Source organism: Lampetra fluviatilis, chromosome 26, assembly GCF_964198595.1.
Source record: "Lampetra fluviatilis chromosome 26, kcLamFluv1.1, whole genome shotgun sequence".
Classification (NCBI taxonomy): domain Eukaryota; kingdom Metazoa; phylum Chordata; class Hyperoartia; order Petromyzontiformes; family Petromyzontidae; genus Lampetra; species Lampetra fluviatilis.
This window is the reverse complement of record NC_136300.1, coordinates 9181751-9467597: the sequence shown is the minus strand read 5'-3', so window position 1 is coordinate 9467597 and position 285847 is coordinate 9181751. Positions and strand designations below refer to the sequence as shown.

The window sequence follows — 285847 nt, the reverse complement described above, 5'->3', positions numbered from 1 at the left end:
GAAGAGTGCCCGGATCTAGCTGGACCGTGGCACTAAGGTTGAACCCAGGGGGGCTCGTGACTGGAGGTATGGACCCCAGGACCCCCACGAGGGGGCTGGGGGGATGACGTGTCCACAGTCCAGGTCCTTCTCGAAGGTTCAAGAAGGAGGGCGTGGCTAGGAGCGGAGAGAGCCGGGACTGACTATATAAGCCGTACCCCTGAACGGGTCCGGCTGCTGTTGTATACTTGAAGACCCGAAGCCACCACCTGAAGACCTGAAGCCGTCACCCTGAAAAGGAGCCCGAAGACAGGACCCGGACCCCAGCCGGGGTCGGGTCAAAGTTAACCTCCCCAGTGTTAGGGCGCATTAGCCCTGAGGATATACCTCTGTAGAGTATCGGGTGGAAGGAGCCATTACCCCTTCGTGTTAAGGTCATTATTATAATAAACGTGTTGCCTCTATTAAGTCTCGCTCTTCATTCTACCCACTTCAACTGGCGTCAGAAGTGGCCAAATATGTAGCTAAATTGCTATTATGGAAACACGAAAAAAAACTCGTACCAGGGCTCCGGAGGAAGAGGAGGACGACTCAACAGCCCCGGGGTTGGCAGCCCCGGACGGGGGAGGAGAAGTGCCGCCGGCCGAGCTGCACACTGCCCGGCCGCCCGGTGGGTCACCATCGTCGGGGATGGGTGCTTCGGGTGGCGCACTCCCGCCTCGCCGAACTCCTGCACACGGCGGCATCCATCCTCGACGAAATACATCGCGGGGAGCCAGCGGCGGAGGAGGGAGGAGTGGAGCTGCGCGGGGCTGCAGTTCCCTCCCAAGATTTTTTATTTCCCGCTAAAAGTGGGGGAGCTTCCGCCGGAAGCCTCGGTCACCTAGATATCTTCGGGGCTTCCGCCCACGATTCCCACCAATCAGGAATCGCCACATCAAATTTGGCGCGACTGGTGGAAGGGGCCGCCATCTTACCTTCAGACGGCGGATCAGTTCCCGCCAAGAATTAAGTGGAGCGGGGCGCGTTTCGTCTCTCCAACAATGTCTGCCCATCCTCAAAAAATTCTACGCAGGTGGAGGCAACTGGGCGGCCTTCCAAAGAAAATTCTTCTCCAACTGCAAGATGGCGGGGTGGGCGGAGGCGCTGCGAGCGCTCCCGGCCGCCCTGGACAACGACGCCCTGTCTGCCCTCATCACCATCTCGCGGGTGGATCACTCTACGTTGCAGCAAGCGCTGCAAAAGATGGCGGCGATTTATGGACCACCATCGGACACACGCCATCGCTTTTCTGCACGGAGGAGGGGTGAGTCTGAGACACCCCTAGCCTTCCGCAGTGCGTTGTTGGCTTTGATGAAGGCCGCCTTCCCCCGCATGGACCACGAGGACATTGATGCTCTGGTCCTGGAGAAGATGCTGGCGTTGGCGTGGGACCTGCGGGTAGTCATACATGCCATTGACGTTGAAGACCTGTGCTCCCTCCGGGCTGCCAAGTGCATCCAGGTGCACTTGCTCCTACAGTGGGAAGCGGGCCTTGCGAGCCTGTGCTGCGCCGGACGAGGCGCGCAGTCTGCCGGAGGAGGCGGAACCCACCCGGGCCTTCGTGTCAACCCGGGACAGGGGATGGCGAGCGGACGACCGGCCATGTCAGGATGGCTCCAAGCAGCGGAGACGGACGTCACCACAATGGGACCGGGCCCTCGTCACCTGCTACAACTGCGGACTGCGGGGACACGTGTCATCAGGCTGTCATCGTCCCCTCATTCATCCCTATCTCGCGGCAATCTGAGGCGAGTCGCGGCACCATACACACACGGCTCCTGCCTTCACCTCATGCATCTCTTTGTGCCGGCTCACGCGTTCGTTGTGCATCGGGTGTAGGGGGGCCAGAATGCGCTCAATCCGCCTGGCCACTCCGACCGGGTCAGTGGTCGGAGCTGGCTCATAGGGTTGTTGTCGCGACCGCGGGATCCTCGGTCGTTATCGGTTCTATTGAGGGTATCACTTTCCGGATGCTGGTCGATACGGGAGCATCGGCGACCATCATTTCGGAACTCATTTATAACATCTTACCCGAGAAATGCCGCTCCCTATACCCCGTTGAGGTGGCATGCTTCGCCGCTAACGGGGGTTCATTGGGCATCATTGGCCAAATTACTGCCCAAATTTGTATTGGTGAAATTAAATTAACGGGCCTGATTCTGGTTTCCTCATCCCTTGCCGTTCTGTGCTTACTGGGGACTGATTTCTTGGGTCAGATGCCTATCAAAATTTTGATCGACCAGGCATGCATTGAATTGCCATCCAGCCATCGGTTGACATTCCTGCCCTCCCTCACTCGGTTGTGTACGGTCTACGCCACTGTGCAGGCACTGATGTTCCGGACAGTGCGCATTCCCCCTGGAGCGTAAATGCTTGTTCCCCTTCGCTTGCGCAAACCACTCGATTCGGTGGCGACGGCAGGGGGAATCCTCTTGGGTCCATAGAAAACGGCTGTGCGGGGGTTGTAGCTGGTCGGGGCACAAACCATAGTGTCCAACGACAGGGAGTCCTTCATCCAGGTCTTGAATGCCGGGTTGCGGACTTCCGTCATACCACAGGGTACCGTGCTCACTCACGCGACACCGGAACTCCAAGGTGATTTGGTTGTGGGGCATGTTGGGGCCGTGCCTCGGCCGCAGCCGCACACGGATCTGGATGAACGGTGGTTGAATTCATTTTGCTCAGAGGCTGGTAACCTGTTAGAATCCCAGAGGGAAAAATTGCAGGCGCTCTTGCGGGAATTTACTGACGTTTATAGCAAGATTAAATTTGACATTGGCCGCACTAACATATTAAGCCATCATATTGACACAGGTGATGCCGCTCTCATCCGGCAGAACCCCTATTGGTTGAGTCCAACGGAAAAGGAGCATGTCCGATTGACTGTTAATGACATTCTGGCTGCGGACATCATTTTGCCATCCACCAGCCCGTGGGGGGCTCCGATCGTCCTCATTAACAAACATGATGGCAGCTTGCGATGTGTGGATTTTCGCAAACTGAATACAATTTCGGTAGCGGGCGCTTATCCCCTTCTTCAGATGGACGAATCCCTGGATGCCCTGGCAGGTGCACTTTATTTTTCCACACTGGACCTTCTCTCCGGCTTTTGGCAATTGCCTCTGGATGAGGCCTCCAAGCCCCAAACGGCCTTCTGTATGCCACAGGGCCTTTTTTATTCAACTGGCTCCCGATTTGTCTCCACTTTGCTCCAGCGACATTCCAGTGTCTCATGGAACTGGTCCTCACTGGGCTTCAGTGAGACTCATGTCTGATATATTTGGACGATGTCATCGTCTTTAGCCGCACGTTTGAGGAACACCTAGATTGCTTGGGGGCTGTCTTTGTTAAAATGCGAGCAGCCAATCTCAAATTCAAGCCCCAAAAATGTCACCTCTTGCGGGAATCCATGCGGTACCTCGGGCACGTTGTCAGCCAAACAAGCATTGCCACTGACCCGGAGAAGACGGCTTGCGTCCAGACGTGGCCGACCCCCACTTCGGTGGGGGAGGTGCGGAGCTTTATCGGGTTTGCATCTTATTATCGTCGGTTTATGGCAGGGTTTGCTTCCATCGCTAAGCCCCTCCACGTGCTGATGGCCAAGGGCCAAAAATTTCATTGGGGGGAGGAGGCCGCATTTGTCGCGCTTCGTGAGTCATTGGTTAATGCCCCTCCCCTATGCTACTCCAACTTTGCCACACCGTTCATCCTCGAACAGATGCCAGCAACACCGGTATTGGTTGGGTAGAATGCGTCGTTGCATATGGCAGCAGAGTGCTGTCCCTGGCGGAGGAACGCTACTGCGTTACGTGCCAGGAGCTGCTAGCCATAGTTTTTTTTGTGCAGCAATACTGGCCATATCTATAAGGCAGACAGTTTACGGCATGGTCTGGTCACGCGGCGCTGCAATACGCGTTGCGAGTTGACCAACCATCCGGTTAGCTCTCTCGCTGGCTGGAAGTCCTTCAGGACTATTCGTTCACCGTTACCTACCGGAAGGGTACCCAGCACTTGAACGCCGATGCTTTGTTGCGGTTACTACCGAGCGACGGATGCGCATGCTTCTTGGGCTCGGGGCGCTGTAAGCAGCCAGTTGACAGCTCGCCCCCACCTCTCGCGGCGTCAGCCAAAATGGCTTCCTCAGGGGTGGGTTCCTCCAAGGTGGCTGACGAGTGTGTCGCACGGGATCCCGTTCTCAGCTTCGACCTTGCTGATTGGGGACGACTCCAAGTGGAGGACGTTTACCTTCTAAAGTTGCGCCGCTGCGCTATGCGGCCTGATGGGGTTAAGGGCCATGGGGGATTTGCATCTGTTATCTTGCGCGACAGCCTCTTGATGAAATGGGATGACAGCGCGCATTGATACCAGATCGTCGTGTCCACCGCCCTGTGGGGTAAGACTGTATGAGCTGTCCATGAGCGCCTTTTGCACTTGGGGGTACACAAGACCCTTGCCACGCTCCAGATTGACTTCTTTTGGCCAAGCATGGCAAAGGATGTGGCTGATTTACTGCAGGGCTGTGTGCAGTGTGCGCAACGGAAACTGCCAGCTAAGCCATCTTTGCAATCGATCCAAGTGTCCCGCATTAATGAGCTTGTTGCTCTGGACATCCTTGGTCCCTTTCCCGCCACCCCCCAGGGTAATAAGTACTGCTGGTTGGGGTGGAATATTTCTCACGCTGGCCTATGGCCTGGCCGCTCCCCAACCAGTCGGCGACGGCCATCACTGACGCCTTTCTCCATGTCTATGTCTTAGACAAGGGTGCTCCTGAGCGTCTTTTGACTAGGTGGGCTAGGGTATTTATTGTTGGGATGCTGTGTGGTTGCTGTTTGTTGTTGCTGTTTGTTGAGGCACACGCGCTTGGTTGTTGTTATGTTACCTGCTTCATTCGCTTTGAGGGGGAGTTGGCAGCCGGGATGGCTGGGTTCTACGAGGGGGGGAGTGATGTAGTGGCATTACTGGGTGATGCCACTGCTCCCCGGATGTAGTGCCAGCCCCAGGACGCCAGGGGGTGGAAGAGTGCCTGGATCGAGCTGGGCTGTGGCACTCAGGTTGATTCCAGGGGGGCTCGTGACCGGAGGAATTGACCCCAGGACCACCAAGAGGGGGCTGGCGGGATGACGTGTCCACAGCCCAGGTCCTTCTCGAAGGTTTGAGAAGGAGGGCGTGGCTAGGGGCGGAGAGAGCCGGGACTGACTATATAAGCCGGACCCCTGAACGGGTCCGGCTGCTGTTGTATACTTGAAGACCCAAAGCCGCCACCTGAAGACCTGAAGAGGAGCCCTGAAGAGGAGCCCGAAGATGGGACCCGGACCCTAGCCGGGGTCGGGTGGAAGTTAAGCTCCCCAGTGTTAGGGCGCGTTAGCCCGGAGGATATACCTGTGTAGAATATCGGTTGGAAGGAGCCGTTACCCCTTCATGTTAAGGTCATTATTGTTATAATAAACGTGTTGCCTCTATTAGGTCTCGCTCTCCATTCTACCCACTACACAATGATCAGCCATGGCCGAGGTATTGGTCCTACCGTGTTTCAGATCTGCCTTATATCCACGAACATGGTCCGAGATATGTTGAATAGTTTCCCCAATGTAACTACTGCCGCAGACACAGCTTAGTTTGTAGATGCCGAGGTATTGCAAGTCAGGAATTGTATGTACTGTGTTAAATCGAACCTGGATCTTGTGTTTGCTCATGATTTTGGAAATATTTTTAGTGACCCCTGCTATGTATGGCAAGGTGATGGTTTTGAATGGGTCCTCAGATGGTTCTTTCCCAACGGTTGGGGTGATAGCTTTATGGATTGTGTAGTCTGAATATCCATTCATCTTGAGAGCTTGGTGTATGTGTTCCAGTTCACTGGCTAGGTGATGACGGTCGGAAATACATCGAGCTCCATGGTGTAGAGTTTTGATAAGGGAATTCTTCTGGGATGGATGGTGGTGGGAGTCAGGTTTTAGGTAGGCATCCATATGGGCAGCTTTCCTGTAGACAGAGTGTCCTATTGAGCTATCTGGTCTCTTTTCGATTAAAACATCCAAGAATGGTAACTTGCCATCTTTTTCCACCTCCATGGTGAATTTGATGGCTGGGTGTATGGAATTTATGTGGTTGAGGAATTGGTTCAGAGCTGGTCGGCCATGTGGCCAGATGACGTACATGTCATCTATGTACCTCTTCCACAAGGACGGACAAAGAGTGGATGCCTGGATGGCATCTGTCTCAAATCTTTCCATGAAAACATGGGCTACAACTGGAAATAAGGGAGAACCCATTGGGGTACCTTCAACTTGTTTGTAGAATGTTCCATTCCAGGTGAAGTAAGTGTTGGTGAGGCAGGCAGTGCGAGTTGAGTACAGCTGAGGTGGTCTTACCAGTGAATGGTTGTAAGGTCTCAGACAGAAATTGGGCCAGTTTGTAGGTGGGTGAGTCAATGGTGGAGACGATAGGACGAAGGGGTGTCCCTTCTTCATGTACTTTTTGGGAAGCCATACGATCTGGGTAGTCTAGCAGCAGAGGGTTTTAAGGAAAACCGCTTGGTTCGTTCGATCAAAGATGTCGAATCAGTAATTATAGGGTTTTTTTTGTTATTTTTGTTATTTTCTTTGAACCTATCTACGTGACTTTACCGAAAGACCCAAGAATATGAGTTCCTGCAGTCACGAAAGCTTTAAGCCAAGATTTTATTTACATTCCATTAAGTAAATTGGACAGATGTAAGGCCAAATTAAGCACACAGTCATCAATGTCAAAGAATAACATTTCACCAATATTTATCCTGTCATCGTTGTCATACCAGAGTGTTCCAGCAGTGAGTTCCGCTGTGCCGATAAGAAGCATTGCATCCCTGGACATCTTTACTGTGATGGGGAGCCTGACTGTGCAGACCATAGCGATGAGACTGCAAACTGCCAATGCCGCTCAGACCAAATCCGTTGTGGCAATGGCACCTGCCTTGGAATAGTGTTCGTTTGTGATGGAGTCAACGACTGTGAAGACTATGCAGATGAAATCAACTGCAGTGAGTGAAAACATGGGATATATACTTTAAAATACTAATGCTACATCTCAATGTGAAATCTGTATCATTGATAAGAATATATTAATTGACATTGTTTTTTGCAGCTTGCAATCCGAACCAGTACAAATGCAATAACAGCAACACCGAATGTTTGGAGCAGCTTTTCGTCTGTGATGGAGAAACTGACTGTAGCGATGGATCTGATGAAAGCGACTGTGAAAGAGGTTTGTATACAGAATTATTAACTTCCAGTAAATAACCTAAACATGGATGCGTTTTATCTATACATCTGTCAGTTTACATTCCATAAAGTAACTTGGGACAGCTGCAAGACCAATGAAGCACACGGTCATAAATGTCAAAGTATAACATTTCACCAATATTTATCCTGTCATCGTTGTCATACCAGAGTGTTCCGACAGTGAGTTCCGCTGTGCCGATAAGAAGCATTGCATCCCTGGACGTCTTTACTGTGATGGGGAGCCTGACTGTGCAGACCAGAGTGATGAAACTCCAAATTGCCAATGCCGCTCAGACCAAATCCGTTGTGGCAATGGAACCTGCCTTGGAATAGCGTTTGTGTGTGATGGAGTCAACGACTGTGGAGACTATTCAGATGAAAGCAACTGCAGTGAGTTAAAACATGGGATGTATACTTTAAAATACGTGTCTCGGCCTCACTGTGCGCTGCGTTGCACCACTATCCGAGTAGTTAACCTCGCATTCAATAAACCTTCAGAGCCAGGGTGAACATCCGACTCCAATGTATTTAATGAATAGAACGAGGTAAAACTTATGGGAAAACACAACACAAAATACAGCATCTGTTGATACAATGAACGAACACTGCAGCATCATAACATTTATTGTCTTAGATAACATGAATCTCAACAATAGGTCCTGGATGGACCAGGCACCTACATTAGCACTGAATAGCTATACAAGAGAATAAGCTACTGTGTTAAATAAGGTCACTTTGTCTAATCACCATACTGCAGCCTAAATGTATAGTGCTGCATATAACACTGAACTGTGGATGAGATACTTCTTCATCCTTGCTCTCAAGATCGCATCAAAGTTACATGGGCACAAGTCTGCCTCGACTTATCCGACTAAAAGTAACATCCACAATAATGCAAGTGGCAGGCTTCGTTGTTAACTACGCCTCATATTTATCGTAACAATTTTACAGCATTATAAAGGCATTTGAAGCTTTATAATGGAAATCCTAACATTATAACAGCATTCCCAGTATTATTAGAACATAAACGAACTTACAGACAATGCTTCTTAAAGTCCCACAATGAACAGATGCACCTGTCTTCACTGAGACGTTATATGTGCCTCCATTTTCTACTCTGTGTAATGGCTGACACCCTGCCTCATGGCTTAGAGAATCTTAAATCGTAACTTCCTGGTCACGTGACAAAACTCAACGCCATATCAGGAATTCCTGTGAAAGAACACCCCCATATCTGGCGCGGGGCAGAACAATACAAATGCTATTGTGGAGGCCGACGTCCACCTCGCCGCTCCCCATGAGCGGGCGGGGCATGACGTCCACCCCCTTCCACTCCCCCCTCCTCCTCGTCGGCCGCCTCTCGCCGGGCCCCCGCCGATCGGGTGATTGGCCCCCCCACGCCAGCGCCCTCTGTGAGGGACATGGCTAATTGGCTGGCTCACCACCGCCCGGGGTTATCTCCCACACGCTCAAATCACACCACCACACAAACGAACGCGGAGGCGTGCACGTACGCGCCCCTGCAGGTGCGTTTTTCCCTCACAAAGCTGGCACTGAACAAGAAGAACGGCGGCGGTATGAATATGCACGCGTCCCTCCAGGTGGTTAAGCCCTAATAAGCGTGCCCGCAATGCTAACGGAAAAGGAACGGCGGCGATAGGACTATGGGGGGCACACCTCACCGTTAACGCTATTTTTACTGTGTAAACACGTTGTTTAAACGCACCCCACCCCCGCCCCACTCACGCAGCGCCGCAGGTGCGCGTCTTCCACACATACGCGCGTAAACACGTGCAACAAACGTCGGCCGTATATGTTGTAATACACGTGTAATAACAGCTATAGTGGGTTCACGTGGGGGATTGGCTTGCCGGTCCTGCTTGTAGCCAATAAGGGTCGAGATAGGGAGCGTGGGGCCGGCGTGATCACGGCATGTCATCAGGGGTGATTGGCCCAGCCATTCGGGGCCCCAGCTAATGGGGATCCAGATAAGAGGCGTGGTCCCGGGAGTGACAGGGAACCATCGAGAACGGTCGAGATTGCCCATGGAGGATTGGCTGGGGGGACCACGTGACGAAGGGATTAAGAGGGAGGAGAGAGGGATGATCGAGAAGAGACGGGGAACTGAACGGGGTGAGAGCCACGTGCGAACGGGGCTCCGGGTGCCACGTGCGCGGTGGGAGTTGTGGGAGTCTGCCGCTCTCCGTTGTCTGCCAGCAACGGAGCGTGTGGGAACAAGTGTACCATGAAGTGAAAATAAAGAAGACCGATTCCGAATCCGTCTCCGGAGAATTATTACATTGGTGTCAGAAGTACTTCTGCGACTGTTTGGACGATCGTCAAGATGTCCAAGCACCCCAGAAAAAAGAACCTGCCTGTGCCTCTATCGGAGGAGGAGGTCGAGACGGATGAAGATGAGCTGTTGGGAGCTACAGCCCCTATGCCGCCTGCTGAAAATGTACTTCTCGACGTCTCTCAGCGTCGACCGACGGAAGATGCGACCGCTGCAGGAACAAAAGGCGAGTGGCGGCTGATGGCGGAGCAGATCGAGTCATTACGCGCCATTCTGCTTAGTCTGGTGACCGCGGTGGCATCCTCACCAGCCGCGGGCCGCCAGATTGCCGATCAACTGGACACCGCGGGAAGGAGTCCGGTGAAAGAACCTGCGTCCGCCATTCCTTCTGCTACGCGGGAGGACGCCGTCATTCTGGGTGGAGCAGCTGCGCCGGAGCCGTCGGCCGCCATTTTGGGCGCGCCTACCGCCACGCGGCCGCCATTTTGTCTGATACGGGTGGAGAGCGGGAACGTCAGTCGGAGACGCCCGCGGCGCGCGCTTGCCACCGCGGGCATCGCCTTCCACAAATCAAAGAATTCATCGCCGGGGGTGATTGGAGTGCTTTCACATGGCGCTTTGAATCGGCTTTTAGATCCGTCAATTGGACGGAGGATGAAGCGCTGGGAGCGCTACCTACACTGCTCGACGATGTTTCTCTGGGGGTCTTCCGTTCCATCCCGGCGGCCAAGAAGAAGACACTGCGGGACGCGTTCGCGGAGATGGCGGAATTCTATGACCCACCGACGTCGGCCACCAGAAAATTTATGTTACGTCACCGAGCATCGGAGGAATCGCCATTGGCCTATCGGGGGGCATTGATGGCGCTGGCCATGGCTGCCTACCCCGACGCGACGGCCGACCATTTGGATCCTCTCATCCTCTCCCGTATGCTGGAGTTGGCTCAGGAACTCAAGATTTCGCTGCCAGTTTGCGGCCACGAACCACTTACATCGCGATGGGTGGCGCGCTGCCTGGACGCAAAATTTAATATCAGGCGTTGGGACCAGATGGCGGCGTGGACGGGGAAATCGACGGGCCACCTTTGGGGTGGTCTCCACGACTGGTGGTCCACTGCTCCGACGACTCGGGCGACGACGACATGCTGGCTGCTGCTGTTTCGCACGGGATTCCGGGACGGCGGCTGCGCGACCAGCGTGGCAACTACATGGGCCGTCCGCGTGCAAGGGCCGGGTCGTCCGACCGCCGGCCGACGTCGGCGGCGTGCTTCAAGTGCGGCAGACGGGGCCATTTCGCCCGTGACTGCCGCTGTCGACCTCTACTGTCGCCTCCTCCGACGAGGGGACCTCCATCTCCTCCACCTACTGCGGAGCCGCAACAACCTCGGGCGAGTCGGCACACATCGGACACCCGGCAGGTCCTGTCACATCACCCATCCATTCGCACTCATTCTCACACTCCTCAGGAAAAATTTACTTCCCCCACTACAGTTACGCGCTCTGCTACGCAGTGGAAAAAATTGGCTCGCAGGGTTGTAGCTGCGGCTTCGGGCTCGTCGACGGTACGCGGTACCATCGACGGCGTTGATGTGCGCATCTTGGTGGACACGGGCGCGTCGGCCACCATCATTTCTGATGTTATTTTTCATTTGTTGTCCATCCCTGCGTCGCAGATACGTAAGGTTAATGATGCGTGTGTCGCCGCGAATGGGGGAAGCATGGGTATCTGTGGCCAGGCAGATGTGAGCATCACTATCGGGAATATTACCGCCGCAGGACCTGTATTGATCTCTCGCTCGCTAGCTGTTCCATGCTTACTCGGTACTGATTTCCTGCGTCGGATGCCGCTGAAAATACGAGTCGACCAGGACTGTTTGGAAATGCCGGGGGGTCGTCGAATGGCGTTCCTGCCTTCCTTGCTGGCCAGCGCGCCTGCAAGTAACGCAGTTACTGCCGTTGTTGCTGCTACGGTGGAAGTACCACCGGGAGCACAGATGCTAATACCGTTGCGTTATCGTAAACCCCTTCGAATGGGAAAGGGTGCAGAAGGCGTGCTGCTATCCCCATCGAATTCGGCATCTAAATCCTTTTCTTTAGCGGCGGCACAAACGATCGTGCGACCGGGTCAAGCACCTTTTATACAGGTGTTAAATGGGGGACCTGACCGCGTTATTGTTCCGGAGGGGTCGGTGTTGGCTCACGCCACTACCGACTTCGCCTCTTGCAACGCAGCGCCGCGCGCACGAATGCCCGCTGGTAGGCCCCCACACGATTGCTCTCAAGAACGTTGGATCGCTGATTTGTGCAGAGAAAATTCTTCCTTGTCGAACGAACAAAGGAACGCCCTGCGTTCATTATTGATACAGTACACTGATGTTTTCAGTAAAAATGATTTGGACCTCGGCCGCACGTCGCTTTTGTCGCACCATATTGACACCGGTGCGACGCCTCCCATCTGTATGCACCCTCATCGCATGAGCCCGGCGGAAAGGGATCACGTGCGCGGAGCGGTAAATGAATTGTTGGCGGCGGACATCATTTCGCCGTCCAACAGCCCTTGGGCCGCGCCCGTCGTTCTGGTAAAGAAGAAAGATGGTGGTACAAGATTTTGTGTTGATTTCCGCCGGTTAAACAAAGTTTCGATGGCAGATGCATACCCCTTACCGAGGATGGATGATTCGTTGGACGCTTTATCGGGTGCTAAGTTTTTTTCCACCCTTGACCTGTCCTCGGGGTTCTGGCAGCTTCCCCTCGACGATGAGTCGAAGGCGAAAACGGCGTTCCGCACGCCGCAAGGTCTCTTTGAATTTAATCGGTTGCCTATGGGCTTGAATGCGGCACCGGCGACGTTTCAGCGGCTCATGGAATTGGTGTTGACGGGACTGCAGTGGGAAACGTGCCTCATATATCTTGACGATATAATTGTTTTCAGCCGCACGTTCGAAGAACACCTCCAACGTCTAGAGGCGGTTTTTCAAAGAATGCGTACGGCTGACCTTAAATTTAAACCTAAAAAATGCCACCTTCTGCAACACTCTGTCCGTTACTTGGGTCATATTGTCAGTTCGGACGGCGTATCCACTGACCCTCTGAAAACGAAATGTGTACGAGAGTGGCCCACACCCACTTCGGTGGGAGATGTTCGGCGGTTTATTGGGTTCGCTTCCTATTATCGCCGCTTCGTTAAAAATTTTGCGACGTTGGCAAAGCCATTACACGTTCTGACTGGCAAAAATCAAAGGTTTAAATGGGGAGCGGAAGAGGAAAAATCTTTTATGGCACTTCGGGACCACCTCGCCACGGCGCCAACGCTGGATTACCCAGATTTCTCACAGCCGTTCATCCTCGATACGGATGCTAGTGATATCGGCATTGGGGCCGTTTTGTCGCAACGTAAGGACGGGGTAGAGCGAGTAGTGGCGTACGGCAGCCGGGTTTTGTCCCCTGCGGAAACACGCTATTGTGTGACAAGACGGGAACTTTTGGCAATTGTTCACTTTGTCCGATTGTACCGGCCGTACCTGTATGGACGGAAATTCATAGTCCGCTCAGATCATGCGGCTTTACAATACTCCTTGAAATTAGATCAACCGTCAGGCCAATTGGCTAGGTGGTTGGAATCGCTACAGGAATTTTCCTTTGATATTACATACAGGAAGGGGACCCGTCACACGAACGCTGACGCGCTCTCACGGCTGCCACCCCTTCCTCAGTGCACTTGCCTGACGGGCACGCACCGCTGTGCGGCACCAGCCACCTCGCCTTGTCCGGTTATGGGGGCGATAGCGGATGATGATGCAGGGGCGAAAGCGAAGGAGGACGACCAGCAAGGGTCGGTGGACACGGATGATATCTTACGGCTACCACACGTGGTCTGGCTACGTGAGCAGGAGGCTGATGCCTCGCTGTCTCCGCTACGGAAATTGATAGGGAAACAAAAATCTCAATTGGCGGGTTGGAAATGGTGGATGTTCCGAGGCAAGTCGGGATTGTTAATGTGTACTGACGGGTTGTCTCACCGACCACGCTTGGTGGTGCCTACTTCGCTTCGCTACGACCTGCTTCGTGCTCTGCACGCTGATAAGTTGATGCACCTCGGTGTCCAAAAGACTTTGGCCGCGCTGCAAAAGGATTTCTTTTGGGCCGGTATGACGGCAGACGTCAAGGACTTTATTCGCTCATGCCAGGACTGTGCAAAGAGGAAGCCGCCTCGGAACCCCTATATACCACCGTTACATTCCATTGAGGTGTCCCGCATTAACGAATTGGTTGCTCTCGATATTCTGGGCCCGTTTCCCCCGTCGGCGAGGGGCAATAAATACCTTCTCGTCGGGGTGGAATATTTTTCTCGATGGCCGATGGCCTGGCCTTTGCCCGACCAGACGGCAGCATCCATTACCGACGCTTTCTTGAACGGGTATGTCATGGACAAGGGGGCACCTGAGAGGCTGCTCACAGATCAAGGGCGGAATTTCTCTTCCAAATTGCTTAAGGAAGTTTGCGACGCGTTGGGTACGAAGAAAATTCGCACTTCTCCTTACCACCCACAAACAGATGGTATGGTGGAACGATTCAACCGCACCCTCTCGGCTATGCTTTGTCACACGGTCAGTGAAAAGCAAACCGATTGGGACCTGCACATACCAGGCGTCTTAGCGGCTTACCGCATGGTTCCACACACGTCCACGGGATACTCACCATTCTTTTTGATGTATGGCCGTGAAAATGTTCCACCCATCGATGTGCAATTGGGTGAGCCGAGTAAGCGACCGTCCCGTTCCTTGCCTGACCACGTGCGTGACTCGCTTGAACGAGTGACGGAGGCGCGAGAGGCTGCCCGGTGTGCGACGGCCCGTGCTCAGGCAAGGAACGAACGTTATGCGCGTCAATCGCATACTCACACGTCTTGGTCAGTGGGGGACCGGGCGTGGCTCCACTGCCCCCAGGTACCGGCGGGCACATCCCCCAAGCTGCACAGGCCGTGGCGAGGGCCTGTGACACTAGTGGATGTTCGGAACTTGCAGAGTATCCGTGTTCAGTACGAAAATCGGCGGTGGTATGTCCACTCCTCACGGCTTAAACCCTATGTTGACGCGCGTGTCGGCCCTTCATCCCCACTAGTTCACCTGCCGGGTTCCGTCGAGCCGACCACGCCGATTGTCACATCCATTGATCCCAAGGGGGACTGTGTTGTGCCTCCTACAGATGAACAGGTTCTGAGGGCTGAGGGGGCCCCAGCCGCCCCCCCTCCAATGAGACCTGCCCTGGACGTGACCGAGCATCAACAACCTACTTCTTCTTCGAGCCTACCACCTCCTGTCCATCCGGAAGCAAGGGGATCATGCGCTGGAAGCGGAGGGGGTCCCGCGTCGCGTACGCGGTCGAAATCTCTTCCGTTTCGTTAACGTTTGATCGTTCGTTTATTTCCCTGTTGTTACTGCGCTGCAGGGGCGCCCTAATGTATGTGGTGATTCTTGTTGTATGGGTGACTTTTTTAAATGTTGTTGGGCGCAGGGACGCCGGTTCACCCTCGTTTCGTTAAATGCACCTTGGTGCCCTAATAATGTGTTCGGAATTGGTTTATCACCCTTTCCCAGCCGAGACGGCTACTTTTTTTCACCGGGGGGGGGGGGTGATGTAATAACAGCTATAGTGGGTTCACGTGGGGGATTGGCTTGCCGGTCCTGCTTGTAGCCAATAAGGGTCGAGATAGGGAGCGTGGGGCCGGCGTGATCACGGCATGTCATCAGGGGTGATTGGCCCAGCCATTCGGGGCCCCAGCTAATGGGGATCCGGATAAGAGGCGTGGTCCCGGGAGTGACAGGGAACCATCGAGAACGGTCGAGATTGCCCATGGAGGATTGGCTGGGGGGACCACGTGACGAAGGGATTAAGAGGGAGGAGAGAGGGATGATCGAGAAGAGACGGGGAACTGAACGGGGTGAGAGCCACGCGCGAACGGGGCTCCGGGTGCCACGTGCGCGGTGGGAGTTGTGGGAGTCTGCCGCTCTCCGTTGTCTGCCAGCAACGGAGCGTGTGGGAACAAGTGTACCGTGAAGTGAAAATAAAGAAGACCGATTCCGAATCCGTCTCCGGAGAATTATTACACACGCGCGCCTCACACACACGCTCAAATTACCAACCTCGTGCCGACACTCTGCAGCCCCGCGCTCACGCACCCTGATCCGCCACGCAGATGCACCACATGCAAATCGCAGATGCCACGCCGAGGTTCTACCCACACACAGAAATCACACTACACCAATATTCTGAACTAAAATGTATTAATGGGGCCAATACACACTACCTGGAAGAGGAATATTTTGCGAGGAGAGCCCAGCGTAACTCTGCCTATGAACCCAGCTGCTCAAACGTCCTACCACGTACCTTGAAACTGGACTCGCGGCATCTCACGGACGCTGAGAGAGTCGGAGGGAGAAGGACAAGAGAACTTGCCCAATCACTGCCTCGCAGCAGCACTCGCTGGCATCACACGGATGCTGTGAGTGGCTTGAAGAGGCAGGATGGCAGGCAGGGAGTGGGTCGTGACGGCCCGGAGGTTATAGACAACTGCCCCAATCGTCCCGGGACTCCCACCTTTATACTCTTGCTGCCGCCCTGCCCACCCATTGCTCTCCCGTGCCCAGTTGTTCGAGCCTTCGGTTTTGCTCTTTACGCCCCCTCCCCATTATTCACCCGTACCCAGTAGTTCGACCCTTCGGATTTGCTCTTTACGCCCAATATTCCACCTTCCGTCCTCCCCCCAATTTTGTAAGCAACTCATTGCGGTTGGCCCAGGGAACCTTTTCTTTTTGTGCCCATACAATTTTCAGCCAATTTAGGGGCACCGCAATATAACCTGTCCTGTGGGGGTCGGCAAATCTGCTGGCACCGGGAAACCGTGGGACTCTCCCCCTAGGGGCCCTTCGGATTAAAACCCGAGGTGCCAGGCAACCCCCCGTCAAGACACTACTTGGGTGCGCTGCGTACGGGCGTGTGTTCAGTGTGGGGGCTGGGAGGGGATCGCGGCATTTGCGGAGTTGCTCCGCGGTCGTGGCACCACACTATAGCTCAATGTAAAATCTGTATCATTTATAGGAAGATTTTTTTTTTACTTTATTTTCATTTGTATTATTTTATTGTTGCTATTTTTTTTTCTATCTACGTGACTTGACCGAAAGAAGCATAGCATAGGAAGATATTAATTGACATTGTTTTTTGCAGCTTGCAATCTGAACCAGTACAAATGCAATAACAGCAACACTGAATGTTTGGAGCGGCTCTTCGTCTGTGATGGAGAAACTGACTGTAGCGATGGATCTGATGAAAGCGACTGTGAAAGAGGTTTGTATAGAGAATAACTCTATTAACTGCCAGTAAATAACCTAAACATGGATGCGTTGTATCTACATATCTGTCAGTTTACATTCCATGGAGTAACTTTGATTGACAGCTGCAAGGCCTAATTAAGCACACAGTCATCAATGTCAAAGAATAACATTTCAACAATATTTATCCTGTCATCGTTGTCATACCAGAGTGTTCCTACAGTGAGTTCCGCTGTACCGATAAGAAGCATTGCATCCCTGGACATCTTTACTGTGATGGGGAGCCCGACTGTGCAGACCAGAGCGATGAGACTCCCAGCTGCCATTGCCTCCCAGAGCTGCAACTTCCTTGTGGCAATGGGACCTGCCTGGCCAAGGAGAGCTTCTGTGATGGAGTCAATGACTGTGGGGACTACTCAGATGAGGCCAATTGCAGTGAGTTTAATGTCTTTCCCATTGAAAACAATGAACAATTAAATAAGTCGTATTACATAAACTATTCATGAATAATTGATTGTCATTTTCTGTGCAGCTTGTTCACCAATTCAGTTCACATGTAGGAGCAGCAGGCTGTGCGTGGACTCAATGTTTGTTTGTGATGGAGAAACGGACTGCAGTGATGGATCAGATGAAATTGGCTGCGATATCGGTAACCTTCATGTTGATTTTTGTTTATCATCATTATAAATATATTAAAATGAAAAGTGATTTATCCTCATCATAAAGAGACAGCTCCTAATACCACCAGCAAAGTAATTAAATGGACATTCAAATTCTAAAAACAAACACCAATTGTTTATTTCTGACAACCCAGAGTGTGCAGTGCGTGAGTTCCGCTGTGCTAACAAGAAGCAGTGCATACCTGGATGGTTTTATTGCAATGGAGAGGCCGACTGTGCAGACCAGAGCGATGAGACTCCCAGCTGCCATTGCATCCCAGAGCTGCAAATGCCTTGTGGAAATAGGACCTGCCTGGCAAAGGAGAGCTTCTGTGATGGAGTCAATGACTGTGGGGACTACTCAGATGAGGCCAATTGCAGTGAGTGAAATGTCTATCAAAATACGAAACAATGTATATGAATAATGTGTACTTCTTTATAGAACCATTGCTTACAATCAATATTTACACGTGCTTTTATCTTGCAGCTTGCTCTCCAAGCCAATTCACGTGCAGGAGCAGCAGGCTGTGTGTGGACTTGATGTTTGTTTGTGATGGAGAAACGGACTGCAGTGATGGATCTGATGAAATTGGCTGTGATATAGGTACGTTTCATCATGAGTGTGCTTTTATTACTGTTGTAAATTTTTTGAAAATGATGCTTCATCATGGTCATTTAACGATGCACCTCATATTACTCGCAACAAAATAAATATTTGAAAGGTTTTAGAAGTAGCAAACACCAATAGTTGTCTATCATGTGACAATCCAGAGTGTGCAGTGAATGAGGTCCTTTGTGCTAACAAGAAGCAATGCATCTCTGGGCGGTTTTACTGCAATGGGGAGCCGGACTGCATGGACAAGAGCGATGAGACTCCGAACTGCAAGTGCCACGCAGACCAACAGCTGCCTTGTGGCAATGGGACCTGCCTGGCAAAGGATAACTTCTGTGATGGAGTCAACGACTGTGGAGACTACTCAGATGAGGCCAACTGCAGTGAGTTTAATGTCTTTCCCATTGAAAACAATTAAATAAGTTGTATTACATAAACTATTCATGAATAATTGATTGTCATTTTCTGTGCAGCTTGTTCACCAATTCAGTTCACATGCAGGAGCAGCAGGCTGTGCGTGGACTCAATGTTTGTTTGTGATGGAGAAACGGACTGCAGTGATGGATCAGATGAAATTGGCTGCGATATCGGTAACCTTCATGTTGATTTTTGTTTATCATCATTATAAATATATTCAAATGAAAAGTGATTTATCCTCATCATAAAGAGACAGCTCCTAATACCACCAGCAAAGTAAATAAATGGACATTCAAATTCTAAAAACAAACACCAATTGTTTATTTCTGACAACCCAGAGTGTACAGTGCGTGAGTTCCGCTGTGCTAACAAGAAGCAGTGCATACCTGGATGGTTTTATTGCAATGGTGAGGCCGACTGTGCAGACCAGAGCGATGAGACTCCCAGCTGCCATTGCCTCCCAGAGCTGCAACTGTCTTGTGGCAATGGGACCTGCCTGGCAAAGGAGAGCTTCTGTGATGGAGTCAACGACTGTGGGGACTACTCAGATGAGGCCAACTGCAGTGAGTTTAATGTCTTTCCAATTGAAAAAATTTATACCACTTTAATAAGTCTTGTTACATGAACTATTGTTTAATAATTGCTTCTCATTTTCCTTGCAGCTTGTTCACCAATTCAATTCACATGCAGGAGCAGCAGGCTGTGCGTGGACTCGATGTTTGTTTGTGATGGAGAAACGGACTGCATTGATGGATCAGATGAAATTGGCTGCGATATCGGTAACTTTAACATCGATTGTTTTTCTTCTTAGAATGAATGTATTAAAATGAAACGTGTTTATGGTCGTCCTAAAGAAACGTAGCTCTGAGTACCACCAGAAAAGGAAATATATGGACATTAAAGTAAAAATAAACACCCATTAACTTGTATTTGTGACAATTCAGAGTGTGCAGTGCATGAGTTCCGCTGTGCTAACAAGAAGCAGTGCATACCTGGATGGTTTTATTGCAATGGAGAGGCCGACTGTGCAGACCAGAGCGATGAGACTCCCAGCTGCCATTGCATCCCAGAGCTGCAAATGCCTTGTGGAAATAGGACCTGCCTGGCAAAGGAGAGCTTCTGTGATGGAGTCAATGACTGTGGGGACTACTCAGATGAGGCCAATTGCAGTGAGTGAAATGTCTATCAAAATACGAAACAATGTATATGAATAATGTGTACTTCTTTATTGAACCATTGCTTACAATCAATATTTACACGTGCTTTTGTCTTGCAGCTTGCTCTCCAAGCCAATTCACGTGCAGGAGCAGCAGGCTGTGTGTGGACTTGATGTTTGTTTGTGATGGAGAAACGGACTGCAGTGATGGATCTGATGAAATTGGCTGTGATATAGGTACGTTTCATCATGAGTGTGCTTTAATTACTGTTGTAAATTTTTTGAAAATGATGCTTCATCATGGTCATTTAACGACGCACCTCATATTACTCCCAACAAAATAAATATTTGAAAGGTTTTAGAAGTAACAAACACCAATAGTTGTCTATCATGTGACAATCCAGAGTGTGCAGTGAATGAGTTCCTTTGTGCTAACAAGAAGCAATGCATCTCTGGGCGGTTTTACTGCAATGGGGAGCCGGACTGCATGGACAAGAGCGATGAGACTCCGAACTGCAAGTGCCACGCAGACCAACAGCTGCCATGTGGCAATGGGACCTGCCTGGCAAAGGATAACTTCTGTGATGGAGTCAACGACTGTGGAGACTACTCAGATGAGGCCAACTGCAGTGAGTTTAATGTCTTTCCCATTGAAAACAATGAACAATTAAATAAGTCGTATTACATAAACTATTCATGAATAATTGATTGTCATTTTCTGTGCAGCTTGTTCACCAATTCAGTTCACATGTAGGAGCAGCAGGCTGTGCGTGGACTCAATGTTTGTTTGTGATGGAGAAACGGACTGCAGTGATGGATCAGATGAAATTGGCTGCGATATCGGTAACCTTCATGTTGATTTTTGTTTATCATCATTATAAATATATTAAAATGAAAAGTGATTTATCCTCATCATAAAGAGACAGCTACTAATACCACCAGCAAAGTAAATAAATGGACATTCAAATTCTAAAAACAAACACCAATTGTTTATTTCTGACAACCCAGAGTGTGCAGTGCGTGAGTTCCGCTGTGCTAACAAGAAGCAGTGCATACCTGGATGGTTTTATTGCAATGGAGAGGCCGACTGTGCAGACCAGAGCGATGAGACTCCCAGCTGCCATTGCATCCCAGAGCTGCAAATGCCTTGTGGAAATAGGACCTGCCTGGCAAAGGAGAGCTTCTGTGATGGAGTCAATGACTGTGGGGACTACTCAGATGAGGCCAATTGCAGTGAGTGAAATGTCTATCAAAATACGAAACAATGTATATGAATAATGTGTACTTCTTTATTGAACCATTGCTTACAATCAATATTTGCACGTGCTTTTGTCTTGCAGCTTGCTCTCCAAGCCAATTCACGTGCAGGAGCAGCAGGCTGTGTGTGGACTTGATGTTTGTTTGTGATGGAGAAACGGACTGCAGTGATGGATCTGATGAAATTGGCTGTGATATAGGTACGTTTCATCATGAGTGTGCTTTAATTACTGTTGTAAATTTTTTGAAAATGATGCTTCATCATGGTCATTTAACGACGCACCTCATATTACTCCCAACAAAATAAATATTTGAAAGGTTTTAGAAGTAACAAACACCAATAGTTGTCTATCATGTGACAATCCAGAGTGTGCAGTGAATGAGTTCCTTTGTGCTAACAAGAAGCAATGCATCTCTGGGCGGGTTTACTGCAATGGGGAGCCGGACTGCATGGACAAGAGCGATGAGACTCCGAACTGCAAGTGCCACGCAGACCAACAGCTGCCTTGTGGCAATGGGACCTGCCTGGCAAAGGATAACTTCTGTGATGGAGTCAACGACTGTGGAGACTACTCAGATGAGGCCAACTGCAGTGAGTTTAATGTCTTTCCCATTGAAAACAATTAAATAAGTTGTATTACATAAACTATTCATGAATAATTGATTGTCATTTTCCTTGCAGCTTGTTCATCAATTCAGTTCACATGCAGGAGCAGCAGGCTGTGCGTGGACTCAATGTTTGTTTGTGATGGAGAAACGGACTGCAGTGATGGATCAGATGAAATTGGCTGCGATATCGGTAACTTTCATGTTGATTTTTGTTCATCATCATTATAAATATATTAAAATGAAAAGTGATTTATCCTCATCATAAAGAGACAGCTCCTAATACCACCAGCAAAGTAAATAAATGGACATTCAAATTCTAAAAACAAACACCAATTGTTTATTTCTGACAACCCAGAGTGTACAGTGCGTGAGTTCCGCTGTGCTAACAAGAAGCAGTGCATACCTGGATGGTTTTATTGCAATGGTGAGGCCGACTGTGCAGACCAGAGCGATGAGAATCCCAGCTGCCATTGCCTCCCAGAGCTGCAACTGTCTTGTGGCAATGGGACCTGCCTGGCAAAGGAGAGCTTCTGTGATGGAGTCAACGACTGTGGGGACTACTCAGATGAGGCCAACTGCAGTGAGTTTAATGTCTTTCCCATTGAAAACAATTAAATAAGTTGTATTATATAAACTATTCATGAATAATTGATTGTCATTTTCTGTGCAGCTTGTTCACCAATTCAGTTCACATGCAGGAGCAGCAGGCTGTGCGTGGACTCAATGTTTGTTTGTGATGGAGAAACGGACTGCAGTGATGGATCAGATGAAATTGGCTGCGATATCGGTAACCTTCATGTTGATTTTTGTTTATCATCATTATAAATATATTAAAATGAAAAGTGATTTATCCTCATCATAAAGAGACAGCTCCTAATACCACCAGCAAAGTAAATAAATGGACATTCAAATTCTAAAAACAAACACCAATTGTTTATTTCTGACAACCCAGAGTGTACAGTGCGTGAGTTCCGCTGTGCTAACAAGAAGCAGTGCATACCTGGATGGTTTTATTGCAATGGTGAGGCCGACTGTGCAGACCAGAGCGATGAGACTCCCAGCTGCCATTGCCTCCCAGAGCTGCAACTGTCTTGTGGCAATGGGACCTGCCTGGCAAAGGAGAGCTTCTGTGATGGAGTCAACGACTGTGGGGACTACTCAGATGAGGCCGACTGCAGTGAGTTTAATGTCTTTCCAATTGAAAAAATTTATACCACTTTAATAAGTCTTGTTACGTAAACTATTGTTTAATAATTGCTTCTCATTTTCCTTGCAGCTTGTTCACCAATTCAGTTCACATGCAGGAGCAGCAGGCTGTGCGTGGACTCGATGTTTGTTTGTGATGGAGAAACGGACTGCATTGATGGATCAGATGAAATTGGCTGCGATATCGGTAACTTTAACATCGATTGTTTTTCTTCTTAGAATGAATATATTAAAATGAAACGTGTTTATGGTCGTCCTAAAGAAACGTAGCTCTGAGTACCACCAGAAAAGGAAATATATGGACATTAAAGTAAAAATAAACACCCATTAACTTGTATTTGTGACAATTCAGAGTGTGCAGTGCATGAGTTCCGCTGTGCTAACAAGAAGCAATGCATACCTGGATGGTTTTATTGCAATGGAGAGGCCGACTGTGCAGACCAGAGCGATGAGACTCCCAGCTGCCATTGCATCCCAGAGCTGCAAATGCCTTGTGGAAATAGGACCTGCCTGGCAAAGGAGAGCTTCTGTGATGGAGTCAATGACTGTGGGGACTACTCAGATGAGGCCAATTGCAGTGAGTGAAATGTCTATCAAAATACGAAACAATGTATATGAATAATGTGTACTTCTTTATTGAACCATTGCTTACAATCAATATTTACACGTGCTTTTGTCTTGCAGCTTGCTCTCCAAGCCAATTCACGTGCAGGAGCAGCAGGCTGTGTGTGGACTTGATGTTTGTTTGTGATGGAGAAACGGACTGCAGTGATGGATCTGATGAAATTGGCTGTGATATAGGTACGTTTCATCATGAGTGTGCTTTAATTACTGTTGTAAATTTTTTGAAAATGATGCTTCATCATGGTCATTTAACGACGCACCTCATATTACTCCCAACAAAATAAATATTTGAAAGGTTTTAGAAGTAACAAACACCAATAGTTGTCTATCATGTGACAATCCAGAGTGTGCAGTGAATGAGTTCCTTTGTGCTAACAAGAAGCAATGCATCTCTGGGCGGTTTTACTGCAATGGGGAGCCGGACTGCATGGACAAGAGCGATGAGACTCCGAACTGCAAGTGCCACGCAGACCAACAGCTGCCATGTGGCAATGGGACCTGCCTGGCAAAGGATAACTTCTGTGATGGAGTCAACGACTGTGGAGACTACTCAGATGAGGCCAACTGCAGTGAGTTTAATGTCTTTCCCATTGAAAACAATGAACAATTAAATAAGTCGTATTACATAAACTATTCATGAATAATTGATTGTCATTTTCTGTGCAGCTTGTTCACCAATTCAGTTCACATGTAGGAGCAGCAGGCTGTGCGTGGACTCAATGTTTGTTTGTGATGGAGAAACGGACTGCAGTGATGGATCAGATGAAATTGGCTGCGATATCGGTAACCTTCATGTTGATTTTTGTTTATCATCATTATAAATATATTAAAATGAAAAGTGATTTATCCTCATCATAAAGAGACAGCTACTAATACCACCAGCAAAGTAAATAAATGGACATTCAAATTCTAAAAACAAACACCAATTGTTTATTTCTGACAACCCAGAGTGTGCAGTGCGTGAGTTCCGCTGTGCTAACAAGAAGCAGTGCATACCTGGATGGTTTTATTGCAATGGAGAGGCCGACTGTGCAGACCAGAGCGATGAGACTCCCAGCTGCCATTGCATCCCAGAGCTGCAAATGCCTTGTGGAAATAGGACCTGCCTGGCAAAGGAGAGCTTCTGTGATGGAGTCAATGACTGTGGGGACTACTCAGATGAGGCCAATTGCAGTGAGTGAAATGTCTATCAAAATACGAAACAATGTATATGAATAATGTGTACTTCTTTATTGAACCATTGCTTACAATCAATATTTGCACGTGCTTTTGTCTTGCAGCTTGCTCTCCAAGCCAATTCACGTGCAGGAGCAGCAGGCTGTGTGTGGACTTGATGTTTGTTTGTGATGGAGAAACGGACTGCAGTGATGGATCTGATGAAATTGGCTGTGATATAGGTACGTTTCATCATGAGTGTGCTTTAATTACTGTTGTAAATTTTTTGAAAATGATGCTTCATCATGGTCATTTAACGACGCACCTCATATTACTCCCAACAAAATAAATATTTGAAAGGTTTTAGAAGTAACAAACACCAATAGTTGTCTATCATGTGACAATCCAGAGTGTGCAGTGAATGAGTTCCTTTGTGCTAACAAGAAGCAATGCATCTCTGGGCGGGTTTACTGCAATGGGGAGCCGGACTGCATGGACAAGAGCGATGAGACTCCGAACTGCAAGTGCCACGCAGACCAACAGCTGCCTTGTGGCAATGGGACCTGCCTGGCAAAGGATAACTTCTGTGATGGAGTCAACGACTGTGGAGACTACTCAGATGAGGCCAACTGCAGTGAGTTTAATGTCTTTCCCATTGAAAACAATTAAATAAGTTGTATTACATAAACTATTCATGAATAATTGATTGTCATTTTCCTTGCAGCTTGTTCATCAATTCAGTTCACATGCAGGAGCAGCAGGCTGTGCGTGGACTCAATGTTTGTTTGTGATGGAGAAACGGACTGCAGTGATGGATCAGATGAAATTGGCTGCGATATCGGTAACTTTCATGTTGATTTTTGTTCATCATCATTATAAATATATTAAAATGAAAAGTGATTTATCCTCATCATAAAGAGACAGCTCCTAATACCACCAGCAAAGTAAATAAATGGACATTCAAATTCTAAAAACAAACACCAATTGTTTATTTCTGACAACCCAGAGTGTACAGTGCGTGAGTTCCGCTGTGCTAACAAGAAGCAGTGCATACCTGGATGGTTTTATTGCAATGGTGAGGCCGACTGTGCAGACCAGAGCGATGAGAATCCCAGCTGCCATTGCCTCCCAGAGCTGCAACTGTCTTGTGGCAATGGGACCTGCCTGGCAAAGGAGAGCTTCTGTGATGGAGTCAACGACTGTGGGGACTACTCAGATGAGGCCAACTGCAGTGAGTTTAATGTCTTTCCCATTGAAAACAATTAAATAAGTTGTATTATATAAACTATTCATGAATAATTGATTGTCATTTTCTGTGCAGCTTGTTCACCAATTCAGTTCACATGCAGGAGCAGCAGGCTGTGCGTGGACTCAATGTTTGTTTGTGATGGAGAAACGGACTGCAGTGATGGATCAGATGAAATTGGCTGCGATATCGGTAACCTTCATGTTGATTTTTGTTTATCATCATTATAAATATATTAAAATGAAAAGTGATTTATCCTCATCATAAAGAGACAGCTCCTAATACCACCAGCAAAGTAAATAAATGGACATTCAAATTCTAAAAACAAACACCAATTGTTTATTTCTGACAACCCAGAGTGTACAGTGCGTGAGTTCCGCTGTGCTAACAAGAAGCAGTGCATACCTGGATGGTTTTATTGCAATGGTGAGGCCGACTGTGCAGACCAGAGCGATGAGACTCCCAGCTGCCATTGCCTCCCAGAGCTGCAACTGTCTTGTGGCAATGGGACCTGCCTGGCAAAGGAGAGCTTCTGTGATGGAGTCAACGACTGTGGGGACTACTCAGATGAGGCCGACTGCAGTGAGTTTAATGTCTTTCCAATTGAAAAAATTTATACCACTTTAATAAGTCTTGTTACGTAAACTATTGTTTAATAATTGCTTCTCATTTTCCTTGCAGCTTGTTCACCAATTCAGTTCACATGCAGGAGCAGCAGGCTGTGCGTGGACTCGATGTTTGTTTGTGATGGAGAAACGGACTGCATTGATGGATCAGATGAAATTGGCTGCGATATCGGTAACTTTAACATCGATTGTTTTTCTTCTTAGAATGAATATATTAAAATGAAACGTGTTTATGGTCGTCCTAAAGAAACGTAGCTCTGAGTACCACCAGAAAAGGAAATATATGGACATTAAAGTAAAAATAAACACCCATTAACTTGTATTTGTGACAATTCAGAGTGTGCAGTGCATGAGTTCCGCTGTGCTAACAAGAAGCAATGCATACCTGGATGGTTTTATTGCAATGGAGAGGCCGACTGTGCAGACCAGAGCGATGAGACTCCCAGCTGCCATTGCATCCCAGAGCTGCAAATGCCTTGTGGAAATGGGACCTGCCTGGCAAAGGAGAGCTTCTGTGATGGAGTCAATGACTGTGGGGACTACTCAGATGAGGCCAATTGCAGTGAGTGAAATGTCTATCAAAATACGAAACAATGTATATGAATAATGTGTACTTCTTTATTGAACCATTGCTTACAATAAATATTAACACGTGCTTTTGTCTTGCAGCTTGCTCTCCAAGCCAATTCACGTGCAGGAGCAGCAGGATGTGTGTGGACTTGATGTTTGTTTGTGATGGAGAAACGGACTGCAGTGATGGATCTGATGAAATTAGCTGTGATATAGGTACGTTTCATCACGAGTGTGCTTTTATTACTGTTGTAAATTTTTTGAAAATGATGCTTCGTCATGGTCATTTAACGACGCGCCTCATATTACTCCCAACAAAATAAATATATGAAAGGTTTTAGAAGTAACACACACCAATAGTTGTCTATGATGTGACAATCCAGAGTGTGCAGTGAATGAGTTCCTTTGTGCTAACAAGAAGCAATGCATCTCTGGGCGGTTATACTGCAATGGGGAGCCGGACTGCATGGACAAGAGCGATGAGACTCCGAACTGCAAGTGCCACGCAGACCAACAGCTGCCTTGTGGCAATGGGACCTGCCTGGCAAAGGAGAGCTTCTGTGATGGAGTCAACGACTGTGGAGACTACTCAGATGAGGCCAACTGCAGTGAGTTTAATGTCTTTCCCATTGAAAACAATGAACAATTAAATAAGTCGTATTACATAAACTATTCATGAATAATTGATTGTCATTTTCTGTGCAGCTTGTTCACCAATTCAGTTCACATGTAGGAGCAGCAGGCTGTGCGTGGACTCAATGTTTGTTTGTGATGGAGAAACGGACTGCAGCGATGGATCAGATGAAATTGGCTGCGATATCGGTAACCTTCATGTTGATTTTTGTTAATCATCATTATAAATATATTAAAATGAAAAGTGATTTATCCTCATCATAAAGAGACAGCTCCTAATACCACCAGCAAAGTAAATAAATGGACATTCAAATTCTAAAAACAAACACCAATTATTTATTTCTGACAACCCAGAGTGTGCAGTGCGTGAGTTCCGCTGTGCTAACAAGAAGCAGTGCATACCTGGATGGTTTTATTGCAATGGAGAGGCCGACTGTGCAGACCAGAGCGATGAGACTCCCAGCTGCCATTGCATCCCAGAGCTGCAAATGCCTTGTGGAAATAGGACCTGCCTGGCAAAGGAGAGCTTCTGTGATGGAGTCAATGACTGTGGGGACTACTCAGATGAGTCAAATTGCAGTGAGTGAAATATCTATCAAAATACGAAACAATGTATATGAATAATGTGTACTTCTTTATTGAACCATTGCTTACAATCAATATTTACACGTGCTTTTGTCTTGCAGCTTGCTCTCCAAGCCAATTCACGTGCAGGAGCAGCAGGCTGTGTGTGGACTTGATGTTTGTTTGTGATGGAGAAACGGACTGCAGTGATGGATCTGATGAAATTGGCTGTGATATAGGTACGTTTCATCATGAGTGTGCTTTTATTACTGTTGTAATTTTTTTGAAAATGATGCTTCATCATGGTCATTTAAGGACACGCCTCATATTACTCCCAACAAAATAAATATATGAAAGGTGTTAGAAGTAACAAACACCAATAGTTGTCTATGATGTGACAATCCAGAGTGTGCAGTGAATGAGTTCCTTTGTGCTAACAAGAAGCAATGCATCTCTGGGCGGTTTTACTGCAATGGGGAGCCGGACTGCATGGACAAGAGCGATGAGACTCCGAACTGCAAGTGCCACGCAGACCAACAGCTGCCTTGTGGCAATGGGACCTGCCTGGCAAAGGAGAGCTTCTGTGATGGAGTCAACGACTGTGGAGACTACTCAGATGAGGCCAACTGCAGTGAGTTTAATGTCTTTCCCATTGAAAACAATGAATAATTAAATAAGTCGTATTACATAAACTATTCATGAATAATTGATTGTCATTTTCTGTGCAGCTTGTTCACCAATTCAGTTCACATGTAGGAGCAGCAGGCTGTGCGTGGACTCAATGTTTGTTTGTGATGGAGAAACGGACTGCAGCGATGGATCAGATGAAATTGGCTGCGATATCGGTAACCTTCATGTTGATTTTTGTTAATCATCATTATAAATATATTAAAATGAAAAGTGATTTATCCTCATCATAAAGAGACAGCTCCTAATACCACCAGCAAAGTAAATAAATGGACATTCAAATTCTAAAAACAAACACCAATTATTTATTTCTGACAACCCAGAGTGTGCAGTGCGTGAGTTCCGCTGTGCTAACAAGAAGCAGTGCATACCTGGATGGTTTTATTGCAATGGAGAGGCCGACTGTGCAGACCAGAGCGATGAGACTCCCAGCTGCCATTGCATCCCAGAGCTGCAAATGCCTTGTGGAAATAGGACCTGCCTGGCAAAGGAGAGCTTCTGTGATGGAGTCAATGACTGTGGGGACTACTCAGATGAGTCAAATTGCAGTGAGTGAAATATCTATCAAAATACGAAACAATGTATATGAATAATGTGTACTTCTTTATTGAACCATTGCTTACAATCAATATTTACACGTGCTTTTGTCTTGCAGCTTGCTCTCCAAGCCAATTCACGTGCAGGAGCAGCAGGCTGTGTGTGGACTTGATGTTTGTTTGTGATGGAGAAACGGACTGCAGTGATGGATCTGATGAAATTGGCTGTGATATAGGTACGTTTCATCATGAGTGTGCTTTTATTACTGTTGTAATTTTTTTGAAAATGATGCTTCATCATGGTCATTTAACGACACGCCTCATATTACTCCCAACAAAATAAATATATGAAAGGTGTTAGAAGTAACAAACACCAATAGTTGTCTATGATGTGACAATCCAGAGTGTGCAGTGAATGAGTTCCTTTGTGCTAACAAGAAGCAATGCATCTCTGGGCGGTTTTACTGCAATGGGGAGCCGGACTGCATGGACAAGAGCGATGAGACTCCGAACTGCAAGTGCCACGCAGACCAACAGCTGCCTTGTGGCAATGGGACCTGCCTGGCAAAGGAGAGCTTCTGTGATGGAGTCAACGACTGTGGAGACTACTCAGATGAGGCCAACTGCAGTGAGTTTAATGTCTTTCCCATTGAAAACAATGAACAATTAAATAAGTCGTATTACATAAACAATTCATGAATAATTGATTGTCATTTTCTGTGCAGCTTGTTCACCAATTCAGTTCACATGCAGGAGCAGCAGGCTGTGCGTGGACTCAATGTTTGTTTGTGATGGAGAAACGGACTGCAGTGATGGATCTGATGAAATTGGCTGTGATATAGGTATGTTTCATCACGAGTGTGCTTTTATTACTGTTGTAAATTTTTTGAAAATGATGCTTCATCATGGTCATTTAACTACGCGCCTCATATTACTCCCAACAAAATAAATATATGAAAGGTGTTAGAAGTAACAAACACCAATAGTTGTCTATGATGTGACAATCCAGAGTGTGCAGTGAATGAGTTCCTTTGTGCTAACAAGAAGCAATGCATCTCTGGGCGGTTTTACTGCAATGGGGAGCCGGACTGCATGGACAAGAGCGATGAGACTCCGAACTGCAAGTGCCACGCAGACCAACAGCTGCCTTGTGGCAATGGGACCTGCCTGGCAAAGGAGAGCTTCTGTGATGGAGTCAACGACTGTGGAGACTACTCAGATGAGGCCAACTGCAGTGAGTTTAATGTCTTTCCCATTGAAAAAAATGAACAATTAAATAAGTCGTATTACATGAACTATTCATGAATAATTGATTGTCATTTTCTGTGCAGCTTGTTCACCAATTCAGTTCACATGTAGGAGCAGCAGGCTGTGCGTGGACTCAATGTTTGTTTGTGATGGAGAAACGGACTGCAGTGATGGATCAGATGAAATTGGCTGCGATATCGGTAACCTTCATGTTGATTTTTTTTATCATCATTATAAATATATTAAAATGAAAATTGTATTTCATATCATTTCATATTTTTTCAGTTTCATGTATTTGGTATAGCCCTGTGAACCATTCGGCTCTTGAATCGGGTGCAACCGCAACAAACAAAAAAACTAAAACATGAACAAGAAATCATCTTAAAGTGACTATGCGCAAACAGAAAAATCCAGGAAAAAACTGCTAAGTCTTCCAGAAAAAAAAACACCATACACCAACGCTGTGCAATAATCCCAGTGGGATGCAAGTCAAACAACCACAAGACATCTTAGATTAAAGCCATCATTCTAACTCCGTAATACAACAAACAAACGTGGCCAAACCGAAAAACTTTTCGAAATCACCAAAATAAAGCCCTAAGCAATGTAACAGTGATCATAGGTACTGTGACCGAAATTTCACAATAAACGACATAAGCAACATGTACCACCAAACCCTGTAGCCATAGCTGGTTGCATGAGCCACTCCACAACAGCAGTAGCATCAATAGGAGCAGCGGCGGTTTCTTCATTAGGGCGATTGGGCGACGCACCACCAATGTCATTCAACCACAGAGTCACGCTAGCCGTCACTGTGCCTCTGAATACAGTCCAATCAGCGTCATGCTACGTTCTGTGGAGTACCGCCTCTTTTTGGGCGATTTCCCTCCAGCTGAGAATCGCCCCGAGTGGTCCCATAGACTTACATTCAAATATGTTTTTTTTCGAACGGGGGCGCTGCAATGCATTCTCTATGGCTTCCGGGAGGGCTCGCCCTAACGTGCTTACGTCATCATACGTGCTTACGTCATCATACGTAAGCACGTTTCATCCAACAATATAATTTGTCGCCACCTAGTGGAATCTTTAATAAAAGAAACTTAAGTGGTTTGTTTTAATAGTGAGTATAGAAACAAACAAGATGTATGGTAAGAGTCACTTTATTTTTCATTAATATTAAAGAAGTGAAGTTGCCTTTACATGCTTAAGCTGTTAATTTATCCATTTCATGGGTGGACCTTATCCTTATCAATCATCCAGACATTTGCCCCCCCTGAGAGATTTTGCAGGAGCCGCCACTGAATAGGAGTATAAAAAAAATTTCAAATGCACCTTTAAAGATCAGCACACTAAATCAAAACACAAGATCATATGTTGCAGCGGTCATCCGGAACGAAAACATTTGATTTTAGGCCACTGAATAGCAGTGGCAACAAGGGGTGTACAACTCCTCTAGAGCAGTTTTGAGTGAAGATCTCATAGGTAGTGATTCAAGTTGCAGTTTATTGGCAATTGCATTCCAGACCCTGGGGGCCTCAATAGCCAAGGCCCTTCCTCCAGTATTTGTACGGCAATAAGGAATGTGAAGCTGGTTAGTGAGCGAAGACCTTAGGTCACATTTGTTCTTCGAAACAGAGAGGAGATCCAGCAGGTAGTCTGCGGATTTTTTTGTAAGTACATCGTGAATAAATAAGATCTGGTGCACAAGCCGTCGAACATTAAGAGATGTTAAGTTTGACCCAATGTAGAGAACACAGTGGTGAGTCCTATATGGGCAGTTCAATGCAAATCTTAAGGCCGAGTGATAAATTGAGTCAAGCTTCCTCAGTAAAGTGCTTAGGGCTGATTTGTATACGATGTCACAGTAATCAAGTAGAGGCAGTATGGTAGCTTTTATCAATTCCAAACGGAACATAGGGGGGAAAGCAGTGCTTGTATCGATACAGAAAACCAATTTTTATTTTTGTCTTTTTACCAATATAATCAATGTGATCTTCAAATTTCAGTTTTAAATACAGGATGACCCCAAGATACTTATATATCTTAACTTGCTCTATTTGATAATTATTTAAGGAATGTAATGGGGAAAAATAACTTCCTGCTTTAGTCCTGGTGAGAAGCATAGCACCTTGGTTTTGGAGGTATTCAGGACTAGTTTAAGAGCTGATGTAGTTTGTTGAAATTACCCTGGAGCTTAGCAATCACGTCATCCGGAGAGCAGCCAGCAGTAATCAGTATTGTGTGATCTGCAAAAATATTTACCCTGGAATGATCCAGGTCAGTGCCCAAGTCATTGACATAAAGAGAGAACAAGAGGGGGCCGAGGATGGAACCCTGTGGAACCCCTTTTGTTATCTTAAAACTGTTTGACCTTCAACCATCTGTGACTACAGTTTGGGTGTGAGAAAAGAGGAAATATTTTTAACCATTCTACTGCGTGTTTGGAGAAACCGAGGCAACTTAGTTTACTAAGCGGGGTGTTGTGGTCGACTGTATCAAAGGCTTTGGACAAGTCAAGAAAAAGACTGGCGCAGTACTGCTTATTATCAAGGCTACTGTAAATGTGATTCAGAGAGTCTAATGCAGCAGATGTGGTGCTGTATTTTTTTCGGAACCCAGATTGTTTAGGATGTAATAGATTGTTGTCGGACAGGAAACTGCTAATTTGGTAGTTCAATAATTTTTCAAAATTTTTCATCAACGGGGACAAAATTGAGATAGGTCGGTAGTTATTTGGATCATCTTAGGGCCCCCTTTGTAAAGTGGACGAACATAGGAATGTTTCCATTCTAGAGGTAATGATGCTTCTTTGATGGACAGGTAAAAAATATGGGCTATAGGTTTGTATATTAGGTGACCAACAGTTAGCAGAGCAAAGACGGGAATACTATCTGCTCCGCTAGAGGAGGACCCTTTGAGGTCAGACAGTTGTTTCAGAACATTACTTTCGTGGATTGGCTGGAAACTAAATTCGTTCAATGTTTGGACAGGGGTGTAGGAATTTGCATGGGCAGGGGTGACTCCCAATACATTATCAAAAAGGTTTCCAGCTTCAGAAAAATGAAGGTTAAAATTGTCAACTATTTTTTTGGGCTCTGAAAAATATTCCCCGTTTCGGTTAAGCTCAACGGGCAGATGATCTGTTTTGGATGCCTTTTCGATACATTTGATTGTTTTCCAGAAGATCCTGGCATTTCCATTTGATTCCAGGAGAGTGGAGGAAAAGTAGGCATTTTTTGCATGCCGTATTGTTTTTACACATCTATTCCTTAAAATCCTGTATTCTAGCCAGTCATTGACCAAATTACTTTTCTGAGCACATGCCCAAGCCTTGTCCCTAGTTTTCATGAGATTAGTAATCAAAGGATTAAACCATGGTGGGCAGTTGCCTTTAGTTTTAAATCTAACCAACGGAGCATGTTTGTCAATAATTTGGAGAAACGTGTACCTGAAGGTCTCCCAAGCCGTAGTCAGGTTGGGGATATCACAGACCTTGTCAATATCCGAGTGAAGCACATTATTAGTAAATGCCTGAGAGCTGAAGTGTCTCATGAAGTGCTTCTCAACCAATTTAGGGGGGGGGGGGCGCTTTGGGTCTGGCTGATGATCTCACCCTAAATATGAAGGAGTGATCACTACGGTTATTACCCAGAACACCAGTCAGTGCAAAATTGTGAGGGGCATTCGTCAATAGGACGTCAAGCAGAGATGAATGTCCTGGATTTTTTAGGTTGGGTCTTGTGGGGACATTTATTAATTGAAAGAGGTTAAATTAATCTGCAAAATTTGTGGCCACGGCCGGCGGGTTTAGCCAATTCCAATTTAGATCACCGACTAACACTATTTCACCTTTAGGGAGGCCCCCAAGAAGCTCTCTCAGTGCAGACGCAGCTTCAACATCCTTCCCACTAGGCGGTCTATAGCAGCACACTACCAATATCTGTTGATTATTGGGAGAGTTATTCTAAGAGCCAGACCGTCAAAGCTACATTTTTTAAACAAGGAGTGAGCTGGTGAACATGCAATAGTATTACAAACATAGATGGCAACTCCACCTCCTTTAGATCCTCGGTCAAGCAGAAAAAAGGTTGTAGTTGTCAATCGTAATCTGCAAGTCATTGACGGCCGGAGTGAGAAATCTTTCTGTTAGGCAAAAAATGTCTGGGTCCAGATTTGCCACTAGTTTTAGTTGACTTAATTTAATCACAAGCCCTCTGATGTTGATGTGTAGAACACCGACACCTTTTCTGCCAGAAAAATCTAATTATACCAGTTCTTTACATTTGGGCCAGGATGAAGCTCAATACCTCCCAAAAATAAGAAAAGTAGAATTAATAGTTTGCACAGGTATTTTCTGTGAAAGGATGAAAAGCGGCGAACCTTGGACGAATAGCAGTAGCTCGCAGATGGTGATATTTTTAAGAGCAGAATGAAGTTTGGAAGGAGTGCTGGTGAAGTTATGGGACAAAGATAGGGTTTAAAAGGATACAATGATGGAGTGTAGAAGTGCCTATAAGCTGTTTCATTAGCAGGTGTAGTGGCAAATTTAGCAATAAGTATGGACGCGAAGTAACGCAGGTAGCCATTTGTAGAGTTGAGTGTGGCACTAGATATGGCTGGGAGGGACAGCAGTAGGATACACAGCAGGAGAATTGCCACCTTTAAAATATCAGGGTTACACACAGTTTAACACAGAAGCGAAAAACTAAAATATATACTTGTAGGCCGAGCGCGAGAAAACGTCTTGCTGCACTCGTCACACATGTACGACCGTGGCAATGTTGCCTTGGCAGGAACACAGCTAACCAGGCGACGTGTAGTAAACATCACCTCTGGGGAGACAAAGGCGGCCAGGCGTGGTGTTGGCCACCCACCCCTCGTGCGCTGTCACGGCCTTTATAGGTGCTCGCTAACAGCATTTGGAACCTGCAGTCTGTTAAGGCGATACGGTGGATATTTGTGTTTTTGCCTACACGTGTTCCATGTGTGTGTGTACGACTGTAGCCGACGTTTCGCTGGAGGCTACAGCCGGCATATTAGCGAGGCCTCACTCAGGCTGCGCCAGGTGCACGATTAACTAGGCTTCACTCAGGCTGTGTCATGTGCACAATTAACTAGGCCTCACTCAGGCTACGCCATGTGCACTATTAACTAGGCCTCACTCAGGCGCGCCATGTGCGCGATTAACACTCACAACCTGCAGTCTGTTAAGGCGATACGGTGGATATTTGTCTCTGTTTTTGCCTACACGTGTTCCATGTGTGTGTGTAAGCGTGTAGCCGACGTTTCGCTGGAGGCTACAGCCGGCATATTAACGAGGCCTCGGGCTGCACCACGTGAGCGATTAACTAGGCCTCACTCAGGCTGCGCCACGTGCGCAATTAACTAGGCCTCACTCAGGCTGCGCCATGTGCATTATTAACTAGGCCTCACTCAGGCTGTGTCATGTGCACGATTAACTAACACTCAAACACACAGCTCACTTTCACTCACTCACACACACAGCTCACGCACACAGCTCACTCACACACAGTGAATTATCCTCATCATAAAGAGACACAGCTCCTAATACCACCAGCAAAGTAAATAAATGGGCATTCAAAGTCGAAAACAAACACCAACTTTTTAATTTCTGACAACCCAGAGTGTGCAGTGAATGAGTTCCGTTGTGCTAACAAGAAGCAATGCATCTCTGGGCGGTTTTACTGCAATGGAGAGCCGGACTGCATGGACATGAGCGATGAGACTCCGAACTGCCAGTGCCACACAGACCAACAGCTGCCTTGTGGCAATGGGACCTGCCTTGCAAAGGAGAGCTTCTGTGATGGAGTCAATGACTGTGGGGACTACTCAGATGAGGCCAACTGCAGTGAGTGTAATGTCTTTCAAATTGAAAACAATGTATATCACTTGTGTAATGTCTTTCCAATTGAAAACAATGTATATCACTTAAATGAGTCGTGCTACAAAAACTATTGTTTAATAATTGCTTCTCATTTTCCTTGCAGCTTGTTCACCAATTCAGTTCACATGCAGGAGCAGCAGGCTGTGCGTGGACTCGATGTTTGTTTGTGATGGAGAAACGGACTGCATTGATGGATCAGATGAAATTGGCTGTGATATCGGTAACTTTAACATCGATTGTTTTTCTACTTAGAATGAATATATTAAAATGAAACGTGTTTATGTTCATCCTAAAGAAACGTAGCTCTGAGTACCACCAGAAAAGTATATAGATGGACATTAAAAGCAAAAATAAACACCCATTAACTTGTATTTGTGACAATTCAGAGTGTGCAGTACATGAGTTCCGCTGTGCTAGCAAGAAGCAATGCATACCTGGATGGTTTAATTGCAATGGAGAGGCCGACTGTGCAGACCAGAGCGATGAGACTCCCAGCTGCCATTGCCTCCCAGAGCTGCAAATGCCTTGTGGAAATGGGACCTGCCTGGCAAAGGAAAGCTTCTGTGATGGAGTCAATGACTGTGGGGACTACTCAGATGAGGCCAATTGCAGTGAGTGAAATGTCTATCAAAATACGAAACAATGTATATGAATAATGTGTACTTCTTTATTGAACCATTGCTTACAATCAATATTTACACGTGCTTTTGTCTTGCAGCTTGCTCTCCAAGCCAATTCACGTGCAGGAGCAGCAGGCTGTGTGTGGACTTGATGTTTGTTTGTGATGGAGAAACGGACTGCAGTGATGGATCTGATGAAATTGGCTGTGATATAGGTACCTTTTCATCACGAATGTACTTTTTCTAACTGTCGTAATTTTTTTAAATGATGCTTCATTATGGTCCTTTAAAGACACAACTCATATTACTCCCAACAAAATTAATACATGAAAGGTTTTCGAAGTAAAAAACTAACACCAATAGTTGTCTATCATGTGACAACCCAGAGTGTGCAGTGAATGAGTTCCGCTGTGCTAACAAGAGGCAATGCATCTCTGGGCGGTTTTACTGCAATGGGGAGCCGGACTGCATGGACAAGAGCGATGAGACTCCAAACTGCCAGTGCCACACAGACCAACAGCTGTCTTGTGGCAATGGGACCTGCCTGGCAAAGGAGAGCTTCTGTGATGGAGTCAACGACTGTGGGGACTACTCAGATGAGGCCAACTGCAGTGAGTTTAATGTCTTTCCAATTGAAAACAATGTATATCACTTAAATGAGTCGTGCTACAAAAACTATTGTTTAATAATTGCTTCTCATTTTCCTTGCAGCTTGTTCATCAATTCAGTTCACATGCAGGAGCAGCAGGCTGTGCGTGGACTCAATGTTTGTTTGTGATGGAGAAACGGACTGCATTGATGGATCAGATGAAATTGGCTGTGATATCGGTAACTTTAACATCGATTGTTTTTCTACTTAGAATGAATATATTAAAATGAAACGTGTTTATGTTCATCCTAAAGAAACGTAGCTCTGAGTACCACCAGAAAAGTATATAGATGGACATTAAAAGTAAAAATAAACACCCATTAACTTGTATTTGTGACAATTCAGAGTGTGCAGTGCATGAGTTCCGCTGTGCTAGCAAGAAGCAATGCATACCTGGATGGTTTAATTGCAATGGAGAGGCCGACTGTGCAGACCAGAGCGATGAGACTCCCAGCTGCCATTGCCTCCCAGAGCTGCAAATGCCTTGTGGAAATGGGACCTGCCTGGCAAAGGAGAGCTTCTGTGATGGAGTCAATGACTGTGGGGACTACTCAGATGAGGCCAATTGCAGTGAGTGAAATGTCTATCAAAATACGAAACAATGTAATTGAATAATGTGTACTTCTTCATTGAACCATTGCTTACAATCAATATTTACACGTGCTTTTGTCTTGCAGCTTGTTCTCCAAGCCAATTCACGTGCAAGAGCAGCAGGCTGTGTGTGGACTCGATGTTTGTTTGTGATGGAGAAATGGACTGCAGTGATGGATCTGATGAAATTGGTTGTGATATCGGTAACTTTCATCCCGATTTTGCTTTCATGTATATTTTTTACGTAAATGATGCTTCCCCATGGTCCTCAAAAGACACACCTCTCGTATTTTTCCCAACAAAGTAAATGTATGAAAGGTTTTCTCATTAAAAAACTAACACCAATAGTCGTCTATCATGTGACAACTCAGAGTGTGCAGTGCGTGATTTCCGCTGTGCTGACAAGAAGCAATGCATCTCTGGGAGGTTTTACTGCAATGGAGAGGCCGACTGTGCAGACCAGAGCGATGAGACTCCCAGCTGCCATTGCCTCCCAGAGCTGCAACTGTCTTGTGGCAATGGGACCTGCCTGGCGAAGGAGAGCTTCTGTGATGGAGTCAACGACTGTGGGGATTACTCAGATGAGGGCAACTGCAGTGAGTGGCTTAGCTCAGCATTTTCATTTTTGAGCTACCAAACCTTTGATAATCACATTGACCAAGTGTCAATTAAAACTCACCAATAGTGTGGTAATGTGTGCCTTGCAGCCTGTGTTGATGGGGACTTCCAGTGCAAACACAGTGGATGCGTTCCGCTTTCTCTTGTTTGTGATGGTGACGTGGACTGTGTAGATGGCTCGGATGAAGCTTTATTTTTATGCAGACCAGGTAAGCCAGTGTATCCTCTCAGTCTTTGTGAAAATAATTCTTATTTTGTGTTTTGTTACCTGCCACTGTGAGTAAATGTTGGTGTACATTGACATTTACATTAACACTGTTTCGTCCTTCGTGTATTACAGCAAAGTATAATTTTAGAGTAAAGTTGGATTTTGATCCATCTCTGAGCATCAATCAAATGGAGAATGAGGTGAGAAGCTGACTTATCTTGTAGACAATAAAACAAATGTTTTTCACCTATTTATTATAAATGGTGGGCAATAATGGAAACCTTTTACTTAACTGTGTTGTACATTGTTGTTGTTATTATTATTGAATGTGGTTGTTTTTCTCCTCCTAAATGACAGATACAAATATATATGAAGAAATTATTTCCACAGCAGAATGTGAAGACAAAATATAAGCAACTTCCCTAAACATGTCTTAAAATGTAAACGTATAGTTTCTACACCAGAAAACTACTACTACTACTAGTTTTCTTAAATAGTAAACTCTTCACAATATGGAATCTTTTTTGTAACACATTATTTTCCCATACTTTTGAGAGCATCACACACACACCGCCATGTACACAAACAGCAATCACACACTGCTTAATCATATGCACTTGTTATTCCATACGAAATGTAGGTCTTAAATGGGAAGGGCTTTTATTTAAGTTGTCTTTCTCTTTTTTGTTTTTTGACTACGTTGTTTTGTGTTGTCTACACATGTGTGACAAGACCACACGTAACCATCATAATATTTTACGCGTGTTAATACTTGCAGCAAAAATTCTATTGGATTTTGTTGAATTAAAAAACTTCGTAAATATTTTATCGCTTTTTTATTATTACGATGTGTGGGAGCCATAGGGATATATTGCATCCAATACGAGTTAAATTTCTCGAATTATGCCTCAGATTAATCAAGTATTTGCTGATACTGCATTAGCGTGGTGCACAAGCACAATATACAAAAAAACTCAACACTTGCGCAACAACACTACCTTCGAAAAATATATATCAGATTATCTAGGTTTCTATACATTTTAGCTTTGTACTTTGATGATTGCAAATATAATTAAGGGCATTTTAACTCTTGTTTTATTATACGGATAAGTTTGAATGCTCATGGAATATTTTGGGAGAAAATAAAATCCTAAATGTTTACAAAATATTCAGCACACCTGTTTATGGTGGGTGTGTGTGTGTGTTTTTAAGTAAATGTTACTGTTACAAAATTGTGAAATTCTAAAGCATTTATCAAATATTTGTTTTCATACAAATGTATTCATGATTGATCAATCTATAAATCCAATGTCAACAGGTTAGGTAATGTTTAGGCAAATTATGATTATAGTAAGTAAATTCGCTCTGCTTTAAATTAAGGTTACGTTCATGGCTCAAATTCGACTAATAAGCAAAACTATCCAAGCTGGCATTTTCTGTAAATGTAATGGAATTAAACATTTTGGAACTATTCAAAATGAAGGCTAGAATGCAGATTAAAAGCACGCAAAAATACTTGAAATGAAAAACGGAAGGAATGTTATACATTTACATCATTCTTTATTCTGTCAAATTATTTTATGATTTTACAATGTTAACATCTCGGTGCCGAGATTTTAACTACCTTGTCTGGTATACAGGAGGTCGTGGGTTCGATCCTGACCCTGATGCCTGTACATCTATAGTTGGAATATTCTCGGCATGGTCGTGTGGATTTTTCTCCAGGTACTCTGGTTTTTCCCTCCACATTTAGAAACATTGATTTAAAGTATTTGATTTGCTATGAATTTCCACGTGATAAACTACTTCGTTTAACTATCATTTATGACCAGGTCACTGCTGGAAAAGAGCTATATAGCTTCGTGGGCTTTATCTGGTCAAATAAAAAATAATGTTTTAGGTTTAATTTGGAATATTCCAGGAATAAAATGTAATATAACATTTACTTATTGCCAAATATTTTAAATAAATTCCCTAAATTCATTGCTGAGTCCATCACCACACGGGTCTATACAACTCTCTCTGGGTTGGCGGCTATGAAAACAAAAGTAAAAGGTGCAGCCCTGCAGTTGCTTGCTAAAGGCATTGCTGACAGAAGGGGCCTCCACGAGAGGAAGCTCTGAAGAACCTTGTGAAGGATATTTTTGCCATACTCTTCAACGCTGGCCAAACACCTTGGAGGAAATAACCCCACCACACGCGATCTGACTGAATGTGGTATACCCATTTAGACTGCTGAGTGAACAGGCAGGGGAATTTATTAAATTTGCCCATTGTTTCCATTGCTGAGCCAGGGATCAAACCAGCCGCTTCTCTTTTTGTAAGTCCATAATAAAATAATATAGGTCTCTCTTCTGCCGAGATCGTCAGGCTGGCTAACTACATCACAAAAAAAGACATGACGTTGATCACGGCGAGGTTAACTTTATTCACCTGAATTGGCATTGTGGACTGTGGTATGTGGATGGAGATGGTGCACATTTTCCCGCACATATTCTAGAAACAACTGGACCACGATGCTTTCCGTCAGCACATACTGGTCGTCATCGGAATGTCTAAATCCTGCATCGACGGTCGATTAATTTACATATCAATGATAAAATTACATCACTGCTGTTCTTGAAAAACCCGTGCCCATCCAAACAAGCACAGAGAAAACGGGCTAAGCGCACGGTAACTGGCTGTCACCAGAGGCGATCGCTGTGAAGCAGACGAGGAGGAGGCTGGAGTATTTTTGAAAGAAAACTGGTTTTTAGATTGTCCAACTCGCTTTCAGGGCCACCTGCAGATCTGCCAACCGGTTCATTATTGAGTGTCACAAATCATTCTATGCTCTGCGTGTCAATGAGTTGGCTCGTGACCCCTGTGCTTTGCAAGTGCATCATGAAGGGTCTGCTGCACTTCTACCACCCATCAAATAGTCCACGTTTGTCGCCAATATAACAGTGAATATCAAGACAGCCATTTATAACTTGAAGGCAACGCATTCTCCCGGTCTGTCACCTGAGTTTGATCAACCCGGAACCAATGCAAAACTCGGGACCCTGGCACCAACGTCGGTGGGAGAGGTGTCGATGTTCATCATAAGACATCGCCTCTGGACTGCATCCACATATCGAATCTCAAATCATATAAGGTCGCACTCATTTCACAAAGTGCTTGACACAAATGAACCACAATACCTTGCTGATCTCAAATAGCATAAACCATCACGCAAACTCCAGTCATCCTCGCAGTGGCTTTTGGCTAACCATCGAACAAAGATGGTCAATGCATCGCATGCTTTCGGATGTGCTTTTGCGACCGTCTGTAATGCTCATCCTTCATATATTAGGAAGCCACTGGTGCTAAGCACTTTTTAATCTATAATGGAAACTAATTTATTTAGAACAACTTTTTGCGTTTAGTTTTTTGTCTTTCCAGCTCCTGCGATTAGCGCGGTTGGTTATGTATGGTGCGAAAGAAGTTCAACATACATTCTGTTTGACCTCCTGGGGCAAGGTGCACACAATGGCAAGTTTTTTTTATTGAACAAAGTTAATCTTTTAAATCATAAAAATGTTAACATAACAGCAATAATATGTACAAGGATGAATGTGTGGTGCCATGACCGCAGAGCAGCTTTGCAAGCACCGCGATTGTCCACTACCCCCCACCCTGAGCACACGCACACACGCAGCACTTGCACCCACGTAGTGTCCTGACGGGGGATTGCCTGGCACATCGTGTTTTAATCCAAAGAGCCCCTAGAGGTAGAGTCCCACAGTTTCCCGGTGCCACAGGACAGGTTACATTGCGGTGCCCCTAAATTGGCTTAAAATTGTATGGACGCAGAAGGAAAAGGTTCACTGGGCCAACTGCAACAAGTTATTCACGACATTGGGAGAGTCTGAGGGTGGAATATTAGGCAAGAAGGGCAGACTAGTAGGTTAGAATTAATGAGCACGGGAGAACAATGGGTGAGCGGAGCAGCAGCACACTCCGAGAAGGTCGAAAGGCACGACAGCGCAGGTAAGCGCACGATTGGCCGCGCAGTACAATGCCACCCTGGGCCTTTGAAGTGAGGGGATTAGGCCACGGTAGAGACGGTGGCGAGGGACGACGGTGTAGGCAAGCACATGATTGGCTGCGTAGTACGACGTCACCTTGGGCCTTTGAAGTTTAGAGAATAAAAAGAGTAGCCCAGAACGATTTGAGTGCAGTTGTCTTCAACCTCCGGGCCGTCATGACCCACTCCCTGCTGTCCTGCCTCCTCGAGCCGGTCGCAGCATCTGTGTGATGCCAGCGAGTGCTGCTACGAGGCAGTGATAGGTGACGTTTTCTCTCGTCCTTCTCCTTCTGACTCTCACAGCGTCCGTGCGACGCCGTAAGTACAGCTACAAAGTACGTGGTAGGACGTTTGAGTAACTGGGTTCGTAGGCAGAGTTAGGTTAAGCTCTTCCGCAAAATATTCCTCCTCCAGGTAGTGTGTATTTGTGCCGTTAATAAACTTTAGTACAGAGTATCGGTGCACTGTGATTTGTGTGTGGGGTTGGAACCACGGCGTGGTGTTGGTAATTTGAGTGTGTGTGCGAGGCGCGCGCGTGTATTAAAACACAGACGGCCGCCGACGCGCCCGCGTCCGAGCAGCCGTGCCGCGCGAGTATTAGGGTGGGGTGCGTTAGACCCGCTCGCCGATGCTCGCGCGTGTTTACGCGCGCGTTTGTGTGAAACGAGCGCCTGCAGGGGCGCGCACGTTCACGCCACCGCGTTCGTCTTTTTGTTGTTGTGAGGTGGTGCATGCGGGAGTGTGCGGGATAACCCCGGGTGGTGGTGAGCCAGCCAGTGAGCCATATCCCTCAGAGAGGGCGCTGGCGCGGGTGGGGGGGGATAACCTGATCGGCAGGGGCCAGGCGAGAGGCGACCGACGAGGGGGAGGAGGGAGTGGAGGGGGCGGACTTCGCGCCCCGCCCGCCCAGCGGGGGCGGGGGGGCGGGCGTCGGCTTCCACAAATGGTGCAGTCCTCTTGTGTGTTAGCAGGAGAGAATGTAGATAACGCTATTGTACAGGAAATACTTGCCTAACGCAGCTTCATCAAACGTGTATTTTGGCTATAGACGGTTTACCCAAGGTCTGTTTTCCAGAACATGGGGATGATGTTGTGGCTGTACGCGATTTTACGCTGCTAAGATTATCATCTCTGCGTCGACAAGTAATGTCGTGAGAGTGCTGCATCCATCGGAAGGTGTGAATGAATTGACTTACCATGTATTTTTGTGTGTGATAATGTCACGCAAATATCACGCACAGTGGCACAAAGCAAATGTTCGCACATTGTCACATGCATCACGCTGTCCAGTCGTTGATGACGTGAGTCATATCAATGTCTAAATAGCGAATCATTAACATTCAAGTGTGATGGGCGAACATCTGGGCTGGAAATTCAGTGTTAGGGGCGAGCGTTGGGCGTGAGTGCCATGGTGCAGGAAGAGTAATGGAGGTGGGTGTTTTGTGTTGAGGTGAAATTGAAAAACAAAATAGTGTACACACGCAAGAAATGAAGGGCGACACAGCATCCTTTCGTACAATAACAAAAGCGGAACTCACGTAGAATTCGCTCGACAAAGGGAGGGGATGTCGGACGCAATAAATCAAGTATATTTTTCCAATAAGTTATATTATTTGTCAAATGATTTTTCACAAAACGGCAATTTCCATTCGTATGCCTGTATTTAAACAAACTTCTCTATTTTAATTATCACACCACTACTCTTGTCTGTGTCCATATCACCTGGCAGCAGACTAGCACTTTATTTTCTGGAATTTAACACTGGTGTCTTCTGACCCTAACCCGAACAATGCCTCTGATTTGGTTTACACTAGACGTCTGTCACTTGCATTGCTTAAAAACACCGGTATCTATCTTGCTTGATCACAACAGCTTGGTCCAGTTCCATCCATTTTTGGTCTCCACTCTAAAGCCAACGCTATGTAGCAGACGCACATCAAATTTACATTTCCTTATTCACCCATACAAATGAAAGAACAGTGCAGTGAACTGTACAGTTTAAATTTGTACAAAAATAGCTGTTAGGTTTGGCAACACTGCAGGAAAACTTATTTTAACGTGACGTCCTCTCTCGTATGCCACCTTTTAGTACGCTCACACATTTGTGAAGTGTCGATTTGCCAAAAAAGTCAATGGGAGCCTTTAACATTGAAGTCTATGGAAGCCTTTAACATTGAAGTCTATGGGAGCCTTAACATTAAGTCTATGGGAACCTTTAACATTAAGTCTATGGGAGCCTTTAACATTGAAGTCTATGACAGCCTTTAACATTGAAGTATATGGGAGCCTTTAACTTTGATGTCTATGGGAGCCTTTAACATTGAAGTCTATGGGAGCCTTTAACATTGAAGTCTATGGGAACCTTTAACATTGAAGTCTATGACAGCCTTTAACATTGAAGTATATGGGAGCCTTTAACTTTGATGTCTATGGGAGCCTTTAACATTGAAGTCTATGGGAGCCTTTAACATTAAAGTCTATGGGAACCTTTAACATTGAAGTTAATGACAGCCTTTAATATTGAAGTATATGGGAGCCTTTAACTTTGAAGTCTATGGGAACCTTTAACATTGAAGTCTATGGGAGCATTTAACATGAAGTATATAAGAGCCTTTAACATTAAGTATATGGGAGCATTTAACATTGAAGTCTATGCGAGCCTTTAACATTGAAGTCTATGTGAGCCTTTAACATTGAAGTCTATGGGAGCCTGTAACATTGAAGTCTATGGGAGCCTTTAACATTAAGTCTATGGGAGCCCCTTTTTTCTGGCAACAAAACTTAAACCTTTTTTACTAGGAATAATATGTGCATTAACCACAATACTTGTTGTCAAAATGCAAACAAAAAACATACTCTGATAATATATGCATTGTCCTTGAAACTGATTGGTCCACACCAGAGACGGCTTTCTTTTGAGCCTCGTCTCATCAGATTGTGTGTTTTTTGTTTGCATTTTGACCACAAGTATTGTGGTTAATACACACATAATTCCTAGTAAAAAATAGGTTTCAGTTTTGTTGCCAGAAAAAAAGGGGAAAATCCTATTATTATATTTTGGTGCTGGTGTAGTGAGTTCCAGGGAGACTGACGATGGAGTCGAGGCACACTCTTTTATTAAACTCAAGGACAGTACAATACTTGAAGGGGTAACGGCCCCTTCACCCGTACTAGATGGGAAAACACCCCTAGCACTAATTCCCCTGTCCTGTTCCCAGTCCTCCTCTAATAGTGCTACGGGAGGCTGTCTGATCCGGCCCTGGTAAGCACGGATCCCGGCACCCAGCTAAGCCGGCCTTGCTCTTACAAGAGCAGAGGTCCGGAAGCTCTTGGGCCCGCGCCGCTGGCTTGCCCAGCTCGGCCCTGACAAGGGCAGCGAGACAGCGGAGTCCCAGGGCCTATTCTGCCGGTCTTCAGACTTCACTGGTAAGCTTCTTCCACACTGGCCACGAGCTCTCTGGCTCCCCGCCTTTTATAGGGATTCCCTCCGAGGGGCGGGGTTATGGGGGATCACAGAGCCCCCATGGCCCCCCAGTGGTTAACGGACGCGGACGTGGATGTAGACACCCGTGTGTGGGTGCAGACACCCTTGTGTTTTCTGTCCGCCCTTCTCCCCGTAATAACCCCTACATCACCCCCCCCCCCTGTACAGCCCGCAGCCGTCCCGGCTGCAACAAACCCCTAAAAAACCAACAATAAAGACTTAACACAGTCAACATGTGTGTGCCCCGTAACAATAACAAGAGTAACAACAACCGACGGTCCCCTATAAATACCCCAGCCCCAACATGCAACATATGTACAGAGTGTGGTTCTCCACCCCCACCCAACAAAAAATAAAAAAAATGTGAGCGAGCCCCCCGGCAGCGGAACACGCGCGGGAAGCAACTCACAACAACCGGCGCGTCTTGGCGCGTGTCCGTGCAGCGGGCCCGTCACAAAGGCCCGACCCGGTAGGGCCGGCGGCAGGTGTTGAAAGTGCAGGTGCCCGGCCCTCCGACTTCTCGGACGAGCCAGCGCCGACCCCCTCGGGGGAGGCTGGCGGCCGAGAGGGCGTCAGTCCTCGGCCCCCTGAAGACGGAACAGTTAGCAGCGGATCAGAGGCTGGCGGCGACCCCGCCCTCCAGGAGTCAATGGACCCCCCACATGTTCGGCCATAGTCATGAGAGGAAGCATGTGGCGCAAAGAACGGCTTCAACCGTGAAGGGTGTACGAACCACCGACGCTTCCCCCATTTAATGCGAACACATTGGGGCCGCACAACCTGCACAATTTCTATGGGGCCCCTCCATGGTCGCAACAACTTAGACGAGGTAGCCAATGGCACCTGGGGGCAGTGTAGCCACGCTCTGTCGCCCGGGTGCCATTCGTGCGTGTGTGACCAGCGCAATCGCAACCTTTCATTCGCCTTCTGGTGAGAGTCAGAGTTTTGAATAGCCGCCTCCCGTGCCTCAGCCAACTTGAGGATATTAAATTTAACATGGTCCGCCAACTTGGACTTAGCGTGTGGTGTGGCAATTCTCAGCTGGGTTGCGACAGGCGGGTCAACTTCGCGGCCATACATTTAAAAAAATGGCGAGAATCCGGTCGCCGCGTGAGGAGCCATCCTGTAAGCTGCCAGAACTCCCGGGATCTGAAGGTCCCAATCGGTTTGGGACTCAGATACCTGGTGGGACAGCATGGACGTAAGAGTCCTATGCAGGCGTTCTACCATCCCATCCGTTTGTGGGTGGTACGGGGAAGTACGAATTTTCTTCGTACCAAGAAGCTCACACACCTCGTGTAAAAGGGAACTAGTGAAATTCTTTCCCTGATCGGTCAACAACCGTTCCGGAGCGCCCTTGTCGAGGACATAGCCCTGGACAAAAGCCTCCGCAACGGCTGCTGCCGACTGGTTGGCGAGGGGCCAAGCCATAGGCCATCGCGTGAAATATTCCACGCCAACCAGTAGGTACTTATTACCCCTAGGCGTGGAAGGAAACGGCCCCAAAATATCAAGAGTGACCAGCTCATTAACCCGGGAGACCGAAATAGACTGGAGCGGTGGATGGCTCCCCTTGCTGGCGGCTTCCGTTGAGCACACTGGGTACAAGACTGCAAGAGATCGTCCACATCCCTTGCCATGCCCGGCCAAAAGAAATTAAGCTGGAGCATGGCAAGGGTTTTGTGGGTGCCCAGGTGCAGGAGCCGCTCATGAGCAGCCCATACAGCCCTACCCCTCAACGTGGAAGGCACCACCAGCCTGTGGTGGTAGATTGTCCCGTCCCAATGCATGAGGAGGCCCTGGCACAACCCCCATGAGTCAACGCCCGACTTCCCCTGACCGGATCCTTCCGCGCGACGCCGTAGCGCCAGGAGGGAAGTATCCTCCATTTGGAGGCGCCCCCACTCCGCACCTGACAAGCCCAGTAGGGAATCCTTCCCCCCCATTTCAATAGGGCCAACGCCCGAAGGAGCCTCAACGGCGGCCGCAAGGACCCGATCCTGGCCGTCGCTCGCAGATTTGCAACGCCTCGAGCCCAAGAAACAAGTGCAATCCGAAGTGGCGGGCAGGCGCGACAGGGCATCGGCATTAGTGTGGCGAATCCCCTTGCAATATGTCGTTTCAAAATCAAAATCCTGAATGATCTCCAGCCATCGGGATAATTGCCCCGTTGGCTGGTGAATACGCAGGGCATACTGCAATGCCGCATGATCTGTACGGACGGTGAAATGCCGGCCGTACAGATATGGCCGGTACTGTTGAATAAAGAAAACAATAGCCAACAGTTCACGGCGGGTGACGCAGTATCTTTGCTCGGCAGGAGACAATACTCTACTACCGTAAGCCACAACGCGCTCCACGCCACCCACAACTTGGGAAAGCACGCCCCCAATCCCCGTGTTGCTCGCGTCCGTGTCGAGCACGAAAGGTAGAGAAAAATCGGGGTAACTCAATGGCGGGGCCCCCACCAAGGCGTCACGAAGAGAGTTAAAGGCGGCCTCCTCTTCTGGCCCCCAACGAAATTTCATCCCCTTTGCCATTAAGACGTGTAACGGCTTAGCGATGGAAGCGAACTCCGTGACAAACCGCCGGTAATATGAAGCAAAACCGATGAAGCTCCTAACCTCCCCCACCGAGGCGGGAGTCGGCCAAGAGCTGACACAACGCATTTTGGCGGGATCGGTTGAGATACCTGACCGTCCGACGATGTGACCCAAATATCTTACAGATTCGCGTAGCAAATGGCACTTTTGTGGTTTGAATTTCAAATTAGCTGCGCGCATTTTGAGAAAGACGGCCCGAAGCCTATCAAGATGTTCCTCGAATGTCTTACTAAATACGATCACGTCGTCTAGGTAAATCAAACATACCTCCCATTGCAAGCCAGCGAGAACCAATTCCATTAGGCGCTGGAACGTTGCGGGAGCGGAGTGGAGCCCCATAGGCAACCGATTGAATTGGAAGAGGCTGTGCGGTGTTCGAAAAGCCGTTTTGGGCTTCGATTCGTCATCCAAAGGAAGTTGCCAAAACCCTGACAGCAAATCCAAGGTGGAGAAGAATCGCTAGGGCATCCAGAGATTCGTCCATTCGAGGAAGCGGGTAAGCATCGGCCACCGAGATTTTATTCAAACGCCGAAAATCAACGCAGAACCTTAGGGACCCATCCTGCTTTTAAACCAACACTATGGGTGCACCCCAAGGGCTGGTCAAGGGAGAAATAATGTCATCTACAGCCGATTTCACATGATCCTTTTTGGCGGGACTTAACCGAAAAGGATTTTGGCGGATAGGAGCGTTGTCACCGGTGTCAATATGGTGGCGCAGCAATTTTGTACATCCGATATCATATTTGTGCTTACTAAAGACGTCGGAAAATTCTCGCAAAAGGTACGCAATTTAGCACGTTGTGAGTCGGATAGGTCAGGTGTCTCAGCACAAAGCGCCTCCAGTGAACCCTCGTCATGGTCTGACTGCAGTTGCGGCTGAGAAGCGGTGGCCACCTGGCCAATGATCGGCGTTTCCGCAGGTACCGGAATCGCATGTGCGAACACGGTTCCCTGGGAAACCACCGCCGTCCGTGTCCCGACATTGAGGACCGCGATAAACGGGTCCTCATCCCCTTTAACAATAGTCTGGGCCGTCACCAAATCTGGCCCATTCACCCCAGCCCTAGACGGCCCCAGCAAAATGCCCTGGTCTGAGACCCCTTTAGCGAACGGTCGACGCAACCGCAGGGGCACGAGCATCTGTGCCCCCGGGGATACGCGCACCGTTCAAGCAACGAGCGCCTGTACCGTTGCACAGGCTGTACGCAAGGCAGGGGTGGAGGGCAGGAACGTTATACGTCGGCCCGATGGAAGCTCGATGCATTCTTGGTCAATCAAAAATTTGACAGGCAATTTGGCCAAAAAGTCTGTCCCCAACAGGCACGGAATTGCCAGAAAGGAGGAGACCAACACCGGCCCAGATAATTTAATGTCCCCGATAGAAATTTGCGCTCGAATTTGGCCGATGATACCTAACGAGCCCCCGTTTGCAGCGTAACACGGTATGTCGACGGGGAGCAACGGGCGACTGAACGGGCAGGATATTATAAATCAAATCAGAAATGATAGTCGCCGATGCTCCCGTGTCGATCAATACCCGTACCTCCACCCAATCAATGTGCCCCGTGACAACGGACGACGCAGCCACAACACGGTGAGCCAACTCGGACCATTGGCCCGGTTGGAGCGCCCTCCCCATCAAGCCGCGACCCGATGCACCAGCACCCGAATGCCGAGAATCGTGTGTCGGGGCATGTGAGAAAGAAGTGGGTGTGCGTGCAGGCCGAACATGTGGGGTGCCACGATTTGCCGGAGGATGTTGTAGAGGCTTTTGAAGAGGGCCGTCCTCAGCCCCAGTTCTTGCTCCGCGCTGTCGAGGAGCCCGGCATCCCGAAGCCACGTGGCCCCGGAGGCCACAGTTGTAGCACACGACGAGTGCTCCAGAAGACTTGGGCTGCTCTCGGTGGCTCGGTGCGTCCCGAGCCGGTCGCCCTCCAGACCGCCATCCCGCAGAACGGCCCGCAGCGAAGCCCCCCTCGGATTCGGAGGTGGTTGCCGCCACGGTGTGTCCCGCAGCTGCCTTGTTAGCCTTCCTCCGCTGGGAAATCAGATTGGCATGAATGTGCCTTGCAGCCCGCAATGACGACATGTCCGCATCATCCTGCACCAGGATGACGAAGTCCAAGTCGTCGGCCAACAGCAAAATTTTTTCGGCCACCATCGCATCGACCCCTTCCTCGTCCATGCACGGGAAGGCCGCCTTCGCCAACGCCAGCAGGGCCGTGTGGTACGCGAGGGGTGACTCCTTGTCGCCCCTCTGCCGCTCGTAGAAAAGCTGGCGACAATCGGAAGGCGGCCCATAAACCGTGGCCAGCACCTGCAGCGCCGACTGAAGCGTGGAGCGTGCCGACCTGGGTGCAGCGGTGAGGGTGCCAAGGGCGTCGCTATCCAGCATCGCCGGAAGAGCACGCAGCGCCTCATTGTCCGTCCACCCAGCCATCTCTTGGTGGGCGAGGAAACGGCGCTGAAACCCACCCCAATCGCCGCCGCTCGATACGAACTCCTGCAGGGCCGGCAGGCGTTGCTGAAATGTCGGCTCCGTCTCCGATGATCGCCCAGCACCCGTACCATGTCCATGAACAGTATGGGGAGCAATGGTGGACCCTAATGGAGGTAGCGCCGTCGGTGACGCGCTGGTTTCGGCTTGGTCGGTGCTGTCGTCCGCTGTTGATGACCTGGCGACCGCTGATAGGTAGCCACTGCGACCCGCCCCCGCCGATGACATGGTGCTCGCTGGTTGGGCCCCGCTGCCCGCGTGACGAGCTGAGGCCCCTCCCTCGGCTCCTACTGTACCAATGGCGGGAAGATCAAGCCTCCGGTCCATCGCAAAGGCGGGAGTTTCTGGCGGCCGTTGTCCGTCTTCCCGCTCCGCCGCTCCCCCCGGCCCCAGGCGAGTTATCTGCTCCAGCGTGGCGGCCGCTGCATATAGGAGCTCCGCCAGTCGGGAGTGGGCTAATGCCAACTCATCAGCCGACGTCCCGACTCTCTCCAACTGCCCTGCAGGTGGTGGAGCCGGCAGCGGTTGGCCAGGTACGTCGGCGGCGACATCTTGCACCGCCTCTCCCTCGCTGTCGTCCTCTCCAGGGTCTTGGGCACGAGTCGTCCGTCTCGTATCCATGCTTTCGACCACTTCTGACGCCAGATGTAGTGAGTTCCAGGGAGACTGACGATGGAGTCGAGGCACACTCTTTTATTAAACTCAAGGACAGTACAATACTTGAAGGGGTAATGGCCCCTTCACCCGTACTAGATGGGAAAACACCCCTAGCACTAATTCCCCTGCCCTGTTCCCAGTCCTCCTCTAATAGTGCTACGGGAGGCTGTCTGATCCGGCCCTGGTAAGCACGGATCCCGGCACCCAGCTAAGCCGGCCTTGCTCTTACAAGAGCAGAGGTCCGGAAGCTCTTGGGCCCGCGCCGCTGGCTTGCCCAGCTCGGCCCTGACAAGGGCAGCGAGACAGCGGAGTCCCAGGGCCTATTCTGCCGGTCTTCAGACTTCACTGGTAAGCTTCTTCCACACTGGCCACGAGCTCTCTGGCTCCCCGCCTTTTATAGGGATTCCCTCCGAGGGGCGGGGTTATGGGGGATCACAGAGCCCCCATGGCCCCCCAGTGGTTAACGGACGCGGACGTGGATGTAGACACCCGTGTGTGGGTGCAGACACCCTTGTGTTTTCTGTCCGCCCTTCTCCCCGTAATAACCCCTACACTGGCAAAGGAGGTCTAATGATGTAGATGCTTACCCCGAGCCCTCATTACTTTGATAGTGCATTGTCTTTGAGATGTTCGCCTTTTGGAGTCCTCTGGTATAGCACCAATTGAGACGAGGCTCAAAAGAAAACCGTATCTGGTGTGGACCAATCAGTTTCAAGGACAATGCATATATTATGTGTGTTTTTTGTTTGCATTTTGACCACAAGTATTGTGGGTAATGCACACATAATTCCTCGTAAAAAAGGTTTCAGTTTTGTGGCCAGAAAAAAGGGGAAAACCCTATTATTATATTTTGGTACTGGCAAAGGAGGTCAAATGATGATCTATGGGAGCCTTTAACATTAAGTCGATGGGAGCCTTTAACATTGAAGTCTATGGGAACCTTTAACATTAAGTCTATGGGAGCCTTTAACATTAAGTCTATGAGAGCCTTTAACCTAGATTTGAAGTTTTCGTTACTGCAGGGATTCATACTCTTTGGTTCTTTCGGTAAAGTCATGTAGGTATAAAATAAAATATATTAAATCACGACGTTTCGGGCACGACACAAGCGTCCGTCATCAGGTGGGACAACCACTGCAAGAAACAATTGCTGAAATTATTTCAGCAGCGCCCTTTTGGCCACTTAAGCAATTTTATTTTATACCTACGTGCCTTTACCGAAAGAACCAAAGAGTATAGAGCCTTTAACATTGAAGTCTATGGGAGTCTTTAACATTGAAGTCTATGGGAGTCTTTAACATTGAAGTCTATGGGAGTCTTTAACATTGAAGTCTATGGGAGTCTTTAACATTGAAGTCTATGGGAGCCTTTAACATTGAAGTCTATGGGAGTCACATCATGGCACCTCCTTTGCCAATACCAAAATATACTAATAGGGGTTTTCCCCTTTTTTCTGGCAACAAAACTGACACCTTTTGCAAGGAAGCATGCTTACATTAACCACAATACTTGCAGTCAAATGCAAACAAAAAAAATCAGAGTATTGTTTTTTGTTTGCATTTGACTGCAAGTATTGTGGTTAATGTAAGCATGATTCCTTGCAAAAGGTGTCAGTTTTGTTGCCAGAAAAAAGGGGAAAATCCCTATTAGTATATTTTGGTACTGGCAAAGGAGGTCCCATGATGTAGCTGCTCAACCCCGAGCTCTCATTACTCTGGTAGTGCGTTGTCTTTGAACTGTGCGCCTTTTGGCGTCATCTGGTCGAACACCATATGAGACGAGGCTCTAAAGAAAGCTGTCTCTGGTATGGACCAATCAGTTTCAAAAACAATGCATAAATTATCAGAGTATTGTTTTTTGTTTGCATTTGACTGCAAGTATTGTGGTTAATGTAAACATGATTCCTTGCAAAAGGTGTCAGTTTTGTTACCAGAAAAAAGGGGAAACCCCCTATTAGTCTATGGGAGTCTTTAACATTGAAGTCTATGGGAGCCTTTAAATTTGAAGTCATGGGGAGGATTTAACATTAAGTCTATGGGAGCCTTTAACATTGAAGTCTAAGGGAGGATTTCACATTAAGTCTATGGGAGCCTTTAACATTGAAGTCTAAGGGAGGATTTAACATTAAGTCTATGGGAGCCTTAAACATCAAGTCTAGGGAAGCATTCAACATTGAAGAATATGGGAGGCTATAACATTGAAGTCTATTAGAGCCTTTAACATGAAGTCTATGGGAGCCGATAACATTTAACTCGAGGAGAGCATTTAACATAACATTATCGGGGAGGATTCAACATTGCAGTCCATATTGGTTAGGTTATTTAGCAGGCGTCTATGTTGGTTATATTAGTTAGCGGGTGTCCGTGTTGGTTAGCGGCCGTCCATAAATGACGTCACGCGATTTTTGATCCCCCCCCCCCTTTCGTCACACGGCGTCACAAGAAGTCAGATCCCCCCTCAAGTAGGACGTCACAAAGCTCTGCCCCCCCCCCCAAATAATATGCTTCAAATCGCTTTAAACTATTGTCATTGTAGTGCGTATTTAATGTGGCGCTGCACTCTGATGTTGTAGGAGAAAACATTTATCAACAAGTCTATTTAATTAAGTATAACGTGTTGTCTATATTTATTTAAAGTTGCGCATTTTGATGTGACGTCACAATTCTCAAACCCCCCCCCCTCCCATCGTCACACATCGTCACAAATGTCTGACCGCCCCCCCCCCTAGGTGCGTGACGTCATTTATGGACGGCCCCTTAGGTACAGAGGGAGCGATGTGGACGCCGTTGTCTTCTGTTATTTTGTTCATTGTAATGCAGCAGCTGTAGTTGTATTTGCCCACAATATGGCTTAAACGTGACTGGTGGAGAACATAAAGTGCACGTATTGCCAGCTCAGCCCGATAGCCCTAACCCCTAACTTTAAACCAATTCTATTTCAGGAGTCCCAATTCAACAACGTTTATTTAATTTATTTTAACACCGACATTAAAAAATAAATTGCTTCAAGATATTTGATCTATTTTCATTCATTTCTATTTTTCTTCCTTTTTAGATGCCATTTAAAAAAGGAAATAATTTTGTACAAACGACGAACGAGTTCATTTATTTTTGTATGTACGCTCAAGAAAACTGGAATCTTAAAAAAAGTCCTAAATTTATTTCAAAGACAATTCATGAATGCATAAATGTTAATGGAAGTCAGTTTGAACATTTGTTAAAATAAATATCATCATAGAAAGATACAATTGTGTGCTTACCAACGTAATAGAACGTCTGTCCCTGCGACTTGTTGATTGCGATAGCGTTGTGCGGGGAGAATGGTAAATTGTCGTCGTCGCAAAACAAATGACAACGTTGTGTCGGTGGGGGTCAAGTCGATTCTGGGAATCAACACCGAATCGCCTCGTTCTCTCTCTCTCTCAAGTGTTCATCATATTCATCATAGACAGATACAGTTGTTTATATATATATAATTTTACATCTGGAAGACTTCATTGAAAACGACATTTCGTGTGAATTTTCTCTCGTTAAGTAGATGTCCTTGTTGGGGCTTCGGTTCGATGCGGACTTTTACCTGTTTGGGATTGCGGGATCGAGATAAGGCGACATAGAGCTGCTGGCCGTGCGAGAACACGGCCGTCTGCTAATCCCAACGTAATCGAACGTCTGTCCCTGCGCCTCCGTCGTTCATGCACGGGGCGCGTAGGCTTGCAGCGCCCCCTGCATGAAAACGAGGGGAAGTGCAACGCTCATGATATTCATCTATGATAAAGTTGGGCGTTTATATTAATCCAGGTAGTCCTCTACTTACGATGGAGATGCGTTACGACGACCCCATCGTAAGTCAAAAATATCGTAAGTCGAAGATGGCCTAGCCTACCCAGGAGTCTTAAAGAATGGTGATAATTTAGCAAAACAGAGCAATTTACAGTACCGTACTGTATAAACTATATACTGTATGTATTTATTAATTACAAGACTGTATTGCACAGTAAAATGTGAAGTAAAAAAACAAGGTGCATTCTTAGCCTACCTATATCAACTGCAATGTAATGGAAAGTTTTTTCAGGAAACAATCCTATCTGCTATAAAAACGTTTAACATACATTGAACGTATCGTATCGTGGTAAGCCTAAAACGAAATCGCTAAAGCTACGCATCATACATGCATTGATCGTATCGTAACGTATATTGTACTGTACTCACCAAGATTCGTACCTCGTACGCTGCTACGTTTGCCTGCCGCGCGAAATTTTAAATATTTCACAATTTTGTCGTATCGCTATCGTAAGATTGAAATATTGTAAGTCGGACCATCGTAACTCAGGGACTATCTGTACTATCTTCACGACCCGGCTTCCCCCGGGACTTGGATTCTTGTCTTGGATTAACGCACGGCCAACGCGGAGGGTTTGGGGGGGGGGGTGCGTGACGTCAGCAGGCATACTGCGTGGCACTGCCGCATGCGGGTGACATCACAGATGTGACGTCACAGCTCACTTGCGTGCAAATTGTATCCATTATTGTGCCCCCCCACCAAAAAAATACAAAAGTGTATTTTTATCATTGTTGCATGGTGTACAGTCTGGAAAGTACCCACATGGCAAATTTCAAGTTTGTTGCATGTCGCGAAGTACGCTAAACATTTTGAACAGACACACATTCACAAATTTTCCTTTTATATATACAGTATAGACTACTACCCGGCTTCCCCCGGGACTTGGATTCACCACGCCCGGCCGCTTTATCTCCCCAGCGGCGATGTTCATACACCACACCAGTTACTCGTTTGAGGCTGAGTCGACCTAGGGGAGGCCCAGGACCGGTTCAAATAATCGTCACCTGTGGTGGTCGTGAGCGGGAATCGAACTCGGGTCGCCGGGTTCGTAGCGCAGCGTGCTAAGCACTGCGCATGCGCGGGTGACGTGACAGATGTGACGTCACAGCTCACTTGGCCGTGCAAAATATATGCATTATTGCGCCCCACCACCCCCCCCAAATATAAAAGTCTATTTTTATCATTTTTGCATGGTGTAGTCTGGAAAGTACCCACATGGCAAATTTCAAGTTTGTTGCATGTCGGGAAGTACGCTAAACATTTTTAACAGACACATTCACAGATTTCCTTTTTATATATATGAAGATTAATGCATCCTGACTTTTGTGCAAATCTGTACATTCTTTATAATCGGGATGGCTTGGTAGTATAGTTATTAGCATGTATGCATGTTACACTTCTTTCGCACCATACGTAGCCAACCTTAGTTTAACTATGAAAATGGCGACCTTCGTTTAATTCCCAGCCTTAGCTCACGAGTGGTGACATCTGAACTGATCCTGGATGCCCCTCCTCCTTTCACCAACCCACATGTACGAGTGTGAAGTATCGTAAAACACTCATGACCATACTCTTTGGTTCTTTCGGTAAAGTCACGTAGGTATAAAATAAACTAAATCACGTTTCGATCGCAACACAAGCGGTCGTCCTCAGGCAGAAAAAATATAATCCAGCAGTGGAACTGCTGAACCAGCGAGAGAGCAGTTACAACAAGGTTATATATGTGGCGATGGGCAAGCAAGCGGGGTCTGAGCTGGAAAGGAATTCCATCCACGGACGTAAGAACGTCAGTTGTGTTAATGGGGGAGACGAGGGAGAGAGGGATTAGGGAGGGAGATTAGCATGAATGAGCTTCCGTCGCCACATAAGAGTATCATGCCCGCATATGCGCATAAAAGCAGTGTTAATGAGAGATTAGCACCATGAGAGTGCAATCCAAAGGGCATGTGAGCCTGAGATGTGCAATCCAAAGGACATGTGAGAGATCTAAGAGAGGCATAGAGACACCGTTGGAAATAACAGCTGACAAAGGCAGGTAGGATGGAAACATCACAGTCAGTTAAGACTTTACCTAGTTAATAATGCCCTTCCAATGATTGCTCAGTTTGTACCCATCTTCTCGGTTGAAGTTGTGTCTGTGTTTATAGACCTGGATGGCTTCATGAACAGAGTACCTCCATCTTGTAAAAATCAATTTCAATAAAGGCCTTCATCAGGAAGTGCTGCCAAATACTGCATATTAACCTCCTAAAATACATATTACTCTGTGACAATATTGTTATTGGAGCAATGAAATCGATTGTGTAGGTGCTCAGTGGAGTATCACATGAACCAGAAAATTATCTCAAACGCTGACTATAGCTGTTCAAAAACACGTCGCCACGTAGCAAATCAGAAACCAATGAACGTTACACAAAGCAGTGAAGATTTGATGAAAAATACAGCACACAAGCACACCAGACCTGGGGTAAATTTTTATTACCATCATTACAGAAGCAACATGTACTGAAGTTACATTGACTGTAATTAAGAATGGCCAATTACAATTGTAAAGTTTGTCTCCTTGAAATCATGTAGGTGGGTATACTGTGGCCTGCATATAACAGGGGTTTTATTCGGGGCAGGAGGTAAAAATTTAGGGAAAATTGGAAAGTTAAAATCGCAGTCCCAAAAAATTAATAAAACACCATTAAAAGCAATGCCGAGTGGTTTTCAGTTGCAAATATACGCTATGTAGAAACATCAAGTGCTAGGCAGTCCCATTTTAGTACTGTAACAAATTATACCATAATTAGTTCCTGTACAGTAACAAAGTCTCTCGCTACACTCCCACTTCTCCAGACCAAGTACTTTCTTATAATTGTTGTATTGTTTTAAGTTACTTTATACATTTATGCTGTATACTTTTTCATGTAATAGAAATTGTTTAGCACTCAAAAAATACAAGTTGTAAACGTGATAAATTTGACCTCAGAAATGTTAAAGAAAATGGATATACTGGGCACCCCACCCAAGGGCAGTGAAAATTAAAGTTATCAAATATCTGAGGCTCAACCTGGACACATGATGGTGATCCGGCTGCACATCCATCAGCCCTGCCCACTTTTACACAACCTTGCCCACACAGCCACTAGCCCCACCCACACAACCATTTGCCCACCCATACAACCGCCATTACGCAGTAAGTGGCGGTGATGTCACCACAGCGCTTGTGCCAGGCTCGCCAGGCTCGCCAGGCTCACAGCAAATAGCCCCACTCAGTGAGACCTCGACCACTCATTCATGGCGCCGCCTGCTGCTCATAGACCGTGCCATTCCTCAGCCAATCTGACCCATGACTCAGGTATCCCTGTCCTTTACCTGTATAAGATGAGCGCGAGCCAGAACACTTTCAACCAGGACAAAATCTACATTGGCAGAGAGGGGGGGCAACCTTTCTGACACCAGCTCTGTGCCAGCCAAACCAGGATGTCTGGCAGAAATCGTGTGAATGACCCCGGTCTGCTCAGCAGGCTACGGTGCACAATGGACGTAGGACCCAATCGGCGGCGTCAATGTCAGCTTGTGGTATGGTTCGTATGAGGCAGGGCCGCAGGCAGCGGGGGAATGAACATAGCCTTCAGCGAGGCAGCCATGCTGGCGATCTCGGGGTCCTGGGACTCATAGCTGCGGATGAGGCGCGTGAACTTGAGCACACCTGCACACATTGCGTACAGGGGCGGCAGGGCGAGGTTCACAAAGTGAGACCGGAACACTCAGCGCTCAACTTCATAAACTATATGCTCTTACATATGGATCATATGCATGGTAATTTACAACAAAATTAACTAAATATGCACAAAATATTTAGAAATGAAGGCTTGGAATTACGTTGAGAGAAAAATTAACACATGGAAGATAACATACAAAGGTGAAAGTCAATTAATACTGTCAAAAAGTGGATTTGGACAGGCCACATCACAAGGGATGATCGCCGATTTTAAAAATAGTGATAGTGGCAGCCAAGCAATGGAACGCGTCTGAGATTAGATCTATCGAGGAGATGGAGCATTTAAATCATGTATGTGCAGGTGCGAGGGGGATTATTAAATCGCAGAACTGGGAGAGATGGCAATGCCTTCATCAAGCAATAAATTAATTATGGCGGATTATAATGATAGACGATGAGGGGCAGAGTCTGATGACACAGTAGCTATTGCACTAAGAACCTTGTATATGCTATCCTGCCGATGTCAGCATTAACCTTGCGGGTGTAAGGGTGCAGGAGATGCAGTGGCTGAGCCCACAAATCTATATGGCACCTGAAGCGTTGGTACAAAAAGCAAGCAGAGCCAGTGTCAGGATGTTCCTGGAATGGCTGGGTACTGCTGGGACCCTTCGTGCTCATCTGGGCCAAAGACACCCTTGATTAAGCCAGGTTCTCTCCTGTGGAGTTGATGGTCTCAGCCTGGACTAAAACACTTACCGACAGACGAATATAGAAACCCATGGTCTTAAATAGACTGGGTTGTGATCAAACCGGGTTCCAAGTGTAGAGTTGATGATCTCAGCCCACATTCAATTTTGTTTTGCACTTAAATCACCAAAATGCTAGCCCTGAGAAATACAATTAACAGTTTCACTGCCACGAAAGAAACATTTATGAGTAGGTCTGTGGATAAGAGATCACTCAGCAGTTCTATGAGATTTCCTTCCAAGAAACATTCTCTAACACGTGGATTGATGCAACTCGTTGGAAAGATTTATCGAGAGATTCGCAGCCGCCATGGTCACGCGGCGACTTGCCACGTACCCTCTCCGTCGTTGGTGAAGCCGTACGTCTTGACCACATCCTGCTGGATCTGCGTGGCGAGCGGCAGCACGAGCTGCAGCGTGCGGCACATGTCGTTAGCGGCTCCATCGCGCGCCTCCTCCATGCGCGATGCATTCTCGGGCAGCGCAAATGCCGCCAGCACCTCCGCCAGGACAGCTGTGGGGAGGCGTGAGGGGCAGGGAGGAAAGCAGGGTGGGCAGGGAATACAGTTACACATAGTTTATTCACGTACAGTACAATACATGTAAGATACAATATGGAATTATTGGGTGTAGAAGCACAATGGTTCGTCAAAAACCACAGTTTCGAGTTTAGAGATACGGTTTTTGGTTCCGTTCGCCTCTCCGCTCGTATTGTACATTTATAATTTGTTCACAAGGATCATTGGGGAACAGAATAAAAGGAAAATGTAGAGGCGAACCAACCACAAGCTTCTCCAAGTTTTGAAAATGTTTATCTTCCATTTGAAATATCAAAAGCCAGAGACACCATCACTGCTCTAAGGAATCAGTAAAAATGCTCAGCGAGGCATAAGTATCAATTACTTGAGATTGGCAGGACAAGTGGCTCACATATGCAGACTTACACACTTAGGGAGACTTGAGATTCAGTATAAATCGCAAATATTGACAAGCAGACACATTCATACACAGGAATCGGGAGATCCATAATCACATGAATAGTGCCCTTTATTCACTCCGGAAAGACTCACTCAGGAAAGACACACTCATCCTCGCAGTGGCTTTTGGCCAACTATCGAGCAAAGATGGTCACTACATCGCGCGCTTTCAGATGCGCTTCTGCAACTGTCTGGAATGCTCTTCCTTACGATATTAAGAAGCCACTGGAGCTATGCACTTTTAAATCGAGATTGAAAACTCACTTCTTTAGGACTGCTTTTTGGGTTTAGTTTGTTGTCCTTCCCCCCGCACCTCTAATTAGTACAGTTAGCTATGTATCGTGTGAAAGAAGTTCAACATACATACATGACTCTTTCAGGAGGGTCACATTATGCTTGTCCAATTACATTGACGATTATATTATTTGGCTTCATGTGGGAGAAAACCATCATTCATATAAGATTGTATCAAGCTTCACATATAAGTTGAAGAATCCATTAATGACCTGTTATAACCTGTCCATTTCTCAGTAACCGTCTGACCCTCTCTTACTAAACATCTGTGAAAAAGAGCTTCATAGCTCATTGGCTTTCTCCAAAATAAATAAAGATTCTGATTCAAAAAAATCTGCATTCCCAGGCATTCTCCTAAGTACTAACCAGGCTCAACCCTGTTTGGCATCCTCAATCTGATGAGATTCCATGCATTCAGAATTGTGTCCTATTCTTGCCCATGATGGCGATATGTTTGAGAGCTAAATACCGCAGTCGATGTCTGCTGGCAACGGGAGGGCTTCAAGAGAGAGTTGTAGGTTTGCTATTGCTCCATTGAATGAGCAGACTACAGTGGCTTACTGTATAGTCCAGAATTTAGGTTGCAATGGCCAGTCGCACTACTGTGGCATGCCTTTAATCTTCCATTCGTGAAGTTTATGTGCGCATCGGCCTGTGATGATACGTTTGCGCCAAGCAGGTTTGAGCCTCTGAGAACGGCTGCACAAGTGGAACGTACGGGACAAGCAGGGCCATATTATCCAAAAGCACAGTAGGCACTGTGCCTCTTACATTTACCACTGTGCCTACGGCCTACGAAAACTGAAGGGCTAACGAATTTCTTTTACCATGTTTGTTTGTTTGTACGATTTATAAAAATGTAACCAAGATATTTTATTGATTATATAGCTTGGATAGGCACTGTGTATATACACAAAGGAGTCAAGTCAAAACTGTTTTTGTAAGGTGTGAGAAATTAACACCGGAGATTAACTTTTCGAGATTTTTGTTCATAAAAAAACTGGCAATAACATATTCAAATTGTGTTTTTTCGCATTCTCATTAGAGGGTGGTGCAAGGGTGGTAACAAGGGCTGCAGTACTGTAGGAAGATACCACTGAAGGCCGACGAAAAAGAAGTGCCTAGGGCCTACAAGAATGAAAAAAATGGTAAAACCTATTCTTGTTTTTTCAAACTTTGATACTGGCAAAAAAAATGTCCCATTTTGTGGCCTACAAGAACCTTAATCCAGCCCTGGGGTTCAAGAGGTCAGAGCCAAGTTTTGCCATCCCCTCGCCTCGTAGCTTCTCCCGTTTCCTCACCACACGAAGCCAACCCGCGTTGTTACGAAGGATCGATTAACGTTAAACAATGTCAGCATGTAAAGATATCGATGTTCACGGGTCGCATTTGTTGTTGTAGTAATAATGGATTACGTGGGAGGTCAAACAATCGCCGGAAGGGCCACTTACACTCACCGCAAAGCTAAAACCAACCGGAATTTGCGGATCTTGAATCGCAACGCAACTCTCGCCCATCGAAATCGCTGCGTGGTGTCGATGAATCAATGGATCGTTACCCAAACATCGCACGGAAGGAATTGGACAAACGCCACCGCGTGAGCAGCACCCTCCTGATATGTACGTCTTGAGACTCGGGGTCAACTCTCCCGGATGCATTTAGACGGCTTCATTATCATGTCGGCGTGGTTATAAACAACCCGCGACCCGCATGGCGTGGGGAGGCCCTCATCCAGCAGTGGATTGACAATGGATGTGCGTGTACAGGACCGTAGAGCAAATGCTTGGCTCAGAGCACGACACGGCTAACAATGAGGACTCGAGCGATATCCCAACCTGACCTGGGCCTTGGCGACCGCACGCGGTGAAGTTTTGGTGAAACAGCAGCACCACTGCCACGTCCGCCGTGGTGATGGTGGTGGTGGTGATGATGATGGTGGTGATGATGGTGATGGTGGTGATGATGGTGGTGGTGTTGATGATGATGGTGGTGATGGTGGTGTTGATGGTGGTGGTGATGGTGGTGATGATGGTGGTGGTGATGATGGTGGTGGTGTCGCTCCGGAACGTCGCGACCAGCCCCCCCCCCCCCCCCAACGGGACCCCCAATCGAACGTGTCACCTTTCGCCTGGTCCACGGACAGAGTGGGGGCGGCCTGCTGAGTCGAGGCCATGGCTGTGAGGGCCCACGCGAGTCTCTGCCACCACCACCGCCACCACCAAACCCCACGCCACTTGAACAGCGACCGTGGAGCGAGTGACGGAGAATCGACGACGACGAGCGGAGACGCGAGGCACAGGAGACAACCCTCCCCACACCACCACCACAACAACCACCACCACCACAAAGCCTCGAAACGCCGAGACTCGCAACAGACTCACGATGAGCCAACAACAGCAGCAGCAGCAATAACCGCCGGTCGCCGCTAAGTGGCGCTCGTGCCCTGCTTTAATGCCAAGATGAAGCGCGGTTGGCTACGAACGCAGACCTGTCAACCCCCTTTGATTGACAAAGTCAGGGTGATTTTTATTTCTTTGCCCATTATCTCTCGGGCCGTTTCTGAGCAGCGTGAACAAGGAGGTGGACGATGCCGATGCACCGCGTGCAGACCTGTCAACCCCTTATCAGTGCCCCCTACCTTATTACAGACCAATTCAGACATTATTGGTCACCCCATGCCCCTTATAAATCTCAACGTTCATCCTGCAAAGTCCCATCACAAAAACAAATTGACAAAAAATTTTTTGCCCGTATTAAAACGGCTGTACCCCGTATGGATCTGAAAACTAAATTTCCCTTTACCAGAATATGGGGTAATCCATATGGGTTGACCCAGTATGCCGGTACGGTGCGAAAGAAGTTCAACATATATACGAAGGCCCGCTGGCAGGTCACGGAATAGACCCAGGTTCTGCCATGGGCTGACTGACTGAGATGGCTGGTAGATGCACCAGCTATGGCTCCCCGCTGCGCCAGCTCTGCTTTTTAGTCACCCAGCCAATATAGGCCAGTCCTCGACTTAGGAACGGATAGCGTTCCTGAGACTCGTTCGTAAATCGATTTGTTCGTATCTCAGAACTTAACATTTTTTATTGTACATACGGTCAGTGTTATAAAATGTGTTTTGGCTCAACCAAAAAGGGAAGCATTAAACTCAGAAATAAAACAAATATATTGCACATTTGCATGTAAAGTAATACTGTAATGCTAACGATCCATCCCGGCTTTAACCATATATGTGTGTGTGTGCGTCTAAGTCGATGTGTTTCTACGTGTGTGGGTCAATGTCTGTCTGTAAGTCCATGTGTGTGTCTGCCTTTTTCGCCCAAGCAACGCCGGGTACTTATCGTTAGTACTGTAATAAAGGTGTAGCGTCGGTGTCAGGCATTGTATATAGCATTGTTATGCACATTTACCTGTAGTAGCACACATGTGTCCATAGGGGGTGGTGACCCGGGATAGGCAGGATGAGCCGGGCCGTTGAGACACGAGGCTCTTCCAATCCCAAGAGAGGGGTTGTGGGGATATTCCAGATATACTTTTATAAATTTATATACTTATATTAATTTTAATTTTTTACCTACGTGACTTTACCGAAAAAAACCCTAAGAATATGAATCCTTGCAGTCACGAAAGCTTCAAATCTAGAATTCCAGAGCCCCCTAGAGAGTTCCAGAAGGGGGGCGTGGCCAGGGGCGGAGAGACCCGGCCACGGGTATAAAAGCCGGACCTCTGGACGAGTCCGGCAGTTTTCGTCGACCGAGTGGGCCAGTGGTCGGGACCCGAGGACCTTGGCTGGGTCGGGTCAGATAGCCTCCCCCTAGGTCCCCTTTGCTGGAGGAACGTGAGTGAAGTCCGAGTGATTCGGACATGCTAGCCTGGAGGCTATACCTCATCGGGTAGAGGGGCCGCTACCCCTCTGTGTTAGGTGTAGGGGTGTTACGGAGGGGCTGTTATACAATGGGATCACACGGGAAAGAAACACAGTGGGCGTGGCTATGCCGGTGCACGGGAAGGTGCTCCCAGCGACGTTCGCATCGGGCAGCCTGGGGAGCTGACTCGGAGCTGGGATCCCCCGGGGCCCCATCCCTCAGCGGGGGTTTTGGTATAAAAGGGGATGAGCCGGAGGGCTCGGGGAGAGATGTTGAAGCTAACCAGTGAAGACAGAAGGTCGTCTAGATAGAGCCCTGGACTCCCCTGGATCGCCGCCCTTATCAGGGCCGAACAGGATCAAGCCAGCGGCGTGGTCCCGAGAGCCAGAGCCGGTGCTCTTGTAAGAGCTGGTCTGGGACTCCGGGTACCGTGAGCCCGACTTACCAGTGTCGGCTAGCTAGCCTCCCCTAGCCCGTTAGTGGAGGACCAAGAGGTAGGCTAGGCGTAGCTAGAGGGTGTATTCCCAGTTAGACGGGTGAAGGGGCCGATACCCCCTTCAGTGTTGTATGTCCAGTGTTGTGCTGTACCCGACACGGAATAAATACGTGTGCCTCCAACCCCGGCGTCCAAGTCTCCTGGAACGTTATTACATCTGGTGTTAGAAGTGATCTGCTACGAACATGGACACGCGATGGACGGCTCGTGCCAGGGAACCGGGGGCGGAGGACACCGCTGCCGAAGTTGAGCCCGAGATGGCTGAAGGCGACGCCGAGCAGCCGGGGCCGGGTCCATCCACACCGCAGCGTCTGGATGGAGGGGAGCCGTCAGCAGATGGACTGCAGCAGGCTCACGCGAGACTGGCGGAGCTACTTTACGCTGCTGCCGCCACGCTTGACCAAATTACGCGGCTGGGGGCTGGTGGACCGCCACGGAGCGACGACAGCCGACGGGCAGCACGGGTTCCCGCCACTTTCACGGAGCCGGATTCTGAATTTCCCGCCATCGCCGCAGCGACTGCTGAGGGCGTGGCCGGGCTGAGCCTCGTGTCCGACGTCGGGCGTACAGTGGCTGCTACGTCATCAGGAGCGGCCAGCGCGTCACCAGTGGTGCGACCGGCGATGCCACTCGTCGTTCACGCCGAAGCCGAGCCGAGTGACAGGAGCAACGGGGGGCGACCTTCGACTGCGGCCGCTGCGTTGCACCAACGTTTACCTCCCCTCAAGGAGTTTGTGGGCGAGGATGGTGACTGGGGCGGCTTTCAGAGGCGCTTCCTCGCACACCAGGAGATGGTGCAGTGGACAGATGCCGAGGCTCTCCGCGCGCTGCCGGCGATGCTAGACAGCGATGCCCTCGCCACTCTCACCTCGGCGCCGAAAGCCAAGCGCGCCACGCTGCAGATGGCGCTTCAGCTGCTGGCTGCAGTCTACGGACCACCTTCTGACTGCAGACAGCTATTCTACGATCGTCAGCGGGGTGCCAAGGAGTCGCCGCTGGCGTATCGCACAGCTCTCCTGGCACTGGCAAGAACGGCTTTCCCGCGAATGGATGACGAAGGAGTGGATGCCATGGTGACGGAGAAGATCCTCTTGCTGGCTGACGAATTGGATATTGTCGTCGTGGCGCAGGACGACGCTGAGATGTCTTCCCTCCGGGCCGCACGACACCTCCACGCCAACTTACTCTCGCAGCGACGAAAGGCCAGCAAGGCGGCGACCGGCCGTGCCGTGGCTGCAGCCACCCTCCCGGCGGAGGAAATTTGCGCCGTCGACCGTCAGCTGGAGTGGAGAGCGGGAGTACGGCCGGCTTGGGACGGACCGAGCCGCCTCGACCAGCCAAAGTCATCGGGAGCGCTCCCGCGCTGCTACAATTGCGGCCTCCGGGGTCATGTGGCCTCGGGATGCCGGTCTCCTCGGCAGCGCGGGGCGACGCCTCGACAGGACGCCGCGCCTCTTCCCAAGCTCCAACAACATAACCCGGCGAGTCGCGGCACCCCACATGGTTGGCCTACACACACACCCATCACACACTCACGCACCGCAACGAACGGGGGTCTGAAATTGCACACCGTCGCGCCAACACGTACCACTGTGGGGACTAATATCCAACCCAGCCAGTGGTCCGTGTTGGCCCATCACGTTGTGGCCGCGTCGTCGGGGTCGTCAGTCATTGTGGGGCACATTGATGGGGTTGAGGTGCGCATCCTGGTCGATACGGGAGCATCGGCGACCATTATTTCGGAATTAATTTACAACATTCTTCCTGTTCAGAGCCGTCCTTTGCTGCCCGTTGATGTTCCGTTCTATGCTGCTAACGGGGGCTCACTTGGCATCATTGGACAAATTCGAGCGCAAATTTGTATCGGGGATATAAAATTTTCTGGCCCAATTTTTGTCTCCTCCTCGCTGGCGGTTCCGTGCCTGCTGGGGACGGACTTCCTGGCCAAAATGCCGATCCGTATCTTAGTCGACCAGGGCTGTATTGAGCTCCCGTCGGGCCGACGTATGTCATTTCTGCCGTCTCCCTCTGCGGGTCGGACGGCGTTCGCGACGGTACCGGCGCTCGTCGATAGAACGGTACGCGTACCGCCGGGGGCCCAGATGCTGGTGCCTCTTAAACTACGTCGGCCTTTCGCTAAGGGGATTGGGGACCAGGGGGTTCTGCTGGGACCGTCTAGGGTCGGGGTTAGCGGACCTCACTTAATTCTGGCCCAGACCATCGTTAAAGGGGACGGGGACCCATTCATCGCGGTCCTCAATGTGGGGTCGCGGACGGTGGTGGTTCCACAGGGGACCGTGCTTGCGCATGCAACGCCGGTGCCCTGTGAGGAGCCCGTCGTAAATCACGTAAGCGCTGCCCCTCTGCTGCGACCACATACGGACAGTGATGAGGGGTGGCTCGAGGCGCTTTGTGCGGGATCGACGGACCTGTCAGACTTACAGCGTCAAAAGCTTAAAACACTGCTGCGTGAATTTTCCGACGTTTTCAGTCGGAACAAATACGATCTGGGCTGTACTCATCTGCTGCGTCACCATATTGATACAGGTGACAGCGCGCCAATACGCCAGAATCCTTTTCGGTTAAGTCCCGCCGAAAAGGACCATGTCAAATCGGCCGTTGATGACATGTTAGCCGCCGACATCATTTCTCCTTCTACCAGCCCTTGGGGAGCGCCGAATGTCTTAGTTAAAAAACATGACGGCTCGTTGCGGTTTTGCGTCGATTTTCGTCGCCTCAACAAAATTTCGGTTGCCGACGCATACCCGCTCCCACGGATGGACGAATCGCTTGACGCCTTGGCGGGGGCGCGATTCTTCTCCACATTGGATTTGCTTTTGGGATTCTGGCAGCTTCCTCTGGACGATGATTCGAAACCCAAAACTGCATTCTGTACACCGCACGGCCTGTTCCAATTCAACCGGTTGCCGATGGGACTCCACTCAGCACCGGCAACTTTCCAGCGATTGATGGAATTGGTCTTGGCTGGGTTACAATGGGACTCGTGCTTGATTTATTTGGATGACGTTATCGTCTTTAGCAAAACATTCGACGAACATCTCCAGAGGTTGCGGGCGGTTTTCCTCAAAATGCGGGCTGCTAATTTGAAATTTAAACCCCAGAAGTGTCATTTGTTACGCGAATCTGTGCGTTATTTGGGACATATTGTCGGACGCTCAGGTATTGCTACCGATCCCGCCAAAATGCAGTGTGTCAGCTCCTGGCCGACTCCCACCTCTGTGGGAGAGGTCAGGAGTTTCGTTGGATTTGCGTCGTATTACCGACGGTTTGTCGCGGATTTTGCAACGATTGCAAAGCCCTTACATGCTTTGACATCTAAGGGGGTCCGGTTTCACTGGGGACAGGAGGAGGAGGCTGCTTTCCGATCCCTCCGGGACGATCTGGTAAAGGCTCCTCCTTTGGTTTACCCTGATTTTTCCAAACCCTTTTTGCTCGACATGGACGCGAGCAACACGGGAATTGGGGGCGTGCCTTCGCAGGTGGTTGACGGCGTGGAACGGGTAGTAGCGTACGGTAGTCGGGTGTTGTCTCCAGCGGAGCAAAGATATTGTGTCACCCGTCGGGAACTGTTGGCAATTGTTAACTTTATCCAACAGTATCGCCCATATCTGTACGGTCGGCATTTCACCGTCCGCACAGATCATGCGGCACTACAGTACGCCCTGCGAGTTCAACAACCATCGGGACAATTGTCTCGATGGTTGGAGATTCTCCAGGACTTCGATTTCGAAACTACGTACCATAAGGGCGTTCGCCACACCAATACGGACGCTCTGTCACGGCTGCCAACCACCTCCGAATGCGCATGCCTCCTGGGGTCGGGGCGTTGCAGGCCTCCGAGTGACATGTGCGTTCTGGTCCTGGCAGCCGCCGCTGGCGCAACGTCGATGACGGGTTCGATTGCACAACAGGGAAAAGATTCCTTGCTGGGGTTGCCTGTTGCTGAATGGGGGCGCCTCCAGATGGAGGACACCTCCCTCCTCGCGTTGCGTCGTCGCGTCAGAAGTGCTGGGCGGGAGAGGGGTGATGTCGACTCATGGGAGATGGTCCAGGGTCTGTTAATGCATTGGGACGGGAGATCCCATCGACACCAGCTGGTGGTCCCTTCTGGTTTGCGGGGTAAGGTGGTGTGGGCCGCGCATGAGCGTCTCCTCCACCTGGGGACTCAAAAGACCCTCGCCATGCTCCAGCTGGATATTTTTTGGCCGGGCATGACAAGGGATGTCGGGGATCTGTTGGGGTCATGTCCTCGGTGTGCGCAACGTAAACCACCAGCACTGGAGTCTAACCCGCCTTTGCAATCCATCAGAGTTTCCAGGGTCAACGAGCTTGTCGCGCTTGATATTCTGGCCCCATTCCCCGCTACCCCCAGGGGCAACAGATACCTGTTGACCGGGGTGGAATATTTTACGCGCTGGCCTATGGCCTGGCCCCTTGCCAACCAGTCGGCAGCAGCCAAAATTCCGACCTCCGCCAGAAGGCTAACGAGAGGCTCAGGCTGGGTCGGGCGCACGTGCTGCAGTGGAAACCAGGTGACAGGGCATGGTTACACTGTCCCCAAGTACCACTTGTAACCTCCTCTAAACTGGTGCGGCCGTGGCGGGGTCCTGTGGAGGTGGTTCAGGTTTTGCGGCCTCAGTGTGTACGTATCAAATGGGGGAAGCGGCGGTGGTTTGTGCACCCCTCCAGATTGAAACCGTTCGTTGCGGTCCGAGTTCCCACTTCACACACGTATGGCCAAACATGTGGGGGGTCCGCCGACTCCCAGGGTCCGCCTCCGCTGCTCTCACCTAACGTGCTGCCGGCTGTCCCGCCCCCAGGTGCACCGGGAGTGACGGGCTCACGCCCGCCAACCCCTCCTGGGGATGCCGAGGGTCACGCGGCAACAGAAAGTGACTCATTCGGACACGGACGGTTGCCACCCAACAGTCCGCCATCCGGGGTTGCCCCGTGTGACGGACCTGCTGCAAGAACGCGCGCGAAAATGCGCAGACTTTTGTGATGCCCGGAGGATTGTATATATGTTGTGTTCACTGTGTGTTGTGTGTGTGGTGTGGTTTCCTGCTAATTGTATATATGGTGCTCTTACGGAATTCGTATTTATTCGGGGGGGGGGTGCGTCGGGTTATTTTCTCTTCTTGCTGTTGTTGTTCTTGTTGTTGTTCTTGTTGTTGTTCTTGTTGTCGTTATTGTTGAAAAAATTGTGAGGCACACGCGGGTTCAAGGGGTAAATACACTTTTATTGTCGTTTTGTTGCAGCCGGGACGGCTGCGAGCTGTACGGGGGGGGGGGGGGGGGGTGATGTAGGGGTGTTACGGAGGGGCTGTTATACAATGGGATCACACGGGAAAGAAACACAGTGGGCGTGGCTATGTCGGTGCACGGGAAGGTGCTCCCAGCGACGTTCGCATCGGGCAGCCTGGGGGGCTGACTCGGAGCTGGGATCCCCCGGGGCCCCACCCCTCAGCGGGGGTTTTGGTATAAAAGGGGATGAGCCGGAGGGCTCGGGGAGAGATGTTGAAGCTAACCAGTGAAGACAGAAGGTCGTCTAGATAGATCCCTGGACTCCCCTGGATCGCCGCCCTTATCAGGGCCGAACAGGATCGAGCCAGCGGCGTGGTCCCGAGAGCCAGAGCCGGTGCTCTTGTAAGAGCTGGTCTGGGACTCCGGGTACCGTGAGCCCGACTTACCAGTGTCGGCTAGCTAGCCTCCCCTAGCCCGTTAGTGGAGGACCAAGAGGTAGGCTAGGCGTAGCTAGAGGGTGTATTCCCAGTTAGACGGGTGAGGGGGCCGATACCCCCTCCAGTGTTGTATGTCTAGTGTTGTGCTGTACCCGACACGGAATAAATACGTGTGCCTCCAACCCCGGCGTCCAAGTCTCCTGGAACGTTATTACATAGGGACCCGTGTATCCCGCAGTTGTATTGAATAAACGTGTGCCTCAAGCGCTCTTGTCTCCAGTCTCCCTGGAACCCACTACAAATGTATTGTAAATGCAACATGAAATAACATGAAAAAAACGATGTTTTAGTTTCACTTACCTTGAGTCGAATGGTTCACTGTCGTTATGCATCACGGAGGATGCTGGGACTAATTACATCTCGCGGAGGATCGCTCCGCCGATCAAAATAGTTCCGTGGTTCGGTTCGTAAGTACAACGGAATGTTTACAAGTTGGTGGCTTAAAAATAATGTCTTACGGTAGAGGTTCGTTCGTAAGTGCGGATGTTCGTAAGTTGTAAGTTTATATCTCGGGGACTGCCTTACACAGAGACCCATCGACTAAAACAGACCCACAGACACACACAGAGCCCCATAGACTCACACAATAACCTATAGACTCATAGAAACCCACAGACTCGCATAGAGACCCACTCACACAGAGACTCACAAAATCCTGAAAACTCACAGAAACCCACAGATTCCCAAAGAGAGCTATTGACTTACGTAATACCTTATATACGCACAGATGCCCATACTCACATAGAAACCCACAGACTCACACCGAGACGTATAGACTCACAGAGACCCACAGACTCACACAGACCCACAGACTCATACAGATATGTATGTTGAATTTCTGTCCCCATAGACTTAGAGACCCATAGACTCACAGAGAGACAAGATACCCATTTCAGCACCATTGTAATGGTTTGCCATGTTACGATGCTATAGAAATTATTAATTAACACAAATGTAAACATTTAACGCATTTTCCATTGGAAACAATGAATAATAAGGTAATTTCCAGGGTTGTGTATATTTGACAGTATATTGCATAACTACAATGTTCACAAAATATTGGCACTGAATGAGTGGGGCGTGTGGGTCATTGTCTCTGGACATTTGTGAAAAAGAGCTTCATCACTCATCGGATTTCTCCAGTTTAAATAAAGATCTTGATTCTATCGTGTTTCGCGACGATCAGAGTCCACTTTTGCTCAACACTCCTTACATCGATTGTCATCGATGAGAAACACCGTAGTAAATGCTGTACTGTATTGAATTCGTCACCTGTGATTTTTTTTTTATATACTCGGCCTGAAAATTATACATTTTTCTCCGTTTTCTGGAGGGTCACAAACGCCATTAATGGCAAAATTCGGCGAATTATCTGTAAATGTTTCAATGAAATATATATCAAAGGTGTGTGTACATCTATTTCATTGGACGATCATATACATACAATTACATCTATTAAAATTCGAATCGCTTCAAAACATTGTTTCATCAACATTTAAGTTGGTTTCTGTGAACATCGCTCTTTGCAACGTGGAGCGAGCAGCAGCAGTCAGCGCCCGCGTGGGGTGTGGCCCGAACCGTCGCGTCCTCGGGCCCAGGGAGTGGCGACGGGTCTGTGATTTTAAAAATCTCGTTGTACGAATGGCGAGGAATTGTCCGTCTTGTGTGAATAACATTCACGACAATCACCACAGCAGAGACACTAAAACAACAACACAGCAATGCAGTTTAAAATTGTCACGTTATTTATACCAGATATACTGCGCTGGTCTCAGAACCCCCCTTTGCGTTATACTCGGTTCGATTCCAAACGTTGGCGATTCCCAGCTCCGAAGAACGTTCCCCCGTTTGGACTCGCGATGCGGGGAGAAGGTGCGTGCGAGATTATTGAAGAGATTGCAGAAAAAAAAATTCTGAGCAGCGTGAGCAAGGAGGTGGACAACGCCGATTGCACCGCGTGCAGACCTATCAACCCCTTATCAGTGCCCCCTACCTTATTACAGACCAATGCAGACCTAATTGGTCACCCCCGTGCCCTAATACATCTCAACGTTCATCCTACAAAGTCACGTCACATGGGAGAAACGCAGACACATAGACATAACATTAGTTTGCCCGGATTTAAACGGCTGTACACCATATGGAACTGAAAACTCAATTTCCCCGTACAAGAATACGGATAAACTATATGGGTTGACAGGCAATGGCAGAGCCAGGATTTTCAGGTAGAGGGGGCAACCCCTCCAGCAATGAAAAATCATAGTTGTTAGTAAGTAAGGACTTGTCCATTGCTTTTTATTTGACGCATGTGCGGCGAAGGTGCAGCCATCGATCGAGGGTCGAATTCGAACCGCGTTGTGTGATCGGCATCGCGCTCGCTGAAGGTGTTTGCCTTCAGGGAAGTCGTGGACTGTTTACGCAACTGCGCACAATTCTGAGTCACTTATAACTGCTTTGCCGTTACTTATTGCCAATTATGGACTCAGACTATAAGTGTTCTATCATCTCATAGAGTCCATGGCACATAATATGCTACACAGTGGCAGTGGGGGTCGCAAAATGCCGATTTATTATGAATAAACTCCAATGATCCGATCAAAATTAGGGATTTCGATCTGAATATTGGGGGGGGCACATGCCACCCCACCCCCCACTGGCTCCGCCAGTGTTGACAGGTATGCGACTATACACGACACTACTATACACTACACTATACTGATATATACTACACTATACACCACTACACTACTATACACTACACTACAATATACACTACACTACGATACACTACACTACTATACACTACACTAAAATATACACTACACTAAAATATACACTACACAACTGTACACTATACACCACTGCACTACTATACACTACACTGTACACTACACTACTATAAACTACACTATACACCACTACACTACTTTACACTCCACTATACACTACACTACTATACACTACACTATACACCACGACTATACACTACACTACAATATACACTACACAACTATACACTATACACCACTACACTACTATACACTACACTACTATACACTACACTACTATACACTACACTATACACCACCACTATACACTACAATATACACTACACAATTATACACTATACACCACTACACTACTATACACTACACTACAATATACACTACACTACGATACACTACACTACACACCACTATACACTACACTACAATATACACTACACTACGATACACTATACTATACACCACTAAACTACTATACACTACACTACAATATACACTACACTACTATACACTACACTATACACCACTACACTACTATACACTACAATATACACTACACTACGATACACTACACCATACACCACGACACTACTATACACTACACTATACACTACACTATACACTACACTATACACCACGACTATACACTACACTATACACTACACTACTATACACTATACACCACTACACTACTATACACTACACTATACACTACACTATACACTACACTATACACCACTACTATATGCTACACTACAATATACACTACACTACTATACACTATACAACACTACACTACTATACACTACACTATACACTACACTACTATACACTACACTATACACCACTACTATACGCTACACTACAATATACACTACACTACTATACACTATACACCACTACACTACTATACACTACACTATACACTACACTACTATACACTACACTATACACCACGACTATACACTACACTACAATATACACTACACAACTATACACTATACACCACTACACTACTATACACTACACTACTATACACTACACTACTACACACTACACTATACACCACCACTATACACTACAATATACACTACACAATTATACACTATACACCACTACACTACTATACACTACACTACAATAAACACTACACTACGATACACTACACTACACACCACTATACACTACACTACAATATACACTACACTACGATACACTACACTATACACCACTTAACTACTATACACTACACTACTATACATTACACTATACATCACGACTATACACTACAATATACACTACACAACTATACACTATACACCACTAAACTACTATACACTACAATATACACTACACTACTATACACTACACTATACACCACTACACTACTATACACTACAATATACACTACACTACGATACACTACACTATACACCACGACACTACTATACACTACACTATACACTACACTATACACTACACTACTATACACTACACTATACACCACGACTATACACTACACTATACACTACACTACTATACACTATACACCACTACACTACTATACACTGCACTATACACTACACTATACACCACTACTATACGCTACACTACAATATACACTACACTACTATACACTATACACCACTACACTACTATACACTACACTATACACTACACTACTATACACTACACTATACACCACTACTATACGCTACACTACAATATACACTACACTACTATACACTATACACCACTATACTACTATACACTACACTACTATACACTACAATATACACCACGACTATACACTACACTACAATATACACTACACAACTATACACTATACACCACTACACTACTATACACTACACTTTACACTACACTACTATACACTACACTATACACCACGACTATACACTACCCTACAATATACACTACACAACTATACACTATACACCACTACACTACTATACACTACACTACTATACACTACACTATACACCACGACTATACACTACACTACAATATACACTACACAACTATACACTATACACCACTACACTACTATACACTACACTATACACTACACTACTATACACTACACTGCTATACATTGCTCGGCAGTGGAGGGATGGTCTGGTTTTGCCGTGCCTCGACCACCTTGGCGTTACCCAGCATCGCCCTTCGTGAGCCTCGCACTCACTGAGTCGCCTTTTGTTCACCAAATGGTATACACTCGTTTACAACAACAACAAAATGTCAGGACGCAAACGTAATAACTTAACATTTAATTGTAACAACAACAATCACCCGAGTTACAGGGAGCGGGCACGACGCTGTGCGCCGACGAGGATGATCCGCGCAGTCGCCTCTCCCGGGCAAACCGATCGCCACTTGGCCACACGTTCAACGTCTATCGAGACGCATGACCATTGTTACCTTTCTAAAATCCGACATCGAAAATAGCTGCCGTGGTGTGACGCACGGCTAGCGCACTGGACTTGCAATAACGAGGATCGGCGGTTTGATTCCATCTCCAGGCGCGCGCGAGTTAAATCAATGGGGGCACCTTTCTTAAGGGGCCGTCCATAAATGACGTCACGCGATTTTGGACGATTTTTGACCCCCCCCCCCATCGTCACACGGCGTCACAAAAAGTCAGATCCACCCTCAAATATGACGTCACAAAGCTCTGCCCCCCCCCCCCTAAAAAAACATGCTTCAAATCGCTTTAAACTATTGTCATTGTAGTGCGTATTTAATGTGGTGCTGCACTCTGATGTTGTAGGAGAAAACATTTATTAAAAGTCTATTTAATTAAGTAGAACGTGTTGTCTATATTTGTTTAAAGTTGCGCATTTTGATGTGACGTCACATTTCTCACCCCCCCCCCCCTCGTCACACATCGTCACAAATGTCTGACCCCCCCCCTCCCCCCAGGTACGTGACGTCATTTATGGACGGCCCCTAAACCCCCTCCCGCTTCTGTCCACCGAGTGGTATGGATGGTTACAGGGCGCGTGTGGTGGGGTAATGTGTGGGCACGCCCACGTCTTCCAGCTAGAATTATACTGAAAACCTCTGATGGTACTCCTCAAAACACGCGGTTTCACCAACCTGGGTAGAACAAAGACAGAGCAACGCAGCTCTCCTCGACCACAGCCTGCATCGTCCCTCGGGCACGCTGGGCCCTCTGTGCCCCTGGCAGTTCTAGAGCCGCGATGCGAGACAAACCAAACGAGAACCGTCCCCTTGTTCGTCGCGAAGAGTTATAAATAATCTCCCCTAGGCCAGCCACAGGGGGTGAAGCGAGGGGGGGGTGGGCAGACCCCCTAGGGTCCCTGTTTGTGCGGCAAGTGTCGCTGCAGCGAGGACAAGACGCTGGCGAAGGGCCCTCCGAGGGGCTCCGGGACCCTCGGCGGAGGCCCTGCCCACGCCAGTGACTGCGGTCTGGGGCTCCCAGCAGACGAGGTCGCCGGCGTAGGCACGATCCCTTGGCTAAGCTCGCACGCCGCGGGCCCCGCGCCGGGCCCCGCGCTGGGGCCCGTGCTGTCCGGCACCGGTGCTTTGGCCTCCCTGATCCCCGCTCCGGCCGTGTCAAGCTCCTCGCCTCCCGGTGTGCGCGCCCCGTGCTGCGCGCCGCCTTTGGCCGCCGCGGCTGCGCGCTCTTGCTTGCGGAACTTTGCGCGGCGGTTTTGGAACCAAACCTGGGACGGAGGGAACGATGCGCAACAACTAAGTCACCAACGCGACGAGCTCGCACAAGCCACACCGCACAACAACTAGCACACGACAGTAACAGGCGCCATTCGCCGCTAAGTGGCGGTGAAGTCACTTGCGCCAGGCTAGGTGAACTTTGAGTTCACGTGAAGTGTCGAAGGCTCGTTGACACAAGGTCACGGGAGAGATCCAGGTGTTATGGGTTGACTGATATGACTGGCAGATGCAACACCTGTGCTCTCCACAGCACCAAATCCCTGCGCTTTAGCCACCCGGCACTCCACCCGCTATTTTGAGCGTCGCTCCTCCGTTCTGCATTGTTGGAGGGTGACGGTCTCCAATCTTCTGTAACCGCATCAGCCTATCTCTTCTCTAGCCCATACCGCCACTCGTTCTGTGGGGGCAAACAATCTGCTTGGGCATGTTGTGGATGGGCCTGTGGGCTACATCACCCAGCCAACGCAGGCTCGCCTGCTGGAAGAGCTCACTGATGAATGAGTGTCCAGATCTTTTTAAGATCTTAGAGATTCTCACACAATCTAGCCCGGTTAAACCAAGGATGGATCGTAGGCAGATCAGCCTAAATGTTTCAAACCAATGCAAATGACCCATCAGAGGGGTCCACGTGTCGCAAGCATAGAGAAGAGAGAGAGCATAACTGTGGCCGAGAAGACCAAAAGCTTCAAGCAGAGTGACAGGCCAGCAAGCTTCTACATTGTTACACAGCAAGAAATACAAAGAACCCCGCATAGCCTTAATATACTGTTGGGCAAGTAGTGTTAGCGAGCACCTATGAAGGCCGGAACGGTACACGAGGGGGTGGGTGGCCAGCACCACGCCCGACGCCTTTGTCTCCCCAGTGGCGATGTTTACACACCGCACCGAATACTCATTTGAGGCTGAGTCGACCTAGGGGAGGCCCAGGACCGGTTCAGATAATCGTCACTGGTGTTGGCCGTGAGCGGGAATCGAACCCGTGTCGCCAGGTTTATAGCGCAGCGCGCTAACCGCTACACTACACACACAGGTACACAAGACAAAGATCCCCCGTATAGCCTGAACAGACTATTGGGGCAAGTGTTGTTAGTGAGCACTTATAAAGGCCGGCACGGCACTCGAGGGGATGGGTGACCAACACCACTCCCGGCCGCCTTTGTCTCCCCCAGTGACGATGTTTACTACACACCGCACCAGGTACTCATTTGAGGCCGAGTCGACCTAGGGCAGGCCCAGGACCGGTTCACATAATCGTCACCGGTGTTGGCCGTGAGCGGGATTCGAACTCGGGTGGCTGGGTTCGTAGCGCAGCGCGCTAACCGCTACACCACCGCTCCCCACAGGTACAAACAAAGACAAAGATCCCCGTATAGCCTGTAACAGACTTGTGGGGCAAGTGCTGTTATCGAGCACCTCCCACAGGTACACACACACGAGCGAGTATCCTGTGTCAACCTAAGCGGGACTCCACTACGGCACCACAATTCCAAGGTGGCGGTTGATTGTGAAGGTGTTGTGCTGACATTCCCGTCGGTCTTGAGATGGTGGTGGTGTTGAGTATAGGTGGTGGTGGTGTTGAGTATAGGTGGTGGTGGTGTTGAGTATAGGTGGTGATGGTGTTGAGCATAGGTGGTGGTGGTGGTAGTGTTGAGTATAGGTGCTGGTGTTGAGTATAGGTGGTGGTGGTGCTGGTGTTGAGGTGGTAATGGTGGTGTTTGTGTTGAGGTGGTAGTGGTGGTGTTGAGGTGGTAGTGGTGTTTGTGTTGAGGTGGTAGTGGTGTTTGTGTTGAGGTGGTAGTGGTGGTGTTTGTGTTGAGGTGGTAGTGGTGGTGTTAAGGTGGTAGTGGTGGTGGAGGTGGTAGTGGTGTTTGTGTTGAAGTGGTAGTGGTGTCGAGGTGGTAGTGGTGGGGTGGTCTTGAGGTGGTAATTGTGGTAGTGGTGGTGGTGTTGAGGTAATAGTAGGGGTGGTGTCGAGGTGGTAATGGTGATGGAGGTGCTAGTGTTGGTGGTGTTGGGGTGGTATTGGTGGTGGTGTTGATGTGGTATTGGTGTTGAGGTGGTAGTGGTGGGGTAGTGTTGAGGTGGTAGTGGTGGCGTGGTGTTGAGGTGATAGTGGTGGGGTAGTGTTGAGGTGGTAGTGGTGGTGTTGAGGTGGTAGTGGTGGTGGTGTTGAGGTGGTAGTAGTATTTGCGGTGGTGTTGAGGTGGTAGTAGTAGTTGTGGTGGTGGTAGCGTGCCCATCCCGCCTCCCCCACCTGCACGCGCGCCTCCGTGAGGTCGATGCCGAGCGCGAGCTCCTCCCGTGTGTAGATGTCGGGGTAGTGAGTCTCGGCGAACACGCGCTCCAACTCACGCAGCTGCGCGCTCGTGAACGTCGTGCGGATGCGGCGCTGCTTTCGCTTCTCGGCCAGAGAGCCCGGCTCCCCGAACAACTTGTAGGGGACTGGGTGGGGGGGGCACGCGAGACAACCCGTCAGACTGGAGACAACGGGCAAGGAGACCGCTTGTCGGGAGTGAACACGCGGGGAAGTCGCCACAGACGTGGAATTGCATCAACTCCTGCGCAACTGGAGGCTCGTGCATGGCGCCCACGTGCCGGCCTGAGAGGCGTCACCATCAGGGTTGGGAGGGGGGCAGAGCTACAACCACGCGCGATCCGTGCCAAGGGTGGGAAAACCCCGATTTTTGTTGGCAAATTTTATTGGAGTTATTGGTTTTATTTTTTAAAATAAACCCGATTTTGTCGAAAAAATACATGGTTTTAATCCGGCAAGTCAAGTTGTCGTCAATCGGCGCCAGAGTCATCGGATGTGCTTCTCCACCGACTTCACGCTCAGGCTGTTCCTCAGCTTGGAGTGAACGAAGGCCGTGGTGGAGAAGTTCCTCTCGGATGCGGCGCTGGACATGGCGATGCTGGACAGCTTGACGGCGATCTTTTGCAGCTCGGGCCACTCACTGCCATCGGACAGCCAAGACTCCATCAGCGTCTTGCGACCTTTCACCATCATCTTGGAGCGCGACGTGTTGTTTGTCTTCTCTTTGGTGGGGGCTATAATTATAGGGATTAACAGGCAATAAAACCGAATAAAACCGGATGTTTGGCCATCTGAGATGATCGGGTTTTTTTTATTAAAACCATGAAAAACCCGATGTTGCCAGCCTTGGTCCGTGCTGATTCGGGGGTTCCCCCACCCACCCAACACCCAAAGCCACCGAGAATAGAAATGAGCCAAGCATCCCCATCACGAACTCGCTGATTGCAAACCTCTTGAGACTGCTCAGGCCTGGAGGTGTCAAGGGCAATGAAAGAGCAGGAGGCGGCGTGGAGAATAGCGCGGCAGAGACAGAAAAAGAGGGGGGTGGGGTAGAGGGCGAGGTGAGGAGAGGGGCTCAGGTGGGCAGAGCGGCGCAAGTGGAGAGAGGGGCGCAGGTGGAGCTCACGGGGTTGTCTCGGTGAATGTCCCGTGCGGAGGCGTCCGAGAAGAACGCGGTTCCTGACCGATCTAATTAACCGTGCAACTATTAGATTCCTCGGTTTAATTTGGCGGGTAAGTAGCGGGACTAAGTGTGTCGTATATACCGTGTGCGCTCCTCCCATCGTGCCATTTGCCAGCCGCGCAGCGCGAAGGGTATAAGCTTGCTCTCGCTAGCTCGATTTGCGGGCAGCGGCTTCGAAGCGATTGTTGCCGCGGTTGGGCGAAGCGCGGCGCTTCAAAGCGGCGAGGAGCGCGGGGCTGGTGGGGGAGCGCACGGTGGCCTGGACTCCGCATTCTGGACGGATAAGGACCTGGTCTAGTAGGGTCAGTGCGAGTGGTGGGGTCAGTGCTAGTGGTGGGGTCAGTGCTAGTGGTCACGTCAGTGCTAGTGGTGGGGTCAGTGTGAGTGGAGGTGTCTGTGCTAGTGGTGGGGTCAGTGTAAGTGGTGGGGTCAGTGTTAGTGGTGGGGTCAATGTAAGTGGTGGGGTCAATGCTAGGGGTGGGGTCAGTGTTAATGGTGGGGTCAGTGTAGTGGTGCGGTCAGTGTAAATGGTGGGGTCAGCGCTAGTGGTGATAGTGGTGCGGTCAGTGATAGTGGTGGGGTTAGTGCGAGTGGTGGGGTCAGTGTGAGTGGTGGGGTCAGTACTAGTGGTGAGGTCAGTGTGAGTGGTGGGGTCAGTGTTAGTGGTGATAGTGGTGCGGTCAGTGTTAGTGGTGGGGTCAGTGTGAGTGGTGGGGTCAGTGCTAGTGGTGGGGTCAGTGTGAGTGGTGGTTTTAGTGGTGGGGTCAGAGTTAGTAGTTGGGTCAGTGCTAGTGTTGGGATCATTCCTAGTGGTGGGATCAGTACTAGTGGTGGGGTCAGTATTAGTGGTGGGATCGGTGTTAGTGGTGGGGTCAGTATTAGTGGTGGAATCAGTGCTAATGGTGGGGTCAGTGTTAGTGGTGGGATCGGTGTTAGTGGTGGGGTCAGTATTAGTGGTGGGGTCAGTGTTAGTGGTGGGGTCAGTGTTAGTGGTGGGGTCAGTGTTAGTGGTGGGATCAGTACTAGTGGTGGGATCAATGTGAGTCGTAGGGTCAGTGCTAGTGGTGGGGTCAGTATTAGTTGTGGAATCAGTGCTAGTGGTGGGGTCAGTGTTAGTGGTGGGGTCAGTATTAGTGGTGGGGTCAGTATTAGTGGTGGGATCGGTGTTAGTGGTGGGGTCAGTATTAGTGGTGGAATCAGTGCTAATGGTGGGGTCAGTGTTAGTGGTGGGATCGGTGTTAGTGGTGGGGTCAGTATTAGTGGTGGGGTCAGTGTTAGTGGTGGGGTCAGTGTTAGTGGTGGGGTCAGTGTTAGTGGTGGGATCAGTACTAGTGGTGGGATCAATGTGAGTCGTAGGGTCAGTGCTAGTGGTGGGGTCAGTGTGAGTGGTGGAGTCATTGTTAGTGGTGAGGTCAGTGTGAAAGGTGGTGTTAATGGTGGAGTCAGTGCTAGTGGTGGGGCAGTGTAGGTGGTGGGGTCGGTGTGAGTGGCAGGGTCAGTGTTAATGATAGGGTCAGTGTTAGTGGTGGCGTCAGTGTTTGTGGTGGCGTCAGTGTTAGTGGTGGGGTCAGTGTGAGTGGTGGGGTCTGTGTGAGTGGTGGGGTCAGTGTTAGTGGTGAGGTCAGTATTAGTGGTGGGGTCAGTACTAGTGGTCGGGTCAGAGTTAGTGGTGGGGTCAGTGTGAGTGGTGGGGTCAGTGCTAGTGGTGGGGTCAGTGCTAGTGGTGGGGTCACTGCTAGTGGTGGGGTCAGTGCGAGTAGTGGGGTCAGTGTTAGTGGTGAGATCAGTATTAGTGGTGGGGTCAGTGCTAGTGGTGGGGTCAGTGCTAGTGGTGGGGTCACTGCTAGTGGTGGGGTCAGTGCGAGTAGTGGGGTCAGTGTTAGTGGTGAGATCAGTATTAGTGGTGGGGTCAGTGTTAGTCGTGGGGTCAGTGTGATTGGTGGGATCAGTACTAGTGGTAAGGTCAGTGTAAGCGGTGGTGAGATCAGTTTTAGTGGTGGGGTCACTGCTAGTGGTGGGGTCACTGTTAGTGGTGGGGTCAGTGCTAGTGGTGGGGTCAGTGTTAGTGGTGAGGTCACTGCTAGTGGTGGGGTCACTGCTAGTGGTACGGTCAGTGTAAGTACTTGGGTCAGTGTGAGTGGTGGGGTCAGTGTGAGTGGTGGTGTTAGTGGTGAGGTCAGTGTGAGTGGTGGTGTTAGTGGTGGGGTCAGAGTTAGTGGTGGGATCAGTATTAGTGGTGAGGTCACTGCTAGTGGTGCGGTCAGTGTAAGTGGTTGGGTCAGTGTGAGTGGTCGTGTTATTGGTGGGGTCAGTCTACGTGGTGGAGGTCAGTGCTAGTGGTGGACATTAACCAGGACGAGCGCGTTCTTACCCGAGCTGTAGGTGGGCGTGAGCGACTCACGCAGCGCGCCCATGCCTGGTCCCCACGCCGTCCTCAGCGGCGGGTACTGGAACCCGCCGGGCTGCGCGCACGGACTCAAGTCCACGTACGCGGACGGGAGCCCCGTGGAGTCCACGCCGCTGTGAATCGGCGCGTCGTAGCCGGCGCTGCTGTGGAGGAACGGGTAATCCATGGCGAACATGTGGGCACCACCACCACCACCGCCAGCAGCAGCAGCACGCCGGGAACGCGCCGTGCCGAATCGCGGAGCGCGCGGCACCCGCTCGCGCCGCGCGCTTTAAATGGCCCGCGGTGACGTGACGTCACCGCTCAGGGAGGCCCTCCTCCTCCTGCTGCTGCTGTTCATTCCCCCTCCAACCTCTCCATCCTCAACTCTACACCCTCAACTCACACTACTCTCCACCCTCAACTCACAATACTCTCCACTCTCCCACCTTCGATTCGCCACTACCACCCACAACTCGCCACTCTCCACCCGCACCACTCTCAATTCTCCACTATCCACTCTCATTCTAGATTTGAAGCTCCTGCAATCTCTCATTTACTTGATACAGCTGTCGTGGCTGTGACGGTTCCACCTGAAGACGGAGGCTTGTGTTGCCTCCGAAACGTCGTGATTTTTATTTAATTTTACTTTTATTAATTTTAATGTTTTTTACCTACGTGACTTTACCGAAAAAACCTAAAAATATCCACTCTCAACTCACCACTCTTCACTCTCAACCGTCAACTCACCACTCTCCACTCTCAACTCACCACTCCGCAATCTCAATTCACCACGATCCACCCTCAACTCACCTCTCTCCACTCTCCACCCTCAACTCACCAATCTCTACCCACAACTCACCACTCTCCACCCTCAACTTTCAACTCCCCACTCTGCGCCCTCAACCCACCACCTCTCCACCTCTGTAACCTTTAAATCGCCGTCCTTCACTCAGCATCAAATCTTACCACAATTCGTCTCCATTCTCAACTCAACCCCAGTCCCCTTCCACTATCTACGCGCCTCGTGCTCCCTGCGTGGCTGGGAAGCTTTGCGATGGAGGAGCTCGCTGGGAAGGTTGCGATGATCGGCCAGAAAGTGCAGTTTTTCTTTTTTAAACGAGGATGGTTTTCTCTGTGAATTTGTTAGTGCCTGGAAGGACGCCTCGTGACGGATTCGTTCATTCTCGCGCTTCGCTACCGTTGCTTCGTTTCGCCCTTCAACCTCGATACAAATCAAACACAGGACTGATTAAGAACGAGGATGCGGCGTAGGGGCTTTTACAATTCCACTGAAACCTAAACATGTATAATGTCTTCACTTGGCTCCCATGAGCATTGATTGAAACCCACTTAAACTTTATAATTTTTGATATGCCGTCGTTTCTGCGTTTTGAGTATGTTCGCTTCAATGTAAGAAAACAGACACACAGAATGACACGTGAAATGTATCAAAATTAATTGTGATTAAATACAATTGTCACCCTTGACAGTGTATTGAGAGTCTACCTCTGTCACCTGTTGTGGTTCCATCTTTCCCCTCCAGGGCTACATTTGTAAATTGTTTCTATGCTGCCATCACTTGTGGTGACACCTGCAATCTTTTTGTTGCCATTGTTCTCCGATATTTTCTCACTGTTTTCCTGCTCGCTTACACAATCGTGCATTTCAACATTGGTTCAGCATCTCCATCTCTTTACCTATCTCCTCTTCCTCAACTTGCTGTGTGCTTTCTAACCTTTCCTCCCACTTTAAACTCATTATCCATTCAAGATCAACGTGTCATCGTCGTGACCAAAAGCCGGCGATGTCACCACCACCACCACTCATCGCCACTCATCGCCAACGCATTCTCCCACTGCGCCAGATCGCCCCGCAGCTGCACGGGAGTCGCAGCGACCTCCGAGATCTGCCCCTGACGGCCCCCCAGTGTCTGCTCTCCCTGACGGCCCCCCAGTGTCTGCTCTCCCTGACGGCCCCCCAGTGTCTGCTCTCCCTGACGGCCCCCCAGTGTCTGCTCTCCCTGACGGCCCCCCAGTGTCTGCTCTCCCTGACAGTCCCCCAGTGTCTTCTCTCCCTGATGGCCCCCCAGTGTCTGCTCTCCCTGATGGCCCCCCAGTGTCTGCTCTCCCTGACGGCCCCCCCCGTGTCTTCTCTCCCTGACGGCCCCCCAGTGTCTGCTCTCCCTGACGGCCCCCCAGTGTCTGCTCTCCCTGACAGTCCCCCAGTGTCTTCTCTCCCTGACGGCCCCCCAGTGTCTGCTCTCCCTGACGGCCCCCCAGTGTCTGCTCTCCCTGACAGTCCCCCAGTGTCTTCTCTCCCTGATGGCCCCCCAGTGTCTGCTCTCCCTGATGGCCCCCCAGTGTCTGCTCTCCCTGACGGCCCCCCCGTGTCTTCTCTCCCTGACGGCCCCCCAGTGTCTGCTCTCCCTGACGGCCCCCCAGTGTCTGCTCTCCCTGACAGTCCCCCAGTGTCTTCTCTCCCTGACGGCCCCCCAGTGTCTGCTCTCCCTGACGGCCCCCCAGTGTCTGCTCTCCCTGACAGTCCCCCAGTGTCTTCTCTCCCTGATGGCCCCCCAGTGTCTGCTCTCCCTGATGGCCCCCCAGTGTCTGCTCTCCCTGACGGCCCCCCCGTGTCTTCTCTCCCTGACGGCCCCCCAGTGTCTGCTCTCCCTGACGGCCCCCCAGTGTCTTCTCTCCCTGATGGCCCCCCCGTGTCTTCTCTCCCTGACGGTCCCCCAGTTTCTGCTCTCCCTGACGGCCCCCCAGTGTCTGCTCTCCCTGACGGCCCCCAGTGTCTGCTCTCCCTGATGGCCCCCCAGTGTCTGCTCTCCCTGACGGCCCCCCCGTGTCTTCTCTCCCTGACGGCCCCCCAGTGTCTGCTCTCCCTGACGGCCCCCCAGTGTCTTCTCTCCCTGACGGCCCCCCCGTGTCTTCTCTCCCTGACGGCCCCCCAGTGTCTGCTCTCCCTGACGGCCCCCCAGTGTCTGCTCTCCCTGACGGCCCCCCAGTGTCTTCTCTCCCTGATGGCCCCCCAGTGTCTGCTCTCCCTGGCGGCCCCCCAGTGTCTGCTCTCCCTGGCGGCCCCCCAGTGTCTGCTCTCCCTGACGGCCCCCCCGTGTCTTCTCTCCCTGACGGCCCCCCAGTGTCTGCTCTCCCTGACGGCCCCCCCGTGTCTTCTCTCCCTGACGGCCCCCCAGTGTCTGCTCTCCCTGACGGCCCCCCCGTGTCTTCTCTCCCTGACGGCCCCCCAGTGTCTGCTCTCCCTGACGGCCCCTCAGTGTCTGCTCTCCCTGACGGCCCCCCAGTGTCTGCTCTCCCTGACGGCCCCCCAGTGTCTGCTCTCCCTGACGGCCCCCCAGTGTCTGCTCTCCCTGGCGGCCCCCCAGTGTCTGCTCTCCCTGACGGCCCCTCAGTGTCTGCTCTCCCTGACGGCCCCCCAGTGTCTGCTCTCCCTGACGGCCCCCCAGTGTCTGCTCTCCCTGACGGCCCCCCAGTGTCTGCTCTCCCTGGCGGCCCCCCAGTGTCTTCTCTCCCTGACGGCCCCCAGTGTCTTCTCTCCCTGACGGCCCCCCAGTGTCTGCTCTCCCTGGCGGCCCCCCAGTGTCTGCTCTCCCTGATAGCCCCCCAGTGTCTGCTCTCCCTGACGGCCCCCCAGCCTCTGCTCTCCCTGACGGCCCCCCAGTGTCTGCTCTCCCTGACGGCCCCCCCGTGTCTTCTCTCCCTGACGGCCCCCCAGTGTCTGCTCTCCCTGACGGCCCCCCAGTGTCTGCTCTCCCTGGCGGCCCCCCAGTGTCTTCTCTCCCTGACGGCCCCCAGTGTCTTCTCTCCCTGACGGCCCCCCAGTGTCTGCTCTCCCTGACGGCCCCCCAGTGTCTGCTCTCCCTGACGGCCCCCCAGTGTCTGCTCTCCCTGGCGGCCCCCCAGTGTCTTCTCTCCCTGACGGCCCCCAGTGTCTTCTCTCCCTGACGGCCCCCCAGTGTCTACTCTCCCTGGCGGCCCCCCAGTGTCTGCTCTCCCTGATGGCCCCCCAGTGTCTGCTCTCCCTGACGGCCCCCCAGCCTCTGCTCTCCCTGACGGCCCCCCAGTGCCTGCTCTCCCTGATGGCCCCCCAGTGTCTTCTCTCCCTGACGGCCCCCCGTGTCTTCTCTCCCTGACGGCCCCCCAGTGTCTGCTCTCCCTGACGGCCCCCCAGTGTCTGCTCTCCCTGGCGGCCCCCCAGTGTCTGCTCTCCCTGGCGGCCCCCCAGTGTCTGCTCTCCCTGACGGCCCCCCAGTGTCTGCTCTCCCTGGCCGCCCCCCAGTGTCTGCTCTCCCTGACGGCCCCCCAGTGTCTGCTCTCCCTGACGGCCCCCCAGTGTCTGCTCTCCCTGGCCGCCCCCCAGTGTCTGCTCTCCCTGACGGCCCCCCAGTGTCTGCTCTCCCTGGCGGCCCCCCAGTGTCTGCTCTCCCTGACGGCCCCCCAGTGTCTGCTCTCCCTGGCCGCCCCCCAGTGTCTGCTCTCCCTGACGGCCCCCCAGTGTCTGCTCTCCCTGACGGCCCCCCAGCCTCTGCTCTCCCTGACGGCCCCCCAGTGTCTGCTCTCCCTGACGGCCCCCCAATGTCTGCTCTCCCTGACGGCCCCCCAGTGTCTGCTCTCCCTGGCGGCCCCCCAGTGTCTGCTCTCCCTGACGGCCCCCCAGTGTCTGCTCTCCCTGGCCGCCCCCCAGTGTCTGCTCTCCCTGACGGCCCCCCAGTGTCTGCTCTCCCTGACGGCCCCCCAGTGTCTGCTCTCCCTGGCCGCCCCCCAGTGTCTGCTCTCCCTGACGGCCCCCCAGTGTCTGCTCTCCCTGGCGGCCCCCCAGTGTCTGCTCTCCCTGACGGCCCCCCAGTGTCTGCTCTCCCTGGCCGCCCCCCAGTGTCTGCTCTCCCTGACGGCCCCCCAGTGTCTGCTCTCCCTGACGGCCCCCCAGCCTCTGCTCTCCCTGACGGCCCCCCAGTGTCTGCTCTCCCTGACGGCCCCCCAATGTCTGCTCTCCCTGACGGCCCCCCAGTGTCTGCTCTCCCTGACAGCCCCCCAGTGTCTTCTCTCCCTGATGGCCCCCCAATGTCTGCTCTCCCTGACGGCCCCCCAGTGTCTGCTCTCCCTGACGGCCCCCCAGCGTCTGATCTCCTTGACGCCCCCCCAGTGTCTTCTCTCCCTGACGGCCCCCCAGCCTCTGCTCTCCCTGACGGCCCCCCAGTGTCTGCTCTCCCTGACGGCCCCCCAGTGTCTTCTCTCCCTGATGGCCCCCCAGTGTCTGCTCTCCCAGACGGCCCCCCAGCCTCTGCTCTCCCTGATGGCCCCCCAGCCTCTGCTCTCCCTGATGGCCCCCCAGCTTCTGCTTTCCCTGATGGCCCCCCAGTGTCTGCTCTCCCTGATGGCCCCCCAGTGTCTGCTCTCCCTGATGGCCCCCCAGCGTCTGCTCTCAGGTCTGCGCTGCCCATGGTCGACGCACTCACTGGGACCGCTCCGGTGCCGGCCTCGGTAACCGATCTCCCCCATCCCCCCACGCGCGCCCTGCCCAGCGAAGCCGTGTTTTCCTAACACCATATTTCACGAAACTCACGTGTCCTGTTTTCCACCAGACTTCTGTATGGCGTCTTCTGTCTTGCTACGAAATTCCCAACATTTGTGTCAGGCACCTACATTTCAAATCCCAATAACTTCTGTTGGAGCTGCTAGGATCCAATTCGCTGATCTGCAGTCATACAGATATCCTTCCACCTCATACACCCTTTCATTTACACGTAGACTCACCTCTCTTATCTTCCAAAGTGGTTTCCACAGTCCTGTACCATCTCAGCCTTCACTCCTCTTACCGGGAGCGAAGGCTGTGAGGTACTACAGGAACCCCGTTTCTACCTACATCAACTTTGCTTTGGGAACACCGAAGGCCCCAGCGTTTGGACTTAGTTGCCGAAGACCTCCAAGAGCTGCATGGCTCAAGCCAAAGTCCTAGCCAATAAACATGCATCCTCTGCACACACATTCACCTCACCTGTGTGATTTCCCGGGTTTTCTACACCATCAACCCAATTAATGCTATTAGCGAATACAGTCACGTAACATTAAGCATGGCAGACTATATACGTATGTTGAACTTCTTTCGCACCGTAGGTAGCCAACCGTGCCCATCGGAGGCAGACATCGTCCTAACATCAAACCGTGCTGATGCCTCACCTTATGTATATCTACGTGTGCATGTGTTATCAATGTGCATGACTCCGTAGCCAAGGGGTTCTAGTCTGACGCTTGGTGGACAAGGTCAATGGACCAGAGCATCTAAATGGGAAAATGGAACAAAAAGATAACCCATTCTGGCTGGATCATTGCCCATCAGAAAAAGGACTGTAATTTCCATGGGAAGTTTGCAACTGCGTTTGGAACAGTAGCAATAGTTCTAAAATGAAGTCTGGGTTCTATAGCCTGTGAGCTGGTAAATCGCTTCAGTGCGACCGTTCGATGTATGTTGATATTCTTTTGAACCCTACGTAGCAAACCGTGCTCATCGATGGCCTTTATGGGCAGACAGCAGCTGACCACGTGCTCCGGTGTTCTGCTCCAGTCGCAGATGTTAAAACCCAAAAGGACTATATATATCCCAATATTTACACAAACACAAAGGCAGCATTTTTCACTGATGTCTATATTTTATTCTCGTAAGAATATACAATGGCTGTGATGTGAACGAACAGTGTCAGGACATGGACACACAAACCAATAAACATTCCTGGTGGAGCAGAGGTCTCCGCATGGCCTCTGGCATCCAGGCCAATGGGAACCCATCACCACATTCGCAAATGTAGCCCTACAACCCGACCGATGAAACAGCTGTTGACAAGACTTCAGTTGGACACGTTGTTTGCGAGACATTCGCACTTCGCCCCAGAAGTTTCCTCGATGTCGTACTACTCCTGACGCAATCATCTGGCTCGACAAACTCAACATAAACACAGTTGCTGCTCTACAGCAACATCAGCCACACGAAGATGTAATCACCAGCACATTTAAATGTCGTACAGAGCTCCATCGCCCAAATAATCAAAGAGCACATGGTGAGTCGTATGATGTGATTACTCGGTGGATTTCCACTTGTGTGCCTGCTGCATAGCCGAGTAGAAGCGAAAGGAGTTCCGATTGGTCTAAAAAAGTCGAATGTCATTCCCTGCTCAATTGAGCATTGAGGTGGTGCTCATCTTCTCCTTACAGCACTAAGCCAATGGTGGAATTCGACATTTATATCCATCATTTCCCCACAAAGGAATACTCATTTTATCGCCTCCAGAGGGAGGGATAATGTACCAAGTCGACCCCCCAACGAGGATGTGAACTCGCAACCTCCCGATGGGAACCACCCGCTCGGTCTGCTGTTGAGTGACGTGGCCGGCGTATCGGTGGTGCAGCCTCACAGCCACGACGGCGCTGTCACCAACAGGACACATTCTCGGGCTCCAGGGGCACGTGGACATCGAGGAGCCGTGCGCCCTCCCCACCCTCCTCAAGCAACTCCAGGCGCAGGGTGCGCGTCGCCGTCGTCGCCGCCGCCGCGCCCACACGGCCGCCGGACGCCGCTCGGACTCTCAGTGCGCAGCCCCGGGGAAGCAGCCCTCGCTCGAATGCGGTGGCCAGCAGCGAGACGAGCCGACGCTCCACCTGCTCGCCACACGAACACGCGCCCCGCGGTCTCGTCACACGGCAGCGGTGGGGTCAACCGGCAGTGTGCGTGCGTGAGTGAGGGTGTGTGTGGGTGGGGTGTGGTAGTGTAGAAGTTAGCACGCTGCGCTTTGAACCCGGTGCATCGAATTCGATTCCCACTCACGGCCTACACCAGTGATGATTATCTGTACCTCATCTGTACCGGTCCTGAGCCTTCCTAGGTAGACTCAGCCTCAAATGAGTACATGGTGTGGTGCGTAAACATTGCCACTGGGGAGACAAAGGCGGCCGGGTGTGGTACTGGCCACCCACCCCCTTGTGTGCTGTTCCGGCCTTACCCCAAGTCTGTTAAGGCTATACGGGGGATCTTTGTCTTTTATGAGGGTGTGTGAGAGGGTGTGTGAATGAATGTGAGAGGGTGTGTGGGCGAGTGTCAGTGTGGGAACGTGTACGAGTCACCCTGATTTTCTTCGCTCAATAAAGCCTTTCCACCCACAACCACTACTGACGCACCTTTGCTAGGTTGGACCCCCATTTGGCGCCGTACACCCACGGCGAGCAGGACACGGGGTCTATGCCACGAGCGACCTGCTGGGTGCGCCTCACCCCCAGCCGCATCACATATGTCATGGCGCGAGTGTCGATATGATGAGCCACTGCCCACCCCATTTCCCCGAGCGTCCCCTGACAGGTGGAGGTGGGCTCAGGATTGAGGGCGACTGCAGTCAGCGCACGAGCCTCCTTTTCCAAACTCGTGTTCATCTTGAGTTGCTGATGAGTGTCTACTAAGGCCGGCAGCGCACGAGGGCGTGGGTGGCCAGCATCACGCCCGGGCCTTTTTGTATCCCGACTAGTGCAGTTTAGACACTGCACCAGGAGCTCATTTTATTCTGAGTCAACCTAGGGGAGGCCCAGGACCGGTTCAGATATTCGTCACTTACGTTGGCAGTGAGCGGGATGGATTCAAAACTCGGTGTTCCGGGTTCGTAGCGCAGCACGCTAACTGCCGCGCCACCGCTCGCCACAGTGAACACACGCGCTGACACGTGCAGCAGTGGCAGCGAGGCAGCCGGTACGTCCCTGCCGGCGCGTCATTAAGACCCTGACTGTGTCGCTCACTTCCAGGCGGTGTCTGTGAGGGTGGCCTGGGGCTCATTGATCCATGCGCTCCCCATGCTTATAAAGGCAGGTTATTGCGACCACCCAATGTGTTATTTAGCCATGGCCTAGAGGCGTGCAACAAGCCCAATAGCCGCATCAATTAAAATATATTTATTAAAATTGGATTTTGCCTGAAACCAGAATATAATCAGGGAAGCCCCCGGGCTGCGACTAGGGTTGGGGTTAGCATTTTGGTTAGGGTTATAATTACGGCTATGGTTAGCATTGTGGCTATGGTTAGGGTTACAACAATTGTTAGGGTTAGCTGTCCAATATTTACATTGCACTCAGAACTTTAGTGCCTATAACTCAACCGTATGTAGTCCCCACAGCACGTGGCCTGCCACAGCAAGGAGAACACGGCCTGCACGCACAGCGTGACGCGCGCTCCATCGCACATCGCAGGCTGCTGTCCACATTCAGCCGTGTACGCTCATAAGGCGTTCTCCGTTCCCTCAAAGAAAACGCTGGCCCTGATCATTCTTTATTATGAATTCTACAGAAGCCCTAACCGCTAATCTGCACAGAAGTATCCATAGGGCTGTCATTCTGAATACCATCTTTAGGGCTTCAAATTGACTTCCATTATCTTTTAACCTTGCTCAATACAACAAATGTGTTAACTCATAGACATTACAAATGTGATAGTGCTCTTCCGTTGCTGGTCGGTTGATATTTTGGGCTTTTGGACCTGTGCTCAGCATTTATGTTAAAGAACACTTAAAAATGAGATGAATTACATGTTTTGATCGGCCCCCCCCCACCCCCGCCTGACTGAAGGGGATGCACCTTACTAAAGATTCATCAGCGTACTTCAATATTTGTCCCGGTTTCAGAACCGATGGGTTATCTTTCACTGCACAAAATATTAATAAATATTAATCTTTAGGTGGGAATCTCCATTTATTTTTGCTCCAGTGGACGTGGAATGACCCGCAAACGAACGAAGTGGCCCTTGTCGCAGGTTGCAGTGCTAAAGCCTCGCAGTCTATACAAGGAACTTTCACACCAAATAATTACAACTCCTTCATCTGTGGTTCCCAACATTTCTGGACAGGCGGACCGAGGTCAAGCCCCAAAAATTTTCGCAGACCACTACGCAGAAAAAAATATATCTGTAACAAAAATTACAACATTTGCAACGAGAACCGCAAACCGCCTCCGCAGGGCTTTGCGGACCACGGCTTGAGAAGTGCCGACATCTGTTAGCGAAGCCACTGCTCTGCCACTCCCATGGCGCCGCGGCAACGACTTGGGTGGCAGCGTAGGAGCGCATGGTCACCTCGTGCTTGATGGAGCGAGCGCCGTAGTGCACGTTGTACCCCTCCGCCAGCACGTGCAGCACCTCCGCCTCCCACTGGAGATCCATGCCGTGGCGCTCGTGCGCCTGGCGCATCGCAGAGCATTGCCGTGATGGAGACCACCGAGCACAGACATCACTCAACAGAGCGGTCACTCAACATGGAACATCACTCATCACGGAGAACGTCACTCAACGCAAAACGTCACTCATCATTCTAAACAAGTGGCCATTGTGTGCCTGGGTCATGGTCCAATTTTTCTAAATGTAAACAATTACCTGCAAATTACTCCATTGGGATTACACAGTGTAATCATTGCCCCATACTGCATACTATTGCCCACTTGCACGCCAGGGACAGCTGCCACTGAGGGTGCCCTTGAAATGTGCCGAGATGAGATGTGGTGCAAGTCGCTTATTGCGTGTAAAGTGCACGGAGCCTCCCCGCCGTGACGTGTATTGTATCACAAATCATCGTCAATGTCATTAATATCACGGAAAATGGGTTATATTGTTGGCCGTCGAGCTGTGACGATGTTGCGTTACCTTGCGGGCCCACACTTTGAGCTCCCTGTCCACCAGCTGGAGCAGCTCGGCGTGCGAGAAGGGCAGGAAGTACACGATCTCGTTAATCCGACCCAGGAACTCATCCCTTCCAAAGTGCGTCTGCACCCACAGTAAGAGCCGGGCGCACGCACGCACACACACACACTCGTGCTGGCATGTGGCACCTGTCGGGCTCACGTCAAGCATTCTGATTGCAATGCCAATCGGTGTTTGATGGAGCATCCTGTATCCCGGTGCATCTCAGAGTGCTTGATATATGGCAATCGACTTAAATTAAATCATCGCGACACACTTTAAAGGGCACTGTAAAGCAAACGGCATATCATTTTAAGGTGAATACATCTGCAGTAATAACCAGGAAGGCCTGCATAATTCGAACCGCGAACCTCTGCAATGAGCAGTAATCGCTTATGACTGGGCCATTTCACCAAGCATGGACACGTTATTTTTCAAGTTTTTCCAAATAAAATATATTATGATGCAAATGAACATCATCGGAACTCTGCGGAAAATGTTTCTCCGTCTAGCCTTTAGAGACTACATGGGGTGTTTGTGAGCACCTATCAAAGCAGGCACACCACGCACGACGACCAGCCTGTGTTGTAAAGCATCGCTAATGTTGACCCACTCTATACCCGAGTCAACCTCAAGGTGATGGTTGTTCAACGGTAACCAGTTCTGAAAGTCAAGAGGCGGTCGCCGTTTCCTGTGGAACTTTTTGATGAATGCACTCATTTTAATAAGTTTCGATCACTGCGACAGGAGACAGAATTGAACTGGCAACCTCTGGATGGCAAGTCCAATGTGCTGACAATTAGTCCTCAAATAAAAAGGAAATGTTACGTTTGTTTCTGTATGTGTGGCAAAAACCGGTAACCATTGTTTTTCATGGTTTCTTTCATGCGGCCACTGGTAATGTAAAATAACAAATAGTATGCACAACTATAGCTTAGGCCGTGGTAACATAAAGCAGAGAGCACACTACTGATTTTCCAAAAAACACCGCAATCAACCGGCACAGGTCAACACACACAGCACCTTAAGTATGGGCCGGATGACATCCTCCTTGAAACTTCTGGAAATGGTTACTTGATTTGAGGCCGGTGTCTCTTCTGCACACAACCACACGCGAACACGCACACTCATGTCTTCTGTTTGAAGTGGCCCTTGCGCCTGTAATGTGTAGGCACAGCCGAATCCAGGAGATGGACATCGCTCAGTCTTTCACCACCCACTCACCACACTGCAGGTCACAACGCTTCTCTTTCTGATTATTTCCTCGCATTGCTCCACTTTGGAATTCACCCCCATTGTCTCTTCCCCCCAAGCTCTCATAGTAACCTTGCTCAATTCAAGAAACGTGTTAAATATTACTCGTGCCAACCCTAACCATAAGTCTCACCGAGGCTGGAGTTGTTCTGCGCAACATGTGCCTGCTGTTCCACCTCTCTGCGCAGGGCCAGCGCGTGCTGTGCGATTTCCTCGTTCCCAAGGTTGGAGGTCATGATGAACACGGCATCTGGGCAGGCCACAGTGTGGCCTTTGCCGTCTGTCAGTCGTCCCTAGAACAACAGACGCAGCGCAGTCACCACTCACGCCCGAGAGTGGCATGCGCGAGACATTCGCCGCAGCCAACGCGGCACGATGACGACCGTGCGCTCGGGGGCCAGGGTGGCGTCCGGTCGCTCCTCACCACTGGGACATCACCTCTCCCACGCCACCGCGCTCCCTTCCCCCATCGCGAGGCTCGCACGCACGCACGCACGCACACGAGGAAGACTTCGCCGCGATTGCTAAGGGACAGCACAGAGTGAAATTGTGAATAAATGAAAAGTGCGGATAATGAAATAAAGTTCGCTGTAATAAAATAATGGGATCTAAAAACGCTCAAAAGATAGATATTTTGTGCAGGATCGCTTTGAGCGAGGTGGGGCCTCTGGCAGCTCGGCCCCCTCAGCCCTTGTACTTTCTCCCTCTAGCCCATCTGTCTCTGTCCATCGTAATCGAATCAACCAGGCGGGCCAAGTGCAAGCACATCTTGGGATACCTCTATGATGCAGAGCAAGCGGAGAGGTGTGAGGCAGCGCGTGTGTGTGTGCATATGCGGTGTCGGCTGATAATGTATGGCTGCTGTCATAACCGCACGCGGGTAATCGCATTAAGCCATTGCAGATGGATGCCAGCATTCTAGGCGCGCCTCGTCTCTGCGTCCCCGCCGCGCCCGCTAATTTGCCGTGATCGCCAGCCTCCGACCCCCTTGTCTCTCTCTTCTCCCTGGTGCCCCCCCCCCCCCAATAAAATCATCACCCACCCCACCCCCCGAGTGTAAATCTTTTCTGAAGAGTGGCAGGGTTACAGATGAGCAGAAGATGACACAAATGGGTTTTGAAAGACCCTCCCAATACCCGACACAGCCAAATAAAATTGCCACGTGTACAAGCGTTTAACGTGGCAATTATTACATCGTGCCTCGCTGGGAATTTGAAGAATAATTCTCACAACCAAATACAGCAGTTGATATACGAGAAGTTTCGCTTGAAACTGCGCCAAACACCTTCAGGAAAATCCAGTAAGTCATAACTCTAACAATGAGGGTCTTTCTGCACAAATTTGGCCAGATAAATTTGTGGCTTAACGCAAAAATCTATTTTAAAAATGATAACATTGACTGCAAAAACCTCCACGTTGAGATTGTATATTTAAACATCGGCAAGCACATCCACCTGAGAACATGTCCGCACACACGTGGGTGTATGTATATTCAACTTGAACACAAATGTGTGTGCACATAAGCTATAAAGACAAAGATTCCAACTGTTGAGGCAAGTGCTGTGAGCAATTAGCACCTATGAAGGCCAGCACCGCGCATGAGGGGGTGGTGCTATTAGAACTTCGTCCGACCGTCTTGTCTCCCCACTGGTGATGTTTACACATCGCACCACTGATATTGGTTCAGGACTGGTTCAGATTTTCATCACTTATATTGGCCATGAGAGGGAATCAACCTCGGTTTTCTGGATACGCAGCGCAGCGCGCTAACCACTGCATCGCCGCTCCCCATAACCTACGCGCACATTTTATGCGTACGCTTACACATACAGCTGCACGGACAAACACCCGCATGCTCAGATGCCAGCACACCTCTACGCATACACACCCGCGTAACATTGCGAGCCTGCTGCATGCACCTGACGGTCCATAATTGCTGTGCCACAAATGAGATTAGCTAATGATCATTTCAGTGAGGCAATACATCATTCTGTTTGCTCAGCACCGGTCTGGGACACTGCATGAACATCATTCCTTTCCACTCATCCACAGAGCTCACGCCGTGATTGTAGAGTAACCAATAACCATGCGTCTACACTTACAAATACTTCTCAGTTTGATGGAGGAACCACATTTACAAAGATAGTCATTCAACCATTCATAATGTGTTCTCAGTATTAATCCCAGCACATAAAAAAACATGAAACAGAATTACAATCCTAGTTTCCATTGATAATCGTCTCAGCGGAGAGGGAGGAGGTGAGGACTAATAACTTAAGCAAACAGGGCCCATCTGGCTGCTGGTCAATGGAGAGTGCAAAGACGATACAGACACGTTACATGTGGATGCACGAGCAAACAGAAACAGCTATAGGCGCGCACGCACACACGCACGCACGCACACACTCGGACACAGACAAGCAAACACATGAACATTCGTAACTGTAAACACAAGGGCGCACCACACAGGCACCAGAAGGGATCAAACCCGGGTGCGGATTCTGGGAAGCTTTCGAGCAAGTGCCATAACAACCAGTAACAAGCCAGCCTCCCCTAGCGTACCTAGTGCCACCAACGACACGGGCGTCAGTACGAAGAACATGTTCAATGTACCAGCTTTCATTGATACCAACTGTTTTAGGGGCACTGCTTCGAGGCGGGGAGAAGCCTTGTAGACCTGAGTAGCTATGCTGGATAAGGGGCACCCATACCAGTCAGGTACTCAGTGATAGGTGAGACAAAATACGTTGCTATCACCAGCTCACACTGACCAGTGTAGTGAAGTATGGTTAAATGACTCTCAGATAAGAAGGTTTACAGATGTCAGACTGGTAGAAGTCAACTCTGCCTTTTGCAGCGCTGAAAGCTGCTGGACCAGACATAACAGCTGCCGACGTCATGAAAGTGTGAGCAAATGCTGAAACAAAGGTAGCCAACTCGTTCGTAAAATGTTTACTCGGTAATGAAATACTGCTATCATGCAATGATGCCTCATTTTTCTATTCCAAAATTATTAAACAACTGAACTACAAAACCGTTAGCCTCTTATTGAACATATATATATATCTATTATAAAACATTTTTACGAACATCATTGGGAGCAGAATAATAAACAGATTAAAGGCTAGTCAAGCACAGGAGCATGTAGGGTTTAGGAAAGGTTTCTCTACCATCTACCACATACCATTCTGCCTCATCCCTGTAGACTATGACAAATCATTTGCCTCAGTAAACACTGATGCAGTCATCTACGCTCTCATAAACCAAGGCCTATATAAACAAATATTTGTAAAAATAAATATCCATTTACAAAAACAGAACATGCACACTGTTGAATACAAAACTACACATTACCTAGGGAGCCAGACAAGGTGACACCTTACACCAAACCTAGATCTTTTCCGAAAATGTAATTGAAGAAATATAGGCATAAATGCAAACAGCTCATGAACCATCTAGATTGAATTATGTTGGTATTATAATGAAGTTCAACAAACATGCATGTATGTTGAACTTCGTTCGCACCATACATAGCCAACCGTACTCATCGGAGGTGCGGGGGATGGGCATAAAACTAAACACACAAAAGCAGTTCTAGAGAAATGTACCAATAAGTTCACTCAACAGTCGGAGACGTCTGTCAGAGAGACACAACAGGAGGACAGCAAAATATGTGAGCCTGAGACAGCTATAAAATAAAGAGGTGGACCGGTCCGGACTAGAGTGATTTTGGAAAACCTAAACTTGACAAAGAAAAGCAACGTGCCTAAAAAAAAGAGTTTTCAATCAGTGCATGCCACCTGCTATGGTATATCGATTAGAAACGTGGTTCGCAAAAATTATAGAACACAAAACTGAAAGTGTGCAAACAAGCATGAAGTGAGACGTGCTTGGATTACAATGAGAGAGAGAGAACAAGAAACACGTTGATTAGAGGAGAGAATATTGAGGTTAATGACTTAATATAAACTATTACGAGGAGTGGGCTCAAGCAGGACACGTCGCTCTCAGCGACAATGGCCGAGGGTCGAGAACAATAACGGAGCGGCGGCCACGGAGGGCAGCAGATCCCAGAGGACATCCGCCCCTTGGTGGACTGGGATCTGCTGCGATGAGGTCGGCTCGCGTGCAGGTGCTGGGCGGGGCATTACACCGCACGATTGTGAGAGGTGGCGGTGACTCGAGGAGGCCTTCATCCAGCAGTGGATTGAACATGGCTTACGATTATGATGAATCGATAAGCATAAGGTATAACTGCAGGGTAATTACTTCATAACAGACATTGTAACAATATTGCAAACACCGCACCTAACCTCCTGCTGAGAATAGCGCAAACGGTGCGACCATTAAGCGGTAACCGCACTGCGTAGGTCGCATCAGTTTGGGATGTTGCGAGTGGGTGTGCACATGTACATGGTGAAGAGTTTGTGTGCGGGGATGCCTGTCCCTAATGGGTGTCGCATCACGCTTTGATTAGGGTAACGACTGGCGACGTGCCGTTATTGGCGAGTGCTAATCCGGGCCACCACGTGGCCCCTCAGCACTGCTGGCAATATTGCCTCTTCCAACGATGCAATTACAATCGCTCTCTCTCTCCGCGGCCCATCCCCCTACATCTCTTCGTCTGCACCCTCACCAGGCCGGCAGCAATCGCTTCACAACCATCTTGTGCAGCGAGGTCAAGCCACGAACCGCACTGCGCTCAACAACGCAGAGCGACCCGACCATACCTGCGTCCTGGGATGACACGCTATATTACGCAACACCACGCACACCAAAGCTACACGTTACGCTAAGGTCGCAATATGTACGTATGTTGAACTTCTTTTTCACCGTAGGTAGCCAACAGTGCTAATCGGAGGTGCTGTGAAGAAGGGCCAGTGTTAGAAATGAACGTGTTCCGTTTTTGTTGTTTGTGCTTGTGTACCACATTTTCACCGAATAATTCGTCTATTTTATATCACTTTACGAATACTGAAGTTGCTGGGATAATATTTACTTGACATACAAGCCTTTTTCAGCTTGCACATACTGTACTCTAAGCAATGCGTACAGAAATTACCCCAAAGCAACTTTTCGATGGCAGTGTATGCAATGTGAAAATTGCACAAAAAAGACCCAATGAATATGACTGTAACCCAGTAAGGGAGGACTAAGCCGGCAAGGGTGGACTAACACCGCAAGGGAGGACTGTAACCATCTTAACACATCAGGCCATAGTCCCAACATTTGATTCAGGAGCAGCATGTGATGTACAGGTTTTAAATCCTCAAGACAGATCTATAAAGATTGTTCCAGATATCTGGCCACATTCCATAGTGCTACATATACATTCATAAATATATACATCTGCTGTTACTTTCAAAAGGGTGGTTATGTTAGTCTAATAATAGATGTAGATAACTAATTTGATTATATTGTTACGTATGGCAATGTGTTCATCCCATTGTCGAGATCCGCTGGCCAGGAGAGAGTGTAGTTTTTCTATTCCTCTGTTGCAGGAGCACAGACTATTGTGATTTAACATATGGTCCAGAGTTTGGGTTGCATGACCACAGTCGCACTGCTGTGGCTGTGTCTTTAATTTGACATGTATAACGGAGATGTGTGTATCGGCCTGTTAGTGTTCTGATGCGGTTGATGGTTTCACCAGCGTTTTGGAGAAAGGTCTAAGCCAGGAGGTGCAATGTTTGGGTCTCAAAAGAGGTGCTTACTCTGGTTATTCCACTCGGTTAAATTAATAAATGGCCCAAGACCGATTTAAATAAATCTGCTGGCAAATTAGAGACCAAAAATAAGCACACTTTCTAATAATAAGAACTCCTCCACCCTCTCTTATACTGAAACTGGTTTAAAAATGATCATTTATGTAGTGTCAAACACCTGTACCTTATTGGGACTATCCCTCACCTCATCGAACAGTTGTAACATAGCTGTGAGCACGTCCGGGTGCGCCTTGTCCACCTCGTCAAACAGCACAACGGCATTGGGACACTTCTTCAGACGGCTGGTCAGCTGGCCGCCTTCCTCGTAGCCCACGTAGCCGGGCGGCGAGCCGATCAGCTTGGACACCTGCACACCGCTCCGGCGCATGCCATTACAAGCGCGCGGATGCTGGATGCGTACACACCGTGACCATTGCGCCAGGCTAGGTGTGCTTGAGGCCATATGTAGTCGCGAAAGTTCCTGGTCATGGGTTAAACCCAAACGCCGCAATCGGTAAACAAGAGTGAGCCGACTGAAAGATACGCCACCTGCAATTCTCATTGTGTCAACTAACTGTGGTCTACTAGGCCAACGCTCCGCTGGTTTCAACAGCCACTCCTCGGCTTCCCATTAGGCTGTAAAGTAGCATTCATCAGAATCAGAATCTTTATTTAGACTGGAAGAATCCAGTCTGCAGCAAGCCACCCCATAGCAAAATTCATGAGCCATCAACACGTCAACTCAGCTGCAAGTCCTCCTGTGCCACAGTAACTGATTTCTTTCCCCAGCTTATACCATCCCTGCTCAACATCCTCTATGCAGCCAACACCAAGTGGCTCAGCGGTACAGCGAGCTGCTGACAATCGTAAGCTTGCAAGTTCGAATCCTGATTAACAGTTGACTCAGCCCCACCACTCCTCCTGGGTCAATATGTATGTATGTCGAACTTCTTTTGCACCGTACGTAGACAGCCATCCGGATCGGAGGTTCTCCTACTTGTCCCTCCACCAGTGTCCCATGATGCACCGTGTTCGGCCCGAGTCTTCCTCCAGTGTTTCAAAATGGCGTTCTCCATTTAAGGCGCACTACTTTGTGGACAAGTCGACAGTGCTTTTCCTTTGGACTCTTCCCTGCCATATGAATGCAGAATTTCCACCACCGCCTCAGGCGTGAGATTGGCACCACCTCAATGCTCAATTAAGCAGGACATTGCTTTGACTTTTGACTCGACTATTCAGCTGAACAAAAGATGTTTGTACGTATGTTGAACTTCTTTCGCACCATACAAAGCCAACCGTGCTAATAGGAGGTGTGGGGGAAGGACAAATAAACACAAAAATCAATCTAGATTTAAAAGTGCATAGCCCCATGGCTCCCTAATATCGGAAGGAAGAGCGTTCCAGACAGCCACAGAAGCGCATCTGAAAGCGCGCGATGCAGTGGCCGTCTTTTGTCGAGTTTTCGCCAAAAGTCACTGCGAGGATGACTGCAGTTTGCATGATGGTTTATGCTCCTTGACGAGATCAGCAAGGTATTGTGGTTCATTTGCGGAAAGCACTTTGTGTGTAATGAATGCAATCTTATAATGTATTCGTTCGGGAACCAGAAGCCAATGTAGCTCAGCGAACACTGGAAAGACATGGCCGCATTTTGCAGTACCCGTCATCATGACACGTGCCATGTACATGCTGCAGCTTGGTAATGTTTTTGCCAGATGTACCGTACAGTAGTAAGTTGCAATAATCGAGCCTTGTCGATACTATGCTACACGCCGCTGTGTTGGCTATGTCACGACTGAATAGTGGTCGAATGTGTCGTAGAGTCATGATATGAAAATTGCAGGACTATATTTTGCACGTGATGAGCAAACAACATATTCTGGTCGAGTATGGTGCCGAGGCTCTTTAGGTGAGTAGAATCCTGCAATCTACAACCGCCACACCTGATCCTCCCACAAATGTTTTCACCTGAGCCCAAGTGGCAACCAGCAGAACGAGCAGAACCTCGGATTTTCTTGAATTAAGCAATATCTTGTTTCGTACAAACCACACGTGCACCACTACCATACAATCATGGAGGTTACCGAGGCTCTCCATATCTAACTTTGACTTCAATGCAGTCTGGAGTTGTGTATGTTTAGGCACACACGGCTGGGCTTCCTTGATACATGACTCAGCCAATACAGCACATCCCTGTCTGCCAGAGGAGTTCACTCATAGAGGAGATTGTGAAATATTTCTCAAGTGTCAATGAGGAATACTCTACAGGGAAAGCAAGAGCACGTATTCGGTAACACACCCACACCCATACCCAAAGGCAAGATCTGCTTACCTCATGTTTCCCTTGAAACTCCGACATGTCCAAACGTATGAATCCCTGTGCAAACAGAGAAAAGTATTCCCTTTAGCCTTAACACATGCGATTATAAAGGACTAATGAAGGCCAATACAGCATGGTGTGTCTAGCACAGTAGGAGTTAACTGCTTTATGAATTTTCAATTAACTGTTAATCATTACAGTAAGGTACAGTAACTATAGGTAATTGTTAGTTGAAACCATTAAAGTAAACTATTTTAAAGAATAGATAAATTAATATATGTATTGTATAGGCTTGATTATATTACCCACTCTTACATATTCAAATTAATTGTAGCATTTTTTCCATAGTAATATAACTGAAGCCAATGGAACCAGTACTAACATAAATGCAGTCCCCGTTAGTACATGTATAGTGACATCGCGGATGTCACTGTGTGGTGCCAGCCCTAGAGAGTCACGGCATGCGATGTACCTACATCGCAGACATCACGTATGTAGCGACATCGTGGATGTCACTGGGAAATGCCGGCTCTAGCGAGGCATGGCGTGCGATGTATTACCATCGCGGACACCCCGTACATGTGGGTGAAGTACCAGCCCTAGAGGGGGCTCGGTGAGCACTGAGTGGCACCACGCGTGGCGTGCAGTGCCAACCCATTAAGGATGGGGTGTGAGAGTGTCAGCCATGGAATGAGGTTACCACAGGCCATGGCACTCTGGTTGACCCGGGAAGGCACGTGACGAGTAAGATCTACACAGGGGCCCCAAGTGGGGTCTGGGGGTGGTCACGTGCCGTGGCGAGATCCTGCTAGAGGGTTCTAGAAGGTGGTCGTGGCCAAGGGCGTGGCCAGCCACGGCCAGCGAGCATATAAACCGGGTCCCCGAGAGGGACCGGGGTTCAGCGTTGCTGTGGTCATCTGAAGATCTACGTTCTATGTTCTTCGTCCAAAAATAAGTCACCAACACGTGGACCTGGACCCAAGCCGGGGTCCTGTCCATTGTAGCTCCTCCCAGTGTAACTAGTGTAGTTAGCCTGGTGGTCCACCACCATAGGGTGTTATCTGGTAAAGGGGCAGTTGCCCCTTTGTGTTAAGTGTGTTGGTATTAATAAATGTGTTGCTTCCAAAGAGTACGTCTGAATCCACTGCACATGTGCTATCTTTGTTTTTGTTATGTATAACATAGTGTTGCATGAAACTAAGAACCATATCTATGCTAAAATGAGCATTGAAGCACATCTCCATTATACAGCTCCCAGCCAGTGGTGGATTTTCCTCATTCCGATGGCTGGAGTGAGTGAAATCCATCGGAAAACCACTGTTGACTTCCCAACAAAGTAGTACTAACTGTATCGAGCCCCGAGGGATAATGGGCCGAGTCAACCCCCAACCAGCATTTCAACTCGCAACCAATTGTGAACTGCTCGCTCCACCGATGACCCTCCTGGCCAGATTATGTGAAAGCAAAAATATGCGAAAAAGGCGTATTGTACCAACTGATTATTTATGTTGTTGCATATACAGTGATACCTCGGTTCACGAACGCTTCGGTTCACGAACAACTCGGTTCACAAACAGAACATTTCATAAAAATATGCTCCGGTTCACGAACCCCGTTTCGGTTCACGAACAGGAGCCGCGGCCATTTTTATGCTAATTCCAGGCTGTCACATGGTCGTGACTTCCTGTAGGAAGATCGTGGAGAGAAGCAGAGACACAGAAAGAAGTACTGTGAGTACTGTGAAGACACTTTCAGTGACTTTTAGATTTTTGGTGTGCTTTTTAGCACATACAGTACTGTACTACTGTACTGTACAATACTGTACTTACTGTATTGTACAGTTCACCCGTTTGAGTGCTTACTGTCTCCCACCCGCCTCCCACCTGCCTTCCTCCATGCCAGAAGTCATCTCAAGCAAGGTTAGTGTTCTCTCTTTATACATTACTATACTGTACAGTACTACAGTAATGTGTATTGTCATTTGTTTCATATTTTTGTGCTTCAAAAACCAAAAAAACAGGTCAGAACGGATTAACCGGATTTACATTGAACCCTATGGTAAAATGTGCCTCGGTTCACGACCAATTCGGTTCACGACCAGAGTCAGTTCACGAATTAAGTTCGTGAACCGAGGTATCACTGTACTAATGTAATCTTTGATTTGCTTTTTTGCCAGAACAAAACGGCCTATTCCCATTTGCACCCGAAGTGGTACATGAGGCCCTATGATGGGATTGACGAATCACACACCTTTTTCAGGTCCTTGTGCATGTACTTGGCAATCTGTTTGGCGAGTTCTGTCTTACCTGTCCACACACAGCCAAGGAACCAGATGTAATTATTCCACGTACGACAAGAGAAGTGTAAGTCTCTCCGTTTCCTCATTAAATCTATCCGGCAGGTCACCATGGTTATTACTTTGGGTGTATTAATCCAATGCCACATTATTGTTTTGTTTTTTTAAGATGTTTTCAGCCAATTAATGATGAGTGTTCATTATACAAGTGACCCAGCACCAGCCTGCAAATGAGCATTATACTCTTAGGTATTTTTTCGGTAAAGTCACGTAGGTAAAAAATAATAATAAAAGTAATAAAATAATAAATGAAAATAAATCAATTAAATCATGACGTTTCGGAGGCAACACAAGCTTCCTTCATCAGGTGTAAATGAGCATTAGTCTGTCTGGAGGGGCAACGGTTTCTGTGTAATTTCAATTGAGTAATTTGGAGAATGTAGACAATATATCTGTACTTTGCTAATGACTTTGTGAATTTTAACAGAACAATAATCAGAAAAAAAAATACAGATAAGCCTGCTACATACTGGGTCCAATCCCGTATCGGCATTTCAACTGGAAGACGATGTTAACAGAGCACCGCAACAAGCTCCACATCTTTCTGTGTTTGTGATTATTACGCATGTGTCATACAAACCAATTCCGGAAGAACCCAGAAAAAGGAAGACAAGGGGATGCTCCTCATCATACCAACCGTTCTCCTTCCGGCGTATAGCTACACACACACGCACGCACACGCGCACAAACAAAAGTGTTCCTGCACAGATACATCACATGTATGTATGAACAGTGGTTGAAATGGAAGATGAGAAATATGAAATCTACTTATCCTGCAACCCATGACCACTGATCCTCACACACAGGAACAACAACAACCGCCGTTCACCACTAAGTGACGGTGATGTCACCACGGCGCTTGCGTCGTGCGAGGTGCACTTTGAGGCCATGTGAAATGTCAAAGGTCCGTTTGCAGGATGTCACGGAACAGACCCAAGTGCCATGGGTTGACTGACTGAGATGACTGTCAGATACAGGGACAGTCACCCACACACTCACGTAATCACACACCCTGCGTGTTTTCATTCTACCTTCCTTCTATAGGTCTATCCTTTTTGCTCTCCCATTCCTTCCCTCCCCCTCTATTTTCAAAGGGCTTGTGTTTTATAAGCGATGCACCAATTATAGCAATACTAGCAGGCCAACCACAGGAGGAACAAGCTAGCTTCAGGTCAAGTGCTTTACCATATTGTCTTACTTTAGATTTATTACATTCATATTTCTTTAAAGAAGTTGCTGGCATATGAGAACAGGTGTCTTGAGATACATACTAGGCATTTAATAGCAAGACAAGATAAGCAATGCGGAAATCCAGAAGAGAACATAGCAGTTAAGTATCTTAGATTTAATTAGAAATAAATGGCCGCACTCAGTGGAATATGTGCAGGTTGGAGGAGGACCAGTTGAGTCTGGCAACCAAGAGGAAGATGTAAGGCCAGATGGTGGGAGACTGTTGGGACATATCTTGGAGTTTTGCATGTCTACTGTGCAGTAGCTGCAGGATCTGGCAGAGGGTAGAAATCGCCCATAGCGAGGTGTGATGGCATCAATGGCAATGGCCATGAGGACATTTAGTGCACAACAACATTAAGGACCAGCCAACACAGAGATCATTTTAGTATGAATGGCTTTCCAGAGACACGCATGCCCTAACAACACCAGCAGCACGGCCAACCCAACAAATCGGTCCTGAGCAGCTGTGCGCAAAAAGTGCATCGCTTAGCAAACGGACATTAATACGCAGCATCAGCACGCTGGCTAGCAACCAGAGTTGGTCTCCGAGGGCTACAATGAGGCAGCCAGTCTCCTGCATGTTGGAGGTAGTGACAGGCCACGTCTGTGATTGACTCTCACCGGAAGCCACAGTAGCGATGGCACCCTCCTGTCCCACAAGGTACTCCGTGAACCTCTGCTCCAGCGGGTAGCGCACTCTCTCAGCTGCATCCTGGCTGTCCTTTAGCTCCTTGCTCTAGCGTCCACACAACACACACGGCAACCACGTGGCATACAGAGCCACAATCTGAACACTGCCCTTTCTCAGCTCTTATTTGGTCAATGAGAATAAACTACGGGTGTTAAAAAAAACATTTTTATTACCGGTTACACGAAAAACATGTAAAAAAACTGGTGAATACCGATTTGCCGCCCATGTAGAGATTTCTAGAGCAATAGATGTAGAGTGTAGGTACGCCCGCCTGCTCAGCGTGGAAGTAGACCAAATACCCCAAATTCTATCCCTCACCCTACCCTCTAGAGTTCAACCCATTGGAGGCCCTTACGCCAGCATGGTGTGAGCAAACCATTGCAGGGCTCCACACAGTGACTTTGGCCAATGACTTCTGTACGTTGGCGCGTGCCAATCAGTGCATCTATATATATTAAATAATTCCGCTGTCTGGGGGTATGTATGCGCGCACTTGGAACAAACTTTATACAAATCCACATTGTTCAAGCTACGTGTGCAGATTTGGTGTCGATCGAAGCCTGTCACCTGTACATGTCGAAGCAAAAAAACGTTCTCCATGATCTTTCCATGCCAAGTTTAGGGGTGCAAAACAAAAAGCACGCGTATGTGGGCTACTAAATTCCATAACCACGGAACACTAATGTGCTTATGTGCGCTACAGAAACAAATGGTTCTCTGTTGGCCTCAGGGACCGTGAGCCTAGCAACACGCATCTCTAGCAACGGTTGGTCCTTGCAGGAGTCAAAGAAAAGCATCAGGGGGCTTGGTGCGGGGTGCTGGATGGAATGGTTAAATGACCGATACAAGAATGAGAATGAATGATGAATGAGTTTTGGAGAAATTAGAGGAATTTTTACCTCAATATATATCTTTTTATGTCTTCACATTTCTGCTTATGTGGACTGTGAAATTCAACACCGACTATCTAAAGCACTTATGTACATTACAAAAGTTTTACTGCTGGTCGTCAGAACACAGCGTGTGTGCAAATTAGAAAATGAGTAAATGAGGGAAGAATGAGAGTGAAAATATTGAGTGCATAAATGAATGAGAGGCAAGAGTAATTGAAATAGGGAGAAATTTGTGAATGAGGCAGGAGAGAATGAGAAAATAATTCATAAATGAGAATGAGTAAATGGGGAATAAATTAATGCAATCAATGAGAGGATTGAGTCAATCAATGAGTATAATGACTGATTAAGTTAGTTAAGAATTATGATTTAGAGGAATGAGTGACTGCATGAGAGATGAATGAGAATGTTTTTAGCTCAAAAACATAACCAAAACATCTTTCACAAATCTGCTGACATGTATTATGAAAATCACTTATCTTCTAAAGCGCTTATGTACTTTTCAAAAATGAAATGTTTCACCGAGTAAATGAGGAAATTAATTTGGTGTACTTGTAGTTGAGGGTGTAGTTTAGTGGTCTCATGTAGTTGTGTGGTCTTGTGTAAAGTATTGTAGTGTAATAGTGCAGTCGTGTACACAATTTCCGTAGTGTGTTCGATAGTGGTTAAATTTAGATTTAAAGCTTTCGTGACTGCAGGGATTCATATTCTTGGTTCTTTCGGTAAAGTCACGTAGAAGGGAAATAATAAAATAATACAAATATTAAACAATAAAAATTCTCACGACGTTTCGACTGCAACACAAGCAATCATCATCAGGTGTGAAATCCACAGCAAGAAAATGTAAAAAAAATTTATTTTATTATTTCCCTTTTACGTGACTTTACCAAAAGAACCAAGAATATGTTCTATAGTGGTTCGGTGTATTCATGTAGTGTTGTGGTGCAGTGGTGTGGTGTTGGAGTACAAATTGTGGATGTCATAGGTGTGTGGGTGTGGTGAGTGTGTGGACAATTAGTCTGGTAACTGGTGTCGTGTGAGTAGTGGGTGATGTCTGCTAAGTTTCAGGACAGCAGTGTGTCTGATAAGTGTCTGATAAGTGTCAGCAGAGTAGTGCCTGGTGTGTCTCTACCGAGTGGTGTGGTGTCTGGTGAGGGTTAAGGTGGATGACTGGTAAGTGGTGTCGTGGGAGTGGTGAGGTGTCAGAAGGTCACATGTCAGGTGTCTGGTGGGCGACTGGCAGTGGTGTCAGGTGGTTAGTGGCAGCTGTCTGGTGAGTTCCGAGTGGTCAACAGAGTAGGGGTGGAGTCCATGGCAGAGGAACCGGTATGGGGAGAATAGTTGAGAGAAGGCGACTGAGCCGATGGGGAAGATAGCCCCATCCTGTAGGACAGGCTGCCCTCGAGGTCATTCGTAAAATTCCCCTTGAAACAGGTACGGAAAGTCCTCGCCTAACGCGTGTTCACACTATAACGTGTTTTCGCTATAACGCGGTTCTTCATTAGGGCACGCTTTTCGCACGACGTGATACGCGCGACATTATAACGCAAAACGCGCGGTTGAGCTGCATGGTTAAGCAGTATGATACAGTACACAGAATGATACAGTAATGCGGTGGGCAAACCCTCAGTTATTTGTTGTGCCATCATCCTGTGTGTACGTGTCGTATCTTTCCAAACTCTATCGTTACTGGTTCCTGACTTTTCGAACCAGTAATTGGTTCTAAATATTGTTACCGATTTACCGGTAACCTTTAAACAACCCTTATGCAAACACTGCAACCGTACCTTGACCTGGTGCTTGGAAAGCATTTTCTTGACATCACCTTCGCGAGCATAGTCCAGCGCTGCGTGGCCTGCAACGTCCACTTGTGTGGAGTCTGCACCTGTAAGACAAAGATTCCCCGTACAGGCAGTCCCCGGATTACGGAAGGGTTAGGTTTCCGAGAATGATTCGTAACCCGACTTTTACGTATGTCAGAAACTGAACAGTTTTTACCCGATTACTAGTTTGTTTTCTCTCGGTACCGTATCCCGCTCTCTTCCATTTTCTCTCTTTGCTGTTTTTTCCTGAATTTTTCTGTTGCGTGTAGTCACTTTAAGATGTTTCTTGTTCATGTTTTTGTTTTGCACCAGAGTCAAGAGCCGCATGGCTCACAGGGTTATACCTAATAAATGAAACTGAAATTATTGCTACCCATATCATATCGCTGTACATACCCTCCGCACTTCCTACGATTCTTTCATTTCATCAAAAATCTACCCTAACACTACCCATAATTAAACTAATGGAACATATACTGTATCCAATTGCTTATAAATACCACGAGACATTTTAATATGATTTATTAACATCAGCCTCTTCCAAGTGTTCGCTTACCGTGCATTAGGCTAGGCCTAGACCACAAGCAATGGAAGTGTAATTGTGTTAAATAACGGACATGCAGTAAATAATTCATGAAAGAAACTTAAAATAAAGAAAACTAGCGATAGAAACGTGGGAAAAAAGACATAGTTCTAAAATAAACAATTACGTAATTCTATGAAATAAGCGAGGTGCAAGGCTGCCCCGTCTTACGCAGTATTCATCTGCAACCTCACCGCGCTGCAATACTTGTGCTTACATAACTAACGCAAACATTTCCGCATATTGAATTTTTTTACATGATTTATGGGAGCATTTCTGTAAGGTCGGATTTCCGTAAGTCAGGTCTTCCGCAACCCGGTGACTTACTGTATAGACTTAACCGACTTTTGGGGCAAGTGGTGTTAGTGAGCACCTATGGAGGCCAGCACGGCCTTCACCTCCACCTACCCTGCAAATTGCTTTGATTTACGTCGTTTCTATATTTGCATCTTTCAGGAACGCATCCCCAAAGTAAATCTGGGTATCACTGTATCTTACATCTCTCAACATCTCAAGTGTGCATCTCGCATTTCACTGCATCTCTCTTTTATTTGTGTACCTTGACTTTAGTGTTTCTCCAAGATTGTACTCGCCCGGCTCCAAGTTAAAATCCATCTGATTTAGTATGGCCAGTGAAGAGCAACTCCAAGAGATTCGGTTTCAAAGTGACTTTGTGAAACGGGATTTTCCCTGTAAGAAATAAACATTGAATGTACTAGTTTGTATATGTGTGGGGAGTGGTGACACTGGTTAGCACACTGCACGACAAACCCGGTGACCCGAGGCCTCTTCCAGCTCATGGCCAACACCAATGACGATTATCTTAAACGGTCCTGGTACTCCCCAAGATCGACTCAGCCTCAAACGAATACCTGGTGTGATATGTAAACATCCCCACTTTGGAGATAAAGGTAGCCGGCCATGGTGCTGGCCACCCACTTGCTCCAAAAGCCCGTTAAGGCTATACAGAGGATCTTAGTATTTTGTGTATATTGTGTGTGCTTGTATGTAAAAGTGTATGAGTTTGTGATGTATCCATTGACACCCTGGACACCCTTGCAAATGAGATGTTTACTCTCAAAGGATGTTTCAGGTGAAATATTTTAGAAAATAAAATTTGACGTAAGCGAAGCAGACAGTTTAAAACTTGTGAAAGAGGACCGAGGTTTACACAGTTAGGGGTTTGATTTGTCACCCACGTAGTTAATGTATTCGATGGCCGTGCGCTCTCAAACCACGGGGGCAGCAGCAGTGCGGAGGTGGGACCTCCAGTAATGGCTATGATGACCCTTTGAACCTTATTGATTTATTACGTGGAAGGACAGATGTGTGAAAGTGGAAAATTGTCTGCTTATTTATTTAATTACTTATATTCTCCACAAAGAATCTAATCATTATTTTGTGTTGTGTATTGTATCATTTTGTGTCGAACTAGGACCCATATCTAAAATACGTGGTTCTTGCCCATAAAAATATAGCAGTTCACCAGCCAATATTCTGCACTCTTAGGCCATGTGGTTGATAGGATGTGTAAAAAATACTTAACATTTTTTTAAAGGATGGCCAAATACGTGAAGGGTGTATTGTCGGCCTCTTTATTTTATTCCATATTGCGTTATTATATTCTTGGTAGCGTTAGTCCACGCGAGCTGAAAGTTTAAAACATGCCTGTTGTGCACTTCCGATCCCCTTTGTCAGAGTGAAGTCAATGTGACTTACAATCTGCAAGTGTGTTTTAGGGAAATAAACAGTGTTTCCGTTATGCAAAATGTAAGCACGAAAAAGTAACATGAACCAATTATAGACAAACGTGTCTTGTAAAACCAGTAGAAAGGTCACATACGTTTTAAAGACATAAATATCAAAATCTATTACGATCGTAAATATATATTTTTCAGGTTGTAAGGCCGATGGCCCAATGCAGCTATGAGTAGCACAAATGGAATTAGGAATAATGGATGCAGGGTTGCTGGATTGTGGCCAGCTCTGACCACAGAGGATAAGGGTCATGCATGAGGGGGTTTGCTGGTCGCCAGAGACACACAGAGGGGGCACAGAAGGGAATGGGGGTGCTCCGGAGTCAGAGTTTAACAGACTCAGCCTTGGGGGGGTTCCGCATGAGTGACCCCGAGTGGTTAAGTACGGCTTGACTCCCTCCGCTAACATAAGCCAAGGATGCGCTCTTATCCGTGAAGACACTGGGGCACATACGCACGCGTATACAATCGAGGAAGTTTGCATGCGCACATGCAAAGGCACAGGCGAGTGAACAAATGTACAGATAAAAGTAGAGGGAATGAGCACACAGATGAATGAATGGGCATGCATACTGAAACGTGCACTAGCAGAGGCAAATGCGAGCGCAACGCACAAATCACACCTCTGATTAGCACGGTTGGGTACGTACGGTTCGACATACATACATATCATTCTTTGTGACTGCTGCGGGCTATACGTTCAGAAGCAATGCATTACAATGCTCAGTTTAACACGTAGGCTTTCGCGACCAATATTATTCATAATAAACGTTTTTGGGTTAGATCGCGTTATTTATAAATGTGTCGTAAAGCTCCACCACCCGACACGGCCACTCAGCAAAAAAGTGTTACGTTGACAAAAGACAAATCATTGACTACTTTAGCCCACCGATGTGTTGAAGAGTGAAACCACAACATTTACAATTTTTGAGTACGACGTTTCGCTGGTAATTGCATCCAGCATCGTTATTATTATGAACATTGCAATGCTGCAAGGATTATAGTTTACAAAACATACAATGCTCAGTCGTTCATATTTTGACAAATACACAACTAAAACAGCAGATGTTACTGCAGCACCTGAGAAGGGTGCTAATGTTTCTCTTTCAGCCGTGATTATCTGTTGTAGTACGGAGTTAGACTGATGGCCTTAATCTAAGTTAATTTTTATTTTATTTTACTTTTATTAATTTATATTTTTTACCTACGTGACTTTACCGAAAAAACCTAAGAATATGAATCCTTGCAGTCACGAAAGCTTCAAATCTAGAATTAATCTAAGTTGTCTTGTGGTTGTTGTTGTTGTTTGACTTGCATCCCACTGGGATTTTTGCACACAGCGTTGGTGTACGGTGCTTTTTTCTGGAATTTTTGCTGTTTTTTCCTGAATTTTCAGTTTGCGCATAGTCACATAGTCACTTTAAGATGTTTTCTTGTTAATGTTTTTGTTCTTTGTTTGTTGCGGTTGCACCCGATTCAAGAGCCGAATGGCTCACAGGGCTATACAAAATAAATGAAACTGAAAACTGAAACTGATCTGGCCAGAGGGCTCAGTGGTACAGCGAGCGGTTCGCAATCGGAAGGTTTGCGAGTTGAAATCCTGGTTGGGGGTTGACTCGACCCATTATCACTCTAGGCCAATGAAAGGAGTACCACTTTGTGGGGAAGCCAACAGTGTTTGTCCCATGGGAGGACTAACTCTTGCCATAGTAATGTAGAACTTCCACCACTGGCTCAGGACAGTGAACAGGTGATGACCACTACCTCCTCAACGCTCATTTGAGCAATGAATCCCTTTTGACATTTTTTTACACGTGAAAACCCACCCAGCAAAAAACTTATCAGCCAAGACATGCACAGGAAGCGTGTTTGACAGATACCTGGCTGGCTGCACGTCTGCTGTTTTCAAGGGCGATCACTTTGCCAGATGACAAGAAGACCCAAAACAGTAAACACAAACCTATTGTACTCCACCGCAGGCCCACCTCCCCAGACTTCTACACAGGCGCTCCATCTGTCCCTGTCCCATCAACCCACGACCCCCACAGCTGCATGGGGGGGGGGTATTTGCAAAGCGGTAAACCATAGCAGACGCAGTGCACACCACTGAGGAACCCTTGTCTAGTCCAGCGGCTCCTCAAACAAGGCCTTTGTGTGAATTTTACCCAAGCACAGCCAGAGATAATTTTCTCCGTGTGATATTGGCCTACAAAAACCTATCTTTTAAATTAACGACCTTGAATAAATACATAAATGAGCTATTAAATACGTTAAAATTATCATAACACAAAAACAAATTTGTTGTAATAAACAAAGTGAATACAAATAAATATGAAAGTATTAAATAATAATTATCAATGAACTTACCTTAAATTATGATGATGCTATGCAGTAGAAAGATGTAGTAATGATGATGCTGAAGATGAGGACGATGATGGTGGTGAAGATGATCATTGTGATATCATTACTGCTCCAAAATAGACAATCTCCAACATACACATCTCACCACTTTCTTGCATCACATTCTCTCTCATCACTTTATCTCATCAGTTTCTCGCATAGCATTCTCTCTCATCACTTTATTTCGTTATGAAATCTCATCACTTTCTCGCATCACATTCTCTCTCATCACTTTATCTCATCACTTTATTTCTCTTTCTCTATCGATGCAGTCGTGTAGAGTTCCAGATGTCATTCGAGGACAGCCAAAATCCCGGATAGCAAGTTATAAAAAAAAGGGAATAGTGTATAGTTAATGGGATGCGGGAAGAGGAAACTAAAAACAATACTGAGTACACACCTATTGTGTCGACATGCACCGAGATTGTCGCAGGATGGCTGGCAATATGAAGCTTAAATTTTGACTGAAAACTTTCGTGACTGCAGGAATTCATATTCTTTGGTTCTTTCGGTAAAGTCACATAGATATAAAAATAATAATAATAATCAAAATAAAGTGAATAAAAATTAACCCATGAAAACAAAGTTTTTCATTATAAATCCTTTATATGCGTGGCGGCTAGAGTCCTCTCGTCCTCTGGCTTGAGATGGCTGCCACCTATGGGTCAGATGATTGCCTGCCACCATTAAGCAATTGGTAATTAAATATAAAAAAAAAATTCCTAAAAAGTGTAAAGTTATGGAAAAAATTTTTTACGAAAATAAATTGTCACGCACAACGAGTCTGTGTGCAAAATGTCAGTTCGATTGGATCACGGGAAGTGGGTTAAAAAACGACCGAAAGATTTGCACGGTCGTAAGCGCGCAAGCAAGCAAGCAAGTGAACTTAATATAAAGGATTTAAAAATAGTAAAAATAAAATAAAAATTATAAACAAAAAAAGACACTAATGTAGACTGTAGCCTGGTTGTTAAGTTTGGTCAGTGTACTGGCAGTCTATAATGTATACTGTAGCAATGGTTATTAAGCTGGGTGAGTGTACTGACAGTCTATAATGTAGACTGTAGCCTGGTTCTTAACCTCGGTAAGCGTACTGGTAGTCTGTAATGTAGACTGTCGCCTGGTTTTTAAGCTGGTGAGCGTATTGGCAGTCTATGATGTAGACTGTTGCAATGGTTATTAAACTGAGTGAGCATACTGAGTAGCTGCCCCGCCCATGCTGCTGACACACTTGGGCTACACCCATCTCTAAACCTTTATAAACAGTTTGCCTTTAAAGGCTAACCCCCCTTTTCCTGATGACAACCGCTTTTGTTGCGATCGAAACGTCATGATTTTTGTTTTTATTTTATTATCTATTTTATTTTATTCAAGTTAAGAACCAGGCTACAGTCTACATTATAGACTGCCAGTACGCTCACTCAGTTTAATAACCATTGCTACAGTCTACATTATAGACTGCCAATACATTCACCAGCTTAAAAACCAGGCTACAGTCTACATTATAGACTGCCAGTACACTCACCGAGGGAAAGAACCAGGCTACAGTCTACATTATAGACTGCCAGTACACTCACCGAGGGAAAGAGCCAGGCTACAGTCTACATTATAGACTGCCAGTACACTAACTCCAATTTAGAACCAGGCTACAGTCTACATTAGTGTTTTTTTTGTTTTTTATTTTTTTTATTTTTTTTATTTTTTTTATTCACTTTATTTTTATTTTTATATCTACGTGACTTTACCGAAATAATCAAAGAATAATATGAAACTTATTAAATTAAAATACCATAGTGCTCTTGTGATATCGGCGTAGACATGAATTCGTTTTTTTATTTATCACTTTTGCGGAGCACAGGCCCAATGGCCCAACATGCTGAGCTGTGTGTGTGATCCGGAGCTGCGTGAGATTTGGAGTTGTGTATGATCTGAAGCTGTGTGTGATCTGAAGCTGTGTGTGACCCAAAGTTGTGTATGATCTGGAGCTGTGTGTGTGACCTGGAGCTGTGCGTGTGATCTGGAGTTGTGTGTATGACCTGCATCCAGAAGCAACTTGACCATGCGTGCATCATCGATGAGAGTTGCGTAGTGTAGCGCCGTCACTCCCTGGAAACTGGCACGTGTGTTGAGGCGGTCGCTAAACTCATCCTCACGAACCACCAGCACTGGGCAAACACACGACATCACATCACCAGCAACACGTCATTAAAAATGATTAGGCCATTGTGTGCCAGCGTCATTGTCTAAATTTGATCAATTCCAAAACTTACCAGTAAATTACTAAACTGGCATTACACATGGCAGCATTCAATGCTTCGTAATGGCAAACTAATGCCCACTTGCAGGCCACTGCTGAGCCACCTTGTGCTGCACAGGGATAGCTGCCACTGGGGGTGACCTTTATATGTTTGCCATGAGATGTTATGTAATGCGCTTTGAATTCCTGAGGCATTTAAGAAAGTACCATGTGCATTCAGAGATTCTAATTTTTATGGCATTTTTATTTCTTAAAATATTTCATTTGCAAGGGTGTCTATGGTGGCGATTGACATGTACATAGCAAACATGCACTGACACGTATGAGTAATGAAATGCATGAGTACAGCAAACCCTTCCCTCTCGTGGGATTAGCGATCGCGGTTTTGTGCCAAATTTATTAAGGCACAGTTCGTCAATCGCGCTCCTGAGTCTCGACCATTCTTAGCCGACCACGAAATTCCTGTACGCAACCGTAACTGCATTGCTCACGATGATGCTGCCACGGAAGAACACACGGCGTCGTCATGTGTTCATCTCATCTTCCAAGCGGTCCATTGCAGGTCCCAGGTCACAGGACAGGTCACATGGTGTTCCCAGCCTCCAGTGAAGAGCCAATGAGGTTCAGGTGTACAATTTTTTATAACTGTATTGTACAGTACTGTACATAGATACGTGTACAGTATTGTACACTACATTACTTTTTTCATTTTATACATTTACTGTACAAGTTATATTTAACACTAGAAAATATTAAGCATATTTTACATTCAAAATGCTTCCTGTTGAATTTTTTCGTTGATGTAGGGTAACGTAAAACAAAAGGAGGGGGTTGTCATATTATTAACTGTGAACCAAATCATAGTCTTCCCATTTGCCTTGGAGTTAACAAATCGCAGATTTGCCGATTGCGGCTATTTTCAAGAACGTAACCCCCGCAATGGGCAAGGATTTGCTGTACACATATAAATGACCATGACACAGGAAACCAATTAATTTCAAAACTACTACATCATCATCAGCCTTGCTCAATCCACAGCTGGGTGAAGGCCTTCTCAACTTGCCACCAGCTCTCAAAATCCTGCGATGTGACAATCCATCCAGCAGCCGCGCACGGACTGATCTCATGGCTCCATCTCCTTGCTGGGCACCCTCTCGGACACCTTCCATTCCTGAGGCTACCGCTCCATTCTGATTCTTGATCATCATCCGTCCTCCCTTCAATCGATGTGTCCCGGCAAAGCCCGCTCGTATTTCTTAATAGTTTATGATCTCATTCACCTGCAGAGGCTCTCTAATCCACGGGTTTCTCTGTCTCTCCATGTAATTCTAAGCAGGCATCACTCAACGCTTCTTTGCACCCTGTTCCTCCGATTATCATGGTTGGCTAAGTACGGTGTGAAAGAAAGAAGTTTCGGTGTTTGTTAAAAAAATTCGCTAATGTCCATGTTTCTAATCCATATGTCATAGCAGGTGGTACGCACTAATTAAAAACTATCTTCTTGAGAAACATTGCGATACTCTCATTCATAAGACAACAAACATAGAATCATCCAACAACGGAACCTGTGCAGCTCCTCAGTGAAATCTGTGCTGGAGGCTGTGTTGCGTCTTCACATTGTAACAATACATTCATATTCTTGATTCTTTCGGTAAAGTCACGTAGAAGGGAAGTAATAAAAGAATAAAAATAAAAATAATAAAATAAAATAATTCTCACGACGTTTCGGCTACAACGCAAGCAGCCGTCTTCGACGGCTGCTTGCAGCCGTCTTCGACGTCTTCGACGGCTGCTTGCGTTGTAACCGAAACGTCGTGAGAATTATTATATTTTATTATGTTTTATTTTTATTATTTTATTACTTCCCTTCTACGTGACTTTACCGAAAGAACCAAGAAGATGAATCCCTGCAGACACGAAAGCTTTAAATCGAAAAATACATTCATAAATAAATGCTACACATGTATACATATAAACAACAAAGTTGCTTCAATACAACATAATCATAACATTGGCACAGCAGCACGAGCAGGAAGGGTATTGGTTGCTCCAGCAGCTGCTAGGAACAACGCAGCCACAGTCAAACACATCTCACTCACACACACAGAGCCCCTTGTATAGCCATACAGACTATTATAGCACGTGGTGTTACAGAACACCAATTAAGGCTGACACGGCACACAAGAAGATGGTATGGCCAATAACATGCCCAGCTGCCTTCGACTCCCTCAAACACGACTTGTAGCCGATGTTATCCATTGCCACGAATCCACCGCTCTCGAGTGTAAGCCTGCTCATGCTCGTGTGTGTGTGTGGTTCATGGTGTGTGCACACTCACCCTCAAGGGAGTGCATCCCCAGTGAGCGTGCCGTGCTGTAGACGTTGACAAAGTCGTCGCCAACATCAGGATTTGCTCCAGCAGCAAGGAGCACCTCAACCACACTGGAAATCACATGAAAGCTACCATTAACCATTCTTGATCGTATGAACACGAGTTGAGTAGTAACAATAAATCCATGTCTAAGTTGTAAATCCTGCTGCTGGCTTCAGAGGACAACCAGGAAATACCAATCGGGCCCCTGAAGAAAGCTCGCAGTGGACGTGAGTTCACACAAGGACCCAGAGACTCACAAAGAGACCCATAAACTCACAATATGTTGTTAGTTGTGGTGGGCTGCAATCACATGTGGAAATAATCTTTCAATTTTCCCTTGTATAGGAAAAGCTGATTGCAGCTGCCTTCACAAGTCCGCATACGATGTAAGGCAACCTTCTGCGTGTGGGGCAGCGAGCTTCCTGATGGCTGGGCAGTGGTGGTGGGACCCTCCATGAGCTGTTTATTTGGGATGATATTTTGCGTTCTATGTAAGTTGAATTTCTTTCGCACCGTACGTAGCCAACCGTGCTAATCGGAGGTTCTCCCACTCGTTCCTACACCAGTGTCCCATGTAGCATGGCGCGCGGCCGAGTCTTCCTCTGGTGTTGTAGAATATCTTTCTCCATTTAAGGCACATTACCGAGAGGGTATTGATGTATGTGTGCCTGGACAGGTCATTTTCTGGTCGTGAGTGCATTCCCGGCAGTGTTGCGGCGAAACTGGCGTGCAAAATGGGACAGTACGGGCAACCAAGATGCGGGGCTGAATTTTTACCAGTAATTAGCGACAATGACGTTATTGCCGCATGCGTGTCGGGCCAGGTGCACATTGACACGGAGTGGTGAAGATGCCAATAACAGGTCATGGAAAAAACGGGGACTGTTGTTGATTAGTTGACTTGTGCGTCATGGTCACCCAACACAATCCTCAGTGTGTGCCTATGGGAAGTGCAAGTTCCACAGCTCAGAGTTGTTCCTTTCACGCACCTGTGGTGACTGTTGATGGCCGCCGCCATGAGGGCCGTCCAGCCAAGCTCATGGCGAGAATCTGGATCCACCCCTTCAGCTAGCAGTCTGCGAGGAACCCAAGGCACACAACACACATCTATGCATCAATAGGTATAGGAGGGAGTGTATCTGAACCTGGGCCTCACATGTGTACCCAAACATCAAATAGGCAATGTATATACCGCGACATGAGCAATGAATGATGTGCTATCTATATACACCATTCTGGCCTTAACAAGTGCTAGGATTGTTAAAAACTGGTAAACCAGTGACCGTTTTCTGATAGATTACTGGTTACAATTGTCAGGAGCCGGTAACCGTTTCCAGTGGAAATGTAGTCATTAATGCGTGTACTGAATGGGACGTGCACCTTACACAGGGGCCTAACTCCTGCGTGGTACATTTGCCCTCGACCTGCCGACTGCCTGTGATAATATACCGTACATTTATACTGCTGCGTGGGCAAAGGTGTTGATATTTAAGAAACTTTCCCCATTTGTTTCAACTACCGTGCCGGGAGATTGAATCAAACGAGTGACTTCCGGATTGCAAGTTAAGTGCGCTCACCATTAACTCGCAGCATCTCCCTTCGTGTCTCATGTAAATTTGTCAAAATGTAACATTTTTCTACATGTGTGAAAAGTTGGGAACCGGATTTTTATTGGTTTTTCATGCGACTATCAGTAACGCAAACATGTTTTCAACAACCCTAATTAGGGGGCTTCCTAACAGTCCTTGCAATAATTACCTTCCTGGTTAAGTAGCTGGTGTTTGTCTCCGTGTATGGTGTGCACGAGTGCGTGTGCATGCATAATTTTCGCGTGGGTAAGCACTTGGAAGTCATCCCAGCCATTGCTCATTCAAACACTGCCTCTAAACTGTCATTGTTACGTGGCACCTGCAGCCTCCAATCTGTTTATGGGTAAACAGTGCGGGCCACTCATGGCCATCCCCCGTCACTGATATGCAGTTAAATAAGCCACAACGCATTCGTCAATTTGCTTCCGAACACAGTTCTCTGGCAGATTGGCAGGTGTCCATCATGACCCACAAAAGCCTGAAACCACCGACTTAACTCCTATCTGAAAACTGCGAGCACATGCTTGTCAAGACTAGGGTTGGAAAACGGTAACTCTTGTAAGAATCGATTACCATTTCAGAAAGTCATAAAATGGTCATCATTTTCAGTGAAAATGTTGTAGGAATAATCATTTATAACACATGCAAGGTTGCGGACCTAAAACGCAATAGGTGGGCATACCCACACTTTACCCCACATCCACGAGCTGGTGATCGACTAACTGGTGTATCCATTTATATGGCTGGGTGGACAGAAGCGATGGGGAATATTTAGGAAATTTGCCCCATTGTTTCAACTGCTGTGCCAGGAGATTGAATTGAACCGACAATTTTTGAATTGCGAGTCCAGTGCGCTGCTTATAACACCGTGGCAACTTCCCCGTCCATGTAGTGAAGACAAGATAGCGGGAGGGGGGGGGTGACGTGGCCCAGCCATAGCGACTTTACTGCTTGTTTTAGAGGTGCGCAGTTCGATTTCGGCAGGCCGCCCTGGTTATTACTACAAGTGTATTCAACCATACAAATAAATGCTGTCCGCTTCACGGCAGACGTAAAAAATCTAATGGTATCATTCGAAACGAGTAGGCAGGCCATTGTGTGCCAGCGTCTTAGTCAAAATTCCAAAAAATTACCTGTAAATCACTCAATTGGGATTACACATAGCAACATCGCCCATCACTGTGAAACTATTGCAGACTGTGTTAACGCCTCCGTGGTGATGAGAATACTGTAGCGCGAAGACCAAATGTAACAACTTTCATGATTACTCAGCAGAGCTTAAATTTTGCCTCCTTGTCCGCTTGACGCTGCCCTCACCTGTTGACCTCCACTGTGTCACCTGTCCGGGCAGCCCGCAGCAGATGCTCACCTGTAGAAAACCAAGAACAAGCAAACCAGGCTCACCCACCACACACAGCCACACACAAAACCACCATGCATACACAGGGGGTAGGTGGCCAGCGCCAGGCCACCTTTGCCTCCCCAGTGGCGATGTTTACACACCGCACCAGGTACTCATTCGAGGCTGAGTCGACCGAGGGGAAGCCCACGACCGGTTCAGATAATCGTCATTTGGTGTTGGCCGTGAGCGGGAATTGAACTCTGTTCGCCGGGTTCGTAGCGCAGTGCACTATCGCTCCCTGTCACACACAAACACTGTCACAACAACAACAACAACCGCCATTCGCCACTAAGTGGCGGTGACGTCACCACGACGCTTGTGCCAGGCCATGTGCACCCTGAGGCCACGTGAAGTGTCGAACGCCCGCTGGCAGGAGGTCACGGGGCAGACCCAGGTGCCACGGGTCGACTGACCGAGATGACCGAGATGACTGGCTGATGCACCACCTGTGCCCCCTACTGTGCCAACTTGCTGTGCTTTAGCCACCCGGCGCTCCGCTCGTTGTTGTGAGCGTCGCTCCTCCGCCCTCCGTTGTTGTCGGAGGGCGACTGCCTCCAACTGCCCAGTAGCGTCCTTCACGAGCCTCCTCCACTGAGGCCGATCTTGACACCGCTGGTACCAGTCATCGGCAAGTCCACTCAGCTCCACGTCCTCCTGTACCACATCACTCCATCTCTTCTCTAGCCCGTGCCGCGCCCGTTTAGCCCCCTCGATCCGGCCAAACAAAAGCTGTTTAGGCATGCGGTGGCTGGGCATGCGGGCTACATGACCCAGCCAACGCAGCCTTGCCTGCCGGAGGAGCTCACTGATGGGACTTTGCCCAGATCTTTCAAGGACTTGTGAGCTCCTCACACAATCCAGCCTGGTTAAACCCAGGATGGATCGTAGGCAGGCCAGCCTAAATGTTTCCAACCGGCGAAGATGCTCCACTAGGGGGGTCCACGTTTCGCAAGCGTAGAGAAGGGAGGGAATGACCGTGGCCGAGAAGACCTGAAGCTTCGTGCGGAGCGACAGACCAGGTAGCTTCCACACAGCGTTACGCAACCGATGAAAAGATATTGCCGCTCGACTGATTCGGAGTGAGACCTCTGCTGATAAACTGGAGCCGGTCATGAGCACACTGCCCAGGTATGGGAAACTCTCTACTCTCTCCACAACTGCCCCATCACCGATTGGGAGTTGTGGGGGCGGAGTGCCCGATGGTACAAAATACCCAGGCAGGTGCTTAGTTTTGGTGGGGCTGATGGTAAGGCCCCACCTCTTAGTGCCACACTCCAGTCTCAGCAGCAGCGTCTCCAACTCCTCTTCTGAATGAGCAGCTATTACCAAATCATCGGCATACATAACGTGGTTGACCAATAGGGAGCCATCCCTTGATCGCACCCGGGCGTCGATCAGCCTCCCATTATATCTGTACCAAATGGTAATTCCCCCGGTACAGCTATTGAAGGCTTCACGAACTACGCAGTCGAAATAGATGTTAAATAATGTGGGAGCCAGAGGACATCCCTGTCGCACCCCAAGGTGTACAGGGAAAGGCTCCGACTCCCGGCCACGTAGTTTTACCCGGGCCCGCTCACCATCATGAAGGTCCTTAATGATCGTGAGCAGAGGGTCAGGGACTCCGAAAGCACGAAGAACAACCCAGAGCCCAGTCCTACTGATGGTATCATAGGCCTTGACCAGGTCAATAAAGCAGAGATGTAATTCTTTTTGGAATTCCCTACACCTCTGCTGTAGCAGACGGACAGAAAATATGGCATCTGTGCAGGACCGCCCTTTCCTGAAACCACATTGGGGCTCCGCAAGCCTCTCCTCAGCATGCCTAGCAAGGCGATGTTGAATAATCCTTGCCAGGACCTTACCCGGCACACTGAGGAGTGAGATGCCCCTGTAGTTGTTACAGTCGGTACGGTCCCCCTTCTTAAAGAGGGGGACCACCAGGGCATCCTTCCAGTCCTGCGGAACCCGTCCAGTGGTCCAGACTGTTGTTATGATGTCATATAGGGCAGTCTGTGCACAAACGCCACCCTCCCTCAGCATTTCGCCTGGGAGATCATCTCTGCCACAAACACTGTCACACGCACGCTGTCACACGCATATGCTGTCACACCAAGTGAAGGTGACGTCACCACGGCGCCTGTGCCAGGCTAGGTGCACTTTGAGGCTATCACGTGAAGTGTCGAAGGCTCGCTGGCAGGAAGTCACGGAACAGAACCAGGTTGTGCCATGGGTTGGCCGTCTGAGATGACTGGCAGCTATACCCACTACTGTGCCAATTGTTGTATTTTATCCGCCCAACGCTCCGCTCGTTGTTGTGAGCGTCGCTCCTCTGCCCTGCGTTATTGGAGGGCGACTGCCTCCAAGTGCCCAGTCGCGTCCTTCACGAGCCTCCTCCTCCTCCACAGAGGCCGATCTTGACACCGCTGGTACCGGTGTTTGGCAGTCACACGCTGTCGCACACACACACACACGATGTCACACACACTGACAACAACAACAACACAACAACCGCCATTCGCCACTAAGTGGCGGTGACGTCACCACGACGCTTGTGCCAGGCCATGTGCACCCTGAGGCCACGTGAAGTGTCGAACGCCCGCTGGCAGGAGGTCACGGGGCAGACCCAGCAGGTGCCACGGGTCGACTGACCGAGATGACCGAGATGACTGGCTGATGCACCACCTGTGCCCCCTACTGTGCCAACTTGCTGTGCTTTAGCCACCCGGCGCTCCGCTCGTTGTTGTGAGCGTCGCTCCTCCGCCCTCCGTTGTTGTTGGAGGGCGACTGCCTCCAACTGCCCAGTAGCGTCCTTCACGAGCCTCCTCCACTGAGGCCGATCTTGACACCGCTGGTACCAGTCATCGGCAAGTCCACTCAGCTCCACGTCCTCCTGTACCACATCACTCCATCTCTTCTCTAGCCCGTGCCGCGCCCGTTTAGCCCCCTCGATCCGGCCGAACAAAAGCTGTTTAGGCATGCGGTGGCTGGGCATGCGGGCTACATGACCCAGCCAACGCAGCCTTGCCTGCCGGAGGAGCTCACTGATGGGACTTTGCCCAGATCTTTCAAGGACTTGTGAGCTCCTCACACAATCCAGCCTGGTTAAACCCAGGATGGATCGTAGGCAGGCCAGCCTAAATGTTTCCAACCGGCGAAGATGCTCCACTAGGGGGGTCCACGTTTCGCAAGCATAGAGAAGGGAGGGAATGACCGTGGCCGAGAAGACCTGAAGCTTCGTGCGGAGCGACAGACCAGGTAGCTTCCACACAGCGTTACGCAACCGATGAAAAGATATTGCCGCTCGACTGATTCGGAGTGAGACCTCTGCTGATAAACTGGAGCCGGTCATAAGCACACTGCCCAGGTATGGGAAACTCTCCACTCTCTCCACAACTGCCCCATCACCGATTGGGAGTTGTGGGGGTGGAGTGCCAGATGGTACAAAATACCCAGGCAGGTGCTTAGTTTTGGTGGGGCTGATGGTAAGGCCCCACCTCTTAGTGGCACACACTGACACACACACTGACACACAACAACAACCGCCATTCGCCACTAAGTGGCGGTGACGTCACCACGACGCTTGTGCCAGGCCATGTGCACCCTGAGGCCACGTGAAGTGTCGAACGCCCGCTGGCAGGAGGTCACGGGGCAGACCCAGGTGCCACGGGTCGACTGACCGAGATGACCGAGACGAGTGGCTGATGCACCACCTGTGCCCCCTACTGTGCCAACTTGCTGTGCTTTAGCCACCCAGCGCTCCGCTCGTTGTTGTGAGCGTCGCTCCTCCGCCCTCCGTTGTTGTTGGAGGGCGACTGCCTCCAACTGCCCAGTAGCGTCCTTCACGAGCCTCCTCCACTGAGGCCGATCTTGACACCGCTGGTACCAGTCATCGGCAAGTACTGACACACACACACTGTCACACACACACTGACACACACACACTGTCACACACACACTGTCACACACCCTGACACACACACACTGTCACACACACTGACACACACCCTGACACACACACACTGACACACACACACACACTGACTGACACACACACGCACCTCTGTCCCCGCCGCTCGCCGCGTGGAGGGACCCGATGGCGAATCCCGCGGCCACGACCCAGCCCGGACCCCAACGCGTCCTCCCCCGCGACGTGAAGCCTCCTCCTCCTCCTCTCCCCGCGACCCCCGCGGCCTGCAGGGCGGCCCAGCCGTGTCGCTTCCCCGGCCCCGTCTCGGGGAGCAACCGGGAGACCAAAGCCACGCGCAACGGCCTCAACGCGGCGCGTACAGCCATGCCGCCGACGCAATTGCATTCCCTACACTAGACGAGCATACACCTTCATATATCCTACACTAGACACGCATATAACTTTATATCCTACACTAGATGTGCATAGACCTTCATATATCCTACACAAGACACGCATATTCCTTTATATATCTTACACTAGACGCGCATGAAACTTTATATCCTACACTAGACGTGCATATACCTTTATATATCCTACACTAGACGTGCAAAGACCTACATATATCCTACACTAGACGTGCATAGACCTTCATATATCCTACACTAATTCTAGATTTGAAGCTTTCGTGACTGCAAGGATTCATACTCTTAGGTTATTTTCGGTAAAGTCACGTAGGTAAAAAAATAATAAAAATAAATAATAAAATAATAATACATGAAAATAATTAAATTAAATCGCGACGTTTCGGAAGCAACACAAGCCTCCGTCATCATCCTACACTACACTATACTCTACACATTCGTCAATCGCACTGTGGCCTGAACAGGCGACGTTTCAAGCAATGGCCCTTCACAGAGAGAGTTGAATACTGCCCTTTACACCACGGGGTCGCTGAGAATGTAATCTTCCAAAATAATTTCAACCTGTTTTTAAACAAAGCGTAAGAGTTACCTAATAGTAGATGTTGAGTAACTGTGCTTGTTAAATAAACTCATTGCGAGTAAAATGATGAGGTTTCGTTGGTTGGCACGGTGCATTGTGCGAAAGTGTTCCCACATCCCCGAAGATTCTGAGAAATTAAATGCCAGGCGCAATCATAGGAAACCATTACAAAAACTAACACGAAACTCAAAGCAATATATCCATACCTCGATTTAAGCTTTCGTGACTGCAGGGTTTTCATATTCATGGTTCTTTCGGTAAAGTCACGTAGAAGGGAAATAATAAAAAGTTAAACAATAACATTCTCACGAATTTTCGATTGCAACACAACAATCATCATCAGGTGTGAAGACCACTTCAGGTGTGAAAGCCGCCACTTTTTTTTCAAAATTTCTTGCTGTGGGTTTCACACCTGATGATGATTGCTTGTGTTGCAATCGAAAAGTCGTGAGAATTTTATTGTTTTACTTTTTATTATTTCCCTTCTACGTGACTTTACCGAAGGAACCATGAATATATATCCATATCTGTCAACCCCTTATCAGTGCCCTATATTATTAACGACCAATTTAGACCTTATTGGTCATCCCGTGCCCCATATAAATCTCAACGTTCATCCTAAAAAGTCCCATCACAAGGGAGAAACACAAATAGACAATTTTGATTTATTTTTTGGCCGTATTGAAACGGCTGTACGCCGTATGGACCTGAAAACTAAATTTCTCTCGAACGAGTATACGGGGTTAAAGGGCCGTCCATAAATGACGTCACGCACCTACGGGGGGTCAGACATTTGTGACGATGTGTGACGAGGGGGGGGGGGTGAGAAATGTGACATATCAAAATGCGCAACTTTAAATAAATATAGACAACACGTTCTATTTTATTAAATAGATGTTTTAATACATATTTTCTCCTACAATATCAGAGTGCAGCGCCACATTAAATACGCACTACAATCACAATAGTTTAAAGCGATTTGAAGCATGTTTTATTTTGGGGGGGGCAGAGCTTTGTGACGTCATATTTGAGGGGGGGTCTGACTTTTTGTGACGCCGTGTGACGAGGGGGGGGGGGGGTAAAAAATCGTCCAAAATAGCGTGACGTCATTTCTGGACGGCCCCAAAGTGGTGGTGGTGGCTTTGGGCAGTGGGAGTCTGAGGAGAGGGCAAGAACTCATCTAATCGAAACGAGTCGTATTGAATGCAGCATCATTCGTGGTACACAATGGCAGATGAGCCACAGACAAGCTTGGGAGGCTGCCAACAATCATTCTGCACTAATATACGTATTGTATTAAGATGTTTTCGGCCAATGAGTGTTTTGTACATGGGAGAAAACCGGAGCACCCGGAGAAAAATCACACGTGCGAGGGGAGAACGCTCAATCCCGTACAGCAGGGACAGACACTGCACTGCATTCTGCCGGCAAGCCAGGGTTATGGCACCTTGATGCCTACGGGAAGAGAGTCTCGCAAACATTTCTCTCTCCAATCCACCAACCCACGCCTCCAGTGCTGCCTTACAAAGCGTGCGCCACCAGCTCCCTCGAACTCCTCCCCTCCGCACCCCCCAGACCCCCCTCTACATCCCCCCAGACCCCCTCCGCACCCCCCAGACCCCCCCCGCAACCCCCCAGACCCCCCTCCACACCCCCCAGACCCCCCTCCACACCCCCCCAGACCCCCCCCCCGCATCCCTCCACATCCCCCGAGACCCCCCTCCACACCCCCCAGACCCCCCTCCACACCCCCCAGACCCCCCCCGCAACCCCCCAGACCCCCCTCCACACCCCCCAGACCCCCCTCCACACCCCCCCCAGACCCCCCCCAGCATCCCCCCAGACCCCCCTCCACATCCCCCCGAGACCCCCCCCCCCCGCATCCCCCCAGACCCCCCCCCGCATCCCCCCAGACCCCCCTCCACACCCCCCAGACCCCCCTCCACACCCCCCCAGGACCCCCCCCCCGCATCCCCCCCAGACCTCCCTCCCACATCCCCCGAGACCCCACCCCCCGCATCCCCCAGACCTCCCTCCACATCCCCGAGACCCCCCCCCGCATCCCCCCAGACCCCCCTCCACACCCCCCAGACCCCCCCCCCCACATCCCCCCAGACCCCCCTCCACACCCCCCAGACCCCCCCCCCCCGCATCCCCCCAGACCCCCCTCCACACCCCCCCCCAGACCCCTCCACATCCCCCGAGACCCCCCCTCCACACCCTCCAGACCCCCACCGCATCCCCATCGCCTCCGCATCCCCGAGACCCCCCTCCACACCCCCCCCAAGACCCCCCCCCCCCAGCATCCCCATCGCCTCCGCACTACCCCCTCCCCTCTGCCGCCGCGCGACTCGCTGAAGTTCGCCTCGATGGAGCCGCAGCCGCCTCTCGCCGCTCTGCTCGCCACGTGCATCCTCCTCGTGTCCGCTCTCCCGTTGGGTACAACGCGCTGTGTGCGGCGGCACTACACCACGCGACCGCGTCGGTACAAGCACGTGTAATGTCCGTGCAGGTGTGTGCAGGTGTGTGCAGGTGTGTGCAGGTGTGTGCAGGTGTGTGCAGGTGTGTGCAGGTGTGTGCAGGTGTGTGCAGGTGTGTGCAGGTGTGTGCAGGTGTGTGCAGGTGTGTGCAGGTGTGTGCAGGTGTGTGCATGCGGAGCGGTGGTGTAGTGGTTAGCGCGCTGTGCTACAAACCTGGCGACCAGGGTTCGACGCTCACGGCCAGCACCAGTTACGATTATTTGAACCGGTCCTGGGCCTCCCCTAGGTCGACTCAACCTCAAATTAGTACCTAGTGCGATGTGTAAATATCGCCACTAGGGAGACAAAGACGGCCGGGTGTGGTGCTGTGCCGGCCGTCAACCAACAGTCTGTTTAGGCTATACGGGAGATCTTTCTCTTGTGCAGGTGTACGTATGTGTATACATGTTATACACGAGTATACAGGTGCGTGCAGGTGTGTATGCAGACATGCGGTGGCTGGGCATGTGGGCTACATGAACCCAGTCAACGCAGCCTCGCCTGCTGGAGGAGCCCGCTAATGGGACCATGTCCAGTATCTTTCAAGCATCACTCAATCCCAGCCCGGTTGAACCCAGAATGGCTCGTTGGCAGGTCAACCTTAACATTTCAAACGGCGAAGATGTTTTCTATTCGAGGCGTCCACGTTTCGCAAGCATAGAGAATATAGGGCATAACTGCGACCGCGAAGACCTGGAACTTCGTATGGATCGACAGCCAGGTAGCTTTCGCATCGCGTTACGCAGCTGATGAAAAGATAATGCCGCTCGACTGAGACTTCAACTGCGAAACCGGAACTAGTCAAAAGCAGACTACCAAGGTATGGGAGTTTCTCCACTCTCTGCACAACTGCCCCCAATCATTTATTGGGAGTTGAGGGGGTGGAGTGTTTGATGATACAAAATACCCATGCAGGTGCTTTATTTTTATGGGACTGATGGTAAGGCCCCACCTCTTTGTGGCACGTTTCAGGTACAGCAGTGGAGTCTTAAACTCCTTCTCAGAGTAGCAATTACCAGATCATTGGCATACTTAACATGATTTACTGGGCATTGATCAGTCTCCTATTGTAGCGGTATCAGATATAAATTCAATTTTTACAGCCATGGAAATATTATTTAACTACGTAGTCATAAATATGTAAAAAGTAGGAACCAGAGGATATACCTGTTGCATCCCAAGGTCACCAGAAAATAGTTATGACATCCAACCACACAGCTTTACCTGGCCCGCCCACCCTCATTAAGGTCAAGGATTGTGAGCAGAGGGTCAACGACCCTGAAAGCACGAATAATAGAACTTGACCCAGTCTATAAGCAGAGATGTAGGTCATGTTGAATTTCCCTACACCTCTGCTGTAGCACAGAGAATATGGCATATATAGAGGACCACCCCGTTCTGAAACACCATGGGGGCACCGCATGCCCAAGCAGCTTGTTTGGCCGAATAGATGGGGCTAAATAGGTGGGGCATGGGATAGAGAAGAGATCGGCTGATGTGGTACCGAGAGGGTGTAGAGCTGAACGGACTTGATAAGAGCGGTGTCAAGATCGGCCTTTATGGAGGCTCGTGAAAGACGCTACTGGGCAGTTGGAAGCAGTCGCCCTCCAAAAACAGAGAAGCGACACTCACAACAATGTGTGTGATGGTGCGTATGGGGGTGCGTGCACGCCACGGCACCTGGGTCTGTCCCGTGATCTTCCAGTGAGCCTTCGACGCTTCACGCGGCCTCAAAGTGCACCTAGCCTGGCACAAGCGCCGTGGTAACGTCACCGCCACTTAGTGTGGAATGTTGGTGTGTGCACGCCGCCCCGTGTCCCCGTGCAGGAGCTCGCGGTGCCGATGGGCGCTTCGCGCACGCTCTGCTCCGCGCGCTCTTTTGAGAATTACTCGAGCGCCGTGCGGCCCGTGAGCGACAACACCAACAGCGCGCTCAACGTGACGCTTCAGATCACGCTCTCCCAGATCATCGACATGGTGAGCGAGTGTGTGAGCAGGCGGGCGAGTGATGAGTAGGTGTGTGGCGAGTGGATGAGTGGGCGGGTGGGTGAGTGAGTGGGCGAGTGAGGAGTGGGCGATTGAGGAGTGGGTGGGTGGGAAGGTGAGCGAGTGGGTGTGTGGACAGGTGGGCGAGTGAGGAGCAGGTGTTGTGGGCGGGTGGATGAGTGAGGAGTGGGTGTGTTGGTGTGTGAGTGGGCGAGTGAAGAGTGAGCGATTGAGGAGTGGGTGGGTGGGAAGGTGAGCGAGTGAGGAGCAGGTGTGTGGGCGGGTGGATGAGTGAGGAGTGGGTGTGTTGGTGTGTGAGTGGGCGAGTGAGGAGTGAGCGATTGAGGAGTGGGTGGGTGGGAAGGTGAGCGAGTGAGGAGCAGGTGTGTGGGCGGGTGGATGAGTGAGGAGTGGGTGTGTTGGTGTGTGAGTGGGCGAGTGAGGAGTGAGCGATTGAGGAGTGGGTGGGTGGGAAGGTGAGCGAGTGAGGAGCAGGTGTGTGGGCGGGTGGATGAGTGAGGAGTGGGTGTGTTGGTGTGTGAGTGGGCGAGTGAGGAGTGAGCGATTGAGGAGTGGGTGGGTGGGAAGGTGAGCGAGTGAGGAGCAGGTGTGTGGGCGGGTGGATGAGTGAGGAGTGGGTGGGCGAGTAAAGAGCTCCCTCTAGTGGGGGCCCTTCCCCCAGCAGTGGCGTGCGCACGGAATTGCAGGTCTTCACCTTTACCTTTTGAGAAACGAAGGCAAGTGTACTTAGGTCGCCGTGCGATTCCTGACTTTCAGACCGATAATCGATTCTGGAAACGGTTACCCGTTTGCCGGTTGTCATTTGACCATCCTAGTTTTTTTGCGTGTAGACAAAGCCAAAGTTCCGCAGTATAGCCGAAGCAGACTGGTGGGACAAGTGCTGTGAGCGAGCACATTTGAAGGCCGGCACGGCACACGTGGGGGTGGGTAGCCAGCACCACGCCCGTTGACAGACGTTGTCTCCCCAGTGGCGACGTTTACACATCGCACCAGGTATTCACATGAGGCTGAGTGGACCTACAAGTACAGGAAGCCCAGTAATGGTTCAGATATTGGTACGGGAGGTGGACGTGAGTGAGAATCCTACTCAGGTTGTCGGGTTCATAGGGCAGCGCGCTAACTGCTATGCTACTGCTCCCCATTAGACATCCTTCACCTATCCACATAACCCTGCCGCCACTCCGCTGCGCCACAGGACGAACGCAACCAGATCCTGGCCGCGTACCTCTGGGTGCGACAGATGTGGAGAGATGCCTACTTGAGCTGGGACCGAGAGCAGTACGATGGTCTCGACACGCTGAGGATCCCCAGCAGCCTCGTGTGGAAACCAGACATCGTGCTCTACAACAAGTACCCACTATGCATGCACCAGCAGCAAACAACAGCAGCTACGCAGCAACCACTCCACCGACGAGCACTGCACCCACGCGCACATCACCCGCGCTCACCCCACCCAGGTGCAGCATGCGTGCCCTCGTGCATCATGCTGGGGCGCAGCCAGTTGCGGCGCAGTGTGGCACTCAATCGCTCCTGTGACGATCGAGTGAGCGGAACCGACCCACGCACAACTGAGTCGAGTCCCCGCACCACCCGATGCGGTCTGCTTACTCCCGAGGCTCAACTCACGCCATTCACCCGCGGTCCGGAGGCACTGAGGATGCATCCATTATTCACGTGCCGCGCTCGCGTTGCACGGCACCGGGCACGCTGGTGGCACTCGAGTTACTCTTGAATATTCCCAATTGTTTAAACCCAGTTGCCGACCACAGGCCCTAAGATCCAAAAGGCAGCCAGCACCAAGCAGCACGATTAAAAGTTGTAATAATAGTTCTACGTGACTTTACCGAAAGAACCAAGAAGATGAATCCCTGCAGTCACGAAAGCTTTAAATCGAAATGTAATAGCTGTGTTAAGAGTTAACACTTTTTTGAACTGAGGATGCTTATTATAAGAGCTTGGGAGGGAATTCCAAAGTTGAGCATTGCTAGGAATTAAGCAGAAAGTGAATGAGTAGATGAGTTATTGGGTTAATGTGATTCGGTGTGTTGTTCTATTATGAGAAACGGTGATGCGGTGGTTAGCGCAGTGCGCTACCGACCCAGCAACCCGAGTTCAATTCCCGCTCACGGTTAACACCAGTGACGATTATCTGAACTGATTCTGGGCCTCAATTGAGTACCTGGTGCTGTGTGTAAACATCGCCACTCAGAATTCAAAGGCAGCCGGGTGTGGTGCTGGCCACCCACCCCCAGGTGTGCTATGCCAGTCTTCTGTGATGCTACTCGCAAACAGCACTTGCCGCAACTCTGTTATTGGGTACGTGTAGGGGATAATTTTCTGCTTTAGTAGAAATGTCTTTTGTTGGGTTTCATCTCACGAGCAATAATACATCTTGGAAGCAAACGGACCTTTGCATCACCATCATATTATTATGATTCACGCGCCACTACTCCACTTCTCATACGCTGAGTCTCATGTATCATTTGTATTATGCTTGTTTACCCAAGAGAGCCTCACTGAGTCTCAGCACTCGTTTTTAGGAGGGTCCTGCCAAGTTTCCACAGTAGGGGACGATGTTGCCACGTGTAATCACAATTGAGTAATTTTAAAGTACATTTTCAACATTGGGATGTTTGGACAATACGTTACATTGGGTGTGTTCTTTTTAGCTATGCCAGGAAACTGGAGGACCCAGAGGAAACCCACGCAGAATATGGGGACAAAATACCAACTCCACATAAGAGATGTGCCCGAGTCGGGTATTGAACCCATGGCCTTCTCGCCATAAGGCACGAGTGTCACCACTGAGCTGCCACCCTGCCGTTAAAGCGGACAAACGCGTCGTCAGGCACGTTCCACAGGTAGAACCCTCTCCGCATCGCCGATCGCGACCATGAGCAGCCTCCGCCAAGCGAGGAGGCAGAGGTTGAGCGACTCCCCACCCACCCTCTCCACCACCCTCCCCCCGTAGTGCCGACGATGAGTTCACGCGCTCCATGGAGACCAACGTGGTACTGCGGCACACGGGCGACATCACGTGGGATCAGCCGTCCATCACCAGGAGCTCATGCGGCGTGGACGTCTCCTATTTCCCGTTCGATGCCCAGCAGTGCCACCTGACATTCGGCTCGTGGACCTACAATGGGCACCAGGTGAGCGCACGGAGGACATGCAACGCCACCGTCGTCTATGCCCTTGTTCTGCGTCACGGCTCATCCCGCGTGGGCAGGCCCAAAGGGACTGGTAAATCGGTCCTAAGTTCACGGTCGCGAATCGTCGTTTCATGGTCACGGGCGACCTGGTTGAGGCACCACACCGCAGCCGCGTGATAGCAGTTGGGTCACAATGCGAGGGCGGCTTCTTCCCACGCCCACGGGCGCGCGTGCAGGTGGACATCTTCCCAGGCCCAGACAACGCTGAGCTAAAGGACTTCGTCGCAAACGTCGAATGGGAGATCCTGGGCATGGCTGCACGGCGCAACGTCATCGTGTACGGATGCTGCTCGGAGCCCTACCCCGACATCACCTACACCATCACACTCAAGGTGTCCATCACCCACACTATCATGTCCTGCAACGCTTCCACCGGTATATCCACTGCCCCCTGCTGCCACTCGTTTTAAGAGACTGAACTCGTGCACTTCTCCCTTCTAGCGACGTTCTTCATTCTACATCTTCAACCTCCTCCTCCCGTGCCTCATGATCTCCTTCCTGGCACCCTTGGGTTTCTACCTACCCGCCGACTCAGGCGAGAAGGTGTCGCTGGGTGTCACTGTGCTGCTGGCGCTCACCGTCTTCCAGCTGCTGGTGGCCGAGAGCATGCCACCGTCTGAGAACATGCCGCTCATCGGTAAGGACGAGCCGCGATCAGCCCGCACCGCGCGAGACGTGCCAAGAGCGCATGGGTATTAGACGGAGGAGCGGCGGGTGTGTCGCTTTGCCATGTGACGGCGCTCACGCCACCGCTGCTGCTGCTGACGGCTCCGATGGCGTGCGCCACTCCTATTCCTCGCAGGCAAATACTACATCGCCACGATGAGCATGATCACGGCCTCCACGGCGCTCACCATCTTCGTGATGAACATGCACCACTGCGGACCCGAGGCGCGGCCCGTGCCCGCGTGGGCACGCGTGCTCGTGCTGCACTACCTGGCGCGTGCCTTCTTCGTCTACGAGGTCGGGGAGAACTGCCGCACGGCGCGGGTGCGCACCGCCGCCCCGGCCACCTCCGCCGCACTGCTCGACACCAAGGAGTGGGAGGACGAGGCGCCGGAACCCCTCGACGCCGCCACCACCGCCGCCGCCGGCCGCTGCCGCCGTTGCTGCTGCTGCTGTTGCTGCGCAGGCACGCGGGGAGGACGCGTGGCCAGGGACGTGGCCTCCATCGCGGCGTTTGTGCGCGAGGCGCGCGCCGCGCACGAGCTGAGCAGCGAGTGGAAGAAGGTGGCCAAGGTGATGGACCGCGTGTTCATGTGGATCTTCTTCCTGCTCGTCTTCTGTATGAGCCTGCTCATCGCTGGCAAGGCCATGTGAGGCGGTCCCAGGAACGGGGTTATGGGCAGGGGGAGTAATCTGGTCCAGGATTCCTCGTCTCGAGTTCTACGTCGCAACCACGATGCCCAGGCATGTGCCACGGAAATGGCGACGTGGTGATATGCATCACGTTGGACGTCACAGATACTGTGACGTAATTCGAAAAAGAGTAGGCCATGAGTGCCGGCATCATCGTCAAAATTTTACCAATATTGTTAAATTATTTAAAAATAAAACTTTATTGGAATAACAGCGAGAAACTGCATTACCTTGTACCACACAGACAGCTGTCATCAGGGGGTCCCCTATGCCAATGCTTCGCAACTGGTGTGCTGCAGCACAGTCCCAGATGTGCCACGGTATTTAGAATTGATCGGCAGGCCCAGATAATGAAACAAACACTACAGACAATGAAATAGAGGCACGTTGAAATAAAAAAAAATTAAGACAGTTAAATTAACCATAACAGGTTTATTTTTTTGGATCTAACCTAAAAAAACACTATATTATGGACGATATACGTGTTAAACATTTAAATGAAACAATTATCAGACACATAGACACAGATATATACTATAAGACAGACACATAGCAATTGTAATAAAAAATAGAGTACAGTATAGACAGACACAGAAATCCAACTGAAATCGTGAAAGAGACGAACAGACGGCCATCCTAACAACTACCAATTAAACACAGACACACACGCGCACAGACTGACAGACACACACACTGAACACACGACTCCCCTCCACGAGTTGTCTGAGATGGGTGCCCCCCCCCCCAGACCCCCCACCCCGGGTGTGAGATTAAACCCGGGAGTCGCGCGTCTGGGAACATGCGGTGATCGAGGGGAGATCCACACACACATGACGCGACATTTCACATTTCCATGACGGCACTAAGTCCGTCCGAAGCGGCGCGTCACCTGAGAAAGAGACGTCTGCACACACACACACACACCATCATTACACTGGTCAACAAAAACATAAAAATTTCTGGCCTGGACTTTTGCAGCTGTTTTAGACTAATTTCAGGGTGCGGATTCCAAATCTGATCTCAGATTTGCTCTATCACACCTCATTTTTATGCTATAGGCATACCCAATTTGCATTGATTTTACCAGAAATTAACTCTGTCACTTATGATTGTAAGTTGTTGCGAGTCAGTGACTGCTTTAGTGTTAAAATATGGTGCTGTATTTTTAGGATAGTGTGTTTATAATATTATTTTATGTAGATATCCACATTTATTTAATATTTTTCTTCTGCAGTTTTTATTGAAAATGCAATATTTGATATCTCAAAAACCTGATGTGATAGACAAAAACTGATGCCAGATTTGGAATCAGCACCCCAAACTTACCTTAACACCATTGGAATACCTTATGCCAGAAAAAGTGTGTTGACCAGTGTTATCAGTTGTAATCAATCCACTGATGGATGCAGAGCCGACAGTGGTGAATTTGTTGGTTGGGTGTCCCACAACGAGAAATCAGTCTTGACGGTGAGCGTGAGTGGCGTGGAGTGAACAAGGTTGAGTGAGAAGCAATGCCCGAGGCTACAAACAGAAGAGAGCTGGGACATTGTTCGATCGAGATGAGATGCTATGTAACGCTCCTTGAGATGCTGGGTCATTTAAGCAAGCGCCCAATAAATGCAAATCATTTCCCTCGTGTCATGGATCCTCCTCCGGGCGAGGGTTGAGCGACCTCGTGGGAGCACTGAGGCCCTCACCCCCGTACTCTGCCCCATCGCGCCGATCTGCCCATCCAAACATTGTCACGGAGCCGCCACTACAACGAACGCGTTTGCACGTGAAGCCATTGCAACAGCACGTGCACGGCCAGCCAGCACCAACCATTATCGAGGGAATCGCTTTTATCAGATCGGTGATCCCAGGTCCCTCTTGCAAATAAGACTCCCATCCTGGGGTCCAAAATACCAAACGGTTTACGGCAAGAAAGTTTCTAATTTCCCACTCAATGTAATTCCAAGTGTGCGTGCATCTATCCATGCGTCTTTGCACACCTTTCAGTTTTTCTCCCATGTTCTATAACGACCGTGTTTTTTTTTTATCCACGTGTCGCCATAGCAGTTAACATTGCGCTCCGATTGAATATCTATTGTTGGGGACATAGTGCAGTGGTGTAGAGTGGGAGGGGAGGTGGTGTAGAGTGGGAGGTGCAGTTGTGTAGAGTGGGAGGTGCAGTGGTTGTAGAGTGGGAGGTGCAGTGGTTGTAGAGTGGGATGTGCAGTGGTGTAGAGGTGCAGTGGTGTAGAGTGGGAGGTGCAGTTGTGTAGAGTGGGAGGTGCAGTGGTGTAGAGGTGCAGTGGTGTAGAGTGGGAGGGGAGGTGGTGTAGAGTGGGAGGTGAGGCTGTGTAAAGTGGGAGGTGCAGTGGTGTAGAGTGGGAGGTGCAGTGGTGTAGAGTGGAGGGGCGCACGTGACCCCGTCTCCAGCGTCCCGCCCATGGCCGCGCCCCCACCGAAGCCACCGCGACTTCTGATTGGCGGCGGAGACGTGACGCGCCCGCGTGGTGGGGTGGGGGGGCGTGCCGGGTCACGTGAGCGGCTCGCCATGGCGGAGCGCGCCGCGCGGGGATTCGGAGAGGCGCTCGCGGTGGAGACGCACGGAGAGGCGAGGAGGGGGGGTGATGGGGGAGGGGGGGAGTGATGAGGGGGGTGATGGGAGGATGATGGGGGGGGAGGCGAGGGGGGCCGGGGGGAGGCGGGTGGGCAGGGGGGGGGTGAGGAGGACGGGTGGGGGCGGTGAAGGGGGTCGGGTGAGGGGGGTCAGGTGGTGTGTGAGGGGGACCGGCTGAGGGGAGGTGAGGGGGGTCAGGTGGGGGGGGGGGTGAGGGGGGTCAGGTGGGGGGGGGGTGAGGGGGACCGGGTGGGGGCGGTGAGGGGGACCGGGTGGGGGGGGGGGGGTGAGGGGGACCGGGTGGGGGGGGGGGTGAGGGGGACCGGGGTGGGGGCGGTTAGGGGGGTCGGGTGGGGGGAGGCGAGGAGGCAAGGGGAGTGTGAGGGGGGCCGGGTGGGGGGGAGTGTGAGGGGGGGCCGGGTGGGGGGGGGTGTGAGGGGGGCGGGGGTGTGGGGGGGAGCGGGGGGTGTGGGGGGGGGCGGGGGGTGTGGGGGGGGGCGGGGGGTGTGGGGGGGGGGCGGGGGGTGTGAGGGGGGCCGGGTGGGGGGGGGGTCTGGTGGGGGGGGGGGGGCGAGGGGGCCCGGGGGAGGCGAGGGGGCCCTGGGAGGTAAATAAATTGACCAACAACATTTTTGGTTTGTCCGATGTATCGACTCGCCTCCCTACCACAGTAATGTGGAATTTCCATCTGCGCCTGGGGATTGTAAACGGGAACAGTGCACCGCCTGGGATGCTCGCGTGTGAGCAGGGACGAGCGGCTTGACTATGAGCTCGCTCTGGGCGGCAGGCAACGAGAGGAGGCGATCCCCCTGCCACCCCCCGAGATGTCTTTCTCAGCCGCAGTACCAGCTCCACCAGCACCACCACCATCAGCACTACCAGCACCACCACCAGCACCACCACCAGCACCACCACCAGCACCACCAGCACCACCACCAGCACCACCACCAGCACCACCACCACCAGCAGCACCACCACCAGCACCACTAGCACCAGCACCACCACCAGCACCACCACCAGCAGCAGCACCAGCACCCCCACCAGCAGCACCACCACCAGCACCACTAGCACCACCAGCACCACCACCAGCAGCACCAGCACCACCAGCACCACCACCACCAGCACCACCAGCACCACCAGCATCAGCACCACCAGCATCAGCACTACCACCAGCAGCACCACCACCAGCACCACCACCACCACCAGCTCCACCACCAGCACCACCAGCACCACCACCAGCACCACCAGCAGCAGCACCAGCACCATCAGTACTACCACCACCAGCACCACCACCACCAGCACCACCAGCACCACCACCATCAGTACTACCACCACCAGCACCACCACCAGCACCACCACCAGCACCAGCAGCACCAGCAGCAGCCAGGGCGCCACGCAGCACAGATTGACTTGAAAACGACGAGCAACAGGCAGCGCGCTATGGCAGTCGTTTATAAATGTGTTAAAGCGTCTCTTGAATTGAGCAAGCCTTTGAGGAATGGAGACGATGGGAGGGAAGAAGCAGAGTGTTGGTGGCTGAGTGAGTGGCTTCGCGAGTAAGTTGTTGTGACCTGCAGTGTGGTGAGTGGGTGAGTATGTTGTGACCTGCAGTGTGGTGAGTGGGTGAGTAAGTTGTGACCTGCAGAGTGGTGAGTGGGTGAGTAAGTTGTGACCTGCAGTGTGGTGAGTGGGTGAGTAAGTTGTGACCTACAGTGTGGTGAGTGGGTGAGTAAGTTGTGACCTGCAGAGTGGTGAGTGGGTGAGTAAGTTGTGACCTGCAGTGTGGTGAGTGGGTGAGTAAGTTGTTGTGACCTGCAGTGTGGTGAGTGGGTGAGTAAGTTGTGACCTGCAGAGTGGTGAGTGGGTGAGTAAGTTGTGACCTGCAGTGTGGTGAGTGGGTGAGTAAGTTGTGACCTGCAGTGTGGTGAGTGGGTGAGTAAGTTGTGACCTGCAGTGTGGTGAGTGGGTGAGTAAGTTGTGACCTACAGTGTGGTGAGTGGGTGAGTAAGTTGTGACCTGCAGTGTGGTGAGTGGGTAAGTTGTGACCTGCAGTGTCGTGAGTGGGTGAGTAAGTTGTGACCTGCAGTGTGGTGAGTGGGTGAGTGTTGTGACCTGCAGTGTGGTGAGTGGGTGAGTAAGTTGTTGTGACCTGCAGTGTGGTGAGTGGGTGAGTAAGTTGTGACCTGCAGTGTGGTGAGTGGGTGAGTACTTTATGACCTGCAGTGTGGTGAGTGGGTGAGTAAGTTGTTGTGACCTGCAGTGTGGTGAGTGGGTGAGTAAGTTGTGACCTGCAGTGTGGTGAGTGGGTGAGTAAGTTGTGACCTGCAGTGTGGTGAGTGGGTGAGTAAGTTGTGACCTGCAGTGTGGTGAGTGGGTAAGTTGTGACCTGCAGTGTCGTGAGTGGGTGAGTAAGTTGTGACCTGCAGTGTGGTGAGTGGGTGAGTGTTGTGACCTGCAGTGTGGTGAGTGGGTGAGTAAGTTGTGACCTGCAGTGTGGTGAGTGGGTGAGTAAGTTGTGACCTGCAGTGTGGTGAGTGGGTGAGTACGTTATGACCTGCAGTGTGGTGAGTGGGTGAGTAAGTTGTTGTGACCTGCAGTGTGGTGAGTGGGTGAGTAAGTTGTTGTGACCTCCAGTGTGGTGGTTGAACACAGTGCGGATGAGACGAAATACCCTGTAAGACCTAGTCCGCAACATCGGTGGAGGAACCAACGAGTGACGTTCACGGGAACCGTCACCATGGTAGAGTAGCTATAGAAGGGACATCAGGAGGTGACTGACTGCCGGTGAGCGAGTGACTGGCTGGAGTCTATCAGTGAGTACTCGGGTCACTAACCCTACTGCTTTACATCGTATTCCGTGGAGTAATAGAATGCGTTGTGCCGTGCAGGCTGCTCAACTGCACCACTCGATTGACACCATGCTGACACGCCTCGAGGAGTTTTGCAGCATGCTGGACATGGTGAGTTTTGGCGACCACTGCAACATTCATGCCCGACCCCCAAGGTCAAGACCAGGGACGTGCGTCAGGGGAGGCAGGGCAGGCAGAGCCTCACCTATCATACTCCAATGAAAATATCTGTTACGAAAAAGATTAAGATTTTTCCACTGATCTGTGTTATAAATGTAATTTCTGTATGATTCCAATCATTACAGAGAGATAGTAACAGGCACGCGCTTATTCCCTGCGCTCCATCCAGTTTCTGAAGGGTTGCGCTGCCTCACCTCTTGTCTGCTTGTATTTGCAGCGGAGCTCCGTAAATTTGGCGATTTTGACTATAAAAAGGATTGGAATCATAGAGAGTTGACATAAGACAGATCAATGGAAAAATCTTTATTTTTATTTTATTATTTTTTACTTTTCGTAACAGCTATTTTCATTGGAGTATGACAGGTGAGTCTGTGGCCTCCCCTGCCTCCCTTGGCCGCACGTCCCTGGTCAAGACCTCACAGTGGAATATTCGTGGGTGTGCTGCACTGTACAGATGCGCAGAGATTCATCTCAGGTTGTGTCTACGAGCCTGCCCGAGATCCTGGAGCAAGCAGCTGCCATGACCACCATTTTCCACCGGGTTGATCAACTGGAGGTAAGCACGGGGACATGTCCTTCACGGGCGCAACTCTGGGTAACCACCGCAACCTACTGTGCAGTCCTCTCGTCGCCTAGCGTAACGGTCCACTGGAAACTATCTAAACCTGGTTCGGACACCGCCATGCACTCAGAACATATTGAATTTACTCAAAAAAAAGTGCTGTAAACTGTTGATTACAAAGCCATAAAAAAACATTCACTTGCTTCCTATTGACCAAATAGTTGTGCCATTTGCAATAAAGGACTCTTTGACAACAGCCAGAATGCTGAAGTGGTGCTCAACAATCGGTGATTTTTTTATCTTCCCAGGGAGTAGGTGGGGGGAGTGGCCCTGAAAATGTTAGGAATTTTAAACAGGGCCATACATTAATAAAAACAACATTCAATGTATTCTCCCTGTTAAATATAAAAAAATATATATACCAAAACCCATCACACCCCCATAGCCCCCCCCTTTCCCCTGGATCTGTCCCTGGCTTGGATATCGAGATTTTTGTAAGCAAAATGCAGCGAGAGGCAGAAGCAGAGCGGTGTTGGATCTGCTGCAGGCATTTGTGCGACTCGTGGGGAGGGACGTGCAGGCCATGGAGGACGCTGTCGTTGCAGCCGAGCGGGAGCAAGGCTCCCTCCCGCACTCCATGACCAAGTTCTTCCGCTCCATCAGCATGCCCTCCTTCCTCAGCGTGCGTCTCCTCGACGAACAGAATCTCCCAATGCCCAGCTCGCACCTTCCACACGCACGTACGGCCATAGAGGTGTAATTGATATTTCCCGTACTCGAGGAGGAACTGTCGAGTTCTTCCCACGCATCTCCACAATCCCAAGGTCCCTCTGCTGGTAACCTCATTCGTTCCTGAGTCAACTACAAGGTCCCTCTCACCATCCCGATGGTCCTTCATTGACTCTGCCCTGCCTAACTCTCCCCTCTCATCTCATCTCACTCCACTCCCCTCCATGGGCTCTCTTAACTTTTCCTTCTACACCTCCGATTTGCACGGTTGGCTATGTACGGTGCGAAATAATTTCAACATGCATACATTCTAATCTCACTCTAATCCCCTCCACCCATTCTAACTCTCAACTCACTTCTCCCCTCCACGCACTCTCCTACCTGTCCCCTTTCATTTCACTCTACCCCCTTCACATGCTGTACGCTCCAGAATCTATTAGCTTGCTCTTTCTCCGATTTATAATTTGTTGCTATTGCTCTGATTTCTATTTGCTTCGTTGTTGTGCTTGTTTTTATATTGGTGCTTTTATCATTGTGGTGACCTAGAACACTTTTGCAAAGTTCTGGTTTCTTGAGTTTTCACCTGGTTAAACAAAATAACCTGAATCTTGAATGCAACTAACTGGAGGCCCTAATAGTAGTTGGAGAAACGTCCCAACTAACCATTTGTCTCTTTTGCAATATCTTGAGATAGTCACATTCAGATGCGAAATACAAATTCCGTTATATGCTTGGCTTTTTTGTGACAATTTATACGATCACACGTAGGTTTTCACGGCCAATACGATTTACAATTCTTACTGAATGGATGCATCCCTACAGTTGATTGGCTTAGTTTCAAGTGAACGTCGTATGTAATGTCTACGTTTGGATGTGAGAATTGTTCAGCTCACCGGTGAGATGAAACAGAAACTGACGCGTTGAACCCTTGTTCGCCACGCGACATTTTAATTCGTTGGCTGTGTCGGGTGGTGGAAGATCTTGCAACAAGTTTTTCCAGATCATCACGAGGCCTAATCCAAAAATCTATCAAATTCATGCCTTAATTTAGCAAGTGCAGCTGTCGGACATAGGTTTGTCTACGAAATGTATTGCGTTTTTCTATACCAGCAGAAATCGTCCGGTCCTGACGAGGCCTCAGCTCCAACTTCCTCACCCAGCATCCCTGCTGTGTTCCACACAGAAGACTTCATCAAGTGCCAGGAGACTGCTTGTTGGCCAGAGGATCTGGGACTCAACGACATGCGGGATTCTAACTGAAGTTCTAGAGAAATCAGTCAAACACTCTTCCGCATCTGCACAAATTATTATTTTTGTTTTATCGACCTCTGGGGTTTTCAAACCAATATTTATCCAGCAGTATTTCTTTAAACAAGAAAACTCTAAACTGGCTTTAATTTTTTTGGATCTTGCCAGTGTGTGAGAAAAATATATTGCTGGGTCACTATCGATTTTTGGCAAGAGCACTTTGACAAAGTAGAGGGGCAGTGACATGGCCAAAGCAGCGGCAGGTTCACCGTTTTTGCAGGGGTTCGTGGTTTTTATCTGGCAGGCTGCTCCATGTATTAATAAAATAAGTGCCATCTGCTTCTCTCACAGTGGGCGTGAAGAGATCCCGTGACATCATTCAAAACGAGTAGAAATTACCTGTAAATAACTCAATTGGCATTACATGCAGCAATCATCGGCCCCTAATGGCAGACTAAGTGCTGAGTCACCTTGTGATGCACAGGGACAGCTGTCACTGAGGGTTAATGTTGAGATGAGACGTGGTGTAAGGCACTGTGAGATAGAGACATTTTCGTGCCATATACTGTACATGCAAATATTAGTAAAGCACGAGCCCCCAGCCAATGCAAATAGTAAAAAAATAAACACATTGATGAGGGGTTATGGGGATTACTGTTGGGCTGACAGAAAACCCTGCTGCTGTTGCCTGGATGACGGCATGACCGGGAATAAACATTCAATGAATACACAAACTTGTAACGTGCAGTTTTTGCTAGAATTCATAGGCGCAGGAAAAACACTGACCAATGCTAAAGTATCCAGAACCAGCACCAACAATTGCCCAAGGTCTTTGGCCCTATATTGAGACGTTTGGCAAACTCCTGCAATGTGTACATGTGAGATTGACAATCCACGTAGTGTACTGCCATACCCTGTCAAGCCAGGCGATTGGCAAATTTGTTTAATCCACCACCCCTTGCCTCGGTCGTGCTGGACGCTAGGTGTGTACCACCAGTGTGTGGTTCACGAATTTTGAGGAATGTGCTGCCGATTGAGCACTGGCTAATTTGCTTACGGTGGTCACATCCTTATCACGATCAGTACGACCATGGTTACTGTTAACTTGACCCATTAATTCCTCCGTTTGATACGTAGGCTTTCGCGACCAATATCCATAACAGGTTTTTTGGGTTAGATTGCGTAAATGTGTTGTTAAACCCGCCACCATCCGACAGCCAATTAGTAAGGTTTGTCACGTAAACAGAACATGCCAATTCGTTACGAGTACAGCACACCGGTGTTGGAGAGCAAATCCACATTTACAATCGGAGTACGACGTTTCACCAGTAATTGCAACTAGCTTCATCAGGTGAAGCCATATTTGTGGAGAAATCCTGTTTCCTTAAATAGAGGGGTAGATGTGATGACAAAACTTGTGAGCTCTTCTTGCGCGAAGTGGTGGGGGGGGGGATTAATGATTGCATATCAAGGACTGGGTATCCATTGCCGTTCGGGTTATTTATATGGTAATGAATGTACATTACCTTGATTTGAAGCTTTCGTAACTGCAGGAATCCATACTCTTTGGTTCTTTCCGTAAAGTCACATAGATAGAAAATGAATAGATCACAGCGTTTCGATCCTGATGACGGTTGCTTGTGTTGCGATCGAAATGTCGTGATCTATAAAGTTTCTATCTCCGTGACTTTACCAAAAGAACCAGAGTGCCGTACATTATGCATGTGCATTACGCAAGCCCATTATTGTATTTTCCTGTCGATTGTGTGTACAGCAAAACCTTGGATTGCGAGTATAATTCGTTCCGGAAACGTGTTTGTAATCCAAAGCACTCGTATATGAAAGCACTCGTATATCAGTTGTGATCACGTGACGCTCGGCAGACAAAGCGTATACGTACTACTCGTATTGCAAGACCTCGCTCGTTTATCAAATTAATATTTATTAAAAAATTGTACTCGTCTTGCAAAACACTCGCAGACCAAGTTACTCGCAATCCAAGGTTTTACTGTACTAAAATAGCCATACCAATTGATTTTGATGTTGAAGTTGTGTGCAAAATGAGTTACTACTGGCCACGACTAATTAGAGACTATCGGAAATTAGAGAAATACAAATAATTAAAACCATTCGGATAGCTATAGACTTAGTGCTGCTTGGAAACTAATCATCAAATAACACATTGTTTAAATACATGCCTATACAGGTCACGATACTTCAATGGGGATTACCATGAAAACGGAAAGCTTCTGGGATAGAACTGAATGTCATCAAAGAAGCAGAACCATGATTACCTTTTATCATAAAAAAAAAATTCCTGACTGCGAAATTATTACCAAGTTCTAAATCAACAGCTATTGCTCATGAGTGCTGTGCAAAATTGTTTTTTTGGAATAACTGACAGCATGACGATTCTCAACATACTATGACGGCATGTGCGATGTAAATTCACAAAGATTGAAATACAGTACTCAAGGCTGACTTGAGTTAAGTGAACAGTTATAAAGTTACGGTAAACTGATAAGATAATATATATCGTTACAAATGATTTGACAGCAAACCTTAGTAATCGTAGGCAACAGTGCATTGATGAACAAGGTACACACATCTGCCAAATATCAACTTTATTAAACATGTACATCCAAATTATAATATTTCATACCTACATCATGCACGAGGCATATGGGATATTAACGAGAAAATGTTACGCAATAATGTTATTGTAGCTTCACGAGCCACATAGGTGACATACAGCTCTGAAATATAAATGCAACTCAAGATTGAACATTCACCATGGGGTCTGCGGACCGCACAATGCGAACCCACAGCACCCCACATCGCTCTGGAAAATATCTCCCGCTTCTGGTTTCAAGAATAAGCAGGCTAAATTGTACTGCGTGCAATGTTCTAAAAGTACAACCGCAGCTGCGCCGCGTTCTCTCTCCAGCTCCAGGGCTCTGTTGCACACTCCCAGCCCACTCATCCCCTTCCGACGTTCACTGAAGCGATGTCACGAAAATCTATCTGAACACGGCCATTGAAGGAAAGTCACCAATACCTGGACATGTCGCCTCTGGGCCAGCTTCCATACAGTCGTGCAAAGTAAATAGTGAAAGCTTAAATCGCAAGTTTTATTAAGATCATTTATGAATGCGCAACTCTTATAACCTAGGTTATACTGGTTGGAATCTCCTGGTTACACAAGCCCACAGGGGATTATTGTGTCCGTCCGTCGTGCAGGGAGGGGCTGGGTGGGGAGGGAAGGGCTGGGTGGGGAGGGTGGGGAGGGGCTGGTCACCCCGTGGTGCCATTATAAAACTCAACGTTTAACCTACTCACGCCGGCTTGTGCCCGCCCTCACAGTCGGCCATATTTGAGGAATACACCACGCCGCCGTTGACCCTGGCCATTGACCGAGCAACCCAACGTTCCTACCAGCTCCCTCCGCAGGAATGTGTTCATGAGTGTGCAGAAGCCTCTGCGATTCATGTTTTGTTGCATCAACAGTGGAGGCGGTTTTGTCTCATCCCACAGTGTTCACTCGCCACACTGCTTCTTCCCTCCCATCGTCTCTTCTCCAAAGCTCTTAGATAATAGCCTTGCCTATTCATGAAACCCATCAATTCTTATCCGTTTCAACATTAATCGTGCTCCATTGGAACCTCATTTGCCAGTAAGAAATATGATAATTGTTTTTTTACCATTCTATCTGGCAACAAAACGGACATACAGTTTTTTTGCCAGATACAAGGGTAAAAAAACAATTATCATTAATCGTGCTGTTTGTTGCAGGCCGCTTAGCGTTCTTTGCCTGTGCTCGGAAACTATATTAAACAAATCTGTATTTCAGGGAAGCAAAGTTTTCACTGAAATTATCCGACATTTGTAAAATACATAAAGCTTCACATTAATACAAAGACAAAACATTATAAACACATTAACCGAACATCGCCCAGGTGACTTTGGTTCGGCACACACGAACAGGATCGCGTTTCAAATGGGGGTCGCATTCATGCCCTCATAACCCATACAATTATTTAATCTATGTACAGTAGCAGGTCCGTGGGTTATATTCATTGCATTATTTATTTACACCTCTTTTACCCAAAAATAATCTTATTTTAGGAGGGTCCTGCCAAGTTTTCACGATAGGGGGCGATGTTGCTGGGTGTGGAATCCCAAATGAGTAATTTGCAGGTATTTTTTCAGCATTGGGGTGGTTGTTTAATACCAGGTACACCGTGTGAGTTTATTAGCTGGAAAAAAATTGGAACTAAACATTTACACCTCCACGTGGTCCGCGTGCTGACTATGCCCCGCGTGCTTTACGTGATCCGTGTCATTACTGTGCCCTGAGTGCTCTGCATCCCCCGTGTGCCCCGGGTGCTTTGCATGCTCTGTGTGGTTACTTTGCCTTGCGTGCTTACTTTGCCCCGTGTGCTCCAAGTGCTCCGTGTGCTCCGTGTGCTCTGTGTGGTTACTTTGCCCTGGCGGCACTGTTTTTTCCAGCGGCATGTCCCACGTGGTCGAGTCCAATGCAGGGAAGAAGAGGTCGTGGTTGAGGCCCTGCATCTCCAGCATGCTGAACCCTAGCAGCACGTGGGTTCGATGTGCCTCGATCGAACGTAGGCATTCCTTCTGCTTGCAGGCGAACAGAATGTCCGCGTCTCCATGGCACATCCACAGTTTCTCGGTGAGCAGGGCCACCTCTTTCTGGTTTGGGTATGGGCGCTCGTTGAAATATTTCACGAGGAACTGCTTCCTTTCGTCGTAACTCTTGTCGACGTGGTCGGTCGGATCTAGAGCCAGCTGCATCGATCCGCTGCTCCTGTTATGATGCACTGCCTTTTTAAATTTACAACCCTTCTGAATGACCACAGATGTTGTGTTTTGTTGTAATTTTGCCTTAGTATCCCTGAAACTTGGATTGTGCACTGGTGTGTTTTTGACACAACGTACTGCGATCTCAACCCGTGGCGCCGCGTTGCCTCCATTGTGATCCACGATCTTCGGTTTGTACTGAGCGATCCTCACCTCCTGAGGAGAGTTCACCGTGCAGTCGTCCTTTGTAGCAGCCATTAGCCCAAACACCTTACGTTCCATCACCTGCATCGGGCAGTGCTTCTTGTGAGCGTCCAGCGCGTTGACATACAGAGGGTAGTGATACTGTACTTTGCAGTGAAAGCAGTAATACTTCACCATGTTCTTTTTCCGATCAAAAGTCTGGCTGACACCATGCGTTGTATTGAGGTGATGCTCCACCATGACCGCGATCTCCTGCTGGGGTCCCCGTATGGTCGCCCCGCAGAACACGCAAAGTGCGTGCATCTGCCCCAGGAACCGCGAGCGCATTGCCGGAGGTCTCGGCTGCGGCATCCACGGCCCCGTTGGCTCCTGGAGACTCGTGGCGTTCACACCAGGGGGCGGTGGCGCCGGGCTTTTACCCAAATCGCCGGGTATAGGTACAGGAGGGACGGTGACCAAACAGCGGCTCGATGCACAGCAAAGAGCTGTGGGTGTTGGCATCGCGGCGGCGACGGCGGCATGCGCAGAGGGTGTAGAGGTCTGATTCACTGGCACCATGGTTATGGGGCCCGCGGGGCCATTGTTGACCGTTACAAAATACTGCTGCATCGGGGCAGCCGGCAGGGTCGCAGCAGCGGAGACACCGATCGCTGCGGGATTCACGCCATCGCAATTTACGACCCCCTTCGTTGTCGTGCCCACGGGCATCTGGGCCGAGCTGGAATGAGCAAGAGCGGGAGCTGGCTGCAACAGCAGCTGCAGGGGCTGCCCAGTCCCGCGGTTGCAGATGGTGACGGTCTGCGGCATCATCCCTGCGGACATGTGAGGAACCGTCACAACGTGCGGCTGCTGGTGATGCGTCATCATTATCTGCATGGCGCCTGACGCCCACATGCCATTCTGTAGTTGATGCAATGCTGAGGCGGTGCCGGGGTTCACGGTGAATTGCGCCTGAGCTGCTTCCGAAACGTTCACCGCTGTAGGCGACGCCATCGCTAAGTGAAGCTGTGCGTCAGTGTCCGTTTGCTGACGCAGCGGTTCCTGTCCGGACATCACGTTATTCTCAATCGCTTTGCTTACTGTGGAAACTACGTTTTGTGCGCACGCGGTCGTCACTCGGGAAGAGACAACAGGGGGCTGCTGGTTGGACTGCATTGCTGGCATGGAGGGAGCTATAGACACAAAGCGGGGAACTCCACCAGACTGCGGAGCCTGCGATAAGTTCAGTGTGAGCAATGCTGGCATATTGCCAAGCTGCTGTGATTGTGACGCAACAACAGATTGTTGAGGGACCAACTTAAGAATCAACGACTGTTGATCTTGGGCAGACACTGGGACCGGCGGGAGGGTGAAAGTGAAGATTGGGAGAGACGCATTCGAAGGTTGACTCTGCACGGTCGCACCGCTGCATGGCTGCCTTATGTTTGACACGGTGCACTGAGGTTGCAAAAACTTGTTTGGCATAATGTTTTCTGGTGCCTGGAAATCGTTCGTAAACGTTTGCGAGTGCGCGGAAGATCTTGCGGAAATGACGGCTTGCGATTCAAGAACTGTAGAGCCACTCGTCCCATAGTACGGATGTTCTTTGGCCATGTGTTCCAGCATCTGCCGATGTTCCTTGAAGGCCAAGAGGCAGTACTGGCAGTGCAGGCTATGCTGCAGCATGTGCTCTCTCAGCATCGTGGGATGCATCTCCGCTTTGCACAAGGAGCACTCTGACATGCGTGGAGTGGAGAGGCCGTTCTCCTCTGCCAACGTGGGGCCGTGACACGTGAGGGTATGCCCCAGAAATACCTCTGAGGTCACAAACTCCTTGCAGAACCGGCAGAACTTAAGTTTTTGTGCCGGTACTACTAATCGTGATCCGGTCTTGACCTGTAGTGACGAAACGGTCGAGCCCACTGTTCCGCCATTCTCCACAGGAACCATAGACGCTTGGCTCGGTTGAACGCTCAGAGCTGTCTGTGACGGGGGGGCAAGGTAGTGGGGCGGCAGCGGCGGCAAGGATGATTGGAAGGCAAGCAGCTGTGTGGGACAGATGTACTGCTGCTGCCCGCTGCCGCCCGGCCACGACGGCGCGAAGCTGGTGTATCCGACGGGAGACCAGGGGTGCCTGGGGTCGTGCGAGGCCGCCGCGTGCCGCAGCATCATCTCATAGTTGCACTCCTGACGTCTTGGTTTTTTGGTCTTTACTGCCAAGGTGCCACTGGTCTGTTCCTGAGTAAACACACGGATCAGAGTAAGCATAACAGCTATGAAAGCAGCACAATCTGCTTCAGTGGCAATTGCAATTCCTAAGGTAATGCATGTTTTGCTGCTTTTGTTAAGAATATAAAATTTTTAGATGTCCACATGTCTCTTAAATGGGTATTGAACATCCAGTATGTAATAATAATTAATTAAAAGTCTTATATACGGTCATCACTTAACACATGATTACACCACGTTTTTGCTAAAATGCAGTTCTTCCATGAAGGAACACTTTTCGCACAATGCGGAACGCGCACCGTGATAATGCGGTTTCTGAGCGGTCGATTTTCTTGAGGTGCGCGGCCGAGTGGTGTGATACAGTACGCGGAATGATGCATCAACGCGGCGGCATACCCTCAGTTATATGTTCCGCCATCTTACTGTGTGTACGTACATCATATCTCGCCAAACTTTGTCAAATTTTTTATTTGGAAATAGTTTTTGCTTCAACGCGTTTTTCGCTTAATGTGGCCAATGCGTTAAACGAACCTTATGGTGGGACCCCGGGGTCCCATAAGCCCCCGGCTCTCACATAAACATTATGTTATAAAAAAAAAACGTTTCTATTTTTCACCAATGGGTTTGAAGGATGGTGGCAAGTGTTGTCTTGTTAAACTATGCCTTTAAAACTGAAAACTACTTAACCTGCAGGGCCTCTATTTAAATAGTACGCATTTTCAATGCGCTGTTCATATTGTAACAAGCGTTTATACCAATGTTACTCTACAGAGTAGTGGGTCGCCGCTCCTCTTATCCGCATTGATAAGAGCGGTATGTGGGGACTAAGGTTTTTTTTTGCGGTTAAGCCAATCTGCACAGATGCATACAGACAAGAAAGTATTATCAAACAGCAGGAATTAACGGTGCAACGCATCTCATCTGTTAAATATCTGCAGGTAATAGGATTGTCATCGATTGATCCCGGCTATAGACATTGGTTCGTTACAAATAATAATGAAGATAAGAGAGCAGTTTAACTGTATTACGCATACCGTTATGACAAATAAAGGACTTAAGTCGTGTAGGCAGTATGTGCAGCTTTGGATAAGACTAATGATCCTGCCCATACCCGAGCATGGAGTACATTCGCTTGTTCAGCTCTTCTGCGTATTCGTCCTCGCTGCGTTTGGACGACATGACAACAGAATGATTTACGCCAGGTGGGTCACGGCGTTTATGTGCGCGGTGGGACGGTGTCGCCAAAAATAAATTAAATCTGATTTTGACTTCTGTTTATTCAGGACCCCGGGGTCCCGCCATAAGTTTAAAATTAGGATTTAGTGTATGTTCCATTTCCAAGCGAGGCAAACAGAACTATATTTGAATGGTCATCCTCCTAGTTGGACGTCTATTCCCACAGTGGACAAACAGCAGAAGGGCCTCTCAGATAACAGTGATAGTTAGTAGACAGGTCAGCTCCACAGGGACACGCATGCAGAAATAAACAGTGAGAAACAGACACACACAGATGGACACAGAAAGAACGCCAGGTACAAACAGAGAGAAGCAGTCAGAGCCTGTAATACGTCCAACAGAAAGGTAAAATATTCCGCCTGCAAAGCGTTACAATGCAAGGCGTATGCATAATGGGGATATGCATTCATTTTGTACAACATCGTGAGCTTGTGTAGCATAAATATTTTTGACATGTGCTTGTGCATTTAAATAATTTAATAATGTGCACGATGTCATCGCAAACACGGCTATGATACTTTACGATGAGTCTCATTGGCCACTAATGGCAGACTAATGCCCACTTGCAAGCCAGATGCTGAGTCACCTTGTGCTGCCCAGGGACAGCTGCCCCTGCGGGTGCACTTTTAAGTGTTTGCGAAGAGATGCAAATCGTGCATCGCGTGTGAAGCGCTGCGAGAGGCTACGAGACGCTGCAAGATGCTGCGGCGCACCGCAGGGCGGCTCCATTAAACACAGGTCTGTTAGTTTAACACGTATTACAGCTCTGGAAGTTTGTTTTGTTACCGTGGTGGCCGGCAAACTCGCCAGGGCTTTACGCTTGTGCTTTGCGGGAGGTTCGTGTTCAGTGAGCAGCTCCCAGTCCGTGCACTGATAGTTCCAGGTAACCAGCTCCTCGTCCTCCTGGTTCTAGCATGCACAAAGACAAATATCCCCCATATTGCCTTAAGAGACTGTCAGGGCCAGTGCAATAGCGAGCACCCTATGAAGGTTGGCACAGCGCACGGAGGGGTGGGTGGCCAGTAGCCCACGCCAGGCCGCACGTGCTCAACATTGTACATGACAGATACATTCAAATGAGGAATGTTAAACAAAAACTGGTAAACCAGTAATCTATTTTCACAATCAAAATACTAGTTCTGAAATGGAATACCTGTCAAAGGTAAAAAAAAATACAGCACTGCCTTCATGCTTGTCTACTGGACATCTGTGAAACTACTGGGCATCTGTGATAGCTCATCAGATTCCTCCAGGATGAATAAAGATTTTGATTCCGATTAGTTTTTTCAGAAACTCCCAACCTGCAGTATTAACCAGGGCGGCCTACCGGATTCAAACAGCAAATCTTTGCGACAAAGGTCAAACGCGCTACAGCCGGACGGCGTCAACACCTAATGCGAGCACTGCACCCGCGTCAGACTTCACAGCTGCTGAGCCTCGCGGTGATCGAGCTGCTGCCACCTCCACACGCCAGAGGTCGCAATCGGGTACCCAATACCCGTACCCTACCCGATACCCGGCTACCCGGCCGGGTACGGGTACCCGTTTGCGACCCTGGTGTGGCCGGGTACGGGTAAGCAATCAAAATCCATTTGCGACCTCTGCCACAAGCGTTACCTCCACAAACGTCTGGCACCACTCCAGGCCAATGTCGCACAGGATTCTTTTGACGGTTTTACGGCTCTTGCGTAGACACTCCAGATTTGACACAGGCAGCTGCAGTGACGATCCAGCTGCTGCAAATACAGACACCACAACAACCCCTGGCTGTTACTCCTGGCGTGTTGCTGCTACGCTAATCACAGCGGTTAAAGCACCGGTTCTTGACACCGTGCCTCAGCAGTTACGTGAGCAGTTCATGAGTGGAGATTAGAGTTGAAATCCTGGTTGGGTTTTGACTTCAGCACATAATCCGTCACAGGTCATTCAAATGAGTACCACTTTGTGGGGAAGTCAACAATGGTTGTCGTATGGATAGACTCGCCCTCACCATAATAACGCGGAATTTCTACCACTGGCTCAGGGTTGTAAACAGGAAATGAGCACTTGTGTTATGTTTTGACTTCCTGGGTCGAAAACAATTCCACTTAATATTTTAAGGGTCCACGTTACCAAATATTTCATTGACATTGTGTAATGTTTATTCTGTCCGTGGATATGCTTATATCTTGCAGTGAACGAGCAAATAGTGTGAACAGTCAGAATGATTTTGGTCACCTGGCTGTTGTTGGAAAAGGTCGGTCTTCACATCGGAAGTCATGGCATCCTGGGGAACAGAGAATAACATTTACTCTCCAGCTCAAAGGGTTTCATTTAATTTAAACTCACAGTTGCCAGGCACTGGCACAAAAGCCCAACATCTCAAGCGACCAGCAACAAACAGCACTTTTAAAGTTGTAATAGATTCCTCCACCCAAGTTGAGGACCAGGTCAACCATGCTATTTCATCTCATCCACATGGCGTTAACCACCACTCTGCAGGTCACTACATTTCCCTTTCTGCTTCTTCCCTCACCCTCCGCCTCCTTGGAATTCCCTCCCAATATCATCGTCTCTTTTCCAAGCTCTCATAACAACAACCTTGCTCAATTCGAAAAACGTGTTACACCCTTATCTACTATAGCTTTGACGGTGCTGTTTGCATTCTGGCCGCTTGATGTTTGGAGCATTTGGACCCATGCTCAGCAACTGTGTGTGTGCCCCCCTGGAGGTAACACTCACCTGGCTCGCCCGTGGAGAATGTGCGAGCTGCTGCCGCTGCTCCTTCTCCATGGGACAACCTGTACAGAATGGAAAGGCAGCATAAATATATAGAGTGTATATAGTGTATACACCTGAAACCATGGAGAGGATAGAATGGCAGGAAGTTGTCTGGTGATGTCAGAGCCACGTGGCAGCCATGTGTCACAGCTGTAGCTGTTTAACTATACATGTTTTATTTGTGTATAGCAGTGTCATCCATACAAGTCGCAGATCAAAACGCTGCAGGTTCCTCAAAGCGACGTAGGAACCCACAAAGAAGTGCTTGGTAAGGCAGCCAAAAAACAAACACCGAAATGTGCCCAAGCTCTGTGATCCTATATTATGACGTGTGGCCAACTGCATTAACACGGTGCATGAATGTGTGCGATTTGCCATCACTGCCTCCAGAGTTCTGTGTTACAAGTTTGAGCGGCAGAGACACGGTGAATGCAGAACATATGCAAAACTTTAATCTTTATGCAGCATACAAAAGGCTTAGGGAACAGTAGTGTTAAGCAATGTCTTGCATTTGGCCCTCATACAATACAGGATTATGCAGATTCTACGCAGTGGATAACGTGTAACTTCCTTAGTTGGACTTCAGACGGTGACATGGCCAATCGGTAGCGCATGCTGCAGAGGTTGACGGTTCGACACAAGTGGCCGCCCTAGTTATTACTGCGGCTGTCTTACGAGTAACTTTACATTCCGGAGACACTATACACGTTATTTCGGGGCCTCACTGTCCACCCCAGTTTAACACGTGTTGGTAGGCTTTCGCGACCAATATCCGTAATAAAAGTTTTTTTTTAGGTCCATTAATAATGTTTGTCACGTAAACAAAAGTTAGTTACTACTTAAGCACACCGGTGCTGGAGAGTAAACCCACAATATTTACAATCCGAGTTCGACGTTTCGTCAGTGATTACAACAACCACAACCAACTTCATCAGGCGACAGCCAGTTGCTCCTCCCCGCTCCGCCCCCCGTAACGTCACGCTGGGCGCGTCCAAGCCACGAGAGGAGGGGGGGTGGGAGGAGCACGGCGTGAGGGACGCGTCGATTCGCGCTCGCGGGGGTGAGGGAGGAGCGTGCGGGCCTGGGTCGTTCCCCCGTCGCCCACCCACGTCGCCCACCACGGGCGCGCGGGAGGAGCGAGCGAGCGAGCGAGGGAGGGAAGGGGCAGGTAAGCACGTACCTCGGCCGGAGCGTCACCGGCTCGAACAGAGCCGGCTACCGCCACCAGTACCGCACGGCGCAAGCAGAGGGAGCTGCAGCCCTGGCCGCGTCACGGCCCGCGCGGGCGGGCGGGAGAGAGGGAGGAGGATGAGGAGAAGGCGTTGACGCCGCTCGCCGCGCGGAACACAAAGAAGGCTGCCCGTGCTTTCCGGAAGTTGCGTCATGCGATATATTCATGAGCAACGCGCGGACGAGTCCATTTATATGGCACCACGGGGGGGGGTGGAGCCAGTCGCGAAACCAGCACCGCGCGGCGCCAGACCGCGGCCGAGATTGGTGCGTTTTTAGGCGCCGCCCCTCGTGTGGACGAAGGGGCGGGGCCTACGGGATTAGTAGGCGGGGCTTGTGTGCGGTAGGAGGGGCTACGGGGTGAGTGGGCGGGGCTTGTGTGCGGGGCTACGAGTGAGTGGGCGGGGCTTGTGTGTGGTAGGCGGGGCTACGGGGTGAGTAGGCGGGGCTTGTGTGCGGTAGGCGGGGCTACTGGGTGAGTGGGCGGGGCTTGTACACGGTAGGCGGGGCCAGAGTCGATGGAGGGCTCGCGCTGTGGGCGGGGCTAGTGGGTTCAAGTTCATTTATTAGGTGTAGCCCTGTGAGCCATTCGGCTCTTGAATCGGGTGCAACCGCAACAAAAAAACATGAACAAAAAACATCTTAAAGTGAATATGTGACTAAGTGCAAACAGAAAATCCAAGAAAAGACAGCAAAATATTGCAGAAAAAACCACCGTACACCAACGGGGTGTGCTGGATGGGAGGCAGGGGCTAGTGGGAGGGAGGGGCTAGTGGGAGGCAGGGGCTAGTGGGAGGGAGGGGCTGGTGGGAGGGAGGGGCTGATGGGAGGGGCTGGTGGGAGGGCGGGGCTAGAGGAAGGGAGGGGCTAGTGGGAGGGAGGGGCTAGTGGGAGGGAGGGGCTGGTGGGAGGGAGGGGCTGGTGGGAGGGCGGGGCTAGTGGAAGGGAGGGGCTGGTGGGAGGGCGGGGCTAGAGGGGAGGGGCTGACAGTCCCCGCCCCCCGGCGCGCGTGTCCTGGTTGAGCCTCCCAATGTGGCAGCTTTTTCGTTTTTTTCTGGCGCGAAATTTAACATCTTCACATTTGTGTCATCACTTCTTTATCACTCTCATCTGGGGGGTAAGCGTGAATAAATAATAGAAGTGATGTTTAAACCGTAGGGAAGTCTGTGGATCAATGCGGGGCCATGGATAAAGAGCTCGTGCTAATTGTAATTTAAATGCAGTAATATCCCTTTTACGTCCTTTCGCAAATACATCGGCACTTCATTGATACCACTACCTGATTTTCCTCAACCCACACTAACGTCGCTGACAACATCCGTCCTTGTATCTGTCGCCTCACAGCCTTCGTCTCCACCTACCCTGTAATTGCTTTGATTTACGGCGTTTCGATATTCGCACTTTTCAGGAACGCATCCCCGATGTAAGCCGGGGTATTCCTGTACTTGCTATAATTGGAAGTCTGGAGACACGTGATTGACACGGTGCATTTCCTCTTCTGTGTAGAAACTCGTCGTGTACTTCAAAATGAGTTTTGGGTTGGGCCACAGTCATCTGGCCACATTTTTTGACATGAAGCCCTCTGCCACCCGGCATAGCCAAACAAATGTAATTGTCACACGTACAGCTCTTTAACGCGTGAATATTGTTTCAGCTAACCAGTGGAATTGAGAACTCTCAAACATTTGTTTTGCAATTACAGTAGATCAAAGATTTTGCTTTAAACTGCACTGATCATCCTCAGCTCATCAAACCAGGGAGTGAATGTGCTGTTGTGGCATGTTCTTGATTATGACAGATTTGTGAATCTCTGATTTACTCCACACCAATGTTGCTCATCAGCATGCATGCGAAGTGGAAACAAGAAAACAGGGCCAGTTTTGACTTTTTGAGTCCCACCTCAAGTGATGGACGTGTCAATCGATCCTCTGGACACCCTTGCAAATATGATCCATCCCAAGGAATTTTTCCAGGTGAAATATTTCAATGGCTGGTAATGAGGCTATACATGTCAAAACCGGTCAAGAGTTTCTATACTCAGTAAGCCACGCTGAGTCGAATGACTCTTTTACAAGCTCCTGCGTATTGTTTCTATATTAAGATGTTTTCCAGGGGCAATTAATGAGCGGTCATGTGTAGAAGAGGAAATCAGAGCTATGCGTGCGAGGGGGAAATAGGCAATGCAGAATGGACAAATGGGGATTAGTCCGCACCTTACGGAGACACGAGGATTTACACAACATCTGCGTGTGATCCACCAACCCCCGCTACTGCATCCAGTGCTGAACCGGAGACTTGCGCCACACCGATGCACTCTAAGAAGAGAAGTCCCTGTGGCTAATGGGATGCGTAAAAACTTGTTTACTCATCATGTGGAGCGTTAGATATGTAAAGGAGTTGCCCTGTCATTCTGTTTCGTTCACTCGTAACGCATTGTGATGTTTCATTAAACTGTTAGTTCATTATTCGATTTAAAGCTTTCGTAACTGCAGGGATTCATCTTCTTGGTTCTTTCGGTATTTTATTATGTTTAATATCTATTATTTTATTATTTCCCTTCTACGTGACTTTATCGAAAGAACCAAGAAGATGTTAGTTCATTATTTTTAAAATGTGTTTATATTATTATTTGTGTTATAAGTATCTGCTGCTGCTGTGTCCTGTACAGCGCTTTGAGATCATTGATGAAAATCGGTTAATAAATGTAATTAGTATTACTTGGTGATGATTGCGGCGTTGGCAGTGGTGCAGAATTGACACGAAGCTCGTCACGTTCATCACCAACACCGCCTGGGTGTGGGAGAGGAACGAGTACCGTAGTTTATTTTTTAAAAAGGCGATTGTCGCCTGACATTTCCTAAAACGCTTCGAAGCAATGGCCTTTCATATCGAAGCCATCCCTGTCAACCCCTTATCAGTGCCCAACCTTATTACAGGCTAACTCAGAACTATTTGGTCACCCCATGCCCCTTATACATCTCAACGTTCACCCTACAAAGTCCCAGCACAAGGGAGATAAACAAACAAATAGACACATTTGTGTTTTGTTGTTGCCCTGTGCGCCATATGGACCTGAAAATGCAATTTCCCTGTACAAGAAGAATACGGGGTTAAACCGTGTGGGTTGACAGCTATGCAAAGGGTCCAATTTTCACACGGACGTCGCTCCACAGCTATTCTTAAATTGAAGGCGCAATGCGATATCAAAATAAAACAAATAAAGTTGACGGTGATTATAATCTAGATTTGAAGTTTTCGTGACTGCAGGGATCCATACTCTTTGGTTCTTTCGGTAAAGTCACGTAGGTATAAAATACATTAAATCACGACGTTTCGGGCGCAACACAAGTGTGGTTGTCCCACCTGATGATGGACGCTTGTGTTGCGCCCGAAACGTGGTGATTGAATGTATTTTATACCTACGTGACTTTACCGAAAGAACCAAAGAGTTTGTAATTATAATGCTGCGGTGCGGTCACGGTTACAAGCCTCCGCGGTGGCCGCGGGGTGGGGGTCGCGGGTGGGGGTCACGCGGGGCGGGGGATCGCGGCGGGGGGGTCGCGTGGGTGGGAGTCGCGTGGGGGGGGGTCGCGGGTGGGGGTCGCGGGGGGGGGGTCGCGGGGGGGGGGTCGCGGGGGGGGGGTCGCGTGGGTGGGAGTCGCGTGGGGGGGGGGCGCGGGTGGGGGTCGCGTGGGTGGGAGTCGCGGGGGGGGGGGGTCGCGGGTGGGGGTCGCGGGGGGGGGGGTCGCGTGGGGGGGGTCGCGGGTGGGGGTCGCGGGGGGGGGTCGCGTGGGTGGGAGTCGCGGGGGGGGGGTCGCGGGTGGGGGTCGCGGGGGGTGTCGCGTGGGTGGGAGTCGCGGGTGGGGGTCGCGGGGGGGGTCGCGTGGGTGGGAGTCGCGGGGGGGGGGGGTCGCGGGGGGGGGGTCGCGGGGGGGGGTCGCGTGGGTGGGAGTCGCGGGGGGGGGGTCGCGGGTGGGGGTCGCGGGGGGGGTTGCGTGGGTGGGGGTCGCGGGGGGGTCGCGTGGGTGGGTTGCGGTTCCGCGGCCGTTGATGCGCGATCCAATCTCGCGAGAGTTGTTGGGAGCAGCCAATAGGAACGGCGGTCGGGCAGAGCGCTGTTCTCGCGAGAGTTGATATGAAAAGGCAAGAAAGCGCGGGAGACCGCTGCCGAGCGAAGTTGGCGCGCGAAAGGAATAAACAGCGCAATAACAATAACACAATAACTATAACACAACAATAACACATTAACTACTACACCACACTACACCACACTAACCACGACAACAGACACCGTTCGCCGCTCAGTTGGCGGTTCACCACGGCGCTTGTTGGTGCCAAGCTAGGTGTACGTCGAGGCCGTTTGCGTGCGGGGTGTGTGGAGGGGCTGGCGTCAGATCTACGTGCGTCTGCCACAGGTGGCCACCGAGAGAGAGGCCTTCTTCGCCTCTCGTTACCTTTGCTGTGTTCTTGTTCGTGAGCGTCGCTCCTCCGCCCTGGTTCCACGAACCAAGCAGCGATGATAACAGCTGTTGTTGTTGTTGTTGCCTTCGCAGGAGCAATGGCGCAGACTCCGGGGTCGTCTGCGATGCCGCTGCGGAGGCCGCTTGGCTTGAGCGCCTCCAAAGAGAAGTCTGCACGAATCCGCTTGCTTCAGCTGAACTTCATGAAGCGCCTCTCAGCACAAGCGGGCACGGTGAGATGCCCTCCTCCCCTCCCCTCGCTCTGTCGGCTGAGAGAGAAATAAGTAAAGTTTTAAACAACACGCTTTTAAAAAACACGAATTTATTAAATGTAGTGATAATGGCAGAACTCCACGACTCCAGGAAGTGGCCCAGAAGCTTGCCATAACGTAAGGGACCGTGGTCATTTACAGCCAACGTCAGTTGAGCATGAACAATTAGACCCAAGCCGAAACATAACATTTCAAAAGAATGTAAAAAATATATATTATAATATAGTATTGTCATCAGTATGACATACGCATACCAAGTTTGCAGTCGATACGACATTGGGAAGTGGGTTAAAATTGAGTTACAAGATTTGAGGATACGACAACAGACTGAGTTTATCAAAAGCGTGTAATAAAAAGAATGTTTTAAAATATGTTTTAGATTTTTAATGATAGAATATAGTCTTGTCATCAGTATGACATAGGTATACCAAGTTTGCAGTCGATACCACATTGGGAAGTGGGTTAAAATTGAGTTACAAGATTTGAGGATACGACAACAGTGACTTAATAAAAAGCATGTAATAATAAAAACACCTGCACGTAGAACGCAAACTTGTATTGGGCAAACATCCCAAATGCTAAAAAAATACCTTAAAAATTACTCTATTGGGATTAGGCGTCGCAAAAACATCGCTCCCCCATCGCTCCCATCTGCGACCTACTGCGAAAACTTGGCAGGAACCCTCTCTCAATTATTCTTGAGGCTCGGTGAGGCTTTCCTGTGCAAACAAGGGTTATTAATAATGGCCATGCTGATGTACGTAACACGAATCGCGAGGGTAGTTGTTGAGACTAAATGACCCAATACCCACCACCACGGGGCCTGTGCCAGGCCAGGTGCACTTTGAGGCTACCACGTGCACCGTCGAAGGCTCGCTGGCAGGAGGTCACGGGAGAGACCCAGGTAGTGCCATGGGTTGGCCGACTGAGATGACTGGCAGATGCACCGGCTGTATACCCCCTACCGTGCCAACGTGCTGCATTAAAGCCTTGTTGTTGAATAAGTAACAATACATACAACACACCATTCCATATCCGTCCCTCCCAGTCACTGCCTTGTGGGAGTGCTATTTTTTGGCAGCATTGGTTTAATACGGTACAAGCAAACTCCGGTTTAGATATTAGCGCTTTCAAAAGCAGTCATATACGTAATAGTTCATTATAGCAGTGAACTGCAATAGCAATGCTGTACTTTTGCTTCACCCGCTATCGCTGGCCCACCACTCATGCGAGTGATTGATGTGAGTTGCCGAGTTCAGTGTGTAAGCTGCTATCTTTGATTGTGTATTTGTTTACCATTATGAATTACTGAGTTCTTGTTTGTACTGTATGCATGTTGAACTTCTTTCACACCATACGTTGTTAACCGTGTTCATCGAAGGTGCAGGGAGAAGGACAACAAGACTAAACACGAAAAGCAGTTGTAAAAATGTCGTTGCTGGTCACTGTAGAAATCATTACTGCTGAAAATGATTCGACTCTTATGCTGGCTTTTAGGCGTTTGTTGTATCATTGCCAGTGGTGCCACGTGCAGTCAGTTCCCTGCGAGGCCTCGGTAGAACTCTGCCCTGCGGCAGGGAATGACCTCGCTGCTGCGCCAAATCCTGTGGACTCTGCACATCCCGCATGAGTTTCTGGGAATGGGAACAAACTTGAGAAGACCAATTGGCGAGTTGGATGGGAATGAGATTCCAAGCTGATTGAATTGGGTGTAAAAGATAGGTTTAGCCTTAGAGCAGATTTATAGTAGAGTTGTATTTTTTTACACCGTTGCTGAGCACAAGCCCAAAGGCCCAAAACGTGAAATGGCCAGTAACAAACAGCACTCTTGCTGTGTTAAAACCCTTGCACACGTAACAAGTTTATTTGCCCATGTCAGGTGGAGGACGGTTTATGACATATTGGTCAGATCATTACCCGACTTGACCAATATATCCTGTTACGAATTAGAATTGTAACAGTTGTAATAGATTAACGGTAACACGTTTCTCGAATTGAGAAAAGTTATAAGCTTGGGAAAATAGCGTGGAGCAGTGCAGGGGAAGACGCAGAAAGAAGCATTGTGTCTTGCAGTGTAGTGGTTGAACACGGTGTGAATGAAACGAAACGGTCTGATAGAACGAGTCCTTAACATGGTTGGATGAATGGGAATGAAGTGAGAAAGTGACTGGAGTGAATTAGTGACTGCTGGATCATCAACCTGACGATATGATTTATATTATGTTATTGATTGACGGTGAGGGATATTTCTAGTTAGGGACGGCTGAAGCTGTTCATGCACAGTGTTCAACTGTAAAATATTCTACCACAATGTTGCAGAGTGCGTCGCCCGCATTATCTACAAAGCTTCCGAAAAATGCAAGCACTCCAGACATGAGTCCTTACACCCTGTTGAAAAAGATCCACAACACAGGTAAGAAAACGGCCTGAGGCACCACCACAGTTGTTCAATAATAAAACCTAAATCTGATAATTGTTTTTTTACCCTTTTATCTGGCAACAAAACTGACACCTTTTTTTTACAAGAAGTCATGTTTGCATAGACCACAATACCTGAAGTCGTAATGCAAACAAAAAACATAACTCTGATAATGTATGCACTGTCCTTGAAGTTGATTGGTCCATACCCGAGACAGCTTTCCTTAGAGCCTAGTCTCACATGGTATTGGACCAGATGACGCCAAAAGGCGCACAACTCAAAGACAACGCCACCATCAGAGTATGAGAGCTCGGGGTAAGCATTTACACCATTGGAACCTCATTTGCCAGAAGAAAAAATATGATAATTGGTTTTATTTTACCCTTTTATCTGGCAACAAAACTCACACCTTTTTTTACAAGGAGTCATGTTTGAATAGACCACAATACCTGTAGTCGTAATGCAAACAAAAAACAACTAATAATGTATGCACTGTCCTTGAAGTTGATTGGTATCAGTTTTGTTGCCAGATAAAAGGGTAAAAAAACAATTATCATATTTTTTCTTCTGGCAAATGAGGTTCCAATGGTGTTAAACCTAAATCTATTAGAGCAAACCCCAACCTCTCGATCTCCCATTGTCCCATCAGCAGCTGAGTTATCCGTGCAAATTGTAGATATGAGCAGGCACAGTCTCAAATGAAATCAGACTGCATGTCACGCCTTACTAAAGCACACCTCTCAATGTATTACAACAGTCCGGTGGGATCTCAATCAGGTGTTTTAATCTGAGGCAAGGCCCTTGTATGGATGGAGTTTCCTTTAGGATTCTTGAGGTTCACTATTAACACCTGAGGCTCCGAGCCAGTCCAAGGAATCTGAGACGTTTGAAGAGTGGTGTTGCCACAGAGGACCACGTTGGAGAGATATGACACAAATTAGCAGTGACAATTAGCAGATCACGTGATGTGAGTTGCATGGCGAGTGCCCCACAGTCAATATTTATTATTAGTGCGTGGCAAACTGGGTTTTCTCAATCACAGGCTGAAACAAAATTCACCCCTTATTAATACTACTTTATAACTCAACACATCAAGTATTCTGAAGAAAGTACATTGCCGACGATGTCAGCTTGCTATATGTTTTTCTCCAATAAGGCAGTAGTAAGCATGACAATGGTGAAGTGTTTTGAACCACAGGCAATATGGTCCCTGGGTTTCTTTTCATGTTGCCCACAGCCACGGAGGTTAGCCCTGTGGAGGTGTTTAAGCCCATGCCTGAACATGTGAAGGATGACGTGGGGACTTACAGGACATCTGAAGCAAGCAGGTCAGTACATTAAATTTTATTTTAAAAATGTCTGTCATTGCGTCTGGCGCAAATCAATTGGCACTAATGTCCACGCTGGATTTAAAAACACGTGATTTTATATCGAGTACTTATTGCTAAATTGAATCCATGGTTCACACTTAAATTTTGGGTTGAACACAATTATCTCACCAAACTTGTTGTAAGACCCTCCACTACCTGATATGGACAAACAAATGTAATTGTCATTGTACAAGCATTTAATGCACAAATTATTGTTTTAGCTCAATTTAATAATCTGCATTTGTACATATCACAATTTAATGTGTGTGGTTATGTTGGTTGGTAGAGGGTTATACAACAAAAGTTAATTATGAATCCTAATATTGACTGTGGCAATCTTATGTATTAGGTTAATCCAAAGTTGATTAACCTTGTTCTGATTAATGTAAATGGTACAGAGATGGTGTCCATAAATGTGAGAAATGTACCAACTTTTGAGTTGTAAATCTATCGTTGTTGTGGTGCTGTTGGGTGCAGTCTGTTCGAGTTGACCACACCGACGGACGAGAATGAGAGCGGGAGACTGAAGCAGCGGCACCATCGCTCCATGAAGACGCCGGTCGACATGCAGGCATTCACCCAGAGAGTCCAGCAAGCCATGGATGGCAGAGGCAGGTTCCCACTTTAGTGCTTTCCTGCAGGCAGCAATCACACGAGCACGTTTGGGCAATGCAGGGAACTGCACATCTTCAGTACTTTTTGAAATCACCATTGCTGCTCATCTAATGTTACAGCTCTCAGCCAGTGGTGGAAATTCCTCATGCCTATTGCAGGGGAAAATATTTCCTAAGGCTTCTGCACATATTCGGCACTAAATTTATCGACCCTGGAAGGATGATGGGCTGAGTCAACCCCCGACCAGGATTTAGCTGGATATGACAATGCTATGGCTATATATAACACGGTTGCATGGGTTTATGCACATGGCCACGAGGATGTGATATGCACACACTCCTCGCCTTAATGTGTAAATAACAATTAGATGTTCGATATTTCCCTCATATTTTCTTACGAGCCCTTAATTCTTGAAAATGCCCTGATATGTTTTTATTCCAAGTATCATTATTCAAGAGTGAAGGCCAGGGCACTGGGCCTCAAGTCTTAGGCTATATTATACATGGACTCGGGGTGCGCTTGGGTTTAGTGCAGTAATGTGTAACTGCTTTAAAACAGAAATTAGTAAGTTGTATTGTAAACCTGAGATGTGCAGCATTTTAATAATGATGAAGAGTTATGTGCAGGAAAGGTGCACCACTTAGTGTCTGCTTAATTAATTAAAAGAGCTGTCATGATATAATGGGTAGCACACTGGACTTGCAATCCAGAAGTCGCCAGTTGACACGTGATGCAAGTGTTTTTTAACTCTCCCTACTACTATGAACCAGGATAAATGGGCACGCCACAATTTGTCAAATAGCAGGGCGTGTCTGGTGGGGTAAAGTGTGGGTACGCCCACCTCTTCAAGCACGGTTTGTCAACATGGAAGAGTAGACCAAAATACCCTCTAGAGCTCCCTTTAACAGAAGCCCTACTGCCGACAGTGGCTTGAGCAAGCAATTGCAGGGTTGCTCCTGTACCCCATTGAGGCATTAATTAGGTAACGGTACAATATCCGTCATTAAATATTGTAATGTGAAATGTTTTTGCAGACCTACCTGCATTGGAACGATCTGCCATGAACAGGTAATGTAATCTGTATGCAGTGCATTTCATTAATATGTTTCCATCTTCAGGTGTGTATCCTCTAGATCCTACCCGAATGATTATAACAGGTCTAACTAAGTCAGATCTTTATTTACCGAATCATTGTGTCAGAAGCCCCTATACAGGTTATACGCTTAATTGCCCTTTACTCATGGAATAAAACAAAATGTAACATTATCTGCATCTCCTTACATTTTAGGCATATTTGGAATTAGGCTTTTCAACTATTTCAACGCTGCTCTCTGGCCTCTCCAAATCCCTCATCTCCAAATCCCAATGATCCAAAATGCAGCTGCAAGATTTCTCACCAGTATCCACAAACTAGACCATGTCACACGAGTACAGTACTGCACCCGCCCCCGATAACGGAACGTACAGTGGCAGCAACCAACCACACGAGCAAGCCGGATTAGGAAAGGTTTCTCTACCACAGACCAAAAACATAGTAATAGGCTAACACAGACGGTGTGAATACTTTACATCAAGCAACTGCTGTAAAAAATAATAAGGTACTTGGAATTTAATTTTATTTAGTTGTTATTCTTGGTTACCCAGGAGAGCCTCGCTGAGTTTCAAGACTTTTTCAGTAGATGACAATATTACTGTGCGCAGTCTGAATTGAGTAATAAGCTGGTAATTATTCAACATTGGGATGCTTGGCCAATACCAGTCGCATTGTTTTTTACTTAAGGGAGGTAAATTGAATCCATGGTTCACACTTAAATTTTGGGTTGAACACAATGATCTGACCAAACTTGTTGTAAGACCCTCCACTCCCTGATATGGAGAAACAAATGTAATTGTCATTGTACAAGCATTTAATGCACAAATTATTTTTTTAGCTCAATTTAATAATCTGCATTTGTACATATCACAATTTAATGTGTGTGGTTATGTTGGTTGGTAGAGGGTTATACAACACAAGTTAATTATGAATCGTAATATTGACTGTGGCAATCTTATGTATTAGGTTAATCCAAAGTTGATTAACCTTGTTCTGATTAATGTAAATGGTACAGAGATGGTGTCCATAAATGTGAGAAATGTACCAACTTTTGAGTTGTAAATCTATCGTTGTTGTGGTGCTGTTGGGTGCAGTCTGTTCGAGTTGACCACACCGACAGACGAGAATGAGAGCGAGAGACTGAAGCAGCGGCACCATCGCTCCATGAAGACGCCGGTCGACATGCAGGCATTCACCCAGAGAGTCCAGCAAGCCATGGATGGCAGAGGCAGGTTCCCACTTTAGTGCTTTCCTGCAGGCAGCAATCACACGAGCACGTTTGGGCAATGCAGGGAACTGCACATCTTCAGTACTTTTTGAAATCACCATTGCTGCTCATCTAATGTTACAGCTCTCAGCCAGTGGTGGAAATTCCTCATGCCTATTGCAGGGGAAAATATTTCCTAAGGCTTCTGCACATATTCGGCACTAAATTTATCGACCCTGGAAGGATGATGGGCTGAGTCAACCCCCGACCAGGATTTAGCTGGATATGACAATGCTGTGGCTATATATAACACGGTTGCATGGGTTTATGCACATGGCCACGAGGATGTGATATGCACACACTCGCCTTAATGTGTAAATAACAATTAGATGTTCGATATTTCCCTCATATTTTCTTACGAGCCCTTAATTCTTGAAAATGCCTTGATATGTTTTTATTCCAAGTATCATTATTCAAGAGTGAAGGCCAGGGCACTGGGCCTCAAGTCTTAGGCTATATTATACATGGACTCGGGGTGCGCTTGGGTTTAGTGCAGTAATGTGTAACTTCTTTAAAACAGAAATTAGTAAGTTGTATTGTAAACCTGAGATGTGCAGCATTTTAATAATGATGAAGAGTTATGTGCAGGAAAGGTGCACCACTTAGTGTCTGCTTAATTAATTAAAAGAGCTGTCATGATATAATGGGTAGCACACTGGACTTGCAATCCAGAAGTCGCCAGTTGACACGTGATGCAAGTGTTTTTTAACTCTCCCTACTACTATGAACCAGGATAAATGGGCACGCCACAATTTGTCAAACAGTGGGGCGTGTCTGGTGGGGTAAAGTGTGGGTACGCCCACCTCTTCAAGCACGGTTTGTCAACATGGAAGAGTAGACCAAAATACCCTCTAGAGCTCCCTTTACCAGAAGCCCTACTGCCGACAGTGGCTTGAGCAAGCAATTGCAGGGTTGCTCCTGTACCCCATTGAGGCATTAATTAGGTAACGGTACAATATCCGTCATTAAATATTGTAATGTGAAATGTTTTTGCAGACCTACCTGCATTGGAACGATCTGCCATGAACAGGTAATGTAATCTGTATGCAGTGCATTTCATTAATATGTTTCCATCTTCAGGTGTGTATCCTCTAGATCCTACCCGAATGATTGTAACAGGTATAACTAAGTCAGATCTTTATTTACCGAATCATTGTGTCAGAAGCCCCTATACAGGTTATACGCTTAATTGCCCTTTACTCATGGAATGAAACAAAATGTAACATTATCTGCATCTCCTTACATTTTAGGCATATTTGGAATTAGGCTTTTCAACTATTTCAACGCTGCTCTCTGGCCTCTCCAAATCCCTCATCTCCAAATCCCAATGATCCAAAATGCAGCTACAAGATTTCTCACCAGTATCCACAAACTAGACCATGTCACCCGAGTACAGTACTGCACCCGCCCCCGATAACGCAACGTATAGTGGCAGCAACCAACCACACGAGCAAGCCGGATTAGGAAAGGTTTCTCTACCACAGACCAAAAACATAGTAATAGGCTAACACAGACGGTGCGAATACTTTACATCAAGCAACTGCTGTAAAAAATAATAAGGTACTTGGAATTTTATTTTATTTCGTTGTTATTCTTGGTTACCCAGGAGACCTTCGCTGAGTTTCAAGACTTTCAGTAGATGGCAATGTTACTGTGCGCAGTCTGAATTGAGTAATGAGCTGGTAATTATTCAACATTGTTGATGCTTGGCCAATACCAGCTGCATTGTTTTTTATTTAAGGGAGGTAACAAGTGAACCCAGAGGAAACCCATGCGGAACAGGGGGAGAACATACAAACGCCACACAGAAAGACACCTGAGTCGGGAATCGGATCCAGGGCCTTGTTGCTGTTAGGCACAACTGTTACCACTGCGCCACATTGCTACATAACTATTGAATTGCGTGTAACTTGCACAGTATGTTTTGACCGATGGCAGCTTAAACCTGAACACTCCACTCGACTCCGAGGAGGAGGGTGACGATGCGACGGGGGTGAGGATACGACGCAGCCACACGAGGGCACCAACGCAAAGGGTCAACAAGGAGGCCTTTTCGCAGCATCTCCGACAACACTTGAGAGAGGAGGCAGAGGAGCCCCGACCTGCGCACACCACAGGTCAGAAGAAGCCGCTTTCTCCATGCAAACAAGGACAATGTGATTTCCTGCTCAAGTGGGCATTGAGGCGGTGCTTGTCTCCTGTGTACAGCCCAGAGCCTGTGGTTGGAGTTCGCACATACCCATGGCGGCAGCAAGTGTATCCACTGGGCGTTTAAGCCCCATTGCACATTACCGGCCAAATGGCTCGGCCGTAGAGCGTGCGGCTCACAATATGAAGGTTGCAAGTTCAAATTTGCTTCTTTTGAAAGACCCGCAACCATCATAGAAATGTGGAATTTTCACCAGCTGGCTCAGGGCTGTAAACACACTGAGCACCGCCTCAATGTACATTGACTCTGACTTGACTGGTGTTGTCAAAATCAAGGATGGCTTTTGTGTGTTTCATATTGTCAATGTCCTGTTGTGTTTCTCCGTAGACTTGATGCCTGGAGGGGTTTCTGAACTGTCCATCGGGGAACACACCTCGCATTTCTCAGAAAGGAGTAGTAGCAAGCGCAAACTGAGAGACCGATCCATGCCGGGAGTCTGGAAAATGGCGGCAAAGACACTAGATGGTCATATGGAAGTGTCGGGAAGGGCAGAAGACGAGCATAGTGACGATATGGAAGAAAACGGTGTTCCTGCAGAAGTGACTATGTCGGGTTACCTTAGTCCAGTTATTGACATTCACCCATCACCACATATTGGCACCCCAAAAGTATCTGCAATACAGAGTGGCCTGCAGGACAGCGATGGAGATGTCACAGGGGCAGAGGAACTGGAGATGATGAGTGAAAGAGACGAGATGTCTGAAGAAGAAAAATCTGGATTGAACCCCATGGAGGAAGCAGAAAAGTTATCTGGCGAGTTAGTAGATCCCATGTCTATTCCACATCTCAGCCACACATCTCCAGTTGGTGAAGACTTGATGGGTGACGAGGAGGAGGGGGAGTCAAAACCTGAGTCAGACGGTGACCAAGCTGGCCCTGCTGGAGATGCCTTGGATCGTGGACTTAGCCACAATTTGGCAACGTCACCTTATGAAGAAGAAGAAGAGGAGGAAGATCACGGCAGTAGTAACGATGAGGAAGGTAATGCAAAGTTAATTTCATTTGCTACACAGATGAGCCCGTTTAGCCAGTTGCCCAGCTGTTTAACAAGGGAGATTCGTGGTGCATGAGCACAGCAAATATAAAAACAAGTGCTCCTTATTGTGTAGGACTGGGATATGATATATTTAATATGTTAAAAATGTTAACTTGTACAGTAAAATCTCGGCTAGCCGGACTAATAATTTCAACTTTTAAAGATTACAGTATTCACTCACTCTCAAAGAGATTGAGAACGACACAGAGGCACGAGGAGAAACCACAGACAAGCAGGAATGCAGCAGCAGCCACGCGGTGATGAGCCGGTGCTCCCAACAATAATCCAGCACAGAGCGATGATTGCATTTGTGCAATCCAAATTGAGTAATGTTTGGATCTTGTTTTGAATTATGTCAGGGGATCTTTAACTTCCATTGTGAAGCAAATGGTGCTTGTTTATTGATGAGTTTAAGGCTCTTATTATTTGGGAAATCGTTTGAATCTTGGAAATGTCAAATGTTGACTTTGTTACATTGAAGCATTGATAGTAAGAACTGAAGTATATCTCACGAAAATTTACAAAGGAGTTTGTTGCTGCATGTCCTTGAACAGGAGAGTTAAAATTGCATGAACTGAAGGCGAGCAGCAAGCCCTCGCCAACTCTGAACACTCCTGCTTTCTTCGCGAGAGACAAACTTTCGTAAGTAAAGTATGTCCTTATTTTAAAGCTTAACAAATATTGGTGTGTTTTGAATGTTTACCAATGTTGCACAGTGAGTTGGGCATTCCTCAGGTTATGTAAACCAATCCAGATAGTATTTGTCCAGATCATCACGCGGTCAAAACAAATCATTAATCTGAATCCAATGTTACACTGATAATTTCACCTATTGCGGATTAGCAGTCCGGAGTAGTTTGGGCTGATGTTGGTACAGATTCATAATCTTCCACATGATAGCCATATACTACTACATAGTTCATCTTGATGTTATGTGTAGCCATATGCTTGTTTTATCTCTTGCAGTAAAGGCAAGCAGAAGGCCGTGCTGAAGATAAACAAAGCTACTTCAAAAAGAGGCAAGACAGAGAAAGTGTTGAAGATACCAATGAAGGAGATCAAGAATATCTGCCAGAGATTTGTGCCCTGCCGGCTGAACAGAGATGCCCTTTTGGCCATTGAAAATAGGTATGCTGTGTCGTTAATGTGAACTGAAAAAATGTGTTTCATATTTTGCCCAACTCCAATAAATACGTTTATTTACAGTTTTAAACACAGTTGTAGAGCACAGCCCAAAGGTCCAGAATGTCAAGTGGTTCGTAACAAACAGCACTATCATAGCTGTAATAGATGTGTGTTAATGTTTCTTTAATTGAATAATGGTCTTATAAAAGCCTGGTAAAAGAGACATTGGGAGGGAATTCAAAAGTGGAGCACTGCAAAATAAGAATCAGAAAGAGAAGTGTTGTAACCTGCAGTGTGGCAGTTGAACACCATCTGTAAAGGGAGGACGGTGTCTGACCATAGAGATCACAGTGAAGAGATCAGGGATAAAGCACAGGGACACGTGTATTGGTGCCGACATGTACATCACCATAAAAGTTGGGTGACACGAAGAAGACCGTCCTAGCTGAGCAGTGTTTCTCTGTGCCCGCAGCTGTTTTGTAGAGCTCTACCCTGCGGCTGTCTCTGAATGTGTCCTCCAATGCCTAGCCACCAGTTAATTCCATGCCTGTCAACCCATACGGTTTACCCGTATTCTTGTACAGGGAAATTTAGTTTTCAGGTTCATATGGCGTACAGCCGTTTCAATACGGGCAAAACAAATGTCCTTTTGTTTGTGTTTTTCCCTTATGATGGGACTTTGTAGGATGAACGTTGATATTTATAAAGGCACGGGGTGACCAATAAAGTCTGAATTGGTCTGTAATAAGGTAGGCACTGATAAGGGGTTGTACCTCATCTGCTTAGACCATGGGCCAAAAACGCCGACAACTCGGATGTGCGTCAGTGTTTATGCCATAAGAAATATCAATGTTGGTACATCCATTTGGCGCCTCGTAATGTACAATATCGTGTCTTACGTTTAGAAACTATGCTGCCTCAGTCTTCAGCAAACCCTTAAAATGTTTCTTTTAACAGTATGAATGTACATTGTTTTATGTTTTGAATGCCGATACATTTTTGGATTTTGTATTAAGGCCTTGACACAAAGGCATTGGGTCTTTATGTGTCTATGTTGTGTCTCTCTCTGTGTGTCTCTGTCTTGCCTCAATCTGCTTGTGTGTGTCTGTGTTTTGTCTCTCTCAAATTTAGTTCTACCTGATGACGATTGCTTGTGTTGCAATCGAAACGTATTCTATTATTTAATTTATTTTCTTTCTCCGTGACTTTACCGAAAGAACCAAAGAGTAGAGCCAGAATCTTCTGTGAAGACATGAAAAATAATGCTTCATCATTGTTCATGTCCTGTTTTGTCCTTATTCTGTTGTAATGCTGTTCGGGGGTGCCACGGTGGTGGGATGTTAACTACCTTGCTTGGTATACAGGAGGTCGTGGGTTCAATCCCGACCCTGACACCTGTATATTTGGAGTTTGCATATTCTCCCTGTGGTTGCGTGGATTTTTCTCCAGATCTTCCGGTTTTCCCCTCCATTTAGAGACACGTATTAAGAGTATTTGGCTGCTATACATTTCCACAAAAGCTATTTCAATGAGCTATCATTTGTGGCCAGGTTGTGTTGATGAAAAAGAAATAGCTATGGAGCTCAGTCGGCCTTACGTAGTAATATAAAAATAGTTTCGGATGTCTTTCACTTTTATACTATTTTGATGTAGGTTTTATTTTAACTTTTGTCTCCGTTGACTTTCATTTTCCTTTAATGGGCCCTGGCCTGGTAATAATCGGACAATTATGCCTCCTTTGCATTTCTGTTCTTCCACAGAAAAAAATCTAATATTTGTTACACATCCCATTATCCACAAATTCTTCTGGGAAGTTCATAATTTAAGCAGCATTCAACACAATTATTCTCTGGACTAGTTTCAACATTCATTGTTTCATCGACAGGCAGGTCGGCATGAACATTCAATGCTGGTGAATTGCCAGATTGTTTTCGCCAAAGACCCTTTGATATATGGATCCTAGTTCAACAGAAAACTATGTAATAATATATAATCGTGTTATGGTTATAAAGGTCTTGATTGAAGATCTATTAATTGATTTGCAATCCTTTTTCTAGCTTGCCAAGATCTTGACATGCGTGTGTTTGTACGGCAGACTGCCACTGTTATTTGAACAGATGTTGGATGACCTGGATGCATTTGCATCCCATGCTGGGAGGAAAACGATTACAATCGCAGATGTGGAGCTGCTGATGAAGAGGTGAGGGCAGGGATGCCACCAAATGGGCTGTTAAAGTTTACAACTATGTTAAATGAATGTTTATTTTTTTCTTTGATTTCAAGAATTAACCCAGTAAAAGCCAGTGTAATATTCGATTGTTAAATGTTACAAAATGAACCATGACAGTGAACTCTCAAGCGTAGAGACTTAAAAACCAAATTGTCAAAGCTGTTTTGCAACTTCATCAGAGGCGATACTATTTTTAAAAACGTGTGCTGAGCGCAGACCCAAAGACCCAACATGTTAAATGGCTGGTAACAAATACCACTGTCAAAAATAGATAAGAGTCAGTTGTAGTAGATGAGAGAAAACATTTGTTTAATTAAGTATGATTATAAGGGCTTGGGAAAGAGAATAGAGCGGAATTTAAAAGTGGAGCAGTGCTAGGGAAGAAGCAGAGGAGAAGTGTTTTGACCTGCTGTGTGATGTGTGGATGAGATGAAACGATCATTCTGGTAGGCCGAGTCTTGAATTAAATCCAGACCTCAGCTGAGTAAATCCAAACTTGAATCGTAATCAATCAAAATCTCCCACGGTGTTCAACTATATAGGATTCACAATCGATAATGTAAAGACATTCTCTGATACCAGGTCTGTATTTGGATTCCTTTTGGGAAAGAGTGGTGGTGCAGAGGTTAGCGTGGTAAAGTATGGTCAATACCCATGATATGGCGAGAGGAGGCCTTCATCCAACAGTACATTGACAAAACACGAAGTGGTTTTAGTCTCAGTGAATTCCTGCTGAGATGTGCATTGAGGTGGTGCTTATCTCCTGTTTACAGCTCTAGTGGTAGAAATTCCACATTACTATGGCAGGGGCAAGTCTTATCGCTGTTGACTTCCCAATCGAGAGGGACGATGGACTGCATCAACCCCCAACCAGGATTTGAACTCGTAGCCTTCCGATTAAGAGTCGCTTGCTCAACCCCTAATGAACTGCCTGGTCAGATAATTATAACTTGGATGAAAAATGCTGCTGTTATTGTCGAACCCTTGGGGTGCCCTTTCCTCATGTTGTGTCTGTGTGCGCGTCTGTGCAGGCAGCGTTATGTGACGGACACGATGCCTCTCGTAGCCCTGGTTCGCGAGTATCTCCCCATGGAGAAGCGCGTGGAGTTGCTGGACATTGTCCTGGGCAAGGTCCTGCCACCGCTGCCCACGACAGACAAATAGAACATCGAGAACGCTGCATGTGCGGGAAACACTACCCAATGCTAGCACAACACACACTCACGCATTGTCTTAACCAGCCTCATTTTGGTTTGCGAGAGGAAGTTTCAGCTGTAACCCGGCAATTTTTGGGCCTCCACGAAAGCGAATTCTAGAGGGTATTTGGCCTACTCTTCCACACAGACCAAACGTGTCGGACAAGGTAGGAGAGTCCCACGCTATATTCCTTTGCACACGATCTGCCGATCGGCTAGCTTGTGAACGCATTCTGCTAGGTGGACAGGCGGGCGGGATTTGGTAAATGCACTCATTGTTTCAACTGCCGTGGCGGGATATGACATTGAGTTGGCGACCCTGGATTGCAAGTCCAGCGTACTAACCATTACACCATTCAGTCCTGTTCTTTAAATATGCTTTACAATTACTCATACTGAGCACAGTTTAGTATATTATATATAAGCGTTATTTTGGCTGTTTTTCATTGCAATAGCAGTAAATATGATTCGAAAATACTTGTCAGCTTTCAAAATATTTTATGCACTATCTCAAGTGTATGTATACCCCTTAACTACTGTTAACTCGCCACCTATCACAGGAATATGTCATTGTCGTGCGATTGTGTTTGGGAGAGAAGACGGAACATGTGCAAGCTGAGGATATTTGTCGGTGTATGGATATATGATGCACTTTTTTCGCACCGTACATAGCCAACCGTGCTAATCAGAGGTGCAATGTTCACAACTACAATAAGTTTCTACACATTTTAATATTTCTGGTGGATGGGGACAGGGAGCATAAATTCTGTGAGTTGTAAAATAGTGGCATGGTGTACGTTGTCTGTTGGTGACTTCCTGCTCAAATGAGCATGGAGGTGTCGTGCTCATCTCCCATTTACAGCCCTGAGCGAGTGGTGGAATGTCCACGTTCCTATAGCAGGAGCGACCACAATTGCATTCCCCACACTGGTACTAATTTCATCGACCTTGGAGTCAAGCTCCGTTGAGTCATTCCCGAGCCAGGATCTGTTTGCCTGCTACTCGCTTTATTCCACTGAGCGAACTGGCCAAGTTTTAATGTAAACATTTCTCAAAATTCATTTATATTTTATCAAAGGTCAAGCAGGTTCAATTCCTTAAGAGCTGTACACACAATCAGATCTTTAGGTTGGGCTGTCCAAGCAAGGGACAAGTCTGTCGGTTGGGTCTCAGGCTCGATAGCCAGTGTCGTGTCCACACTTTGGCCGTGGTTGATTGCAGTGGCTCAGCAATGTGTAACTGTTGAAGACGAGGAATAAAGTTGTCGCGTTTAATAAAAATCAACGAGACGTGGCCTTGGCCAAAGCCGTTGATTGCGCCACGTCTCTACTCTCCGCCAGAACCCCGATTTTATTTTCAACAGTTACGCAGAACGAAGTTTTTAACACAAACCGTTATGTATTATCTAAATAATGCAACAATAATTGATACTATTTTAAAATACTGTTTAAAAAAACACTTTAATTAAATGTACCGTACGAGTAATGGCAGAACTCCACGGCTCCAGGAGGTGGCCCCGAGGCTTGCCATAACGTAAGTGAGCGTGGTGATTTACAGCCAACGTCAGTTGAGCGTCGACAATTAGACCCAAGCCGAAACAACGTAATGTGAATTATAGAATTTAGCAGAGGTGGGACAAAGTCATTGTTATGCAAGTCCAAGTCGAGTCGCAAGTCATCAAATTCATGACTCGAGTCTGACTCGAGTCCAAGTCACATGACTCGAGTCCACACCTCTGGAATTTAGTATTGTCACCAGTATGACGTAAGTATACCAAGTTTGCAGTCGATACGACATTGGGAAGTGGGTTAAAATTAAGTTACAAGATTTGAGGATATGACAACAGTGAGTTAAATAAAAGCGTGTAAAATGTTTAAAAGTATGTTTTTGATTTTTAATGATAGGATATAGTCTTGTCATCAGTATGACATAGGTATATCGAGTTTGCAGTCGATAGCACATTGGGAAGTGGGTAAAAATTGAGTTACAATATTTTTTGAGGATACGACAACAGTAAGTTAAAGAAAAGCGTGTAATAAAAAAAAGTTTCACTCTTGAGTGTAATAAAAGGTATATATAATACACCAATTTAATGTCATTACAGACCACATTGTTTGAATTGTGTTATTTAACAGTTGTGTAGAAGTTTATTCTTTGGAATGGTAAGACAATGTAAAAAAGTACATTCTATTTAGTTTTTATTTGTATTTTTGGCTGAATTTAATGTACAAAAAGTACATTTTGAAATATATTTCTGGCTTAATTTAATGTTTCAAAAAGTACATTTTGTCTGAATTTAATGTAGATGTGGGCGGTGGTATTGAGGCGAAACGATTCTTGCATTCCCCTCGCATCGAGTGCTATTGATTTGACCCTAATCGCTGCCATTGACAGTTTTCCTCTCCTGCTGTATGCGCAGTTGGTAACTTTGGCCACAATCAACTCCATCTTGATCTTAAACCCAACAATTCGTTGCACAATGCTGTTGATGAGACACCGAATCCACTTACTGGTTTTTAATCAAATCTGCTGGAGAGAAATAACGTGGAAGGCCGTTGGAGCGCGTCCATTTTATTTTGCGGCGAGACATTGGAAAGGGCCGTAACAGCGTCAACTTATTTCCACGGGAAATCCAGATTATGGATAGCTTCCAATGTGTTAGGGAGAGGATGTTGTGGCTATGCGCCCCATCACCACCGTGGAGGCGAGGGGATCGATCACAAGACGTGTTTAGCTCTCCCAATCCGTGGTCGTCGAGGTCGCAACACCCTGGCTTGCCAGGAGATGGCTGCACACCCCGGCGGACGCGTTGTTTTTCTCCGGGAACTCCGGTTTCATGGTGTAGTGACGCCAACGCACGTTCTTCTTGCTTTATTAAGAGCCTTTATTCGGACACAACTCTATTTCAAGCCTCCGATTGACTTCCCGACTCTCCGTTCACACGTCCTTGAAATGTGAGGCCGTAAGTGGTACGTTGCCTCGGTCGTTACAAAAGTCAAAACAAGCAGCCAATGCCGGTTCAACTACCACGTGCATCACCGGAGAGCGACGCGGTCCCTTGCCCGAGAGTGAACTGTCAATGAGAATTTCACTGCGGTCCCCGGGTGGTGAGGGTGGGGTTGGGGCGTGGGTGGGAGTGTTGGGGGGTGGGTTTGGGGGTGTTGAGAGGGAGGGTTGGGGTTGTTGAGGGGTTGACCGCAGGTATTGTGGTTAATGCAAACATGATTCCTTGAAAAAAAGGTCAGTTTTGTTGCCAGAAAAAAGGGTAAAAAAAAACTATAATATTTTGCTACTGGCAAAGGAGGCCTCATGTTAATGCTTACCCCGCGTGCCCTCATACTCTGATAGTGCGTTGTCTTTGAGTTGTGCGCCTTTTGGCGTCATCTGGTCCAACACCATGTGAGACTGGGCTCTAAGAAAAGCTGTTTCTGGTGTGGACCAATCAATTTCAAGGACAATGCATGCATTATCAGAGTTGTTTTTTGTTTGCATTCTGACCGCAGGTATTGTGGTTAATGCAAACATGATTCCTTGAAAAAATGTGTCAGTTTTGTTGCCAGAAAAAAGGGTTTAAAAAAAAACCTATTATATTTTGCTTCTGGCAAAGGAGGCCTCATGATGGGTTGGGGGGTGTTGAGGGGGTGCGGGTTGGGGTGGGGTTGAGGGGGGTCGGTGGGGTTGAGGGGGCGTGTGGGTTTGGGTTATGGGGGAGGGTGTGGGTGGGGTTATGGGGGAGGGTATGGGTGGGGTTGAGGGGGAGGGGGTGGGTGGGGTTATAGGGGAGGGTGTGGGTGGGGTTATGGGGGAGGGTGTGGGTGGGGTTGAGGGGGAGGGTGGGGTTGAGGGGGAGGGAGTGGGTGGGGTTATGGAGGAGGGTGTGTGGGTGGGGTTGAGGGGGAGGGGGTGGATGGGGTTATAGGGGAGGGTGTGGGTGGGGTTGAGGGGGAGGGAGTGGGTGGGGTTATTGAGGAGGGTGTGGGTCTGGTTGAGGGGGAGGGAGTGGGTGGGGTTATGGAGGAGGGTGTGGTTGAGGGGGTGCGGTTGGAGTGTGTGGGAGGGGTTGTGTGGGAGGGGTTGTGTGGGAGGGGTTGTGTGGGAGGGGTTGTGTGGGAGGGGTTGTGTGGGAGGGGTTGTGTGGGAGGGGTTGTGTGGGAGGGGTTGTGTGGGAGGGGTTGTGTGGGAGGGGTTGTGTGGGAGGGGTTGTGTGGATGCCCACGTGACGCGGCGACTCGCGCGCGCGCGCTCCGCTGAGTGGAGCCTGGCCTAGGCCGCGCCGCGGGGTCAGCGCCTCGGGGCGAGAGAGAGACGCGAAGACTCGCGGGGCGACTCGGCCTCTTCGGCGATCGACTCTCTCGGGGCGAGTCTCTCGCCCTCGGTGAAGAGACTCGCAATGATCCACGTCGGCACTTCGAGCCTCGCCATGAAAGGCTCGCCGTGCCAGTCTCCCGCCTCTCCTCCACCGCCGCCGTCATCTCCGCCGCTGGAACCAGACGGCCGCATCGAAACAACGGGGATGGTGAGACACGGTGTAGTTACACAGAGGGTCAGAGGCACATATAGATATGTAGATATATCCAGAGAGATGGCAGGGATGGAGAGATACGGAGAGACATACACGCATAGAGAGATACTGCACACAGCGCGATACACACGTGTGGTGTACAGTACAAAGTTCTCCCATGTTACCTGATGTGGGGGCAAGTGCTGTTAGCGAGCACCTATTAAGGCCGGCACGGCACACGAGGGGCTGGGTGGCCAACACCACGCCCGCCCCCCTTTGTCTCGATGTTTATACACCGCATCAGGTACTAATTTGAGGCTGAGTCGACCTAGGAGAGGCCCATGACCGGTTCAGATAATCGTCACTGGTGTTGGCCGTGAGTGTGAACTCAGGTCGCCCGGTTCGTCGCCCTGTTCAGTACACACAAGCAGAGAGATGCACAGAGACGTAGAAAAATGCCCATACAGACAGATACATACACAGAGATACACATTTGGTAATCGATCAGGATTGTTTGACAAGCCTGACTGCTGATGAGACCCATAATGTTGAAAACGGACCAGAGATTAATTCTAGACTTGAAGCTTTCGTGACTGCAAGTATTCAGACTCTGGTTTTTTCGGTAAAGTCACGTAGGTAAAAAATAAAATAAGTGAAAACAACTAAATTAAATGACGACGTTTCAATTGCAACACAAGCAATTATCAGGTGTGACAACCACAGCAAGACAATTTAGATGGTAATATTGGTCTTGAAAGTCAACAAAGTCGAGATGTGAGCACCAGCCACACAGACGCACATGGGCACATACACATCTGTACATACACGCATCAAACACAGGTGAGTGTAGCTTACAGGAATAACTGAGGAACGAACACTGGGACGATGAAGCGCGTGGTTTGTGACGTCTGGAGCTGCACTTGTTGCCCAGAAGCTTATGTCTCTCTCCCGCTCCCCTCCCCTCTTTATTTCCCTCTCTGTTCCTCCGTGTCTACCTCGTCTCGCGTAGCTGATGGAAGTCGAAGTGGAAGATGCCCCTGCTGTTGACCCTGCTGTTGACCCTGCTTCCGACCCTGCTGTTACTGCCACAGTCGTGGTGGTGCCGAGCAAGCAGAAGACGCAGTACAAGCAGAAGTACACGGCGGCGTGGGAGCGCGTTCCGGCACTCAAAGGTGCGTGGAGCCCTGGGATAGGATCGTCTCTGGGAGAGTTTACTCTGGGGGGGAACAGCTTTGGGAGTTTACACATTTTGTTGTCAATGACGACCACCTACATATCGATCAAGACGTCAACAATGTACCTGGGCCGTACACTCACGTCCCGATCCCAGATCCAGAAGAATTATTGTGAACAGATTGGAACAATGTGGACGTCCGGAATAAACACCTCATTGGAGACCCAAACATTGCAACTCCTGCCTTTGACTTTCAGAATCATAATCTTTATACTTGAAGAATCTGATTAACTACGCAACTCTTATTCTTTGGGTCTTTCGGTAAAGTCACGTAGATAGGTTCAAAGAAAATAACAAAAACAAGCGGTCGTCTTCCTGAAGGCGACCGCTTGTGTTGCGAATGAAACGTCGGTAGTTTTTGGTTTTTATTATTTCCTTTGAACCTATCTACGTAACTTTACAGAAAGACCCAAAGAATATTAATTCCTGCAGTCACGAAAGCTTTAAGTCAAGATTTATACGCAAATCTTTTTTTACAGATGTCCTCGAAGAACATCAATAGGCCGATGTGAACATCTTCATAAATGGTGGTCATGCAACACAAATTATGATCCATATAATAAACCTCTGTAGTCCGTGCTCCTTTAATTGTGGAATACCAAAATTACACAGACTGTCCTGAAGCCCTCTCATTGCGGCTAGCAGACCTTCACATTCATATTTAGCTCCTGAAGATATTGCTATAGGCCAGGATAGAATAGCTTTGGAGAATGCTCGTGGATATGGTGGTGCTGGTAAAACTGGTGATGATGATTGTGGTGGTGTTGGAGATGGTAGTTGTGACATGTGGGGAGAAGTAGTATAGCGGTTAGCGTGCTGTGATACGAACCAAGCAACCAGAGTTTAGTTTCCGCTCACTGCCAACACCAGTGACTATTATCTAATCCAGCCCTGGGCCTCTCCAAGGTCGACTCAGCCTTAAACTAATACCTTGGTGTGGTTTGTAAACAGCAATAGGGAGACTAAGGTGGGTGGGCGTGGTGTTGGCCACCCACTCTCTCGTGTCCTGTGCCGGTTGGAGATGATGCTTGTTGTAAAACTGGTGGTGGTGCGTTGATGTCATCCAGAGTCTCAATCATATTTGGTGCAAGGAATTAAGAGGTTCTGTATGTCCTGTCAAGAAGAGAGCTCAAGGGGCGACGTAGACTGTGAAGTTTAGCGCTTGCACTTTGCCAGTGTAACGTCTAAAGTTCAGGCCGCGCAGGTTCAAACTGGAGTCTAAACTGATTGTGGATTTGGGCTGATAGAGAAGGCCTTCAGTTTTAGCAATGTTCAGCTGGAGGCACTTTTAACAACTCCCAAGATGTGAGACAATCATTGGTGCCATTTTGGAGAATACAAGTAACAAAATCAATAAGTGGACAATGTACTTCACATAGCTGTCTCTCTTTAAAAGATTTTACAATTCTTTATACATCCCATCAGCCACATGGCCTTCTGGGAGTGTGTAATTTCAGGAGCATTCATTCAACACAAGAAAACTGGACCAGTTTCCTACATTCAGTTTATTATCATTAGTCAGGATTGATAGGACCCATATCTAATTGAGAAGGTCCTTGATAAATGACAGTTCAGCATTTGTTCAAGCAAATCTGACTCGGTTGCTAATAAAGATGAGTACAGATGTTGTTAACTGTATTCATGCTGTTTTGTTCCGACAGGATGGCTGTCTCCAGTTCCAGGAAACAAGTTCATGGCTGGGTGCAGGATATGCAACGTGACGCTGCACGCTCGAAAAAAGGACCTGATGGATCATTGCAAAACCAAGAAGCACCAGAGATGCCAAAGCAGTATAAGTTATTCAGGTGTAATTGCTCAGTTGGCTACCTATTCAACGCTGAGCGATGTGAAAGATGCCGAGCTTCGCATTTCAGCATTCACAGCTGAGCATTACTCCCTGCAGAGCTGTGACCATCTGGCAGACATGATCTCAAAACTCGACCCACAGTCCGACACCCTCAAGTCTCTGAAGCTACACCGGACAAAGTGCACAAGGCTGATCACCAACGTGCTCGCTCCCTCGCTCCACAAGGAACTGGTCGAAGATATATGCTCGTCCGCCGCATATTACAGCCTCATTATTGATGAGCGAACCGATGTCAGTTGTGAAAACTGCTTGTGTTTACTCATTAAATATTACAGCACGAAGCAGGAACTGATTATAACAACATTTTACAGGCTTCTCACAATGAAGTCGAGCAGTGCAGAGGATATCTGTAAGACCATCATGGATTGTCTGCAGGAGGATGAATTGCCAATCGAGCGGCTCATTGGGGTTGGTGTTGATGGTGCGAGCATGGATGTTGGATGTGAGAAGTCTATTTCCATGATCCTAAAGGAGTCTGTGGAGCATGTTGTGGTGTTCAGATGCATTTGCCGATCTCTCCATCTAGCAGGAAGCAAGGCATCGGAAGCACTGCCAAATCATCTCGAATACTTGGTGAGGGAAACTTACAATTGGTTTTTCCACAATAAAAAACATCAACTGGAGCACAAAGATCTGTTTAAGTCGCTGAATTCTGGAGAAAACCCTCTGAAAATGACCCAAACGGGGAATGTGAGGTGGCTTGGCACATACGAGGCAGTGTCCCACATTGTTAGTCATTGGGACACGCTGAGCAAAATATTTGAAATGGCTAAAATCAACGAGCGATGCTTTCTTGCAGAACAGCTGCATCGATTGTATACAGACTCCTACAACAAGCAGTACCTTGTGTTCTTGAAGCACGAGCTTATGGATCTCCATCGCATCAACAAATTGTTTCAAATGGAGAATACAGAAGTGTCACAGCTGAATTCTGACCTTGTAGACTATCACTACGGTCTTTTGAAGAAGCTCGTCGCTCCTCATCAGCTGGCCGAGCTCTCGCCAATAGAAGCGCTGTCGCTGAACTTTGAGAATTACATCATGCCAAGTGCCGTGGCAGCCATTGGCAAAGGGAAGACTGAAGAAGTCACACAGCATTGCATGATCTTTCTGTGTGAACTCCTCACACAAGTGAGAATTTGTTTGCCTGAAAATGTGGAAACATTGCAATTTCTGGATTGGTTGACTCCAAGATACAGTTGCTGTGAGCTCAAAGAGTCCATTGTGCCTCTCGCGACACGGTTCTCCTCGATTGTGAATCGTGTGGATGACACGGAACTTGAGTGGAGACTCCTGCCGATGAAAGATTGGAGTCAGCAAACAGAAACCGTGAAGTTTTGGGCCGAGGTCTACAATGCAGAGAATGCAGTCGGAGAAAAGATGTTTGTCAACATATCCAGTTTGGCCTTGGCCGTACTCAGTCTGCCTTTCTCCAACGTGGCAATGGAGAGAGAATTTTCCGTTGTCAATAAAGTCAAATCAAAGCAGCAGAACAGAATGCAGACCTCCACCATGGAAGCCATTATCCAAGTGAGGTGTGGACTGGCATGGAGGCAAGAGGACTGTAGCAACTTTACCGTTACCAAAACCATGCTGGAAAAATTCACGAATGACATCGTGTACAAGCCATCAGGGAGCACCGAGGCCACGGAGATAGTCGTGACAGAGCAGCTATGAGCCTGGAGGCAAGGAGTTTTGCTGCTTGCATAGCAGCTTTATTTTTCAAAGAACCTTACATCTAACCTTGCCTCTACTTTGCTTTTTATAGCAAGTGTTTATAAAGTAATTTGCATTCCTTAGCAATTCTTAAAAAGAGACTCCAAATTAGAATTTGCATTCTTATTACCATTTAAGTAAACTGATTACCTTTGTCGGGCAGTTTAATGCAACTTTAACAAAAAACATTTTGCATGGATCATGTAACACTTCACAACATGCGTGTTCAGAAGTATGAATTCGCCCCATCAGTCCAGGTGCATCCCACATCGAAGCATGTGGCAGGGCTGGGACACGGAGCGAGTCCTGTTTGTGCCGCTTTGGAAACTGTCCAGTTTGTTTTGTTTTTAAGAGTAATTGTGCCCCCCCCCTGCCTGCCACTGTTACAGACAGATGGACAGAGCTAATGAATTTATGCTTTCAGCCTTGGCTGAAAAAAGTTAAAAAGACAGCCATACATTTGGTGTTGTTGCCATGTTATTTTTTACAATTGATGTTTCTTATGATTTATACAGCTGTGTAAAATTATTATATTTAGTACCCGTAAAAATATTTCCCCACAACGCTTTGTATGGCATTCCATATATTGCTTATGACCAGTTTTCCGAAATGTGTGAACTTTGTGTCCAAACGTCAACGCAAAATCACTCGGTACATTTGGCTCTTAAACTTTTGTTTCGTCACATTGTCAAGACTCGTTGCATTAAGAAGCTTAAGAGCCTATGTGGTGGATGAATCGCACCGCTGTAGCGCACCCCTCCCAACGCCACGGATTCTTCGGTTTGTGAACACGACGATTGCACGCGTACCTGACGTGACCTGGTGAGTGCAGGAAGACTACATAGAAGACTGGACGTATGTAAATACTTAACGCATCGCACAAGGGCCGTGTTTGCCATGCAGCGGTGCAGAGAAGGCTGGATGCCTCTGCCTTCTCCATCTGGAGTGCTTTTAAAGAGAAGCGAATGACACGCAGCAGCACAAGACATGTAGAAAACGTCCACATTCCTTTTTTTTGGATTCGTGGAGATCAAGTCGAGCGGCCGTGTATGAAATTATAATACGCTCGGTGAATGTCTCTTCAAGCGAGCAGTCCCATGTCGATGGCCCTGAGCCATTGTGTGAAAATTACACTTCTGGCAGGTGCCAGCCTTTCCACGAGGTGATGGATTTCACAGTGATGTATTTACCCCAGTGAGTAGCTGGCCTTAGTAGGCCCCTCACTTCCATTTGAACCTTCCGATTGTGAGTCAAGCGTGCGGTCAGATAAGCAACTGAGGAGGACAGGAACATGTTTTAACCGTAATGGAAAACGTCCGAGTCTTGTTGGCTTGTTTGTGTATATGTCGAGTACATTTTAAACTGTTACATGTTTATAGTCCGTACACCTGTGAGAACAGTCGGAACATATATTCGATTATGGAAATATTGGCCTGCATTTTATACAAACTCCATGTCTCATCTAGGTATATAGATAAGAGTATTTGCGTGTTTTATTGTGTGGAAAAGAACTGCATAGTAAACATTTGTGCATGTTTATTTTGAGAGATGAGTGAGCCAGGTTTGGCATGAAGATGGAATGAATGTACAATATCAAAGTAGTGAGACCAGTTGGTAGAAAAGTAAACCTATTTACTAAACGTTGAGAATTTAAATATCTCGAGCTTGGAAGGATAAAATTGTAATGATTAGAGCCATTGGGCTATTGTCACGTATATAAACTATTCACAAAGATCATAACAATAACAGCAAATGATTGGTTTCCACTGACTACAAAACGACACATAAAACTGCCTTAAAAGCATTTGTAATCGGTGACGTTTTGGATAATGGCCCTATTTCAGACGACCACCGATTACTCATTCTAGAATAGACTACATTTCAAATACCATTGTGTCTTCGTCTTTGGAGACGAGTGCGTCCCAACTAGTGTGCAGCGGTAGTTCTGAATCGATCAACCAACACAGCCACACATACCTCAATGTGAACGATTAAATAATGAAAATACATAAAAGAAATAGACACGTTGAGATGAACGCAGGAGACACGGACACAACCCCCCAAAAAAACATTAAGTAGACAAGACGTGGAGATGTGTACTGACAGAATACGACTTCGCAGAGTGAATTGGCCGAGCCGGGTGAGAGATTAAACCCGTACCTCACGCGTCTGCAGTTCTAATTGAGTCACCGCGACCAGGCCGAGAGGGAACACGCGGTGAACGAATGATTGGATTTTCCACCTTCCCATGACGGCACCAAGGCAGTACTTAAGAGACGCACGCACACGCGCGTATCAACCATGATTAATCACCTGCAGGGTATAGGGCCCACTGATTATATATTGTTGTGTTCGGTGTGCCGTGAAGGTCGAGCAATCTCGACATTGAGACACGTGGATGTGGAAGAATGGTTGAGAAGCTCTGCTGTAGAATGTAGACTTGGAAAATGTATGACTTGGTAGAAAGGTCGCCCACACTATTGAGCTATTTAAACTTTTATTTTACCAGGTAAAGCCCACTGAGCGATAAACATAACTCTTATTTCACAAGCGGCTTGGCCAGATGTTAGCACAACGAAGTGACTTACGTGGAAAGTTATAGCATCCAAATACACTAAACGCACTTTGATTCTAAATGTGGAGGCAAAAATTGGAGAAAAATCAACACGACCACGGGGAGAGAGACACGCAAACTCCAAATATACAGCAGCAGGCGTCAGGGTCAGGGTCAAACCCACGACCACCTCCATACCGGGCGAACAAAGTTAAGATCTCGCCACCTTTGCACCCACTCACAAAGCACCACCCACATGTTCCGCAAAAAAAAAAAAACCTCATTGGGTAAACCATGTGTGGAGCTGAAAAATACGTTCAATTAAAACAGCGTTGGGTAAGGTTATCCTGTATATATACTTTAAGCGGAGTCAAACTAGGAGACACGCTTTCACCAAACCGCACATAAGTTTTGGACGATGTATTGCACAACGACAACCACATATACCCCATCAACAATGTTCCTCGCAGCCAACTCAAGTTCACTTTCAAGTTTCATTTATTTGGTATAGCCCTGTGAGCCATTCGGCTCTTGAATCGGGTGCAACCGCAACAAACAAAAAACATGAACAAGAAAACATCTTAAAGTGACTGTGCAAACAGAAAATCCAAGAAAAGACAGCAAAATATTGCAGAAAATGCACCGTACACCAACACTGCAAAAATCCCAGTGGGATGTAAGTGCCCATCTCCCTTCTGGGATAGGGTTGCTGCTGCTATCATCCCTCGACTCTCAAGCCAGATGCAGAGGAACCTCTGGCGAACAGAGTGGAACAACGCGCATGTCCAGAACAGACGTCTCATTCGAGACCCCAATCATCACACCTCCTGGCTTTGGCATTCCTCCTCGAAGACACTGGCGGAGGGGATGGAACCATCGACCCGCATCACAACATCGCCAGGTCGATTAGCACATCTTAATACTGGTAGGAACCTCCTGGTTACGCCAGCCCACAGGGGATTATTGTGTCCGTCCGTCGTGCATCCAAAAATGGGAGGGGTGGGGCTGGGTGGAGAGGGGAGGGTGGGGCTGGGTGGAGGGTGGGGAGGGGCTCGGTGGGGAGTGAGAGGGGAGGGGCTGGGTGGGGAGGGGCTGGTCACCCCGTGGTGCCCTTATAAAACTCAACGTTTAACCTACTCACGCCGGCTTGCGCCAGTCGGGCATATTTGCGGAATACACCACGCCGCCGTTGACCCTGGCCATTGACCGAGCAACCCAACGTTACTACCAGCTCCCTCCGCAGGAATGTGTTTTATGTAAAGTTATGACACAAGTCACGGTCGTGCGACTGTAGCCGTGCAGCCCAAACCGATGGACTACATCGAGTAAACCACCGTGGTCTGCTCCTCCTTCAATGGAGGAGGAACAGCAAAACGACACGAACTTCATCCTGAAGCCCTCTTGTCGTGGCGAGCAGACCTCGACTTAGCTCCTGAAGATATTGACATATGCCGGGATAGTACAGCTCTGGAGAATGGTCGTGGAGATGATGGTGCTGGTAAAGCTGGTGATGATTGTGGTGGTGGTTGTGTTGGAGATGGTGGTGGTAAGAATGGTGGTGGTGTTGGAGATGGTGGTTGGTGATTGTGGTGGTGGTGTTGTTGGAGATGGTGGTTGCAAGATTGTTGATTGTGGTGGTGGTGTTGGAGATGGTGGTTGGTGATTGTGGTGGTGGTGTTGTTGGAGATGGTGGTTGCAAGATTGTTGATTGTGGTGGTGGTGTTGGAGATGGTGGTTGGTGATTGTGGTGGTGGTGTTGTTGGAGATGGTGGTTGCAAGATGGGTGACTGTGGTGGTGTTGGAGATGGTGGTTGGTGATTGTGGTGGTGGTGGTGTTGTTGGAGATGGTGGTTGCAAGATTAGTGATTGTGATGGTGGTGGAGATGGTGGTTGCAAGATTAGTGATTGTGGTGGTGGAGATGGTGGTTGCAAGATTGGTGGTGGTGGTGTTGGAGATGGTGGTTGCAATATTGGTGATTGTGGTGGTGTTGGAGATGTGGTTGCAAGATTGGTGATTGTGGTGGTGGTGTTGTTGGAGATGGTGGTTGCAAGATTGGTGATTGTGGTGGTGGTGGTGGTGGAGATGGTGGTTGCAAGATTGGTGATTGTGGTGGTGGTAAGTTTAGAGGTTGTAAGACAGTGACGCTGATCTAAATCGGCCCTGGGCCTCCCCTAGGTCGACTCAGCCTTAAATGAGTACCTGGCGTGGTGTGTAAACATCACGAGGGAGACCAAGGCGGTGTTCGCCATGGGCAAGAACAGAATATTAACATCTATAAGAAGCGAGCATTGAGCAGGTTGGAGTAAATGGTCGCGGTCTCTCCGCGCTGACGACGCTTTAAAGTGGCCGCGGTCCCTAACGCTTACCCCCCACGTGACCCCGAACATGCTCTCTCGCCTGGGCTAGAATCGATTCCGTTGATTCTCTATCGCTTGTTAAGGGAATCTACTCCAGCGACGGTTGACGGTGGCGTCGCGCCCCCCCCTTCTCCGCCGCCGCACTCGGCTCGCGCAGCTCATGACGGTGACGGAATCGGGCGCTCAGAATCGATTCCGATTTAGCCAATCGATTCTCCCGCACCGTGACCCCGCGATGCGCGCAGACATGGGCGACGCTGCCGCCGGTCGCTGGCGTTCGACGCCCGCCACGCGCTCCCCTCTTGCCTCCCCCCTCGCCTCCACTCTCTCCTCCCCTCTCCCCTCCACTCTCTCCTTCAGGCTCTCCCCTCTTCTACTCCTCCTCGGCCTGAGCGCTGTCGCCGCCACCGCCGCCGCGGAGGACGTTCTAGGATGCGGGGGGTTCGTGAAGTCCGACATCGACATCAACTTCTCCCTCATTGAGGTCCGGCGGCGGGGTGAAGAGGGTGGTGGCAGAGGGGGGTCATGGTAGAGGGGGGGGGGGGTGGTGGCAGAGGGGGGGGGGGGGTGGTGGCAGAGGGGGGGGTAGTGGCGGGGGGGGGTAGTGGCGGGGGGGGGGGTAGTGGCGGGGGGGGGTAGAGGGGGGGGTGGTAGAGGGGGGGGGGTAGTGGTAGAGGGGGGGGGTGTAGCGGCGGGGGGGGGGGGGTGTAGCGGCGGGGGGGGGTAATGGCAGGGGGGGGGGGGTAGTGGCAGGGGGGGTAGTGGCAGGAGGGGTAGTGGCAGGGGGGAGGGGTAGTGGCAGAGGGGGGGGGGGGTAGTGGCAGGGGGGAGGGGTAGTGGCAGAGGGGGGGGGGGGTAGTGGCAGAGGGAGGGGGGGGTAGTGGCAGAGGGAGGGGGGGGGGTGGTGGCAGAGGGAGGGGGGGTGGTGGCAGAGGGAGGGGGGGGGTGGTGGCAGAGGGGGGGGGGGGTAGTGGCAGAGGGGGCTGGTAGTGGCAGGGGGGGGTGGCAGAGGGGGGGCGGTAGTGGAGTTGAGGCTGGTGGAGGGGTTAGCTGGAGGTTGGGTGCCGGGTGCCGTCAACTCGTCCGATGACTTTATCATGCATTTGGTACTAAGTGTAATCTTAGTGTGGGTTTAGCCTAACATTTTGTTTCTTCATGCCTTGTTCTGAGAGAGCTTGGACGACTGAATAGTTTTCTACTGAGCGGACAGGATCAATAACATAACGATCCACTTTGTGAAAAGTATTTGATACCGAGTGAAGGTGTCCCATTAGCGATCACTATGGAGTAACACCGGCTCCTCTGCGCAGATCAAGCTGTACACGAAGCAGGGAAACCTCAAATACCAGACGGACTGCGCCCCCAACAACGGGTACTTCATGATCCCCCTCTACGACAAGGTATGTGCGCGTGCTACCCACGTGTGTGCTGGCCGCATGTGTCGATCATATTTCCCCACGTGGCCTCCCCAGCTCGCCTCGCTCTATTCAATGTTGGGTAACATCACAGTCGATCGGCAGGTTACGCGTGTTATGGGGGTAACGTGTGGGGCACGACCGGTCTGTCTGGAAGAGTAGACCAAATATCCTCGTTAGTTCACTGCAGTCGAGGCCCCTGCCAGCAGCAGTGGCGGGAGCAAAACAATTGCAGGGCTGCGCATTTGACCTCCTGAGAAAGTGAGGGCACGTTTATCCGCGCGGTGACCCGTGTGGTTTGTATATCCGCGCACGTGGCGATCAGTGCAATCATTCCGACGTTCTGCTGGAAACGCCGCCTCCTCCTGTGAAAACGGTGGTCGTTTAACAGCCCAATCTATGCGGACAGGGGAATGCGCTCGCGGTATGTACACCTTAAGCCTGGGTCTCTCCAAGCGGCAGATCATTTGGTCGGCGCATCGCTGTGAGACCTGCAGACGCAATGACGAAGGCAGTGCTCTGCACCGGGTTCCAAATTGGTTCCGGGTCATGTCGCTACAAATGCAACAATGGATGAGGTTCTATGTTTGATATCCGGCCTTGCTGTCTCACCGAGTTCACCTCTCTGCAGGGCGACTTCACCCTGAAGATTGAGCCTCCTCTTGGCTGGAGTTTCGGTGAGTAGTCACTGCTGCTGGGCGAGGCTTGCGTGTGATCAGAGTGAGTGGTGCAGTGGTTATCGCACTGCGCTACAAATCCAGCTCCCCGAATTCGAATCCCACTCCCAAGCAACATCAGTGACGAATATCCAAACTGATCCTGGGCCTCCCCAATTGAGCACCTGGTGCGGTGTGTATAAAACATCAGCACTGGGGAGACAAAGGCGGTCGGGCGTGATTCTGCCCATAATGTTCTCCTCGTGTCCCGTTTTGGACCTCACGGGTGCTCGCCAACACCACTTTCCCGACAGTCTGTTAAAGTCTTCAAGGGGGGATCTGTGCGATCTCTCAGCCGTCTACCCCCCCGCCCCACCCCGCGCTCTAGAGCCGAGCAGTGTGGAGCTGCACGTGGATGGGGCGACCGACCCGTGCTCCACCGGCGAAGACATCGACTTCCTCTTCACAGGCTTCAGCGTTGCGGGCCGCGTGAGTGTCGGCTCCCTCCACTCGCAATTCTCACTCTTCCTCTCAGCATGAGACTCACCCTTTTGGCGTGAGACACATCCTCTTGCATCACAGTGCGCGTCTCACTCTCCCTCCAAACCCAGCAGAGTTAGTCGCTTGGCGTGTGGTGGTGGGGTAAAATGTGGGTACGACCACCTCCGAGACTCGCGTTCGGTGCCGTGACGCCTTCCCACGTGCCGTGTGTGCCGCAGGTGCTGAGCCGGAACATGGAGTCGGGGCCAGCCGGCGTTCTGGTTGAGCTGACGGCGGGCGGGGACGCCCTGCAGAGCGTGCGCACGCAGCCCGGCGGCCGGTCGGTCCGCTCGGCCCCCTCCCCACCTCGTCCCGCTTGTCGCGCGTACACGTACACGTCCACAGCCACTAGCCCGTGACTGTCCGGCGCGGCAACCTCGACGCACCTGTCGCGCTCATGACATGGCTCTGTTGCTGATCTGGTGAAGGCATTATTGAAGAAGCTTGGTTTTCTTTTCTCGTGCCAAAGCCTCTTTAACTCCGAACAGCTTTTCCTGTTTCTGTACAAAGCATGGATTTGGCCTCAACTGGAATTCTGCTCCTGCCGTCATATCTGGACTGGAGCACCCAGTCCGAACTTCACTGTGCCTGATAGAATTAAGCGTCAAGCAGCAGGCAGGGTGATTGATGATCGAGCACTCACTGATTCGCCCAGTCAACTCGCGCACCATTGGGGCAGTTGCCTCCTTATCGCTCTTTTACATCTACTACTACCATGGCTGCTATTGCCATGAACTTTGCTCGGTCTATCGGACACAAAATGTTTCATCTCATCCACACTGCATTCAACCACCACCACACTGCAGCTCACCTCACTTCTCTTTTTGCTTCCTCCCTCACACTGCTCCACTTTGCAATTCCATCCCATCGTCTTGTTGAGGGTGCGCCTGTGTAGAGGATGCACGTGTTAAGGGTGTGTGTGCTGAGGGTGTGTGTGCTGAGGGTGTGTGTGTGCTCGTTGTGACAGGTACAGCTTTGGGAGAGTCCACCCGGGCGAGTACGAGGTCAAGGCCTCCCACGCGACCTGGACGCTCCACCCCGTGAGTGGCTCGGCCGCATCACAATTTAAGAGTCGGAGGCGAACGCGTCCACGTGCCGACAGAGTCCCTGGCAAAATACGTTCGCGGGCAGCCAGGGTTAGCTGTGAATGCGTCGTTGTGCAGGACCCGTATCTAGCAGAGAGGGCCTTCGCCAGTAAGCACCTGGCAGTGGCCCAGCATTGGCTCAAGCAGGCCCGACTCTTGCTGTCTCATCGCCCCCCGTCGTGTGCTGCTCCGTTTTTCGTGGGTGCTTGCCAACAGCGCTTGCCCCGACAGTCTTTGTCGGCCTCACACGCGGTCTTTGTGTTTGCCGTGGCAGGCCTCCGTGGCGGTGACGGTGGGGGTGGCTAACGGCAATGCGGGGGAGGGGCTGGTCGTGGCCGGCTACCAGGTGACGGGGAGCGTGCGAAGCGAGGACGAGCCCGTGCAGGGCGTGCAGCTGCTGCTCTTCTCCAGCGTCGCCCAGCAGGTGAGAGGACACGGCAGAGAGAGAGTACGCACGGGGGGAGAGTACGCTGTAGAGAGAGTGCGCATGGGTGAGAGAGCACACACGGGGGAGAGTACGCTGTAGAGAGAGTGCACATGGGTGAGAGAGCACACACGGGGGAGAGTACGCTGTAGAGAGAGTGCACATGGGTGAGAGAGCACACACGGGGGGAGAGTACGCTGTAGAGAGAGTGCACATGGATGAGAGAGCACACACGGGGGAGAGTACGCTGTAGAGAGAGTGCACATGGGTGAGAGAGCACACACGGGGGAGAGTACATTGCGGAGAGAGTACTTGGAAGAGTGTGGGCACGGGGCAGAGAGTACACGGCAGAAAGAATACATGGCAGTGTCGTGAGAGGACGTGGCAGTGTGAGATAGAGGCCGACCGAAACTGAATTTCTGGTTTCGGCCGAAACCGAAAGTAAACCGAAAGTTAAAAATTGACTTTCGGCCAAAACCGAAAGTATGCCGAAAGAGGCCATTTGCCAACTTTCGGGGCTGAAACGAAAACCAAATTTCGGTCGGCCTCTAGTGTGAGTACACAGCAGTGTACTCCCTGTGCTGTGTACTCTCCCCCGTGTGTACGTGCACTGCGTTAATGCACGAGTGGATGAGCAGAGGGGATCTAGTGGCCTTGGGAAGGGACCGAAGGAGCCACGAGGCTGTGGGAGCCGCACGGCTGTGGGAGCCGCGCTCTGCGGAGGTGTTGCTGCATTGCGTGTGGCAGAAGCTGTGCTTGCCGTCGGTGAAGAGTTCAGTGAGGTGGTGTGTGCTGTCTAGGATGTGGCTGGGTGCAGCTTTGGACCTGTCAAGGGCTTCTCGGCCGCTTCGACTCTGCCAGCGTTCGTGTGCAGCACCACCTCCACCCACGCCGGCACCTTCATGTTTCCGTCGCTCCCGTGCGGCTCCTACTCGCTGGTGAGCACCTCCGTCTCCCTCCGTGCTTTCGTTCAAGCAACACCCACGAGTCAACAATTTCACTCGTGCGTGCGACTGGTAGTGTGCTGTGAGCGTGTTTGTTAGCGTGCATGCATCCAAGGCCGGATTAAGATTTTGTAGGCCCCTGGGCTCCAGGTACTGTGAGGCCCTCAGTAATATTTTCAAAAGGAAAACAAAGTTAAAGAAAAATCAAATGTATTTTTTTACAAGGCTAACAACAAATGTTAATTCAGCATTCACAAATGAAATAACTTTTCACTTAATCACTTGAGGCCTTCCAGCTGGCGGAGGCCCCTGGGCTGCAGCCCCTCGAGCCTCCGTGCCTTAAGCCGGCCCTGCGTGCATCCACAACAGGGCAGTGGGACCCTGGGTAATGTGTCGGTTACTAAAGGCAGATGAGCCTCAAGGAGGCCAATGGCACCACTAACACTGGGAAGGGAGAGGCTCCACGTATTGGTCCGGTCTGCCAGTAGGAGGCGATGATCGCTGCCGCTGTGCGTCAGCCCAAGCGAGTGATGTTTCCGGATGCTGCCGCGCGTTGTTGGAGCTGTGCCCCCCCGTTTCTGCTGCAGGTGCCGTTCTACCAAGGCGAGCGCATCACGTTCGACGTCGCGCCCGCACGCCTCGATTTCACGGTGGAGCACGACAGCCTGAGCCTCGAGGTAAGCCCGGCGGTGGCACAGCGTGCGTTGTCACACGCTGATGTCGTGTTCCCAGGTGGGAACTCGAGAAGCCAGGATAGAGGAGTCTGGCAATGACAAAAGTAACGACGTGAAAGCAACGTGCAGTGGTGAAGCAAATAGAAATCGGAGCAAAATCAATGGAACAGAAATCAGAGAAAAAATAACAGCATTATGGAAGACATTGACGGCAGTACAAAAACAATTTAAATAAATTTCCAACAAGCAGCATTTGCCACTTTTTTGCATAGGCTCACGGTTTGAGTGCGGCAGCCGCCCTAACCACAGTGGACGTCAAAGATTCCAAGACGTCACTCACAAGAGGAGGTCTTCAGTGTCTTTGTCAAATTAAAATATTACTCTCAAATTACTGACATGTAGAAACTAGCTAATAATTCAACTTGAAGGTGAACTGAAAGAATACTAATAATAATTTGCGCGTGGTTAAACGCTCAAAAAACGCGTGGTGGAGAGTCGTACGAAACCAACTTGACCAGATTATGAAGTGGCCTCACCTAAAAACGAATCATCTCGGTCTTGTCCTGTTAGCCTGCAGAGAAACCCGGCGGGCCAGGCAGCGTGCGTGCGTGCAGAGAGTATTGTGCTGTGTCCCCACGAAGGTCGTCTCCACCGTGACGTCAGCTGTGCTCCTCGTTTCACGTTTTGCAGACTGTGTTCCGCGTGATGGGGTTTTCGGTGACGGGCCGGGTGCTGGAAGCGGTCGGTGGAAACGGCATTCCAGGCGCCGTTGTGTCCCTCAACAACATACAAGGTAACATGACAGCTTCACAATAAAGCAAATGTGGAGCCGTCATTCATTGGCACCTATCCCATTATGGGACCGCAGAGCGTGGGAAATTATTGGCGGTGGGTGTGGCTGCCTTCTCGCCGCGCACCTTACAAATTCAACATTGTTATAAAATATTTAATTATTATTGGCGACGCACAAGGAAAGGCACATAATCACTCTTAATTCCTATAGTCATTGTAAACAGAAATACATTTAAAATATAACAGTGGTAAAGTTACTAATGAAACCTTGAAACGTCATTTATGTTGGAGGTGGCTGAGTGGCTCAGAGGCTAGAGCACTGCACTGACACTCGAGATCCTGCATCCGGGTCCGGGCAACTGCCCACGGGGTACACCGTGGGGTACACCGTGGGTTACACCGTGGGTTACACCGTGGGGTAAACAAGTAAACGGACGATGAATAACGCAACATAGTTATTGACCACATTAATATTAACAAGATTAACATTTTCCGTGCCCGGGTCCCTGGCGCGTTCGATATCCTCTCGGCGTTTCCCCGCCGACCCCTGTCTCCGGCGGTTCGCTGCGCGCCCCAGTGATCACTCGGGAGGACGGCTCGTTCCGGCTGGAGAACATGACGACGGGATCCTACACCATCGCCACCAGCAAGGAGCACTACAGCTTCCCGCCCGTGTCGAGCAAGATTGCGCCCAGCACGCCCACGCTGCCCGACATCGTCGCCTCCAGGTGCCGCCGCCTCGCGTCCGTGCTCCGCGCGGTGCTCGCTCTAGCGATTGCGCTTGGGGTTGAGTGGGGGGCAGCAGCAGTGGTGGGTTGAGTGGGGGGCAGCAGGAGTGGTGTGGTGGGTTGAGTGGGGGGCAGCAGGAGGGTTGAGTGAGGGGCAGCAGGAGTGGTGAGTTGAGTGGGGGGCAGCAGGAGAGGTGTGGTGGTGGGACGGCGGTGTGGGGGCATGGTTTACAGCGGTGTGAGAGTGCGTGCGGTAACGGGGGCCGTGCGGTTGCAGTTTCAGTGTGTGCGGCACCGTGAGCGTGGATCGGCTGCCCGAGGGGGGGCGTGGGGGAGGGAGGCGAAGGGTGACGCTGACGCCCGTTGGAGGGGCCGCCGCCACCGAAGTCTCCGAAACAGACGCCCTCGGGGCCTTCTGTTTCCTGGCCCCCTCGGGCACGTACGGCCTCCAGGTACGCCTACACGCACGCGCAACGAGCACGGATGCAGGTACGCTCGCTGGCTACGTCTCACTCGGGCACGGCGGAGTTGGTCTTCGCCGTGTCTGTGGCTGTGCGTGTTAACAGGTGAGACTGTGTGTGTTTGTGTCTGTGTTGTGACTGCATGCTGCTGTGTTCACAGGTGGATGTGAGCGAAGCTGAGAGCAAGGCGGGGCTGGCGCTGCAGCCCGCGCTGCAGACCGTCACGGTGACACGGGCTCCCGTGCTGGGCCTCTCGTTCACTCAGCTCTTGCTGTCGCTGTCAGGCACCGTCTCCTGCCTGGGTAACCCGTGCGCCACTGCGCTCTGTGTGCATTGCCCTGCCACGCTGCGTTTTTTATAGAGCGCTGGGGTGGTGAGTGAGGGGGGGCGGTTGAGGGGCGGGTGGGGGGGGGCGGGTGAGGGGGGCGGGTTGGGAGCGTTTTGTGAGCGTGTCGGTGCAGCTGCGTGCGGTCTGTCGAGTCTACGTGTGCAGCGCAGTGGGCTGTGGCCGCAACACTAACCAAGGAGGGGCGCTGTGCACACAGCTGGCTGCGGGGAGCTGGCACTGACGCTGCAGCATGCGGCACCGCAGGGCGAGAAGCGCTCGCTGTCCCTCTCCGACTCCGGCCCTGTTGCCGACTTCTCCTTCGACCGCCTCTTGCTCGGCCGCTACAAGGGTGAGATGCGGTCCCGAGGTGCCTCTTGGTTTCGTTTTTAACCCGGTGAGGACTCGACGTAGTGGAGGCCTGTAGACCCCACGGACACTCATGCGAGTTGGCTTTGAGAAGTTACTTTAAAACCATTTAACTTTCTGCTGTGTCGCCCCTGGGTGCGCATGACAATGGCTGTCGTGTTTTTTCTGGTTGTATGTGACGATGGCTGCTGTGTTGCTTATGACGATGGTCGCCGTCTTGCGTCTGGTTGCATGTGACGGCTGTCGTGTTGTGTCTGGTTGCACGTGACGATGGCTGTCGTCTGTGCAGTGTCGGTGGGCCAGGAGGAGTGGTGCTGGAAGAATCGCTCGCTGGAGGTGGAGCTGTTGGAGAGCGGTGGTGGTGGCCACGTAGAGTTCCGCCAGACGGGCTTCATGCTTCGCTGCAGCCTCTCCCACTCCATCGCCCTGGTGAGCAGCAGCAGCAGCATGGCCAACTCCCAGGGTGCCGCTCGGCATTCCACCCTCAGTTCATCAGCCCTCCCACAAAGCAAAATTGTGTCCAGATTTCAAGTCTAACGTCAAGGTTTTCGCAGCCATTGTCAAGATCGTAATACAATTTTTTGGGTTAGGCCACGTAACTATCTGACTGAATTTATGTCATAAGACCCTCCACCACCCGACATAGCTAAACAAATATTCAGGTTTATATCTCCAGTAATTTGATAACCCGATCATTTGAAATGGTTAACACATATTTGACTATTATTGACCACGTTGACAAATTGGAACCAATCAAGCGACATATCCTGTCTGGGCTCATGAACTATAAAGTGCACTGTGATGACAGTGGCCGTGGCGATCTCACCACTGGTGGCCTCTCTGTGATGCCCGTGACTGTGCTCGCAGGAGTTTTACCAGGACGAGAAGGGCCCGGAGAACGTCGGCGTCTACAACTTGACCAAGGGCATGAACCGCTTCTGCCTTTCCTTGCCGGGTATGTGCCTGCCGCCCAAGTTGAGCGTTTACGTCCCTCGAGGTCGCGCACGGGGTCATCGACGCGGCCAAAGTTGTTGGTGCCGCGCGTCTCGTCGTCACTCTGTTTTGTTACTGCCGCGTCGTTGAGCTGGTGGCACCTTCCCCCCCCCTGCGGCGTGCAGGGGAACAATTCTCAGAACCACCGTTAGCTGTTACTTAACGTCCACGTCTCGAGTATGTTGTTCGTCACCTTACCGGTGAGCTGAAACAATAACAAATTACCACGTTTTGAAAACTTGCACACGGGACAATGTGTTTGGCTGTTTCCGGTGGCGGGGAGGGTCTTAGAATCTCAGTTTCGCCAGATCCATTACATGGCCTCACCCAAACCTCAACTATGAATCACTCTCCCACGTGTTCACTAAATAGGTGCTTCCATCAGCGCTTGCCCTCAGCGCAGGGTGCACTGATAATGTGCAGTATCTGCGTGTGCGCACGCGTGGAGCTACTGTTGATGCCGTGTGTTGCTTGGGTGAATGTGTGTGTGTGCAGGCATGTACAAGCTGACGCCGCGTTCCTGCCACCGCTTTCAGCAGGACGTGTACACTTACGACACGTGAGCCGAGCATTGCACGCATGTGGATCGCACCTTTTTAAATCCTTTATATTAAGTTCACTTGCGCGCTAGCTTGCTTGCTTGCTTACGACCGTGCAAATCTTTCGGTCGTTTTTTAACCCACTTCCCGTGATCCAATCGAGCTGACATTTTCCACACAGACTCGTTGTGCGTGACAATTAATGTTCGTGGAATTTTTTTTCCAAAATTTTACACTTTTTAGGACAAAAATATTATGTTTAATTACCAATTGCTTAATGGTGCCATGCAATCATCTGACCCATAGGTGGCAGCCATCTCAAGCCAGAGGACGAGAGGACTCTAGCCGCCACGCATATAAAGGATTTATAGTGAAAAACTTAGTTTTTACGGGTTATACTTGTTGACATGTCTTCTTCTGAGAAGACATGAACTATTCAATCTCCACATCAAGTTTCGATTTAAAGCTTTCGTGACTGCAGGGATTCATCGTCTTGGTTCTTTCGGTAAAGTCACGTAGAAGGAAATTAATAAAATATTATTTTATTATTTTATTAATTTCCTTCTACGTGACTTTACCGAAAGAACCAAGACGATGACTCCACATCAAGCTTGAGGTTGATATCACAGTGCGTCCCTCTGCAAGAGCGCCATTTACCGTAGAGCTTCAGAAATGTCAAGTCAAAGAGTCTCCCTGTTGTTGAATGTGAAGTGCGATCTGTTCATCTCGTAAGCAACCACTGCCCACTGTGCCATGCTTACACAGGAGGAACGGAAGCGATACACCCAGCTACTCCTGATGCCATCGGATAGATGACCACACCCAACACAGTTATCGTGTTTTGTCAGTTGCTTTTCTGGGTGGCGCAGTGGTAACACTCGTGCCTCGGAGCAAGAATGGCCAGGGATTGATTCCAGACTTGGGCGCCTCTTTGTCGAGTTTGTTCTCCCCCCTGTTCCGCACGGGTTTCCTCTGGGCTCTCTGATTTCCTCCCATAGCTAAAAATACGTGCAACAGAACTGGTATTGGACATCGCAATGCTGAAAAATGACCTGAACATTTACTCAGTTGGGATTACACAGCAACATAGCAACATCGCCCCTCCTGCGTAACAACAATAATCGTTTTAAATGTCGTGCGAAAGAAAAAGCTGCTCGCGCCTGTCCCGGCGAGCGCGAGGCGCCGGATCACACCACTGCGCGCCACGCCTCACCATGCCCCTCGCCTCACCATGCCCCTCACGTGTGTGCACCGTGCAGCGCCCACCCCAGCGTGCTCGCCATGACAGCCACTCACCACCTGGTGCAGGGAGCCATCGTCACCGACAAGATGGCCGTCGACATCACGCTCACCGTGCAGTAAGCGTCGCGCTCCTCCCGCAGGCACCGGCCACCGTTGGCGCCCGCGGTACATGCGGCGCGGGCCGCATAGGCCTCGCCGCAAGCATCGCTCGCGGACGTGCGAGCCTGAAAGCCGTCATCGCACGAGCGACTGCGGTGCCGTTTGATCGCAGCGTGATTGTATAAAAATGCAACCTCTAGCAGTTCTGGGTTGTACCACGTGAGTCTTTGCCGTGCCCCCGCGTATTCTGACCATAGAGTGTAGTAGCGCTCCTCTGCACAATTTGTACTCAACCTTGCAAGAGTCATCTCTGCTCCTCCATGATGGGCATCCATCCTCCCCAACAACACTCACTGCACTGCCCATCTCCTCAACCCAATCCTCCTAATACACCCCGCACCCAACCACCCCGCAACCACCCACCCACCCCGCACCCACCCACCCCGTACCCACCCACCCACCCCACAACTACCCACCCACCCCTCACCCACCTGCCCCGCAACTACCGACCCACCCCACACCCATCCACCCACCCCGCAACTACCCACCCACCCCTCACCCACACACCACCCTGCACCCACCCACCCTGCACCCACACGAACCGCTGCATGCCGCTGCGCTTGCGTACTTAGTGCGGTGTGCGCTGCGCGTGTGCCTGGTCAAGGTCATCGCTGGAGGAGACCCAGGTCCTGGGCCCTCTGAGACTGGAGGGGGACGAGGAGGAGGAGGCGGCGGCGGAGGCAGAAGAGGAGGGAGAGGCGGGGGAGCGCGAGCAGGGGCCTGTGGCGCCTTTGCCGCCAGCGCAAGCGCCCTTCACCTACCCCTACTCCTTCTGGGCTCGGTGCGTGGCCGCGAGCTGGGGGGCTCGCCGGATTTGGGACCTTCCATCCATCAGATATCTCCTCCTTATTAAAATTAGAATCGAAAAATGTCCGTACTAGCTCGAGTTATAATTCTTCAAACAGTCGCGTTCTGCTGCAGCGGCAGCAGCACAGGGTCGGGACAGTTGGTCACGATGATGGGGCGGCCCGGGAGGCCATGCTGTGTTTGACAGTTGACCAGCAGTGTTTTTTAACATTTTGAGAAAGAGTAATGTTCCAAATAACCTTTTCTCAGGAAAAAATCATAGTTTGTATGGATGATGCTTTGAAAAACGTATTACTCCTGCTCCGTGTGTGTGTGCGTGCTGTGTGTGTTGCGTGCTGTGTGTGTGTTGCGTGCTGTGTGTGTGTTGTGTGTTGCATGCTGTGTGTGTGTTGCGTGCTGTGTGGTACTGTGAGCAGCGCGGGGGAGAAGGTGCGAGTGGAGGCTGCCTCGCGTGAGCTGCTCTTCTACCCGGCAAGCACCGAGGCCGTCGTGCAGGGAGGTGGGTCACACCACTCCTTTTCCTTGCACTGTGGGAGAGCGGTTTGTGTGACAATGATGACCACGATTAAGTTGCTGATCGAGTAACTCGGAGCGCTGTACACGCTACGATCGCCTTGCACCTCGTCTGAAATGCTCAAAGGGCCCCCCAGTGGCAGCTGTCCCTGTGCGGGTCAAGGCGACCTGGCACCTGGCCTGCAGAGTGTGTGCCTGCGCGCGCATTGTGCTACCAACCCCAGCGACCGGGGTTCGATTCCCGCTCGTGGCCAACATCGCCAGCCTCAAATAAGTATCTGATGTGTGTAAACATCACAGGGGAGAAAAAGGCAGCTGGCCGAGGTGCCAACAGCACCCCACCCCCTTGTGCCCCATACCGGCCTTCATGGGGGTGTCTCGCTCACAGCACTTGCCCCTAAAGTCTGTTAATGCTACACGGGGGATCTTTGTCTTGCCGGTGCGTGTAGAGAGCTGCCCCGAGCGACTGGCTGCCGTGTCTGGTGAGGCCGGGGTGTTTGTGGCGGGCCGCGTGGAACCGGCCCTGCCCGGTGTCGCCATCGACATACGGGAATCCGGTGCCGCCGACAGCCTCGTCACGGTGCTCACCGACGAGCACGGCTCCTACCGGTATGTACCGCCTCGCCGGGCGCTTTGCCGGGGCACCTCAATGAGGCGCCTCGCCGCTCCGGCACGGGCAACGCGATGTCTCTCGTGACGCGCCTGTGTATCCCGGTAACGCTGCGCGCGCGCGCTTACCAACCGCCGAGGTGTCGGGATCGTGTTGCCGATCGGTGCTCGCGGTGCACGCGCCGCGCGTGCTCTCCATCTGCGCGCGAGCGGAGCAATGGCAAACGGCAGCGAGCGAGGATGTTTGCGTGGTGCGCAGAGTGGGCCCTCTGCAGGGCCACCGCGACTACGCCGTGTCGGCCGCCAAGGAGGGCTTCGTGCTACGCCCCGTGGACGGCCGCCACGGCCATTTCCAGGCCTTCGCCCTCGCCTCCATCACGCTCACGGTACCCGCTGGCCACGTCCACACGAGTCCGGGGCGGCGGGGTCCGCATTTAGTCTCGCACGCACTCACTCACTCTCGCACACACTCTCGCACACTCACTCTCGCACACTCACTCTCGCACACACTCACTCAGCGCTCCCGTGCACACCGGCAGCATCTGTGTACTTATTATTCGTAATTGTGTGTTTGGGTTGTGCCACAATTCTTGGAACCCTTGTTTGTGAGAGTTGTGGGTGAATTGGGCAAGTGAGTTGTGAGCTACAAGTGTGGTGGTCGGCTGAACGTGGTGTGGATGAGACGAAGCGGTGCGTGTCTGGTAGACCGAGTCCTCAACATGGGGTGGAGGAATCAATTGGGGATGTTCACGGGAACAGTCATGGTAGTAGTAGCTGTAGAAGTGTGGTGTGACTCTCGGTGAGTGAGACACTAGAGTAAATTGGTGAGGGCTGGATCAGCAGTCACCGTGACTTCTATCAGGATGATCGGGGTGCTTCACGCGAGATGTAACGGCAGCAGAAGGATTCCAGCTGAGGCTGAATCTGGGATATCCTGCATTAGCATGGTTGATCCGATTCACTTTGATGGAGACGTTTTCGCGTGGGTGTATATATATGTGTGTGCTGCTGCGTGTGTCGTGATGCTCCCGTGTAGATCACGTCAGAGGATGGGCAGCCCCTGCCCGGTGTGCTGCTGTCGCTGAGCGGAGGGCAGTTCCGTTCCAACCGCCTCACGCAGGACAACGGCTCCTACAAGTTCACCAACCTGGTCCGTCAAGCGCGCTACCACCAGCACCAGCAGCAGCAGCGCACAACGCTCTCGCTCCAACCCTGGATCAACTGGGATTAATTGATATATAATACATGTTACCTAAGGCTATGTAATAATTTTGATAAGTAAGTGTTGTAAGACCCTCTACCACCTCGCATAGCCAAACAAAGACAAATTTGTCAAGTGAACAAGCGTTTAACGACACAAATTTGGCGAGATTATTACGTCGCCTGACCCAAAAATATATCGCGAGTCGTAACGTCGGCTGCGTAAACCCACGTGTGGATCGTTGTATTTCATTCATTCAGACTCCGGGCCAGTTCTTCTTCAAGCCCATGATGAAGGAGTTCCGCTTTGAGCCACCGTCCCAGGTGGTGGATGTGCAGGAAGGACACGCGGTGCACATCGATGTGAGCGCCTTCCGCGTCGCGTACAGGTGCGCCCGACGATCCGTCTGCGACTGCGCGCCCCTGTGACGGCAGGGCGTCTCGCAGCACTTCGCACACGGTTCCTCACATCTCAGCTTAAACGTACGAGAGGGCACCCCCAGTGGCAGCTGTCCTTGTGTGGCACAAGGGGACTGCGAGCGGACGTAGTCTGCCAGTAGGGGGGGGCGATGATCGCTGCCACTGTTTCCAAATTGAGTAATCGGCGATGTAATTCTCGATTTGAAGCTTTCGTGACTGCAGGAATACATACTCTTTGGTTCTTTCGGTAAAGTCACTTACACTATGAGATCTCTTTTACCAGTGGCAAAATATGATGGTAGGTTTTTACCCTTTTAACTGGTACAAAACTGACACCTTTATTCAAGGCATCATGTTTGCAATGACCACAACACAAGTAGTCAATAAAGCAAACAAAAAGAAGCAACTCTGATAAGGATAATAATATGCACTGTCCTTGAAGTTGATTGGCCCACACCCGAGACGGCTTTCTTTAGAGCCTAGTCCCCATTGGTGTAGGGCCAGATGACACCAGAAGGCGTACAACTCAAAAACAGTGCAATATCAGAGTATTGAGAGTTCGGGGTAAACATTTACACTATGAGATCTCTTTTACCAGTGGCAAAATATAATGGTAGGTTTTTACCCTTTTAACTGGTACAAAACTGACACCTTTATTCAAGGCATCATGTTTGCAATGACCACAACACAAGTAGTCAATAAAGCAAACAAAAAGAAGCAACTCTGATAAGGATAATAATATGCACTGTCCTTGAAGTTGATTGGCCCACACCCGAGACGGCTTTCTTTAGAGCCTAGTCCCCATTGGTGTAGGGCCAGATGACACCAGAAGGCGTACAACTCAAAAACAGTGCAATATCAGAGTATTGAGAGTTCGGGGTAAACATTTACACTATGAGATTTCTTTTACCAGTGGCAAAATATAATGGTAGGTTTTTACCCTTTTAACTGGTACAAAACTGACACCTTTATTCAAGGCATCATGTTTGCAATGACCACAACACAAGTAGTCAATAAAGCAAACAAAAAGAAGCAACTCTGATAAGGATAATAATATGCACTGTCCTTGAAGTTGATTGGCCCACACCCGAGACGGCTTTCTTTAGAGCCTAGTCCCCATTGGTGTAGGGCCAGATGACACCAGAAGGCGTACAACTCAAAAACAGTGCAATATCAGAGTATTGAGAGTTCGGGGTAAACATTTACACTATGAGATCTCTTTTACCAGTGGCAAAATATAATGGTAGGTTTTTACCCTTTTAACTGGTACAAAACTGACACCTTTATTCAAGGCATCATGTTTGCAATGACCACAACACAAGTAGTCAATAAAGCAAACAAAAAGAAGCAACTCTGATAAGGATAATAATATGCACTGTCCTTGAAGTTGATTGGCCCACACCCGAGACTGCTTTCTTTAGAGCCTAGTCCCCATTGGTGTAGGGCCAGATGACACCAGAAGGCGTACAACTCAAAAACAGTGCAATATCAGAGTATTGAGAGTTCGGGGTAAACATTTACACTATGAGATCTCTTTTACCAGTGGCAAAATAGTAAAAGAGATCTCATAGTGTAAATGTTTACCCCGAACTCTCAATACTCTGATATTGCACTGTTTTTGAGTTGTACGCCTTCTGGTGTCATCTGGCCCTACACCAATGGGGACTAGGCTCTAAAGAAAGCCGTCTCGGGTGTGGGCCAATCAACTTCAAGGACAGTGCATATTATTATCCTTATCAGAGTTGCTTCTTTTTGTTTGCTTTATTGACTACTTGTGTTGTGGTCATTGCAAACATGATGCCTTGAATAAAGGTGTCAGTTTTGTACCAGTTAAAAGGGTAAAAACCTACCATTATATTTTGCCACTGGTAAAAGAGATCTCGTAGTGTAAATGTTTACCCCGAACTCTCAATACTCTGATATTGCACTGTTTTTGAGTTGTACGCCTTCTGGTGTCATCTGGCCCTACACCAATGGGGACTAGGCTCTAAAGAAAGCCGTCTCGGGTGTGGGCCAATCAACTTCAAGGACAGTGCATATTATTATCCTTATCAGAGTTGCTTCTTTTTGTTTGCTTTATTGACTACTTGTGTTGTGGTCATTGCAAACATGATGCCTTGAATAAAGGTGTCAGTTTTGTACCAGTTAAAAGGGTAAAAACCTACCATTATATTTTGCCACTGGTAAAAGAGATCTCATAGTGTAAATGTTTACCCCGAACTCTCAATACTCTGATATTGCACTGTTTTTGAGTTGTACGCCTTCTGGTGTCATCTGGCCCTACACCAATGGGGACTAGGCTCTAAAGAAAGCCGTCTCGGGTGTGGGCCAATCAACTTCAAGGACAGTGCATATTATTATCCTTATCAGAGTTGCTTCTTTTTGTTTGCTTTATTGACTACTTGTGTTGTGGTCATTGCAAACATGATGCCTTGAATAAAGGTGTCAGTTTTGTACCAGTTAAAAGGGTAAAAACCTACCATTATATTTTGCCACTGGTAAAAGAGATCTCATAGTGTAAATGTTTACCCCGAACTCTCAATACTCTGATATTGCACTGTTTTTGAGTTGTACGCCTTCTGGTGTCATCTGGCCCTACACCAATGGGGACTAGGCTCTAAAGAAAGCCGTCTCGGGTGTGGGCCAATCAACTTCAAGGACAGTGCATATTTTTATCCTTATCAGAGTTGCTTCTTTTTGTTTGCTTTATTGACTACTTGTGTTGTGGTCATTGCAAACATGATGCCTTGAATAAAGGTGTCAGTTTTGTACCAGTTAAAAGGGTAAAAACCTACCATTAAAGTCACTTAGTTAGAAATAAAATAAATCACGACGTTTCGACCGCTTGTGTTGCGATCGAAACGTCGTGATTTATTTTATTTTAATTCTAACTTACGTGACTTTACCGTATGGCGATGTAATTTTTCGAATTTGTTAAAAAATGCCGACACAATGGCCACTTGTTTGGAATGGCATTGGGGAATCTTTAGCGTCCACTGGGAAGCAGATGGCGCGTAGCATTGGTACGATTATTACACCCGTGGTAATAACCAGGGTGGCCTTCCAGATTAGAACCGCGAACCTCTGTGCATGCGTGCGTGTGCGCAGCTGCTTTGGCTGGGTGTGGTCGCTGAGTGGGGAGGCGGAGGCAGGGGTGGGGGTGGAGGCCGTGGGGCAGGGCGCGTGCGGCACGAGCGTGGAGGAGAGCGCCACAGACGAGGAGGGCCGCTTCCGTCTCCGTGGCCTCACCGTGAGTGACCGTCGCACCGCATCTGCCGTCGCCCTCGGACCGCGAGTAACTCTCGCGCTACACCTCTCGTGAGTTGACCTTCCCGAGTGTTCCTCGCGGTCGAGCTGCGTGACTCGTCGCCCTGGGTCGCCGGGCTTCGTGACCCCACGTCACCCTGAGCTCGCTGCACATCTCGGGGTCGGGTTTTGAGCACGGCGGTGCCTCGCGCATTTTTAATAGATCTCGGCTGTCACCGTGTGTTGGGCATCTCGAGCGGCTGCAGATGCCGACGAAGTCACGCTCGCGTCCGGCACGCATTTTCCAAAGGAACGATTGCATGAAGGAGCCAGATAATCAGGTTGTGGATTGGAGAGTGCGGATGTTTGTAGGAGACTGGAAGGACACGCCCTTGCAGGGCTGACATTGGCTGCTTTGGAGGAGACTTGAGAATAATTCCAAAACGAGGCGCGTGGTGTCGCCGCTCTGACAGGTCACTGTGAGGCAGGGGAGGAAACTTCGTGCAATAAGCAGAGCCATTGGCAGGCCGCTGCTATTCCCCCCCCAAACCCCACGAGTCCGTCCTGTCCTACAAATGCCTCTGCCAAGACTGGAAACGTGGTGGGCTCAGTTCGGCACCCTAGCCAATCAGCACGCAGCGCTGGCGACCGCCTAGCCGCTGCCGCAAAGGAGTTCAGTCGACCTGGACACATCACCTTTGAACTCACTCGCACGCTCACCCACTTATTTATTCACACAGTCCCTTTCCCACTCCTCACTCACCTACTCACACTCAACCACTCACACGCTTACGCTCCCAGCCACTTTCCCACTCACGCTCGCTCACCCAGCATGGGAGTGGACGGCTTGAAAAGTGAACATGTGGGGCTACTCCCACGACCCTGTCTAGCAAGCTGGGCGCAGACGCCGCGTGGTCGTGATGAGTGTTGTGTTTGCTGCCCCCCCCCTCCCCTCCCCTCCCACGTGTCCGCACAGCCATCGTGCACGTACCACGTGCGCGTGAAGCGGGAAGGAAACGACCACGTCGAGAGGGCCATTCCGCACTACCGCGCCGTGCAGGTGCGTGCGCTGCATCCTCGCGACAGCCGAGCAGGCGGCACGCTGCCTTCGCGCGTCTCCCTCCGTGTGATACATATAAACGTTACACATCCCATCAGCCACACGGCCTTCTGGGAAGTGCATCATCACTCCAGCAGCATCGGTTCAACACAAGTAAACTCTGGACGGGTTTCGAAATTCAGTATCTCATGGGCAGAGTAAGTCTCGCCTGAACTAATTCTGGTGAACTTCCAAATGTTTCTAGGTAAGAGTCCTGTCTGAGATCTGGATCCTAGTTCACCACCAACCGATTAATGTTTGTGTTTGCTGCAGGTGGACACGCGTGACATCCACGACGTGAACATCGTCGCATTCCGACACATGAACCAGTTTGACCTGAGTGGCAACATCATCACTCCCAGCCAGGAGCTCCTGGCCACGCTCAAGGTGAGAGCTCCTAGCCGACTCAGCGAGCGAGGGAGTGAGCGAGGGCGATATCGAATGTTCCCTCCTTCTTGCCACTCGCACGACTCAATTAGGAACTGGCCAAATATCCCAAATTGGAGGGACACGGCTACTAATGGGAGGCGAATAAAAACGGTTTGGAGCGCTTTGGCTTCATTGAGTTTCATAATCAACAGCAGCGGACGCCTGTGCCTGAAGAAAAAAGTTTTTAATCGGTGCGAACTTCCCGCCGTGACGCGGATCAGAAACACGAACACAGATAAACAGAGTGGAACGTGCGCAGAGCAGCACGGAGAGATGCACGCTGGCAATGAAAACAACGTCCAGTTCGGCCACAGTGAAGTAAAATTCTGTCTCCGATGCTGGGCCCTTGGGAACTGTCGACCCCAAACGCTGGGGTGCGGTGGCGTGGCGGATGGAGTGAGGAATGCGTAAGCGAGCGAGCATGACGTGTGTTCCAGGTGGTGCTGTATCGTGGAGAGAACCTGGACACGCCCTTCCAAACGCTCTCTCTGACCCAGTCGTCATTCTTCCATTTCCCTCCTCTGCAGAGGGACGGAGAGGTGGGTGGTGCTGCGGCTTCGGCGAGCATCTGTGGCACCGCTTGTCCTCCTGTCACGCTTCCTGTTCTCGTTTGGCAGAGATACTGTCATGAATATCAGATGTATGTCTATGGCCCAAAGAACTATGTTTTTTCCAGAGAAACTACAGGCAGAGACCACGAGTGGTTCTTCTCTGTGGGAAGGGGGGGGGACTGTCATCCACGTCAGGACAGCACGGACATCTGGGGGAAGGGAGTTCCAGACTATGGGGGCAGCAGACGAGAAGGAGGAAAATTGGCGACCTCCCACAGAGCGACAGTTTACTCGGGGCGATGAAAGGAGGCCTTGGTTGTTGAAGCGGAGAGTGTGTGAAGGGGAGTAGAGTGAGATGAGAGGAGAGAGGTAGGAGAGTGTGTGTCGGGGAGTAGAGTGAGATGAGAGGAGAGAGGTAGGAGAGTGCGTGGAGGGGAGTAGAGTGAGATGAGAGGAGAGAGGTAGGAGAGTGTGTGAAGGGGAGTAGAGTGAGATGAGAGGAGAAAGGCAGCAGAGTGCGTGGAGGGGAGGAGAGTGAGATGAGAGGAGAGAGGTAGGAGAGTGCGTGGAGGGGAGTAGAGTGAGATGAGAGGAGAGAGGTAGGAGAGTGTGTGAAGGGGAGTAGAGTGAGATGAGAGGAGAGAGGTAGGAGAGTGCGTGGAGGGGAGTAGAGTGAGATGAGAGGGGAGAGGCAGGAGAGTGCGTGGAGGGGAGTAGAGTGAGATGAGAGGGGAGAGGCAGGAGAGTGGGTGGAGGTGAGTAGAGTGAGTTGGGGTAAAGGTATGGATATTTACTACTTTTCCTTATTTAGAAGGAACCCAAGTTATTTGGCCAACTTTATTCTTAGTAACTTCAAAGTCACCGTGTGTCGGTGGGGCTGGCCCCGATACTCGTGCAGCACGGAGACGTTGAGCGCTCCGGCCGTGCGGCCGCGGTTCCGTTGCAGAGCTACACGATGGCGCTCGAGTCCTCGCTGCCCCGAGCACTCTACGAGTTCTCGCTCCCCGAGGTCTCCTTCAGCACTGCGGGCTTCCACAAGCACGTGACGCTCTCCTTCTCCCCGCGGGTGAGAGCAGCGCGAGCCGTGTCCGGTCCGCCGCTAGCGGCACGCGGCCCGGCGGTAGCGCCTTTGCCGCTCGGTGCGGAGTTTCGCTGTTCTAATCTTCCAGGCCGCCCTGGTTTTAACCGGCGGAGTGTTAACAGTCAATTACAACGCTCCGTCTGCCTCTGGACGTTAAATATCCCAGGATGTCATTTTCAAGAGCAGGCCTTTGTGCGCTGGCGTCGGTGGCCCAAATTTGCACAAAAAATGTCATGACACCGCAAAGTACTCAATTGGGATTGCGCACATGGCAATCATTGCCCCCTACTGTGAAAAACTTGGCAAGGCGCTCCCGCAAAAGAGTCTCGAGACTCTGAGACGTTCGTGGGTGAACGACGGCTGTCCCTCTGGCGTGAAACGTGACTGGCGCGACGTGGCGTGGCGTGCAGAGGAAAGCGATGGAGCAGGAGGCGTCGCAAGGCTCGTACCTGGCCCTGCCGCTCACGCTGCTGCTGCTCATCGCCATCTACAACCACGACAAGGTGACCATCGCCCCCTTTCCCTATTTGCCCCTTGCGTCGCTTGATAAACTCCGCGGTGTATCTCTGTGCTCCCTCTCTGGACACGGGTGCATTTTTGCGGCGTACGTTAGACAACAAATATCACCAAAGTCGCTGGGTCACGGTGTATATAATTAACAAAACATTCAACAATTTACATATAAGTTGGGTAACAATGTCTCATATATAATTAATGTGCACCGTCGTGCGTCGTTTACCAACAGCTGCCCTGGGCTCCCATGCGGCACTGCGGCAGTGCGTTCGCCGCTTGTCACAGAGGTTGACGGTTCGATGCCGACAGGCCACCCTGGTTAATACTGCACGTTATCAGCCGTGAAAATATCACGAGTCGTCTGCTTCGCTCTCACAGTGGACATTAAAGATCATTTAAACAATACGTGGACATTAAAGATCACACGTAATTCGAAACGAGAAGACTGTGTGCTCGCGTCATGGTCCAAACCTTAGAAAAATTACACCACAAATGTCTCAGTGCAGCACTTACATTCTTGTAAATGGTTTTTATTCCTTCTAAATGTTTTATTTAGGTCTCGATTTGCAAGAGCTTTGATAACCGCGTCAATTTCCACCAAGTCAAATGCCTCGTCTTAGTCTACAGAGGTCTGGCATATTGTGGATTGATGCCGAACGTGCTGTGTGGCGACTGTTCTGTGCCGTGCCGTGTGTGCCATGGAGCAGGCGCTGCCCATGCTCTGGCAGCTGGGAAGCCGTGTGCAGGCCGTGCAGGCCATGGGGCCTCCGTTCGGAGCCGCCCCGGCTGTGGAGGACGCCAAGAAGCTGCTGAAGAAGCCCAAGAGCCGGAGGACGTGACCCATCACCCATGACACGTTCCACCGTCTCCCCTTCCAAGTGCATCACACCATGAATCCATCACCACTAGGATGTAAAAGGAAAACTGCCTGCATGGAGTAAACCATAAAAATCTAACAATGTGTTTAGAAGACAAATTAATATATATAAAAATAAAAACCACAATTTTTACATTAACGTTACGTGAATTGTGCGATATCGACACTACTGCTGGCGGAAGGGCCTCCACTGGAGGGAACTTGGTAGTGGTATTTGGTCTACTCTTTCACACTTTACCTCCCCCCATATACGTCACCTGCCGAGCATGTTTACCGCTTGGTGTTCAGAGGGTGGATTTAAGAAACTTGCCCCCATTGTTTCAACTGCCGTGCCGGGAGATGGAGTCAAACCGGCGACCTGTGTGGACTCAGTGGGAGGTCCGAGTCGCGAGCGGCACTGCTTCTAGGTTTGCAGGAATAACCACGTGATGCCCATGTGAAGAAATGCACGTGGAGGGAGTCTCAGGGATATTTAATGAGGCCTGACGAGTGAGAGGCCTGACGAGAGGCTGACGCGGGGCCCTCCGGCCGTATTCTTAGTCGTGGCTCTGCTCTTGAACCAGGTGTTTAAACTGTTGGCGGCTCCGAGTGTGGTCCCACATCCACGCTCAGGATTTCAATGAGCCTGAGCCAAGCCACGGCTGAGCCACTTTCCACGTCTTTGGAAGCAGCGGAGCAGCTCGAGCCCAAGCTCGAACCCGAGTGTTCAAGGCTGAGCCACGATTGAGAATACGGCCTTGGTGTGCGAGTATGAGGCGTGCCTGGTGACCAAACCCTGATGCAAAGTAACCCTGGAAATGGATCCATTCTAAAGTTTCACCTCACTGGTGTCCAGTGCATTACCACGTGCAGAAATGTGAATTGCGTATTTGTAATCGTAGCAAGCTGATCTGCAGCCCTCTCGCCTTTTATTCGAGGTGCGGGAGACGTTGCCAGGTATTTCCACTTCACGTGCAGTCCCTTTGAGCTTGGGTTTTCAGTAACTGATGTTTTGTAAATGAATTGTTCTTGTTTTTCATATCACATTGTAAAGATCGTATGTACAGCTGTTTACACCTCCCATGGTACAATTAAAATGCATTGGCAGTGGTGTGCATGCACAAACCAAAACACTTGCCACCTTTGTCTGGACCCCTAGTTGGAGTCTCCACTTTTTCCAAGGCACAAACCCCCACGTGTTTCAGAAGGTGAGGTCTACAACCAAAACGTTGCATTATATTGGACGCGTGTTCAACACAACACCGGCACAAATTAATTCCTGCCACCCAGATCCAAATTTTTGGACAGTCTGAGAATCGGTGTTTGTGTCCACGTGGGATACCACAGACAACCAGAACCGGTGCCAAGAATTGCCCAAGTTCTGTGATACTATATTGGGATGTTTGGTCAACTCCACAAATGACTTTATACACTTTGGAGCAAGCCTCCCATGTGCGAAGCAGGTATACACACAATCCCTGCACAGATGGAGATTAATCCACTTGCTGTACCACTGCCACCCAAAGACTGCTCCATTATTCAGCTGCCTACGATACCTTCACCTGCACATGCTTGAGACACCACAGGCCGGAAAATAACCGTGCGTGCAGATAACGGGGAGCATCTCATGCTCTGTAATCTCTCACCCCAGTCTGGAATCGAACATAGTCTCCAGTGCTTTGAGTAGGTGAAGCCAGCACCTGTCTTGATACAGAAATAATTTATTTAAAAATGCAGTAATGAAAAGTATAAAAACAATAGGCAACTATTTCCACAATCTTGCAGGAGTATTGTATGTTTTACAGGTAGGAACAACAGTTCCACACTGCCCACCAGGGATTATTTGTCTGTCGTGCATTGTATTTCATAGAGCGCTTCGGGCGGGCTCAGCACCACGTGACGCGCCGCCCCACGCAGCTTGCGCCGCGTGACACGGATCGCACGAATGCGCTGTCCAACCAAGTTCCTACCTGCCCACTCCGAAGGAACGTGTTTTTCCACAAGTCACAAAAATATTCAAGTTTTTCAAGAAATTCTGAAGAACAGCTGGGAAGTACATTCTGTAACGCAAGATTTAAACAACAGCAAACTTGACGGGTATGGCTCGTGTCTGTTCATTTCACAGTTACACGAGACCCAGCTGCTATCTTACATAAACTCAAGAGGCAGTAGCCGAGCAGTAGTCTGGAAGTACTGTAAGTTTGCTTGTGTAGCACCAATGCTGAAATTGTACAATCCAAAAGACTGTGGCTACTGGGATGTGTCGAAATTACTTCTATTTTGAGGAAGGACAGATGTAAAGGAAGAAAATTATCCACTTAGAAACTGTTAATATTTTTGATGTTCTGAAGAATTATAGTGACACAAAATCTTACTGTCAAAGTTGATTTCCCAACGCCTCTTGTAGACCCAACCCATGGTGCGTTGCCGCTGTGTCTTTGAGATGCCAACAAGCGTCGCCAAAACGTCTAAACGCAGCCCCACAAACCCGTTCTCGTCGTTCATTCACCTTGGCTCAGAACTGCACCTCGTCTGCCCAGTGAGCCTAGAACACACGCGCCAACATACAGGGGCACTGTGAACACGTCCGTCACTGTGTGGAATCGAACACGGGGGGCTTCATCAGATACAAACCGAGACATTGGTCCCTAACCGATGCTACACTATTGCTACACTACCACGGCTCAAGAAGCCTAATACATCAAGCCGGAACAGCAACGAACAGCACTTCAAAGTTGCCAAAGATAATAAGGTAACACGTTTCTTGAATTGAGATCTCGGTGGAAAAATATAGACGACGAGAAGCAATTCCAAAGTGGAGCAGTGCAAGGTAAGAAGCTGAAAGAGAAGTGTTATCGCTATTCGCATTTGGAATTTACAACGCAAACGACTCAATTGGGATGAGATGGCAACATCGCCCCCTCATGCGAAACCACTGCACACCGCGCTGTGAGAATGGCATGCCACGTGCACTCGTGGTGCGAGTGGAAGGTTAGGGGTGGGGGTTGGTGCCCATCGTAAGGTGTTCGATGGCAGGATAAGGTCTGGCTCTGGTTATCAGATACCTGTGACGATGAGATGATCTCCTCCAAGTCCCCGTAGCATCCATTCTTATAGCGCACCAGGTCCCCCCACAGCACTGCATTCTTACAGCTGTGCAAAATGACAACATCAACGCGTGTTCTTATTTGACACGCGTCCTTGTGTTACCATACGAGTCCAATAGTCTATTGTGGGTTTTTTTTTACTTCCTTTTACAATTAATGGTTTTCAAATAAACTTTTGTCACTTCAATCTTGATTTGAAGCTTTCGTGACTGCAGGAATCAAAACTCTTTGGTTCTTTCGGTAAAGTCACGTAGAAAAAATAATAGATCACGACGTTTCGATCGCAACACAAGCAATCGTATTTTTCACCTGAAGACGATTGCTTGTGTTGCGATCGAAACGTCGTGATCTATTATTTTCTCACTTCAAATATATTTTATCGAGTCTTTTGTTTTGCGTGCTGTTTTCTCTCTTTTGTAACACAGTTGCTTTTTTTTTTCTCTCTTTGGTTCATTGTTGTACCGAGTTTTCAAGTCGTTGCTTTTGTCATTGTGGTGACCCAGGTCACTCTTGCCGACAAGTTCCCATCTCGTTAAAGACATTTTTGGAAGAAAAAAAATCTAAGGGTGCATATCGAAGCAAACGTTTCTCGACAACGCTACTAAACCCAGGCGTGCGTCTGCTAAGCCTCTCCGCACGCACTCGTTTGCTCAAACACAGCCGTTCCCAACCTTCCTGGAGCCACAAAGCAGGTATCACCCATCAATGGGAACACAGTGAGAATAGTGGGGTGGGGGGGTTTCCAGTCGGCAACAGCGAGAGTTTCCAAGTTTCAAAAGTAACAATGCTTAAGGTCGTCCAAGAGTCCACACGTCCCGGTGCCCGGCTCACCCTGGGCACTGGCCCTCCACAGGCAGCAGCTGTGTAGGGTCCGTCTTCAGGAAGTCCCGGGCCAGGCAAGTGATGTGAGCCTCCATACGGCAGCCCGGGTGGAAACACGACATGCGCTCATCCTCCTCCTCCTCGTCGTCGTGCACGGCCACATGCGACGCACAGAGAGGAACATTCAACTGACTGTGCCTGTTTTACCTGAATGCGCTTCACATTTATGCTTCACGACTTTTTTTGTTACACAGTCATCGCCGATCAGAGGACGAGAGGCTCAAAACATCAAGCGGCCAGCAACAAACAGCACTGCCAAAGTTGTAATCGGCAGTATTTAACACATTTCTTGAATGGAGTAAGGTTATCATAAGATCTTGGGAGAAGAGAAGATGGGCGGAAATGCCAAAGTGGTCGATAAATTAGTACTAGTTTGTGGATAAGATTCAATTTGTCCGATGGAAGACTCACCCCTCCCATAGTAATGAGGAATTTCCCCAAGTGGCTGAGTACTGCTGCCTCACGCTCAGAAATCACTCCGACTTCATTGTTGGCTTTCCGCAGCGCCATGTGGCGGTACCTGGATGCGCTGGCGACATAACACGCATCTTGCTGCGCCGGCCGCTTGACTCGGATTCACGGACTGCACCGCGACTTCTCCCTGCTGCTGCTGCGTCCGGGAGCCACCGCAGGGCCTGGCCTTCGCCCGCACGGGCCCAAACGCCACGGGCATGTGCAGGGGCGGCTCCATGCCCACGGGGAAGTCCTTGCGGTACTCCGGGCGCAGCCAGCGCAGGGTGAGCGGGAGGCGGCACCAGGGCGGCACACGCACCATGTGCCAAAGCACGCGCAAGTGCAGCTGCAGGGAGTTCTCGGACCTGGAGTGGGACAACACACGAGAGGTCCGCGACGTCGCACATGTGCAGAGGCTCTCGGCCTTATCCAGACCACCGGCTCAAAAGAACTGAATGTGTGGGTACGTTGCCGATTAGACCGCTAACTCCCGGACCGGTGTCTCCGTGCGACGTGGGTGAGCCGCCGTGAGCGCTGGGGATGCTGCCACGCCCACTCAAACTGCACACACGCACACACAAAGACCCCCCCCCCCCATAGCCTTACTCCGACTGTTGGGGCAAGCACTGTTTGCGAGTATCTATTAAGGCCTGCATAGTACATTTAACCAAACACCAGATTTAGTTTTACTGCATGGTTATGCGCCAAGTATGTTTGATGGTTACCAGTAATCGCGGGTCAAGGTTCATGGTGATTGCTCTTTCATCACCCTTTCACCACGAATGTCATTTCCCACAGGGTTCACAGTTAAAATTCATGTGGTCAGTGTCATGGCTTCGGAAGCCTTCATTGTGATGTTTAGGGACCGGAGGGACGCTTGTTCATACCGCGGCACCAAAAGTAACGCGTGAACGTGACACCTGCGACGCAGGGTGGAGAATGCTTCTAGTGAAAAGGACCGAAATAACTAATCAGGCCATTCGCCTAATTGCCACATCTGTCCGTTCACACAAAAACATGAAAAGTATATTTTACACTTCCCATCAGTCACACGGTGGTGCTGTGTGCTATTTAATTTCAGCAGAGGGTTCAACACAAGCAATTCTCTGGACCGATTTTCGACATCGTTTCATCAGCAGTCTGGCTTGCTTGGAACAATGCTTGTGTGATGTTTATATTACAGAACAACACAGCTGCAGATAGATGTGGCACTCACCCGCAGAGCTGCAATGTCGGATGGAAATCCATGCACGATGAGCACCATGTCCCTGCACACGACAAGCGAGAAACACCGCGGCACTCACTCACAGCAGAGCAAGTGCAGGCACCGCTCCTTCACATCTTGGCAGAATCATCCAGGAAATCTAAATAATTTGACGCAGTTTCAAGCGAAAAAGTCATATCCAATTGCTAAACAGTGAGAATTATTCTTCACCAGTGAGCAGAAACAACAATTGGCTTCTTAAACGCTTGTTCACGTTGTAAGTTGATGGGGTTTGGCCGTGTCTTGTGGCGGAGGGTCTTTTGACGCAGATTTCGGTCACCCAACTAAAAATTACAATTTCTGTCAATGACACATTGTGTGTACGCAGGGGCCGGAGCGAGCCCGATCGCCGTGGTGGGAGTGAGAATTTCATACCTGTCAACCCATACGGTTTACCTGTATTCTTGTACAGGGAAATTGAGTACAGAAATCATTGTCTATTTGTTTGTTTCTTCCTTGTGATGGGACTTTGTAGGGTGGACGTTGAGATGTATAAGGGGCACGGGGTGACCAATAAGGTCTGAATTGGTCTGTAATAAGAGAGGGCACTGATAAGGGGTTGACAGGTATGGAATTTGAACCCGTGTGTCATTACAGCAGGAAGCATGGTCAAGCCTTATACTCTTTGGAAGTTTCTTCATCCTCACTCCCAGCCCAGTCCACCCCCCCCCCCCAGCATTCCCTTACTCGTTTCCCAATCCCCTCCCAACACCCCCCTCTCTATCTCTCCTCCCTGGCTCCTACCCCCTCTCTTACCTATATAGCCTCTTGTTACAGCAGCCCTTTTGCCCACTTCAGCAATTGTTTCTTGCTGTGGTTGTCCCACCTGATGACGGACGCTTGTGTTGCATCCGAAGCGTCGTGATTTATTTTATTTTATACCTACGTAACTTTACCGAAAGAACCAAAGAGTATGGGTCCCTGCAGTCACGAAAACTTCAAATCTAGATTGCTACACCGTATATTTATATATCTATAGTTAACGAGTGTCTGTCCATCACGCTTCCGATCTACCAAAGGTTACGTGGGAGCACACGCATAATACAATTGTGTATAAGCTCTGCAAATATACACATACTGTATAAACACATAGCTTCATTACTTTAAATGATCGTGAATGTATTGATCGATGGTCGAATCCACCACTCCCCCTTCCCCCTTGCGCTCAGGCTCAGCTGCTACGGTCGGGATCTTGCGTGGTTTGCTGGGGGCATTTATGAGTCCCACCCAACCAGTGATTTCTTCTTCTTGGTTCTTTCGGTAAAGTCACGTAGAATGGAAATAATAAAACATAATAAAATAATTCTCACGACGTTTCGGCCACAACGCAAGCAGCCGTCCTCAGGTGGAGAACAGGTCTGTCGAGAAGACACCTGAGGACGGCTGCTTGCGTTGTGGCCGAAACGTCGTGAGAATTATTTTATTATGTTTTATTTTTATTATTTTATTATTTCCCTTCTACGTGACTTTACCGAAAGAACCAAGAAGATGAATCCCTGCAGTCACGAAAGCTTTAAATCAGTGATTTCTTCCCACTGCTATCCCTGTCGTTGTTGTTGGTCCCACTGCAGCAGTATGCGAGTGGTGGTGGATGCTGCGTGCAGGCGACGTGCCATGGGCCACGACCGCTGGTACGCAAGGCGCCTCCCTTGCGTCGGCCACCGTTGTGCTGCCCGATCCTGCGCTCTGGGTCCACCGTGTAGCCCACGTAGATGCGACCCTTGAACTTTGGGTTGGTGCAGTACAGCATGTAGACGCCGAAGAAGTTCTCCACCTCCACCACCATCGCGGCCCGGCGGTCGTCTGCAAAGCAGTTAGTGCGACTTCGTGCAGAGCTGACGATTTCAACTGGGTGCTGAGTTTTGCTTGCGTTGGAGCAGCAACGCAGCTGAAAAAGTTTGCACTCCGCAGAAGTCCGCGTTGTGGCTGATGGGGAGTGTGTATAACGTGTTGTTTGTGTGGAGGGGCAGGCATGGGGAGGAGCCGGATTGTCTGTTTATCGAGTGTTCCTTATATAATCCACAAAACTACGCCACTCATCATTTTGCGTTAATTATTTGAGGCGCGGTCAAAATATGAACTGAAATGATGCTGCAATTGGGCGACAATAATATAAAATGTTGACATTTGTGGGCAAAATACCACCCCGATTTCCTCTTTAACAACTTGTCTCCTCAAGCGACTGTCAACCGAGCAGCACCCACAGGCGGTGCACAGAGTACACACAGAGACAGAACACACACGAGGATCACACACAGGCGGTGCTACCACAGGGTACACACAGACACACAAACCACACGCAGCGCACACACGGGGATCACACACAGGCATCACACACAGTACGCACGTGAACTGGTGCTGGGTCCCTTGAGCCGCGTACTCAGACTCCAGTGGTAGCCGCGTCCTCCTGCTCCACTGCTACACGACTACAACGGTACCACTCAATACCACACAGCACCACCGCTACCACAGAACCACAAATACCACACAGAGCCACAAATACCACACAGCACCACCGGTACCACAGAGCCACGAATACCACACAGAACCACCGCTACCAGAGCCACGAATACCACACAGAACCACAAATACCACACAGAACCACCGCTACCACAGCACCACGAATTCCACACAGAACCACCACAGAGCCACTCGTACAGTGGTTGCCGCAATCGCGCGATTCGTTCTCTCGATTCCGAATCGAATCGGAGCGCGGCCACTCGAGTGGTCGATCCATCGATCCGGACATCGATGAAGCAGGAATCGCGACATCACGCGGGGTCAGAGGTCGCGACACAAGCGCGCGTTACCCTGCGACGTTCATCGCTACCCGTAACTGCGTTACCCCGTGGCAACGTTACCCCTCGGCTGCGTTACCCGTGGCAACGTTACCCCGTGAGTGTCACCATTCACCAACCCACTAAAGTGTAACCCAGGCACGTGTGTGGAACCAGCTTAAGCTGCGTGTGCCCGTCACTGCGTTAGCCTCTACCGTCAGCTGTGAGTCTCTGCCTGAGCTGTGGGTTTCTGTGAGTCTCTGTGGGCTGTGAGTCTCTGTGGGCTGTGAGTCTCTGTGGGTGTGAGTCTCTGTGCGTCTCTGTGGGTCTCTGTGAGTCTCTGTGGGTGTGAGTTTCTGTGAGTCTCTGTGGGCTGTGGATCTCTGTGAGTCTTTGTGGGTCTCTGTGGGTCTCTGTGAGTCTCTGTGGGCTCTGAGTCTCTGTGAGTCTCTGTGGGTCTCTGTGAGTCTATGTGAGTCTCTGTGGGTCTCTGAGTATCTGTGAGTCGCTGTGAGTCTCTGTGGGTCTCTGTGAGTCTCTGTGAGTCTATGTGAGTCTCTGTGGGTGTGAGTCTCTGTGGGTCTCTGTGGGTCTCTGTGAGTCTCTGTGGGTGTGAGTCTCTGTGAGTCTCTGTGGGTCTCTGTGAGTCTCTGTGAGTCTCTGTGGGTGTGAGTCTCTGTGAGTCTCTGTGGGTGTAAGTCTCTGTGGGTGTGAGTCTATGTGGGTCTCTGTGAGTCTCTGTGAGTCTCTGTGGGTGGTGAGTCTCTGTGGGTCTCTGTGAGTCTCTGTGAGTCGCTGTGGGTGTAATTCTCTGTGGCTATGAGTCTCTGTGGGTGTAAGTCTCTGTGGGTGTAAGTATCTGTGGGTGTGAGTCTCTGTGGGTCTCTGTGAGTCTCTGTGGGTCTCTGTGAGCCTCTGTGAGTCTCTGGGTGTGAGTCTCTGGGTGTGAGTCTCTGTGAGTCTCTGTTAGCTGTGAGTCTCTGTTAGCTGAGTCTCCATGTGAGCTGTGAGTCTCCATGTAAGTTGGCTCTGTGCGAGCTGTGAGTGTTTACGTGAGCAGGGTGTCTGTGGGCTGTGAGTCTCTTTGCGTGAGCTTTGATATTAAGATTCGTGTGGCTGTGCCACCCACTCTTCAGTTGAGGTCCTGGGGCCTCGGTACAGAACGTCTTGCGTATTTCTAGATGTGGCATAAAACGTGTTCTACTCCGATTTCACACGTGAGTTAAAACAACGAAGCACCGTTAAGTTAGGAGAGAAGTTGAATGGCAGCTGAGACTTCTCACTCGCACATCAGTTGTCTAAAGTATAGTATATATTTTAACGTCACCACCCATAAAGTTTTCTCTTGCGGCGGCATTTTGGATCTTGCTACGATGGCAGCGTGTCTGATATTACGAGCATTTTTTGTGCTCATGCTGCTGCTTGACAGGACCCTCCAGCTCCGAGGCTCCGTTCCGCACGAGTTGATGACGGCGTAAGAGCAGTGGCTGTGGCCGGTGGGCCGGCCGTCTCTTCCGTGAAAGGACGAGAGCGTTTCTGCCATTGAAGATTGAGCGTCGTCGGGACAGATCCCTTGTGTTCTTAGGTTTTTTCGGTAAAGTCACGTAGGTAAAAAATTAATATTAATAAAAGTAAAATAAAATAAAAATCACGACGTTTCGGAGGCAACACAAGCTTCCGTCTTCAGGTGGAACAGTCAGAGCACGATACAGCTATCCTCCGAAACGTCGTTATTTTTATTTTACTTTTATTAATTTTAATTTTTTACCTACGTGACTTTACCGAAAAAACCTAAGAATATTAATCCTTGCAGTCACGAAAGCTTCAAATCTAGATCCCTTGTGGGCTGTTTTGCAGGAGGGGAGAGCGGAAGATGGCGTCGCGGGGAAAGAGCGAGACGGACAAGCTGAGACGGAACCTGGAGGAGCAGCTGGATCGCTTGGTGCAGCAGCTGCACGACCTGGAGCGGTGCCGGTCAGCACGCGGCCGTGGGCCACGCCGTCGTCCCCAACGCTGCCCTCGTTGTCCCTGCAGGCTCGAGGCCGCAGGAGGCTTGTGGCAGCATTCTGGCGGCGGCGGCGGCATCACGAACCCTCGCAGCTCGTACAATTGGCGTTCTGACAACGAAATATGAATTCTCCTGGCCCGACCAATTCTGAACCGAGCGTCATGCCTGATGAAGTCGCGTAAACAGGAATACAAAACTAGGAAGTGATTTCTTTCTCAAATGAGCAGTGAGGCGGTGCTTAGCTCCTGTTTTCAGCTCTGAGCCAGTGGTGGAAATTCCCCATTCCGATGGCGGGAGCGAGTCTCTTCCATAGTACAACCTCTGTTGACTTACCCACAATACAGGAATGCCGCTTGCCTGGATATTACATCGAACACTGTAGATTTTTTTTTTTGTTATTCAGCGTCATATTTATATCAGCTGATGACCAAATAGCCCGGGGTGCACCGGATCTCGCCTGATTTTGAAATGCGTTGGCACCATGCACGCCACATGGCACCAGAGGGCGGCACAGCAAAATTCATTGTTGTATGCTACACTCCCACGTCGATGCTCCTCGCCTTCACCATCCCGCACTGACCAGCGTGGTTAAATAACCCCACAACCCTCACAGCGTGGGGAGGCCCTCATCCAGCAGTTGACTGACAACGAACTGCGGATGTAAACAAAGACAAAGATCCCCCTATGTAGCCTTAACAGACTGTTGGGGAAAGTGCTGTTAGCGAGCACCTGCGAAGGCTGGCACGGCACACGAGGGGCGGGTGGCCAGCACACCACGGTGCTTGTGCCAGGCTAGGTGCATCTTGAGGCGATGTAAAGTCTCAAAGCCTCGCTAGCAGGAGGTCACCCAAAGACAAAGCACATTCCCCAACAGTGGGTTAAGGTTAAACATCTTCACTTCTCTTTCTGTAGCTGCCAGGGTGGCTGGAGTGGGAGAAATGCGAGGTGAACGAGACCCACTGCTTGTTCTTAGTGTGGCAGTCATGGGGCGGCAGGGCGGTGCCACGGTGCTCACAGCACGAAGGACCTGTGTTTGATTCTCATCTCGGGCGTCTTTCTGCGTGGAGTGTGGATGCTCTCCCCCTACTCGTCATGGGTTTCCTCCGGGTTCTGTGGTTTCCACCCTTAGGTAAAAAGTAAACATACAACGGGACTGTGATTTACTAAAACATCCGAATGCTGAAAAATTATCTGACTCGATTGGGATTATGTGCAGAAAACTGGACGGGGCCCTCCTGAAAACGAGTCTTTGAGACTCGGTGAGGCTTTCCTGAGTAAACAATATAAAATTGAAATAAATTCATCATTGCGTTCAGAAAACTGGGTTGCCGTGTGGAGGTGTGGTCCCTGTGCCCAGCGGGTGTTGCTGTTGGCCGCGCGTGTGCAGGGAGGACCTGGAGGCCGAGGAGTACGAGGAGACCAAGGCGGAGACGCTCGAACAGCTCTCAGAATTCAACACCGCGCTGCAAAAGATCGTCGCTGGCGACATGACCCTGGTGGACGACCTGGGCGCCATGCAGCTGGTGACGAGCTAGGGCTCTTCCGGCGACCTCGCCGCCGTATTCGCGCAGGGTCCTACGTCGTTCATTAGGGTGGCAGCGCAGTGGCGACGCGCCTCACAGCAACAACAAAGGCCTGGGTTCGATTTTCAACTCGGGAAACCTTCATGTGTGGAGTTTGTATGGGTTTTCTCCGGGTTCTGCGGTGTCCCATGGCTAGAAAAAAAAATTGTGTACCTGGTATTGGCCAAAAAGATTAGCTGAAATTTACTCAATTGGGATTACATATAGCAATCTTCTCCCCATTAAGAAAACTTGGCAGGACCCTCCTGAAAAACAGTCTTGGGACTCGGTGAGGCTTTTCTGGGTAAATAAACATGATATAAATAATAACGCTGGCTGTTCAACCAACACACTGCCAACCACTCTGTGAGGCTGTTTGCTTGCTTAAAATGTGTGCTTTTCACTAAATGTCTAATCGATGCAACGCATGGTTGTGGAGCATTAGCATTGGGACATCTAAGAGGGGCAAACCCGTTGGTATTGTGTTGCGTCACCCCGCAGGCTATCCAGGCCGCAATAAGTCAAGCTTTCCAAACCCCAGAAGTGATCCGGATGTTTGCGCGGAAGCAGCCAGGCCAGCTCCGCACACACATGGCCCAGGTGAGCCCTCACACAGCCGCCATGAGGTTACCATTGGTGGTTATCGTTGCTGGTTGCCGTGGTCAACTGTGCACAAGACAGTAAATTTTGGTCATTTCTTGCAGACATTGCCTCGTGGTTGCCCACAGGAATTGAGAATGAACGTGCCCCTTCACCCAATTGTGCTATTGACGTCATGAAACAAAATGCCTCCAGCTCCCACACTGCAGGGCAAACGCCAGGTTTGGGAACGGCCCGTGGAAGCAGATCTCACAGAATTACAGTGAAACGTCGTTATTTTGGTCTTTGATCATTCGTAACTGGGGATAATTCGGCACGGCTGCGCTTTCGGCATCTATACAGTATTGCCGTACTGAATGGGCCAATTTCGGCATATACGTGGAGCGACGCCCTTAGTCTGCGAGACAAATCCAAAGTTTTGGGTAGAATTCATGCAGGGTGTGTGACAATGCGTATGGTGTGTGAAGAGTTTGACATAAAATCAAGCACCTTTTATGACATCAAGAAAGGCCCGGGAGAAGATTAGGAAGTATGCTTTAATTCTAGATTTGAAGTTTTCGTGACTGCAAGGATCCATACTCTTTGGTTCTTTCGGTAAAGTCACGTAGGTGAAAATATAATAAAAATAACTTTTTATTTTAACCAAAGAGTAAGTATGCTTGAACCTTGGGAGGATCCTAGCAGCTCCAAAAAGGTACAGAAGAGGATCAAGGCCCCAACGTTTGTCGACTTGTATGAGTGGTAGAAACAGGAGCGTGCACCTGGCGTTAACGCTCGCGGTGTGGACATTCATCACGCTGCAGTACGCCTGCCGCAACGCCTGCAGATTGGGGCAGGAGGCATTGGGGAGGACCATTGTACATAATTCGGAATATTGGATAATTCGGCAAGGCCAGAGCCCCATATGTGTCGAATTAGCAAAGGTTTACTGTACGTCGAAGTTCCTTGCAAGTGACCTCTAATGCTCACAGCTAGGGAGCAGCACTTTGCATGACAGTCAAACTGGATTATGACACCATTGGAACCTCCTTTGCCAGTAGCAAAATATGATAATTGTTTTTTTACCCTTTTATCTGGCAACAGAACTGACACTGTAAATGCTTACCCCGAGCTCTCATACTCTGATGGTGCATTGTCTTTGAGTTGTGCGCCTTTTGGCGTCATCTGGTCCAACACCATGTGAGACTAGGCTCTAAGAAAAGCTGTCTCAGATGTGGACCAATCAATTTCAAGGACAGTGCATACATGATCAGAGTTGTGTTTTTTTTTGCATTTCGACTGCAGGTATTGTGGTCAATGCAAACATGACTCCTTGTAAAAAAGGTGTCAGTTTTGTTGCCAGATAAAAGGGTTAAAAACCAATTATCATATTGGATTGTGACAGTTTCTATAGCACCGTAACGTGGCAAAGCCATTAGAAGGGCGTATCACGGTAAGTGAGCTTACCACTCGGGTAGCTGCTGTTTGAGACCGCTGCCTTTAGTAAATCGCTCGAATTCTTTGCGACGACTGAATAACACAGGATTGCATTCACACTCCACTGCGGTGTGGGTTGCAGTTGGAGAGAGACGTACTGGTGGGTAAGCTCCCAAGAGATGTCTACTCGTTACAGAAGGCTGAAACTCTCATGGCGCTCCGCAAACTCGGCGACACGGTAAGGATGGCGATATGAATCGCCCCCACCCCTCCCCCATCCTGTGTCGTCGCTTAAGTGAAGGCGCAACCCAGGAATAACCTCGCCCCAACATTTTGTTTGAGTACACTGCACATTAAATTAGCATGTTATTGCATTGGCCATTTCTAGATTTTTGTTTAATAAACACACAATTGCATTTCAAGTAACGAAGAAAAATTACACATTGAATCTTACTGCCGTGAATTTTGCTGCCTCTTAAAAGTTACGTACTTGAAGCAAATATTAACCCTGTGCCTCAGCACACCACTCCTACATCAGGCAGGAGTAGATCCACAGTGAAACGCGCGAGGCAGCGGCCTCCTGCCGAGTGTGGTTTGTTAGGACCGTCGCGTTCTCTCTCTCGCAGCTGAGCGCCGAGGAGGAGGCGTTCCTGTCGGCCAACGCCTCGGCGGCCCTCAGCCAACTCGAGCGCGTGACCGACGACCTCGGTGAGCAACGTCACCTCCAGCGTTCAAATTCATTCTCAAATGTCATATTTTGTTTTTGATAGCCGGGGGTGTCTCAAGGTGGTGCTTTACACGCGACACGCAGCATCGCATCTCAGCACCCGGCCTGCAAGCATGCGTTCGTCTGCCACTCGGCGGTAATGATCGCTGCGTGGATGCAGAACTTCTTTCGCACCGTACGTAGCCAACCGTGAGGAATTTGCAGTGAATTGAGCAAATTTGGTCCAAGGCGCCGGCACACTACAGCCTCCTTGTTTCAAATGACGTCAGAATTTCCTTGGCATCCGCTGTGCAGCATGACGCGTAGTCTTCGACGGTGAATGGACACTTGCGTGGCAACCAGAGCGGCGTGCCGAATCGAATCGTAAAGCACTGAAAGCTGCGGCGAACGCGCTAACGAACCGTCTCACTGCCCTGACATCTCTCCGGAGGCTGTGTGCACAGGGCACGGTACTGCGGTGATACTTTCTGGTGGTGATTATCGCTTGTGTTGCAGGGTCAGCTGATAAGGTGTTGGCACTGGCGAGCTCCGAGGTGGTGAAAGTTAAAAAGTAAAGTTAAACTCCTACTCTGGTGGCTTCAAGTGCAGCTGTGCCGACTCCAACTTGGCGCACACTTACACGCATTCACACACTGCCACACACGCTCAGCATTACGCACATTCTACACACGCAGTGCTTTGCGAGCCACGCGTGCGAGCGTTCTACACATGCTCAGCGCTTGCACACTTGGCAACGTGATGTGGCGGTGCTTGTACGCACGGCACGATCCACGTGCACATTAAACTTGCACAGACGCATGGAGAAGCACGGCGGTTCCACGTGCTGCCCTGTGGACGCAGCTACCCTCTGCTGAAACGCTCATCGATCACGTTCCTGCCCCTATACGAACTATCAAACTACTCGGCTGCGTTTTGCCGTCTGCATAATTCACGGTACTGCTGCTCCCACTATTCAATGTCTCCACACTAAAAACTCTGATTTATGCGGAGTCATAAATAGATTGTAATTAAAAGTTGTTTAGATGGTTTTCAATAAACTTAAACGTTGGTATAAATGGGTTTCATCGGGGGTCAGCTGTTGTACAATCCGTAGTTTTTTTGTCTGAATGAATTCAGACAATTCTTCTTGTGTGCGACTGTGGATATAAACTCCAAAACCTGGGGCCGTGTAACTTCGCACTGCCCCAAACATATACACGTGACGGTGGTGGATCTGCCATTCGCCAGCTCTCGGACAAAGCAACACGATGGCTGAATCGCAATTAAAATGTGTTATAGCTGCTCTCTGTCGGCCATACACAGTAGGAAAGTGAAGCCCTGTGGGCTCGAGCAGAAAGGACTTCTCCCCACAGCCAACATACCGATCACTCTCACTCCGCTGCTCTTAACATTTTTTGTAACGAGTGTCCTATTGTGACGGTGCAAAACGTTGGAGCAACATGGACATATTCATTCTCTAGTAATTTTGGCAAAGCATAAAGCGTACAAAACACGTTGATCACGTTTTCACTTAAGAGCTCTTCATAACGCACGTGGCCCTGAAGTCACACGGTGCCGACGTGCCTCGAGTGTGAACCGTCGAGGTTCGGTGACTTGGACGTCCAACGGAACGCCACTGATATCACAGCTCGTTCGTCCCGCAGCTCAAAGCGGCGCACGAAGAAGACGTCGTAGGCAGAACGAGCGAAGACCCCTTTTTCAAACGAATGTATGGCAAACCACCGGGTGACCACTTAGCAGTTTACTAGGATTCACGTAAACGTGTTCTGAAATACGATATTTTAATTGTCACGTTCTTAAAACCCAATCGAGCGCGGATCGGTTGTGGAAGCTGACATCCAATACTCAACCATAATAGAGGTTTTTGGTTTAGATCGCTAAAATATAAATGTGTCGTTAAAACCCGCCACCACCCGACACAGCCAACTCGTAAGGGTTGTCACGTAAACAGAACGTGGCCAATTCGTTACTAGCACAGCACATCGGTGTGTTGGAGAGCCAAGCCACAACATTTACAATCTGAGTACGACGTTTCGCCAGTAATTACAACTATCTTCAGGCAACATATTTGTGAAGTCCACCTATTTCGTTCCTTATGTAGATGCGTAGATTTGTTGACCACCCTTCTGCGCTCTTGCACAATGTGTGTGGCGGGGGGGAGATTACTGAGTCTACGTACATTATGCATGTTCATTATGCGAGTCTATTGTGTTTATTAAAATAGCCTGACCAACGGTAATCCCTATTGAAGTCCGCTTCCCTTTGTAGGCATACATTTAAATAATGTATTATTTGATGATTCGCTTCCACACAGCACTAAGGCGGTAGCTATCCGAACGATTAAAGTAATTTTTAATTATTTCAATTTCGACAGATTCTCTAATTAGTCTTGGCCAGTAGTAGCTAGTTTTGCACGGAACTTCAACGTTTCAAAATCAATTGAGTGTCCTTGTTGGCACGCGTGTTCTGCTACTGCTGACAGTTGCATTTGGGAGAATTTAATATTTTTGTTATTTTAGTCTCGTGCTGATCATTTGTCCTATATAAGGAACGAAACAATAAGACTTCTCCACAAATCTGTATCGCCTGATGAAGCTAGTTGTAATTACTGGCGAAACGTCGTACTCAGATTGGAAATGTTGTGGCTTGGCTCTCCAACACACCGGTGTGCTGTACTAGTATACTACACTATACACTCCACTATACAATACACGACTATACACTACACTATACAATACACGACTATACACTACACTACTACACTATACACTATTGCTGTACTAGTGACGAATTGGCCACGTTCTGTTTACGTGACAACCCTTACTAGTTGGCTGTGTCGGGTGGTGGCGGGTTTTAACGACACATTTATATATTTACACGATCTAACCCAAAAACCTCTATTATGGATATTGGTCGCGAAAGCCTCCGTGTTAAACCATCCAATAATTACTTGTCCACGTGACTTCGTTATATAAAACGGTGGGTAACCGGACGATGGGTGAGCTGGGACGTGTTTGTCTTGTGTTGATTGGACACTCGAGGATGAAAGCAATCATTCGTGCCAGACATGATATGCGAGAAAATATGTAAACATGAAAGCTGTAAAGATGACATGATAACTTTATTTCAGATTCCTGAGATCATCAGTTTAATCTTAAAAACGTAATTACAAAAATAGCCATCGGACTACAATGATTACATTTATTTATGTTTAAACTGAAGCTTAGGATTATTCATGTAAATGTATCTCTCCCACGAGTCTAAACATTTAAAAGCACGTTTAATGGTCACACTTCTGATGCAATTTCATTTACATACCAACAAATACGCGCAAAAAGTTAAAAGTAAAGATCACCAAACCGAAAAAGCACATGAGCAAACTTCCGCGTGGATATCGCCATCACCTATTGTGTGCTTTTAAATGACCACTTCATGAGGAACCCAAGTAGGCAGACAGTATTTTACACAGCCACCAACTCCACGACAGCAACACAAATGAAACTGCACCTAAGGGATCCATAATTAGAACACCTTTCCCGTGTGCAACTGGGCTTTGCAAGCGATAAGCGCCTTCCACCACCTCATCTCACAGGGCACTCCCAGTGGCAGCTGTCCCGTGCGGCACAAGATAACAAGGCACCCGGCACGCAAGCGTCACATCGGTCTGCCGGTCGGCGGGCGATGTTGACTGCCCGCGTGGAGTCCCAACCCAGCAAGTCTGACGCGTCCAAACGTTGAGCGGCAGTCTCCCTCTACGGGGACGCTGTAATCGTCATGTTTGGCTTAACAATGACCGCCCCCCCCCCTCCGCCACAGTGACGTCGTACTCTAACAAATGTTCATTCGAATGTGTTAAGAGTTTTATTTTGTACGACAAGAGCAACACATTTTATGCAAAAATGACACGCTTCGAAGTACTTGCTTAAAAATACAACCAGTGAAACGGTATAAACCAGTAGGTGGTAATAAATTTATTCCGAGAAATTATGTAAAAAGTTTAAATGCGATTACTCAAGCACAACGTATGCAATTAGTAAACTAAGTTAATATGTTTGGAATAAAAAGTATGGCCATGTTAACCCAATTCATGGAAATAACTTTTTGGCAATTTAAAAAGAACAGATAATTGGAGTGCGCGAGCACTCGGTCAACCTCCTGCTGGCTCTGCGTGCCATGAGCCTGACAGAGGGGAACATTTTAAAACGCCAAACACATTTTAAAAACATTCACTCATTATTGAAGCACCTTGGCAGATTTTTTTTCACTTGCGATAAATATGCACGTATGAACTTGACACGCAAGGCTTCTCAGCCAATATGGGTTAGAGGCCACGTGGAATGATCTGGGTCCAGACTTCCTGCATGTCAACCTGATGATGCTTGACGTAGTTTCAAGCGAAACTCTACATATCTAAACGGTGAATTTGGTTGTCAACAGTTGTTCTTTGAATTACGATTTCAATTTGTTTGACTATGTTGGGTGGTGGAGGAGCCCTAAATTATACAAATTTGTCCAGATCATTAAAGTGACCTAACCCAAACATCAACGATGAATCCTGCACGTATCATTATATACAACCAGACCCTAAACGATTCTACAAAATGAAACAAGTCGCCCTTAATATCCCTTGAAAACGAGGCGATGAGGTTCGGGCGTGTCTCAACGGGTTACACCTGGTCAAGTGAAGGAGACGCGGTCACGTGGCGTGATGTTCTGCCGGCATCACTCGTCTGCAAGCGCCCCCAGCGAGGAAGTGAGCCACACTCAACCAAGTGGTTCCACTGCTGCTCTGATCCAACACTCCGCCCGCCACCGCCCGCCACCGCCGCTGCTGCTGCGATACTCTGCTCTGCTGAAGAGACCTCTGGTTAACTCGGCATTAAAAAGGGGCTCAAAATATGTTCCAGCTTGTTGTCAACACTAACATAACTTAAGTCCAAAATTTCCAGCCCATTGCTTTTAGTATTTTCAGCATCCCCAGCCGTCGAGCTACAATTCAAGGTATTCCACTGTGGGTTTGATTTTCATCACAAGCCAGCAAGTCGAGCACGATGTATCTGCATTGCAATGCAAGAAGACGACGCACTAAGATTTACCGAGAGTCTTTTAAAATGGCAGGCACTCTGAAAACTCTGGGTTATATTCTGGAAGTTGCAACACCACTTTTCTGTCCTCAATCACCAAATACAATGGGCCCCATGAACCACTCAAGTGTGGAGAACACTAAGATAGAGTTTTATTTCACACTGCATTTCATTTACTCGTCTCTACCAACACTCGCCTAAGTCGTGGTTATTCTGCGCCCAAGCCAACTCTTCCAGAGTCTTCAATCAAGCATGCGCCTCTCGCCAGTCGTTAATCCGCTCGCTACCACCGTGTCTCCACCCCACGCTCTCCACCGCAGCCCTGCGTCACCGGCATGCCTTTCGAGAACGGACCGTTCCACGCGGCGCTGGTGTACGCACCTATTTTGGCATTTGGCCTCCGAAATTAACGGCCAAATTTGCCGGCTTGCGAGCCCTTCTCTTTTTGGATGTCGCTGCAATGCAATCCGCCGGTAGCTGCGGAGGCTGGTCCTGCTCTTCCTTTGCGAGCGTGGCAGTGGAGGCGGCAGACGAGAGCGACTCGGAGGCCCCCACTGGCGGTGCGTCCTCAGAGTCCGGCTGCGCCAGGGCGGTTCCGGTGTGCACCACCACGGCCGGCACCACTTCAGGTCTGAGCTCCGCGGCTTGAGGCGACGCCTTCAGGGGCTGTGGGTGAGCGTGAGCTGCCGGATTGGCTGCTTGGAGAGGGTTGCTGTGAGTCACCTGCTGCCTGTACACCTGCACCCATTCACGGAAGACCAAAGGACGTACGTGTAAACGCAAGTGCGCATCTCATCACCGCAATATGTTTTAACAATATTTGTTTAGTTATGCATGCTGCGTCGTTCATGCGAATTACATCCCACAGATAAAAACAAAAGGCAGCCAGCTGGTGCCAATAATTGGCCAAGCTCTGCAGTCTTCTATTTATGATGAATATCATCAGCCAATTAGTGAATGATTATACACATGGGAAAAAACCGAAGCACACAGAGAAAACCTATGGGTGCGAGGGGGCAATACTATCCCATACAGATGAGAAAACAAACGAGTCCACACTCTCCTCCACATGACCAGAATCGTTCTCCCAATGAAATCCGGTTGATGATAGCAATCACAAAAAATGAGAACGTTCAGCCATGCCAAGTCACTTCTTCAACGTGGAACAATCAATTCTGGTTGTCGCCGGATGAGGCTGGCTGTAATTACCGGTGAAACATCGTACTCGAATTTTAAAAGTTTTGGGTTTACTCTCCAACACACCGGTTTGCTAAACTAGTAGCTATTTGGCACGTTTTGTTTACGTAACAAACCTTACTAATTGGCTGTGTCGGGTGGTGGCGGGTTTTAACGACACATTTATAGTTACGTGATCTAACCCAAAAAAAACTCTATTATGGATGGAACGATCTCCCAAAACACAACATGTGCTACTAGTTTCAACTTATTTAAATCCTTCATTTACACTCACTTACACAACACTTGCAACTGTTGCATTTACGGTACATTCATTACGATACAGCGGTCTGCACCACTTATTTGTGTAATCATCAATTACAGATTGATGTTTGTGTACGTGTCGTTACGTATTCGCTGTGCAAGTACCAATCACCACGAGACGTTCCATTTCAAGGGATTATCAAGGTCAAATATTGCAATAAAAAAAATATTTCCCATCATACTGCTGCCTGTGCACAGCGTACAAGTCTCTTCATATACAGCTGTGTTTAGAAGAGACACAAATCTTGCTAATTTTTGGGATATCTTAAAGCACACCGGTAAATGCATTTTTCCCCACCTGGAGTGGAACAAATTGGGACAGATGCGCGGACGCTGCGGGTTCATTGGCTTGCTGCAGTCGCTTCGTCTGATGCGCAGCGCTCTGATTGGAGAATCCAAAGCCGGCCGCTGCATTTTGATTAGTTGAAAACTGCTGTGGTGGTTGCGTAAATACTTGGGGCATTGTTTTACGACCGCTTGAATACGCCTGCGTATGCTGATGGGGCAGCTTTTGATTGGCTGCGGTCATCATTCGTGGCTGCTGATGGGGTATGGCGTGATTCGGAGGAGCGAATCTCATGTGAAACGGAGGCTGATTCATCGCCTGCAGGTGGTAGCGGTGTTGGGGGGAAGAGATGATGGGTTGCCAGGGCATCGGGTGGAAATACGGCTGCGAGTGAGGCAGGGTAAAAGCTGCAAGACAGACAGAACAGCACAAACACACGTACAACAATCGTACAAGTCACACGTATTATGTTACACTGAACGGTTATCAGAACCAATAAAAATTACTTGTAACCAATTAAGAACACCACTTCAGAAAATGGGCACATTGAACAATTTAGTGTTTAGCCAAAAACTGACTTCCCCACAGTCGTAATAATTTTACAACCCCAGAGGGATAATGGACTGAGTCAACCCTCAAACAGAATGTGAACTCGCAAACTCAGAATTGCAAGCCGCTCGCTCTGCAGGTGAGCCACTGGACCGGATTTTACATGTGGGGACATCTCTAAGCGCTGCGCTGCTTAGATACTTCCACTATACCCCTGCTGACAGAAAAAAGAGGCATCCCTCACCAGCACCTTGGAGAGAGGTGGTTGGCGGCTGCAGGCCCTGCATCCGCATAGGCTGGTACATGTTGCACGGGAACGACTGTCCGGCAATCATCTACACTCGCAAACACAAAACAGCACGCTCAGCACAGCGAGACATGGCGCCGAGCACGCTCAGCACAGCAGCGCCATCACAGACACACAAACGTTATCGGCGCAAACAAGATGGAAAGTTTAATGCATCACCGCGACACGTCTAAGTTACGGATTGAGACGGATTGTGCGTGTAAGGATCACAGAGAGCAGCCACTCGTGACCTCCCGCCTACGCCGCCCGTCACCGCCAACTGACTGGCGGGTCATGAAACAAGTCGGAGGGAGTGGGCGAGCGTCACGGTGAGCGAAGGGGATGAAACTCCACCTGCTGGAGTGGTTGTGGGGGGCCCATGCGGGGCACGTTTGGCAGCAGGGGGGGCCGGTGAGACACGTTCGCTGTGTCCGGCTCCGGCTTGGCCGCCGCAGGGTGTGCGCCGGCCGGCACAGCCCCGGCTCTCGGCTCTCGGTCACCGGGGCCGGTGGTGGCTTTTGCATCTGGGTGGCGGTACACAAACGGGACACTGTGAAGCAAAACCATCCCTCGCTGTTATGCTTGTTTATCCATGAAGCTTCACGGAGACTCAAAACTAAGGTGGAGGCCGTCACTGGGTGGGTGTGCCCAGCAAAGCCTCAAGACTCTTATTCAAAGTAGAGTCCTGCCAAGTTTTCACAGTCGGCGGGGTAATGTTGCTACGTGTGAACACGAATGAGTAAATAGGATGTTTGGTAAGTACAGTAGCAATTGCACCGTATGGATTTTTCTTTAGCTATGGGAGGCAACCAGAGAATCTGGAGGAAACCCATGCAGAACAGGGGGAGAACGTTCACACTCCACACAGAAAGGCGCCCGAGTCAGAAATCTAGCCCAGGTCCTTCTTACTGTGAGCCACAAGTGGAACCACCTTGCCACCCAGTGCCGCCTGCCGTAGCCAATACGTTAAAGCGAAATCCAACTGAACGCCACATGCAACGGTGTGGAAAGTGGACATGAGGGACTGCTCGAGGTGAAAAAAAAAAACATGTCCACAATACAAACGCGAGGCTGCTATTTGTTGAATCCAAGGAATCTTGTCTGCTTACGTGGCACAGAAGCCAGGCAAGCACGATGCGAAGATAGCATAGGGCGCAGTCAACCTGTCAAACACCAGGTTTTCAATAACCTGGTGTCTGGCAGGTTTAAACCTTATGTTATCAGAGGATACGCGTTTAAAGTACATGTGGTGGTGTAAAGTGTGGGTGCTTCCACGTTTTCCAAGACATCTGGCCAGTGTGGAAGAGAAGGCCAAGCATTTAATGTGCCAATTTGTTTGGCTGTGCTGGGCGGTGGAGGGTCTAACGACAAAAAATTGGCCAGACCATTACGAGGCCCGCACCCACACCACTGTGGATATCAGAAACGTGGAATGCATCTGTGTTCATGGAAACAAGAACACCACGTCAACGGAATCGACATCAACGACGGTCTCACCGCGTGCCGGTTGCTTGTCTATTTTCAGCAGCTGCATGAGCGTCTCAGTCCCTTTCTGTGAAATCAAAACACAACGTGCAACACAGCATGAAGAACAACGCACAGCCGCAGGGGGAGTTTGCGCGCCACCGGGGGAGTTTGCAAACCAGAGGTAGGAAAGCTCACAAACCTGCACAAATAAGTGGGTGTCGAGGTCATTGGGGCTGGGCCCAGGGCCACTGTCTTGCTGAGGTTTCGGATGACTCGATTCATTTTCGCCGACTTTCAACGACGACAGGAGTTTTTGGAATTCACTGGAGATCTTTGACAAAATATAAAAAGCAGACAAATGCCAGTTCACTATCAATACTCAAATGTGTAAAATATTAAATGAACATAAGTACTTGTGTTTTGTACACATGAAAACAAATGCTCATAGATATAAAAATGTATACAACATTGGTAAATAAACCTCATCAGCAAATGGGATTTGCAATGCCTCTAAGCAGTCAAAATCCAGGAGACTAATGTTTCGTGCCTTTGCCCAAAACCCTCAGATTAACATCTATGTTGCAAAAGCATCGTCATAGATGGAGACGGTCATTCCCGTAAATTAAATTTGTGCTTGTAAACCGTTATCATTAGCGTGTTCGTTGCTTGTTACTGGGATTCGCGGTTCGAATTTGTCAGGCCGCCCTGGTTATTGTGGGTTTATTGAGCGTCACATACCACTCGTCATCTACTTCACAATGGACACTAAAGATCGTGTGACACCATTCAGAACGAGTAGGCCTTGTGTCCAAGCATAACGGTCCAAATTTGACATTTAAAAATGACCGCAAATTACTCCGATGGGATTCCACACACACACAGCAGCAGCAGCAATCGTCGCACCTGACTGGCACATGAATGCCCATTTGCAGGCCAGGCGCTGAGATATCTTGTGCCACACACGGAGAGCTGCCACTGGGGGTCCCCCCTTCATTATGTTCGAGATGAGCTGTGATGCGAAGCTCTTTGAGATGCTGAGGCATTTAAGCGAACGCACGCGTGATGATTAGACTTATTATGCAACTGCGGATGCCGTGTTGGTGTAAATATAGAAGCCGCCCGTTTACCCCTTGGGCTGGCTGCGGTTGAGGTTGAGGGGCGCTCTGCACTGGCCGGGCGAGGATGGAGATGTTGGGTTTGCTGACTTCTGCTTCCTAAAGGCAAAAGGAAGCGGTGACGACCGTGGCGCCACGCAAACGGGGTCACTCGACGTAAACAGGACCTGGAGGAAGCCGCTGCACAACGAAGTTGGACGTGCATCACGGGGAAAGCAGGCTTGTATGTATACTTTGCAGCGATGGGGCAGTGATAGGCAGAGGAGGTAAGATCGCGAGCCTGGAATTGACCAGGAGCAGAGTCGACAGCATGGTTGTCTGGGGGTAGCAGAGGAGAAACGGCAACCTTCCACTGAGCAAAGGTTGACTGGGGGTTTCTACAAGTGGAGAGTGTGTGGAGGAGAGTAGAGTGAGATGAGAGAGGTAGGAGAGCACATGCGATGTAGTGCGAGGGAAGAGATGTGTTGTGACCTGCAATGTGGTGATTGCATCCCGTGTGGGTGGAGGAATCAATAAGTGAAGGTCAGAGGAACAGTACCCATGGTAGTCGAGACAAAAGAGTGATTGGGAGAGGACTGACTGCCGGCGAGTGACTGGAGTGAATAAGGGAGCGCTGGAACATGAACCAACATGACTGCGTCACGTTGAGTATACATTACAATCAACTCATTCTAATTGTCTTATCTGTTACTGGTTCCCTCTCCTCTGTATGCGAGACTGGTGGACGTCGCAAGTGTATATAAACGTGTCTATCTGCTTCTTACATTGGTGTTGTTCCCAGGTTTACTATCTTGCAGCTTTTCCCAAAGGGATACGAATCCATCCTGCATCAATACCAAGCACGCAGCAGATTGCGAGTTGTGAGGTGGTAACGATTGCGATGACGAACACAAGGATCAACAGTGCACTCAAGGCAAACACACATGTACATCATTTAATCCCAGTTCTAAAATACCCAACTGACGATCAAATGAATTGCATTACAGGGCAAACGATAACTTAGAGATTAACATTGTTGTGGAAAGTAACCCCAATACTGTTGCGCACAAGCAGCATTGGTTGGCTTGCTATTTCCGTCCACTGTGCACACTTACGCATGCTAACATTTACGGGGTTAAAACCAATCACAATTAAACAGGGAACCGTTTAGCGCAGCACAACTTAACGTCGTCGACAAACAAACGAGGAAACGTTACGTTTGTTGGCAGAAACGGCGAGGTGGGCGAGTGGTTGAGTCTTCCCGCGGAGGTGAGCACTGCCAGCGGCTGATTGGTTGGGGTTTTGCGGGGGCCTCGAAAGTCGTTTCCAACGTGCAGCAGCTGCGGTGCCGTGGCCAGCTTGCCCACGTTGGGGCCCAGCAGCTCAAACGAGCCACGCGTGCCGTGCGACAGGTTCACGAGGGCCGACGGAGGTAGGCGGTACGCGCGGCCCGACGTGCACCTGGCGAGGGGGACGCAGCAGCGATACCATCCGTGACTTGAGGGATGTTGAAAACAAGTGGCTCAACGGAGGCCCGAAAGGCCCAATGTGTCACAGCACATTAACGAATGGCGCATTCAAAGTTGTAATTGGTAACAGTTAACACGTCTATGAAGTGAGAAAGGTTATTATGAGAGCTTGGGAGGATAGTTGATGGGGAGAAAATTCATATCGGTGAGTGTTGGATCATTAATCACCCCGACTGCTGCTTTACGTTTAATCATACTGAATACCTTGAGTTACGAACTGTGAGCTCCACTACAGCTATGCCAACTGATCACATAAGAGACGCACACGAACACTCAAAGTACTACGCACGCGTGAGCACATTCAATGCGTCTCACCTTATGGTCAGACCTCCAACAAACTCTTCATCAAACAAGACTTCGTAGAGGATGTCTGCTTCACGTTCAGCTAGGAAAAAAACACCAATTAGTCTGTAGCGTCCACGTTGTGTGCAGCAAAACTCTCGTCGATAACAGGAGCAGGGGCGGTACATAGGCGAGGATTTGTGGAGAGGTCAACGTTGATGCCTAGTGTACACAGGATGGATACCGGGTGGACACCGGGTGGACACCGAGTCTGCGTTCATGTGAAGTGGCCACCGAAACAGAGCCGGTCAGCAACGCGCGTCAATTATTGACTTCCTGCTCAAATGAGCGGTGCTCATTTTCCTGTTCACAGCCCTGAGCCAGTGGCGGAAATTCCACATTCCTATGCCGGGGGCAGAGTCTCTGCCTGTAAAGTAGTATCTGTTTTATCAGCTGCAGAGCGATGATGGGTTGAGTGAACCCCAAAAACAGGATTTGAACTTGACAACCTGCTGATTACGAATTTCTCACTGTAACTCTGAGCCACCCGGGCCAGTGAAGCTCACATGAAGGTGTTTACCTGATGATGCAAAGGAATCGAGAACGAATGTTCACGGCTTCCTTAACACGGCAGTGAAAGATCCATGCATAATGCTGCACAAGAATCTACAACGCTGCGTATGCTGCGCAATGCGGTTCAATTACAGTAAGGTAAATTAATATTCCTCGTGTTATCTATGGGACCTTTTTTGCCAGCATCAAAAATTATGAAAAATAAGAATACCGTTGACCCTTTCTGGCAATAAAACAGGAGGTGTTAAGATGTTCAAACACCAAATAGACACCTTTTGCAAGGCATCAAGTCTGCATGAACCACACGTACTTGTGACAAAACATGCAAAAATCATCCTCTGATAATATATGCATTGTCCTTGAAACTGATTGGCCTACACCAGAGACAGCCTTCTTTAAGGCCTAGTCTCACCAGTGTTCTACGTGGTCCATCCTTACAACCCTGTTATTTTTGCCACGATGGGTTTTCTCTTCAGTTACATTTATGAATTACTGCAGTCCTATTTCTACGAGGTCGGCAGGAGATGGCAGTGCAGCAAGTGGGTACACGAGTGCATCTGTGTGGACATCTGAGCATTATCCCCACACCCAAAAACCTAATTCGACGAGTCTTTAGACGCGAGTGAGGGCTTCATGGATTACTAAACGACACGTGGATCACGACTGGCGGTCTCACCACCGTGAATGCCGATCAAGGTTCCCCTCAAGCCGAGCGGCACCGAGAAGCTCTCGCGGACGTTCACCACTCGGTCGAACAGCTGGAACTTGGCCTGCGGGTCTGGGATCACGTAGCCCAGCGACTCCTCGGGCTGCAATGCACGACCGCCGCCACAACAGACGCCGCGGTTTTCATGCCAAGTCGCGCGCCGACAGAACGCATACACGCACACATGCACGCACGTACGCACTCAGCAGCCACGCTACACACAGAACCCGATGAACACAATAGCTCACGCAAGCATCGTTCGGGCCTGTTTAGGTCTCCGAGTGATCTTAAGCAACAGGCTGGAGCGATTCACAAGTGGCCACTTCATCGCCACGTGTGACGTTCCTACTCCATGACCGTGCAATGTAGATACTGGCCATGCACCTCCCGTGTGGTGACAAGGAGAGGCAACGAGAGCGAATTGCAGTGCTTGAAGAAGAGACAGAATGAGTCGTTGACAGTGCCTTGTTGAATACATTTCTATTGCGCTTATTCACAAAAAAAAAGCCTCAGAGCCTCAAGACTTTCATGGTAGGACGGCGATGTTGCTGGGTGTGTACTCCCAATTGGGTAATTTGCAGGTCATTTTTCAGCATTTTAATGTTTTGGACAATACCAGTTACACTGTGTAAGTTTTTTTTTTATTTGTGGGAGAAAGGAGATCCATGCAGAACAGGGGGAGGACAATACACACTCCACGTATAAAGGCGCCCAAGTCGAGAATTAAACCTCGGACCTTCTTGCAGTGAGACACGAAGTTTTTACCCGTGCACCCCTACCACCACAATAAATAATCTACAAAATAAAAAATGCATTTAGTAATGCATTTTAATAATGCATTTAGTCATGCATTTAGTAATGATGTGGATACAGTGCACACACGTGAACCACGGGACATGCGAGGTGTGATGCCACTCACCCGGAACAACAGATGCGGCTTCACACTGATTTTTACTTTTTTCTTGTTTTTCATAGCCTGACAACAAAATATTACAGCACACTATTTCACACATCACAAGACATAAACACTCAATCATCGTGTTGTCATTGTTGGATAATTGTATCATTTTATATTTACTGCACTCACAACACTTTTTCTTTACCTAATCACTCACCGATTGGCTCAGCTAGAGGATAAAATCCCCTTCCGCCATGATGTGGGGATTTTGAGTGCCTTATTCTCAGTTGCGGCTCGGCAGGCTGGATGATAGTCAAGGCTGCGTTATAGATTACAAATGTTTGTATACACGTGTTTGCTGCACACACCGCACACCCTTGCAAATGAGATATTCCTTCTCATGGGATATTCAAGACAAAACAATTCCACTAAAAATAAAAACTATTTAGCGTCTGAGGCTGACAGAAGCGTCCTTTCATGGTGAAGTGCTTCAAAACAAGATATCGTGCAGATCACCATTAATTCCATGATAAAGATTAAGAAAATAATTTGCACAGTGGCGGGAGCGGCACACGGACCTTGTGGGCATCCATCTCCTGCTCGAGGCGCTCGACCACGCCGGCGTCGAGGACCTGCGTGTCGCAGGACGAGCGCGATGCGCTGGACGCGGGCAGCGACTTCAGCCAATCGAGCACCTCGTGCACGCGCTCCGAGCTGCATGCGCAGACACGGGGCGGCACATGCGCGGGACAACCACCTCTCTCTATGCTGGGTTCCGTTGAATAAGGGGTGTGGAATGTCATTTTGGTGTGTGCTTCAACACCGCCTCTTGCAAGGCCCTTCGTACGGGGCGGTGACGTGGCCCAGCGGAGGCTCGTTCGTCGCTTAGTGCTGAAGTTGATGGTTCAAATCTAGCAGCCCGCCCTGGTTAATATTATGGGGTGTATGAACCGTGCAATAAGCGGTCTCTGCTTCTTCACAGTGGATGTTAAAGATCCCGTGACGCCATTCAAAAAGAGTGGACAGGTGTTACGGTCGAAATATCACTTTCCAAATTTATCAAATTTGATTTGAGGTTTCCTGGGCAAACTAGCGCGATGGTAAGGCATGCATCTCACCAAAGGAAGCATTGCAATACCACTGTTGTCGGTGTAGGCAAGCGATGCGACGTTTGTCACACAATGGGGAAAGCAGTAATGGGTTCAGATTACCTGTTCTCTTCTTCAGACGACCATATTTCATCCTCGTAAAACATGTCACTCTGCGAGTTGCTTGCCAAATATTTGAAAAACTCTGGAAATCTGTAATGGGAAAAAAAAACAAGTTTCATTGAGAAAGCACATTTCCACACAAACCTAACAATCGTCTGTTCACTCTACCCTTGTTAACCAAAAGAAATGCTTCAAAGCGAATATTCGGCGCAATGCTAAATGTCCCAGCTGCAGTTCGCTTGGATACAAGGTTACGGTGTAGAATTCCCAAACAACAAAGTCACGTAGAAGGGAAATAATAAAACGAAAACATAACCCCACCCAGCTTAAAATACGCTGCCAAGCTTAGCAGTGTTCATTAGGACGCTGTCTTTCCGACAGCTCTGTTCTTCACCTGAAGATGGCTGCTTGCGTTGTGGCGGAAACGTCGTAAGAATTTTATGTTTTATTTTTATTATTGTATTATTTCCCTTCTACGTGACTTTACCGAAAGAACCAAGAATATGAATCCCTGCAGTCATGAAAGCTTTAAATCGAAATTTAAGGAGACTCTCTTCATGCTCCGTGTTGGCAGTTGCTGTCGAGTCGTTTTAAAAATTGTATTCACGTCGATTGCATCCACACGACAGCAACAAGAGAAATGACTGCTCATCTGGGCTACTTAAACTCCAGTCTTATCTCCAAAGAAGCCGATCGTTTTAACTACACTACAAACTACACTCGATGAAAAATCTACGGAACCAACACAACTCATATGCACTGTCACCTGACAATTGCACAGCACACCAGACATTTATTCGATTAAGTCCATTCAAAATTTGACTTTCTTTCAGAGAATAAAAAAAAATATTCATAAATTAAAAGTAGCCAGGCGCAAATTACAAAGGGGAACAGCCAAAGCTTTGGCATTTGGTGATGTCACGGTGGGTACTCCCAACGACTTCACGCGTCTTCTGTGCTTCGCGTACAGTAAAGAGCGCACAACACAACAAATATTCACTTCGTGCCAGACTCCACTTTACAGGCGTCGTCCCCTCCGAGCCTGCTGAAGAAGCTGGGCACACAGGGCTCTGTGTGCGCGCTGAGCTCACGAGAGCAGAAGCAGCAGCGGCGGCGGTCTCTCTCTCTCTTCACACTTTACCTCTCGACGTACTGGCCGAGCAGCAACTCCGTCGCGGCTGAGTAGAGCCACTCGTTTTCGACGCGCTTCGTGTAACCGGACACCTCCTCGTTTTTTCTGTTGAATTTGAGATTGAGCCCCAGGTTGCATTTCTGATCCCCCTTGGGGCTGTAAAACACACACAACACACGTGCTAAATTAACTCGGACCGATGGCATCGATGTAAGCACCAATGTGTGATAAAGACCACTATAAATAACTTATGCCTGTCTAAATATGGTGGCTCCTGGGTGCAAGGTTTATATGTGTAGCAAATGGTTTACTGCAGCACCAGTAGGGTAGGACTAGAAGTGTTTTTGTAAATAAACATTGACGATTGCTTGTGTTGCGATCGAAACGTCGCGATCTATTATTTTTCTACCTACGTGACTTTACCGAAAGAACCAAAGAGTATTAAAACTAAATCAAGTTAAAATTCGAATTAGTCACGGAAAAGTATTTCTTTGTCTTAAAATAGCATCACAAATGCCAAAGCCCGAAGCCAAACACATTGATATTTCCCAATGTATTATATCACACAAGTAAATGTATCTTTTGCAGATAGTGCAAGCTCAATTACCATTTCCTGGAGCCTTTGGCGACGAGTAGCGTGCCCGTGATACGCGAGAGCACGTGCCCCGATATTGCCAGGCGGTTGGCGAGCACGTAGCCTGGGCTGTAGCGCACCGCAAACCTCTGCACGGGGAGGCGAGGGCAACCCCGGGGCCAGACACAATCAGCACCAGTAAAAGCACTGCCACACACCAATACTTTAGCAACACTTAAAGGCGTAGGTTTTTTGCAGATAAAAATTATGATTCACGATCGTTTTTATTGGATTAGGCTACGTAATCATCTGGCCAAACCGGTGTCATAAGACCCTCCATCACATGACATAGCCACACAAACTAAATTGTCATGGGTAATTTTTCATGCTGGATTTTATGCAATCTGTACTTGACCTCACCAAAAAACTATTATGAATTACATCACATACACCCCACCCCCACAATTAACAACATTCAAATGCCCTCAACCACTGCAAAAGCACTGCTAGGGTAGAGTGCAGCAATGGTTGTGAGCCAGGTCACTCACGTGCTGGTTCTGAATGACCTGTTGCAGGTTGGGCTCGTACGGGACGGTGAACATCACTCGAATTCGCCCCTCAGGGATGATGTCGGACGAATCCAAAATCTGGGTTGAGAGACAAACACGAGGAAGCAAAAGACGACATTTGGCATGAAATTAGAACGCACCAGGACTCGGCAGCGTCACGGTTTCAGATACAGTGCAAGATACAGTGCAAGCTTGTTGTATGTGGGCGGAAAAACCGTATCCTGTATAAAGCGGGTTCATTGGGGGACCCCAAAATATCCCTCTGCTTTTGAAGCAGAGCAACGCTCACTTGTTGTCAGCTGCATCTCCACGCCGCACAGAAACGTCTCCGTTTAGTTGTCGTCACGTGTACGAGCGTTTAGCATCGAGTTGAAATGATAATGATTTGTGTCGTAAACGCTTGTACACGTGAAGATTTACTTTGGAGGATAACACGACAAAAAAATTACTGGACCCAATTATGTGGCTTAACCCAAGAGAGAAAGTGTTTGAAAATGCCCAGGTCAGCAGCACAGCATGAATTCTATGGCAGGGTTTTTACGGTTCCCTCAGTAGCAAGCCAGACGTGGTGCGAATGTGAAACGTACCTCGCCCTGGCAGCCATAGTGAGGGGTGCCTAGCATGAACACCGTGGAGTTGAGCGGGAAGATCTCCTCCAAGGTCTTGCTGTGGCTAGCAGCAACTTCGGGTGTGCAAATATCCTGGAGAAGAGACAGGGACACACACACACATTGGCCATGTTTCAAGTGTGAAAGTTATTTTGTTGAACCAGATGAGACCTCTGGAGACCAGGATAGTTTAATTTGCAAGAATGACTGACCTGGGTCACCAATATCACCAAAGCAATGACATAAAAACAAGTAGAACAAAGCAAATACAAATCAGAGCAAAAACAACAAAACGTAAATTAGAATCGAGTTGAAATGATAATTATTTGTGTCGTAAACGCTTGTACATGCGAAGATTTACTTTGGAGGATAACACGGCAAAACATTGACCGGACCCAATTATGTGGCTTAACCCAAGAGCGAAAATGTTTGAAAATGCCCAAGTCAGCTGCACAGCATGAATTCTATGGCAGGGTTTTTGCGGTTCCCTCAGTAGCAAGCAATAAATTAGAATTAAAACAACCAAATTGAAATTATCGGAGCAAAAACAATCACGTGACAGAAGAAATATAAAACAGTGTAGAAACATAAACAATACAACAGACAAGCCGAGGCTTACCTGGGCAAAACAAGTATAATATTAAAATAACATAAACGCATCCAATATTGTAATATAGATTACATGTTTGGGTTCGGCCATGTAACGATCTACAAACATCGTATCTAATTGCTACATTTGGCTGTGATGTACCAGTGAGCTGGAACAGTAACACTTGGCGCGATAAACGCTTGTACGCATCATAAATAATCTCGGCTACGTCGGGTGGTGGAGGGCTCCAACGACACAAAACAGGCAGGATGACGTGGCCCAATCCCCCAAAACTGGATATGAACCGAGGGTAATAATGTCACCGAGAATAGGTGACGGACCTTGAGTGAGGTGTGCAGCATGAAGGGGGAGGCGTTGGCGGCCCACTGGCGCTGCAGAGTGGCGCAGCCACGCTGCGTGAACACGTAGCGGCGAGAGACGAGTGGGTGCGCGTACAGCACGCACCCCGAGGTGGCCACCACCACGCCCTTCCTGTTCATGTATCTACGCAACAAACAATCGAAAATGCAAAGTGTCAGGTTTAGTACATTTCATACGCATGCTGTCATTCTTAAAGGGCATGGCTATCACAAAGGAAGGCCGTGCTTGTGTCTTAACTTGTCGCCTCCACTCCCCCTACCCCACACCCCCACCCTCCCTGTCTCTCCTCCCTGGCTCCTCCCCCCCCTTCTCTTGCCTATATGGCCTCTTGTTGCAAGAGCCCTTTTGCCCACTTCAGCAATTGTTTCTTGCTGTGGTTGTCCCACCTGATGAGGGACACTTGTGTTGCGCCCGAAACGTCGTGATTTAATTTATTTTATTTTATACCTACGTGACTTTACCGAAAGAACCAAAGAGGAAGGCGCTTAAGTTTCAGACAGTTTGTGCCCTACAATTTTCCAATGACACCACGGGATCTTTAACGTCCACCGTGAAGTAGACGGCGCATATTTACTGGTAAATACACCTGCAGTATTAACCAGGGCCGGCCTGCCAAACTCAAACCACAGGTCTCTGCAATGAGTGGCAAACGTGCAACCGCTGGGCCATGTCACTGCCCATGTTACCAACAAAGCCAACGCGTATAGAGATCAGGTCACCTGCAGAGAGAACACATGGCACAGAGGCATGTCTCTGCCAGCACAATCGCGTGCTTGCTCAATGTCTACCAAACAATACAAGGTAATGCCAAGCGTTGAAACGTGATGTTCAGTGATGGCGAGCATGGAAACGTACTGTTCAGTGATGGCGAGCATATCTTTCCGCACATTTTTCTCCTCTTCTTTAGAAAGCTGCACCCTCTTGATATCCACTGCACCCTCCCCTTGCACACTCAGCCTGTACACACACAGTGGAGGGAATGACGTTAATGGCACGACAACCACAACAGCAGAATGGCTAACTTTTGCATGTGTAGTGGGTAATAAACTGGAGGAAGCTTATTACAACACCAACAGACTACAACACAAAGGGGTAACGGCCCCTTCCACCCGATACTCTATGTAGGGAGTCCCCTGGACAAGCTCGCCTCTGACTGGCTATCACTACGCCTACACTGCTGGGGCTTGAGTCTTCTCTTGAGTCTTCACTGGTTATAATCTGGAGCTCTCACTGGTACGAGCTCGAGCCGACCCGAGCCAGGGGTTCGGCTCTGCCCATTGGGCTCTTCTCTTCAGGGCTCCAGGTGAGGCTCTTCGGTCTACGGCCGGACGAAGACCGAGCTGGACCCCTCGGGGAGCTGGCTTTTATACTGGGTCCCGGGTCACTCCGCCCATGGCCACGCCTCCCTTCCAAGGGCCTGGAGAATGACCTCATCCCCCAGCCCCCTGCCTGGGGTCTGGGGTCCCGACCGTTGGTCACGATGTTACCCCCCAGGGATTTCCTCGGGCCAACAGCCCCTCATCACTATTAAGCCGGTCCGGCCTCTCTGCTGCTCCCTACTGGCACGAGCTAGTACTGCCGGCTATGAGTAGTGGCGATCATGGTAAACCATGCCACTACACATGTATGTTGAACTTCTTTCAAACCCTAAGTAGCCAACTATGCTAATCGTATGTGCAGGGAAGGACAATGTAAAAGCAGTTCTCAATAGGATAATTTCCAAAACTGCATTGGAGAAATAAAGGAATCTAAACGTAAATGGAGACTATGTTAAATATTTCAGGTTTTCTGATGAGACATGTAGCAACCAATGGATACAAAGCACAAAAGTTTGACTCGAAAACATAAGTGAGTGTCTGTTTTGATCTACATATCAGGTAAAACTCACCGAATAAAAACTTCATTTTTTATACTCTGACATGGTGACATGTCACCAGAATGGATGGTGGACATGGGTAATAATCGAGTGGGGCAGGGAAGGAATGGAAACCGTCCGGGATTACGTCGACCGAGGAGATGGAGTGATTACAGCAGTCCATGTGAAGGTGCTGGGCAGGTTGTTGCGTCAGAGACGTGAGAGGTTGCAGCGGCTTGGGGAATCCGTCATCCCGCAGTGGATAGATCGTGGCTGATGATGGTGATGGGGGATGCAGCATGCCTTCTCGTTCTTACTTGATTTTGAAGTCTGCCACCGCAATGACCAGCGCCTCCTCCAGATGAGGCCAGTTCACAAACACGGGGCGACCAAGCAAGGTGGCAGCCAGCTCCTCCGTCGCCTGCGACACAGCGTACACAACCGTCACCCACTCCACCACCGCAACGCCTCTCATGCCTCGCAGCAACCGATTCAGAGCTGATTTTTGGGTATAGGTGACGTCATGATCTCACCAAATCTGTGTTGATAAGACTGTGCCTGTCACCAGACACGAACTAATGAAATTATCACTTGTACCAATGCACCAATTACTAATATGAGCCGAAAAAATTACCAATGGCGCATTAAACACTTGTGCACATTACAATTGCATTTGTTTGGCTGTGTCAGGTGGTGGAGAGTCTTACAACACTCAGACTGCCATTCGCCTCGACTAACCATCACATCTCACGTGCACATGGGCACCAGCTATCGAGACTGTCTGGGGTCAGGCTCAACGGACGTTTTAGCCCCCTGATGCACCGTCCATGTCCGCCATGTGACTGCGGAGCTACTCAAGAGCTGCCCATGTTGTTGAGGACTGCCCCTTGCATATCGACCTCTGATAGCGGACGCAATCGGTCAACAATTAAATTTTGCGCATGCAAGGACACGTGCGTTACCAAGTGGTTCTCACGATCAAATTCCGCTGCCCAAAAGCACGCGCACCACCCTACTTTTGCTCTGTTAAATATAAAGTAAATTTACATTCGGGACAATCATTAATAAACTTTCATAAAAGTACCATTTTAAATGTATTCGGTATATTACCATTTCGTTGTTCTTGGGCAATACTTCGAGGATGATGCTCTCTCCTCTGCTTTTGTGCTGGAACACCGTGACGCCGGCCTTCTTGAAGTAGAACTGCCGACAAAGCCAAGAGAAGCAGTGATTGCCTTTACAGCTCAGTGCAGGCGACTGGCAATTTCCTTTTGGATGGATTTATTACCGGGTACTGAGCCATAAGGCATAACATGCAACCATTTGCAAGGGTACGTATTGTTATTCTGCACGTAATTTTGTGTCAGACATTTAAATAATCTTGTGACACAGCCAATAAAGTAAAGTGGTCACATGGGTAAACATGCCAATTGTGTTTTTTTTTTTTGCAAAACCGGATTTTTTAAAGAAAGTAACATTCACAATCTTACACTTGACGTTTCACTGGAAATTACATCCGGCATGATCAGGCGTTAACAAAAGCTCAGCTCCACTTACACTCAATTTGGATTACACAGAGCTACATTGTTCCCTGCTAGACATCCTACTGAAACTCCGCGTCGATGCAACAGCCCCGCGCTGTAAGAATGGCGTGAATACCAATTGCACTCAATTGTTCATCACTATTATTACCTTGTGTGGGATTTGCTTGAGGGTGGGAAAGCCCGGGTAGAAGAGGGTGGGGGTGGAGTATTCCGTCTGCGGTTTCCTGGTCTTCACGTGCCAGGCGTCCATGGGCACCTCAACGCACCTGGTACCAAGGAATGACCCCATCACACCAGGTGTTAGGCCGTCAACGAAAAATACCACCAACTCGTCCGCAAGTTACGACAGGACCGCAATCAATTAGTTTGAATGCAGAGAAAAGTCCACGTGATTTCCCCTGCTCAAATAGGCATTGAGGTGGTGCTCATCTTCTGTTTACAGACCTGAGCCAGTGGTGGAAAGTGCACATTTCTATGGCGAGGGTATGTCTATCCATAAGACAACCACTGCAGACTTTGCCGCAAAGTGGAACTATTCGTTTACAACCCCTGAGGAAGGGTTGATGGGCCGAGTCAACCCCCATCAGGCTTTGCATTTGCAACCTTCTGGTTGCGTGGTGCTCGCTCACCCGCCTAGCCAGCTGGCCAGTATCCGTGAGGGTTACACTCGTACAGCCATTTTCTTTCCTATTTGCCTGAACAATAAGTGGTTGCATTTGTGGCTGAAAATTTACTTCCTGTTTTAACTCACATTAAGGATTTAAATGAGTTGAGACTATTAGCACATGTTAAGTGTGGGCGGAAGATAGTTTCATGGTGCAGTGGTAATTTTTTAAGATCAGAATCGTAAATACCAGAAAGGAAAGCCTTGAAACTTCTATGGCGAGGTGTATAAAACGATTATATTCACATCTGTGCCGGCGCCTGGGTCTTCCCAGTTCTATCGTGTAACTACTCTACCCTGCCGCAGAGTGCTGTCTGCAGTATCTCATATACAAGACCAAGTATTTTGTTATTCCAGTATAGGGTCACAGAGCTTAGGAAAGTGTTAACAAAAAAACTGTGCTCGTAAAAAGATGTGTGAATATATTATTTACTTTGTTTAAGTGTATTCGCACACACTACCCCCGTGTACACGGCTGTCTCACCTGGGCGTTCTGCTGGACAGGTACTCCAGACACGCCGAGTGAACGTTCCTCTGGCGTTCCTCCTCCGTCAGGAGGTGCTCGCACGACTTCATGGCTTCCAGGAGACGTTTCTAGGGGACAGCAACATCGTTGTGATGTGCTACATGAATAAACCACTTGGGAAGAGGGGGCCAACTTACCGCGCTAAAACCACATGTAATCTTGATTGGAAGCTTTCGTGACTGCAGGAATCCATACTCTATGGTTCTTTCGGTAAAGTCACGTAGTTATAAAATAAAAAAAAGAAACATTTTATTTTATACCTACGTGACTTTACCGAAAGAACCAGAGAGTACCACATGTAATGTTACTGGACTTCAACAAAGCAACAAGAAAAGAAGTCTGTGGCCTTTGAGTACACAGAGGTTCTTCGATATTTCATGGCAGAACAGGGAAAGCAACTTGGATGATTGAAAAAGATCTGGAGCGGAGGTTGACATTGGTGCAACACAACATGAAGTGAGCATGTGGATAACGGTGATGTAACTGTACAAGTGTATAAACCCCTACAGTGCACGTGTTGGCTGTGTCCTGCACGGTTTATATACGTGCACGCATGCGTCTTTGCGTTCCTCGCAGAATGCACGGTTATGTACGGTGTACACGGTCTCACCTCGCAGATGAAGGGCACCAGCACCACGGCCTCCCACTCGTGCTGCTTGCCATTGAGATCTGTGTTGAAATCTTTAGGGTAGAAATCGTGCAGCGGAGATGTCTCATCCGACACAAGGCTCTGAGGAGGAACATTCAAAACGATCAGAATTAGGTTCAACGTAGAAATTGTGTCAAGCATCAATTCTGAGAAGCTTCTTTGGTTTAACACAGAGGTGTGTAGCATTGCCTTATCCAGCCCACAAGCTCAACAGATCTGAATGTTGAGAAAATGTGGCCATCCCAAAAACAGGCAGCAGTGACACAAAGATGACTGCGGGCTGGTGTCGTGCCCTCTGTAGGAAGCCCCCTTTCATCCACGCTGCAGTGGATACCAAGAGATATCAGGAAACAATGGGCTCTTCATTACCAAGGTATTCCGTGCCCCAGCCTCACAAGACAATGGTAATTCACTCACAAAATATGGCTCAAATTCATAAAAAGTGGCTTACACAACACATTACGAAAGCAGGCTCTGCGTGCGTCTTCTTTTTATTTTATTATCCTTCCGTTATGGCGTGCTGCAGAGATAACCAACTGCGTTTGGAACAGCAGCAACAGTTCTAAAGTGAAGTCTGGGTTCTGTAACCGTTTGACGGCTCTGGCTGCGAGCTGGTGAAATGCATCAGTGCCGCCGTTCCATGGCCTTGATGGGCAGCAGTTGACCGTGTGCTCGGGTGTTCTTTTTCCACTCCACCGTCGCAGGCAGACACTCGTGAACACAGGCAGACACTCGTGAACACGCAGGCCAGCACAGAGGCACGATAGCACCCCAATACACACCTGGTAGGCTTGTGGCAACAGTTGTTTGCTCAGAGAAGGCAGCACAGCTAGGAGTTGTTGATAGGGCAAGAAGGGCTGGCCCAGATTTAACTTAAGTTCCAGCTTTGAAATTCCACGCACGTCGGACACAAACGGGGCGTAGTGGTAGGGATAGAACCTGAATGTGTAATCACAACCAAAAAACACAGCAAAAGCAAATGACCATCGCTGGCTGGTAACAATCACAATTATAGACTGAAATGGATTTAATATACTTGCAAAACAATGTCCATATCGATTAAATACATTTATGAATATGACTTGTCAGCACATGTGAACAGCCTTACCTTTCCACTGACAGTGATCCCAGCACTAAACTCACACAATTAAAATGCAATACTTTGAAAGGTATTATGTACTTTAATTATGAAAAACCAAGGCTCAGCAATAGGGCAAGTGGCGTAATCATCGTAAGGTTGTGAGTTAAAATCCTGGTTGGGCACTGACTCAGCTCACAATCCCTCGGGGGTCCATAAAATGATTGCCACTTTGTGGGGAAGCCAGCTGTGTTTGTTCTGTGGACACGTGCCCACCCCCCAATAGACATGTGGAAGAGCTTAATACCACCACCCATTATATCATGGGACCTTTTGCCAGTATCACAGTATGAAAATTAACAATAGGTTCAATTCTTTCTGGCAATAAAACAGGTGTTAAGATGTTCAAACACCAAATATAAACCTTTTGCAAGGAATCAAGTCTGCATTAACCACACGTACTTGTGTTGAACATGCAAACAAACATGCTCTGCTAATATATGTGTAGTGACATAGAATGAGCTATGTAGCAGCATAGCGCTGGCTGCAGGTGGGGAAGGGGATCTGTGGTTTACAGCAGCCCTGATGTCAGCAGGCCACGTGATACACCAGATGGGATATCTGGGGGAAAGATTACAGAAGGGGCACATGGGGGAAGCCTGGGAGCCCGTTAGTAGGTTCTAGAGAGAGGGCGTAGCCGGGGCGGAGCGAGGCCACGCTGGGAGCATAAAAGGGGGCCCTGAGCGAGAGCTCGGGGCTGTCGTTTGGAGTGGGATCCCCGCCGTGCTGTTGAAGATCGTCGCCATCGTCTCGTCGCCATCGTCGCTGTCGTCTTCACTCGACATTGCGCTGCTCGACGGTAGTTGGCCGTCTCGGTTCAGCGCCGTCAGTGTTAGACGGCTAGCGTGTGTATAGGCGAGCGACCCGCGTAGAGTTGTGTATAAACGAGCGACAGAAGAGTGTGTACCAGCGTAGGGTGTGTATTGTGCAAAGGGTGCTCGGTTAAATAAAAGTGCCTCCAAGTCTTAGCGTCTCCGAGTCAAGTCACTACATATGCATTGTCTTTAAAACTGATTGGCCGACACCAGAGACAGCCTTCTATCTGTTTTCTGTTGTTGCAAAATTTATATATTTGGTGTTTGAACATCTTAACACCTGTTTTATTGGCAGAAAGGGTAAAACCTATTCTTGTTTTTCATACCATCCATTATCTTCCTGAAGACAAAACAAATAAACACACTCACTCACCATCCCCATGATGCCACACCGTTGTAGTAATAATGCAGGATCCACTGAATGGCTTCCACATAACACAGAGCTTGTTTCGCCAAAAAATCGCTGTGAAAATACGTTCAAAATAAAATAAAACGTTCAACAAGTTTATTCGTGCAAGATTGCGAATGTGTCAATGCGCAGCTGACGGCTCAAGGTTTTACTTGAAATGTAACATCACCCCTACTCACAGGGGTATCAAAGCACTGTACAAAAAAATTTAAAGATCACTCATGTCATCGTCTGCTGGATTAAGGCTTTCCCAAGCTATCGGTATCCCTCAGTATTGTGATGCAACAATGCACCCAGCTCCTGCACGCAGCCTTAGTTCATCGCTCCACCTCGTTGCCAACTAAACCTAAGAGCTGCGGCCCTGCCATGGGTTGGTCACGCCACCGCTGGTTGGGAAGGCCCTCCACTCGAATGAACTCTGGAGTAGACTTTGGTCGACTATTTCCACATTGACTTGATAGGTTGAAAGAGGTGGGCATAGCCACACTTTAGCCCACCACACATCACCTGCCAATCGAATAGCTCTGGTTCTACCCATTTATACTGCTGAATGGACAGAGGCCAGGGAAATTTTTTTAATCAATTTTAAGAAAATTTCCCCATTGGTAATAAGAATATTTTTCATGATAAAGATTTTTTGGGTTAGATCGCGTTATTTTTATGAATGTGTCGTAACCCTCCACCACCCGACACGGCCAAACAGTAAACAAGTAAACCCGTAAAAACAAAGTTTTTCACTATAAATCCTTTATATGCGTGGCGGCTAGAGTCTTCTCGTCCTCTGGCTTGAGATGGCTGCCACCTATGGGTCAGATGATTGTCTGCCAGTATTAAGCAATTGGTAATTAAATATTTAATTTGTTTTCCCTAAACAGTGTTAAATTTTGGAAAAAAATTTTCACGAAAATTAATTGTCACACACAACGAGTCTGTGTGGAAAATGTCAGCTCGATTGGATCACGGGAAGTGGGTTAAAAAACGAGCGAAAGATTTGCATGGTCCTAAGCAAGCAAGCGAACTTAATATAAAGGATTTAAAAATATATTCGTCTGTGGAGGACGCGGGGATCGATCCCGCGACCTTTGACATGGGAAGCGAGGGCGCTACCAACTGCGCTACTCCACCACGGCCTGTGGAGGGGTTACGCTCTGGGCTCCTAGACTGTGACGTTCAGCCAAAGCCATGAATGAGTTGTATTTGCATAAATGTAAAATACATTTTTTTTGCCTAAAAAGTGTAACATTTTTGAATTTTTTTTTTCACGAACATTAATTGTCTCGCACAACGAGTCTGTGTGGAAAATGTCAGCTTGATTGGATCACGGGAAGTGGGTTAAAAAACGACCGAAAGATTTGCACGGTCGTAAGCAAGCAATCAAGCACGCAAGCAAGCACGCACGCAAGCAAGCAAGCAAGCGAGCTTAATATAAATGATTTAATAAAAATATATTCGCCTGTGGAGGACGCGGGGATCGATCCCGCGACCTTTGGCATGGGAAGCGAGGGCGCTACCAACTGCGCTACTCCGCCACGGCCTGTGGAGGGGTTACGCTCTGGGCTCCTACACTGTGACGTTCATCCAAAGCCATGAATGAGTTGTATTTGAATAAATGTAAAATAATTTTTTTTTGCCTAAAAAGTGTAAAAATTAAAAAAAAAATTTTTACGAACATTAATTGTCTCGCACAACGAGTCTGTGTGGAAAATGTCAGCTCGATTGGATCACGGGAAGTGGGTTAAAAAACGAGCGAAAGATTTGCACGGTCCTAAGCAAGCAAGCAAGCACGCAAGCGAACTTAATATAAAGGATTTAAAAAGTGTCACGTTTACAAAGACAAATAGTTCACTACTTTAGCCCACCGGTGTGTTGAAGAGTGAATCAACATTATTTAAAATTTAGAGTACGACGTTTCGCTGGTAATTACATCCAGCATCATCAGGCAATTTGCCCTCTACTGCGAAATCTTTATTTAGACTAGAGGAATCCGATAAGCTATGAAGCTCTTTTTCACAGATGTTTAAACAGCTGTGCAGGTTCACTCTGGTGCTGTAAGAATGAAGTTGAAGATGGATACAGGGAAACACCTCCTCTCCTCCTCTGCTCAAATTAATCTAAAAACAATGGTGTACCATCACTTCCTCTCGGCAAAGTCGAGAGGGAATCTACCGATTGACGACTGCTCTTCATCTTATATTACACCACCGATTCCCAACCATCCCGAGCCGTGCACACCACTGTCAACCCGTAAGACATGTCCACGGACCACCATGCAGTAATACATCCGGTGCTTTGTGAACAAATTAGTATTGCCACAGTTCTGTGGACTCCTTGCCACGGCCTTGAGTATCACGGGTTGGGAACCAGTCTTTTGCCATGCTCCAGTTTTATTAAATATTATTCCAAGTTTCTTACGAAATATACTCCACATTGAATATCAAAATATATCTATGGCTATATTTAAATATATATATAATTAAGGCATTTGCACATTTGGCCAATGACAATAACACAAAACTGAGAACATAAAACTAACAATTGTATGGTGCGGTAGTAATGCTTGTGCCTCATAGCAAGAAGAGACTGGGTACGATTCCCGACACGGGTGCCTTTCAGTGTGGAGTGTCGATGTTTTCCCCCTGTTCTTCATGGAGTTTCCCTGGGTTCTACAGTTCCCTCCCATAACTAAAAACATACAATGTAACTGGTATTGGATATCCTAGTGCCGAAAAAATACCTGAAAATTACTCAATTTGGATCACAAATAGTAACATCACCCTCTACTGCGAAAAACTTGGAAGGCAGTACCCCACCTGAGAGAGTCTTGACACTTTCCTGGGTGAACAAAACGTCGACAACAACACAAAATAAAAACCAACTGGTGCCAGTGCAATGTGCTGCGTGCCAGTGGGGACACTCACTCAGTGACAGCTTCCACCTCCATCTTGGTCATGTAGTAATTCCGCTTGTAATGCGCAAATTCCAACTCAAACAGCTCATCCCTTTCCCTGTCCTCTGCAATGCATCGCGGAACACAGTGTGCGATTGAAACCACATTCACCGACGTTGCCAACTTACAGCGTAAACTACGAGCGCAACGCCTACGCATCTCTAGAATCCAACAAGTACAACGCACACGACGAGACGCAGGGTCGAGGGCAGCGGTTCTCAACTGGCACGGCAAGCATCGCTCCACGCTTCTTTGAGCACTTTTCACTTTTCGTTTTGTCTTGTTGTTAATGCCCATGTTTTTGATCCATATGAAATAGCAGGTAGTACACAAGGATTCAAAACGATCTTCTTTAAGCAGATGGGTATGTTGCTTTTAATTAGTTTAGTTCATCTTTCCAGAAGCATTTCCACCTGCTCTCGTCCTCGTTATGTCATGTACTGTATTTGATTTTGGCCTGCCTCAAATACCCTTAGCGTACACAACATGATGTGAGACTGGGTCGGGTTTTTGTTACACAAGACGCACTGCACGCGCGCCCACAACGCGCTCATCGCACCTGGAATCTGTGAGGCACTGACTCCGTCCCTCGCCGGAGGATTTCCCATCCCCATATGAACCTCCGGAGGAAGCCGAGACACATCATCCTTCTCCTGTGAAGACACAATGCACGTGACCAAATGAAAATACCTTGTGACTATAAAGCGTGCGGATACTATAAGGAAGAGGAGGATGTTATGGGAGTGCAGTGGTCCAGTTGGAATGGTATTCGACAGAGCGCAATACGGGCACTTGTCAAAACACCAGGCACGTTTCCCGTACTTTTCACAGGAGCGCCAGTGAATGGGTTTCATCCCGGCACTTCCACATTTACATTTCCCCCACTGAACGTGAGTATAGAGCATTACAATGTTGTTACAGCTGCTAACTTACACATTAAATGGTGGCCAAGGTAAAAGCAGAACTAACATTTTAAACTTTTACATTTTTTTCGGGCTTGCATGAATAGGATGTGTGTTTTAACGGAATACATAGTTTGACCAGTGAAAGTTTACCAAGCCTATAACAGGGGAAAAGACAAATGCGTTATTTACAAGTGAACAAAAAATGACCAACATCTTTACCTTCTCTCTGTTTCCAGTTTTTCCTTCAAACCATTTCAGATCAACGTAGACTTCATTGAAGTGCTCTCGGTCAAACTAGAAGAAACAAGACGCGCAATGTCTTCGCTTTGAAGCACAACGGTAAAATGCACGTCTGCAAACACAACGCCATACCATTCTTTATTTTATTACTTTGTTCGATTAAGATGGGCCATTCGTGAAATGATGTTGAACAACATTTTATATAACGGTATAGAAGACGTAATGGCTAATTTCCTCAGACGTTGCATATTTGAAACCAATCTCCAAAGTCTGCTGTAACAGTATTCCACCTTGTGACTTTTGGTCTTTCCCTTCGGTGCCATTCTAGTACCGGTCTCACGACCTGCCCCCTCCACACCTGGCACCCCCCTCACAGCCCCTCTTGCTGGTTATGAACACAATGCTTTCTTGCTGCGTTTTATCCCAAACTTTCACGTTTCTAACCATAACCTGCATGGCACCTTTTTAACTCTTGCTATACTCACAGGTGCCCCCATCCACAGCATGCGATGCACGGTGCACGCAAATATACCAACACCCGCCGTTCGCCACTAAGTGATGGTGACGTCACCATGGTTCCTGTGCTTGGCCAGGTCACTTAGAGGCCACGTGAAGTATCGAAGACTCGCTGATAGGAAGTCATGGGACAGACCCAGGTGCCATGGGCGGACTGACCGAGATGACTGACAGATGCACTAGCTGTACCCCCTACTGCGCACGCATATCAAAGATCCCCCGTATAGCCTTAACAGACTGTAGGGGCAAGTGCTGTTAGCGAGCACCTATGAAGGCCGGCATGGCACACGAGGGGGTGGGTGGCCAACACCACGCACGGCCGCCTTTGTCTCCCCAGTGGCGATGTTTACACACCGCACCAGGTACTCATTTGAGGCTGAGTCGACCTAGGGGAGGCCCAGGACCGGTTCAGATCATCGTCACTGATGTTGGCCGTGAGCGGGAATCGAACCCGGGTCGCCAGGTTTGTAGCGCAGCGCGCTAACCGCTACACTATCGTGCATATATACACACACGAATGATGCACCACTGGTCAATAAACCTCACTCGGTGAGTTACGAACGCTAGGGATGCAAACAAGAAACTCGCTCATAAATGTACGAATTTTTTTTCAAGCAATCGCACTTTTTGATCTCGTCCTATAATGGGCGATGTAATCAAACATGCACCCAGTGGATCCCAAACATTGTCCAACGCAAGGGGAGGCTTCGCTCTTTAAATGTTTGAGATGTGATGCAAGGCGTTTTGAGTTGCCAAGGCCTTTAAGCAACACATTGTAAATGCCACTACAATTGCTATTTATGTGTATCTCTCTACGGGGTGCTCTGGCAGCCTCCTAGCATCTCTCCGTGGATACCTTACCTTGGAGAGCGCATCGAGGTACTTTTCAAACCGGGGCAGGTTCAAAATCCCCGATTCGTTGATGTAGCCTGAAGAACAAAGACAGAAAAAACATGAGTATCATGTGTAGCCCCCCCAAATCCAACGAGTATGGGCACTCTGTACCTTCCTCGGTGACTCTGACCCAGCTGTGTACATTCGACATTACGATGGCAGGGATTGGTACCTTGAAAGATCAGTCGCTGTCGACTTCCCAAATATTAAAATTACGATGATTCATAACTGAATTTTTGATTTAAAGCTTTCGTGACTGCAGGGACTCATATTCTTGGTTCTTTCGGTAAAGTCACGTAGAAGGGAAATAATAACATAGTAAAAATATTGTTTTAGATTTTTATTATTTTATTGTTTCCCTTGTACGTGACTTTAGCGAAAGAACCAAGAATATAATTCATAACTACTTTTTAGTTCAGTTCAAGTAATGATCTGGCTAAATTAATGTCATAAGAGCCTCCCCACCACCCAACATAGGCAGTGGTGGTATAACTCAAGCAGCACACACTTTGTAATTAACTTATTCTCATTTACAGAGTACAGCCCGCTAAACAAATGCTGTTGCCTTTAGAGAGCAACCGATCAGCATTGTTGAATTCAAAACAGAGAAGCAAATCAGAGCAAACATTAGAGCGTCCCATTCGTATCATCTATCTTGCATGTGTTGCCTTGTTTGTCCTGGCACATTCACACCGTTGATATAAAGTGACCTTTTTCAAATACCTGCAAACAATTGTACATCCTTATTCTTACGTGCACAATTTACTATTTTCCTTATAGTTCTATTTCATTGTTTTTGCACCAAATGCTACGTGATTCTAGAATTGAAGTTTTCGTGACTGCAAGGATCCATACTCTTTGGTTCTTTCGGTAAAGTCACGTAGGTGAAAATAATGATAAAATAAAAAAGTGAAAACAACTCAATTAAATCACGACGTCAAAGCCATCTCTTTGGCATACCTAAGCAACTGTTTTCGCTGTGGTGGTCCCCACCTGATGAAGGATGCTTGTGTTGCGCCCGAAACGTCGTGATTTCATTTAGTTGTTTTCACTTTTAAATTTTATTTTATTATTTTCACCTACGTGACTTTACCAAAAGAACCAAAGAGTAATTTCTACGTGCTTCTTTCTTGTACTCGTATTTACGTTACCGCATTTGTCATATTGGTGGCCCAGGTAACTGTTGCAAATGTGACGACCCTGATTTCTCCACTGGTTTAACAAAATAAACTTCAACGCAAACAGAGCGAGGCCAGGCTTAGTCAATCACCATCAAGAGTGGGAAGCACTTTGATGTACGTGCGATAGAGCAGTGGAAGTGCATCCTGGGCAATGTGAAGGTTGGGCAGGTTGGGGATGAAGTCGTTCCCAACGAGGAAGCCCATGAGCACCCAGTCATCTATCACGTGCTCCACGCTGAACGGGAAGGGCAGCAATGCCTGTCGCACAAAAAAACACATGAGTGGGCCAACAGAACGGAGCTCGTTGTGCTTAAAATATTCTGGACCGTTACATAGCGCGGCAACAACGCCATGTTAACCTGGAGGTTATCGCAGCCGATATTATGATTGATATTGATTTTTGGGTTAGACTTTGAAATGATCTGGTCATAACTTTGTCTGCACCTCGGATTAGCACGGTTGGCTACGTACGGTGTGGAATAAGTTAAACATACATACATGAGACCCTTCACCACCCAACATAGCCAAAAAATGTAATTGCCACGTGTACAAGAATTTAATGTGGTAACTATTGTTTTGGCTCGTCAGTAAGGTCATAAAATAATTTATCAAAATGTAGCAAAATTTAGTTTTAAAAAGGATTCAACTCACCAGAGAGTTGAAACAATAATAAACGGCGCGCTAAACACTTGTACACATGACAATTCAATTTGTTTGGCGGGCTGCGTTGGATGGTTAACGACAAATATTCGGCCAAGCCATAACGTGGCCTAATCCAAACATCACTGTTATCTTCTCAATAAGACCGCACATATTCACGTAAAAACAGACCTTCACAAGAGAACTCACTGTCTAAGTATCGTTTAACTTTCTGAAAAGTTAGATTTTTTTACCTTCAGCTCTTCGAACTCGTACTGGAGATACTCCCGCATGAGCGAGAGGTGCAGCAGGTGAAAGGTCGTTTCTTCTGGCGCCACGCTCCTGATAAACAACGTGATGAAAAGTATCCACAATCACAACATTTATAAAGAAACAAAATAACATACGCCAATTATTACCTTCACATTCTTTAGCTTTCCAACCAATTAGAGTAGCTGTATCAAGTAGCTGCCAAATGCTACATTTTGCATCAGTAGCTGATCATAAGTCACCATTTTCAAACGTAACTGTGAACAGGTGTGGGGACTTGAGAAGTGGACAATGTGTTCCTCTGGCTTCACATGCTCTACTGCAGTGGCTCTCAGGCTTTTGAAATGAGGGCCTCCCAATCAAGACCACTGGGTCCCCCGGCCCCCCGGTCGCTCCACTCATTAGCGCCTCTTCGTCACCGCATCACCTACTGCGTCAGCTACATGCGTCTCGACTCGTCCGTTACGCGTGACATCACATGGCCAAGACCCGAGATTGAGGGGTTTAACAGAAGGGCTCAGATTCTGAAGTTGACAGCGCATCATCTAGGCATGCATCCACCCGACGAGAGCAATTCGTTCTTGGGTTGTGATGTCCTTCACGTGCCAGTTGCGGTCTTCGACGGTTGTGACTAAGAATTGGCGACTATGCATGCACCAGTAGACACAATGCCAGACGCTATAGGATTTTAATATTCTTGGTTCTTTCGGTAAAGTCACGTAGAAGGGAAATAATAAAATAAAGGGAACTTTATTTTATTATTTCCCTTATATATAAATACTATTTTATTATTTCCCTTCTACGTGACTTTACCGAAATAACCAAGAATATGAATCCCTGCAGTCACGAAAGCTTCAAATAAAAATTTTATAGGATTTTTGTTTACTATTCGTTGGGACCTAAAATACGAATCCGATGTTAATGACAGCATTTAACGAAGTTTTTGAAGGGTCCACACCGGTTATGATGAGCCGAAAGAGGAATAAAATAAACAACACCAACCGTTTCTGCGACTTTTTCCCTCCAAACCGCACTTCTTCACGCAGCAGGGAGAAGTGAGGCTCATGCGAGGTGAGGCCCAGCATGATCTACCAAACACGTTCGGAGACAAAATGTTCTTCTTCACAAGCCGGATTTAACAGGCAAATATTACAATTCCTGCTCGGATTCTTGGTTAGGTCACGTGACGATATGGCAAAATCCGTGTTGCGAGACCCTCCACCACTCGACATAGCCAAGCTAATTAGGCTGTCAGGTCTAAAAGTGTTGAACGCGCTAATTATTACTGTCTCACGTCACCGGTAAGTCGTAAATATATACTTGCTATGTGTAATTCAAATTGAGTAATTTGCATGTTATTTTCAGCACTGGGATGTTTAGCCAATATCAGTTACATTGAATGTGTTTTTAGCGATGGTAGGAAATTGGAGAACCTGGATGAAACCAATGCAGGATGAGGGGAGGGGAGAGAACATACAAACTCCAGAGAGGGGCTTGGGTTGGGAATCGAACCCAGGACCTTCTTGTTGTGATGCACAAGTATGACCACAGCACCACCCAGCCAAGCTAAACGTGACCCAAAACCGAGGACTCACCAGGTCGGCGTCAAGGCCGTAGAGGCAGTGCCGAGTGTTGGGGTCGTGATCGGCCCGGATTTTCTGAGCTCTGATGAACTCCATGATTTTGTGTTCTCCTTCGCCGGGGGTCTGCAAAGGCATTTATGGAGAGTGTTGCCACAGAATACGAATCTTTATTTAGGCTGGAGGAGGAAGCCAAGGAGCTATGAAGCTCTTTTTCACAGATGTCCAGGATGGGCGGGTTGGCGAGTTGCAACAAACAATACAAAAAAAACGATAGGTGTGCAAAATAGAGATAATATAAGCAAGTCACGAAATATAAATAAATAAAGTATATCGGTACAAAATCCTTGCCGATGTTTCAACACAAGGACAATTCTGATAACCGAGCAATTAGATATGTATGACCTTTCATTTGAAACTGCGTCAAGCACCATCAGGACAGAATGCAGGAAGTAAGAAAAACTTAACCGAAACAATAAGTGGTGTGTTAATTCTTTTTACCCATGACAATTTAATTTGTTTGGCTATGTCGGATGGTGGAGGGTTTTACGAAATATATTTGTCTAAATAACTATATGGTCGAACAAAATGTAATGAAACTTAATATTGGCTGCGAAGACCAACTTGTTATACTGAGATTTCAATGTCTGGCCACTTTGTTAAAAAATGTAGAGGCCTTAGCACAAGAGCAGAGACAAATATACATTATACACGCCACTAATTGCCTGTAACGTTAGATTTAAGAATCAATATTAACTGGATGAACTGCTGCACAATTACATTCCTGCCATTTGGATCTGAATACAAGTGAGACAGCTAGTGCACATCTAAGTGAGAAGGCATGCGAGCGAGTGTGAGGGTGAAGTGGGTGAATGAGCGAGTATATGCATGAGCATTGAGTTGGTGAGTGTATGAGTTGATGAGTGAGTGAACTAACAAGTGTGTGAGAATGTGAGTAAATGAGGAAGTACGAGTGTGTGAATGGTGTGGGGGCGCGGGAGTGAAGCGGTTAGCGTGCTGCGCTACAACCCAGAGACCTGAGTTCGATTCCCACTCACGGCCAACATCAGTTGAACCAGTCCTGGACCTCCCCTAGGTTGACTGAGCCTCAAATGACAATCTGGTGTGGTGTGTAAACATCACAACTTGGGAAACAACAACTTGTGGTTACGACCACTCACCTCCTCGTGTGCCGTTCCGGCCTTCATAGGTACTCACTAACAGCAAGTACCTATGCACCTCTAAGTGAAAGATCTAGTGGTCGCCGGTTTGATCTCACCTCTCGGCAGGGCAGTTAAATCAATGGGGAGGGAAAAAAAATTCCCAGGAAACAGTTACAGATTCTTGACTTTAGGAACTGATTTTGAATACGCTCACCAGTTTACCGGTTATCGCGTAACAACTCTAGTAATGACACGGCATACCTCGTGGCCAGATAAGAACACGGTCACCCCATGCCACAGGCGGTCGGTGTCCAGTTTGTCCGACACGAAGCTCTTGAGGCGCTCTTGCAGCCGCGCCATGAAAAACGTGCCTGAGCAAAGAAGACGTAAACAACAAACAGAACCACCAGCTCACAAAAAACATATGGGAACTGCTCTTATTAATCTGACACAGGTTTTCGCAGTCAATATTACGTGTCATAGATTTTTTTTTTGGGATTAGGCCACGTAATGATCTGGGGACACCAATCTTGAACACATATATTAGGAAGCCAGGTCAAGTGACATGGCTATTCTGATTTCCTGGATTCTGGGCTGAAGGTGCTTGGCGCAGTTTCAAGTGAAATGTCGTATCTAAATGCGACCGCGAGGCCATGGCACCACCCAATGTTTCATTTAAGTGTTTATTTTCTCACACGCGCACATATGCTGAAAATCCTTATGCTCCTTTTTTAAGTTGCTTTGTTAATGTCCAGCTCTCTGACACAGACATCACTCACTCTCCCAACAGTAATGCCATGGCTAGCAGACCCTGATGTTATCATTTAGCTCCGGAACATATTGTCATATCCAATACAATATGATTACCTCGGGTTCCATTGCTATTGTGTTGATGTCATCAATCGACTCGAAGTTCATCTGCTTAAACTGGTGCAATGATTAGGCAGCTTCTCACTCGTCTGTTGTGGGAGCCATATGGCCTACTGGAGGCTCATTGAGCTTCAATAGGTGCGGGATATAACAATGAAAACAACTATATAGCTATATTGTTGGTTCTTTCGGTAAAGTCACGTAGAAGGGAAAAAAATAATAATACTAATATAAAGCGATAACAATTCTCACGACGTTTCGACTGCAACACAAGCAATAATCATCAGGTGTGAAATCCACAGATTCCACAGATTCACACCTGATGATGATTGCTTGTGTTGCAGTCGAAACGTCGTGAGAATTGTTATTGTTTTATATTTGTATTATTTTATTATTTCCCTTCTACGTGACTTTACCGAAAGAACCAATAATATGTATCCCTGCAGTCACGAAAGCTTTAAATCAAAATTAACTATATAGCTCTTAATTTAAATTGGCCAAGCAATACAAATCAACATGAGAAATTGTAAAACTGAAAGTCACCATCATTCCAAGGCCTTGCTCAGTAGTAATTACTTAGTAGTAAAATTAAAAGTACAGTTGAATCTACGAAACCATTCCATTCCTCTCACCTGGTGTAATGCAGTTGGAATCAAATCTTTCCTCAGTGGGGAGAACTTCACCTTTTTCAATTGCTTTTTTTATTTTATCCTCGGCTTCCTTAGCACTTCTGCAAAGCAAAATGCAAGGAAGAGGTCATCAACATTCATGGTAAATAAACAAACCTCACATTCAAACCGAAAACGTACATATCTGCTCATACAGCCAGTTGTGGTTTTTCACTTGAACAAGCACCACCAAATCACTCTGAATGAAAAATCCTGAATTCGAGATGATTCAAGGGTAAGCAGAACCAAGCACTTGGTTTGATTAGACCCTCCGGCATAGTAGGCTAAAGAATGAGCAGCATTAAGCAAAATACAAAGATCAAGTGAGGCTAAGAGCGACAACCCAAACGTAAAGGACCACATGTCTACATTTTACTGGTAGGAACCTCCTGGTAACACCAGCCCACAGGGGATTATTGTGTCCGTCGTGCAGGGAGGGGCTGGGTGAGGAGCGAAGGGTGGGAAGGGGCTGGGTGGGGAGGGGTGGGTGGGGAGGGGCTGGGTGGGGAGCGGAGGGTGGGGAGGGGCTGGATGGGGAGGGTGGGGTTGGGTGGGGGGTGGGAGGGGTGGGGCTGGGTGGGGAGGGGCTGGTCACCCCGTGGTGCCCTTATAAAACTCAACGTTTAACCTACTCACGCCGGCTCGTGCCCACCCTCACAGTTAGGCATATTTGCGGAATACACCACGCCGCCGTAGACCCTGGCGTATTGACCGAGCAACCCAACGTTCCTACCAGCTCCCTCCGCAGGAATGTGTTTTTCTGAATGGAGTATAAACGTTTCTGATCCACTCCCTGCCCTGCCATGCAATAAGCATCAGTGCACACACCTGAAGCGCCGACCACGCTGCTGGTTCATCTTAGCCCTGGGAGCAACTCCGTCCACAGCCATGAAAAACACTTTTCTGGGTTTGATTATTCTGAACAACACCTGCACAAAAAACAACAACAACAACAAATGTATGGGCAATGTGGTAAACATGGCTAGCATGAGCTGCAATGCTATTATCAGCTGTTTAATGCTTGCAAGGCATATTTGGTGTTGTAAACATACCTACAAAGTTCACAAGTGTATTTTGAACAAATGCTAAATCAGCGGTTCCCGACCTTTATGGACCTGCGCACCACTGTCAACCCTAATTCTTTGCGGACCACCACGCAACAATAAATCTGATGTTTTTTTAAAAGAAAAAATGGTATCTGCAAAAGGTCCAAAGAAACACTTCCCATGGCCTTGTCGACTACCACTGGTATTGTTTGTCCATTAAAATTAAATTAAACCTATCAACTGTGTTTTATTAGTGTACAGGCACATACATAAAAATTTAAGAATAATCATCAAGCTGCTTTTTAACCAAAATACCATGTCCATTAATGTTGTTGCGTGGTGAACTTACAGAATGTTCACAAACATAAATGACGCAATCCTACACGGGGGTTCTTCTTCAGAGCAGAAAGAACAATCTGAACACTAACCTACACTTTGCAGAAAGCATTCTACAGTGTGGTACAACCACTATTGAATTCCCCACAGAGTGGTACTTGTTTTATCAACCCCAGCAGTTATGATGGGCTGAGTTAACCACCAACCATGATTTGAACTGGCAAACTTCCGATTGCAAGCCGCTCATTCTTCTGCCAAGACGCACCTGTGTGCGTTAGAATCTACACGAGAACGTTCAAACATCCCAGCAAACAAAAATAACTCGCTGCATGTAGGCATTTGAGCACCCAACCCTGCACCGCTGTGGCCACGGTACGCACCTCAATGTAGTGGAAAATGTCGGAGAAAATCTTCTCCTCGGGGATTCGCAGGTGCACGTCCGTGTCGTCTGGGTGGGAACACGTGTGGATGATCCCGTTCATGTCCAGGTACAGGTTATCGAATTCTGGGATCTGTGAGAAAACGAATTGATTCAGTGAAAAACCGGTATCACAATGTAACACGATGTTTGACTTCAACACACCACATTTACATTACACGTTGCTCAAAATAATCATGAGTGTCGCTGTGAGGGATATAAATGACAACAAAATATGCAATGTCTACTTCACATGTCCGCCTCTCCAAAGAATGTCGTAGACGTCCCATCGGCCGCACGCACGGCCTATTGGGGAGCGCCGTCATTTCAGCCGCATCGATTCAAGTCAAAGCAAACACTTGATCGGTTTCGACATTCAAGTATCTCATCATCAGTGTCAGGCTTTGCTTGAACCAATGCTGGTGAACTGACAGATGTTATCGGTGGAGTGCCCTGCAATTACGATATGGGGTCGTCCCATCCAGTTCGACAGAGAATAACATAAAACAACGCCGCTACTGGTTAAGCGATGTCCGAGACGGTGAAAATTACGCGCCCCCAGAGGATTGTGCAGCTGATGTGTGTGAGAAATGCGTTTATATTGGACGTGGCAAGATGGGTGTGTAGGAGATGCATTGTCCCCCACGTATTTATACAGGACAGCACTTTCTGAATTAAGATGTCATTAAAGTGAGCTTCACTCTCCGGGTGATGTCAGTGTGTGTACAGTGCTGTGTGCGCACTGTGTGGAGAGTGAGTGGGGCGTGAGTGGTGAGAGGTGGGGAGTGAGTGGGGTGTGGTGGGGAGTGTGTGGAGAGTGAGTGGGGAGTGTGTGGAGAGTGAGTGGGGAGTGGTGGGGAGTGAGTGGGGAGTGGTGGGGAGTGAGTGAAGAGTGGTGGGGAGTGAGTGGAGAGTGGTGGGGAGTGAGTGGAGAGTGGTGGGGAGTGAGTGCAGAGTGGTGGGGAGTGGGGAGAGGTGGGGAGTGGAGAATAGTGGGGAGTGAGTGGAGAGTGGTGGGGAGTGAGTGGGGAGTGAGTTGGGTAGTGAGTGGAGAGTGGTGGGGAGTGAGTGGGGAGTGAGTGGGGAGTGGTGGGGAGTGAGTGAAAAGTGAGTGGAGAGTGAGTGCAAAGTGAGTGGGGAGTGAGTGGAGAGTGGTGGGGAGTAGTGGGGAGTGAGTGGAGAGTGAGTGGAGAGTGAGTGGCGGGGAGTGGAGAGAGGTGGGGAGTGAGTGGAGAGTGAGTTGGGAGTGAGTGGAGATTGAGTGGGGAGTGGTGGGGAGTGAGTGGGGAGTGGCGGGGAGTGAGTGGAAAGTGGTGGGGAGTGAGTGGAGAGTGAGTGGGGTGTGGTGGGGAGTGAGTGGGGTGTGGTGGGGAGTGAGTGGGGAGCGGTGGGGAGTGAGTGGAGAGTGGTGGGGAGTGAGTGGAGAGTGGTGGGGAGTGAGTGGAGAGTGAGTGGCGGGGAGTGAGTGGAGAGTGGTGGGGAGTGAATGGAGAGTGGTGGGGAGTGAGTGGAGAGTGGTGGGGAGTGAGTGGAGAGTGAGTGGCGGGGAGTGAGTGGAGAGTGGTGTGGAGTAAGTGGTGAGTGGTGGGGAGTGAGTGGTGAGTGGTGGGGAGTGAGTGGAGAGTGAGTGGGGAGTGGTGGGGAGTGAGTGGAAAGTGAGTGGAGAGTGAGTGGGGAGTGAGTGGAGAGTGGTGGGGAGTGGTGGGGAGTGAGTGGGGTGTGGTGGGGAGTGAGTGGGGAGTGAGTGGGGAGCGGTGGGGAGTGAGTGGAGAGTGGTGGGGAGTGAGTGGAGAGTGAGTGGCGGGGAGTGAGTGGAGAGTGGTGGGGAGTGAGTGGAGAGTGGTGGGGAGTGAGTGGAGAGTGAGTGGCGGGGAGTGAGTGGAGAGTGGTGGGGAGTGAGTAGAGAGTGAGTAGGGAATGAGTGGAGAGTGGAGGGGAGTGAGTGGGGTGTGAGTGGTGGGGAGTGAGTGGTGGTGAGTGAGTGGTGAGTGGTGGTGAGCGATGGGGAGTGGTGGGGAGAGGTGGGGAGTGGAGAATAGTGGGGAGTGAGTGGAGAGTGGTGGGGAGTGGGGAGTGAGTGGTGAGCGATAGTGAGCGAGTGAGCCGAGTCGGAGTGAGGAGTGAACCGAAGTGCGATGCGGGCCCTCACCTGGTGCTCCTTCACAACCTCGCTCAGGCACGGGTACCGCTCGCTCACCCAGCGGTAGAACTTGGGCACCCCCATGACGTCGCCGGCTCTCTCCCCACTCTCTGACACTCTCCCCTCGCGTTCTCCCCTCGCTCTTGTCGCTCTCTCCGCTCTCTCTCCTCTCGCTCTCTTCTTCTATCACCGCCCGCTCTCTCCGTGCCCAGGCCCGAACCTCATGACGCAATCCGCCGCCCGGCCTACGTCACTTCCGTGAATTCCCGCGCGGGGGATTTGACGTCATCGCCGCGGCAAAGGCGTGGCGATGACGTTAAAAGTTAAGATAAACCTGAGGGTGACGTCAAGGGGAAGGGAGTGGAGCCTCGCGATCAACTTGCGCGGGGTTCGTCACGGGGAAGGCGTCACACAGCGCGGTGGGCTGCGTGACGTCACGTCACCGCCGAGTGTTAGACCGCTGCGGCGTGACGTCACGGTGGCCCCGTGACGTCACGCCCGAACTTTCGGGCGTGAGACGGAGGGGAGTGGGGCTAGGGGTGAGGGGGGCTAGGGGGGAGGGGTGAGAAGGGCTAGGGGGGAGGGGTGAGAAGGGCTAGGGGGGAGGGGTGGGCTGGGCTAGGGGGGAGGGGTGGGCTGGGCTAGGGGGGAGGGGTGAGAAGGGCTAGGGGGGAGGGGTGAGAAGGGCTAGGGGGGGAGCGGGGCTAGGGGGGGAGCGGGGCTAGGGGGGAGCAGGGGGAGGTCGGGCTAGGGGGGAGGGGGGGTGGGGCTAGGTGAGAGGGGTGAGAGGGACTAAGTTTCGCAACTTGAACTTGACCGGGTCCGCCCAGCGTGGTAACGGGGCAGCACCTCCCAGGGTGCATCATCGTGAGCCGTGCGGGCTGCTTGTTGGGGGGAGGGTTCAGCGGGGGGTAGAGGGAGAGACGCTGGCGAGAAACGGATGCGAGACGAGACAGCTGCATCGTTTGTTTTTATTTTTATACAATTTCCTCTCGCCGAGTACAAGCCTCGCCACATTCCAACACGTGGCATCAACGACTTCGCGTTGGTCATTTAGAATTGTCACGTGCAACATTGTAGTAGAGTTCTATCATATATTTTTAGTTATGAAGCACCGATTTATAATTGTAAGTTGCGATAGTATTTAGCCGGAAGGATAACACCGAAGTCTATCCCTGCTTAATGGGTGTGGGCAGGTGCTCAAATAAAATTGGCAGATGTTTTACTAAGTGGTGGACATTCCACATTCCTACGCCAAGTGCTAGTCAATCGTACGCCAACCGGTGACTGCGCAATTGTATGCACTTGTCTTTTGAATTGTTCCACAATGTATTCCTATTAAAATGAAGGATCCATTGAGAACTGTGGTGGGGCATCACCCCAATGTTAGAAAAAGGCCCCGTGGAAGGAGATATAACGGAACTGCTTCTAAAATCTGACCTGACCTCTTGTCCACACTAGAGGGCAGCAGTTTCCCATGTGCTCTGCTGCACACAGAGACGTTTATGCCATGAGTCAAACCAATATTTTACTTCTCAGAAATGGCATTTAGCCAATTTGAGTTTTTGTTTCTTACGCATAGATTGGTGACCATTTTGAGACCCTAAACTCGATGCTCTTGAGAAGCCGGTTTAATAAAGTATGGGTGTGCTGCAATCGTGCTCTAAGTCCTTAGCTGTCCAGCCATCTCAGCATGGTACTTACTTTAATTATCTCTGAGATTATAGGCCAAGACATCCTCCCAAAAGGAATTGTAACTCTTCATGCTACAAGGAGCTGCACATGGTACAATCAAAGTGAAGGTATAAATTAAATACGTCATGTGAAACATTGACTTGTGAATATAATACTTTTCTGATTACACAATGTATAACTCTTGGTAGAGACTGCATTACATTTGAATAATACAATGTTATATATATATGTTTAAATTGTGATAAGGTCAAGACAACCCGTGTAATAAAACCAGGAGGACAAAGAGCTCGGGGCTGATGGGACGTTCTGAGACAAAGACCCCCCGTATAGCCTTAGCAGACTAATTGGGGCAAGTGCTGTTAGCGAGTAACCTATGAAGACCGGCACGGTTCTGAGACAACATCAGTGGCACAGACAGCAAGCGGACACGATGGTGGTGGGTACGTCTGGTGACAACAGCGACAGACAGCAGGCGCAGTACGAGCACACATTGTGTATATTCACAAACGCCTTGGAAATGTATCTCGGCATACGGCGCTTTCAGATTTTAGATTGCGCTTAATCCACCAGAGCCATTAATATACACATACATTTGTCCGCAGCTCGCTGAAAGATTCATACTTTGCAGTGGACCGTGTCTCTGTGATTTGAACGGCTGTGCAAAGATCAGCGCCGTTCTGCCTGTGGCATGCTGCAGTCGGTCAGCTGCGTCTCCTCGGGCACATTTGGTATTTTTTCGTAAAAAATGTGCTCAAAATACTGGAGGATAAATGCACTCTTGAACTGCGTCCTGAAGCCCTTCGCCAGGAAGGCATAGAGGATGGGATTCAGGCAGCTGTGAGAGAACGCGAGGCTTATCAGAATTCTCTTTGCCTTGTTTGTCTCATGTGACACGTGCCAATATTTGTTGACATCGTGGAGGATTAACGAACCTTCCACGATGTCAACGAGGAAGTATGGCAGCCAGCACAGGCAAAACACGACCACGATGGCAATGATTAAATTAATGGCCCTTCTGTTGGCAGAGTAAGACACGCGACTCATCTTGAGTACAATGTACAAATAGCAAAAGCTCATAACGGTAATGGGAATGAGAAAGTTAATAACGAAGTTGGCCAAGATAATAGCTGCGTGATCCACGAGGTCATTGTCCTGATAGCAATACACCTGCCCGTTATGTTCCAGGGCTTTGCTGAAAACAAAAGTGGGGATACTCAGCAAAGAAGCAAAAAGCCACACCCCAAAGCAGACTAAAATTGTGTTGTTCATAGTTCTGATCTTTGGGACCCAAGAATGTTGAAGTGCAAGCAGGAAGCGGTCCAGACTTAGAGTCGTAACAAAGTAAATGCTGGCGGTGACATTGACGTAACTGATGAATGGCATGATCTTGCACATGAGATGTCCGTACGGCCAGTGGTAGTCGAGTGCATAATGCACGATCCAAAGTGGCAGGGTCAAAATGAGAATAAAGTCAGCGATGGCCAAATTCATTATCAAAATAGTCGGTATAGATTTCTTAATTTTAAATCCAGTGATGATAATCACCAAGGAGTTTCCTACAAACCCCACAACGAAGATGATCGCCTGTATGATGCAGGTTGCCACAATGATGGCCTTGTCGTATTCCAGGATGGTGATGGGATCGTCCGTCACGTTCTCGTGCGCGTCATCATAAAAATCTTGCGGCACCTCCATGGTCCTCGTCCCGTAGTTCAGCAGTCGCTATTTAGCTGCAGCCTGGATCTATAGAAGCCAGCACAGACAAAACACGACCACCATGGCAATGGTTAAATTAATCAGCCTTTTTTTTAAGACACACGACTCCGATTAGCACGGTTGGCTACGTACGGCGCGAAAGAAGGTCATCATACATACATACATCGTAAGTGCAATGTACAACTACATCATGGGATCTCCTTTGCCAGTACCAAAATATGATAATAGGTTTTTCCCCTTTTTTCTGGCTAAAAAACAGGTGTTAAGATGTTAAAGCACCAAACTGAAACCTTTTACAAGGAATCATGTCTGCATTGACCACAATGCTTGTGGTCAGAATACAAACAAAAAACATCCTCTGATAATATACGCATTGTCCTTAAAACTGATTGGTCCACACCAGAGAGACCAGAGACAGCTTTTGTTTGCATTCTGACCACAAGTATTGTGGTTAATACAGACATGATTCCTTGCAAAAGGTTGCAGTTTGGTGTTTTAACATCTTAACAACTGTTTTGTTGCCAGAAAAAAGGGGAAAATCCTATTATCATACAATGTACAAATCGCTAAATATCAATGGTCATGGGAGTGAGGCGGTTTAGAACGAAGTTAGTCATGATAATTGCGTTGTTGTTGGTGAACGTGAAGAGCAAGATGAATGAGCAGACGATTCTCCTCTGTCTCGTTCCTGTCCCTCTAAGTCACATCGGGCACACTGTCTTCTGCGAGTTGACATTGTCATACGTACATCAGCACCGTGGATTTTGCTTGCTTGAGAAAAAAACACATCCAGAAGGCCATGTGGCCGATGGGATGTTTAAGAAAACACAAGTTACTGCTTTGTTTGTAAGCGGAGTATGTCGTCATTATTCACCTTATTTGTACAGGGGAAAATGTGTTTTGAATCCACTGCTTTATTATAAGTAATCCAAATTATAATTCTTAAAATAGTAGTTTTCCCCTGCTAAAATTACTAGCTTAGCAACAGGTTTTGGGCCATAGGCAGTTTGTAAAGAACAGGCCTCTACCATTCATGGCATAATAATGACAATGCACCTTATTGAGGAATCCCTCACCGAGTCTCAAGACTAATTTTCAGGAGAGTCCTGCATTAATTTGGAAATTCCATCTGTGTTTTAGTGTTTGGTGAGAAAGTGTTTTCCATAATAAACCTTTAAATGAATGACATGGGTACATTTTTATAACATCGTTCAACGTGTATTATTCCGTTGCAGGGTATGACAATGGGAGATGGCCATGTCAACTGAACAAGCTTTCTATTCAGTCAGTTTGATGGGCGCTTTAGGCAGGAGGTGCATCAGCCAGCTGTGTCTGGTCAATACGTCTGGCATTATACGGTGTTTGAAAGACATGTACCCAATTTCAAAGCAGTTTATTTCACGATGGCAACATGTTACAAATACACAAAAAGTTACAATCGGTTTAATGAGTTATCAAGTTTTACTAACCATTTTATAAATGCTCTATGTGCCCTCCACCTGCTGTACGGACAACACCGAGACGATAGTTGAATTCGTCCCAAACGCCTCTCTTTTCACGTTTTCCTCTGAGGTGCGTGGTCGCCCTGTGCTCTTCCCCTTACATAAACAGCCTGTTTCCTACTAGATTTGAAGCTTTCGTGACTGCAAGGATTCATACTCTTGGGTTTTTCGGTAAAGTCACGTAGGCCTGTTTCCTCAAATTGTCGGTACCAATGACGAATGTTCTTTGAAATTGGCGGATCAATGCCAAAACGCCGTTGAAACGCACGCTGCTGAACTGCAGAACGCAAAATGCCTTGTGTTGCGGGGTCACCATCTTGCGAATGACTGAGGCTCGGGGCTGTTCGTGCATTGGGAGAGGCATCTCGCGGTAATCATTTGAAACTCTATGCCCCGCCCTTTCAAGTGGTAAGAGTTCCATTCATGGGCGGTTCGTGGTTGCAGAGATATGGCGATTTCAAATCGGGTCCATCATTTTTAAACACCCTGCATCGCTAGCAAGGGGTCCTCGAATATAGATGGGCTCGAACTGAAAACTGTTTCGAGTTTTCCCAACTGCTGCTGTGCCATATTGCAATGTCTCGTGTGTCTTCCTTCCCAAGGAGACACAACGGGAGCTGTTTCCAGTTTTGCAAGTTTTCCCATGCCATAACAAACACATCCTGCTTCTTTCATCAGCACAGCTTGAAGTTGATCTGTGGGTTGGGTCAAGGATTCTGCCGTGGCGTCGTGAGCACATGTGCACGGTGTGCGCACGGATGACGCTGAGCTGCCTGACACATGTACAGACAAAGATCACCCAAATATCCTTTAACAGACCATTGTGCGAGTAATGTTAGCGAGCACCTAATGAGGCCGGCACGGCACATGAGGGGGTGGGTGACCAGCACCACGCCCGGTCACGTTTGTCTCCCCAGCGGTGATGTGTACACACCAGATATTCATTTAAGACTGGGTCGACCTTGGGATGGCCCAGAACTGGTTAAAATATTAATCACAAATGTAGGCTGAGTGACAATGGAATTTGGGTCGGCAGGTTCGTAGAGCACTGCATGACCGCTACACCACCGCTCCCTACCACGGATGGAAAGATGCACGTGTAGAAACACGCATTGTCAGCACGTGCCTCCTAACCTGAGCTGCCTGATACATGTACAGGTATCAAGAAAGTAACGGAAATCACAAAGGTTGTATTCTATGGTTCTTTCGGTAAAGTCACGTAGATAGAAAAAAATAAAAATAAAGTGATTAAAAATGTCACGACGTTTCGGTCGTCATCAGGAACCTTGTGATATTTTTTTATCACTTTATTTGTATTATTATTTTTTCTATCTACGTGACTTTACCGAAAGAACCATAGAATATGAATTCCTGCAGTCACAAAAGTTTTAAGTCACAAAGGTTGCTCACTAAAGTCAGAATACTGAGAGATTCCAGGTACAATAAGGGTGGGAGGAGTGCCGAGAGGGAACGCCTGTTGAGGCTGCACTAATGATCGTGTTCATGGCAAGATGTGTCAGCGTGAAAGCAACAAAAAGAGTTGATCATTGGCAACTCATATGGAGAACGATGGAACCTTAATTGATGATAGAGATCGACTGTTAAATCCAGTGGTGGAATTTTATGTCGATCCCTATCGCAAAACAAACACAAAATACAACGCATGAATCAGACTCTCCGATAAAACGAGAAGAGGAAACTCGCTCAAGAGGATGTCCACTGGCAGAGGCGAAGTGACGAGGTCGGCTGGTAGGTAGCGGCCCTATGGAGTGTTGCATTGCGGGACCTTGACAGATGGTGATGTGCTTGGAGAGGCCTTCATCCAACAGTGGATCATGGCTCACGATCATGTTCAGGATTTTTACGCTACGGGATACTACAACGTTTACAAATATGTGGAGCAAAGGGTGAACCTGGCGACACGGCTACCGTGACCTCATTCACGAGAAAACGTGCAGTTCATAATGCCAGCAATAGTGTACGCTTAGGGGCTAAACGCCAATGTCGAATTCTGCTGGCCACGAGATGACTTCATATTCTTAGGTTTTTTCGGTAAAGTCACGTAGGTAAAAATGTAAATTTATAAAAGTAAAATAAAAATCGTGATTTTTATTTTATTAATTTCATATTCTTAGGTTTTTTCGGTAAAGTCACATAGGTAAAAAAAATAAATTTATAAAAGTTAAATAAAAATCGTGATTTTTATTTTATTAATTTTAATTTTTTACCTACGTGACTTTTCCGAAAAAACCTAAGAATATGAATCCTTGCAGTCACGAAAGCTTCAAATCTAGAGATGACTTCAGTTTTTTTCTGTTTCTTGATTGAACGGGCGCAAACTACAGTGCTTCACTATACGGACTCACTGCGAGATATACTACTCGGGGACATTTATAACTTCACAATCCACCCGTATACGAATGGGCATTTACTTGAGTTTTGATCAGGGGCGGTTTCTTCATTAGGGCGATTGGGCGACGCACCACCAATGTCATTCAACCACAGAGTCACGCTAGCCGTCACTGTGCCTCTGGATATAGTCCAATCAGCGTCATGCTACGTTCTGTGGAGTACCGCCTCTTTTTGGGCGATTTCCCTCCAGCTGAGAATCGCCCCGAGTGGTCCCATAGACTTACATTCAAAGATGTTTTTTTTCAAACGGGGGCGCTGCAATGCATTCTCTATGGGTTCCGGGAGGGCTCGCCCTAACGTGCTTACGTCATCATACGTGCTTACGTCATCATACGTAAGCACGTTTCATCCAACAATATAATTTGTCGCCACCTAGTGGAATCTTTAATAAAATAAACCTGAGTGGTTTGTTTTAATAGTGAGTATAGAAACAAACAAGATGTATTGTAAGAGTCACTTTATTTTTCATTAATATTAAAGAAGTGAAGTTGCCTTTACATGCTTAAGCTGTTAATGTATCCATTGCATGGGTGGACCTTATCCTTATCAATCATCTAGACATTTGCCCCCCCTGAGAGATTTTGCAGGAGCCGCCACTGGTTTTGATCAAATAACTGAAGCATTCAAAACAATACAGCGATTATAACGTAACACACCATTGCGTATGCTACAAATTACGTGAAAGTTAAAGAAGCCGTGGAGAGAACTCGTTGTTGTTGGGAGCCGATATGAATCCAACACTTACCTCGCAAGCTGCCTGCGGCAATCCCCCAGAGAGAGAGAGAGATCGATTACCCCAGAGGGAAACAACGCGATTTGAGTCGACAATTGACGTCTGAAGAGCGCCACTCACAGCACGCATCGCGACTAATGCTATCGCCAATAAACTGCAACTTGGATCACTATATCTGTGAGATCTTCACTCAAAACTGCTCTAGAGGAGTTGTACACACCTAGCTGCCACTGTTATTCAGAATGGCCTTAAATCAAATGTATCATTCCGGATGACCGCTGCAAAGTATGATCTTGAGTTTTGATTGTGGTGTGCTGATCTTTAAAGGTGGATTGAGAAATGTTTATTCTGCTACTGATGCTCCTGCTGTTATGGAGTGACTCATGCAGCCAGCTATGGCTGCGGGGTTTGGTCGTACATGTTATGTATGTATATCGTTTGTTGTTGGATTTGAATCACAGTTCCTATGATCTCTGTTACATTGTTTTTGTGGCTTTATTTTGGTGATTTTGAGGACGATTTGGTCTGGCCATGTTTGTTTGTTGTAGTGCAGAGTTGGCCTGATAACTTTAATCTACATTGTCTTATGGTTGTTATTGTTTGACTTGCATCCCACTGGGATTTTTGCACACAGCGTTGAAATGCGGTGTTTTTTCTGGAATACTTATCTGTTTTTTCCAGGATTTTTCTTTTGCGTGTAGTCACTTTAAGATGTTTATTGTTCATGTTTTTGTTTTGTTGCGGCTGCACCCGAGTCAATAGCCGCATGGCTCACAGGGTTATCTCCATATATATAAAAGGCAAAGTTGTGATTATGTGTCTGTTCAAAATTTTGAGCGTACTTCCCGACATGCAACTTAAAATTTGCCATGTGGGTACTTTCCAGACTGTACACCATGCAAAATTTTTTTTAAATACACATTTGTGTTTTTTTGGCGGGGGTGGGGGTTCAATAATGCAGAGATTTTTTGCACGGCAAGTGAGATGTGACGTCACATCTGTCACGTGACCCGCGCAAGTGGAAGCGTAACGCGTTGTAGTGTAGCGGGTTGCGCGCTGCGCTACGAACCCGGCGAGCCGAGTTCGATTCCCGCTCACGGCCACCACCGGTGACGATTATTTGAACCGGTCCTGGGCCTCCCCTAGGTCGACTCAGCCTCAAACGAGTAACTGGTGTGGTGCGTGAACATCGCCACTGGGGAGACAAAGGCGGCCGGGCGTGGTGAATCCAAGTCCCGGGCGAAGCCGGGTAGTAAAGCTAGTACCTAATAAATAAAACTGATGACTATCGACGTTATATCAGCTCAGCCGACACGAATTAAAACTCGGATGAAAAAAAAGCCACGTTTAAACTCGCTGTGCTTTTGAGCGGAGATTTAAAACGTTTTCACGCACGGCGGCGTATGGGCTCCTTAAGAGACGGAGAGAGATGGAGAGATTTGTGATCAGTGCAGTGGCTGCCTGCAGGGCTCATGGAATGCGGCTCACAGCGAGAGGCTTGCGTGCCAAGCAAGTCCCACTTGCTTGATCTAGCTGCCGAAGCACGGCATCATGGCTGGAACACAGAAGTCCGACCAGTGGAGGTGGGCTGCAGAGGTTTTGTGGCAACATCTACAACCAGACTGCTTAGAGACCTGGGAATTAAGGGCCAGAGCCAGCGTTCGGCAATCAAAGCTGTATCGGAGGCGGCAGAAGGCAGCAGTCAGTGGCTCTGGATGAAGAGGAAAGACCCCAGCTGGGCCCCAAAGTGAGAGGGCCAGGAGGTATGCAGTCAACAATGCTTGACTCAGGGAGGAGGACGCCCCTGCCATGCATAGTCCCATGGGATGTTGGCTACCAACAACAAGGCAACTCCTATGACTAATTGGGAATGGGACGCAAGCGTAGGATTGATCACCCTGTCGCTGGCCGCCTTTGGGGAGGGTGTATAGTATGAAAGGCCGAAACACCCTAGGAACCAAAGGGTCAGTACTGACGATGCGCTCCCCAAATTTCACCAGGCTCACTGTTCATGAACTCTTGGAAGTGCTTGCACAAAGGATAGTAACATCTCATCCTGTGTTCTTTGGAATCACCAACAGGCTCCATGCAACTCTCTAAAGCAGTGGTTCTTAACCTTAACTGCAGTAATAGGTTTTTACCCTTTCAACTGGTACAAAACTGACACCTTTATACAATGGAGACTAGGCTCGAAGAAAAGCTGTCTCGGGTGTGGACCAATCAACTTCAAGGACAGTGCATAGCATTACCATTATCAGAGTTGTTTCTTTTTGTTTGCATTTTGACTGCTTGTGTTGTGGTTATTGCAAACATGATCCCTTGTATAAAGGTGTCAATTTTGTACCAGTTGAAGGGGTAAAAACCTATTATTATATTTTGCCACTGGTAAAGGAGGTCTCATAGTCTTAACTGCAGTCTTACACCCCTTTGGTTCTCAATCGTAACTTAGTTTTATAATGCTAATAAATACATAGAGGGTTTGATTCAACAAAGTAGTTGTACTGACGTGCCCGCGTTTCGTTTGTGTTTCGACGATTTACCTTCTGACAAAATCTGGCCCCGTCTCGCACCCCCAGAAAGGGCATCTCGCACCCCCAGTTGGTGCGTATATAGCCCAGGTTAACAAGAAGAAGAAGAACCACTGCTCTAAGGCCACCAACACACATCTGCCATGCGGTTGTTCAATGTCCGTCAGCGAACCACTCACCGTCTGCACCACCTGCGACGTTCAGCGACTTTCACGCACCCGGGGGTCATCCGCTTGACCTTCCACCCATTGCGCTACGATCTCTCCCAAACAGCCCTTCGTCAAAAGGTGGCTCTGTGCAAATAAAGCACGACGTTTCACTCGTTGCACTCACTGAGCCCAAAGGCTAGTATCGTCATTGTTGTTATGCATCGGCAGTCCGGTCATTGGACGTTGCCATCACTCGTCTTTAATGATTTGCTCGCCCGCGTGCGCGGAATCTGCGTAAACCACCGCCGTCGCCGTTGCGCTCTGCTCGTCGCCAGCAATTGGCGGCAGCTTCATCGCATGTGTCTGCTCATGTGGGCCTCGCTCTCGCCGCGTTCGGTGGCTCCCTTAAGGAGAAGTTCGCAAACAACACGAGAGGTGAAGGAGGAGGATGGGGGGAGCGTGGGACCGCGGGAGTTGGCGGCTCGAGGAGGAGCTGCGTGCAGGAATGCGAGGAGGAGGCGGTCGTTGCTGCTGCTGCGGCTGCGGTCCCGTGGGCGGGGGTTAGGGTCGAGTTTTCCTCTCGTGTTTATATCCAGTCGAAAACAACAACACCCACACAACAACAACCTCAACAATATTCATCAACGACACTGCCTTAACAATATGTAATAGGCGACGTTTCGGTCAATGACCTTTAATCACAGCGCACAGAGAGAGAGAGGCTGCGAGGGAGGAGAGTCAGGCACACACGGGGCAAGTTTGAAGAACGCCCTTTAGGATCGCGCACACAACAACAACACCACCACCACTAATACCACCACCACCACTAATACCACCACCACACGGAATGGTGGTGCCATAGACAACTCGGACAACCGCTGTGTTGGTGGCAGAGCGGTTGGAACGCAAATACAAGACGCTGCCCTTTGCATGTGTATGCCCCTCCACGTAAAATATAAAACAAAAATTTCCCCGTCACGTATTGTATCGCGTGCGTGTTTATTTTGTAACTTATATTCTCCGCAAGGATGCGAATTATTCTTTTGTGTTGTGTATTTTAGAGTTTGTTGTAGTTGTTGTTGTTGCATCGAACGAGCTTTTACAGTACCAGAAATTAGAAGAGGATATGGACCTCACACCAGACAATAAGCCTCCCTTGACGGCGAAGGTTTACCCAGACCTGACAAAGCTGGAATAATAATCAAAGAGAAGCCGACGTTTCACGAGGACCTGTCTCGTGACAGAGAGAAGCGTCCTTGCCTAGACACATTCTGCGCGGATTCACCAGCAGTGCTTCAAGTGAGCCCGGCTCTGCCGATGAGACACTGAAAGTCGAAACTGCTGAAATTGTGCACTCACAGAAGGTCGTGGGGCTGATGGGCTGTGTAGACTGATAACTTTAATCTAAATTGTCTTATGGTTGTTGTTGTTTGACTTGCATCCCACTGGGATTTTTGCACACAGCGTTGATATACGGTGCTTTTTCTGGAAGGCTTTGCTGTTTTTCATGGATTTTTCTGTTTGCGCATAGTCACTTTAAGATGTTTTCTTGTTCATGTTTTTGTTTGTTGCGGTTGCACCCGATTTAAGAGCCGAATGGCTCACAGGGCTATACCAAATACATGAAACTGAAAACTGAAGTGTACAAAAAATATATATACTTTGTCTATTCTCCGTGGAGGTGGCGTGCTGTCTCGGCTGTTGATGTTGTTGCGTGGAGTAGAGACCGTGGGGTGAGAGAGAGACACACACAGAGAGAGACACACACACAGAGAGACACACACAGAGAGAGAGACACACATAGAGAGACACACAGAGAGAGACACACACAGAGAGAGACACACACAGAGAGACACACACACAGAGAGACACAGAGAGAGAGACACACACACAGAGACACAGAGAGAGAGAGACGCCGTGAGCTCCACTCGGCACCACTCACCACCTCGCTGGTACGCAGAGCGCCGGGTGCGGGGAGCTTCGGCGAGGGACCCGGACTCGAACCCGACTCTCAGAGGTCCGCGGTGGCGTTACGCAACGCCGCTGCTGCTGCTGCAGCTGCTGCAGACAGCAATCGATACGACGAACAGAGTGAGAAGAACGCAGTCCTGTGCTGCAACAGGAGACTCGTGGCGCCAGAGCCGTCAGTGTCACAGCGTGGGCCCCCTGGCTGGGTCGGTATCAACACGAGCGGTGACAAAGTGTGCCATTCCGTGATTCAAACAATAACGCTCAGATGTTACTCACCGTGGTTTACAAGTAGGGTCAGTGCGTGGCTGCAAGGATGGCTGCTGCTGCTGCTGGTGGTGATTCCTGCGCTGCTGTGTGTGTGTGTCTATATAGTCTCTGTGTGTGTCTGGGCTTGTTGTGTGTGTGTATAGTCTGTGTGTGTGTCTGAGCTGCTGTGTGCGTGGCAGCATTCCACAGTGGAATCTTCAAACTCAGTGAGTTTGTGGGGTTTATGAGTGTGTGTGCGTGGACATGTGTGGGCATAACGCTCCTCGTGTATTTACTGTTTGTTTGTGTCTTTGTTTTTTGTGTGTGTGTTTATTGTATAGCTATGTGTACCACCCCGTGGGTGGGTGTTCATGCGATGCATGCACGCTGCTCGTGTGTGACAGGACGGTGTTTACGTCTGCGGCATACGGCCCAGAGTTAATGAACGTGAACATCTGGCTTAGCACTCGAGTTGCATTAGCACACACACACCACCACCACC

At 48.8% G+C, this 285847-nt stretch overlaps 13 protein-coding genes across 21 annotated transcripts; 6 read left to right on the top strand and 7 right to left on the bottom strand.

Annotated features, from left to right (window-relative positions):
- Window positions 1–58903: 58903 nt before the first annotated feature.
- C26H12orf57 (chromosome 26 C12orf57 homolog) lies at window positions 58904–64522 on the bottom strand. The gene is made up of 3 exons (XM_078868953.1): window positions 64277–64522; window positions 61222–61398; window positions 58904–60126 (listed from the first exon to the last, which is right to left on the bottom strand). The coding sequence occupies exons 1-3, from the start codon at window positions 64326–64328 to the stop codon at window positions 59987–59989; spliced, it is 369 nt and encodes a 122-aa protein (XP_078725079.1). The 5' UTR covers window positions 64329–64522; the 3' UTR covers window positions 58904–59986.
- Window positions 64523–78406: 13884 nt separating this feature from the next.
- On the bottom strand, window positions 78407–84870 carry LOC144942190 (paired mesoderm homeobox protein 2A-like). The gene is made up of 3 exons (XM_078868952.1): window positions 84660–84870; window positions 81046–81233; window positions 78407–78781 (listed from the first exon to the last, which is right to left on the bottom strand). Exons 1-3 carry the CDS (start codon window positions 84868–84870, stop codon window positions 78407–78409), a joined length of 774 nt encoding a protein of 257 aa, XP_078725078.1.
- Window positions 84871–91337: 6467 nt separating this feature from the next.
- CLPB (ClpB family mitochondrial disaggregase) lies at window positions 91338–128337 on the bottom strand. Its single transcript, XM_078868707.1, has 16 exons — window positions 128092–128337; window positions 123946–123997; window positions 122029–122115; window positions 121004–121107; window positions 118445–118573; window positions 111633–111730; window positions 108883–108997; window positions 107609–107686; window positions 106923–106978; window positions 104685–104729; window positions 102558–102719; window positions 96781–96940; window positions 96417–96490; window positions 95358–95477; window positions 94794–94898; window positions 91338–92347 (listed from the first exon to the last, which is right to left on the bottom strand). Exons 1-16 carry the CDS (start codon window positions 128324–128326, stop codon window positions 92120–92122), a joined length of 1848 nt encoding a protein of 615 aa, XP_078724833.1. The 5' UTR covers window positions 128327–128337; the 3' UTR covers window positions 91338–92119.
- Window positions 128338–131280: 2943 nt separating this feature from the next.
- Window positions 131281–138003, top strand: LOC144942189 (neuronal acetylcholine receptor subunit alpha-10-like). Its single transcript, XM_078868951.1, is given in 8 exon segments — window positions 131281–131384; window positions 133292–133341; window positions 133343–133441; window positions 134667–134821; window positions 136443–136623; window positions 136860–137015; window positions 137125–137320; window positions 137486–138003. Coding segments are annotated over 8 exon segments (1425 nt in total). The 5' UTR covers window positions 131281–131314.
- Window positions 138004–140548: 2545 nt separating this feature from the next.
- Window positions 140549–146949, top strand: LOC144942054 (biogenesis of lysosome-related organelles complex 1 subunit 4-like). 2 transcript variants are annotated; one of them, XM_078868704.1, is made up of 5 exons: window positions 140549–140641; window positions 143536–143607; window positions 144131–144232; window positions 144786–144920; window positions 146081–146949. In XM_078868704.1, the coding sequence occupies exons 1-5, from the start codon at window positions 140582–140584 to the stop codon at window positions 146225–146227; spliced, it is 516 nt and encodes a 171-aa protein (XP_078724830.1). In that variant the 5' UTR covers window positions 140549–140581; the 3' UTR covers window positions 146228–146949. The 2 variants fall into 2 exon arrangements, with proteins under 2 accessions (XP_078724830.1, XP_078724831.1); XM_078868705.1 differs by having other exon boundaries at window positions 144786–144978.
- A 1997-nt stretch (window positions 146950–148946) lies between these two features.
- Window positions 148947–158885, bottom strand: LOC144942053 (uncharacterized). 3 transcript variants are annotated; one of them, XM_078868701.1, is made up of 7 exons: window positions 158625–158885; window positions 157406–157464; window positions 156902–156950; window positions 156302–156420; window positions 155471–155593; window positions 154560–154610; window positions 148947–153457 (listed from the first exon to the last, which is right to left on the bottom strand). In XM_078868701.1, exons 2-7 carry the CDS (start codon window positions 157454–157456, stop codon window positions 150497–150499), a joined length of 3354 nt encoding a protein of 1117 aa, XP_078724827.1. In that variant the 5' UTR covers window positions 157457–157464; window positions 158625–158885; the 3' UTR covers window positions 148947–150496. The 3 variants fall into 3 exon arrangements, with proteins under 3 accessions (XP_078724827.1, XP_078724828.1, XP_078724829.1); XM_078868702.1 differs by having other exon boundaries at window positions 156302–156417; XM_078868703.1 differs by lacking the exon at window positions 154560–154610.
- A 3930-nt stretch (window positions 158886–162815) lies between these two features.
- On the top strand, window positions 162816–179613 carry LOC144942052 (uncharacterized). Its single transcript, XM_078868700.1, has 14 exons — window positions 162816–163089; window positions 163228–163367; window positions 165726–165819; window positions 167063–167153; window positions 167673–167806; window positions 168845–168878; window positions 169998–170131; window positions 171167–171200; window positions 172109–172287; window positions 172707–173360; window positions 173970–174057; window positions 174382–174543; window positions 176636–176740; window positions 177802–179613. Exons 2-14 carry the CDS (start codon window positions 163233–163235, stop codon window positions 177932–177934), a joined length of 1977 nt encoding a protein of 658 aa, XP_078724826.1. The 5' UTR covers window positions 162816–163089; window positions 163228–163232; the 3' UTR covers window positions 177935–179613.
- A 2555-nt stretch (window positions 179614–182168) lies between these two features.
- Window positions 182169–188767, top strand: LOC144942051 (uncharacterized). Its single transcript, XM_078868699.1, has 3 exons — window positions 182169–182482; window positions 183477–183639; window positions 185363–188767. The coding sequence occupies exons 1-3, from the start codon at window positions 182357–182359 to the stop codon at window positions 187243–187245; spliced, it is 2172 nt and encodes a 723-aa protein (XP_078724825.1). The 5' UTR covers window positions 182169–182356; the 3' UTR covers window positions 187246–188767.
- A 3594-nt stretch (window positions 188768–192361) lies between these two features.
- Window positions 192362–214858, top strand: LOC144942049 (BOS complex subunit NOMO1-like). The gene is made up of 31 exons (XM_078868694.1): window positions 192362–192680; window positions 193507–193596; window positions 194243–194288; window positions 194656–194756; window positions 194987–195087; window positions 195775–195847; window positions 196167–196316; window positions 197117–197254; window positions 197848–197937; window positions 198625–198727; window positions 199304–199454; window positions 199732–199906; window positions 200076–200217; window positions 200461–200592; window positions 200899–201038; window positions 201477–201564; window positions 202098–202161; window positions 203401–203499; window positions 204147–204323; window positions 204766–204848; window positions 205312–205471; window positions 205731–205857; window positions 206508–206621; window positions 206933–207060; window positions 210200–210341; window positions 211314–211397; window positions 211710–211823; window positions 212303–212404; window positions 213363–213482; window positions 213908–214000; window positions 214718–214858. The coding sequence occupies exons 1-31, from the start codon at window positions 192432–192434 to the stop codon at window positions 214847–214849; spliced, it is 3708 nt and encodes a 1235-aa protein (XP_078724820.1). The 5' UTR covers window positions 192362–192431; the 3' UTR covers window positions 214850–214858.
- Window positions 214133–223244, bottom strand: SLX1B (structure-specific endonuclease subunit SLX1B). Of its 3 annotated transcripts, none has more exons than XM_078868695.1 (8): window positions 222920–223244; window positions 222186–222375; window positions 220525–220576; window positions 219805–219869; window positions 219376–219673; window positions 218805–218935; window positions 217932–218019; window positions 214133–217411 (listed from the first exon to the last, which is right to left on the bottom strand). In XM_078868695.1, exons 2-8 carry the CDS (start codon window positions 222356–222358, stop codon window positions 217382–217384), a joined length of 837 nt encoding a protein of 278 aa, XP_078724821.1. In that variant the 5' UTR covers window positions 222359–222375; window positions 222920–223244; the 3' UTR covers window positions 214133–217381. The 3 variants fall into 3 exon arrangements, with proteins under 3 accessions (XP_078724821.1, XP_078724824.1, XP_078724822.1); XM_078868698.1 differs by having other exon boundaries at window positions 218805–218929; XM_078868696.1 differs by having other exon boundaries at window positions 218805–218932; window positions 222920–223243.
- Window positions 223245–223318: 74 nt separating this feature from the next.
- On the top strand, window positions 223319–230732 carry LZIC (leucine zipper and CTNNBIP1 domain containing). The gene is made up of 7 exons (XM_078868693.1): window positions 223319–223467; window positions 225207–225323; window positions 226745–226880; window positions 227421–227519; window positions 229078–229173; window positions 229562–229643; window positions 230158–230732. Exons 2-7 carry the CDS (start codon window positions 225223–225225, stop codon window positions 230214–230216), a joined length of 573 nt encoding a protein of 190 aa, XP_078724819.1. The 5' UTR covers window positions 223319–223467; window positions 225207–225222; the 3' UTR covers window positions 230217–230732.
- A 2049-nt stretch (window positions 230733–232781) lies between these two features.
- On the bottom strand, window positions 232782–272645 carry XRN1 (5'-3' exoribonuclease 1). Of its 2 annotated transcripts, none has more exons than XM_078868691.1 (40): window positions 272403–272645; window positions 270216–270347; window positions 269282–269382; window positions 268418–268515; window positions 267177–267286; window positions 265768–265878; window positions 265175–265260; window positions 264157–264244; window positions 263353–263521; window positions 262050–262117; window positions 260652–260726; window positions 260087–260180; window positions 259499–259592; window positions 256545–256634; window positions 255001–255157; window positions 254180–254299; window positions 253528–253637; window positions 252528–252645; window positions 251946–252038; window positions 251153–251256; window positions 249836–249937; window positions 248941–249103; window positions 247990–248103; window positions 247382–247480; window positions 246867–246982; window positions 246269–246415; window positions 245128–245217; window positions 244495–244630; window positions 243938–243994; window positions 242989–243121; window positions 241773–241842; window positions 241146–241389; window positions 240714–240773; window positions 239962–240048; window positions 239034–239165; window positions 238865–238919; window positions 237722–237891; window positions 237326–237416; window positions 236545–236939; window positions 232782–235484 (listed from the first exon to the last, which is right to left on the bottom strand). In XM_078868691.1, the coding sequence occupies exons 1-40, from the start codon at window positions 272475–272477 to the stop codon at window positions 235128–235130; spliced, it is 4911 nt and encodes a 1636-aa protein (XP_078724817.1). In that variant the 5' UTR covers window positions 272478–272645; the 3' UTR covers window positions 232782–235127. The 2 variants fall into 2 exon arrangements, with proteins under 2 accessions (XP_078724817.1, XP_078724818.1); XM_078868692.1 differs by having other exon boundaries at window positions 237332–237416.
- A 778-nt stretch (window positions 272646–273423) lies between these two features.
- Window positions 273424–285502, bottom strand: LOC144942188 (chemerin-like receptor 2). Of its 3 annotated transcripts, none has more exons than XM_078868947.1 (3): window positions 285376–285502; window positions 285071–285189; window positions 273424–275831 (listed from the first exon to the last, which is right to left on the bottom strand). In XM_078868947.1, the coding sequence occupies exon 3, from the start codon at window positions 275781–275783 to the stop codon at window positions 274755–274757; it is 1029 nt and encodes a 342-aa protein (XP_078725073.1). In that variant the 5' UTR covers window positions 275784–275831; window positions 285071–285189; window positions 285376–285502; the 3' UTR covers window positions 273424–274754. The 3 variants fall into 3 exon arrangements, with proteins under 3 accessions (XP_078725073.1, XP_078725076.1, XP_078725075.1); XM_078868950.1 differs by having other exon boundaries at window positions 285071–285186; window positions 285376–285462; XM_078868949.1 differs by lacking the exon at window positions 285376–285502 and having other exon boundaries at window positions 285071–285233.
- Window positions 285503–285847: the final 345 nt, after the last annotated feature.

Coding starts and splice junctions, on each gene's coding strand:
- LOC144942188 (XM_078868947.1), bottom strand. CDS start 275,783: ATGGAGGTGCCGCAAGATTTTTATGATGACGCGCACGAGAACGTGACG.
- LOC144942049 (XM_078868694.1), top strand. CDS start 192,432: ATGCGCGCAGACATGGGCGACGCTGCCGCCGGTCGCTGGCGTTCGACG. Junction 193,597..194,242: donor TGATCCCCCTCTACGACAAG/GTATGTGCGCGT, acceptor ACCTCTCTGCAG/GGCGACTTCACCCTGAAGAT. Junction 214,001..214,717: donor CCATCTACAACCACGACAAG/GTGACCATCGCC, acceptor GCCATGGAGCAG/GCGCTGCCCATGCTCTGGCA.
- LOC144942190 (XM_078868952.1), bottom strand. CDS start 84,870: ATGTTCGCCATGGATTACCCGTTCCTCCACAGCAGCGCCGGCTACGAC. Junction 81,234..84,659: donor CACGCCCACCTACAGCTCGG/GTAAGAACGCGC, acceptor CCCCCCACCCAG/TCCCCTACAAGTTGTTCGGG. Junction 78,782..81,045: donor TCACGGAGGCGCGCGTGCAG/GTGGGGGAGGCG, acceptor CCTCCGTCCCAG/GTTTGGTTCCAAAACCGCCG.
- SLX1B (XM_078868695.1), bottom strand. CDS start 222,358: ATGGTGGTGGAGGTGGAGAACTTCTTCGGCGTCTACATGCTGTACTGC. Junction 220,577..222,185: donor ACCAGCGGTCGTGGCCCATG/GCACGTCGCCTG, acceptor TGTCGTGTGCAG/GGACATGGTGCTCATCGTGC. Junction 217,412..217,931: donor AGATCATCTCATCGTCACAG/GTATCTGATAAC, acceptor CGTGTGTTCTAG/GCTCACTGGGCAGACGAGGT.
- C26H12orf57 (XM_078868953.1), bottom strand. CDS start 64,328: ATGGCCTCGACTCAGCAGGCCGCCCCCACTCTGTCCGTGGACCAGGCG. Junction 61,399..64,276: donor GTCCGTGGACCAGGCGAAAG/GTGACACGTTCG, acceptor GCCTCCCCACAG/CTGTCCTGGCGGAGGTGCTG. Junction 60,127..61,221: donor CTTCACCAACGACGGAGAGG/GTACGTGGCAAG, acceptor CAATGTGTGCAG/GTGTGCTCAAGTTCACGCGC.
- LOC144942053 (XM_078868701.1), bottom strand. CDS start 157,456: ATGGAGAAGGAGCAGCGGCAGCAGCTCGCACATTCTCCACGGGCGAGC. Junction 154,611..155,470: donor CGAGTTTGCCGGCCACCACG/GTAACAAAACAA, acceptor GTCCAAACGCAG/CGAGGACGAATACGCAGAAG. Junction 153,458..154,559: donor CGAATGTACTCCATGCTCGG/GTATGGGCAGGA, acceptor GTGTTTACTCAG/GAACAGACCAGTGGCACCTT.
- XRN1 (XM_078868691.1), bottom strand. CDS start 272,477: ATGGGGGTGCCCAAGTTCTACCGCTGGGTGAGCGAGCGGTACCCGTGC. Junction 260,181..260,651: donor AAACTGGAAACAGAGAGAAG/GTAAAGATGTTG, acceptor GTGTCTTCACAG/GAGAAGGATGATGTGTCTCG. Junction 251,257..251,945: donor TGCCCAAGAACAACGAAATG/GTAATATACCGA, acceptor GCTGTGTCGCAG/GCGACGGAGGAGCTGGCTGC.
- LZIC (XM_078868693.1), top strand. CDS start 225,223: ATGGCGTCGCGGGGAAAGAGCGAGACGGACAAGCTGAGACGGAACCTG. Junction 229,174..229,561: donor TCCGCAAACTCGGCGACACG/GTAAGGATGGCG, acceptor TCTCTCTCGCAG/CTGAGCGCCGAGGAGGAGGC. Junction 229,644..230,157: donor GCGCGTGACCGACGACCTCG/GTGAGCAACGTC, acceptor CTTGTGTTGCAG/GGTCAGCTGATAAGGTGTTG.
- LOC144942051 (XM_078868699.1), top strand. CDS start 182,357: ATGATCCACGTCGGCACTTCGAGCCTCGCCATGAAAGGCTCGCCGTGC. Junction 182,483..183,476: donor GCATCGAAACAACGGGGATG/GTGAGACACGGT, acceptor CGTCTCGCGTAG/CTGATGGAAGTCGAAGTGGA. Junction 183,640..185,362: donor GCGCGTTCCGGCACTCAAAG/GTGCGTGGAGCC, acceptor TTGTTCCGACAG/GATGGCTGTCTCCAGTTCCA.
- CLPB (XM_078868707.1), bottom strand. CDS start 128,326: ATGGCTGTACGCGCCGCGTTGAGGCCGTTGCGCGTGGCTTTGGTCTCC. Junction 122,116..123,945: donor GACACAGTGGAGGTCAACAG/GTGAGGGCAGCG, acceptor GGTTCCTCGCAG/ACTGCTAGCTGAAGGGGTGG. Junction 118,574..121,003: donor GGGGATGCACTCCCTTGAGG/GTGAGTGTGCAC, acceptor GTGTTTGCCCAG/TGCTGGTGGTTCGTGAGGAT.
- LOC144942052 (XM_078868700.1), top strand. CDS start 163,233: ATGGCGCAGACTCCGGGGTCGTCTGCGATGCCGCTGCGGAGGCCGCTT. Junction 171,201..172,108: donor GAACGATCTGCCATGAACAG/GTAATGTAATCT, acceptor GACCGATGGCAG/CTTAAACCTGAACACTCCAC. Junction 176,741..177,801: donor GTGGAGCTGCTGATGAAGAG/GTGAGGGCAGGG, acceptor GCGTCTGTGCAG/GCAGCGTTATGTGACGGACA.
- LOC144942054 (XM_078868704.1), top strand. CDS start 140,582: ATGGCGGAGCGCGCCGCGCGGGGATTCGGAGAGGCGCTCGCGGTGGAG. Junction 143,608..144,130: donor TTTGCAGCATGCTGGACATG/GTGAGTTTTGGC, acceptor TGCACTGTACAG/ATGCGCAGAGATTCATCTCA. Junction 144,921..146,080: donor GCATGCCCTCCTTCCTCAGC/GTGCGTCTCCTC, acceptor CTATACCAGCAG/AAATCGTCCGGTCCTGACGA.